The sequence below is a fragment of the Caloenas nicobarica genome, chromosome 2 (genome assembly GCF_036013445.1).
Source record: "Caloenas nicobarica isolate bCalNic1 chromosome 2, bCalNic1.hap1, whole genome shotgun sequence".
Classification (NCBI taxonomy): domain Eukaryota; kingdom Metazoa; phylum Chordata; class Aves; order Columbiformes; family Columbidae; genus Caloenas; species Caloenas nicobarica.
Genome location: NC_088246.1, coordinates 159,244,414 through 159,532,771, shown reverse-complemented (window position 1 = coordinate 159,532,771; position 288,358 = coordinate 159,244,414). Strand labels below are relative to the sequence as shown.

At 39.4% G+C, this 288,358-nt stretch overlaps 1 protein-coding gene across 1 annotated transcript; it reads left to right on the top strand.

Moving 5' to 3' along the window:
- Positions 1–127,040: 127,040 nt before the first annotated feature.
- Positions 127,041–265,897, top strand: FAM135B (family with sequence similarity 135 member B). The gene is made up of 19 exons (XM_065628718.1): positions 127,041–127,117; positions 155,887–155,966; positions 188,829–188,968; positions 196,124–196,194; positions 198,103–198,276; positions 210,441–210,567; positions 234,812–234,965; positions 237,696–237,745; positions 241,418–241,573; positions 244,262–244,335; positions 249,244–249,398; positions 250,460–252,521; positions 254,613–254,779; positions 256,877–256,968; positions 259,558–259,655; positions 259,954–260,105; positions 260,892–261,002; positions 264,238–264,351; positions 265,692–265,897. Exons 1-19 carry the CDS (start codon positions 127,041–127,043, stop codon positions 265,895–265,897), a joined length of 4,260 nt encoding a protein of 1,419 aa, XP_065484790.1.
- The last annotated feature ends 22,461 nt before the right edge of the window (positions 265,898–288,358 follow it).

The following is a 288,358-nucleotide window of genomic DNA, read 5'->3' as shown; positions in this document are numbered from 1 at the left end:
GAGTGCACAGGATAAGCTGTATGCAGCAAGATAAGTGCCTGCAGCAACTACTGTTATTTCTGGTGCATCATGGGTAAAACAGGAGGTAAAGAAGGATTTTGCAGCTCCCGGTTTCGAGGGCTCTCATCCTAAAATCTTGTTGACTCACAGTAGTGCATACGTAAACACTGTGCATACTGATGGGAATTAAATGTATTTTTTTGTCCAACAAAATACAGGAATGTGTAGTTAGTTGGAAGGAAACATCTGGGCCATTCAGTGCAAGCCAGCGCTCTGTGAATGCCAGGAAAGGTCAAATCAATGTTGCCTTTAACTGAGTCTATAAAAGCTTTGTTGCATATATGTAGTTCTCATGATTCTATGATTCTATATATGTAGTTGCTCTGATACATGCATGGGTAAATACATATGATTCCATCTGCAAAATAAATCATAGAATCATTTCAGTTGGAAGAGACCCTCAGGATCATCGAGTCCAACCATTAACCTAACTCTAGCACTAAGCCATGTCCCTAAGAACCTCATCTAAACACCTTTTAAACACCTCCAGGGATGGTGACTCCACCACTTCCCTGGTCACCTTGTTCCAACACCTGACAACCTTTTCTGTGAAGAATTTTTTCCTAATATCCGGTCTAAACCTCCCCTAGCACAACCATAAAGGTACTAATGCCTGAAGAATTTGTGTGCAAAAGAAAGTGATAAGGGATATTTTTGGTACCTTGAGCTCCTGAAGTAGGTGGGAATTAGTTTTTGGAAAATACAATTGGATGAGCTTAACAACAGCTTCTTCTTGTTAATGATGAGTCAAGTTAGACATATTTTAGCCATCAAAGGATGAACACAGATCAGCATCTCTGATCTACAGCCAAAGAGGTCAATGAATATGAAGGATCTGCTCTTCTCTGGGGTCATAGATCACAACTGCAGGATGCACGGAAGCGTGCTGACCTACCTCAGATTTGAAACATTTCTTTCCTCTGACTTTTGCAATAACCTAGCTGCAGAAGTTTTTTCTCCAAGGGGAAATGAGATTTTGCTCTACCTTTGGGCATATGATTGATTTCTCATCATATTGGAGTTCCTATCAACCTGTGCTAATTGGCACCCTTAGCAGTCAAATTAAAGAGGGAGGAAACTTATTCCGTCACCCCTGGAAGCAGTTTCTCCAGAATAAGACTGGACCATGCTGGCAGAGCAGTATGGTCAAGGGAGACTTATGGTACCTATGCCGTAACTATTTTGAAGAGATACAAGGTGTGTCCCAAGGAATTCAGTATATTACAGTTTGCCCTAAATTCACTTCAATCTGTTTCAAGGGATTATTGATCTGAATGTTAAAGTCATTAGCTGCAGCACTTAACAGAGGGTATGAAGTGCATTTAAGTTAGCATCACCAGGTCAAAGACACACGTGAAATGGAAACCATTTCTGGAGTCCCCATGAATTGATCCAATAAAAGATAATAGCTCTGCTTTCAGTCATTGGTTTCCACATACCACGCTTTTTTAAAATAAAGTCATGTCTCCAAGACAGTAGCAAGCTAATGGCAAACAAAAGGTTATAAGTTTTGAAAGAACTTAAAAAATATTATATCAAAAAGGACAACAGGAGATAATTGGATATAATTGATCTGTTCTCTATTTCGGGATGATAAACAGTCATGCACAATGGCTCACGGAAATATATTTTGAAGTAAAGAGGAGCAATGTGTCCTTCAGCACCTGCAGTTCTCAGATACTCTGGGCAAGGAGAGGGTGGTTTAGGGTTGAGAAATTCCAGTTAGCCCAAGAGAAGCAGAGGCCCAACCCCATTCATCTGAAACCACAGGGTAGGATTGAAGTGTCAGAATTAACAACTGGAGATGTGAATAATCGGCTCTGCAATCTGGGACTCATCCAGATCCCTTAATATTTAGAGATTCGCTTAAGCCCTACAGCATGAGATTTAACATCCTTTCTTAATATTTTGATAGGGTGAATTATTTTAATTAAAAAATTTAATCATCAATAAAAGTAACTGTGGGTACTCCAGATAGCTAAGTAGATGTTCTATCCCATTTAGAATCCTACTATTTTTTGGCCTCATCCCCATCCTACAGCAATTAATTACAGTTTAATCACAGAGTGAGTTAGAAATGACATTCCTTTGATCTGTCTTTCATTCCTCACCTCCTCATTTCCTTGGACATCTATCTGGGATCATGAGAAAGAACGATTCTTCTCCAGAGCATTCATTATCTTGCATTCTTTTACCACATACCGTCCTAGCCATCTGCTTTCTAAAATACATAATTGCAGCTTTTCTGAGGTTAGAATTTAGAGTAGTCTACAATGCCCTTTGAAAAATGGGTCACTCTCACTTGGAAACGTTTTTTTCCATGAACAGCAACTCCTGACATGCTACATGCAGCAGTGAGCTACTACTCATATTTGAATGCTACCTTACTTTATTATCTTCATGTTTCCCACTCATCTGGGTCATTTAGCTGAAAGGGATATAGGTATGGTGACTTACAGCAACACTGAGGCTGAGATTCTCCCTCAATTTAGATGTTGGTTCTCATTGCCTGATTCATCTTGCCTAATCTGTCCACTACAATTTTTTTATACCTCAGACTTCTCAAGCACAGAAATGTGAGGGTCCTGATTCTCTGTTTATGTGTGCGGTGACCTCCTCCCCTGACACAGACCTCCATTCCATAGCAGTGCCCCACCAAAACCAACCTAGCAAAAAAAAAAAAAAAAAAAAAAAAAAATCTTAGGCTAAATTATTTAACTGTTTCCTTTCTTGCTGACTCTGCTCCCATATGACTGGGAAACACTTAACTAAAGACCATGACCCAGGAATTACTTTTAAAGAAAATGTGAGATCCATCTCCTCATTCAAGCTCTTCTTTTATGTAGCTGAAGGTTTGAAACTATGTTGCTGTATCCCAAATAAAAAGATGCTTCTCTTTGCTGGAGCGGTGAGCTGCTACCAGCTAATTTGGGACCACTGCATAGTGGAATTACTGTACTCCTGCAGCTATGGGATACAGAGCGTTAGTGATATTGTGATATTCTTTCCTCTGAAAACAGATGTGGGTCTGGGCTGTGTCTGCTGAGGGATCAAAAACATGAGAGTCCTGCATGGTTGCTCCCAAAAAACAGGGAGAGATCTTCCATCCTCTTTCTGTGTCTCATGTAAGATAAAGACTCATGCTTCAACCCTCAATTATGTAGATATGAAGGACAGGATGTGCAGATATGCTAAGATAATTGGGAATCTGAGACCTTGCTTAATGAAATTAAGGTAGAGATCACTGCCTATAAATATGCTTGGAAGAAAAGAAAGGTAGGACCACAGAGGAAACAGAAGCATTTAAGCTGAATAATAATAGACTTTAGTAAATAAATGTTGAAGGTTAGAAGGATGTATTTTTTTTTTTTTTTTAACCAGTGAAAGTCCATATCGGTAAACCCCTTTGAAGTTACCTAGAAGAGGATAAAAAATTAAATGAAATCCAGCAGGGAGATGAAATGAATGGGTTAATCTTGGATGTCCATCCTTCTGCTCCTGAAAAAAATAAACCAAAACCAAACTGCTTCCATGTGACTTAAAATTGAAAAGCTAGGACAGGGACAATGGGGAGGGGACAGGAACACTTGGAAATTGTTTCAGGAGGAAAAATGGAAAAAAAAAAAAAAAAAGAGCTACAGGTTTAAAAAAAGAGTTTGAAATGTGATTCTTTGGAAACAAAACCTGCCCTCACAGCAGGGAGCAGAAAGGGAAAGCTCAGCACCTGAAATCAAAAAGTGCAGGAGAAATACAACAAACGGCAAGTCCTTACTTGTGGAACTTGCATAGTTATATGCATAGAGGGCAAGAGGGTGCTTTGGGAAAAGTCACATTGCACAGGAATAGAGCAGCTGATACCATCGGTGTTTGCACATCGCCTCATTAACACCAGCAGGTTCTTGCCAGGTGCTGTCTTGTTACAGGACTGGACGCAGCCCTGTCACCACAGTGCTATTTTTATCCATAAACAGGAGATTTCTGAGTTGGAAAGTACTTCATTTGGCAAAAAAATAGCACATTTCTTTGTTTTTAAGAAAGACTCATAGCATCTCTCTGGTCTATATTCAGGTGCAACAAGCAAACCTTATGCTTGTTTTATTCCCCAGTACAGCTGCACGGGGCATGTTAAAATGCACAAAACATTGTGAAACACGCAAAAATCCTATAGTGTTGTTTGGCTTTTTTAATTTCCAGAGGAATTAATTGCTTATAAGTCCAGCTTCAGTTGTTAGACTCTCTGTTTCTCAAACATCACTCCTGAAATACAAACTTAAAACAAAATAGTTCTGTTTCAGACAAAGAAAGGGGGGAAAAAAAATCTCTTGAATATCATTTTTCCAGGTCTAACTCAGGCTGACAATGGTCAACTATATGTTATAGCAGAATCTCATTATTGCAAAATGTAGTTACCTGCATCACTCAAGTAAAATTTTATTCAGCTGCTGTCTCCATCATTCTATTGTTGCAAACACCACTGTGTTAAATGCATATGTCTCTAAAGGGACTGCTCCTCCTTATGCCAACTCACTTGCTTCCAGAAGAAACAAAAAAAAACCCAAGCTTCAATATTATATATATAAACTACATGCTTTGACATGAGCCACGACTTGCAGCTAGACAAGCTCAACTGATGTTGTCAGTGATGCTGTGGGGGTAGATGAATATGCGTGCACATGTTTGGGATCTTAGTCCTTCCCACTACTTAACATAATCTAGGCTGTGGTGGAGCTTCTTCTGAAAACACTCTGCCTTCTAGGGCATGTATCTTTATTTTTAAAAGACACCACCCAGAAAAGCGAGCTCGCTGAAACTGGTAAGTTATTTCAACTAAGGATAAAGAGAGAGAAGAACAGATTTAGAAAGAAAGAATAAGTTATTCTTCATTGGAATAGGATAAAGGGATAAAGTTAGGGTTGGAAATAGATGTTGCAGATCAGTATTGTTCTCTATGCAAGGAGACATTTCAAATCTTCTAATTGTCTGTCAGTCTTGATGTTAGTTCATTATTGTGCAAAATTTTGGTTATTTTCTTCCTTTAATTGAAATGCATTGAAGTCTCCTGTTTGAATGAGGTGTCAAGATCAGCTGTCAAAAAACAGCAGTAAAGGAGGTGAAATACTGTTTAATCTGTAACTTCATTAATAGTGTTGTATTCCCCTTGCTGATAGCATTCTGTTCTTGTTATTATATTGTTTTAGTTATTCGGTTGAAGCAAAGGTAACAGTTTAAGATATTTGCTAATAAAAATGAGGCAAATCATGTGGTATGGAGCTTCCAAAAGTTATTTCTTCTGTGCTGCATGTGGAAATTTGGATGCTAGTCTATGAACTTTCCTTGAGGATCTTGGTAAATTAGTATCTGTAATGAAGCATAATGTAATAAAAACCTTGTTGAAACAAATTATTCAAACAAAATAAAAAGCATAATCTGTTTGTTTATTTGCTGATCCCCAGTTTGACTTTCCAGCTCAATGGCTTGTGTAAAGTTCTCCTGCAAGTTATGGAATTGTACACAGTTGTATTAGGCTAATCATAGAAATGAAATTAGGATTTCTGTTGTTTTTTGTTTGTTTTCTTTTTTTTTACCTTCTTGGGTAAACTACCTATATGTTAGCTCCTCCAGGGAGTAGCTGGGAAAGGAGGAATGCTGTAGTGGTATATCGTTGTGGTGATAGTGACTTTGAGACATGATGCAGTCTTCTCTATTTGGGTTTGACTGGTTTGGATCAATTAATACATTCAGCTGCTCAGGTGAATTTGACTGGTAGGGATGAGAAAATCCAGAAATGTGATTTTATTTTAAAAAAATAAGAAAAAAAAAAAAGGAAGCAAGCTGGAAATTGTTATTGTTGAGCTCCAATTCTTTGGGAAAGGATGGTCATCATTGGAGGAGAAAGAGTCTAAAGAGTCTATTTGAAAAGGTCTAAGTGATAGATGACACTTTGCTCTCAAGTGGTTCCTGAATGGTGCAACTACAATGCATAGTCCTGCTGCAGAAAGTTTTGTGGAACAGCATTGCAGACCAGTTAAAATTGAATTAAATTAGTTGTTCACCAGCCTTTTGAAAAACACCAAAGTGGGCTGAAGGAGGGGAAATCCTCCAAGCAGAGTACTAGTTGTCAACATGCTGAGAACTACTGAAGATCCAAGGGAGGACTAAACGTACATGGGTGTCTGTGGAAGAGTGGGTTGTTTGTTTTGGTGGTTGGGTTTTTTTTGTATCTTATTTGAATTTCCTGGAGGGATGCTGGGAGAACTGTGTGGCACCTTGTCCTGGAAGAAAGGCAGCATCATTTTCAGAAGGAATAGCACTTGTGGACACCCCCTTTGACTGTTGTACAGGCTGGTTGTCTCAGCACAGCTCACAAAGCAACAGGATGTGGGCAGAGGGATGGGAGGCATCCACAACAGACCATTAAAATACTGTGTTTTCATTATGGAGGGCTGTTCCACAAGAGTACGATGAGCAGCCTTGCTCCCAGGGAACGCAGCTGCCTACCTTCCCCTGGAGCAGAATGACTAAACTTCGCATCCTGCTTGACTCACCTGAAGTCTTGGCCTTCATGAAGCTTTTGCATGCCATTTATCCAGCTTGACTGGAATTTAGTGGTTCACTCATTCTGGGTGACCTTCTTTCTGTCGTGAACTGAGGTAACTTTTTCCATAGGCCCTTAAATGTGGATCTCTGTGGTTTTCTGGACTTGGCAAGATATTGCACACACCCTTCTAATCAAAGGCAATGCCAGGTAGAACTTGCTGGAGTGTTAGCAGTGGTTTAAACACAGTGTAATATAATGTGTGAAAGGAGAGACTTCAAAGGACATTTAAACTGACGAGAGTTTTGAATATTTAGTGATGTTACACTCCACTGAAATTACCAGAGATGAAGGTGCATGGTAAGTGGTAGTGAAGGAAGGCAGAAGGTTCTGGGTGTTTTCCTGGGTGTTTGTGCTTTTCCCCTTTCAGATGCCCATTACTGAGGTGGACTGAGGTGTTCTGGCAGTTCTGATATTGCTTTGCTCTTTTTACCTCTCCTCTGGAGATCAGATTTTCCCTGGTAGGTATTTCTTTATATCTGCTCTCTCTCCTGCTGGTATTTACTTACAGATTCATTAAGTACTATTTTTGATAGTTAACTTAATTAGGAAGTCCTCAGCTCTGATAAAAGATTGTATTAAAGCTTATATAATCCCTGTCTGGCTTATTTGTTTGCAGGTTAATTCTCCAACCATGTTAGTTTAATAAGATGTCTTTTAGTATTCTGCTCTATCTGTGTTTCTGTGATTCTAATGCTTTGCTGGGAAACCTGGCCAGCTGGTAGGCAAGGGAGTGGCTTTGAGGCCACAATTTTTACACTTGCTTCAGACTTTCTGCAGCTTCACAGCAGCACTGAAATCAGTGGAATGGACCCCCAAATTAGAGAGATCTAGGCTCCTTCTAGAGATGGGATCTAAACTATGCATTTGGTTACTTTTTTAAATGATATTTTTTGCTCTGGATATGCACTAGATAAGACTTATAGGATGAAATCATGGTGTCTGAAGATTATTTATTGACTCTGATAGCGCCAGATACCGGTTCCTGTCAGGTTCCTAGCTTGGGTGTTAAATGCTCTGGTGTCTGAGTTATTCACGCAATGCTGAGAGACATGACACAAGACCTGTAGGAGCCCTGGTGTCTTCTGCAGTAGCAGCTGGAAGCTAGCAGGGATGCCTGGGGCACCTCAGATGGCATCTGAGATACTATTTAGCTGAATCCCACATGGGTGAGAACCTGTCTGATGTAAAAGCACAACCTCTTTCGCCATAGAAGAGTCTTGTATTATAGCATATTCTATCTGAATTTGATAGCTTATATTTTATATAGCATACACTGTGGAGAAAAGTGGTTTTGATGTTTGGCACTGCTTTCCACTGTTACAGTGACTAACAACCAACACAAATCTTCTGGAAACACAAAACTCTATTATGCCACAAGGTTTTAGTACTCTGACTAAAGAAAAATCTGTCAGATGTCCATATTATTTGATATATCCGTGCATCTCATCTTAATTGAAAATAACAGGTAGAAATATAATCAGGGAACACTATGTAAAAATTCCTTTTTTACTGAATATCTGAAGTTTCAGAAAATAAAAGAAAAAACTCATGGAAAATAAACTGAATAAAATGAGAGAAACAGCTGAAATATGGTGGGGTTTTTTGTTCTTGTTTGAAAGACTTCCCTAGGCACTGTACTTTTTGATGTTTTCTTGCATAAGCACCTTGTAACACAAGGCTGGACTGTGTTGTCATGGAGACTTTCAGGGTGCCTCATCATTTTGCTAGAAAAGACAAATTTCAGAGTAGCTGTCGTATTAATTTAGTCACAGGACCTGACTTCCCACTGGTATTATCTCTTCAGTCTTCATTCTTGTTTACACTAAATCTTTTTTTATGCTGTTGCAGAGCATAGGAGTGGTTGCATGTTCTTTTATGAAGCTGTCTTCATGTGAATTCACAGGGCACAGTGCATTTAAAAAAAAAAAAAAAAAATAGTGTGAAGAGGGATTTATGACCAGACTGAGAAATGTGTGCAGAAAGGCTTCAGTTTCATGAAGGGAAGAAATCTGTGCGGCCATCACCAGAAACCTGGTTTACTGTTTGCTCTGTCGTGTGGCACTGACCGCCTGGAGAAAAAACATCTAGTCCTTGTGTATGAGATGTCTAAGATAAAACCTGAATAACACCATTATTTTTCTGTCGTGAATCCAGATTCAGATGTGGAGTCCCAGCTGACATTAGAAATGCTGAGTTTGAATGCATTTAGTTGTAAAATGGTTTGTGTGCGTTAGGCTTTCTCTGCTCTCAAAGATTTGCAATACAGAGATAAAATTGCTTAGCACAGTGCCTAACACTAGGAAAGCTTTAGACCTCCAGGGCCAATGGTCTTAAATGCACACAGATGCCTACGTGTCCTTCAGATGGGATTTGCCCCACATTTATGCAGCAAAACGGATCTTACTCCTGCTGTCTGCAGGGTTGGTCTCATGCAGATGCCCACCTAAAAGGTTTTAAGGGAAAATTAACACAACTATTGTGAGTAGCTTCCAAACATGATTTTTTGCTCTGACTTTTCTCTCAACTTTTGTCCTGACATCAACCCTAACCTTCTCCTTCAGGAATTTATAAATCCTCCTTCACTTCATCCTCTGCTTTTCCAGCCCCAGCCTTGTACGCCCTCAGATCTTCATGATGCTCCTGCTGCTCCTTATCTGCTCTGCCCGTCAGTGTCCCTTCTGTGTGACACCAAGGAGGTTACCTGATGCTGCTGGCATCAGGCATTTATGAAGAGTTTACAGGGATGCAGATCTCTGTTTGGGCCCATCCCCAGGAGGTGTGTGTAGATGGAGCTGACATATGACACAAAACACTTGCAAGGCTATTTCAGACAATGTATAAAGAAAATGGACCTATAGCAGGCAGGGTTGCTGTGTCCTCTCTGCTGTCCCTCAGATTTATTTCACCTTTGCAGGATATAAAGATTACGTGAAACCTATTTCAGGCTCATGTCCTGAAAGGACTGTTTGTCCCTATGACTCCCTTATTCTTTATTTTTTTTTTCTTTTCTCCTTGTCCTCAACTAGAGGCAAATAAAAATGTCTTTGTGTGACTGCATCTTGTCAGTGTACATTCTGATAATATCTTTCCATATAAATTGATCTCAGGACTCTGGGATATGACATCCTCCTGTTTCAGGGAGCAAGGGGGTTACACTTAGAGGTTCAGCTGCTTGGTGAAAAATATCTGTGTTTTACCTTTCTGAATGATGTTTTCTTCCGTGTTAAAAGATTGGCAGGTGGTAAAAACCAGTGAAATTGTGACTGATGGTAGCGAGAGAGAGGGTTCTCCAGTGCCCAAAGGCTCTTTCCTTCCTTTTTTGCTTTATAAACTTCTCTTTCAAACATGCCTCCAAATGACCCAATCTGCCTTTTGATGGCCCAGCACCCCAGATGCACCATCTCCCACCCAATGTACAGATGGTGGGTGCCCCAGTAGCAAAGCAGCAAGGCAGAATGGCAGCAAGGCCACTGCTTGCCCCAGGGCGAATTATGTGGTGGGGCTCAGCAATGTTGCAGGACAAACTGGTCTCTGTTACCTCCATATAGAATGCCCAGACTTGGGAGTGATGAGACATAACAGCTTTGCAGTATCTGTGGGCCATGCTCAAAACACAGTGGCTATGCATGGTGTCCCAGATGCACAGGGGAGGATAGGCACTGGGTTGGTTAGTAGCTAGTGACTGCTGTGGTTGGAGTAACACCCAAAACTTCACTAGCCAGAGCTTCTGCTGGACATAAGGGCAAATTTGCCTGCTAGAGGTATGATACATTTTGTCAGTCTCCTTGTGGCTCATTCTCAGTTTCAACTGGATGCATCAGAAATGCTGAGGGAAACATCTTCCTTAACATATGTGTCTAGGAAGACCCTCCCATTCTTGAGTCTTTTAGATCTGGAAAAGTAAACTGAGGATCTCCCAAGAATTGACAAATTGCTCTTAAGTCTTCTGGGACCTGCTACTGGTATTCTCACACATAATTTCCCAAAGGTTTGACATAGCCCCAAGTTCCTAGAGAAGCTCACATCCATGGGAAGGACAGTCATGTCTAAATTGACATGATGATTGCTTTTGTAGAGCATCTTGGCTTCTCTTCTGGTCCCAGCTTAAGTCAGTGGATACCTGTCAATCTACATTTCCTGGAAATAGTTCCCAGAGAATGTTGTGTTCTGCTGAACAGCCCCATCCGATTCATCTTTATATCAGTGTTTAGCTTTAAGAAATAAAACGCGGTAGGAAGGGAACTATCTGGTGTCTGTCCTCACCTGCAAGTGTGCTGTAGTCTGCAGTACTGAGACTCCCTACAGGGTATGGGTCCCTGCATTTCTTCTCAAGGATAACCAAACAAAGAGGTGCTATATGTTCTCTCAGTAGAATGCAAAACCTTTCTAAAAGTGGATATTTTATGCCTTTTTTTTTTTTGATGCTTTTCCAGCAGAAAGTGTTTCAGTTACTGCTTTGTTGATCAGTGACGTGTCTATTAAGGTCGTGGTTTTCCCAAAGCCATTGAAAGAATTAGAATCAGATATGCAGTAACAGAAGAGGCCTGTTTATGGTCTCAGTGCAAGATCCTAGGTAGGTTATTTAAAGCCTTTTGACATATACTGTTGAAAAACATATCCCAGTTTTAAATGCTTTGAATTTTAAATGTGTTGTAGGTCCTTAGTCCCACTAAAAAGCCTCTAGGTCTCAGGAAAGCTAGACTGGGCTAAGTGATTGACAGTTGTTTTAAGCAACCTTCTGCATTTAGCAAGCCACCATAAATCTTATTTAGAAATGACAAAATACACACTTGCAAAATATAGACTTGATGAAGCAGACTGGGGCTTTTAAGAAGTGACAGAACTACTTCTTGTGGCTCTTTACCTGGCTTTTATTGGTCTCTCCAAATGCAGCACACTAGCAAAATTACTTGCAGTGCATCCTAGTAATGCAGTGTGCTTATAGAATAGGTAGAGATATTCCATAGCCCTTAACAACATTCCTCTACAAGCAGAGATTAAAACCCCTTAAGATGTATAAAATAATGCAATAATCTCTTTGTTCAGGAGACCTTCAAATCTATTGTATGTAGTGATTGACTGGAATGGCCCAATTGCATTTGCATACAGAGAGCTTGGAAGGGATGGATTGAATGATTTATTTAATTGCTCATGTTCCTCACCTCAGATAGATGTGTATGTACCAGTTATATTTATCTGGTTGGTGTTCCTTTCCTCTCTGTCCTTTGGACTTGTTGTTCCCTGTGCTGTTACTCAATCAAGGTTTATGGAGAAAAGGGGATAAATAGAAGAAATCAGTAAGATGCATAAGTAGTCTGTACCAGCACAGCAGTGTGGATGATGCCCAAGGAGCCCTGAACATCTGACCTTTCTTTTGGATACTGCTGCGTGCCTTGTTAGATAGGAAAGCTGAGATGGAGGAATTAAGACCATGGCAATTAAAGGATTGCCTCACACTTGAGTTTTTATTTACCTCAATACGGCCTTTAGATAACACTTAACATTTTGCACAGGTACTGATGAGCTATTAATTTGATGCATGTCCCACTTTACAGTATGCCTACCAGGCAGGGAAGTTCTGTTGCCACATTTTTAAGGTTTGGGAGCCATAGTATGCAATGGTGAAGTGACTATGCTCATATGATTGAAGAAGTCTTGCTTGACCTGGCCTGGGCTGAGATTCAGAGCTAAGACTTGAGCAGTGAACAGAAGACTCTGCCACCTACGAAACTGCCTGCTCTGTCTTTGTGTCATTGGAATATGGCAAATAAAGATAACGGTCAAAGATATTTAGAAACCCACTGTGAGCAGGCACAAGTCCTGTGGCTCTCTTAAGCCACCTCTGCAAATCTGTGGGTTACCAGAAATCTTCTGGAGCAGAAGAAAAAGGATAGATTCAAGTAGGATGTTGAAAGTTAGCTTTAGGCACAAAGATTATGATGAATGGGACTTGTGGATGAATCACCAGATGAGTTTTGATTTCATTCGCCAGTGGGCTGAGACCTCTCTATAGAGCATCATATGATTTCAGTGTCAACTTCTTTGCTTTTATTTCCTCCTTTCTCTTGCCCAGGGGTGCACATATCTCTGTAATTTAGTGAGACAGGTGTTGCAACCATAGATTACCACAACCCAGCGCAGTCTGGGAATTGCATGTGTTCTAATATGTCAGCTTGCAGCTACACATCCAGCTTGTGTGGGCAAGGGTTTGACCTTGCTCCTCTGTTTTGGGATGCAATTCTGGATGCCAGCACAGAACACATTGCACTCGGGCACTGCTGTTGTCCATAGCCTCTTCAGAGATGGAGAATAATCTTATACCCTTCTGTCCATCTGTGAATGAAGCCAAGGGCTAGGCGCTCTGACTTCTGTCACTTGAAATCCTGGGAAGATTGCCATGAAACGCTTTGTTTCACCTTCCTTTCTGGCCATCAGCTTTACTGCTGCCTGACATAGCACTGTATATCCAAGGCCCTCCAAAGTCAGAGAGTCCTCATGTAGTCAGGATGGAAATTTTCTTATTGTGGTCCCAGTTCTGCCCCTAACCTAATTATCAGTTTGTGTGTGTCTCTGTGCGTATGTCATTTTAAATATCTGATGCCATTATGAAACACTTGCCTGCCAATCTCAGTGGAATGTCACGAGGTTTAATTAAATGTTTGCAAAGTATTCTGCCATGCTGAGACACTAGGTGCTACAGAATACAAAACATTATTACAAATAAAAAGTCTACATAATCTGGGAAAGCAGGTGTCTACATGAGAAAAAAAAGTAAAAGTGTCTATTATAGTCACTTTCTAGTGCACTCTGCAAACACAGAGTAACTCATGAACTTTAAGAGATATTCCCCAAGGACGGATCCTTGGTTGACGTAAGATGATGTCTCATGTAAAACAAGTAAATTGTGAGTGTAAAACAGATAGAAAGCCAGAAAGTGAGATTAACTCGGCTTGATTTTGTTTGTTTGTTTGTTTCAAAAGCTTACCTTGCTGTAGTCAAGGTCCGATCCATTGACTTAACCTCTCCCTGTAGCCAGGGGAGAAAAATGGGATTTTTTGACATAGTACCTGAATCTGGTTTTGGCTCTTTCTTTGGAGCAATATTATAGAATCGTAGGATAGTTTGGGTCGGAAGGGTCCTCTAAAGCTCATCAAGTCCAACCCCTGAGCTGTGCCCTAGAATTTTCCCTAGAAAGGTTTAGGCTTTTTGTTGTATTGGTATATCTACATTGTATACATCTAACTAGCCTGTGTCTCAAAATGCAAATCCCGTCAGCCAACAGGCTCTAGAACTATTTTGGAAATGAACATTGTCATAAAGAAATCCTGCATGTAGTCATGATGGGTCTATCATTCTGTAATGTATCTGAAGTGCTACGATAAGTCAAAAATATCTCTGATTAACATTAAACTCTGGTCTCACTGAGACCATGAAGCTAATCTTATTTCAGCCACTGACTCTGAAAATGACTTTCACAGAAGCTGTCCCCCAGAACATGAGTAGGTTGTTTGGATAGTGGTGTTTGGTGCTTGTGTGGTGTTTTGGTTGTGTTGTGGTGTGGCTTTTTTTTTTTTGTTGGTTGTCTGTTGTTGTTGTTGGGGTTTTTTGTGGGGTTTTTTGTTGTGTGTGGTTTTTTTTTTTTGTCACAGATGGAGATCTACAGTTGTATATCGTATAAGCAAAACTTGTCAACTTGCTAAGAGTGAGACCCACAGATTCTGCTTGTTCATTCACTTTCCATGCTGTTACTTGTTTTTGCATTTGATATCCTTCCCTGGGAAAAGCAACTAGCACTTACATGTCATTAAGTGGCAGCCATAAAGGAAGTCATCTACATTTGTCTCTGCTGTCACTAGAGGGGAGCAATCCTAAATGCAGAAGAATATTATGTGAATCATCTGCAAGAAGAAAATAAAATCCCCATCTCCTTCTGCACAGTCTCCAGGCTTCATTTGTACTCCAGCACAATCACAGCTAGTGGGAAAACTCTAGATATTCTTACCACTCTTGTTTTTATTAGCACCAATCTGGAATTAGTGCCGTATGTGGTACTATTAGTCACAGTGCTATCTGAGAATAGATTACAAACATCACGATGGAACATCAGGGCAGAAAAGCTGATGATGATTTCAGGCATATCTCATGTTCTCTCACTGGGACAGTAGAGCTTGTTTTGATCTTCAATACCTTGGTATGGAAGACAACAGGTTCATGTTGCTCAGGAGGAATTAACAGCAACATCAAGTGCATAAAATATTTTCCTGGGAAAATACTCCTATTTTCCTCTCCAGGAGAAACTATATGGTGCACATTTTCAGCAAGTTATCGCAGAGCTGGCAGGCAGCAGTGTAGAAGGTGAAAGTGGTACTGGAAGTCTGAAGTAGTTGGAGCAATGATGGGAAGAGGTAATGGCTAAATGTTGGGGTCTGTTAGAGACTTGGACCTGTTGGTAGAGGCAGAAAAACTTTTAAGATCTGACATGTAAGCAGTGATCAATGATGTTGCAGCTCCTGTTTGTCCAGCGTAACCTTCCTGAAGGAGACTTGATTTTAATGGGGAAGCTTCCTGATGTTTACTGAAGATTGAGTTTACTAAATTAATTCTGATTTTGTTTAATTAAAACTTTGAAACAACCTGCTATCCTTGTCTCTGTCACTCCTTAACACTTTTATAGGACAGTAGTTACATTGGCAATTAATATATACACACTAATGCAGAAGCTGTAAATATTTTCAGTACGGTCAAAGTATCTTAATAAGCACTTACAGCAGCGCTCTTTGCTGTTACTCAGATAAAAAGATTATGATTCATTTGAATGGGTGTTAAAAGCATTTGTGCTTTTGGAAGCATTTGGAGTCATGGTGATTTGTGCTTCTACTCTGAACTTAATTTTCCTTTCTTCGCTAGTGTGTGTGGCTAATCCAGTGTACCCAATCATTAAGGCAAGAAATCTTGCTGGTAAAATGTAGGCTGGGATGGGTCAATAGCTTTACTTGCTCCTTCCTGCTTTCTCTTTCTGTTCTACCACTACTGTTGCCTTCGGTTCTCCAGGAAGGAGGTGGGACTGGGAACGATCTGGAAATGGCATCTGTGCTGTGTGCCCTCACACAGCCTCTCGCCTCTGCTTGGCCAGTTATCCACTCCACAGTTCATCAGCACAAATTGATCTGAAATTACTCATACCCTAGTTAATTAGGTGAATTACTGGTGCTTGTAGCTCAGTGCTTTCTGTTCCTCTCCCCTGTTCTCCATTGATTTCCACTATCACCTATGTGTTTGGAGATGAGAAGACAGCAAACTGTGAGGAGAGTTGATGTTCTGGGGAGAGGGCTTAGAAACAGGCCAAGAGATGAACCTGCTGAAACAGAGATGGTGGATGGAGTTGAGATGAACAGACCACAGACTGATGGCAATAATGGAGTGTTGCAAAGGTTTGCTCTTAAAAAAACTGGGAATCACTCGACTAAGAGTTTCTTTTTCCCATCTGGGACGTAGAAATGTTTCAGTGGTGTGCACCATGTGGGGTTATAAAACGTGGAATCTTTCTGTGAGAAATGCATAGGTAGACTTCTTTTTCTCCTGGTCTGAGTGTTTGCAGTGTTTTGTGACAGATGAAGAAAACCAAATCTTAAAGCTCTTTCACTTTATTGAGGTGTTTGGTTTTTTTTCTTATTTTTCTAAATCTCTTTCTTGTCTCTGTGTTCAGCTCAGCCTGCTAATACACTAACTGCAGAAAGTTTTGTAAAGCGATGGATCCTGTAAAAATGCTTTTCATGGTGTGCTGTGCATCCTGAATTTGGGACTGAACTCCTTAAAGCATTTTAAGAACAACCTGGGAGTTTTTTCTGGGAGTTCACTGAATCTTGAGAGTTCATTAGTAACAGAGATCAACTAGTGAAAGATGAACACAGGCATGCTGAAAAGGGATAGAAATCGGTGAAAGCAGAGATACCTATGTTTGTCTGTGGGAAATTTTTTTAGAAGCAGCTGCAATCAATTGTCAATTTGAAGTGCTAAAAATTAATAAAGCTAAATTATAATGGTTTCTTTTTCTATCTTGACTTTGATTTCTTAGGGATTACATTCAAAAGATTCTTCTCTAACAATAAGGATTAAATATGCTACTTGACAACTGGATTTTTCACTCCAGACCTCTGTTTCTGCAGTGAGGTAATTTAAGAAAAATAGCAAATGTTGTCAGGCCCCAAAAGAAAATGGCAAGTGAGTAATTGTAGTGCTGCAAAGTTCCTTTAGATCTTAAGAGAACAATTGCTGAATAAAGTTTTTTTTTAAAAAAAAAGGGGGCAAGAAAAAAGGCAATGAGACTGTCATAAAAGGATGACTTTATTGTGAAGCTTAAGGCTGACTTGCATATTGTATAAAAGTGCATCAGCTGTCTAGCAATTTAGGTTCTAATCTCTCTATCTTCTATACCTTGGCAATTTTAATCTATGGGATTTGGGGTGAACATCTAGGCTCAGTCATTACTCATCAGTGGGCTCTGGATCTGCACAATCACAGCACTGACAGTTAGGTAAACACAGGATGCACCAGAGAGATTCTGTAAGCAGAGAGTAGAAGAGTAGTTCTCAAAGTAATGGCATATACAGCCACACGACCTGAAGATCAGCTGGATGGAAGTTCAGAATTGCTTCATAATAATGACCAACACATATGTTGAGGCTGTGGTGAGTGGAAGGAAACTCAATCCTCATTTAAAGAGCAATAAGTTACTATAAATTTATCATGGTAGGAAAGCAGGTCGAAAGCTTAAGCCTTGGTTATACATATGGCTATATGAAAAAGCTACCATGAGATAGACAGTCTTCTACATGAAATTTGTCATTGTGATAAAGGCAGCAGTACAGACTTTAATAAAAATAAAAATTAAAACAAACAACAACAAAGAAAACAACAAAAACCGCACACCTGACTTAAACAACAGTGCTTTTTTAATACCTTCAGCTTCATACTAGTTTGATGTAGCTGCCTAATCTGTTGCAGACAACATTTTATACTAAATGTCTCAATAATGAAAGCTGATGTCCCCATTCCCATTACTGCTATGAAGATCTAATGCATAATCGATATGATGTGCAGTAAAACAAAACCAATTATTAACCAATATGTTAATAAAAAAAAAAGCTAGAAAGATGGATTTTTTTTTTTGGCCATTTATTTTGTGTGATTAAACTCTAATGAATCATGTGGGATATCTTCCAGAGTTTCTCTAGAGAAAAGTGAACGGTGGAGGGCAGAAAAAACAGAATGGTTTGGGAGACTTAATAGCCGTTGTCAGTCATTCACAACTCAAATTCAGTCTCATTTATGAGTCAGGAAAAGATTTGATTGTCTTATGTCTGTGAGGAGGAAGGGTGTGGTTCACAGTTCAGTTCCAGAAAGTATCAGAAAGAGCCCCCAAAATTTGATCCTCCTGTTTTTCTAAATAGTTTGTTGGAAGTTACTATTACAGTCACAACATTCTTCTTAACAATATTATCATGCAAAGCTCAAAGACTAAGGAAAATGCTGACTAAATGGCTTTTTAAGAGCTTATCTGTCTTAGGAATTTGCCTGGAATGGCTTTTCCTCATGTAGTTTCTTCAGAACAGTGTTTTTATATTTGTTAACATATATCTGTTTGGGAAGGAACTTGGAGGAGCCTCAAAACATCACCTGGAGTAGGATGAGCATCACAAGAAGGGTCTGGAAGCGACATACTGGCTGTCTATGCAGGGGTTCACCTTGCAACAGCTTTCATGTACAGCCCAGGAGCTGCCCAGGATGAAAGTAGCCTGTCTGGGAGAAATTTGCTTTTGCTATAGCAACCACAAGCAGGACACAGTTTTCCATGGGTATTCATTCCGTTGCATCTGAAAGCGGGAAGAACCTTATTTGTTTCTGTTTCCATTGAACTAAAAATGTCTTTTCTGCATTTGTGTGTGTGTGGGGGGGGGATATTCGATATCATTCAGCTGTAGGATGTATCTGTAGTGAAATAACTGGGGTTTTAACCTCATCCTCAGACTAATAGGTTGCATGTGATACACCCCATCACCCTAAAGAGGCATCTTTGCAGAGGGAAATCTTATAAAAGTATTCATATCTCCAATTTGTGCTTGCACAATTCTTCTGCTGTGTTGTTCTGGCAGGAATTCCATTTCTTCTGTATCTCGAAGATCTTGAGAAAGTTCTGGCTGCACCATGTTCAGTGCCTTGCCACAGGCAATAATCCTGTTACAGCCTGAAATTCAGAAATGTGTCACACACCAGTCAAACATATCCCAAGATCATGGGAGGTCCTGGTCTGTGTGTGGGATAAAAAAAAATAATCTCCAATGGGGGATTGTATCATCACACTTTTGTGTTGCAAGGGTTCATGCTGGTAATCTTCATGTGTCTTGGCACAAGGCTATATGCAAAGCCACACCAGTTCTTGACAGCTTTAATTTTTTAAAAAAACAAGAATTAAAAAAAAAAAATCCCTGGTCTTCACAAACTTACAGGACTAATTAGTAACCTTGATGTAGAGACTCGTCATCTTTTCTATTGTAACTGTAAAATCAGTTCCCTCCTTGAACCGAAGCAAAAATCCTTCTTGTGGGTGAAAAAGCATGAGCTTTAACAGTGTGAGAAAATTCATTTCTTATTGCCATCTGCCTCTGGGTTGTGAAAAGCAAGGGGGTTGATGCTGTATGGACTCTGCCTTTGTGATTTAGTTAATCCTGCAGTGATAAAGTCCCACATCTGAAGTAGCGACTGTCAGCAGTTCCTCTGCAATAATGCACATAAAAAAGAGAGTGAACAAAAGAAACACAAAGCTAGAAGGAAAAAAAAATGTAGGAATTTCAGTTGTAATACTGCTTGCCAGCTTCACAATCAAATTAAATTTTGTCTGTTCTTATGTCCACTGCTGATTTTTATACGTTCTATAGAGTTTCATATGAAGTGCTGTGTGGAAAATCTTATGCACTTAAAAAACAGGTATTTGACTCCTTTCTGTGTTAGGGGCTTCCTTCATGACCTGGGGACTCTCCCTGGGCATCCTGACTTAGTTACCATTAACCACAGAATAGATTTCAGCAGCAGACTTGTAACACAGGCTTGGTTATTCAGTCAATAGCAAGCCTGGGTATCCATGATTAACTGGGACACTGTGAGATGTAACTTCCCAGCAGCTGCCAGAGGAGTGATGCAGTGCAGGTTCCTGTCATGTGCATTTAAAAACGTCCCTGTGCATTATATTATGTATTTTCTGATTGGTTGCTTTTGTTTGCTACACTTTTATTTGAACTATTTAATCTGTTTGCTAAACATTTACTTAAATTCCATTTATCACTTATGCTATGGGTCCAATTTAGATTTCATTCTATGCAAGTGTCTTGGGGTAGATCTGGTGTGAGACATGGTAGCTGGCACCATGCTCTCATGTTGCTCAACCTCTCCTGTATCCTCCATTCTGTGGCCCAGTTGTGTTGACTGAGCCGTGTGTTCTTCAGGGTTTTTTGCCTGTGTGCATCACTTCACTCAAGCATTCAAAAGCACATACTGAATACTCAGTGATGTATTGTATAAGCCTTACTGCAGTAGGTTAACTTTGGCTGGCCACCAGGTACCTACCAAGCCTCCCCTCAGCAGGACAGCGGGGAGAAAATAAGATGGAAATTCATGGGTTAAGATAAGGACAGGGAGATCACTCAACAATTACCATTACAGACAAAACCAGCTTAACACAAGGAAGGTTATTTTTAGTTATTGCCAATTAATAATAGGGTGGGATAATGAAAAAATCAAAACAAAACTCTAAACACCTTTCCCTTCCCCCTCTGTTCTTCTGAGGCTCAACTTCATTCCTGACTCTTTTACCTCCTCCTCACAATGCAAGGGCATGGGGAATGGGGTTCTGATCAGTTCATTACACTTTGTCTCTACTGCTCCTTCTTCCTCACACTCTTCCCCTGCTCCAGCATGTGGTCCCTCCCACAGGAGACAGTCCTCTGCAAACTTCTCCAACACAAGTACTTTCCACGGGGTGCAGTTGTTCAAGAACTGCTCCAGTAGGGTCCTTCAGGAAAAAACTGCTCTAGCGTTGGCTTCTCTACATGGGCCACGGGCCTTGCCAAGAAAACCTGTTCCAGTGTGGGCTCTTCTCCATGAGGTTGCAGGTCTTTCAGGAGACTGCTTCAGCATGGGCTTTTCACAGGTCGTGGCTTCTTTCAGGACACATCCATCTGCTCCAGCATGGGGTTCTCCACAAGCTGCAGGTGGATATCTGCTCTGCCGTGGACGTCCATGGGTGCAGGGGTCATCCGGCTTCACCACGGTCTGCAGGGAAATCTCTGCTCCAGCACTTGGAGCACCTCCCCGCATCCTTCTTCATTGACCTTGGTGTCTGTAGGGCTGTTTCTCTCACACATCCTCACTCTTCCTTCCCAGCTGCCGCACAACATTTTTTACCCATTCTTACATATGTTATCACAGAGGTGCCACCAGCGCCACTGATGGGCTCAGCTTCGGCCAGCACCGGGTCCGTCCTGGAGCCAGTTAGGACTGGCTCTGACTGACACTGAGGCAACTTCTTGCGTCTTCTCACAGAAGTCATCCCTACCCCTTCCTGCCCCACCGCCCCACAACAAATATGTGTCTCAGCTGACCTGGATGCCACCTTAAATAGAGTCAGTGTCGTATATCTTAGAAAATATTTGACCTGCTTTAACGACAGTTGAAAGAACTCAAAGGTAGGAACACACTAAGGAAGAAGGGTTGTCCCTGCTGCACTGACTGAAAGGGTCTAACATCATGGAGTAGCTCAGAATAGATTATTGCATTGTTCCTCTTGTCTTATCTTGGAAACCACAAATGTCTGCAGTGGGAGATCTGTGACATTTGCTAAACTTTAATTCTCTCTTAGCTTTAGCCTGAGAGCAGCTACTCTGCCGTATTTATTAATATTGCACTTAATTGCCCACAAAAAAAAAAAAGTCTGTGTCAATGGAAATTACATTTTCAGCAGAATAGATTGCAGGTTTCTTTCATTTACTGATGTAAAGGTTAAAAATGCAGTCAGTGTTTGTCCAAGCACACTAAACTTTAAAAGTATATGTGAATATTTGGATGACGGTTGACTTTGGGCTGTCTACCAAGTTTGTGTGCCAAGCACTGAAAATGCGTGTGTGCCAGCAGGTCTGGATTAGGGGATGTTACCTGTAGCAGGAGCCACTTCTCCCTAAGGTAGAAAACATCTGAGCTTGCTGAGGGTGCAGTGCTTTCTTTGGCGAAGAACAGGAGCCGGGAGGTATCCCAAAGTGCTGCTTTGTCTCATCAGAAAAAAACTTTGGCATATGTAGGGAAATATCGCCACTGTCTTATGCTTTGTAGTGGTCGCGGTGACTGTGGATTCACATCTAAAGCGGCTAAAACTGGAGCCTAGAAATAGCTGAGCACTCTATGCCTGAAGAAGGTGGCTTCCAAGATGACTGCCCTTAAAAACGATGGTGTGTTTCCTGAATAAAACACAATATGTAATGAAATAAAAATGAAATAGCAATATATATTTTTAAATTGACACTAGAATTAGCTGAGGGTAGAATTCATGACCGAGCACTGTGATTTAAATCCATCTTCATTTTTTGCTCCCTCTGCTCAAGAGACTCTTCCTACCTTAACCAGAAAGAAAATATCCAACGGTATTATTTATTTCTTTTGCTGGAAGTAATTTTCTTAATTTATTTTTAACCTATTGGTGCCAGATATTGTCCTTCTGTAAAGATTGTGTGAGGCAATAAATATTTGCTACGCAGACAGCCAACTTGGCCAAGGCTGTTGATTTATTTTAAACAATTGCTTTGATTTTTTTTTTTCTTCAAGATTTACTCTGTAGTAGGAGATGACACTTGTCTTGTGCCATTAATTTTCTTCTCTTCCAGTGACACAGACTGTTAATTACAGAATGGAGATAAATTAGAAGCCTCATGACAATCTGTAAATCATGATTTTAAAAGATTCTTTTTCTTTGATTCCAGCTTTAGCACTTTCATTTCAGTACAAAAATAAAAAGAAATATGAGTGGTGTTTTTTATAATTTGTGCTGGCCATGTTTCAATGCTATTAATTTTACAGTAGCGTTCAAGCCATTTAACACCTCAGCACCTTTTATAGAGGTATGTGCTGCTTTGATTTTTTTCTCACTTTGAGTTTTCTTGCTGTTACTGTGTATTTCTTTCAGTTTTCATCATAGCAATTGGTTTTCTGAAACTGCCTGATTTGTGCATTTTTTTCTTTTTCCTCAGATTTTTGAGACACACAGCAATGAATTATTAGATTTGACCCCAATAGAAAAAATGAAATTCTCCTGCAAGCTGCTTGAGGGTGTCTAGTTGTGTCACAACCGAGGAATATGATTTACTCCTCAGTGATCTTTTGGACTCAGGGAACATCTGCCCCTTTTAAACTATACCTGAGCAGTGGCATGAGAGCTGTGACGGAAGGAAGAAATATAGCAGGAGTGATCCTTGCTGCCTTGACCCATTCCTCCTTTTGGTTTGCTTCAGAGCTAGGATTTTGGTCAGCCTACCGCTTGGTCAAAGCATAGAAAACAGGGACTGCAAGTGGGAGAAGACAAAGAAAGGAGAAAGCTTCTTGTCTTGCTACAAAACATAGTTGTGTGGACAGTTTTCTGGGTGAACTGTAACTCCTTTCCCAGCATACTTGACTCAGGAAACTTCACTGGCACACAGAGAGTCTCCAAGGAGGATGCAGACAACTTGTACACAGCAGTTCTTTGCTGGCTAATACACACAGTAGATAGCTAGGTTTAATGAGCTAGCGGATTAAGCATTAATATGCTCACCACAGTGTTTCTGTTGGCAAGGCATTCATCAATCAGACAAGGAAGGGCTCATCTTCATTGCTCCTTGGAACAGGCTGATCCCTGATGCTGCTGGGCTGCCATCTTCTAATTGCCTGTTTTTTCAATTTGGGTCTTATACCTTTTTCCTGTCAGTATTTTTTTTCCCTCTTGAATGCTGGAACTGCCCGCTAATACATCTCTGCTCTTACTTTTCTGCCTGTGTTTTCACTTTTCTGGTATTGTATGGCTTTAGCTCCTGGTTGTCCTCACCGTGAGGACAGACATGTTCACCACCACCTCTCAACAACAATTTTATTAAGAAAACAGCATCAAGGTTACGCAGCTGTTCTTCACCAAGCTGGGTTTTGGTTCACAAACAGCTGAGTCCTTCAGCCAAGGGCAATTGGAGCCATCAGTAAATAACAAAAAAAACTGGGCACTTAAAATATATAATGGATAAGCCTCTACTGGATCTATCTCCAGGCTGTAGCAGGTTTTACATTGAAGCATTTAAGAATAGGTTATGAACAGATTTATAGGCTACAGTTCCTGGAGATGGGGAAGACAATGTCCGGTCAGTGAAGTCTAATTGATTTTATCTTTTTGTGTATATAGACTGCTTCATGGACCATTCCTACCATGACCAATTTGCCAATTTGGTAGCAGGCTGATTTAGGGATGTATCTGTAATACTCTGTGATGCATTCGAGCTTCATTTCAGTACTCTTTGAAATCAGACCCTAAGGGATTCAGAATTAGTTTCCAGTTGAAAAGGTAATGTTCAACTCGCTCCTTTCTCCTATACTGTCCCTCTTCTTGACTGCAAGCTAAAATGCTCTTTGCATCACACTTGGAGTAAACACTATGGATCTGATAGCTGTGTGCATAAATTGCTTTTTTGCTGACTTGGATTTCATAGAACCATTGAATGATTTGGGTTGGAAGACACCTTAAATATCATCTAGTTCCAAACTCTTGACATGGGTAGGGGCACGTTCCAATAGACCACGTTGCTCAAAGCCCCATCCAATCTGGCCTCGAACACTTCCAGGGATGGGGCTTCCACAGCTTCTCTGGGCAGCCTGTTCCAGTGCCTCACCACCCTCATAGTGAAGAATTTCTTCCTTATATCTAATCTAAATCTCCTCTTTTTCAGTTTAAAGCCATTACGCCTTGTCCTTTCACTACATGTCCTTGTAAAAAGTCCCTCTCTAGCTTTCTGTAGATCCCCTTTAGGTACTGGAAGGCTGCTATAAGGTCTCCCAACACACTTCTCTTTTCTAGGCTGAACAACCCCAACTCTCTCAGCCTGTCTTCACAGGAGAGATGGTCTGGCCTCTGAACATCTTTGTGACCATCTTCTGGACTCACTCCGACAGGTCCATGTCCCTCTCATGTGGGGGCCCCCAGAGCTGAACACAGTACTACAGGTGGGGTTTCACCAGTGCAGAGTAGAGCAGGAGAATCACCTCCCTTGACCTGCTGGTCACATTTCTTTTGATGCAGCCCAGGGTATGGTTGGCTTTCTGGGCTGCAAGACCACATTGCTGGGTCATGTCGAGCTTCTCATCAACCAACAGCCCCAAGTCCTTCTCCTCAGGGCTGTTCTCAATTCATTTCATCCTCAGCCTATATGGTACTTGGGATTGCTCTGACCCATGTGCAGGACCTTGAGCTTGGCCTTGTTGAACTCCAGGAAGTTTGCACGGGCCCACCTCTCAAGAATGTCAAGGATGCTCTGGATGGCATCCCTTCCCTCCAGTGTGTCGACTGCAGCACTCAGCTTGGTGTTGTCAGCAAACTTGCTGAGGGTGCACTCAGTTCCACTGTCCACATCATAAACAATGATGTTAAACAGTGCTGGTCCCAATACTGACCCTGGAGGAACACCGCTCGTCACTGGTCTCCACTTGAACATTGAGTCAGAGACATTTATGCTTGGAGTTACTGTATTGATTGTTTAAGATGACAGCTGATTTATTCTCTGAAATTATACTGTACAAAACCCAAACAGAGCTTGTGTTCATCTGAAGGCTGATCTCTAAATGTGTGCTTCCCTCCTCTTCCTCTCAGTGTTTTCAGTTTAATGTGCATTAGGTAGGAAGGAGTTCACACTGCAAGGCATTAAGCAACAATGTAGGTATGCTGCCTGGTAAAAGAGCAGTCAAATTGCACCCTGTTTTGTCTGTTTGTTTTTTTCTTAATTTTGTTTCTTTTTTTCTCCATAATCTTAACCTTCTTTTAACTTCATTTCTGGTCTCTGGACCTTAAAGTTAACAGCAAGGTACCACCTGATTCTTGTCTCTTCCTATGACTATCTCAGTCTGGAAAACTATACCCAGCATAGTGTGAATTAGAGAGAGAACAGGATTGCTACAGTGCTCTAACAGTGAGACCCTTGGCTTCCACAGAACAGCTTGTATGAACTCCAAAGCAGACAATGATACACCATTTGCAGAGTAGGAAACAGATGTTTCATTACCTGTAATCCTTTTTCTGCTTGTCAGAGTCGAGCATCAAGTTTTGTGGCTTTGCACCAGCCTGGTTAGTTGGCAAGATGCTTAGTGCTACCAGGCTGGGCTAAAATTCAACTCTTTTTCATCAATGCCCTGAGTCAAAAAGGGTTTAACAGGAGTGGAAGACCCAGAGCTGTGGAATGGGAAGTAGGTCACACCCAGGTCATGTTATTTTTCCAAGCAGTCAGGAAGAAGTACTTTCTCACTGAAGCTCTTGCTGACTTTCCTGCTTTCTCTCCTTGTTTGAATCCACACACATCTGAGGACATGTCAGGAGCTCCCTGCAGGGAAGCAGGAGCCTTTCCACAACTAGAAACCTCCTGTGAACCTAATCAAGTTGAGATAATTCACCTTTGGGTAATTCAGGGGCTGCGTCACAGGTCCTGCTAGGGTGCACAGTGGTGGCTGGATTAATACCTTCAGATGTGTCAAGGTAATTTGACCTTCTCTTAACAAAATCCCTATATATTTCTGGAGGCAGAATGAATGTGTGATCCAGCTCTTGGTAGTACTACCTTAAGACTGATGAACAGATGATCTCTGTGTTGCACCTTGGGAAAATTAGAATCTTTGGTTAATATTAACAAAATGCTTGTGGACTGGAAAAATGCAGACTAAATTAGACTTTTGTAACATGAAAGATACATTTGGAAAGGGGTGAAGGAGGCTATTACTATGTTTTGTGCCCTGTAAAACCATTCACAAATGGAATATTTTGATGAAGCAGCTGTCCCATCCAAATGTAGCTGAAGCAGTTGGTTGGTTCCCACTGAGACCAGAGAGACACTTGGCAGGATTCTAGCAAAATGTTAATGTATTGTGAATGTATCTGCCAGCCAGCCTTTTGAACTGTTACTGTTCTCTACTACACACTGCAGCATGGCAAGGGCAGGGCCATGGGCACTGAATTTCAAGGCATTTGTCAGAGCTGTCCTCTTGGTACAGTCTCAAAACAGATTTTATGCCAGGAGCCAAGTTTTGTTCAAAGGGAACATCCAACTTCATTACTGTCGGTCTCTTTGCAGCATTATGGGCTAGATGTGCATGTCCCCGGGTGATTCCTAAGCTATGTTTGAGGAGCAGGCTTACTTATTGGAGAGGAGGGGTATCTGAGGATTTTTATTTATTTATCTATTTATTTATTGTTCAGTTTAAAGTGACCTTTAAATCAGCATGATGTACATATTGAACAGCACTGATTTGGAAGAGAGAAGCATCGCAGTGTCAGACAGACCTCACTGGGCTGTGCTGTATATCTATTAAAAGACTTGATCGCAGCAGGCACTTGGACATGGAGAATGGATGTGTCTAGGAGGGGTGGAGGGGTCTGTGCATCCTTAAAATAGGCACAGAATTTGATGCAGCTCTTCATGACACCCAAATTAGAATCATTGTGGGTGTGTGCCTGGCAGGTTGTCCCTGCTGAAGATGTTACTGCACCACTGTCACCCACAAAGACTGAAAATAGGTAGAAAACCTGGAGAATAACTGTATTTTCAAGAGACGGCTATAACTTCTTAAAGGCTAACAGAAGATGGCTCTGGTCAGATGGTGTCATGTGCTGCAGGCATGCAGATTTGCAGACACTTTCGAGGGGTGATTCCTTTGATGCCGTTTTGCAGAGGTTCATGTAGATGTGTCTCCAGTTGCAGTCTATTGTGTGCTCTAATCCATGCTGTGTCCTCTAGTGTCCTGCAAGGTATTTTAACATTTAGTTTGGGTACAAACACTTCCTACAGGTCCCAGAAATGGAAATAACCTTGATGCACTGACCCATCTTCTTTTTAGCTGAACTCCCTAAACCAGCTTTGCTGCATGAGAACATAGATTTTTTTTTTTTAAGTGTATACCATGTATAATGATGATAATGATGCTGACTGCTGCTTAAACAGCTAAAGGGGGCAAGTTTTGTTGCAGATATTGCTTCAAAGGTAGGACGTCTAAGTTAAAGTAAATGCTGGACAGAAGAGCAGAGGCTTTGCAATGGTTAAGCAGTTGATTTTTGATAGAATAATTGGTTACCTTTTCTGAAAATCAGACTTATATATGTATTAGAATTGAAGTATCCCATGTGTTATTTTATGTCCCTTTTTTCGAGACAGATAAACTCAGGAAACTGAAAGGACATCAATACCAACACAAACATACCTTCCATAGTTACCACTGCCAGTAGAACTAACCTCTTCTTTAATTAATGTTTGAATATAATTAACCAACAGCAGAATGTAAACTTAATGGTGAATTTATGATAGAAAAAACTTTCACTTCCCTGAAGAAAAAGAACAGTGCTAGGAAGAATAAAAATTATATAAGTCTTCTGAGTTGTTGTGAGTGTATTAGTCTGCATATTGCCTGCTATACCTCTGTTTCTGAAACAAAAGCACCAGAAGATGGTTTACCTTTGTCACTTAATATACGGAGCATCGTTATATACTTTGATGTAGTTAATACAGAAAATAACTTTATCTTAATCACTCCATATCTTCAGAAAGAATCCTTGCAGTGCCACATAAATTACCAGTATGATATGAAGTGAAAACAAACAGGCACATAACATGAAAAGTCAAGGTGTGCAGTTTATGAGATACAAGTGCAATACAGAAAAAAAAAAAAAAAAGCCTGTGTTTTCATTGTAAAAAGAGCATAGAAAATGTTTAAATGTGAATTTGTTGCTAATGCAGATGAGACACCTCTCTGAAGGTCAAAATACTGGGAATTTTAGAGTGTTTACTTAGAAATATAAACACATTTATTTTAAAATGAAACACGAGCCTCCTTTGACACAAAGTCATCAAGTCTGCTGTGTGTCTGGATTTGATTTTCAACTGACTCAGGTTCGGATTATAACATAATAATATTTATGAAATGTGTGTTTCCATGATTTTTTTAAAGTTTTTAATGAAGATAGGTATGTGCTGCCAGAAAGTTCCTGTGGGAAAGCAAGGAGTGGGATATGCTGAGAATGATTCAGGAAAGAGCAGAGAAGAAAGAAAGATAGGGTCGGGTCTGTGGGAGCAAAAGTTTGTGAAAAGAGAAGATAAATGTGTGGTGCGAGGAAAAGAAAGACAATAAAAGTCATTAAAGATTTTGGATGACCAATATTCAGCTTTGGGCAAGAGAGATGTTTCTTTCCTAAATTATTATTCAAAATATAATGAGGAGAGAATGAAGACCTCAGAAAGAAGCAAAGGCTGCAGTGGTTACAGTGACAGAGAAAAGTTGCCCAAATGCTTGAGGTGGGTGGTCCATGTTGCTAGATGTTGCAAAAGAAGAAATGAAAGAATTTAGATATGCCTCAGATATTTAGAAAACAATAGAAAGGGTGTTCCACTGTGGCTGTGGAAGAAAAAGGATAATAAATTAATAGATGCTTTTAAGTTCATTCAGGTACCAATGCTACTTTCAAGCATAGAGCTGCCCTTGATCCTAATCAACCACTGCTGTCTCCAGTTCCTTTCTGAGCTGCAGCACACATCTTATACGGAGACGTCAACTGATGGTGAAAAAAGGATGAAGAAAACAATCAAGAGATGTGATTATTTGCTTTGTTTTGTTTATAAAATCTTATTAGAAAATTCTACTGAAAATCGTGTTGGAATTGTCAGACCTTGCCACACAAGATTGGAAATGAATCTGCCAGACACAAAGGATAAGTGAACATCTTGTTAGAGTTGGCTGGTGGATGACCTACATGGACATGTGAATGCAAAATTAGACAGAGACAATGAGCTTTTGGGAATTGCCAGGTTTGGGAGACAGAAACAAGTACTGAGTGAGCGTTTATCCTCAAAGTAAAGCCCACACATGTCAAAGGGGTGAACTGAGGATGAGTCCTGGAGAGACACAACCAGTGATGAAGCATTCAAAAAGATCCAAGAGCTACTACACAAAACAACTGAACGTGGGCTCAATGCAACAGCAGAAAGAAGAGGGGATTTGTCACAACAGATGATTAAGACCACATCCCGTAGCAAATGGATCCATGGTAAAGACACCAAGATGGTTTTCAATGGGAATAGAAGAAACTAGACTGCAAGTGTTCCACCACCTTGCTAAATAAGACAGGCTAGACATTGGTGTCCAGCCCAGAGGTCAAATGGCAAGGCATTATTTGTATCCACACAAGGAAACAGCCCCTCTTTGCCTTCCCGCAGCCCACGTTGTGTTCAGGGAATGATCCCTGACAAGTGCTCTTCTTAAACCTGCCTGAAAGGCTGCTAATTGACATTCTAATTACACCAGAGCCAGAGTGTGCTAACAATTAAAAGCCATGAATGATTATAGTTAAAGTTTGAGTCTGTGCCATGGCCCTGTTTTTATATATTAACCCATCTCTCACTCAAGGAAAGAGGGTGGCAAGGCTATTAAAAATGAGAAACAGACTGTGCCATCAAAGTTTGAATGAAAGGACAGGGACCCATGGGTTCAAAGTTGGGGGGTGAAAAGTATGTTCCTTCTCTACTTGGGAGACAGGCATGAATATGACAGATGTTGGATAAGGAGGGGGGAATTAGGCTGAAAATAAGCCAGTCAGAAACCCTGGAGTGATGGGGTCAAGAGGGCAAGCCAAAGAGATAGAGATCAAGATCAAGGGAGACAGCTCTGAGTCAGCAGTTCTGGAAGGAAATCAAATTAATTTCTCTCTAATGGCTTGGGGTCCATTTCTCTGCAGTGCTGGCAGGAGCAATATTTACAGTTGCAGATGTGGATTTAATTAATGTGCAGCTTATTTCTTTCTCTGGATCACTCTGAAACATCAAATGGAGGATGAGAATGTGTATGGTGACTTGCTTGCAAATTCAAGGAGGGTAAGAGGTGACCGTAGGATCACTCCTGGAGGCTGTGGTGTAAAGGAAGCAGAGATTGCTGTCTCTCACCCTCATCTCTCAGCTGAAGTTGAGATCAAGGGTATGAGTGAGACACGGTTGTTTTTTTCTGAAATTGGAGCTCTGGACACTGTGTCCAGGACAGTCTTTAGGGGACTTTTACAGCAGCTCATTAAGCTTGGGACTGGCACATTTGGCATGGCTGTGTAGGTCACTACAAAATGTGTTTTCCACTCAGATGCACTTTCCTGAACCCATGGAAGTCCAGTTTCTCAGGAGGTGTTCCTCTAGAGAGTGCTCTGTGATAGCGAAGAGATCTTACAGGAATGGACTGAAGGGATTTTGTTGGCAGCAAAGGTCTCCTTTTTTTCTGCACGTCTCGCCCTTCCCTCTTGCAGACATTTTGACAAAGCTGCCACAACTGACTTCCATAAATTTGATTTAAAAAATAAAAAAACTGAAAAGACCCTAGGGGAAAATACTGATATCTGGCTTTGACAATTATTTATTTGTGGGAGAGACAGATTTTTAGAAAGATGTGAAAATTCTTATTTTGATTGATAGATGTATGTCTGTTCAATGGGATTGCAAAAGATTTTAATGGAAAAATTGACTCCTTAGCAAGAGTTGCAGTGTACAGTGAGACTGGAAAAAGCATTTCCATTTGAATGCCATTCGCTCAGGGTCAAAGTACGACATCCATGACAAGGAAGCTCTGTGGGCAATGCCACATCAGAAAGGCTGAAGCAGAGCTAGCTGGGCTTTCTCAGAAGGGGATGAACCTTTCCAATGTGCTTCTGGCTAATGCAAGATTGGTGGAGGGTGGTTTCAGTTGGCATGTGCCCCTAAATGGAAAAAGATAGCAACACTGCAGAATGGCTAAATAGGCGGCTGAGAGTAAATTGGTTAAGTAATACCAATAGTTGGTATTGTTGGTAAAGAGTGGACAATTCAGGATGAAGGCTTAAATAACTCTGTAGACACAGTCTCAGCAAAGATTCCTCCGATTTCTCTGCCTGTTACTGTCTGCACTCCTAACATCATTTTGCAGCTCACATCCACTGTCGAACCTATTCTTGCTTTCTATCACTTCCTTGATAGCACCACACTTAATCCAGGTCCTGCCTACTAGCCCAGATCTATAGGTTCATAATCTGCCATGGTTGAAAGGAAGCTTTGCAAAGTCCATCTCCAAGCTCCCATGTGAGGCTCCAAAGAGTGACTGATCTCTTCTATGGCCAGTAATTTCATAAGGCACCCTCTGCTGTAGGTTGTAGGCATAATAATTAGGTGGAATGAATTCAGCTTGTCTGATTTATAGTAAGAGAGAACAAGAAAGTCTTCTGGCTCCAGCTATGGGGTCATTAGTTTTTTAATCACCAAGGTAATGCAGGGCTGTCTCGGATAACAGATTTCTTGTTCTCTCTTTTCATTCTATTTAGAAATATCTCATTTGCTAAGTGGCTGCCCCACTCTTCTTGAAGCTCAGCCAGGAGACAACAACAGAAAGAGATTATATTAAAGTGTTCATGTTAAAAGAAAGTACTCAGAGCTAAAACCACTGCCAAGGGCTTGTTCAAATACAACTTTAGGGGTTTGATTTCTAATGGCAAATGTGTTTGCTTCCCGTCTAGAAAGCAAACATTAAGCAACATAAATGAAACACAAACTTTCTAGTGTCACAACAGAGAATGACAGTCCTCCTGTTTCATAGCTAGGAATGAACTGTGTTCATTTGTGAAGAGTGATGTTTACAGTGAGGTTATTCATTTGTATTATGGGTTCTGCTAAGTAAACTCCTCTTAAGGTTGAAGAATATTTTATATAAAGAGAGAGAGGTATGAATTAGTACTAGTATTGTAGTTTGAGGGCCTAAGGATATATGTAAAGAAAGGTCTGTAAGGAGAGGTAGTGTCTCTTAATAGACTTACTAAGACAGACAACCTTCCAGACACAGAAATCCTTTTAAAAAGTCACTAAACATATACTTTTCCCAAAGAGCTTCCTGCCTAGCTGTGAGAATACAAGTGAGCAGATAGAGCTGAATGGGACGATGGACTCATTTTAACATAAAGTTGAGGCTATTTACAGCTAAGCCAGGACCATTAGGGATGTCTTTATGTCATCACCCACCCCTTGGGAAAGGGGTTCATGATTTCCTATCAATTGTGATAACATCTACAACACTTGTCTCATTTTGTGTTCAACTTTCAGCTCTGGTGTGGTGATGATAGTGGAGAACTGTGATGTCCTGTCTCCCTGTACTTGCTCATCATACCCCTACTGCTCCCACTTTATCCCATGGCCTGCCTAGTTTTCAGTCTCCTGTGAAGGATCTTGACTGTGAAAGCTCTACCAGTGAACTGTTTGAGAGGAAAATGAGGCATGCAGTAGATAAGGAGCTATGCTTATTTTGGGCAACTCAGCTGCCTCTCCCATACAAGTGCTGTGTTAAGGATTTGCTAGTAACACTGAAGGAGCTCACCGTCTCCCATTGTCTTTACCTGCCTTCAGACTGGGCTTGTTTGTTTAGGACCAGACTGTCCAGACAGGATCTTGTAGTATCCTACCCTTCCCATGATCACTAAATATTCCATGAAGAAGAAACCCTCCTTCCCATCATCTTATGTCCCTTCTGTATCAGGGTCTGTCCTGTCTCCTGAAAGTCATTTACCTTTCTGTTTTTATTGAGTAGCCACTCTTCCCCAAGCCAAGTTACAAGTCTAAGAATTTCCTGCACTGTTTTCTACAATGAACTCTTCTTGATGTGAACCTAATACCGATTCCACGTGTTGTCACTAACCCATTTTGAAAAAAAAAGTCTTATTAGTAAAGAATAAATGGAATAAGACAGAAAGAAATTGACTAAACAATCGATTCAAAGGTAATCACTCATCACTATGGGTCAACCGATGCGCATTCACCTCCCAAGCAACAGATGGCTAACTAACGTAAAACCCACTCTTTCCCCCTTTTTTTTGCTGAGCATATTTTTTTTATGGCATGGAATATCTCCTTGGTTAGTTAGGGTCATATACCTGCTTGTGTCACCTCCTATTGCACACTCTCCAATCTGTTGCTGCAGAGGAGGTGTGCAGAGAGAGAAACAGAGAAAGCTTTGATGCTGTGTAAATACTGTTAAGCAATAGCTAAAACATTAATGTGTTACCAGTATTGTTTTGGTTACAAATCTAAAACACAGCACCATACAAGCTGCTAAGAAGAAGGTAAATGCTATGCCAGCCAGGAAAATACATTATTAAAGAGTTTATAATCTCTTCATAATGAAAGGACTGATACATAGACAAGTAATTTCCCCAGAGACACAGAGTTTGAAATCAGAAGGAACTGAAATGTTCTTGTGAAGTAAAACAAAGGACTTCCAAACTTGGCCAATTATTTCTGCTACGTTAGGGAAAGGCATCTGATAATTCATTTAATTTCTGCATTTGATGACAAATATACCCAAGTTAGTTGTTTCAATACTTAATTACTTTTTTTCTAATACAGAAAACCTGGTGTATACCTAGCCTGACTTTCTTTAATTTATAATCCTAACTATCCAGATCTTGCCTTTAATTCTGCTCCTGTAGGAAGCTCATCCTTTAAGAGAGCTTTTCTTGATTGTTTGTGAAATGAAGAGAAATGTTGACAGCAGCTGGTGGAAGATATTAGGTCTTGTGTTTTCCTGGGCACAGGAAGTTTTATTTTGGAGCTATTGCAAAGATTGTTTCACAGGGGGCAACTTTGGCTTGCCAGAGTATGTGCTCTGGCATTGACCCAGCCATGCACTGTACAATCTGCTTACGTTTGTTTAACACCTCATTGGCAAAAGTACTGTAAGCCCTAGAAGATCAGATCAGTTAATAATACCACAGAGCGAAAAGGGAAAACTCCCTTTATTCCAAAAGGGGTTCTTGCACTATCAGTTGGCTCAAGAAAAAGTTCAGAGAAGATTATAGATACAACTTCAGTGTTCAACCTTCTTTTGCAGATGGTTAATTCAGAACCATTTTTTTTTTCAGTAGGTGCCATATGACATTCAACAGCCTTGTTTTTTCATCCCATGTGTTGAAGTATCGACCATTCACTAGACCTTCATAGCCAAACTGCAAGACCAAAAGTCTTCTTGGCCCTGGGTTTGAAGTGGATATCCAAAGGGGAGTAAAATGTAGTGACTATCCTCATGATGTTTTTCCCTCAGGTATCACTTTTGGAGAATTCCTGAGACACAACTGGTTGCTATGGCTCCCCAGTGGATTTATTTTTGCTGAACTTGTCTCATCTCACCTCGATACCATGTAGAGTTGTGTGCTCAAAATTACTCATCTTGTCTCTGCAGTGCATAATGGCCCTGTTTAGACCTGATTCAACAGCCTCTCACCAAAAAAACCCACCACAAGCCAGCCCCCCCAAACCAATCCCCCCCGAAAACAACAAACCAAAAACCCAAATGCCAAACCTGCAGTTCTTTACACATGCAAAGCAAAACAACATTTCCTAACTGAAGTCTAGAAAAGCCTAGATTGTTGCAAACCATGGAAAGATAAATATCTAGAGGTGTAGGTGTTTAAAATCAGCATCTTAGCACCTTTCAGGAGCTGTATAGTTAAGGGTTAGGAAGAAATATATTACAAAATATAGAATGTCTATTGATGCTGTGTGCCTTTTTTTTTTTTTTTTTCCTCCAGACTTGTCCCTTGGAAACAAAGGCCAGATGTTGGCCAGGGTGATGGGATCAAAAAAGAGAGTAGTTAATTTACCTCTCCTGATTGGGTTACTTTTGAAAATAGCAAGGATTACGAAGAATAAAAACTTCATTTCTTTCATAGAGAGCACAGAAAAGGCTCCAGTACCACTCAGACACATGCCAAGAGAGCAACAGTTGGTGAAGCTTTGACCTTCGCCTTTGTATTTAGCGTCTTGTATGGCCAAAGATACCAAGGAAGACAGGATAAAAATTCTCCATTGGTGAGGAACTGTGACAGTAGCAGATTCCTTTTTCTAGAATCAGAGAAGAAATTGTGCCTTTCTGTCAAGTTTTACTAATTTGATGGTTCCTGAAGCAAGATATAGATCTGTGCTAACCTCCCACATATACTAACTGGGAATGTACTAACTATTCTGATACATATTGAACATTAAATAAAACCCACAACCAACCAAAAAATAACCCAAACCCAATAACAACATAACAAAAAAACCCCACAAATATTATGAACGAGAAAGAGGTATTGCTAAGTTCTGATCAGTTCCATGGCAATTTTTGGCTGAAAAACTTGATTCCAGTGGAAGAGATTATTATCTTGGTGAGTCCTCAACTAAAACGTCAAGTAATCAGATGGGCTGAAACAACATAAGCACCTCTAAAATCCTTCTCTATTTTGTCTCAAAAGCTCAGGAGTATTAAAATAATTTCACTCAGATTTAAATAGCTACTTCACTTCTACTCTCTTGAGTGCTCTGCTATTGCCTCTTGCCAGGTTTCTAAGGTTAAGTCTCTGGCACCTGGGATCCTGTGGTACTGTTCCAAAACAAAAGCAGCTATATAAGCTGGTTTCACTCCATCTTGTGTCTAGATGTTTTATGCCTGCTTTGCACCTTTTCCAGCCTTATCATCCCTTTCATACTGTGTTTTTAGCATTTGTTTTTCTCTTCTTGTTGTGGTGTTGTTGTTGTTTGTTTGTGTTTTATTTGCACATTTGAGTGTTGATGAGACTTCCTGAGTGAGTTTTTGTTGTTTAGGATGACTGTGAAAGGTAATACACTGAAAAGACCAACAAAGGCAAAATGAAATCTTAGCATACCATTTTGCCACTGTTCCTTATTTATCTGATGCATTCAGGATGCATGGGAGACCTGCAAAAAAAAATTAAAAAGTGCCTTTTTGAGGAATGATACACATACCTGGAAACAGCAGTAGAGCTCATACGTCTTTATAAGGAAATGGGTACTTCCTTTCCTACTCCTGAACTTAATTCTCTCTCATCAGTTACATTTAGAGGAAGAAAGTATATTGATAGTTAGTGGTTATTATTAGTGATAGTTGCTGTCTACAGGAAGCTACTGAACAATATGTTTTGTTCTCTTCTGACCTCGGAGGTGTCTACCATTTTGAATGAACCAATACATCTCCTGTGCCCATCCATCTAGGTGTCCAATTGCACAATAGATTTTAATTCCTCTCCTACCTACTTAATTGAGGACAGAATTGATAGCAATGACATACTTGTTCATAAGAAGTATTTGATGGAGGTGTTGCTTAATTATAGTTTTCAAACTAGAGGTACCTGAACTATAGCTCTATATTCAGCATACTTTCAGGAGCAGTTTCTGAAATAACTTGTCAGCCTTGACAGTGAGACAAAGGTACTGAGGAAGAATTCAATAAGAGCTGATGAGACCTGCAGATACTTAAAGGTTTGTTGGACATCTGGTTCTTCAACATTTTTAAGAGTAATACACTTTCAGTAAGTCAAATAGTTTGGAATTTGCCCTAGCTCTACGAAAGCACAATGAAGACCCTCTGTGCAAAAAAAGCTGCAGTCTTTCTCTTTCAAAATAATGAATATGGCTTCTTGCCTTCTCTGGCAGAGACACCAAAAGCAAGTTTCTAATTCTAGCATCTGTATTTACTAAAGAATAGTATGAAGCTGTAATTCCTGAACTGAGAGCTTTCTGTGTTTTCCTTTCCTTTGGATTTCTAGAAGACAGCAAATACTCTCTCACTTTGCCAAGCCTATCCTGCAGGGCTTAGCTCAGGAACTCATTTGCCTATCAGTCACTCAGCCAGCTCTATATTTGTATTTTCAATGGAGACTTGATTACACAGACTCAGCGTGGGGTAGATGATGACTGGCTCTCAGTGATATACTTGGAAGGATTCTGTATATGAAAGTATATTTAGTGGGTGAAGAAGTAAAAATGCATGACTTAATTCCATCCTCGTTTGATTCAATGTTTGAGTAAAATGTTAGGAAGTGTTGACTACAGATCAACACAAGCTTTGCTATACTGCAAAATGTTGTGGGGAGAATATCCATTTTATTTGTCCTGCTCTGCCCTCTTGGACATAAAAGGACTATATTACAGCAGTAACTATGTTTTTATATTTATATACATATATAAAACCCTCTGCTTATTTTAATTCTCCAGTGATCAGTGTTCAAAATGATTTTGGAGCAGAAAGCGTGGAATTAGGATTCTGCATCCAGAGTTTATTGTCTTATCAGAAACAATAGATGTGGTTAGCTTTTCCCAGTGAGATGGAAACCTGACCTCCTGAAGAATGCCTACAAATGTTTAGACTGAACCAATGTGCCTGAAAATGGGGGGCTTGGTCATACTTGGAACTAAAACAAGATGATGTGTTATAGTATCACACATTCCTTTGCTTTGAACATCATTCATGACATTTGTGGATTCAACTGATCTCTTTAGTTCCTCTCTTTTGTTTTCCAAATGGCTAACAGGAAATTCTCTAGAGAGCCAACCTCACTTATTCCAGGACTGCTGTTTACCAAGAAATTCAGATGTTTTGAAAGGTCCTGAAAAACAGAAATTTCATTTGGAGGGAAAGACTTCATGGCTAATTGGCAAAGTATGAAGTTTGTCCATAGTCTATGTAAGATAGACTTACAAGGGTAAAGACTGTCATGACGACAAAGTAGATTGTGTTTGTGTTTTCTTTGCTTAGGAAGGAAGAGAGGTGGGGAGATGTACAGGCTCTGATTTATGAACACTAAGGCTGAAAAAGCTCAAACCAAGCCCTCCCAAAAGGCAGATAGAATAATTTTGTACCGTATTTGTTTTAGAGAACAGCTTTCTTTAAGATATCAAGTCTTACTTTCAGGATCTGAGTGTCAGTAGGTTCTATGTTTTTTCTTTTAAACCACGGAATTTTTGTGAAGTGCATCATGGCAAAGGATATATTTGAAGGAGAATAATATGGAAGCCCCCTGCATGTTTCTCAAAGGTTGTCTCAAGCCACTAACACCAGTGCAATAAGAGAAAACATATGAAAACTTTAGTGAGCTGTGATTGTCACTAGTGCTGAATGATGGATGAAGAGGGGAAAGTAGAAAAAATGAGGTGAAAGGTTAGTATTCAAACTGCTTTGGCAATGGAGGACAGGTAAACGGTTATCGAAACAGAAAATAAACCCACGGCAGGCTAGAAAACAGCCTTTGAAACATCACGTTTATTAGGCAATGAGCAAGGCAAGATCGCATCCATCAGGGCCAGGGAAAAGGCTGTTACTGGTCAGAAAGTGAGATAAGGAGAGCCAGGGGTTGGATTTAGGTATGTGCAGAGATAGCAAAGTTTCTGTGGAATGAAACTGCCACCATACACCCCAAAAGTAAAGACCTGGATGTTTTCATTTAAGTTTAAGATATTGCTAGATTAAACATTGTTTTGCTGGCAAAGTAATGATTAAAACTATAGTGATCAAGAAACCAAGTGACTGGAGGTAAATGTTTTAGGGGGAACGTGGCCACAACTCAGCAGAAGCTCTAGAGCTGTTCGTGGTGTATGTTGTCACTGCTATTAATTTAATATTGAATAATGCATACAGAAAACTTTTTTGATTGTTTTCAAAAAAAGTATCTTTGGAAGGGAGGCTGAAAACAAAAATGTTCATTAAATGCTGTCAAACATGTTTGTGATTAAAAACAGTAAAAACCGAACAAAACCCCAAATCCCTATATAACCAAACACAGCCTTTTACAATAGCTGTTTTTCCTACCAGTTCACATCAAGTTAGCAGATATGTGGGGAGCATGCATTAGGAAAAAAAGTTAGCTTTCACAAAGCATTGCCTAGATGTTACAGAAAACGCAGGATCTTCTAATCAATGGAAGAATTTCATTTCTCAGGAAAATAAAGATACCTTTATACCTCTGTTTCTATCAGAGCAATTGGAACCAGACTTCATGTTATAGAAGAAAAACTAAAATTTAAAGTGACGGTGGTGGGGCCGTAAAGAATTCCATGTACTGATCTCATCTACTCACAGAAAACCAAGGTGATCTTCCCAAATATCATTCCTCTGCTAGCTGAAATACCTACGTGAAATACCCATAATGATATTTTGAATGTATTTTCAGGCAAGACATTATTGCTGTATTGAGTCCCTTAAGATGGAGCCAAGGGTTGGGACTGCAACTCAAGAAGTGTTTAATAGCTTTTTTATCACAGCCCATGTGCACTGGCTGGCACGAACTCTCTCAGATGGATTGTATTCAGGCAACTAACAGGCATAGCCAAGCTAGAACAAGGCGCATTTTGCAATTTAGCTGTGGCCTGATCTGTACTGAACAGTTTCCTCTACAGTTGGCAGTGTTAAATGCTCTGTCATTCCCCTGAAAGAGCAGCTTTTCTCTCTCAGATGATCAGGACAATCACGTTTTTGTACTGGGGAATGTTTACAACCAGTTTGTTTTTCTTATCTATGATGAGTGTTGTGTTATATTGACAGTGGTGTGATGAAAACCTCTATTGACTTGTGAAGAAGCAGAAAGATTTTATGGGACAAAGGCAGCCAGTTGTCTATGTAGTGTAAGTTAGCAAAGATACTAGTCCTGGCTCTGCAGGACAAACACATCACACTTGGTATGTGAAAAGTCAGTCCTCTGGGTTTCAAACATTTTCAGGAAAACATTTACAGGCTTCTATTTCATAGAATCATAGAATCATTTCAGTTGCTCATTTCAACTGAAATCTGATGGAAGACTCCTTGAACAACTAGACCTCTGGGAAATGCCAAAAAATCTCTGCAGCAGGGCACAAGCAAAAAGTCTCAACCTATGGTCAGCAGAATTTTTCCACGTGGGAGATGATAAACCCTCCAACAGGGTTGTGAGCCTACCAGAAGGCAATATTAAGAGACAGGAGAGGGATGGATAGTGTTTGATGTAAGGCAGAACAGCTAAATTGTAACTATGGAAGTCCTGCTATATAACTGCACAGAACCTTACACTTCTAATCACCAAAAAGAACCAAGAGAAATTAATTTTCATATGAAATAAAATGAATATTTAGTCTCTTCTCCTGTCTCTCTCTCTTTCCTTCTTTTTTCTTTTTTCTTTTTTTTTTAAATCATCCCAATCAAGTGGCAGGTACATCCCTATTGCAAATATGGCCTGCAAGTTAGGCTGGTTTTGGAAAGCTACATAGTACCACTGCTATCCTAACCCTTCAGGAACTGCAGAACAAAACTGATCATCATTATGGTCTTGCTAAAAATTAAAATATTTTCTCACCCTCTTGTTAGATAATAATATAATAAAACACGTGTGCAAATTCACAGAATTCAAGTTTAAATCCAAGGTCTCCAAAAGTTGCTAATATGGCATGTGGTTCTATTAGGATGCTTAGGGCTGGCAGACAATAAATTAACACAGGCAATGAGAAATCCTTGGGTATCAAAGCTCATTGGGAATATAAAACACCAATAAAAAGCGAGATGAGGGGGAGATCACAGAAAACTCCCTAAGGAGCTTTCAAGGCAACATATTTCATTAACAAATATGAAAGTAAAGATGCCACAATGAACTCAAGGAGGTATCCAAAGTGGAAGCTAGCAAAAGCCGCACGATATTATCTGAAGCAAAAGATGGCAACCGTATACCATAGAAATTAAAACAATAAGTAATCTGCCATATACAGACAGGTAGAATAAAAGCATTTAGGAGAAGATGGAGAAGAGGGGCCAGGATATTCTGAAGTAAACAAGAAACAAGCTCAGGCCACTTTCCAGCCATGGAAAGATAAACAAACAAAAGTCTAACTTTGTTCCTTTTCACAAGCATCTCATGCAGTTGCTTCTTTGCCTATATCACAGTAGAGTCCAAAGTGACAAGTACCATTCTTCATGCTCTCAGTTAAGCAACGATCAGGAACACTTTCCCTCTTTTGGGACAGGGCTCAACTGATGACCCGCTTAGTGGATGGGGGAAAGGCTGTGGGTGTTGTGTACTTAGACTTCAGTAAAGCCTCTGACACCGCTTCCCATGGTATTCTCCTGAAGAACCTGGCAGCTCATGGCTTTGATGGGCGTACTCATCACTGGGTAAAAAACTGGCTGGAAGGCTGGGCCCAAAGAGTTGTGGTGAATGGAGTCACATCCACTCGGTGGCCAGTCGTGAGTGGTGTTCCCCAGGGCTCAGTACTGGGGCCACTTCTGTTTAATATCTTCATCAATGATCTGGATGAGAGGATTGAGTGCGCCCTGAGTAAGTTTGCAGATGTCACCAAATTGGGTGGGAGTGTTGATCTGCTTGAGGGTAGGAAGGCTCTACAGAGGGATCTAGACCTGACATTGAGTGCCCTCACTGTCTCCCTGGTGAGTGATTATTTCTTCTGGATACATCCTTGAGTGAGCCCTTGTCACCACCCCAGGCAAGCGATTATTTCTTCTGGGTACGCTTGAGTGAGAGACTGTTCTCTTTGAGTGAGTGCCTGCATGCTGTAGTTCGTTATTCTTATGTGGTCTTATGGTAATAATATCCCCAACTGGTATATCGAACCTGCAGTTTGTTATATGTTCTTGGAGTGGTGACTAATTTTGTTTAATTCCCCCACTTGCATTGGTTTCTGTCCTTTGGTTTCGGTTCCAAATTACAGAACAGAATCATAGAATGATAGAACTGTTTTGGTTGGAAAAGACCTTTAAGATCATCAAGTCCAACCATTAACCTAACACTGCCAAGTTCACCATGAAACCATCACTATTAGGAGAGAAAAATGTGATTAATTTTACAGTTTAAACTTCTTCAGACAGATTTCATTGAACCAAAAAACTCAACTAATTCTGTTTTTGTCATCTACAATTTTAAACAGAAAAGCAAAAAATACATTGTGATACATAAGGACCGCGCTGAAGGCTTCTGAGAAAAAAGCGCATCTTTACTTGAGGTATGATGTGCAGAACTGATGTTTTATCTCAAAAAGGATATTTCAGACCTCAAATGAAGGCAAAGAAGGGTGATAACTCTAAAGGACTCCCGGCAGTGGTGTCCTCTGAAGTAAAGTTATGAAGTTTAACACTATAAAACAGCAACAACAAAAATTTAGTACTCTAGAGGAAGTAGAAAAATAGCTTCTGTGTTTTCCATATATCTGAACATTTGAACCAAAGCTGTCAATGAAACTAAATAGTAAAAAAGTTCAAATTCAACCAACAAAAACGTTCTTTTCTGCACAGTTTGTGTTAAGATGTGCAAACTCCTGACAACAGCAGTGAAAGTGAATTAGAAAGAGATTAGCTGTTTGTACATGGATAACAAGAGACTCAGTGATGTTGGTTGTAAATGTTTTGGAGTGGATCATAAATCTTGTGCTGTGACACCCAGAAGACTGATAAAGATCAGGTGAGATGGATCAAATATCCCCCTTGTGGGTTTTAAGCGTGTCAGCCCTTGAAGCCTCTAATACCAGGGAGATACAACATACTGTAATAAATGGATGATTTCTCTGATTCAGAGTGGTAATCTGGGATACCAGGCAAAAGTGCCTTAGGCTTTCAGCTGAGAGCTTGAATGTGCTTCAGCAAACCATGGGAATTAAGTATGTACTTGAAATGAAACACTTTTCTAAATGTGTTATCGTATAAGAATATGTTTACTGTCAAGAAAATCTTCCTCTTCATAAAAAGCTACAGGAGGACACTGTACAAATGAATGGAGTCAGCACGAATTTGAAGTTGTCCACTGAATATTTAAAGTGTTTTTATCCAGTCTGTTTTCAGCCCTAATACTTTTACAAAATATTGCAGGCAGGCCTCAAATTTCTTCTGTTTAGCAAAATATTTTCGCTGCTGCAATGGCCTCTCCATCTCAACACCTCTATTTACTGTCAGTATGCTGTTTGTTTGTTTGTTTGTTTGTTTGTTTGTTACAATGCTGCACAAGTTGCTGAGCAACATAAGCATATATCTGTACCAAAGAAAAAATTTCAAGTGACCTATGAATACCTGTTGCTCTTTCAGTTGGAATTTAAAACCTCATATCCCAGTAACCCAATCTAATTTTTTTGTGTGTATGTTTGTCTAATTTACTTTCATTAATCTTGACTCACCTCTATTTCTGTGTGCATTGTCTTTATGAAAACATCGATGATCAATGAGAAAGCTCAGGTTTCCAGTTAACATAGTGGGCTACTTGTGTTTCATATTTTGTGGATTCTATGAAACAGTAAAGAATAGTTTAAACTCTGTACTTGGTTAATATGATTGAGACATAAGGTTTCTTTTCCTATTCACACAGCATTTAATGAAACACAGTTACGGGCCAAACAGTGTACAAGTACACCTATATCCTTTCTTTAGGTAAATATACAGAGGAGGTAAGATATAAGAGGTGTTGTGCTGTTGACAGAATATTTCTAGATGGACAATGCATTTCTTTGATATTTTATTGTTTCATTCAAAGTTCAAGTGGAAATCAAATTCCTTGATGTGTTTTGTCAGTGAGGTCTATGCTCCCTTTTAATGGATTAATAAAGGGAATGGTAGTAGTGCTGTTTCAGCCTTTTCCAGCATGTAAATCTTGCTGAATAATTCAATAAAAATAATAGCTACAGTGAATAATAGTTAGGTTTATAAAAGAAAAAGCAGTTTCTTCAGGTAAAAGAACAAGGGCCTTTATTTCTTGCATTGTCCAGGCAAACATCCATCGTATTTCCCTGTCAGTGTAACTGCAGGTCACATTTGTTTTGTAGGAAGCAAGCAGTGCAATTTCAGTTTGAGAAAGCTAAGGCCAGAATATATCCTTGTACTTTTTAGTACAGTTGTTAAGTTTCATCCACTTAACCTGTGCTTAGTCTTAAAGCTAGCTGAAATTTCTACTGCATTTACACTGGGATATGAGATTTACCATGTCTGGCTTTTAGAAAGATGTATCTCTGCCCTGTCTCCAGGTTTTAGCCAACCTTTTCCAGTATTGATGACCAGCGTGTTCAGAACAACTAATTGAGTTTTTCCACCTAGACCACACCAGGTGCTCTGTGCACCTTGTTAAGCATTTAAACACTGATCAAAAACATTTAAAGGAACAAACTTTATAACAACTTTTCAAACTTCTCATTGAGAGACCCTGATATGAGTTTGATATTCAACCATGTGCCGTTTTTAGCTTTTTACTTCAGTAAGACTTCCCATGTTTATAGTACCTCTTATGCTGCACAGTTTATTTGTTTTGAGTAATTCACAAATTTTCAAAGTGTGCTGTGTTCTTGAACATCTGCTGCTGCTGTGGCTGCTTGCTTAGAGGGTCAGAGGGGGTGAACATAGTCAAATAATTTTTTCGCACCAGAATAATTGGATCAATTCTATTTAGTCTGTCTCATCAGAATCCTTTCAACTTGCATTTTGAGGGTTAACAGTCTATGAAAAGACACTTTTGTTCCATTGAAAAGGTCAAATAAATAACAAAATAAATAAGAAATACGTACTACACTTTGACATTATGCAATCAGCGTGGCTGATGTGATTTATCAGTTGTTTACCACTCCTTTTGCTGCGAAAGGAACTGTTCCATAAAAAATATTCTGTAGAGTGGGAAAGATGATTTTTAGGTAAGTCTTGTTTTTGCAACACACATCAATGTAGATTCATTAAAGTTGTGGAAAAAGTCTGCCAGTCACGGAAATCTTCCTTTTGCTTTCTTCCTTGCTTACTTTCCACCAAAACTGTCCACATGGGGACTATGCTCTCCCGCTTTCCTCTGAACCACTAAGCCAGCAGCCCAGAGTTTTATGCCCGCAAGGAACACAACTGTTTTCCTTGCTATAAGCTTAATAATTAATATGTACCATTCAGGTCTGTGTTCTGAGTTAAATCGTTCAATAGACTATATATTATTCAATAGGGGAGACTTAGGATGTTAAATAAGCAGGAATTTAAGATCCATTTAAATGAATGGGGCTGATTACATTACATTTCATTGCTGTATTGTAGGTTCATTATTACTTTTAATTCTTTCATTATTCTGTTAAGTTTAAAGTGAAGCAGTTGGCCATCCAGGACACTTCCAGCATTGACCTTCTTTCTTCTAGATAAGTACAAATGTGCAGTTAGTACCTAGCCTGAGTGTGTAATGCATGCAAAATTAATAGATGGGCAAAATCTGCTTGAATCTTACAAAAGCCGGACAAATGAATGTGCTGGAATGTTTTTTTTCTCCTCCATTTAGTTTCTTACAGAGGTTTGGAGGTATTTTTGCAGAGTATTCTTTAGTTAAAAAGGCTGGAGGATTCATACTTGCTGGCACGTATTAATTACTTATGCATTCCCAGCTCCTGTTGTTATTTATCTCACAATAACAACAAGGTGCCCCACCAGACTGATTTGTTGTGGGAGCACATACTAAAACTAAGGTATCTTCAGTGAACCATAGAGCTCACAACTGAGTCTAGAGAAAGGCCAAAGAACAGCAGCACAGATTTTCTATGTTTTATTTATTGACCAGAGATTCAAGTATAAAAAATCTAGGGCCAGTTTTACCAAGGTGTTTGGTTGCCTTACTTCTGTTTAAATGAAAGTGAAACTGAAAGTGCCAAATTAACAGATCAAAAACCGGCTGACAATGACACCGAAAAATAATTATGCCCTCAAGTTTGCTGATACCTATTCCAAAATAAATCATTTTTTTAGCACAACCACTGGAATCATTTGGTGCTTGATGAACGATACTAACCTCCCCACATGAAGTGCAAAACCTAGAGCTGCTATGATGTGATTTCTCAAGAAGTAGGAGACATGGCTGTTAGCACTTATCCTACCTTCATGCAGCAGTAGAAATTCAATCTAACAAATCCTCTCTGAGGTCTGAGGAAAATGACGATGTCTAGTGGTTATCAAGAGAAGCAATTTTTTTTCTTTTTTCAGTCCATGACAAAACTTATCAATCTTGCCTGGGCAAGACCACCATTCTTGGATTGTTAGAAATCATATTGTAATTTTCCAACCTAAGTTTCTCTCTGAACATTATATATGCAATTGTTCTTGTGCCAGTATCAAAGTTATCTAACTCTTCCACTATCTCAACATTCATCCTTTACAAGCGTAAGTCACCATATTCTCCTTCAGCCTTTGTATTCCTATGCCTTGTCCTTCAACAACAATCTTAGTGGACCTTTTTTGTTCCTCTTTCCATTTACATTTTTTCTCTTGAAAACAGGTGCTTAAAAATGTAATACACTTCCAACTCGGGCCACACCAGGCTTTTTTACCACTGTATGGGTAATTCCTTACCCGTACTAAACCAAATTCAGAATATTTTGCCATTTGTACCAGTACTGTGTTGGCTTTGTCCTTGTTGTGAGGAACTTGCTCCTGGGTCTGAGCTCTCACATACACAGATGGGAAGCTCCTTGGAGATGAACAAAGATAAGGTGTTGCTTGTTGGACATGTGGTAATAAGGGCTACAGTACATCACAAAGGAAATGAACCAACTTTGAAAACACAACGGCCCCACCGCAGGACACAGTTGAGCCCCTCAGCCAAACTGGGGACACTGAGGGGGGAAACAGGTTTCCAAAAGGGCCCAGGCAGAGGAGGAGGAGGCCAAGGAGGGAGCAGCAGTGGATGGAGCCCGAGGCCGGAGGAGGAGGAGGGCAGGAGGTGCTGCAGGCCCGGAGCAGGGATCCCCTGCAGGCCTGGAGAGACCCCGCTGGAGCACAGACCCGCCCTGCAGCCCGGGGAGGGCTGGGGTGGACGGACCACAACCCCCCGTGCCCCTCGGGGAGAGGAGTCGGGAGGGAAAGGGTGAAGCTGGGCCTGGGGAAAAGAGAGTGGAAGAATGGCAGGTTTTTAATGTTTGTTTCTATCAGAATCTATTTTAATTGTCAATAAACAAACTTAATTTCACCAAGTCAAGTCTCATTTGCCCATGACAGTAACTGGTAAGTGATGTCCCTGTCTTTGTGTCGACCCATGAGCTTTTTCATCCTATTTCCTCACCCTGACCTGCTGAGGAGTGGGAGTGATTAAGCGGCTGGGTGGGAGTTTGGTCCTTAGCCAAGGCTAACCCACAAGAGAGAAATGCAGGAATAATCATATTATCTGGTTCCTATAAGGCTTCTCTGAGTGATTTTTAAAGAATCTCCATGTCCCTTGTGTTTTACCAAGGAGGAAACGGCACCTGTTGCGGTATCAGTTGATGTGCCCGTTTCATCCTGCCTGAGGGTTTATCATGCTCATGTTTCAGTTCTTCATTTTTGAATGGCTGAGAGAAGTGTCTTGGGTCTTCTTGCTGGCCCAGAAGAGACTGGAAACATGAAGGCTCTGGGCTGCATGTTTCCATGCTTGTGAGAGCCCGTTCTAAGCCAGAGGTCATGTAACATGGATACATGTGTACGTACTCAAGTTAGTAAGTCCTTCTGAGAGACCTTGAGATATATTAGTTCGGGCTTTGAGCCACACTAATAAAGCTGCATGTCTCTGCCTATACACTCAGCCAGCAGAGTCTGGCTATTTTTGTTTCCTTTGCCTGCATAAATCCACAAGATATATTCCAAGTGACCCTGCACTGAGGTTTGTCAGGAAAAATCATGGCTTGAAGAACAGCAGATTTTTAAATTTATTTCAACAGTAAGAAGAAAGCAGCTTCGCAAAGCATCTAGGTATGATCTGCATAGCACTAAATGTTATGTGCATGAGGTACTGCAGTCTGTATTTGCATTTATGCTGAGAGAGCAAAGCTGCACAAGGAGTCGAGTTAGTAAATAGTATTGAGATATCCCTCTGAATTACAGCAGTCTGCTGGGTTCCTGGTGGTGAGAAGAGACAGGCTAAGGATGTGCAAAAGAGTTAAGTGAGATTGCTTCACCCCAGGTGTGCTTCTGTGAGGCTGTGACTGACTTAAAAAAAAAAAAAAAGTATTTGCTCAAGCTGTCCTGAGATACGATGTGAATTATCTCAAATGTTTATGGGCTGGTTGCTTCTGTCAGCACCAGGGAAAGAAACCCTCTAATGTACATAAATGTGCATGCTGCTTCTGCTGTGCATGTGACTGCCTCTCTACCAGACACCACCAATGGCTGGGAGTGATAGAAATGTCATCTTTGTCACCCAAATGCAGGAAACTCAGTGTATGAGGTTATAGGAGGTAGGGCACATAATTACATATCAGTGTTTACAGGGGTGGGAGAAATGAAGAACCAGACTGAAGAAAGGAAGCATGCAGTGAAATGAGTGCCAAGCAAGTGAATCTCGTTTTTAATGTGTAAACAATTAGCCCTGTGTGTTGGTCACTGTCACTCAGATATGTTTGCAGTACCAGTATGTACACAAAGGTATTAAGGACCTTTCTGGTTTGATTTGCACTACAGCTTGGTCAATGTATAGTCTTATTGCCATGAGTTATTGCCCAGCAGCTGTAGGAAGCGTGTAAGCAACAGTCCTTCAACCTGGAAATCTGAATGAGATTTTTTTTCTCATGAAGTTTCCTGCTTTGGTTCACAAGGAACATTTAAAATAAAATGTGATGCAGTTATGATCATCGGCATAGATATTTAAAGTTAAAATAACCTAAATTTTTTGTGGAATGCAGAAATGAAGAATAAAAATTACTGGAAGAGTTTTTTTAATTTGGTGGCTGAAGGATGAGCAATAAACGCGATGGTTTGTTTTTCATCTGCCCTCTAGTGTTCAGGACACCTTATCCTCTAGTGTGTGCTCTTGTTCAAGGACCTGAGTGCAGGGAATGAACAGGGGAAGTGCAGAAAAAAAGGAAATGGAATAATGATTGAAATAATGGAAAAAAAACCAAAATTCAAAACACAAAACCCAACTTTCTAATGTCCTTCACAATACGAGTTCAAAGGATTCACTTTATTTCATTGATTTGTCATATCAGAGAAACAGGACAAAAATTGCATTGCAAAACGGATCAACAACTCCAATCTCATCTCAAATTTCCTAGTCTTTTAAATGACTAAGCTGACAAAGTCTTCACATATCTGAGAAATTATGGAAAGATTGATATGTTCAAACATTATTTTCCTTGTGATTGAAGTAGATTTGTTGAACTTTCCCAGAAATACCTTTTGGGTACTTTAAAAATGTAAATTTATGGTAATTAAGAACTTGAGAAATACAAATATGATAATATTTTAGAAAAAAAATGTTTTGAAACTCAGTTTATCCTTTAGAATCAGCATTGTATTAGTCATCTGCTCCAAATATTTTTAAAATTTCAAATTAGATAGAAGAGGTTTTGCATTAAAAAGTATTACCTCATTCTAGAAGTACTGATTGAAACTGTATTTGTGCTAAATATGCACTAAAGTTATGCATAATTAGCTTAGTTCTGCAAGATTCAAATTTGTGTTTGCATGTGTGTGTACAAAAGCACACACACATGTAATTTCTTGTCAAGGTGTGATTCTGGAATAAATCATATTGTGTGTGTATACTTATGTGCGTAATGTCTCTGTACATTTACATAAATTCATACATATTTACAGAGTGTATGTGTGGATATATGTATGAATATATTTATATACATATATTTATTTATATATATGCCTGTGTGATTCTAGATCATTAAAAGATGAGAAAGTAGAAAACTGGGACTTCTGAATTGTTTTTATGTATTCTGAAGGATCTGGAACAAGGTTCTTAGCCTCATACTTCAGAACGCTAGCTGAGTTTCCCACTATGGTACTTAAACAGTATTTAAGAAATTTGACTCTTAGAGCCCCTGGAAGCAGAGATGAGCAACAATCTTCATGCTGTCCCAGTGGAGACACTTTGGAGGCTTCAGTGCCCTACCCCTCTTGCCTTCAGGCTGGGCCACCTTCACTGAATGGGCAGAGTAATCACCAGTTTGGGTAAACGCTGGTTCTGGTGTCCAGGTAAATCTCCTGGAAATTTCAAGCCTGCTCAGGGGGAATTCAGTCTTCTGGCTCCCTAAGGTGAGCTCATAGAATTGTTTTGGTTGGAAAAGGCTCTCAAGTTCATTGGGTCCAGCCATTAACCTAACTCTAGCACTAAACCATGTCCCTAAGAACCTCGTCTAAATGCCTTTTAAACCCGTCCAGGGATGGTGACTCAACCACTGCCCTGGAGAGCCTGTTCCAAATATCAAAATATTCCAAATACCACAATATCAAAATGATTGATACCTTGATTCTGATACGTTTCCTAGCTACTGTGGAAGGTAAGCTGGAGATAAGCTCAAATGGGTGTCCTTTGAATGTCTTTCTGGAGATTCAGGTCTCTGCAGAAGAAAGAGCTCTCCTATCCAATCCGTCTGAATTAACCTACTCGGATTTTCCTTCCCCAGGGCTGCAGTAAAGTTCCCACAGCAGGGTTAGCCAAAGCACATAGTCCTCTTTCCCAGGGCAAGTTTGACAAGTGTCCCATTTCAATTTCTCTACGCCCTGTGCAGAATCACTTTCAACTGCTTATTGGGTGACAACGTCATTATTCCGCACCCACTCTGACCCTGTTTGTTCCTTATGTCACAGCTGTAGCTCAGCAGAGGATTTATTAAAGTTTACCTGAAGTGAATAACGATGCTATGTGGTGAACAGAACAGAGCAGAACAAAAATTTTCCCACTTTTTGTCTCCATTTTGAACAAAAGTATAGGTGTGAAATATCTGGCCACATAAAAGATACTGCTTTTACCTGGAAGGGAAAGGTATAGCTGGATTCTGAGGACTTGGATCCTGGAGGAAACTGTGGAGCTCATAGTTAGACAGTCAGGGTTGGAATAAGCTCTCTCAGGGCTCTTGCCACCTTATGACCAGGGACATACAAAGTGCAATATATCGTGATTTCTGTTAGGAGGTAGTGCTTGTCATGGGTTTGTGCTGTTGCCACTCAAGCATCAGGACCCTGTTTTGCCCTGTTAAAATCCAAACACTACGTGCTGATTTGAGCTGTTTATGTAGGTTGCAGGGGATGATGCTAACACCTAATTTAGGCATAGAAGGGCTGTTACCATCCCTTGTTCCATGCAGCAGGTCAAACAAGGGCATGGGAACTGGACAAAAGAATAGATAAGGGTTCATCACTCCTCAACAGGCAGGCTATGAGAACAGCCTCTACTGCTTTTCACCTTGATCTATCTCCCCTTTTCTCTTTCGTATCTTTTTCATATCTGGGTGTTGGCAGGGAACTGGGTCATGCAGGCTTTCAAGGCAGAGAGAAATGTTTACTTTTCCTTTTGTGTTGAAAAGATTGAGTCTCTCTCTTGCCCCATTTAATTTCAGAGCTGGGTAATGAAGCCAATGCTGTTGCTGTGTTTGTGCCTAGAGAAGAAAGGAAAATAAGAAGAAAGTGATGTAATGCTCTGATAAATTCAGTGATTATCTTTAGCGTTCTTCAGTTTTCCTTTTTATTGGTTTGACATATACCTGCTGTGCCAATCTGTTAGGCAGAATGCCGTCACTGAGAAGTATGCATGCATACAGTCTGCTTTTTCTTTCATAGACTGAGTGCAAGACAGGCTACTAAGGGAAGATTTGCAAAACTGGGAAAGTGACTTCCTGTAGTGAGCCAAGTCATAGGTATCATAGCAAAATTCAGGAGGTCTTTAGCTCAGCTCTCTGCTCAAAGCAGCTCAAAGAGTCAGGTGTGGGGTCAGTTAAGATTTCTCAGGGCTTTATCCAGTTCAGTCTTGGAAAATTCCACGGATAGTGACCACAACGTGTCCCACTGCTTGACTGTCCTAATGGGGAAAATGTTTGAATATCTTTTATTTAAGCTTATGCCTATTTTCTCTTGCCCTCCTGCCATGCACCACTGTGAAGAACCTTTTTCCATCTTCTTGATGACCTTTCCTCATAGGTAGTGGCGTGCTGCAGACCTCTCAATAGTACCTGCAGGGCAGTCTCTTATCCAGGCTGAAGAATCACTGATCCCTCACCCCCTCCTTACTGGGCAAGTTCTTCATACCCTACCACCCCAGTGGCCCTTTGCTGAACTTGCTCTGGTTTATCCATGTTCTTGTACTAGGGGGACCACAACTGGAAATGGCATTTAGGTGGCCTGAAGAGTGCTGAGGAGGGGAGGGATAATCCCTTGATCTACAGGCTGTGGCCCTGTTGTTACAGTCCAGGAGGCTGTTGGTCTTTGTTGCCAAGGCTCACATACAGCTCATTGTCCACCAGGACCCTCTGAGCCTTTTCTGCAGTCCATCAGACACAACCTCTGTTGTTTCCAGTGTTTCTTCCTTCCCAATCCCCTACAATGAATCAGTGATTCCAAGGATATAACAGTGTTTGTAAGAGCTATGTTTTGCAGTTCTCCTTATTGGTTGCTGGATCTATCTATAACAATATTCTTGATGTTATGCCATGGTGTTGCTGTGGGCAGAGTAGTGCCAGGTGCCTCACTCTCCCACCTACACCATCTGCTGTGGTGTGTGCACACAGAATTTCCTACTTGCACTTATGTGGCAGGGAAGACCATAAAATATACTCTGACGATGGAGCTGTGCCCAGGGCTTTGGCTCTGATTAAGGCTCTGTTGCTGTTAGTGCAGCTGGAGACTTTTCCTGCTGGGGTGGAACGGGACAGGGGGAACAAAAACATGTTTTCCTCCACCTCAGATCTGAGATGCAGAGGTGGAAAAGTGCATTTCCTTCTGTCACATGTGTGTCCAGCCTTTGCAGTCATCCCTGGCCTCTGACCATGCTAAATTATATAAAGTGTACCGCAGCTGTTCCTCAAGGGTAACCAGGGCAATCTGCAGGGAAAATCCTCAACAATTTTCTTTTTTCTTCCTTTGGAGCTCAATAATGTCTTTTCTTAATCAGTATTTTCTGTAACAGCATGAAGTAGGATATTCTGCTTTGATTGAATGCTGAATGTGAGTTCTACTGGGGGGTTCAGTTTACTGGGAAACCAGATCCTTCCCAGTTAGTGTCAAGCCCCAAGCTGAGAATTTAGTAAACACAAAGGCCCAAGTCCTTCTGTCTGTAGCCATTCAAATATCTTTAGGTATCAATATCCAGGCTGTGTGGTCTTGGTGTTAAAGATATAATTACATAGCTAGGGCATGCAGTCAGAGGGTGCTATGTTGTCATCATACTGGATTAGCTCTTTCTCCACATCTACTCAGTCTTTGTCCTCCCCATTGAGATAAACCATTTGGTGACATGTATTATCACTGGCTCTTGTCGTATGATCGGTAGAAGCATACTGACAAACGAAGAGGAGAAAATATGCTTGAATTATGTACCTGTGGACTTCAAGATTAATCTTATTCTATGGCAAATCCCTGAAGACCTCCAGTTGCTCTCTGCACCTGTGCTTTACCTCTTGCTTTAGACTTGTAATAGTTCTCATTCTCTCTTAAATAAATAATAAGCTGTAAGAAGAACAGCAGATGTCTACACAGATATTACAACACGGTTCTGTGATTCCTCTGGCAAGATAATACCTTTCACCTTTATTTGAACTACCACAAACTCAGGAGTGTGATAGAGCTTGCATAGTCTCCTTTAAGCAAACCATTAATGTTCGGCTTCTGTTAAAGTTACCACACATACATGTTTCGTAACCACTGTTTGGCCATGCATGCAGAGAGACAAGGTTTTTTTCAGCATTAGCTCTACAAAGTAGGTAGGTTTAGTTTCTTCCAATTAATTTTTACAGCCACCTAGAAGACAGGTGAGAACTCGTCCTTTAGCACTGTGTAGCCATAGTCTATAGGATTTCAGAGGTTCGTAAGACTGGTACTCAGACACCATTCTCTGAATGGCAAGCAATTTTCTGCCCCCAATCTTCAAATTATATAGGCAAGCTCAAAAATTGTAAGGCGCTTAAAGAAGTCTAGGTACACTGAACACCCATCTTTCTACATGAACTGTATTTTTTCTCTGCACCCCAAACATCCCAGTATTTTCCTTCATTTTGCAGTTCATTCTTTCCCTGAAAATAACAAATAAAATGAAAGCAGGTATCAGAAGAAAAGCTCCCCTGAAATGAGCCAGTGGTTGCTCTACAAAATAATCACAGAAGGTTCCTGGAACCTTCTACCCCACATATGATTATCCCTTAGGCATGTGCTCAATATAATGCACAACAATTGCACAATAGTTGTATTGCTAAGGCTGTGGCAGGGTAACCATGGGATGGACACTTCTCTGAGTTCATCCATGAACAGGAAGAGCAGAAATGAAACTTACTTTAATACCAGAAATCCTCTGTTATTTTTATTTTTTAAAGTGTAACCTCATGAAATTTTAGCTATTTACAGAATGAAAGAAGACATAGTCTCTCAACCACTAATGCCTGTGAATGGGTTACTCTGATCTGTACTTCTAGCCTGCTCTGCTGACTTGCCAGGACACAGGATCTCAGCTTTGTGGTCTCATCTTCATGGCCTTTTGGTTATACGTTCGTCACTCCTTTCCATCATCTCCTATATTACTTTATTGTGGCCATTACAAACTTGCTAACTTGGCTTACTGTGATGAGGAGGATCTGACTCATAATTCAAGAGAGGAGAACGGACACAAGGTAGTGAGATAGGGAATCAATGCGTATGTATCTCCGCTTATAATAGATTCACTTAAGTAATGTATTGTTGCATTTATACTCCGTCCAATAGCTCTTCAAGTCTTTCCGAAGCAGTCTGCAATGTAGGTGTGTCTCAAAAGTTGCTACGCTGAGCTTCTTCTTGTGATGTTATGAATGACCCATTTTCTGAAAGCCATTTTGAATGGGAGGTAAGGAAGTGTCCACTACGAACTATCAACTTCTATCATTAACAGGGGTGGTTGGGACACTGAAAAATATCCTATTCTGTTTTGGTTGCAATGGAGTCTATAGAGCTGTGGTAGAAAGCTGGGACTCATCAGTCTGGATATGACATCTTAAATGGTTTTCCTGAGACTTTTCTGTAATCTTACTCCTTCATACCATTGCATTTCCACCTTGAGCCAAGGAATACAAGAATGTCTCTAGTGGTTTCCATCCTACCACTGGTTAAATGGGCTTTGGAGTGTTGTTGACCTAGAAGACAATATGGTTGTTGGAAGTTATAGGTCAGCGCTTAAAGCAACTTAAACTATGTGTTCAGATCTCAAATGTTAACCTCCACCACTGTTGAAAGTGCTGGTTTGCCACTCCCTTGGGTTTTGTACAACAGATTGCCATCCAGTGGCTGAATGACACACTGCATGCAGGCATATCTGAGTAAGGTCTTTGCTACCCTGTCCATTTTCTAAATGTAATAGAAGTTTCCTCAAGCACATTTAGCTTATCTGTACCATGGTTTACCTAGACCCAAATGAGGATGATGTTTCTACTCTACTTACAAGGCTGCAATAGGAAGCTTATTGGAAGTAATGTTAGACAAGTGTTTAGTTCTGATTTTTTTTTTTTTATTCATTACATGCAAACTGCAGTTCATAGCAAAGTATGACTACTACTGCCTGCTAATTGGTATTTTGCATTATAAAAGATATATCTATAAAAAAGAAGCTGAAAATCACTAGGGAAGAGTCTTAAATAAACAAGCCATCTGGCTGTATAGTGAATTATATGTATTTTAGGCGGGCATGATACCGATGAGTGTTGTTAAGGTTGTCCAGCATTTCTTATAGTAATACTCTAGCTTTTATTACTTGTAATTTTGCTGTATCCTAATTGCTTGGGCTGAAACTCTTTATGCAGGGGCATCTGCCTTGCACTGAATTAATTTTGGAAAACTGCAGCCAAAATAGTTTAGTTTCTTTCCATAAAAGTATCTAGGAGAAATAATCAGTTTTGCCCACATTAGAAATGGATTGTATGCTTTTCTTTGGAAGACTCGAACTCATAGGCTTGGGACCAGATACTCCAAAGAAAAAAGAGAAGCACCAGTGGTCTTTCTGTTGCATCCATCACTCAGAACTTCTATCTTAAGGCAGCCCATAAACCTTTGAATAAACACAATTTTCTGGTGTTCAGCAGCAATTATAGACATAGACAGCTAAGTTCCCTTGCCATGCTGACTGCACTGGATGTTTTCCAGCCTGCGTCAAATGAGAATTTCTCTGCAACTTGTCTTTCTTTTCTGCGATGCTATAGATTTGACTGGATCAAAGTGGGACAACAGGTGGGAGGTGGGACACCCAAGGTGAGAAGAAAGTTCCCTGCACTGTACCCAAGCTAAATAGAGGACGAAGTTTCCCTTTTGATTTACAGCACAAAATTGGCAGAGGGAGGTCTCGGAGGTAACAACAGGCCAAGGAAGAGAGCAAGTGATTTGAGCTTAGGATACTGTACATTGACTGGGATGGATGTGTGTAAGGTGTGACTATACATGTCTGGCAATATGTGTGTGTGGAGGAAAAATGAGGCTGTGTGTAAAACTAAGGGAGAAGTTAGCAGTGGGTGAATTAAGGTGGCAGAGATTGGGAATCTGTGCAATGTGAGCTGGGAGTAGCAGGGTATGGGACTCTTTCATGATTTCAAAGAATGGTTGGTGTGGGAAGGCACCTCTTGAGATCATGTTGTCCACTGCCCTGCTCAAAGCAGGATCAGCTAAAGCAGGTTGCCCAGAACAATGTTCAACCAAGTTTTAAATATTTCCAGTTATAGAGACTCCACAACCTGTGTGGTTAACCTGTTTCAGTGTTCAGAGAGTTCATCACTGACCTTCAGAAAATCTCAGCTGCTTGCATGGGTGCCTCTAGGAAAGTCCATGCCTTGTTTTCCACACACAAAATAAATGGTGATGACAGCCCTTTTTCCATAGGTGTGTTGAGAAAAAAAAAGACTGTTTGTGATTCTGTGGGATACTGCAACGGTGAGGGAAGTGCTCTGCAGATCCTGAGGCTGGCTGTAACATAATCTTTCAGCCTGGGCTGGGTTATTCACAAAATCCTCCTTCCCTTCCTTCTCCTCTCCATGTGGGTGTGAAGCTGAAGATGGAGGATAACAATCTTGCATGTTGATGTTCACTTTTTATTTCACCCATTGGTAAGATAAAAAACGTACCTCTAAATCAAACTACTGCATTTTGCAGATGACCCTAGAAAGATGTACTTAATTAGATATCTGATATTGGTCACTCTTTAAGGATGTCCGGAATGTGTTTATCCCTCGTTCCTATAGTTCACTGCCAGTACATCTGTTATTTTGCAGAACTTTGTTCTATGGTACCCAAAGACACTTCAGAAACTGTTTCTGAACTCCTAATACTGCTGTAGTTCTTTGAAGTCCTATCAGACTTTTGTATTATTTTAAGCATTTGAAATATGCTTAGTTTATTTACTCTGGGTCTTCTACCTTGCATGAAATCTTCCAGAGTTGTGAATGAGAGGACTGTATTTTGAGATTTCCACCTGCCTTCCAGATAAGGGAAGCACTGGTGGGTAAATGGGTAAATGTAGCTTTTTCTTATTTAAAACAAGGCTGTTTACTTGGCAGGTTGGCTGTAACAAGTAAGATGCTAGGCTACAAATTGAATGGCAGAATGAAAGAAAATATTGAAAGGATAGCAGCTGAATGAGGACTCTGTGCCTGGAGGACGGGATAAGTGTAAGGAATTGTAAGGAAAAGTATAAGCTTATGTCCTTGAAGCTTTTCTTGGATACAATTATTATGAGCAAATCAAGTCTTTGTGATCCTTGTATATATTATGCTATGTGGTTTTAGTGTGAAATATGTACTTAGTAAAATGATGCATTATACTTTATACCACACGGGATTATTCTTTTTCTAGTGCTGCAGTCTTTACCTTTAATTCTCCTGTATGATACATAAAAATTATGCATGATTTTAAATGCTGCATGTTTTCAAAAGTGCTACATGATTTTATAAGCTTGTTTTTACTGTGGTACTCCCCAAGAATCTGTTATATTTATTAGAATAATAGAATTACAGAATTGTTTGGGTTGGAAGAGACCTTTACAGAACAACACCCCTGCCATGGGCTGGGACATCTTTCTCTAGATTAAGTCACTCAAAGCCCTATCAACCTGACCTTGATCACTTTCAGTGATGGGGCAGGAATGATGGAGCTCTGACTTTTGGCAGCTACATCAAAATAGATATATTTTAGTTAGCTGTTCTTTAACAAATAGCTTCATGAAAGTCATCTTCTCATCCCCTCTACTGTTTTTCTCCTTCCTTTTCTTAGCTGCTCCTTTGTTGCATAGCATGAAACTAGATTATGCGAGACTGTGTTGCCTGTTGCATCAGAGGATGTTTCAAACCCTGCTATAGCGATATGGGGCAACGCTTCCTGAAAGGGTCTTGGTCATCTGAATGCTCCTAGAAGGTATAGGGGATCAAGAAACAATCAAAGCCCCAAGACTGAAAGTGCTGCCTGTTCTTGTGGGGCAGACTTTTTCCATTTGGACCTTACCTTTCCCTGAAATATAAAGACTGATTAGAAAGAAACAGTCCCTGGAAACTCTGCATTGCAACCAAGAGGTAAATTCAGATTCTCAGTTAATCAAAAGAGAAGGTTAAATTTCTGTGTCCATTAACTAAAGAGCTGTTTAATCTCCTGCTGCTAGCCTGAAGCACACATTTGGCCCTACCTTCTGTTCCCTAGCCTTGTTGTTGACACGTTATAATGTGACATCCAGACTGCAGTGTCACAGAGTTTTCATGTGTCCCAGAGCTTGAAGAAAGCTGTTTGAGCCAGGGTGGTCTCCGCCTGTGTCCACTCATTGGTTGCTCCAGGTGGAAGCTTAGTGTTGTGGTCCTTCCCTGCCATATGAGGCAGCTTGCTTGAGACACGCTCACTTCCTTGTGCTCTATGCATCTTTAATTCACACACCTGTGCCTCATTGTTTAAGGTTTTATGTGCTGACATTCAGGTACCTAGGGAAGTTTGTGGTTCTGAGCTTATTTCGATTAATTTAAGACTTCTTCTTCTTCTTCTTTTTTTTATCCTGCTCCTAGCAGAATTAGTAGACTATTACACTACAGCTCAAGTATTGTAGAGTAGCAGTGTGAAAAGGAGTCTACAGCCTCTAGAAATTATTCCCAGCCCAACATGGGCCCTGTAGGATGGACTGCTCCACTGAATATTTGTTAGGTATTCTGCTACCTAATGGGAATATCTGCTCCAGGTTATTAAATAACCCTGGGAATCTAGAAGAGATTAGATACAAGAAAGAAATTCTTCACCATGCATGTGGTGAGACACTGGAGCAGACTGCCCAGAGAACTTGTAGATGTCCCATCCGTGGAAGGGTCAGGTTGGATGGGGCTTTGAGCAAAATGGCCTAAGTGGAATGTACCCATGGCAGGGGGGTTGCAATTAGATGATTTTGTAGGTCCCTCCCAACTCAAACCATTCTATGATTCGATTATTCTCTGAATACGACATTTGCTGCCTATGGTGGACACTGGGACACCAAATATGTCCAAGGATGTCCGTGCTGTTGAGGGAGCGTTCAGCAACTAAACAAGCACACAGACACCTTCACTGATGAAACATCAAGTTCCTGTGGGGCTAAGGTGGCAGCTATGAAGGCGCTCCGAGAAGGTACATTTTAGTTTTAATCTTTGTCGATGGGCGTCAGAGCTCAAATGTCTGATTTGGTGGGATAGCTTTTCCAAACAAGAGTTAGGGATGGGATTCACCTTTACTTCAGCATGTTGTAGATATGTACAGGTTAGTCAGCCTTGGTGTCTTCCTAACAGCAGGGCAGAAACAAGGATACAAGAGAAAATTTAACTGATTTGTTTTAGAAGTCTGTGTCAAGCTAAGTTGATTTAACACTCTTCAGTATTTAAAGCAAGAAAATAATCTAGACATGACTAAACATAGGTCTAGTACCATCTGAGGTGCCCTAAGGGGTCCATAATTGCAGCTGAGAGCGGCCTCACAGTCACAGGCCCTGGCTGTCTTGGGGGATTTTAACTACCCTGATGTTTACTGGAAGGGCTACTCAGCCAGCCAGCCTCAGTCCAGGAGGTTCCTCCAATGCATTGATGATAACTTTCTGATGCAAATGGTGGAAGAGCCAACTAGGAGAGGTGCGCTGCTGGATCTCATCTTCACTAACAAGGAGGGTCTGGTTGAAGCAGTAAAGGTGGAGGGCTGCCTTGGTTGCAGTGACCATGAGATGGTGGAGTTCAGGATCTCATGTGGTGGGAGCAGAATACCAAGCAGAATTGCAACCCTGGACTTCAGCAGGGCCAACTTTGGCCTGTTCAAACAATTGCTGGGGGAAATCCCGTGGGCAAGGCTGCTTGAAGGTAAAGGGGCCCAAGATAGTTGGTTAACATTCAGGGACTGCTTCTACCAAGCTCAAGATCAGTGCATCCCAACGTGCAGGAAGTCAAGGAAGGGAGCCAGGAGACCTGCGTGGTTAAACAGGGAACTGCTGGGCAAACTCAAGTGGAAGAGGAGAGTTTACAGATCATGGAAGGAGGGGCTGGCCACTGGGGAAGAATATAAGGCTGTTGTTAAAGATGTAGGGAGGCAACTAGGAAAGCTAAGGCCTCCTTAGAGTTAAACCTGGCAAGAGGGGTCAAGGACAACAGAAAGAGCTTCTTCAAATACATGGCAGATAAAACTAACACCAGAGGCAATGTAGGCCCACTGATGAATGGGGTGGGTGCCCTGGTGACAGAAGATACAGAGAAGGCAGAATTACTGAATGCCTTCTTTGTCTCTGTCTACTCTGCCGGAGGCTGTCCTGAGGAGCCCCGTACCCCTGAGGCCCCAGAGGAAGGCAGGGCAATGGAGGAGTTTGCCTCAGTTGATGAGGACTGGGTTAGGGACCAGTTAAGCAATCTGGACATCCATAAATGCATGGGTCCAGATGGGATGCACCCACGGGTGCTGAGGGAGCTGGCTGAAGTCATTGTTGGACCACTCTCCATCATCTTTGCCAAGTCTTGGGAAACGGGAGAGGTGCCTGAGGACTGGAGGAAACCGAATGTCACTCCGGTCTTCAAAAAGAACAAGAAGGAGGACCCGGGCAACTACAGACCGGTCAGCCTCACCTCCATCCCTGGGAAAGTGATGGAACACCTTATCCTTGGTGCCATCTTAAGACATATCAAGGATAAGAGGGTCATCAGGGGCAGTCAACATGGCTTCACCAAGGGGAAGTCGTGTTTGACCAACCTCATAGCCTTTTATGAAGACGTAACAAGGTGGATTGACGATGGCAGAGCGGTGGATGTGGTCTGTCTTGATTTCAGTAAAACATTTGACACAGTCTCCCACAGCATCCTCATGGCTAAACTGAGGAAGTGTGGACTGGATGATCGGGTAGTGAGGTGGACTGCAAACTGGCCGGAGGAAAGAAGCCAGAGAGTCGTGGTCAATGGGGCGGAGTCTGGTTGGAGGCCTGTATCTAGTCAGTACTGGGACCAGTATTATCCAATATATTCATCAACGACTTGGATGAGGGAATTGAGTGTACTATCAGCAAGTTTGCTGATGACACCAAGCTGAGAGGAGTGGCTGACACATCAGAGGCTGTGCTGCCATCCAGCGAGATCTGGACAAGCTAGAGAGTTGGGCAGGGAAAAATTTAATGAAATATAATAAGGGAAAATGTAGAGTCTTACATCTGGGCAGGAACAACTCCGGGTTCCAGTATAGGTTGGGGAATGACCTATTAGAGAGCAGTGTAGGGGAAAGGGACCTGGGGGTCCTGGTGGACAGCAGGATGACCATGAGCCAGCACTGTGCCCTTGTGGCCAAGAAGGCCAATGGCATCCTGGGGTGTATTAGAAGGGGAGTGGTTAGTAGGTCAGAGAGGTTCTCCTTCCCCTCTTCTCTGCCCTGGTGAGGCCTCATCTGGAATATTGTGTCCAGTTCTGGGCCCCTCAGTTCAAGAAGGACAGGGAACTGCTGGAGAGAGTCCAGCGCAGGGCCACAAAGATGCTGAAGGGAGTGGAGCATCTCCCTTATGAGGAAAGGCTGAGGGAGCTGGGTCTCTTTAGCTTGGAGAAGAGGAGACTGAGGGGTGACCTCATCAATGTTTATAAATATATAAAGGGTGGGTGTCACGAGGATGGAGCCAGGCTCTTCTCGCTGACAACCAACAGTAAGACAAGGGGTAATGGGTTCAAGCTGGAACACAAGAGGTTCCACTTAAATTTGAGAAGAAACTTCTTCTCAGTGAGGGTGACGGAACACTGGAACAGGCTGCCCAGGGAGGTTGTGGATTCTCCTTCTCTGGAGACATTCAAAACCCACCTGGATGCCTTCCTGTGTAACCTCATCTGGGTGTTCCTGCTCCGGCAGGGGGATTGGACTAGATGATCTTTCGAGGTCCCTTCCAATCCCCCCTAACATTCTGTGATTCTGTGATTCTGTGATAATTCCTAAGCAGGCCTGAAAGATATGACATAGGTTCTACTCTTAAAAATGAAAGCTATTACTGGAAATGCAGCCTTTCCTCTAGGCTCTGTCAAAAACAAGTGTGAGGTGTCCATCCTTTATAGAATCATATCTACTTATGAAATCAACTTGCTTTACACATTGTCACATGATTATAACTGAAAGGTTTGTTACTTCACCACAAGGGTTGTCAGGCATTGGAACAGGCTGTCCAGGGAAGTCATTGAGTCACCATCCCTGGAGGTATTTAAAAGATGTGTAGGTGTGGTGCTCAGGGTTTAGTGGTTTAGTGGTGAACTTGGCAGTGTTAGGGTAACAACTGGACTCGATGATCTTAAATGTCTTTTCCAACTTAAACACTTCTATGATTCTGTGACTTATTTCCCTAGTGAACTGGTACAAGTAATTGATCCCACCATGTAGGACCTCCTTGCATGACTGAGGTCAAATGAATATTTTTTAGCTTTTGTTTTTGTTTTGTTTGGGGTTTGTTTTGTTAGAGCTTTATATCCACTTTGTACTCCCTTGGCCCAGTTGAAGATGTGAGTTCTGCAGGGTCCACACAGTGAGCTATAAGAGTCATTGGTTTTAGTGGGCTCTGCATTTCCTTAAGGGTTGGATTTTTCCTCAGTGTTGCAGGCTAACACCAACAAGAATATTAAAGTGGGCAGATCCTCAGTGGTGTAACGCAGCCATTCTGAGCTGAAGCAGCTGAAGCCAAGGGGGCCAACTATCTTCTGCTATTCTTATATGTGTTCTTGAAATCAGAGATGCAGCTCTCAAAACATAGCCCTAATAAGCGAAGTTGGAAAATATAAACTTCCAAGTTGATTACACATACCTCAGCAGATACATTTAGAATTAGGCTCCCTGATTTAGCAGAAATAAGATCTGTCTGTGGTTTCAGTGATCTATCCAGAACAACCACAGGGTTTGCTGTCAGCTAGCTAGTTATGGAGTGGGTGATGTGGATTCCCTTATAATCATTAATGCAATGCAATCTTCTTCCTCTGCACCCAAAATTATGGCAGGGAATCCCCTGGTCCATGCATGCACCAAATATTATTTCTTAGCTCTTAAGAAAGGGTTTAGAGTACTGTCTAATTTTACAGGCAAGACATTTTTAAAGACTAAAATAAATATTATGTTTCTTATATATTTTTTTGAGTGGTAGAACGGCCCTTTGAATCAACTATTCCATGTAGTCTCTGAGTGAACATCAGAATTGTTGCCTAAAAGGATGCTAATTAAAAAACCTATGGGGAGAATGATTTATATGATGACTAGTTTTATAAGATACGTGGAGACTGGGAAATTGGAAGCTCCTCCAAGTCTAACAATGTATGCTGGCTGGAGCAAAATGCTCCTTGGGTAGGTGGTTCCAGGTTCTCCCATAGTAATGAGACACATAGAAAATGCCTTTATATGAACCACATTATGACACTTCAAATGAACATACTGTGGAGACATCGTCTTCTAGAACACCTTGAGAAGCAGTGCTGCCAGCACATCTCCTATAGATATTTTTCCAGGTCTGACACTTTCATAGGAAACACCCACCCAGTGTGTCTTCTTGGTGCCTCAAGCTCATAGATTGATATCATCTGCAGCATCCAGGCTGCAAGCAGAGCTCTGTCAGTAGGAAGCAAATCCCTTTGGAAAGATTCCACAAGTGATTTTTCAATTTTTCAGCAGGTTTTAGACAGTGTTTTGCAGCGTCCTGCAAACAGTACCAGCTCTTGAAAGAACTGTCATGGCTCATGAGTGTTATGCAGCTTTGCACTGACATTTTTGGATGGAAGTGACATTTGAGTGTTGTGACCTTGCTGTGTCTTGTGATGTTCCAGAGCAAAATGCGAGCCTCCTGACCTGCGTATTTGATAGATAAATGGCAACTGAATGCCTTGATTTCGTATGTCTCTCTCAGTTAGGACTCTGCATTTTGATCATATGGCAGCCTGTCCACCTGAAGTCTTTTTCCTTTCTCGTTTTTCAGATCCCTAGAGAAAGGCAAAGTTCAGCTTGTTTACTTCATGCAATTAGGCGTGAAAGTATTAGTGTCCTGGGCTCTGTAAAAGGGTTCCTTTCTGGAAGGTTTTTCTCACTGTTTTGTGGTAAGAGGCAATTCTCTTTCTCGCACAGAACTGGCTTTAAAGGGATTTCTCTATGCAAAAAACACCTTTACACAAGAAGGCAGTAAAATCCTACTTTTAAGTCATGTTTTAAAGAAAAAGGGTTGACCTTCAGTTTAAAAGAGAAAAAGTTTTAAATTGCGTTAAAACAGGAACTTTGAAAATTATTCCCCTCCTCAGTTTTCCTGTTTTGTTTGATTCCTTATAAAATTGCAAAGCACCCCCAAAAAATGAAACCCAGGCCTCCTTCCTAGAAGCTGCTGTTTGACCTTTGCAGGGCAGTGAGCTCTTCACCCACAAGTGCAGAATGCAAACATTTTGGATGCGTTGCTCCATATGTTTTCCCTGAGACCTGGCACCGCACCAGGGAGTGACCTCTATCCTCCCCACCATCGCTGTGACCCGGCAAGGGCTCTGGGGTGAAATATTGATACCTGTGTCTGTACATCGAGGGCTGTTTGGCCGTGATGGGTGCCGAGGAGATCTGGGTGCTGGGGCAGCTGTTGCGCTGAGTGGCGCCTCTGCTGCCGCTGAGTTGGGTAACCATGGCAACAGCATCACCGCCAGCATCCTCCTCCTCCTCACTCGGCTCTCCTCCTCCTCGGCATCATCAGCAGCAGCAGCAGCCCTGGCAGGAGCCAGAGCCCAGCAGCCGAGGCTGCAGCCAGCTGCCTGCCGTCCCCTACCTGCACTGCCACCCCGCCACAGCACCTGCACCGGCCCCGCTGCTCCCCACGGGGCGGGGAAAAATAGGAGAGAGGGAGCTGAGGGAGGTGCACTGACTGCAGAGGGATCCCAGACAACCCAGGTAAGAGCTGCGGGGCTGCTCGCAAACTCCCCGTGACCGATGTGGTGTGTGCCTGGCGTGTGTTTGCGTGCGAGTGTTTGTTGCTAGTTTTTCCGGCTCGCTCCTTCCAACGGCGGTGAGATGACAATTCAAGGCAAGCATGTTTTCTGGCTCATGTTTCACGTCTCTGCCATGCTGTCCCTCTCCCTCTCCTATACCCAGATACATAAGGAATAATAAATAATATTCGAAAGGTCGGTAGAAAATGGGGTGCATGGGGAACCCAATGTGATCTGTGTTGAACGGCTGTGCTTTTGAAATAAAAGTGGACAGCAGCAGCAGTGCAAAGGTCGACGTGGTAATTAATAACCCTTAAAAAAACCCCAAAAACCAAAAAAACACACACTTCTGTCTCTGCCCATTCCACAAATAAATCTCTCTCATATTCAGCAGAGCTGTAAACCAGAAAGGTGTATGAATAGGCAAGACTAGAAACCTCACTGTAGTCCACAACTGGCACCTTTACCTTAAGTGCTTTAAAGCCAGACTAAGTCATTACAATCATAATACAATCATACCTGTGAATATATGTATATACATATACATATATATTTGTGAAAATACTGCTTTTAAACCTTTGCACTTTTTAAGAAGAAAAAAGAAATGAAATCTTCACAAAGATGTGGATGTGATGGCCAGGCAGTAAGAGATGCTGTTTTGATCTGTGTGTGAGAAAGCATGTACTGAGTACATTTAAAAAGAGAGAAAGAATAGCTCTAATCCAAAGGCATATGAGGACAGTCCTTGTCATTTTAAAAACAGAAGAGATCCAAAGCCATGGAGCATCCTTGTGCAGGCAAATATATGTGGATGAGTGCGTACATGTCTGAAGGGGGAGAGAATAAGAAGTAAGTTTAAGCCAAGCGGTAAGTGTTTGCTATGTAATGACTGCAGAGAGCTCTTTCCACTTCCACGTAACTATTTCTGTGTATTTATTTATTTATTTAGTCAGCAGTAAGGAGACAGAGAGCTGGTGCTGCTGTCTCTATCTCCTCTCTCAACCCCTGTTCTCCCTGTCTGGTGACCCAATCTTTCCCTCTCCTCCCCAAATCATCCTTGTCTGTGTAGCTGGAAATGTTGCTGGCTTTAATGTTGATGAGTATTTTAAAAGAAGGCTTTTGAACCTGTCTCATAATACAATATAGTTGTAATTCTGCTTCTTATTTATACTGTGGGGACAATCTGGTTATGACCCAATACTAAGTAATACAGTAAAGGCTAAAAGGCACCTGTCTTTCAAATTAAACCTGATTTGAGAATCACAGGGTTTTTTGGTCCCAGTCCTGTGTTTGGCTATTTGTCTGCATATCCTCCTAAAATCATCAGGAGCTATAAGATAATTTGAGACTATAGGTATAGAACAGAAGACAGAATTGGGCCCACATTTCTCTTTGATTATAAACATCCTTCTCCTGCAAGCTATGAGAAAACAAGAATTTGGGTAGGCAGAACCTCGTGCTCAGTTCTTATGCAGAAGTACTGTAAAAAATATCTGGTAAATATGGCCTATCCCAAGGGAACTTGATAGGATGAGAGAGGGAAAAAGAAAACACAGAGAAGTATTTGGAATCAGTGCTTTGATTTGCAAAATAATTTCCTTAGGAACCTGACCTTAACATCACAACAGGTCTTCTCTACAAGGGGCTGTTTGATCTGTATTAATAACGGTGCTTACAGACACTAAGTTTAGCTGATGATGATGATTTTGTATACTTCTGTTAATTAAACTGAGGCACTGTAGGGCTGCAGTCGTCAGGACACTAGATTAGCCTGGCCACATTTACAGAGTGTATTTCTGCTTAAGATTTGGCATCTACTTGAAATCTAGAGAATATTTAAATCTTACAACTTCTCCTTCGTAACAACAGAGAGGGAATAAAAATGCCTGTAAATAGAGAACAAACCTGTTCAGACTGCCGACACCAAGATGTCAGAGGCAAAATCAAAATCCCATTTATATTTGATGCCGAGATGTAAAGTGCATTATCAAGGGGCACCTCAGTAAAGCGTCGGGCAGTGATCCTGTCATCAACACAAGCAAATGACTGAAGGTCAAAGGGTTTTGGGGGTTACACATTACCATCCTGCGAGTCTTACTTTGCTGCTAGCTGCGGGCAGATGATTATGAGGAATCCAGAACTCCTATATAGACTTTTGATTATTACGGGGCAGCAAAACTTCTCTTAGAAATGACTCTGGGAAAGGCTGATGTTTTCATGAGCACTGCTTTGCCATAAAAACACTCAGTAGAGGGCTGGTTGTTTATGGAAAGTTGGGGCACAGAGTCTGGTATCAGCGTCAACAGCAAAGACTTTCCCCACCCCAGATAACCAATTTATAGTGCTCAGTGTCCCCCATCCCCACAACTCTTTCCCTTGCTTAAACCAGAAAACTTAGGAGAGATTTTTTTCATTTTGCCTTATGGCTTGTTCTATTATATTTTATTTGTTTAGTAACGGAAGGAAACACAGTCTTTCTTTTTGCTCTGTGCATGGCTGCTAAGAGCTGGGCTCTTGATGCCGACTTAGTGCTGTTCACTACCACTGTTTCAAGGAAAAAACACGATTTTTGTATCTAATGATATTACTAAGTATCTTTTAAAATCCCGATCCTTATTTTCATTAGCCACCCACTGTGTGCCTTGGAGCTCAGAACAAAAGAAGACTTATACAACAGTTGCTGTTCATAAGTCAGCATTTGCCAACAGGTTGAGACAGGGATTTCTGAAATGCTGAACCCAAGGCTTTTTTTTTTTTTTTTTTTTTAATAAGGAAGCTGTGGTTTTCCAGATCCTACTCTGTAGTAACCTGAGGCAAGAGATGATTTGATGATGAACGTCGTACCTTACATTTTGTTTAACAATGCTATTAATTTTATTTTGAGGCTATGCTTAAACTGCTGTTTATTACTCCTTTCAATAATCACAGTGTGTGATTTCTCCTGTTGCAATGTTGTAATTTTTTCCCTTTACACTGCATGGTGATTGGCTAGATTTGATCCTTAATGAGACAGAGATGTAATCATGGAAAATAAAAGTTTTTGCAGTGAACAGGGGAGGGTGAGATCTTTACTTAGGAGACTGGACACTCCCTATCTGGTCCCCTTGAAATTAGCAGTAGTTGTGGCCCATCATTACCTGATAAGGAAATAGCCTTTTTTTTGCCAACACTCATCTACTTGATGGGTCAGTCTGGCCTTGGCAGGTTCTCCTCAAGCCTGAATCATACTCATGCTCATGTAACACGGACCTTTGTTCACCTAACAGATACCCTCACTATCACTTGGAAGACTGTGACTCCTTTCTAATCTATTTGTTTTGGTAGTGGCAGCTCTTTGTCTCTTTGTTCAGCATCTTCTGGGGTCCATCAGCTTCCTTGTTCATAGGTTAAACCCTCCCCCCAGATTGGTGGGCAGACTACGAGTCTGTGCTTCCCAGCAGCACAGCTACAAGGCATTGAGGAATTGTGTCTAACAGCACGAATAGTGCAGGTATCTCTCTTTGTGTGTATTTCTTCTGATCTTCTCTGTACCCAGTTCCCTTCCTTGCACAGTGGTGATGCCTGACATGCTGCAAAACGCCCAGGGCCTGCGATGTATCATGACCTTTGCTAACATTGCTCCAGGAGGTAATGGGCTGAAACAACCAGGAGCGGTTGTAGCTGCTGGGCTGATTGGAGTCTTTCTTCAGAAGGTCAACAGCATGACATGCCTGATATCAACTTGTGCAAGTGAGTCAGAAGATGACTTCTTCCAAATCTTCCAAATCCAAGAAGACATTATTTTATTCTCACTCTAATCCTATTATTAGTGCCTGCAATGTTAAGAACTCTGTTATTCAGCAGTTTTGCCACTTCCCTGTTTCACTGCAGCAGACAGAGCACCCAAACAGAGTGTAAAAGCGAGAATTTATTTATTTTCTACATTCGGATGTTGCCACCATCCATGTGTTATCCCAGATCAGAAGATAATCCCTTGGAGGGAGGTGGATGCTCTCTCTGGTCCTCCTACAAATCTGCAAGAAATCTGATAACATTTCTCCTTTTGTCTCAGGTGCAGATGTGGTTTCTTTGTGTCTGGAGCCCTCACACCTCAGACATGACTATGTTTCAGTACCAAAGTAACCCATTTTTAGGGCTCTGTCAGCTAAAGAGCGATTCTGGTTTTGCTGGCGTCCACAGAGAAATCTAAGTTCATCTTCCATGGACACAGAAGGATCCACAAAGTTTACTTCTCTTACTTCACATGAGGGACTGTAGTTAGATGCAATATCCTGACATGTCCTTGATATCTGTTGTGTTTTCTTATCCTTAGGACCACAGGTATAAGGCTAAGAAGCAGTATGACCTACTGCTGGCATACATATTTACTGAATGTTTGCTTTTGTACTTTCTGATCTGTGTCTGGTAGATAAATTTATCTACTGTTGTTCTTATTTATTCTTAGCTATATAGATAGATCAAATCTTATGCATCCTATTGGACTTTAAAGGAAGAATTGCAGCTATTACTCTTTATATCACAAACCTGTATTGATAATGCATAGCAGTGGTGTTACTAGAAGTTGCTAGCTGTTGCTTTTGCATGGAAATTTAAATTTCTGACCTCCTGGTAACAGTGTGGCTTTTAAGGATTCACAGAATGCAGCACAATGACTAGTGGGACTTTCTTAATAGAACTTTGCTTGGTAGGGATTATTTGTGCTATTAGGACCCTGATGCCACCATTTAGCAGCCTGGAAAGCAGCAGGTGTTTTCTTTGTCCAGATAGTTAAGCAAACAAATCTCTCCTATTTTATTACTATCCAGATCTGGGCAACTGGAAAGGAGTCTGGCTCTGCCAGCATCTTCTAACATGTAATTTCAGTTCCTAACATGTTGCTAACGTATTTATTTCTGAGGCTAGAAAGCAGTGTTCCATTATTTTTTTATGGCCCAAAAAGAACATAAGTATTACTTGGAGGATGTGGCTTGAGTGAAACATTGTTTGTATCTGTGTCAATTTGTCAGCCCATACTGCCAAAATCACTGTGGCAGTAGGGAAATCAATCCTATTTTCTGAGAATGATTTCATAGAGAACAGAGCAAAAGAACCAGTATTTCCCTCCCCTGAGTCCTCTACAAGTGGGGTGTTTCAGTATGAAAATTTCCAGCCCTGTTGTATTCTCTTCTCCTTTCCTCTGATAGTCTCTCAGTGGCTCTGCCTTGACCTTATTGTAGGCAGAGGATGCTTGTAGATGGTGTAAGCTCATGGTCTAGCTAAACAGGCCCTTGGCTTGTGGGTGTCAGCTTTGAGGATGTCTGCATGAAACAACTGATGAAATTATTTTCTTTGCATAAGAAAGCCTCCCATGTGTTTTAGAGGTGATGGGGAACCACGGGGAAACACACAGTTGTGGAAGATCATGTCCCTTTTTATGCCACTTCTCTGGATCTGTGCAGTCTAACAAAATCTGAGTTCTTACAGTTATTTTTGTTTTTGCAGAGGTCTGAGACTCTGAGCTGCAGGTTCTGAGCCTGTGATGCAGGCTTGCCAGCTGCCAGTACCTGTAGCGACTGCTCACCCTCTGTGTGATTGAGTAACTGCGTTCAGCAGGTACTGGCTTACATCTGCACAGCTCTTCTGTGCTATTAGGACCCAACTATCCCCTATCTTAAGAAATAAGGATCTCTGTAGGACAAGGCAGATGGATTTCATCAGACCTGAGCAGCGTCTGCTGCTGCAAGTGATTCTTACAGTACACTACACTGCATAAATCTATTCTACACAATCCAACAGCACATCCCTATTTATTTTCTTTGCCTGCCTGCATTGGTTTAAAATCTCAGCTGAAAACTTCTCTTTTCTGCCCGTGTCTCCTCACTGTTTTATCTCTGTTTCCTTCTCCCTTTGCATCTGTGTTTAAACTGAATTGTGTGAGGGTACATTTTGCCAAGGTAGATGTCAGAGAAAATAAAGTTGCATTGTGTTATGTTCTAGAGTGCTTTGCTCTGGAGCTGCTCGGCCCTTTCACTGCTGGAGGCTATAGGATGCTTGCCACTGACCTCAGAAACAGCAGGATTCATCCTAATGCTCAAAAGTCTTTTCAGAAGGAAAGACAATGCACAAGGCTGTGAAGAGATGGTTGTTTGACAAAAGTGTGGAAGCCTGAACCCTGTCAGCCAAAAAGCTTTTGTTGGCTGCCATAATGGATCAAAGTAATGCTGCTGTTTCAGCCTGGGACATCACGACCACCAGAACAGTATTTGTCTCTGTGTGTGAAACCAAGCAGCAAAGTCAGGGGCATTCAGAGGCAAAAGAGGGACGAGGTAGAGAGACATTATTTCAGCAAGGCTACTCTTTTTTGCAAGAAGTCAACATCTGCAGGTTGGCCCAAAATGAAGAGGAATAGTAATTTGAAAATGTTGTGTGAAAAGCCCTTAGATATGTTCTGTCTTTTATGGTGCAAATGGGAGGAATAGATTTTAGATAGCGTCAATCCTTTGTCTGCAGAGGGAAGAAAGATTGTTCAGAAAAAAAAAAAAAGGGCAAAAAACCTAATGAGGAATGATCCGCAGATTCTTCCTAATTTTTAGTAGCACTGTAAATTAAGCCTTGTTTTCTTAGGTGACTTGCGTTGGTAGTGGGTGACATTAACGCTTTATTAAACTTGCCGTGCTGAGAAGCTCATGGATTTAGCGTAGCTAATAATAATACCCTAATCGAGAAACAGAAGGTGGGATAACTCAGCATCAGAAATTGGAATGCAGAAATAGTCGCTGCTAGTTGAACTAAAAATACACAATGGCATAACCCTCTTGCCTACAGCAGCACATGCTGAACACACATTGGGCTCTGGCAGGGGGGAATGGCTTTCCTTTGTTTTTGGCAGCTGCTAGATCAGCAATGCTTTGTGGTGACCCACATGTGTGAGCGCCAAACTCTACCTCAGATGTTCAAGGCCTCTTGTAGCAAGTTAATTAGTATCCTTGGCAAGTTAATAATTCTCCAGAGCCATAAACAGACTACACAGGGTGAAACAGGCTATGTAGGATGACTTGGGAAGCCAGTTTGTCCTAGAGTGGGACTATGTGATCATGGTAGCAACCAACGAAGCGGGAGTGACCTGCAGCAGGGACAGGGATGTTACCATGGCTACTCTGTTCCCCTGCTCCATGCTCCTACTTGGGGATAAACAGCAGATGTCAAGATCACTGCTAAATTATAAGCCTTGGATCTATTGCTGTGCAAAGGTTGTTTGTGCCCAAAGAGATTTATCCATTTTTCTCTACAGCCTCTCAGGGCATGACCAACCTCTCAACTTGGGCTTGATGAAGGTGAAATTTGATTTTTCATGTACATATTTTTGTTGCTGTGATCTTTCAGTCTCCGTGATGATACGCTAAGAGTTGCCCAGATATAGTGGTGATGTGGGACCCTGAAATAGGTTAGTTAGATCAAAGTAGGACACATCTAATGCCAGAATCAGCACTGCAACACGGAATACCTGCTGCACTGTCAGATGGTATATCAAAGATGGGGAACACACCATAGAAAAAGAAAGGTGCTCAGTGAAAAGAGGTAGTTAACTCCCTGTGTTGGGCACAAGTGATGAGACATTGTCTCTGGATAAAGAACACAAACACAACATAGTGCTGGAAGACTGAAGACAAGAAGCAAGGGCTGAATGCACTAACTGAGAATTTCTGCATTATGTGTAATGAAACCCTGGCTGTGGTGGGAATTCTTTGCTGGTTTGAATACAGAGACAACTGTGGCTGGGATAGGAGTGGGCAAGGACACGTCTGGAGCTACTTTGGTCACCACACCTGCAGGCAGGAGGAATACAGGTGGCTGCATCAGCACTTCTGCCTTGCTTCCCCTCCCAAAGTCAGGTGTCTGCTCACCATACCAGCACAGGTGTTTCCCTCAGAGCAGAAGATGGCACCATATTGTATGAAGAAATGTAGCTAACAGAACTGTTTTTGAAAGATTCAACCTATAGCCAAGCCTTTTCCTCAATGCACCTGAGCTTTTCTTCTGCCTGTTTTCCTTCTGTGCTGTATTCTGAGATCATCACTCTCCCTTGTGTCTCATCTGAGGCTTTTTGGAGTCATGGGGATAAGCTGTGGAGAGATCAGGAAAAGTGCAGAGGTTGTTTCTCCTGTGATAGGTGTCTTTTGTGTAGACTTCTCTGGGTTGAGGTTGCTCTAGATAAAGGGAGCACCAGGAATGACAAGTTTTCTTGCCTGTCCTTCTTAGCAAGTCTTAGCTTCTTTCTGAGACTGCTATTTGACTAACTCTTTGGAGAAGTGAATATCAAAAAGCCTTTTTTTGTTCAAGGGATAGGTTTATGGCATAAGCCAGATTGAAAGGGACCTCTATTCCAATCACCTGTTCAAATCAAGGTCACCTGAAGGATCAGACCAGCTTTCTTGGGTTTTTATCCAGTCCAGGTTTTTACACATCTACAGGTGGTCCATAAAAGCTTTTGAATTAGTCAGGACTAGGGTCAGGAGGAGCTTTCAGAGAGAGATCATTTCAAGAGACAGAGGAGATCTGACAGCACATGCAAAGAAAATTTCCATGAGGACTTCTGACTGTGGAGACACCCAGAGGAAGCTGGCAGAGACTCTAAGATTAGAACGGCATGCAAAACATGACAGAGGTGAAGATGAACTTGTCAAAAGCTGTCAAGGGCAGGTTTATTCCCAGGCATGCGTGGCTTCCTCTGGGGACTTCTGGAATATGCTTTGCTGGGGGAAAGCACTGACATTTATAGCGAAATGGGTCTGGATTGCCCTGCTTCTGTACATGGCAGATGGCTGTTCTGGTAGATAATGCCTCAGGTCAGTGATTTAATTATGTCTGGTTTGGAGACCTTTTACCATACCTGAGATACCTCAAGGCTTACAGGATGACTTTTGGAAGAATCATCTGTTTGGCAGCAATAATCACCAATTTGCAAGAAAAGATCACCTTAGTCATTTCCTTATCCCATCTTCCCACCAAAAGCTCAGTTTATAAAAGCTTTGCTTTCAGGACCAGTGCCACTGATATTCAGAAACCTCTCATCATAAGAACATTTAAAAAAGAGTTTGAGGATCAATTATATAAATGTTCCCTCTTTTGTAAAACAACTTGGGAGTTGTAAACATACTGGGTCCACATCTCTGTAAATAATTCATCATAATGAATTATTTAGATGTGTAAGCTGTGTTTTACATAAGGAAATGTTTTTCTTAATGTGAAGGAAATGCAGATATTTTAGATAATTTTGAAAGAAGCAGCTGACATTTCACTCTTTTGCTTTTGCCTAAGTTGCAATTGGTTTTTGTCATGAGTGTGGCTGATACCAGGTCTGTAGCACGTCAAAGTGACTTCATCAGCAGCAAAAATCACAAAGCCTTTCAGCAGAATAAGTCTTATCAGAAGTCATAGAGTCCACTTCCTATTGTAGATGTGCAAAGGGCAGATTTTAGAATAATTGTTTATATTCCAGATGAAGCTGGAGATGATGACTTCAATCCATGGGAGAGGAGCAAAGGTGAATGTTATTCCTGATCGAGTCTTTTGTACAATGCTTTCATTTTTGAGACTGATTTGTGAGATTAACTTGAATTTTATCATATTTTTCTTTTTTTTTAGTATATATTTGGATAATTCTCTTGCATTTTCTTTCCTCTCCCCTTCCTTTTCCTCCCTCAACAGCAGATGATTTTGAAGACAGCATGAATGAAACAAAAAGTTGGCATGGTCTAGCTGGATTTCCTGACAAGATAAACATTAAGTTAAATGTGAAACATAAGCCTTAGTGTGTGACTGTAATTTTATAGGTTCTTTTATATGTTATGGTTGGCAACAGAATCTCTACAGCCTATTCTGGCTAGAAAGAACAGTATTTCTTAGTCTTAAGATCCAAAATCGGTATATAACACTAGCTGTGCAGTGTGAGTGGTGGAGTGAATCTTCATTATGAGTAGTTTCTATTCTGATACATTTTATAAATGGAGATACTTTGTGATGAGGATGATGGTCTTATTATCAAAAATCCTCTTCTGCCTTTATCCAGCCTTTGGCATTAAACTCTCTGGAGGCAATGCAGATCCATTTACTTCCACTGTGGAGTACAGACTTGCATTGGGTGAGAATATTTCCTCTGACAGTTGCACAAGTACAAAATTGGAGGGATATTCGTCCAGTTCATTCTGTAAGACATTAGTTTCTGCAGCCAGATCACTGGAGTAAGGATGAATGCTATGTCCGTCCCTTCGATTTTGGGGACAAGTCACACAATCTAGGAAGTGCAATAAAGCCTACTTCCCCGCCCCCCTCACCTTTTTATGCAAGGATTTCAGACAGAAAGGCTGTTGTTAGTTCATGTATGAGAAGACGCAGACCCATGAGTCTTTGCATTTTATATGAGACCCTGGTCATGGATGGAATTTAATTTAGTGATCTGCAGTGGAATCAACTTCATCCAAAATAGCCACCAGCTTTCTTTTTTGGGGACAGGGCAAAGAAACAAGTATTTCTAAGGCACTATACAGACAACTTTTTTAAAATGCCTAATTTAGGATAGAAAGATCATGCCCAAACTTCATTTCTGCTATATAAACAGGAACCTGGACAAATAATTGAGGAACAGCCATTTACACTGTAGATGTCTGTCATTTTACCAAGTGTATCCAATCTTATTTACTGCTAAAATATGGAACAGTGCATGGACATCCTATGCCTTATCCCTCTTCTCCAGGCACTGCTGTCACTTGTTCGTAGGTTTCCCAAGACGTGTGACATAGTGATCTTCTTTGCAACAGGGAACATATAGAATCATAGAATCATTTTGGCTGGAAAAGACCTTTTAGTTCATCAAGTCCAACTGTTAACCTAGCACTGTCAAGTCCACCTCTAAACCATGTCCCCAAGCACCTCATCTACGTGTCTTAAACACCTCCAGGCACGGTGACCTGTCTTTGTCATTCAGGTTTCCAGTCTGTTCTGGTGTTTCACATGGCAAGACCACCTTTCCTCTGATCTGCTATCATGTTCCTCTGTATGATGTCCTACTTTGGACTCCTGACTGCTTACTGCACTACCACAGTGGCAGACTGGTGAAGCAGCCACTAGCGCTGCTTCAGAGTATGTGCAGTGAAGGATTTTAGTGATAAGATGTAGTCAGGGAATAATCAGCATATTTGACAAAAATGTGGCGTGTTTGGGAAGTGCCTTTGAGCCTTGAGGATGCAAACCTCATGATAACAGAGGAGCTACAGCTGCCTTAGACATGTGCCCAACTGCACCAGGACATCCCTGAGATTCACCCCTATTGGGCAGGGCCCTTTAGCCCAAGCAGAAAGTCATCCTTCCCTTGCCTGTGACAGAGCTTGTTCAGAGATAGCTTAAGTGCACCTCTGCAGTGGTTCAGATATGCAGTACCCTTGGTTTGGAGGAGTAATTTAGTGCTTTGTGTGGGTGCATTTATGGGAACACATAGCTTTTCTTAAAAAAAAATATACATGTTTCTGATGTTTGCAGATGTTATGGCTGCACATTAGGAGGAAAAAAAAAAAAAAAGACGACATTTTGGTAGAGGAAATTTCCATTATTCACCAGCAGTTCCTTGCAGACAACACTCTTATTTATGAATATCATATTTGTACTGTAATGGCTTTTTCTGTGTGGGGAGAGAAAAGGAGTTGGAACTTGATTCCCAAAGGGATGAAGTATGTCTGGTAGTAAGGAAAACAACAACCATATGAAATGAATTGCATCTTAAGCCCTTGTTCCTACAACTGCCACTAGAGTGACAATGAGTCATGCTGAGGCTTGGCCCTTGTTGCCTTCTCCAGGCACCTGCCTTCTCCCACCTGGACTTTTCCTCTCGTCACCCTGGAGCCTAAACTTTTAATGTTGCTCTAACCTTTTCCTGCCTTGTTCACTACAAGTTTTTCTGACTCTGGTTGAAGTCAAGGAGAGCAGCAGTATGATGCTGGATGAGTACCTAAAGTCTGAGGTGTGTAGAATTGAGAAAAAAACTGAAGAATCCATACAATAAACTAATCTCCAGATCCATGTCTATCTTCGTCCACCCTGTTCACAGATTTGTCAACCTGGACGATGTGTGTAAGACACAGTTGATGTGCCTCTGTCTCCGAGGGCCACACTTCATACACCAGTGGCTCTCATAGCAGCCGCTCTCTGGCTGGGGGACCTGCTGTGATGGTCCAACCTGTGGTGTCCTCACCCTCTGTGGCTCATAATGCAGGAAGGAGGTTGAGATGCTTTGCTGCTGCAGCTGCTGACATGAGTGGTTGTAGCTGCTGGTGAAATTTGTGTCCCAGACATTGTTGACAATATGTTGAGAAGACAACTTAAATGCTTATTTTCTTCTCCCTCCGCTGTTGTGCAACGTAGTACACGCATGACTCCTATTTACTTGACTTCTGTGATTGCTTCAGTAGGATTTGCAGGTTAGGTGGGTGGGTTGTCACCAGGAACCTAAACTATTCATTTAAAAATTCTTTCTCTTCCAGTCTGGAGCAATGGAACTGCTGAGACAGAGTCCAAACTCCTTCCTTTTAATTTTAAGAACAATATTTTTCTTCTTGTGTTTATGAATCTTTGTCAAGTTGCAGCAAATCTACTGTAAGCCCCAAATCAGTGTTGAATGCATCCTTTTTTTCCAGATCATTGATTTAATGATCAACAAAGTAATAAAGATGATAGGAAATGCAGAAGTATTACAGTTAGACAAGACTTGCGGAAACCTAACAGATCTGTATGAAAGAAAATGAAATTCTCTCTTGATAAATACGAAATAATGTACAATGGAGAGAAGTAACTTGAATGATTCATAGCCCTAGCTGGGTTCTAAAGAAATTCTCACCACTTGAGGGGAGATCCTTCAGAAAACCTTTCTACATGTATGGTTATCCCAGGAAACAAATTCCTCTGAAGTAAATAGAATATGTGGTGCATAAGAACTGGAATGAGGATTATTTCTGAATATAAGAATTAATCATATTTGGTGGGATTTTTTTTCTTTTCTATTTGTTTGGGTTTTTTTGTTTGTTTGGTTTATTGTTTTGTTTCCCCCACAGTGAAATATTTTTCAGTTAAAAATGTTTTCCTTAAATTAACATCAACCTGTGGGAAATATTTATATTCTAAAACTTATTTTGGCAAAAAGCTGGAAATTAAGTGTCCTGTAATCCTATTGGGAAGTTCAGGGTTTGTTGTGTTTTGAATCACTTTTTTGAATTTCAAATTGCAATTATTTTAGAAAAAAACCCTACATTTAAAAAAACCCAAAAGCTCAAAATGAAATGTGCTGATTCACTGAAACACAGTGTTTCAGATCCATAAAAATATTGTTATTTCTGTCAAAAAATGTTATTTTGTGGAAAATATAGGGTTTTCATTTTAAGTCTAAACACAAATACCCACCCCCTCACAGTCGGAGAATTGCTTGCTATAGATCCCACGGGCATGCTCTCCAAAACATCACTGTGTCTTACCAGAAGCGTGGCATCTCCTAAACTGTGCATTTTAATCTGGTCATTGTCTCTTATGGACTCCACATTGTAAGTAAGAGGCTTCAGAAACAGGTGACCAGAATTATTAGTGATAGGAAGACTTTTCTATGCCTTGAATTTGAGTAGAATGAATATGTTATTTCAGCTGTGAATGGGCTAGGTAATGGTGTTCTCAGCTCTTACGAAGTTAAAGGAAGAGCATCCCCTTGGATGGGGAAGGGGTTTCATCACTGGTTTTGATATTAGTAAGGTAGTTGATATGCCAGGCTGGGTGCAATAGTGTTCTGCGGAACTAACTATTGAGTAGCTGGGATAATAAGGGGATTCACATTTGTCTCTTTTCATTATTTTCCAAAATGTGAAAGGAAGATAGCATTCTGTGAAAGGCAATACACTGAATATAGATTAAAAACATATTCTTAAACCATGAAGACTGCAAAAAACTCAACCAACCAAACAAAAAAACAACCAGCAAAACTAACAAAAAGCAGAGACCAAGGCTTAGGAGAGTTTAAAGAAAGAAAATGAGAGAGAGAAGGAAAAGTACTACTCATTTTTACAGCCAATGAAAACATTTGCAGTTATAGGATGATTTTTAGATCTCCTGGGTCCTGACACACAGGCTGAAAAAAAAATGAAAGATTCCCATCAGATTCGGTTTTGCATCACACGATATCTGAGGGAAGTTATGACAGAACCAGCCCACTGGGAAATACATCCTATAACTTTTCATTACCACAGAATCAGAAAACAGCCCAAATTGGAAGTGACCTCACAAGATCATCCAGTCCAAACTTTTGTGGGAAATGGAGCTGAAATGAGATCATGTAGCAGACTGCACAGTAGTATCTTGAAAACCTCCAGTGATAGAGACTCTACCACTTGCCTGTGGAGGCTGTTCCAGTGATTGATGGCTCTCACAGTGAAAAATATCTTTCTTATACAGAGATTAAACCTCTCCCAGTGCAAATTGGAATAGTCGTCCCTTGTCTGCTCCATGTGGGCTCCCTGTGAGCCTCTGTCCTCTTTGTAGCTATCCTTTAACTACCGGAATACTGTGATGAGGTTCCCCCTGACCTTGCTCTTCTTCAGGGAGAAGAGACTTTCAGTCAGAAAGTCTCCTTCAGTCTTACCTCATTGGACAGGTTCTCCAGACCTGCTTTGATCATCTCTGTGGCCCTCCTTTGGACTCTCTCCAATATGTCCATGTCTTGTTTTAATTGTGGGGACCAGAACTGGACACAGTACTCCAAATGTGGCCTGAGAAATGCTGAGTAGTGGGATGATCTGCTAGTAGTGCCCCTGCAGATGCATGTTATCTGCTTGTCCACTAGAACCTCCAGGTTCCTTTCAGTAAAGCTGCTCCCCAGCTACACAGGTCCCAGCCTGTACCGGAATCTCTGGTTATGTCAACCCAGGTGCAAGACTTGCCACTTGTCTGTTAACCTTCACACAGTTGTTGCCTGCCCACTCCTCCAGCCTGTCCAGATCTTTCTGTTGGATGCCTCTCCCTTCTGATGTGTCCACCTCACCACCCAGTTTACTGTCATCAGCAAACTTGGTGTGGGTGATGTCAATCTGGTCATCTAGATTGTTTATGGAGATGGTAAACAGTGTTGGGCCCAGTAGTAATCCTGGGGTGACTGCACTTGTTACAGGCTGCCAGCCTGAGTAAAAACTATTGATCACCACCTTCTGAGTGTGGCCTGTGAACCAGTTTCCCACCCATTTTTCAGATCACCCATCTAGTCTATACCTTGTCAGTTTGTCTCAGAAATACAGTTTGTCTAGTCAGTCATTTTAAGATTAATTTTACTTTTCATTGAAACCTCTGTCATTGGTCTTGCTGTTGCATATCTGAGTGCCATATTTATCTCCAGTACTGTGGAGTCAAAAGGTGAACTCTGACATTTATTTCTTGGTTCATAGACTCCTATCTGTATGTAGAGATATTTGTAGTTTATTTTTTTTTCAGTGCTGAAATTGTTAGGTCATAGTACACATAACATTTGACTTTAGTAGATAGAATGCTATCTGTATTTTGATTTGCTTTTTAAATGTCACAGTGCCTTCCTTGCCGAAAGCGTTCAGAAAGCCTGATTTTGGTGTTGCATACTGTGTTATGTAAGATTTTTAAAACAAAAAAAAAAGAAACAACCTGTTAATTAACTTCCTCAGACCTTTTTTTTTTTTTTTTTTTTTTGTAAAAGTGATAATTCCTTTTGTACAATGTGTAGGAAATAAGAACAGTGAACTCCATATTGAAAATGGAGGGGAGGAAACATAAAGCCACTGCAGAATCCTGGGGCTCAGTACGTACACAGAGAAATAAGATGTTTGTGACAACAGAAAACAAAGCTGAAAACATATTTTTCTCTTCCACCTGCATAGTGAAGTTGTCCTATAATAAACTGATTACTAGCCGTCTCTTCTTCAGCGCTCAAAGGAGACCCATATGCTTTACCACAGTAGATTAAAACATTCGGTGTGTTTCTCAAGAAAAATCCCTGTTGTGCCATAGTAGGATTTAATATTTGCCATTACCATGTAGCTGTGATTGTAAAAGCCCGTTGCTAAAATGGCAAGTTTAAAACAGGAAGGCTAAAGGTAGCAAACTCCAATGGGCATTTTTCTTCCTTTTTTCTTTTTTTTTTCTCTCCCAGCTTAGAAATGTCCTTTCACAGCTTGTCCCCCCTCGTTTTGATTCTTTGCCAGCATCTCCTTTGACTCCTCCTAGTTCACATGTAGGATAGAAGCAGAGTTATGTAAAATCACTCTCAACATAATGGACTTCTTGAAACATTTGTGCCCATTCTCGTCTCCATGCCCCCATACCACAGATTGCCACAGAAACAAGGGAAATAGTCTCATAGCGACTTCCATGCAATTGAATTGTGCCATTAACACTTTGTGCCAACCTGCTCAGGCATAAATCCCTGAGTGGAACAGGTCCTGACTTCAGTGGTGCTTCAGCACATCATAGAGTTGACCTGCTCATCTTCAGTTCCATAGACATGCTCTATCACCCCCTGCTGAGGAGTCTCCTCTCTCCTCATCTCTGTTGTCCCTGCATGGGAACCTGCCACATTTCTGTTTCATCTCAGTGTTAAGCCCAGTAAACCATCATGCTGACTGTTAGGTCTCCCAGGTATTTGCTTTCCCTTTAGTTCTTCTCCTCATTAGCCAAGATATAAAGCTGTGCTGACCTGCCGCCTCTGGCTTTGGAGGATAACTCCTCCCTGTCTTCCTTCCTTTACCCTCAAAATTAAATCTCTTAGTTCTCCCCTTTTGTCCAGTTTGGGAGGGATGATATTGAGGTGGGTCTATCCTTATGCTTGTCTCATAAGAGAAGCTCAACTCCTTCCCTCCTTTGGCTTCATGACTCTGTCTCTGGGAAGCGGTATGTGAGTTCTGCATCCTGGAACCTTGTTCAGCTCTGAGTATTGAACAGGGACCTGAAAGCAGTTGAAGCAATGCAGAAATAGATATCATATTTGTACTGATATCCATAGCCTCTTCATCTTAGGTGAGCTTGAATTTGCTGTATTTTCTGGTAAAAGAAGCTGGATCATTCATGTTCTTCCTTTCACTCACTGTCTTTCCCATCCATATTTTCATTCTCTTTCCTTCCAACCTGTAACCAATCTCTGTTTCTCCAAAATCTCAGCACCTTTCCATATAAACAGGACTTTCTTTCCAATCTTTCTTCTCTTATACGATTCTAGCCATACAGACCTCCTTTACTGAGGAGGGGACAAGTTTTCCCAGGTAGGACCATATTCTTATCTCTCCTGCCATCTGTCTTCTGGAAGGATCCCAATCTCTTCTAACCCAGGGAAAGAAGAGAAAGAAAATGGCAACCTTTAAAATTGTTTCTCTCTAAATGGTTGCAACGAAATATGAAGGCTACAGCTACTGTGAGATCAGCTAATAAACTCCTTGAATGGGTCTCTGAAGTCTATATTAGCAACGGATGAGTCATAGTTGCACCCGCTGATTGCAAATAAGTGGGTGGGAGGGGAATAGGCCCTGTACTTTCTACTGGCGAATTATGAATAAAGAGGTATCAGCAGGCCTGGGAAGTGAGCAGGGGTAAGTTTGGACTGACAGTTCTGCAGCAGGGAGATGGAGGCAAATGAGTGCTTGTCAAAAAAGTAAAGCCTGAGCTTTTAAGTTAAATCACACCTTGAAAGCAACCTGTCCGAACAGTGGAAGTGGGAGGCCAGCTGAGGATTGGTCTGGCTGTGATACTATGTGTTTTAGTTGAGTACAGTGTAGGATTTAGTCTATGCACCTTGGTCTGACTACTTGTATGCAGCTCATTGAACACCAACATTTGGAATAGGAACACACTGTGATCTGAGTCAAACATTCAAGTTTCAGTGTTTAACATCAATGTGAGGAAACTATCCGCGTCTGTGGCCTGTCACAGATAGAGACTCCAGATGCAAAAATCAGTTCTGAACCTGGGTCTGAGCCTAAGATTTGGTGAAATAATTTCAGAGAGTCCTCCTTTGTCCCCAAGATCTTGCAGAGGCTAGGACGCATTGTGTTTGATGTGCAGCAAAACTCTGCAAGATTTTTTTGAGTAAGGAAAACCCAGAACGAAGGAAACTGGCAAAATAATTTTGTAGACCCCACTGCAGCAAAACACCCTGCCTTTCCACATACTGCTGCTCAGCCTAACTGCTATTTGTGTGTTACAACCCTAGATCAGAAGAGGTTTGTCAACCCTGCAAAACGAAGCATTGGCTTGTAGTTGCTTTTGAAGACTCAGGGGGAAGTACCATCTGTGTGGGCAACATGTTCGGCAAGCACTGTCCCACTGATGGATGAAGCTTCTTGTGGGTCATAAAAGCGTGTGTCAGGTTGCCATGATCCACTGAAAATGGCTACTTGTGTGATTTGTATTTTTTGAAAGATAAGCGCAGACAAGACAGTGAATAAGCAAGCCAGTTCTGCTTATCTTGGAAAACTGATCCAGCCTAGACCAGGTATGGTGTTTTCTGCTCTCTCTGAGGAGATAACCTTAATGGGCACATCTTGCTTGGGTTTTTGAAATGTCATCTGGCCTTTTGAGGTGTGCATATCAACTTGCTACTTTCAGCATGACAGAGGATAGACAAAGCGGGATACTGTCTTGCAGGTTGATAGGTAGTGGCGGATGGAGAGTCGTGAGTCAGGTTTAGCATTGGGCCAGCAATGTATTTCAAATTGGGAAAACAGAAAACTATGGGCAACTCATGCCGAGAAGATGAAGGTAATATGAGGATGGGTTCTCCTTGCAGTATGAAAGAAACAACCCACACTGACCGATCTCGTTAAAAAACCAACATTCTAGGGCAGATTAAAACAATTCAGCCAGACACATCATCCATAGCTGATTATTTGCAGCTAAAATTAGACCTGGGACTGGCATTTTGTTTCTTAATTAAAACAAAGCTATCTTTATCAATAGACTATGACAACTCCGAGCAGACATTTCCTACTGAATGTTAATCCCTCAGTCTCTTTTGATTAGTAGATGGGATTACATTAAAATCGATCCTCCTCCCGAGGTCCATTTGTGTGCTCTCTCTCAGTATTGAATTACGTAGCTGGCCTTGTGCCAGGCATAGGTCCCCCATTGGGACAATGAAATCACTGCCGCAGTGATGCTCATTTGTGTTTTACAGTATGCCATTTATTTATTACAAAAGGCTCGAGAGACTTAATGCCTTGGTGAGATATTATGTTAGGCTTCAGATCTCTGTCAAACCTTATTACTCTCTTTGAAGTTCCGTTTGCACATAACTGGTTGTTGAAGACAGGAGGGGAAAGGGTAAGGAAGAAAAACAATATATTTAAAATCTAACTCTAGTGAGGTTTGCCCAGTTGTACAAGCTGATCTGAGGGAATTATTGAGTTCCAGCCTGGGATCAAACGTCACTGGAGGAGCTAAGAAAAAAAGGTATCAATCTGGAAGTGTGTAGATCTTGTAAAAAGATGGGCCCTTCTGGCTCATAATTGAACTTTGGACAGCAGAGCCCTGAAAGAAGCTATTTCTAAATTGTGCTGACCTGCTGCAATTGTTCTCTGAGAGTCCCTGTGAAGCTGATGGGAGTCAATGACATGGTCCTTACTGAACTCAGGAGCAGAGAAGAACTCCATTGTCTTTGTTTTCTGTTTCAATGTTGTTTCTTAGAAGTTGAGTGTAATTAAAGCTATGAAAAAATCTTCCTAGGGAAACTGAAAAAAACAAAACCAAAACCAAAACCAACAAAAACCCCACCCCAAAACAAAACAAAAAAACCCCAACCAAAACAAAAAAAAACCCACAAAAAACAACTTCATAAAAAAGTAACAGAGAAGAGCTGTTGACAGTCTGGAAAGTCTAAGTGCTGGACAGCTTTCCATTTCCCTCCCACCTTTTCCATCTGTAGCTCCTGTCATCAATCAGCAACCCAGCCAGGAGATGGTGATATCTAAATGGTGCGCATTCCCTTAAGGTTTGAGATTAGATCTTTTCTTTCCTCTTTGATATCCTTTAATAGTCAGCTTTTATAAAGTGTGCTGTGTTCCTCGACTTGTGCTTTTGTGATCTGGAAGGTATCTTCCTACACCTGACTGGTTCATTTGGAGTTATATGAGCATCTCATGAGAGTGTGAGCTGATTTCTGAACTGAGGTGCTAAACATAATTCGGAGCCTGCCAAGGCTCAATTGTGAATCTGAAACATATATATAATTTAGCCAGGAAATATAAAACATTATGGGATTCCTTACACTGTTGTAAACAATATTCTGTATCACTTTGCTTGTGTGATTTTGCATTTCTAACAGAATTAATACTCTGTGATAGCACTAAGGAGGAAGCTGTGCCTGAGTGGAATGGAAATAATGTGGGATGCGAGTGACTGGTGTTCCTTGAAATGAAGAATATAAGAGACTCTGGATAGCAGACTAATTATGTAGCTTGTTTATTTTTCAAGGCAGGTCTCATTATTACTATTGTGTTGAATGGAGAAGAGGAATCAGTTATTCACTGTTTTGGATCTATTTATTCTTAGATTTGCAGGTGTGTCTTTGAACACTTGGAAATATGGTGGTAAGAGTTTCAGAGGAGGAAAGATGGGTACAATACCTTGTTATATTTTGTAGATAGTGAATCTCTGGTGAAGAGTCAACTTGAACCCATGTTCAGTTTTATTTCTATATTTCTATATTGTGGTAGCAATACCTAGGGCTCAGGGTAGATAGTTTATCACAGAATCACAGATAGGTTGGGGTTGGACGGGACCTCTGGAGATCATCCAGTCCAACCCACCTGCTAAAGCAGGTTCACCAGAGCAGACCACACAGGAATGTGTCCAGGTGGGTTTGAATGTCTCCAGAGAAGGAGACTCCACAGCCTCTCTGGGCAGCCTGTTCCAGGGCTCTGGCACCTCAAAGTAAAGAAGTTTCTCTTCATGTTCAGATGGAACCCTCCGTGTTTCAGTCTGTGTCCGTTGCCCCTCATCCTCTCGTTGGGCACCACTGAAAGGAAACTGGTCTCATCCTCTTGACAGACACTCTTGAGATATTTGTAAACATAAATAAGGTCTCAGCCTTTTCATCAGCCTTATCATCTTTGACTGTTCTTAAGCCAATATTTCACCTCCAATCCCCTCAAGTTGTCCAAATACATTAACTGCTACACAGCATTTTATGTTTCTCAAAACTTTGCAAAAAAATTTGGAGGTGAGGCGTAGGTGCTAAATGTTTATTCTTTTACTGTGATCTTTCAATTCAGAAAAAAGCAGCCTTAATTAGACTGGTTAAGAAATGGTAACAGCCTTTAACAAGTGAATATGATGATAATTCTGTCTTGGAACGACAACATGAACATGAACATATGTAGTCTTAAAACAGTCTACTGCCTTTGTAGTGCACTGAGGCAAGAAACTTCCAGTGCAGAACTGAAAAAGAAACATAGGACATCTTTAGTAGGATGAGACTGATTAAAAAAGTCCTGCTGATAGGTATACTTCAGATGTCTTCATAGGGAACCTGCATAGTCCGGTTTCTTCTATTTTATTTGGACATCTGCGATGTAAAAATAGCTTCTTCATGCTGTTGTTTTCCTGCAGAATCAAGGCCTTGGCACTCTGTGTTTCTGAAGACATTGTGATGTAGGTTTAACTTCTGTTTTCTTGGGACACTGCCTCATCTGACTCTGTTCAGGGTAGTCCGTTTTATCACGTGATAGCTGACCAAAAAGTGAGGAACGGTTAATTTTCCTTTGTATTTCTGAGTGTTTCTTCAGTGTCACGTAGCTGAACATCTGTATGCAAAGGATTGTTTTGTTTAATTTCATTATCCTAGATGTTAGTGGCTTTCTCCCACCACAAGGAAAGCTTGTGCTAAGCAAACCAGGTCTATATATTCCTACCTAACTGCATGCAAGCTGGAAGCTGTTTCTTAGTTCTGTGAACTCCCTACAGTTGCAATGAGCCATGGAGAGTTTTGGGTTTCCCTGTACCCAAGCTCTGTGGTTGTGCTCCGTATACTTGTATTACCAGAAGTGACTGTTTACCCACAATGCTTCAAATGCTGTTTTAAACTCAATGATTTATTTTGGAGGTTGAAGAGAGGCTGCAGATCTTTTTTGCCTGCTGAGCTGTTGCTTACATTTGTTTAATTTTACTAGAAATGTGAGGAAACGTGTTTTGGGAACAATCAATCCAGTGGTGCCAACTCAGTATTTGACTGACAACATGAAAAAATATCAAGAAACAAAGAATGATCTGGAGTATATTGTGGGTAGAAAAGTCTAATTCCCTGAGGATTTGCTTGCCTGTTTTTGGCACCAGTTTGCACTTATTAATCTTCACTCTTTCTACCCTCGGTGTTGTGCCTCCAAAATCAGGCTAGACTGCAAGTGGAATTGAGGTGCTATGCATCCAGGTTGACCTCAGTATCAAGTTTTGTCTGCAAAAGTAGATTTTCTTTTCTTAGATGTTGCAAACAAGTACCATGCACATATGCAACCAATGAGCCACTTTTGCACATTGTAGTGGAAGAGCACATACAAGGCAAGTCATATTGCCTTTAATTCAGTATTTTTTCATTAGTCAAAGGATGATTTTACTTGATTTCTTATCTATACAGATAGAATTTCAGCTGAGATTTCTGATTTGGTGCAAAGAAAAAGCAAAATTATTTGGGCTTTCTCAACCCTGTAGACCACAGTAGATAATTCCTTTACACCCTTTTTACAGTATCTGAGCTACAGTAACACTGCTCTTCCTCTGTCCATGATTCAAATCATTAAAGACTCTGTGGTGAGCCAGTCACTCCTTGCTGCAGGTCACTGTCCTCTTTTGATGGATGCAGAACAAGGTGGCAGCACTTCGTGGCCAATTGTCAAAGTGACTCTAATGATATTGGTGAATATGAGACAAAGCGAAGAGTTCAGGGCATGCTTTGAAACAAACATTAATTCTGATTTGTGAAATGAGTATATGCACTGCCACTTATGAGCATGGTGAAAATTTAAAGAGTATCCACTAATTCCACTATTTTAAGCTATTGAAATTCATCTCCAGGCATGGAAGCAGAGAAGCTTTATCTTCACACCTGCCTTCCTCCTGCAATATTGCTAAAGCACCTGAGAGGGACACAGCCAATGATCCAGTCAATCATTGCGTCCACGTTAAGGTGGCTTCTTGAGAAACAAATCTGCTTACTTAGAATGACTTGCTGGTGCCTAAACTAGAAAAAAATATCACCATGAAAGTTAGTTTCTCAAGATAGGGACCCTCTGAAGACAGGGCAAGGTTTTTATTAACTTGAATAAGACCAGCATTTACCTGCTAGTTTTTCAGAATTAAGCCTTCTTAAGCTTACTGCTATGCAATCAATAGCCACTGCAAGAACAGTATCCACAGATGGATTGTGAATAGCTCTGTATCAATTTTAGATACGAAATTTTGTTTTTCAATGTATCTGCATCTAGCAATTTCTTAATTATACTACCCAGCACTTCCAGCTATTTAACTCTTCAAAGCACTGCACAATTATTAACAAATAAATGGCTGCTTCATTGCTCTGTGAAATATCCTGATAGTTATCTGATTATCTGGTCCTCCAGTGGATGAGCATAACCATACTGGTTATAAGACTATGTTACGTATAGTAGAAAATTAAAAGAAATTTTTGCCAAGTGGGCACATTGAGACCACCCATTATGAATACTTTTATTACAAAGGTTATTCAGTGCTACAGTATAATTCCTGTATTGTGGCAGATGACCTGGGGAGAACAGGAAGAGCAAAGGGAAGTTTGTCAAGTTGTGGGATCAAAGAAGCTTCTTCTGTTCATATGACAACCCACTGTGATGGGAGTGTGGCTTCACAGGCAGAGGACTATCATCTTTGCAAGCTCCTCCTGAGAAATGGGAATGGAAATGAGATGGATGAAATGAATAATGTCTGAAGTATTGCAATTAGAGGAACTATAAGTATACAGAAAATGTAAACTGTCTTTTTGGGAAAAGGGATCTTCCTTTTCATTGATGTTTTTTCTTTACCTGCTACAAATTTAAGTATTTCCTTCTAAGAAAATATGATCTAACATGAGGATTAATTAGACTGCTAACCACATTTATCTCCTTTACACAAGAGATCATTCCCCGATGAGGGGAAAAAAAAGGATGTTTTATAACGAGTAATGAAAATATGGCAATTTAGGGAATTAACATAGTGTAGTGGCTGACGCAAATGTTTTTCTATTTATAAGACTAAATATGTTCGGCTGTCAGAGCCTCAAGAGCTAAATGCTGGGAATGATGGACCCCTAGTGCCAAGGCTGTACAAACAGGCAAGGGGAAGTGTTGCTTGCTGAGGGCAAAGAAGAGATCTAAATGACATGGGAATTGTTCAGTGCCTAATAAAGCTACAATTCCTGTGCCTCCCTTAAAGTGCTACAAGTTTTAAAATGCAGATGTGCCTATTTACATTTATTTATTATATTTAGGCAACTTTAGGGCTTCCCCTGATAGATTTGTTTAGACTTTTTTGGGACTGAGGCATGTATTTAACCTTTGTGAGTGATGATGGGAGGATATTTAGACTGTTGGCATGAAAAGGCAGGTTCTCTGTCTCATAGCTTTCTTATGCTTCCCTCCTGCGTTGTCTCATGGGCTCACGCTGATTTGGCTTAATAAAATGAGGGGATTAGAAATCACAGATTGCCTTGTGAAGGATGCAACCATACATCTCTTGAAAGAAATATATTTCCTTCATGTGCATTTGACCTCATAGTACGAGGAGAAATCAATACATTCCTGTTTGAAAATTGCCCTCACATGTTTTTGAACCATTGCCAGTGTGCTGTGTGAGTCACAGCTTTGAATTACAAAGGTACCTAAGAGAAGTAGGTTTGGATGATGCCCTGTCAGTTTGACAGTTGCATTCTTCCTGGGTGTACAGTCCTGCAGCATGATACCACCAGATTTCAGCTTCACTTGAGTTTCCTTTATAGTTTATCCATGTTCATCTCAGGATCACATTTCAACATTTTTGAAGCTTGAAGGAAAGTGAAGATCCCAGTTTTGCAAAGGAACTAGGAAGGAACTCTTCCCTGACAGAAAAGTACGTGGAAGTTATGGAAGGTGGAGACTTACAAATATCTACTTGGTTTTCATCACTTCTAGGATGATGGGTTCTCTGTGTGAGACTATGAGTTTTCCTTAAAAGTCTGTCTCTCCTTAGCCCCTCTTCTTTTGTTCATTGCTCTCATTTCTTGATTAATTTATTCCCCCTCCTCGGAACACTTGTGTAGTTTTTATTTTCAAAACCATGTTCTGCATCTCTTTTTCCAATACCAGGTCTCTGTTCTCCAACTTTTAGCTGGATTTTTTTGCTAGAGACTGAGTCAACGATTTCACCAGTAGATGCTCTTGCCACATTTGTTCCTTGTCATTACAATAAGACTGACAGCATGTGTCTGGTGTTTTTTCCTCTTCTTCTTTTTCTTTTTTTTTTTTTTTTACTTTGTTTGTTTATTTCTTTATTTATTTAGAGGAATGAACTGTCCTACCTGACAAAACCCTCTACTAAAAAGGATGATTAACCTAAGAGTAATGTTTATGCATACGAAATGATCTCATTCTGAATATGTAATCACAATTCTACTTCATGGGGTTAGGAATTAAGTCCTCAGATTTTTAGTTTATTCTAGCACTTTAAAATTTAGCATTTAGAACCTTCTTTTAAAAGATTAGTGCAAAGTTGTTGACTAAATGGTTCAGTACATCCTCTTTATATAACCCTTTTGCTGTCTTGATTTCATATGTTTTATATCTCCTCAAGAGAGATTAGTTCGATGTTAATTACCATATTAGGGTCAGCTAAGTTAACAAATATGATTTGTAATTTATATAACTTTAAAAGCACTTTACCTGCTAACTTTTTTGATGCGATGTTTGAATACATTCAGGAAAGAAGTTAATAATATTTTTTTAAAAAGCCAAATATTTTCACATATGAATATAGAGATCCAGGTTTTAATAAGTGACTTCGTATTCTGTTGGAGTTTGTGTGAAGGGGACTAACAATACCAATGAGAAGGAAGTATTAAGTCTTTACTGAGGCTCAGTGTCTACTACTGGAATACTTTACTCTGATTTCAAATAGGTTACCGGAAAAATTAAGGGGTTTAAAAAGAGTTTCAAAACTATTAAAGTTCTAGTGAGAGACTTAGAAACAGTCTACTCAGGTGGCTACTCAGGCAACTACAACTCTGAGTTTCTTAGGTTAAAGTGCACTGGAAATTCTCCAGGGTCCACCAATTCTATTGACTGCAATGGGGAAAGTACATGGGTGTACGTGTAGACGCCCAAATTTGTACGACTGAATATGGAGCCAAATTCCTTACAAAGAGGTTTTTTAAATATTCTCCATCATTGCATGGTAGTATGTGCTTGATAATCAGTTCTTGCTCATTGTCTCAATGTTGTTATTGAGTACATCTTCCACATTCCCTTTCAACACCATTTGATGGGTATTCCATGTAACGTTAGTACTATGGTGTGATCAATAGTCATATCATGAGTACTTTGTCCCCCATCCCCATGAACCATTTTGTTGTTGTTTTTCAGCAGTGTTGGCAATCTGTAGTACCTATGGTTTGCATAATTTGATCCAAAGCCCAGTAACATTCCTATGACTGAGCCCAGTAACATTCCTATGACTCTCTGTCTATGAAAACCTCCTTGATCTGTGACACTCATGTTATAAATAAAGCAAGTTCTTGAAGTCCTCAGATGAATTGGATGTACCCCACTGGAGAACCATAGATTTCCTGAGACAGAGGTATCATTTTAATACAGATTCTACTCTTTTACATGTCACTACAAACTCAGTGCTTCATGTGCATATTCAGATTTCTTTATTTTTTAAGAGGCTAATGCTTTTTTATAGCTGAAATCACTTACTGGGAGAGCAGACCGTGACCCTTTGAAACTACTGCTGCTCAAACTCATTGTGTATTTTTACCAGAGACACTGACCTTGGGGGAACCTGCCTTCTTCATAGGAACCTCTCAGTTCCCCATCTTTAAAAAAATCAAATTCTGCTCTTTGTCCCTTCCTTCTAGAGTTGGTCAGGTTGTATGCATATAAACCTGCGCAGAATAAATCCATTCTGTGCTGATCATTCTTGATTAAAGTTTACCACAATTAACCTTTAAAATGATCTTCCACTCTTCCACCGTTTTATTTAGAAACTTTTTTTTTTTTGGTAAAATACCTTGCTGTTTGGATGTGCTGTCAGACAGAAGCTGTTTAAAAGTTACAATTTTAGCAGAAGATAGCATGAAGGTCTGAGTGTAGATCTGTTTCTGAAGTGATAAACAGACCAGGTCCTAGTTGCTCCATAAACAGTCAAGCTGTGTGCAATGTTTTGTATGTTTTCATCAAGGATTAAAAAAGAGATGATACTTGATTGATGCTTTAGAGGTTTTGAAAGACTCCAATCAGTGTTGTGCAAAAGAGTCTTAAAAGTATTCAAGGAGAGATTCCAGATCTAGGAAAAAAACCAAAACAAAACAAACAAAAACCACGAGACTGCAGTAGGGATAAATGCGGGTTGCCCAAGCTCTTCAGCCAAGTTTCTACTTTACCAATTCCAAAGCTGTCTTAGTAAATATGAACTATAGAAAACACTTGTGGCATGAAGTAGGAATGGTTGATAAGTATTTGTGGAAAGCAGTTCAATACTAGTAACTCCTGGAGCACAAAGTGCCTGGTGTGCCTGGTGTGCTGAAGGAAGAAGCAAGTATTTGGAATAGCATGAGAAAGACATTATTTGAAGTACTTTCCTGGATGTGTAACTCTTATGCCTGAAAAATTCATTTTTTGAACTGAGTGCTATTTGTTCTTTGGGTTTGTGGGTCTTTTGTGTGTGTGTGTGTCTTTGTTTTGTTTTTTCATAAACAGAGTAGAAACATAAAGAAATTAAATGACTCATCCAAAGTCAGGTATAAAATGTATTACAACACAGAAACAAATTCAGATTTCTTGTATCACACCGTTGCACGGTGCTCATTGAATTATTCTTCCACCTTGAGATGAGAGCAGGGTGCCAGGTTATTTTGCAATGAACAAATATCTATTCAAGAGTGGGACCGTGAAATGAAGTTTTGGAAAGGATATAGGGACCACAGCAAGCACAGATTTGAAGAGCTGGTCGTGTTTGCTGTAGATCCAGCCAAGAAACAAAGGGTGGAGAGTTCCAAGAGTTAACTAGATTGGGTAATTTCATCAAAATGTTTGGTCAATAAACACTCACTAATGTTTCGTGAATAAAAATGATACTTATAGTGACTCTCTGTCTCTTGACTTGTTACACTGACTGAAGTGACTATGAGGAAATCAGAGGCAAAATTCGAAGACAGAGGAAAATTCTTTTAGAGTTTGTAAGAGTTATAAGCCTTTATGTAGTTTCCTTTGGTTGGGAATTTGACTATTTAATTCCTCCTGAGTTCTTAGCAACATCCAGGAATGCCAACAATTACCCTGGCTATATCTGAAAATCTACTCTATACTGACAAGTGATGGACAGATATTGATTTAATTTCTTCTCTGCTGAGTTATGTAAGTGTGATATTTTTGTACATAAACCTTAGAAAGTCCAAGTAATGCAGAGTGTGAAACATGTATCTTCAGAGACATCAGGCAACTAATGTCACACGTGTATTTTATCTTGTGTCCAAGAATTGCTGAAACATTTTATTCTTCAATAGCATCAGACAACTACACAACACTTTGGAGATCATCTAATGATGATGAAAAACACAGTTTGTTAGGCAGTTCTTCTGATGTGTTTGAACTATGTGGAATAAAAGCTCTTATGTGTGTAAGAGAGGAATTTTTCAGTGGAAAATCACTACGTGACCTTCCGGAAGCAGCACAGGGCTGGCATGTCTCGCTGTTCTGTCTGTAATAAATATTTTCTTTTAATGTTCTTTCTCTAATTCAGATAGTGACATGAATGTCAATTAACAGCAACTAAACTAAAAAAGAAAAAAAAAAGAAAAAGAAGTTGGTCAAAGCCAGAAAATTACTTTATGATTCTAGAAAGTAATCACAATTGTCGTGAGATTTCTGCTTTAGGTCAGATGTAGCAACCTGATCTAGCTGAAAGTGTCCCTGATCGTTGCAGGAGGGTTGGACTAGATGACCTTTGAAGATCCCTTCCAACCCCAATTATTCTGTGATTCTGTGATTCTATGTACATTGTTTTCTCACTGGTTTCACTTCTGTAACTTATTTCAACATTGTTCATCTTTGTCAGGATCATAAAATTTGAGGGTGCCCTTTTTGGTGTTGCGTTTCAGCCAGCAATTGAAAAGGGCGATCCCTTTGCAGCAAGTGCTGAAGCTTAGCAAAGCGAGAGATGAGATAACAGGATAGTGTCTGGTTGCAGTTTGAAGCATTTTCAGCACAAATGACAAAAAAAAAAGAAAAAACACTCTTAAAACCACGAGGTCTGCTTTTCAGTGTTGACATACACTTGGCATGTTTGTACAAGTCTTCATTTACCATTTCTTTATGCTTCGAGTTGGCGGTCAGGATATTTTCAGACACTGTAGCAAAGGCTGTGCTCAGATGTGGAACAAAACCCTACTATTACCAGGCCTGGTGTAGGGATTGCTTGCCACACTTGCAAACAAGGGGAATATGGTCTTCTAGACATTTAGATTTTCCCCATTAGATATCATAATCCAAGCAACAAGCATGGAAATGATACAAAGAATTGTCCTGCATTCACATTATATAACACAATGTGTACATATGATTTTGTGCATGTGTCTTTGAGTATGCATGCATGTGTTAGGAATCGTATGTCTTCTTTCAGTCTATAATAAACATATTTTGAATAAGCGTCAGCCTCAGCCATGGGCTTTCTTGTCTTCCAGTATCTATGGTCTGTTGACTAAGGAATTCCTTCAATAGCAATATATCTTCATATCTTACTTTCAGTCTTTAAATACCCAGCTCTTCCCTCACCCTCCTGAGGACTAAAAAAGAAAATACTGTTTCTTATTAAACCGCTTAGCCACCTTTTTCTAGTGACAAAATGTTCCGGGCTGTCCACAGGCAGAGAGGAATGAAGACAGACTTCCCAACGTATAGCATGTAAAACCTCCTGTGTGCACTTCTTACTGCAGTAAAGTGTAATAATCCACTCCACTCAGCTGGAATTTTATGTGTTTCAAAATTTAAGAACTTCGTATATTTTAGAGTGAAAATCCCTGAGAAGAAGGAGTGGGAGTTACTTCATTGCTTTCAGCTGTTGACTGGGTATAGCAAGATTAAGAATTTAATTATGAATTTACCTAAAATTGAATGATATTTGGTACTTCAAATTCAAGACAGTTCCCTGGTATTTCAGCTCTCATCGTTGCTGATGAAATGTCTAGATCTATATCACCATATTTATATGCTGGGTTGACATAGTATCTAATATCTGAGCTAAACCTGAGCTTTCTTTACTGAAGTCCTGATTGAAGCATGAATAGTGGATTAATGGGTTTGAGGCTGCTAGATCAGATGCAGTCCACGGCTGAATATTGAGTTCTTGCAACCAAAATAATGAACTGGAAGTGAAGAATTCACCTTATTTTTTAATTATTATTATTATTATTATTATTTTCTGACTTATCAAACCAAGAGGCAGCATGAGAAGAAACTTCTTTTATTTGAGGGTGCCAAAGCTTCGGAACAGGCTGCCCAAAGAGATTGTGGAGTCTTCTCTGGAGACATTCAAAACCCGCCTGAACACATTCCTGTGTGATCTGCTCTGGGTGAACCTGATTTAGCACGTGGGTTGGACTGGATGATCTCCAGAGCTTCCTTCTAACCCCAACCATTCTGTGATTCTGTGATTTCACCAGGGTGGAGGGAGGATTTAGACATGGGGAAAGAGGGGAAAAAGCAACTGGTTTCTCATCCTGTAAAGGAACCTGTTCATCCAAGTTGTGCCATTTGTATGCAGGCCAACAAAATGTCAATTTTCAGGTGTACCAGAGTTGGAGGAGGATGATTTCTTTCATATCTTTCATATCTTGTTCCTGCAGCTCAGACTGGGATAATGTTCACATATCCAGTAGCTGCCTATCATGGCTGGTTGGTCTTGGGATTCTGGAATGAATGACTAATATTTTTTCTGTCATTTAAAAAATTGTATTCATATATAAGGGAAAGGTTGAAAGGACTTGAGCCAGTTCCTCTAAAGTCTTTAATTTTGGTGCTGTATCTTTATTGTGTGACACCAGTTTGTCTCGGCTGCATGTGTGGCCTTCTGTCACTCTTGTCCTGGTACTGTCCTTGCCATCTGAAGTTATACATCTTCCTGAGAATATTTCTACCATGGTGGTGAGAAAAGTATAGAAGTGTTCTGAGCTGAAAGTCAAGAAGGGAAGAAAAATCATTTTCTTGAAGTTTGATCGTGTCATGTATTTTTGTACATACCTTTTTAGTATTTTGTGTTTATATTCAGTGAAGTTGTTGCTTATTTCAATCTTTCATGCAGCAATAGGATAAAACGAAATAAGACTTAAAAATTTAAAGGCTTCTATTGCAGTGTGTCCAAAATTAGCAGAATTTTCCCAAGCATGGAGTTCACCATGGAGAGATTTCCTTTTCCTTTTTTAATTTTTATTTCTATTTTGTTTCCCATTGAGCCATATGTCTGTTTGTTAAATCTGCAGATGACAATTAAAAAATAAAGAAATAATAATAACAGCCAATCCAACACCTCAGAACACGGAAACAAAAAGATGGTCCTGCAATCCTGCTTATAGTAATTTTCTTATAATAGAAGATTTTGAGTCTTCGTACATTCCCAGCCTCATAGCCTACTCTGACTTGCATTGCTCCCATTTGAGCTCAGTGGTGATATTATCGAGTAGGTGGCTGTAGATTATAGATCCAAGTTCATTAATAGGAAAATCATTCAAATGTCGAGTGACACCTTGTGCATTTTCAATTTTATCTTTAACTTTCTTCACTTTTAATAAAATAAAGACATTTTTCTTTGTCCTTTTTCTTAAAAAAAAAAAATCATTGTGCTTAAATAAATGCAGCCCAACTAGAGTACAATGCAAGTAATTTACTAAGCAAAAAGTTTTTATATCACAGGTCATGACTATATTGAAAGAAAAGATTTCACGTATTGGCAGGCCACATGATGTTAACTTTGTACAAGAAAAGGCAAGTTCAACACTTTGCTCTGAAGCCTACAGTTCTTGGCACTCTAATGTCCAGTGATTACTGTTGATAGGACATCAGTACACTTAAAAATTCTGGCGGAATGTTATTGCCTCCTGACCAAATCACAGGTGTTTTCAACTCAGGTAGATGAATAAATGCTTTATTGTAGAAATCTGAAGTTGCAGAGTATTCTCCTTAAAGCAGTAACAAAGTGCATTGCTGAATGACCTTAACGACTGTGGAAGCATACTAGTAAATATATATAATGAAATTCTGAAAATTGGTCATGTGCAGGTACACAGTAGTTGGAATGGAAATTTATGCACCATTCTGTTCCTCTGCACACATAGTCGTCTTGTGTATGTTAGACTTCATGTGACTACACATATGTTAGGCAGGTAGATACATGCCTGTTATACCAAACATAAGTGGCTGTGTTCTGTTTAGAAAATCATATTTTATTTCCTAAATGAGACTAATAGTGATACATTGACTGCACTAAAACAGCTAATTCATGGATGTGTTTATAGCAAATGCCAATTCAACTGGCTAAATGACTTTGAATTACTAGTGGGAGATTTTTACAATAAAAGAAAATAGCTTCTATTGTTCCCTCAATTTAGACTATGAAGCTAGATGAAAATCCATTGAAACGTTAATCTCTACCGCGACTGCTGCTGGCTAACAGTTGTGTTGATGTCCTCTTAGCAACAGTGAATGGCTCCTAAAACAGCTATATTGGTATTGCAATCTTTTCCTGGCACAAAAATTATACAGAGGGATGGGAGTGAGTTCTGAATTGGTGGGTTGTTTCAAAAAAGAAAAAAAAGATGTACCACAATATAATTTGTTTAATAACTATTTGAAAAAAGCAGATGTGCAGATAGTGTATTGAGCTAAATGATGTGCTGGAAGGGTTAGGCATTTGCTTGCTTGGCACATGTATACTTCAGTAAATGAAGACTTTCAGGCAGGCTATATACAGGTGGTTTTCGGTAATTATTAGTTACTTAGATTATTAGTGACTTGCTGACATTTAAGTACCAGCGTGCTTCATTTTAATGTACTCTCTGGTGTGGGCATAGGGGCTGATTTCCAGACTAGCTGGGCTTTCACAGATTGCAGTTAATGTGAGCTGCAGGTGTTCAGAAGCTCTTTAAAAGAGAGGTGAGCAAAGAGACTTCAGAAAAACTCTGATTTGCCTGCAGAGCTGTTGCAGCTGCAGCCCCCACACCTCCTCTCACCTTTAGAGTTAAGTAACATTGAAGCTCAAGTGCCACCCACGAGATTTTGAAATTTTAAATCCTCTATTTGGGTGGTTCGATCACTAGAAAAGACTATCTGAAGCAGGGATGGATCTCCTATTTCCCAGAAAAGAGCTTTGCTAGTGTTGTTGAGGGTTTTTCTGTTTTAGAATGGGTCTGTCTTGATTTAAGTTGTCCTATTTTGCATTTCAAAAATTAAGCCTTAACAACAGTGTGGTTGGAATTGGTGTCTCTTGCACCCTCTCCAAACTCTTTAACCTCCACTTAAACACAAATTTTCTCTGACTAATCAAGTTCTTAATTATTTGTACGTATTGGAACACATCCACTGGGCAAAAGTCGGGATGAACGATCCTAGAATTTCTCCCTGGTTACAGGACCGTGAGGATGGCGAGTACCAGGCTTCCCATTCTGGTTTGGGAAGATGGGGTATATAAAGGTCAGCACTCTGCATCTTGGGAGTGACCTATACACTGGGATGAAGACTGACATTGATTTAATTTTCTTCTCCTTTTTTATGCAATAAGTCTCTTGCTTTCGATAAAACTGCCCTGGAGAAGAGGAAAAAAAAAAAATCACCTAGTATTTTAAAAATATTGATATGTTTTATATTTATTCTTATATGCATTTAGAGTGGGAAAGGATAGGGTGATGAGAGGAACAACATTTTGGTTTGGGTTGATCTTTATATTACCCACTCAGCAAACTTATATCCTTTTCCAGTCGTCTCATTCATCCTTCTTTAGAATCTTTTTCCTTGTTCATCTCTTTCACAACACAAACATTAGGGAGAACCCAGGAAAAAGTTTTGAACTTTCTGATGCAAAGGCCAGCCTACAGGTGTTAGCAGTGGATAAAACGGTAATTTTACAATTAACGCATTTACGCTTTGTTTTTGTTTCAGAGCTAATGCTCTATTACAGTACAATGGTATACTGAGTAAGGAGATGACAGCTACTAGTCAGTATTTTCAGGTTTCACCTTTTCTCAATATTCTTTAAATTAGACACAAAATGTAAAAGCAGAAAGTTTAAGACTCTCGAGAAGCTTTTCAAACAGGGCTGACCCTGTCTGACTGTTAATTGTTCAATATATTGGTACGGTGTATGAGAACAGGTATGTATTTAAGTTTACAAGCCTGACAAACGTTTTCTCTAGTCTGCCTCATGCCAATGTCATCAGGTTTTTCAGTTTCACTTCTTCCACTACTACTTGTACACCCAACTTTGTAACGTGGTTAACATGGACAATATGAGGCAAAGAATGAGAATGGTACCTTGGCTTGGGTATCCTCCAATCTGTCACCTTTATATCCTGACCCTTGGACCTCCAAAGACCCCTGTGCTTCTTGTACCACCAGCCTATAGTGCTTATGTCCATCCTGGGCTCCCGTCCCCTCTTCCCTCTTCTCTTTGCATGTTCACTGCTTCAGTTACCCTTCTGTACCCAGGTCTGCAGAACTACTAAGCACGGAGAGATTCGGGTAGGTCGGTACAGGCTGTGAGTCTCACAGTCATGAGCAGCTCTGTGTAGGTGTTTGCCAGGGGCCTGCTATGAAAGCTTAGAGAACTGCAGAACTTCCACCTACTTCCCTCTTGAGATAGCACCTACAGACTGTCTTGTTCATCTGATTGTTTTCAGGTTGTAATCTCGACATTGCAGAGTCCTGGGGTATAAGGACAACAAGGAGGTGGACATGATAGCCTTTGTGTAACACTTGAAGATTTTTTTCTTACAGTTATGACTGCCGAGTTATGCCTTTAATTTTTGCTCTCAAGAAAGTGCCACAATAGCTCTGTCGATGACTTTCTCTACAGCTGATGAGTATTTCTACAGTTGATGACATTTCTTTACACATGCCAGCAAATATGGCACTTCATGGTACCCTCTCCCCTTTTATCCTTCCTGTTGTAACAACAAAGATATGTAGTCTCAAATGTCTTGTTTTAGCTCTGCCTCTTTAGAAGGGATCATACTTACGCTGTAGATTTACAGTCAATCAGATTAAGCTGTCTATCAGCATGGCAGAGCTGCAAAGGACTGCAAAACTTGGTCATGTAATTAAAGACTAATTTGGGTTGGAAAGGATGTCTGGAGATGATCTTGTCCATCCCCTGCCCAAAGCAGGGGCATCCCTGAAGGTTTACCACATTGCAGAGGGTCATATCTGGTTCAGTTTTTAATATCTGCAGGAATGAAGATTCCATCACCTCTCCGGGCAAGTTCCCAGTGTGCAAACACCTACAGAGTGAAAAATATTTCCCTTACCTGTGATCGTAATTTCCTTTGCTGCTACTTATGCCCATTGTCATCTAAGTTAAATATTTTGGCTGATGTAATCACTCTGTCTTGTATCCTTGTTTATTTACGCACATTTCTCAGTGAATATTGCTGTTCCTTATTGCAAAAAAAGAGGACAGAACTTTGATGCCAGGGATTTAGCCTACCTTCTGTGTAAGTCCTGAGTGCTCTGAATGACACCTTTGTTAGGCTAAAACTGCACTGCATCCATAGCTTCCAGCAGCAGGTGCAGGTCCTTGGCTTTGCCCGTGTCAATCAGGACAACACTGAGGTTAGTACCATGAAGAATCACTTCAACTGCTGCATGTTCAGTCCTACCAGACCCACCTACTGAGATAAGCAGAGACAGAAATAAGCGAGGCATGACTGCAGAGCTGAGTGAGAAGATGAGAAGACTTCCCTGTGAACAGTCGAGATGGGAGTCCTTTAATAGATAAAAGTGACTGGTTTTGAGGTGTTGCTGCATATCTTGAACATTATGTTGCAGGTTTGTCCCTTCAAATATGTAATTGAAGATAACTATATTGACTTCCACCTCCACTTCTTCAGGCTAGATGAGCATTTTGTCCTTAGATTATTTTCATTTTTATTTAGTGCGCATGGCACAATGATATCACAGTTACTGTGCAGAGAATAGAATGTGCTAAACAAATATCACAGATCAAGCTAGAGGAAAAAAAAAATGATGAAACATTTTCTTATCAGATAATATTGCTTTTATCAAAAAGGGTAGTAATTTTACATGAATGTGTTTATTGTGATGAAATTTTATTTTGAGGGGGAAAAAATAAACAACAGAACTGAAACATACTGAAAAATATCAGCAATGCCAAAATCATCTGTTTAAAAAAAACTGGGTGTTAGAAGTTTCTTTTCAGTCCAAAACAGCAGCAACAACAAATATTCTGTACGTCTCAAAAAAAAAAAAAAAAAAAAAAAAAAAAAAAAAGAAGAGGAAGAAGATGAAAGAAGAAGAAAAACAACAACACAAAAAAGAAGGAAAGAATCCCTCTCCCAAGATTGTTCCACTGAAAGGCCGCCATGGGAAACTTCAAAATTCAGTGTTGGTTCTGATTCAAAATCCAACATTTAACTCTGAAGAAGTAGCTAAATTGCTTTGTTTGGGATCTGGTCTATGAAAAGGGTGGTGAGGGCAACTGGTTAGGGTCCTCATTCAACCATGTGCTTCACCTGTTACTTTCTCTGCTTGCAGCTCTAAATTTACAGAGAAAATTGCGTCTGCAGGAAGGATTAACCAAATGTGTCTCCTTCCTGGGGATTTACTCCATGCTTTGTGATGTCATTGAAGGTCCTCCAAAATAATTTATTGTTTATACAAAGAATAACAGATGGATTTAAATGACTTCCATGAGTCACCTAGAAAAAAGCCCTGCTAAAAGCAGAGCCACCTTCAAAGTTAGGTCAGGTTGCTCAGGGCCTTGTCCAGCTAAACTTTGAGTATCTCCACAGATGGAGATCTCACAGCCTCTCTGGGCACCTGTTCAAATGTTTGATCAAATTATATACATATATGTATATCAATATTTCTATTATTTGTTTACTTGTTTATGAACTTCAGAATTAAAGTATTTTTCATAATTTTCCTTTAAATATTTGACTACAATTTTTTTCCTGTTTTGCCTTTGTGTAACAGAAGATAAGTATTTCTGTATCAAATTGCATCTGGAATTTCAAGAAAAGAGCAAAATAGTGCGAAACATTTTCATCATTTCTTTTTCTTTTCTTTGTCTTCTTTTTTCTCTTAGTGCAGGGTGTGGAACTTATCACTGAAAGAATTAAGTCTTCTGCAGAATATATGTCCAGGTTAAATGTGTAAATAAAATAAATGGAAAGAAAATACATCACTAATTCTTTCAGGTTGGACAGCTATTAAAAAGCAAGACAGGTTAATATTTCCGTTTAAGTTTTGGAGTTTGTCTGAATGATAAAAAAAGCAGAACTTTGCTAAAAACAGTTGAATCCTTACTATTGGTAAGAAGGGCCTTGGCATCTCTTGGCATCTCATTGCAGGTTCTTAACAACTTTGGTAAATATTTAAAGTGTACTGTTTAAAAATTAATGCAGCATCTATCCCTGGTGAAATGAAATAATTGAGCCTCTAGGCACCACCATCATAATACAGCTAATTAGAATAATATCAGAGAAACGCAGACCAAAGAATAAACTTCTAATACTGGCTCCATAGGGCATTATAATCCATTGGTCTATTTGGGGTGCTTTGATCTTTCCTCAGCTGCTGGAAGTATCCAAGCAACAAAGGAGACTCTGAAAACAACAGGACTGAAGTTTTACATTGCAATCATTTTCCGTGTATTCCCCCCCGCCCCACCTTCATGAGTATTATGTTATTATGTACTTTCCATTGGAAATTTCATGTTCTTTTTTTATTGGTTTGGAAATTTGTTCCATTTTGCTTCCTTATACAAAAGCTCAAACCTCTCCAGATGTGGAGGATGCAATAGTTGTTGGTCCTACCCAGATGGTGCCATGGGTGTCACTTAGTGTAACTTGGGACAGCTTTGCACACACAGACACAGCTGGTGAAGAGTCTGGAGCAGAAATTTGATGAGGAGTGGCTGAGGGACCTGGAGGGTTCAGCCTGGAGAACAGGAGGCTGAGGGGAGACCTTCTGATCTCTGAACTGCCTGAAAGGAGCTTGGAGCATGGCGGGGGTTGGTCTCTTCTCCCAAGTAGCAAGTGATAGGATAAGAGGAAATGGCCTCAAGTTTTGCCAGGAGAGGTTTAGATTGGATATTAGGAAACATTCCTTCATGGAAGGATTTGTCAGACATTGGAAGAGGCTGCCCGGGGCGGTAGTGGAGTCACCATCCTTGGAGGTATTTAAAAGACAAGTAGATGAGGTTCCTAGGGACATGGTTGAGTGCCAGTGTTAGATTAACAGTTGGACACGATGATCTCGAGGGTCTTTTCCAACCAAAATGATTCTGTGATATCTTTCCACCTCTTTTTCCAAAATGCCCTCAGTGTTGCCGTACACATTTTGCATTGCTGGCTGAGGACACCCTTGGCTCAGTGCCCCACAGGGAAGAGGAGAACCCTATCCTGCTCCACCATGGCAGCACTCCCCATAGACTTGAACCTCAAAGCAACTCGTTGCAGCAGAGAGAGCTCAAACTGACAGCAGCGTCAACCTGCATTAAGCAAAGAGAGGATGTGCAGTGAGTTGCTACAAGAGCTCTCTTTATCCTTTTGCCTATAAAAATCCCACTGCTGTGGAGGTTTACAATCCACTCCGATACTGGGTTCTCCCCTCCCCCATTCTGTTTGGATTGCAAAGCTCTGCTAAGATGACTTTGTCACTAAGATCCCTTTTTTGCACGAACTGGCTTGCAGTAAATAAAACAATAAATACTTCCTCTCAACAGTCCAAGTGACTTGTCCCATGATGATTATTTCTGTCTGCCCTATGGTATTTTGTGGAGATGTGGGTCTCTGCTCTCCCTGTAGCTGGGAAAGAGTGAGGAGAGGCTACATCAGCAGAAAGGACTCTCTGCTTCTCCAAACCTGTTGAAGCAGGATTTCTGCTTATATTAAGCAGTTTTTCTTGTCTAAGATGGGTACAGTTCTCTGGAGAGCTGTTGTCTTTCCCACTACTGAACTTCCAGTCTCACCTCTTGGCTTTTTTCTACTGTGGTACCATTCCCGCTGTACAGTCTGTTAAATACTGGCTGGGTAGTTGGGAGATAACTGAACGTTTGTTATAGCAAATGAGGCAATAAATGTCTGAGGTTATGATGGGCAGAAAAGTCAAGGTATTTATCAAATTGCCATGGGAAATAGCTTTGCCAAGCATTAAGTAATAAACTTTCAATTATCATTTTTATACTTCTACTGCAGAATGCTTCTCAGATCAGATTTGCTTTTATTGGTTCAAATAAAGTGAGAGGTGAAGTCATTTTGCTCTGTGAGCACAAAGAAAATGCATGTTCCTGTGTGTGCTTATGTACTCACACTTTTCTCTACAGTTCTCTGTTAGTCTCCGTTTTTCCCCTTTTATTGGTTGTTCTTTTTCATTTTTTTTGTCTGGGGACTTTCTCCTACCCTGGATTAACGGACCTCCATGCTGATATTGTGGATTTTAGGACAATCCACTAAATAGCTCTTAGAAAGGTACTTACTTTTAGACTCAAAAAGATGACTATACTTTGTTATTGTTGTTGATATCGGTGCAGTATCCTCCTCTGCCTGATAGGAACTTCCCATCTGAATATTGGCTTCTCTGTCATCTTCCTTGTGGTATAAGAGAAGGATTTTCCCTTCTGCTGATGCCTGTTTTGACATGTTAACCATCAGAGCACAAGCTGTGTTTAAAGTTTAACCTGTCCTTGATTTCAGCAAAAGTCAAGTCAAGCCCTGATGAACTTTTCTGTAGAAGCAGTATTTCTGTGTCAGTTGATGAGGAAAAATATCCAGGGAAGAAAATCCTCAAATCTTCAATGGTTAAATGAAACTAAGGCTCTAAAGTAGTTCCTTGGAACGCAAAGAGATATTGGAAAGAATTGGGAAAAGTTTTTGCGAGCAGTTAAATACTGAGCAAATAGAAAGGCAAATCAGAGGTAGGAAATTAGCAGTGAACAAGCTCAGAAATTCGCTATGTCATTGTATTGTATGCCATGAAGAGTGAGTACGTACTTTAAATCATTTCTATTTTTGTCTTTGTTTCTGAAAACACGCAGTGCAGCACAAGTAATCACAAACACAGAATAGTTTCTATAACGAAAGAGGCAAAGAGACCAGGTTGGAAAGATCTGTAAAGAGGATGGCTCCTTGCTTTTTCTGCCTCTCTTGGGCTCTAAAAATACGTTACAGGCCTAGAGAGATCTTTAGTTTCATCATTTATGGATATGCTTATGGCATTCTCTGTTCAGCACTTTTCTCCTGATCTGCTCTTAGCAAACATTTCACTGCCTACACGTAGTTAATGAATAAGGATGATAATGTAAGTTTACTTCCCAAGGGAATGCAGAGATGAAGCACTGCTGAAGTTCCCATATGATGAGTTTTGTAGAACTACTAAGTTTTACCACTGAGATATTTTCCTTACTATTAGGAATAGTAGTGAAATACAGTGTTTTATACCAGAGTCTTTGCGCTTGAATGTTCATAAGTTTGCTCAAAAGAGGCCACACATGGTCAGTTGCTACTGACACATCCCTGAATCCTTTTATCCAAACCCCAAAATTTTCTGAAGGGTGGAAACAAATTTTTCTCCTCTTCAGAGTTTATATTTTCCCCATCTTATTTTTATACAGCGCTGTTGTAATTTTTAAGACCTGATATATCTGGAATCAGCTCCAGCACCTGGCTGCTTAGCCAGCAGTTCACAAGCTAGCCTTGTAAAAACAGACTTTTCGAAATCCTGCTTGTTAAAAAGCAGGCTTCCTCACAAACTTTTCAGCGTACTGAATTCCCACTGAAATCCAATGTGTTCTTTTATACCTCTGAAATAGCTGGTGATTTCAGAGGGAGTCTGTGATGTGCTGGTTCTGTAGAATTACAACCCTAACAGCTGTAACATCACTAAAAGCTTATTCCAGAGAAAGACCATGTCGTAAATGAGTTGTTCAAAGATTGAAAGTTCCAGCTGCAGCTTACTAACTGTGCCTGCTGCCAAAAATGATACTCCCCAGGAAAGACCTACTCTCTCCACATTTATGGTTTTTCTTTTAAAATATTCAAATTTTAGAAAGCTTGAAAATAAAAGGCACCAGCTAGGATTTTTGTTAGCTTCTAAAGTGATGGAGTTTCAGATGACGAGGTCCCTGACAGATGAATGACTGTAGTTAGATCTCTGAAGGTTAGGGATGGTCATACTCCTGTTTCCTCTGTCCCTCTCTGGAAATTTTATGCCCCATCAGCCAAGGAGAGTAAAGGTGGGAGGTAGCTGAGGTTCACTTCAGAGTTCAGTTTATTGATGAAATATTGATGGAAGTGGTCTCCTGCTAAATAAGTGTGTTGGAAACTCACAGCACGTGTACTTTCTGCAGCTTGTGCTCCAGCAGACAAACTTTTGGTGGAAGGCTGAGAGTGACAGACAAGGAGTGATTTGAGCAACAAGACTAAAATTGCCAGAACCAAAGCTAGGGATTTAAATGTAGGAGTTGCCAGGCAAGGCATAAGATGGGGACAGAGAATAGTAAATGAGTGTTGTCTATGTTTAAGCCATATATCTTCCCTCTGATCCTTAGAGTGCCTCCTTCAGTCCCCAAAACTTCTCCTTTCACAGCCTTTGAAAACAGCATTTTGAGTTTGGGGTCAAAACACTCCTAGACACTGCATTTGGGTTGTTGTTTACTCTTTACTACATGCTTTAAGCATGTCCTGAATATTCTTTCTCTACTGAGCTGCTCAAAGGACCTCACCAAAAAGATGCACATGAAGCTAGCCTGTCCCATTCAGTTGGGAAATGGGAATGAAGCTGCTCAACCCAGCCAAAATTATGTCAGTTGGGCCTTATACAGAATTGCAGGTACAAATTGCTGGCAAAAACTCAGATAAAGCTCTGGATGGGGTGGAAGAAGGACACCTAGAAGACTGGTTCCTGACCTCAATTTTGGCATAGTAGGGCTATAAATACCCAAGCCCTTTTGTGCTTGTGGATTTTAAATGTTTGAGAAATTTACGCATTTTGTGATGTCTAAAAAAAACCCCATAAAAATCAAATTGGAGCTAAGTTTTTATGCAGAAGATTATATGGGCGCAGCAACCTGAATGGAAGAGAAGTTGAATGAGGTTGATTTCTCTTCAAAAGGGGTTGTTTCAGATTTAAATCAATGTTCCAGATTTAAATCAATGTTTTACTAGGTTCTAAGGGTTAATTACATATTTTTACTCTGTCTGTGGGGCTTATTACAACGGGTGTCCCATCTCAGCCTGGTGCTCTCGGAATACAAATTACAATTGTGTCATAGAAATACAAAACAAAAGGACGAAAGTGGAAGTTTAAAAAATTATTATCCAAAAGTGATTTCTGCCCTTTTCTTCATCTGTATGTCTAACAATGAATCCATAAAATATTTTAAAATCTAGTGGTTAATTTTAGAACTGTTTTGATCTTTTTCTTCTTAATGCTGCTCTAAAGATTTGACTAAGGAAAACGTATGGTTTGTTTCAGAGCACAATTCCAAATTTTCCTGGAGCTGAAAGATTCAATAATATATTCCAGCTCAAACTGTGAATCTTATGATGCTTTTCTAAATGAAATCCAGCATTATGTCAGGGATATTTTTATCCCTCTCACACAGAAATCATGTTTTTCAGAAGCCTCGGCTGCAGAAATAATGGCTTATTATACAAGAACAGAAGAGGGCAAGATATTTTAAACATATAGTGGGAAATATCCTCCCACGATATAAGTAGACAAAAAAACCCTCTTGATCTCAGTCAAACTGTACTGATAATCACTGGCTGAGCACCTGACTATGATGAGAAATAGTCCAGATACCATGTTGTTCAGGTTCCATTCTGTTTGATAATTAATGTTCTTTGTACATTATCAACCCACAATCCCATTCAGCTCGACAGATTTGTGAGAATGCTTTTTTGTAATTTTCAGAGTCATTTGTGTCTCCTGATCTTAAAAGTGGCATGTAGTCATATGGAAAAAAATTTGAAAATAGCCATTTTACTGCTTTGGATGGGAGTGGGACCTTTTCTGGAGAAAGTTTTCTCGATGGCCACATTTGGAATGTTTCACAAATGAGCTGCAGAATTTAAGTAATTTTTTACTTCTACAGACACAGACATTTTTTTCTGGCTTAACATGTGCATGAAATAAGATTATGTGTAATGAGTGCATCTCAGTAGAATCACATCTTATGACTTAGTACATCGTTTGACCATGCAAGCAGAAACAAGGTTCTTTCACTATCTTGAAAAACAAACAAGCAAAAAACCAATTACCAAACAAGTTATTTTAAGTTGTTTTATCTAAAGGAAAGACATCTCAAAAGAGGGGTAAATGTCAAAGTCTACACTGTACCAGAAGGTTGTACAGTGTTAAATGTGGTATTTAGCCTGCAAAGATTTTACTGCTACAATACTGAAGTTGCTTTTGAATTTAGCAGGCATAATATCAAAGTTCACTTGTAGTTTCAGATGCTCAACATCAAATTTGGGTGAGAATTAGCATCACTAAAACAATAGTCTTTTGCGCTCTTTAATGCAAACAGTGTTGCCATTGATGAAGTCTTAAGAGTGACCTCAGATGCACCTTTGGAGTAAGAAGATGGATATAGTGGCTCCTATTTTCTATTTTTTCTGATATCCCCAAAAAGGTGTTTAAGACTTACAGATAGAGTGCAAAGCTATTCTGCTGACGCTAGTGTGACCAGAGTTTTACCCAAAATCACTACTCTTATTGCAATCAGTATATTCCAGGAATCACTGGGCTATTACTCAGTGTATGATGTTGTCTTTGCTGCCAAGATTTTATCTCAGAAGACACACAGATGGCATATTTCTGCATATAAACACAAAGTAAAAAGTACTGGAGCAGCCTAAAACGTGCTCAACCTGCAAGAGCTGGGTCCTGCAAACATGACTCAGTGACTCGGCCAACACCGACTCTCCTTCGCAGGATCAGAGTGAGATTCTAAACCAGGTGAAACGTATAACCTGGACCAGAACTGATTTTATTACCTGGCAGCCCATATGTTGCTCAGCTGCCATAAAGCGTGAAAAGCTCACTAGGGAAATGCTTTTCCATCTTAAGTCTCTGCTATCAGGACGTTAAGGAAACACGGCTGCTTTTTCCTTATGACAGAAGTTGTAAATAACTTGGGTCGCCTGTCTTCATCTGTTTCTAGTGACGTTTATTCAAATTCAGAAGAACAGAACATTTTACAACTTGCTATTTATGGCATGTGAAATCATGTGCCTGCCATAGTTGTGCATTCTGTATTTTTTTCCTAATTTTCAGCGCTGTATGAGAGTTACATTTCATGGATGTCTGGCTGCTAATAGGAGGATGAAATCAGAAATCCACAGTGAATGTTCATTCAATACAAAAAGTTCAAGATTATGATTAAAACTCCAAGAATTTCCCCCTTGATATCCCATGTTTTTCAGATTTTCAGATTTTTTTTTTTTTTTTTTTTTAATGGAGGGACCTTCTGAGGCATTGAAAACTGATGATGATGAGTTGGAGAAAATAAGCCTTTATATTTTCTTGGCCAGAATGACAGGCCATCACTCCTGGGGAAGAAGTGGCTTGCTGCTTTGTTACTTTATTCTAACAATTATTCATATTTCTTTAACACAGATGAGCACCAAAGTGCTCTCCAACATATACGTATTTCATTTCTTTCCATGAGCTGAAGAAAGCAGCTATCTTATCGCATCAAAACTAGAAACAGGTGTGATATAGAGAATATGGTAGTTGAAAATTTATTAGCCAGAAAATGTAATACCCTATATTGTGAGTTAGGCGAATGGATTTTTTACCTGTGAGTGGACAGGACATAGTTTCGTAGTACAATTCCTGCTGCATCTAGGGTATTTTTTGTTATTGTTTAATCTCTTCCTTTCCATGAAGTCATTAGAAATTAGTAAAATATAAAGAAGATAAGCAGACAAAATTCCATTTAAAATTATTGAGAGTGATTATTCTGATGTTCACATACAAAGTCCATATATCAAAGTTTTAGATTAATTTTTAAATCTTGTGATTTATTTTTCGGTTTGAGTTATGCAGTCTGTGGGTTAAAGTTTCATTTAGATCCTTAGCAATAGTTTTTTGTCTGACATCTATATAATTGAAAAATCTGTTTCCTTTAAGGGATTTCTTTTGAGTTGTATTTTGGAGAGCAGTGGAATCTAGCGATTTAAAATTTAGAGTTTCAAATGCACCTTCAGTGTCCAAAGATACGTGTGGATGTCTAGTAGTATTTCTGAGAGTCAGGTATCTAGTTCTCGATCAATACCCACTTTTCTAGAAGTGGGATTTTTCATCTGTCTTTAAGAAGTGTATGCCAGAGGTAAGCACCAAGGTTTCCCTGCTAATCTGTGATGAGAAAGGGTGTGACTCATTTCAGCGTAAAATAGATGTAGAAAAATGGGTCAGAGGAATATCTTTCTAAAGGTGTCTTTTTTTTTTCTCTTTGCTAGACAAGCAGTCCATATGTGGAGACATACAATGTATATACCTAAAATAAGTGAGATTAATTTCAGTTTTAGATTGGGATGCATTCCTGCATTGAGGCACGTACATTTAATTGCTAGTGCACTCTTAATGTAAAGGTCCAAGTGTTTAAGCTCCTGTTACAGACAACAGAGATGCAACAACCAGAGGCTGAATTATTTTATCTGGGTGATTGTTTCAGGCTAAGTTAAATCACTTTCTAGGTTTGATTTGTTTGTAGACTTTAGAGGCAAGATTCAGTTGCCTTACCATAAGTGTATGATGCCATTTGAGATGCTTCTGGATGTCTCATCTGGTATTCAGCTGCTGTTTCAAAGGAAACAGGACTCCCCTATGTCGTTGGTAAACTGCTATTTGTGAACAGAAGTCTTATTTTGTACCTTAGGGGGTATAAAATGGCACTAGATCTCTATGTTTAAGCATTGGCATTTCTCCCTAGGTGTCTAATTGCTGTTGAAAGTAGAGCTTTAATATGTTCGTATCTAGTGTCACGGGTGAAAATAGTAGTTTTTGGCATTCCGACTGCACATTTGAGTCTACGAGATGTCCAAAATTACCCTTTTCCTAAAGTATCTCACATAGATATAAATATTGAAGGGTCAAAATAAGTGGCAAAAATGCCATTGCTTCTAGGAAGGTGATAAAAAGATCTTGGAGGCTCTCTGTTCATAGTATCTTGTCAATTTGCAGATGAAATTTCATCTATTTGCTTGCACAACAAGCTCATGTCTAAAATTCAGAGGGAGATACAAACATGAAGCTACTTTCAGCACTGCAGGTCCATCATCACTTCTATTATAAGATCTGGGAACAAAATTATGCTTCTGACAAAAGCTATGCAGAATTTTTAAATCAGCTAGACCCTATGCAACAAAGGTAAATTAAGGTCATAAGAAATCCAATAAATTTGCTACACTTTGTTCATGTTCTGTTCAGCTGCATAGAGCTCTGAGTGCATTGTAACTTCTCCTGATGTTCTACATATTGATTGTATTTCTAATAAAAAAGTTAAAATAATAGGTGTTAAGCATTTGATTGTGGGTCATCAGGAATGACTCATCTGCTACCAAGAATCAGGCTATGAAAACCCCACAGGAACATTTGTGCTAAATATGCCTGCTCTGAACAGGGATGTTCACATGATGGGGACTTTTATTTATATATTAATGTACCTGGTTTTGCTTGTAAATTTATGATTAATTACATTCTCTTGACTTCGGTTTCATGCACACCTCACTTTCTTGTTTGGAGACTGAGGAAGAACCCTCTGCTTGTTTTAATATAGATGATTGATCTGAGCCCGACAGTCATGTCACTTCTTTCTCCAGAAGCTGTTAGTGATTCTTCTAAGCTGAGTCTTCATTCTTAAAAGACCTTGAATGTTCCCTGTGAGGTATGTATATATAAGGAACTCAAAAGTTCTGCGGGGTCAGGATTTGGAGGCTAGTCCTCTATGCTTAGGAAATAGTGTTAATAATTTTTGGGATGACACTTTATTTCAAACTAGTAAGAAACAAATGACCCACTGTATCAGTGGAAATCTGAATAGTGTTTTCTTTCAGGTTGGCATTACAGTCAAAAATTGGGTTGTGTCTCATCCTTGTTTGATGAAGATTCCTGCTCATAATAAGAAGTGATTAATCCAAAATGCTGTCCTAGCTTCTGCTTGGGCAGTGAAATTTCCTCTGCTCATTCATAACTTCTCTGGTTTTACTAGGTGTTTTATTCTTACTGAATTCCTGGAGTGGAGTACATGAAGTTGTTTTGTTTTGGTTCTTAGCTCAGGAGCTTGATGTGGGATTGTGCAATTGCAGTGTTGTACAAGATATTTGTGATGATACATATTTTCATCAAGATATTCTTGTTCCTGGGATAGCATTCTATTAGTGAAATGGGAGCAAAATAATTGAAATGACACCTTTTCTGGCTGCAATTTGGTCACGGTGAGTATATAGTGTTGGGTGCATTGCTTCATTTTGCTAAAATTATCAGACACAATATGAAAAGGCCTAGAAGGAAACCCTGTACAAGCCTTATGAGGATTGACTGATGGAACTGAGACTGTTTAGGCTGGAGAAAAGGAGGCTGAGGGGAGACCTTTTAGTTCTCTACAACCTCCTGAAAGGAAATTATAGCAAGGTGGATGTTGGTCTCTTTTCCCAGGTAACAAGTGATAGGATGAGAGGAAATGGCCTCAAGTTGTGCCAGGGGAGGTTTAGATCAGATATTAGGAAAAAATTCTTCACCAAAAGGGTTGTCATGCATTGGAATAGGCTGCCCAGGGCAGTGGTTGAGTCACCATGCCTGTAGGAGTTTAAAAGATGGGTAGAAATGGCTCTTGGGGACATGGTTTACTTGGGGACATGGTTTAGTTGGGGACTTGGCTGTGTTAGGTTAACAGTTGGACTTGATCATCTTAAAGGTCTTTTCCAACCTAAATGACTCTATGATTGTATGATTTTGCTTTCATTTTTTTTTCAGAGACAATTACACCTTTTCATCTATTTATTCTGAAAATGTATGAAAATATGCAGCTGGACCAATGCTACCAAATAGTATCTTCATAAAGTATATTTTTACTGGATGCATATCTAATGTACTAAAGACATGAGAAAGAGTGGTAGTAAACTTTCTGTCCTTACTGAAATGACAATGCAGGACTTCAGAGTGGGAAAGCCATATAGCTGGGAGAATTCTCCCATAATTTCCAAATTTGCAATGTTTTTTTCGGGAAGAGTTCCTCTGTGGTTTCCTGGAATCTTTTCCCATGTTATGGTTACTTGAGTATCAGTATTTATATGGGAAGTGTTGGAGTTTCCACAGAACTACAGTATTTACTGTGTTCACAATCTGGTTCTGGCTTCCAATTGAAATTGTGTGTCTGCATTACCTAAACCAACAAGAATTAAATAGACCTCCCAGGCAACTATCTGTAAGCCATGGCAAACTAGTAAAAGCAGTCATCACTGCTGCATTTTAAATCATCCTGTACCCAAAACACACTTAGTTCTGCTATATGTCAGCAATCAAGAACGTGAATGAAATATTCCCTGTTTTTTCTCAGTATTTCTGCAATATGCCATACAGTGTCCCTGTGGACACAGAGTTTTGACAAAGTATTTTTAAAAAACATACAAACAAAAAAACAGGTAGAAAATGTACGCCTCCCTTGTCTTACAATAAAATTAGGGAAGATCGCTGAGTGGAGGGAAAACTTCACTGCAGTGTCTTGAATATGTGATTTCCTTACAGCCTCATCCTCACAAAGCCTCCAGATTTCTGTACCTGATGGGGTTTTTCATGTGAACAACTGTATGAAATTTCTTCCACCAACTATATTCTTTCCCTAACTTTCTTTTGTGAGTTGCTAGAGATAGGATACTAAGCCAGGACGAAACAAGTATGGTTTTGCTATGTATGTTTCTGTATTACCTTAATTCTCCAATGACTCTTATAGGAATTGCTGCCCCAAACATTTATATTTATATTGATGTTGTAATTGAAAGTCTATAAAGCTTTTGATGTAATTCTTCTCTGTCTCAGCTTTTGGAGTGATCAGGAGTGTAAAAGTCTGCTGCTTCCAGCTTCCATCTTTGCTCTTGGAATATTCTGACCGGATTGTCCTGTGTGTAGTCTGGTCTGTGAAACAGAAGAGGTAGGAGAGAGCTTAGACACCTACCTAGAACAAGGAAATACTGAAGGAGCCTTCAACACTTTGCTCATAAGGTACTCAGTTATTGTTGCAAGGAGAAAGTTTGTACATAACCATCCTTTCCATTAGTTGTAAAGATGATCAGCTCCCATGAAGACCCCAGTAACCATTTGGATCCAAAATCGAATTTCTTCCATTCCTTCTTTATTAACTCCACTGCAAACCACGGAGGAAGACAGGGCTCATAAGATTTCAGGACCTGATCTGTGCTTACAATAGCAGAATAACAACTCTGGTCTCCATGGGGAGCCAGCTGTGGGTGCAGCCAAACTCCGTTAGAAAGTGGTGTGGCCTCAGAAGCCCCTTTTGAAAGGGGAAAGTTTCTTCACCACCCACACCTCAGCAGGCGAATCTCTCCTGGATGGAGAATCATAGAACAGTTTGGGTTGGAAGGAACCTTCAAAGCTCATCTAGTCCAACCCCACTGCCATGAGCAGGGACATCTTCAACTACATCAGTTTGTTCAGAGCCCCGTCCAGACTGGCCTTGAATGTAACCAGGGATGGGGCATCTACCACCTCTCTGGGCAACCTGGGCCAGTATTCTACCACTCTTGAGCTAACACCCTGTGTTAACAATGCAGTTCTGTCTTATTTTGGCACAAAGCACCTCCTGCTCCCATCTTCTTACAAACTGAGGGCTATGTCTAAATAGTGGACTCTGTAATTTCAGGGTATGGGTACCCTCCTTGCCTTAAACCATCCTGTTTGGGCCCTGGTGCCAGTCTAAGTTGTGGCAGTATGTAGCTCATTACAGACTGCAAAATGACTGCAGAAGAGTGAGTTTTCCTGCTGTGCATACCATGCTGCTACCACTAGACCATTATCTGCATCAGAAACGCACAGCTTATTGCTGATTTACATACATCTGCAGCATGCCACGAACATTGAATCTGCTCACGCTTAATCAGTGCTAGGAAAGCAGAACTTCAAGGGACACGGAGGTGGCATCCAGGATCGTGGTATTGGTGCCTCAGAAGCTGCCTTTCTAGAAAGCTCCCTGGCTGTGATGCCCAAGTTTGCTTGGCTGGGATTTTTTGAGCACAAGCAAAGAGGATTTCAAGGAAATAGCCTCCAGCTATCTTTATCTTGGCAGTATATCTCCTTCCTATTCAGGAACTGTTTGCTTTGCAACTCAACTAAGTGTGCTAAGGACAACACCACAGCCAACACTTAGATGCTTTGGAGAATCAGCAATTTGTGTCATGTGATCAGTTGCCAGTGCCCCAAGCTCTCCAAAGGAAACTCCAGTTTCCCGTCCAACTGAACCTCAAGAGCTCAACATGCAACCTGCAAGTCCTTACTGGTTTGAGAAGCGTCATTAGCTCCACGAGATGACTGAGCAGCATGCTTGTGGCATGATGATGGGTTTTCAAGCAGAGCTTGAAGGATAGCTGTTCTGAGGCTGGAATAAGAGCCAAAGCCTTCAGGAAAAATTACAGCCCTTCTGTGAGGCAAACTTTCTAGCTGTGCAAAGCCATCCTTCTGGTGAAGGATGCTGGCCTGAATTTGAGAAGGAAATGTTTATCCTGTTGTTTTGATAGACTCTGCTAGCCTTGTTTTATTCAGAAGCTGTACCTCAGGCCCTGTTGTGTTAGTTCCATGTCTAGCGGTGGCTCACTTGGCCCTTTTTTATTTTGTCACAGATCAAGCAATGCCATGACAAATAAGTCAGCCTTTTCCTCTGTTTGTAAACCACTTAATTTAGATCTTGCTCTACAGCAAAACCTGGTGCAGTTATTTATATCAACATGGGCCCAAGCACTGAAAACAAGTCGACATTCTGATTATGGCTCTGCATATTTTATTGACTGTATTTAAATCATGCTGCTCTAAACTGGCACCTGTTCCTCTGTTACTGCATTCCAGTTTAATAGTTCCTGCCTGTCCAAAGAGCCACTATCATAGAAAATAGTCCACAGATTATCTACATTCGATGCCCCTCGGAATAAACATTTGTTTCAAAGTTTGTTTGCAATTTGTTAAATATTTTACAGCTGAGGTTGGCTATTAAAAAAATAAATTGTAAACCTGAAAGTAAAACATCAAGCTGTATTGATTTCAGTATTGCAAATATTCCCTCTTCCAGTAGTACCCAGACCCTAGTTCTGCTGATGCTGCTCTGACCATCTCTCTCTGTCAAGTTCTCTTGCCAACATCATTATCTTCTTCCCACACTGACCCAGACTGTATTTTTGGTGATAATAATTGAACTCACAACTGCTTGTCAAGCTTTCAGTGCTCTGAGCTCTTGTCTTGCTCAGTGTGTGAGTATGACACTGCTTGCTGTGCTGTTCTCTTTTGGCTTGGCACTGGAAACACACAATTCAACAGCTCCTTACAAGCATCAGTAGCTTCATTGATGCCACATGAAACCTTAAGCCAGATGCTGAAAATGTTTGCTTTGTTAGCAATTTCAGAGAATTTTATTAAATAAAAAGGGCTATGTTAAGAGCCTTTAACTTGCTCAAAACTTGGATCAAGTAATCAAGACATCAGAAAACCTGACTTGCTAAATATGTACATATTTTCTTGAACCAGCAGAGTTATCTCTTTTTTTCCTGGGATCCCTTATCTCTCTTGTAATACATCTTCTGAAATCTGAAAAAAGGAACAGACTCTTCTAAAAAGTCTAGATTCATCCCAGGAACTTATCTGTCCTGAGCACTGCAAGAAGCAGAAAAGGTTTTGTGGGTCGGTCTCTGATCATAACAACATGTGTGCGCATAAAGTAAGGAGAGAATGGAGACTCAAAACTTACCTTTGACATTTTCCATCTTCTAAGTGCTGAACACCTTTCGGTCCAGTGATACTCTGTTACAGCGAGACATCTACATCTGTATTATAAAAAGCAAAATGTTTCAGGAAAAAAAAAAAAAGGCAAAATATTGTATCATTAAGTTTTGAGGATTTGCTTGTTGGTGGGTTTTTTTTTTTGGTTGGTTGGTTGGTTTGTTGTTGGTTTTGTTTGTTTGTTATCCTTTTTTTTTTTCTTTATCCTCCTTTTTTTAAATACATGTAAGGCAATGGTGTCTATACAGACACATTCTCCCTCTCTTGTTCTTTTCATGTGTGATTCTGCAGACACATTAAAAATCCTGTTTATATGTGCAATTTTGCTGCAAATGACAGTCATCTAACTAGATGTGGACTTGGCTCATACGTCTACACCCAAGCAAGTCGCCTTCAGCTCCCTTGGTAGTCAGCACAGAAGTTGATGTCAATGGTCACATGAATCTTGTTGAGCGTATATGCTAGATCTCTATTGACTATAGTGTCACTAAACACCTCATACATATGAAGGCATTTCTAGTTAGTGAGATGGATCTCATGAGCAAGTGCCTGTGCTTTATATTTTTCACAAACAAGGATAATCAGTGTGATTAATGTAAAGAATGTGCCTACTTAGAATGTCCTCAGAACATCTGAAGGAGACTATAACTTGTTCAAGTGAAACTGCAGTGAATTTGATCAGGCAAAATGCAATATAAGCATTTAAAATATGACAAGGACATCTGAGTTTACAGTGCATTTAGAAAATACGATGAAGCTTTTCGTGAACAGAAATGGAAATGCAGTCAGAACAGTGCCAAAAAATATATAAACATCTCTCATCTTTTCACTGTTTTAGCTGTCACTGCTTCATTAGCTGTCACTAGTTAGCAGCATCATGATAATGTTGAAGTCCCTCTGTTATCTACTTGGATTCTTTAGTGATGTCTGTATTGACATGACAGTTTGTGCTCTAAAGCAGATAGCTCCTTTACTTGTGCACCAGGCAGCCACATGGCTCCTACAGGACGATGCATCTCAACCATCTTCTCACATCTCCTTTCCAGCCCTATAGAGCCTGATGCTGATGTCTTTCCACAACGGACCTCAGTCAACTTGCTGTCACATCTAGATGTGGCCCATTCAGAAGACAGACAGAACTGACCTTTAGGTGTTGCTAGAGATCTGAATGAGGTCAGACATCCTAACATACTCCCAAGGACTTAGTATGGACCTGCGTCCATGCAGTTTGGAGATCAGTCATGTGTGAACTTGAGTAGAACTTAAAATAAATATATATATATAGTGGGGATCTTTTGTAAGTACAGGAAAATAATATATGGTCCATGTTCTAAAGAGCTCTAATTTCCTGTGTAAAACCAACAAAAAAATAGTCCAGACTGAGAAAAATATAGCTCTTTTTATTGGTGAGGGGAGCACAGTCAAATGTAAGAATGAAGCATAATTCTATTTGACTGTCCTAAATAAGCTTCAAATAAGTTGCTGCTTTTTGATGCATTTTGTGTTTCCATGACTGACAATGGGAATATCAGAAAAAAGATTCAAGTGAACAGTGGGGATAAGACACAAAAACTGCTGAACATTGAAGATGACTATGTTCTTGGGAGTCCGGAGTTTTAGCTCTCAGTTGTCCATTAAACTTTAAAACCTTTTTTTCTTTTGAAGGTTATAAAGAACTACAAGTTGGGGAAATAAGAGGTAAGGAAGTTGTGAAGAAGAGAGGATTAGGTAGCAGTGGGAAGCTAGTCCAGGTGAAAGTTATCTCCTTTTTCGTTCTGTTTTGCTCTCCCTCCTGTCTGAATTTTCCCTGCTGTTTCATTTCATGCACAATACCTCCAGCGGGTTATTATTAACTGGTGTAAGCAGACAGTGATTTGTGCCAAGCTGAACTCAGAACTGGTGTCCTGGTAGGCATGTGCTAACAGAGGACAAATCGAGGTTGCTCTTCACTTTTTTTTTTTCCAAGTGATCTGACCTAAATTTGCACAGCTGTGTTCACATTTAATCCTTCCTAATAGCTCAAAAGCTTTATATCTCATAAGAGCAGCCTACTGGCACCTGACATTTATTCTGGCCCTCAGTCACTTCTGCCCTACAAATCCTTCGGCACAACCTGGTATTTTTGGGTTTTTGTTTTTGTTTTTTTTTTTCCCCCTAGTAGATTTATTCCTCCATTTAAATACCCTTGAAATGACCCATCTATGAAGGGTATAATCTAGACTGCTTGTTTTCAGCCTTCTTGGGTTTGGTGACCTGTACAAATTCACCAATATGGTTTGGACCCACAAACAGAATGTAAGAGGAACTGAAGCTGACTTGTTTTCCTAAGTGACTTTCTTTGGATCCTTTAGGTGCAATTTCATCTACACTTTTACACATACACTTACACTTTTACATTCTTTCACTCATAACTATCTAGACCATATATTTGAAGCTATTGATCTAGAGTTAAGGTTCTCAACTGTGATATGCAAGTGACTTTACTCATAACACTAATTTTGTTCCTGATGGTTGAATGGGTATCTACCCCTAGTGAACTTGGTACCACTAGTACTTTGTGAATTCCAGTTGTGTTGGCAGAAGGCAAATCACAGTGGAGTTTGAAAGTACAAAAAAATGTACATAAAATAAACCAGCTCCTTCTTATTTGCTCCACTCTGAATACTCTTTTGGTTATGAGTAATTTTTTAAAGAATCACTTATTATTTGTCTTCTGTGTCTAACTCATAACATTTTGGCAGTAGCAAACAGTAAACCTGGAGAAAAGTGATTCATGGTGCTGCACTCTTTATGAACATATGCCTAATGCATCCAACAAAATTGTGGTCATCCGTTTTCCCAAGAATATTAAACAGCATTTTTTTCTCTTAATATTAGAAGATTATTTTCAGGGCATCCATCCAAATTGAGTTAGCTCTTCAGAGTACAAAACAACCCCAAATTAGTCTTAACATTTTGAACAAGAGCAAATGCTTATACAATGAAAACCAAAACCAACCAGACAAAAACCCCAAACCCAATATTTTTAATACATGTGATTAAATAAAACTATGTTCCTTGCATTTGTTTTAACCTGTATCACAACTCCCTATTTTGACTTACATATTCAACAAAAAATTCAAAGGATTACAACAGACTGGAAACCTAAAAAACCTCACCAAAATAGCTACACGTGATGATTGCTATCTTGTACTGTGATACTACCACATTCTGTAAACTATACTAGGTAACATTAGGTAATTGTAAACACTGAGGATTTTACAAAATAAATCCCTGATACTTCCATGACTAAACAGTGTTAGAAGGTTTCTCATGTCTAAGAATAACATGATTTCTGAAGAAGACTTGAGACTGAAGTCTTAAATGGTAATGTAATACATATTAAAACAAACAGAAAAATCACAAACAAGCATAGATCCAAAAGGTGTGGAGTTTGTAAGTGCATTTAGGAAACAAACGAACAAGCCTTCTGATCCAAACTCTGTGTGTGTATCACCTTTGCAAATTTAATTGCATGTATTCCTTGCTTTCAACTTCTTTACATACTGCTGTGTGAGGTCAAATATTTGAGTGAGATGACACCTGTTTTCCACTGGGTGTAGATATTTTGATTTATCAATCTGTTGAAGTTCTTGTAACTTGAATGTGAGAAACTGAATACTAGGCAGTGCTTTTTTTGTTACTGTTAAAGCTGTGGCAAAAGGCAAGTCTTGAGGGATTCCATACTTCAATGGCTTTCCATGATTCAGGATAAATGCTCTAGCTTGTTGACTGTGCTATAATAAGATGAAAGGTCTAATTCAACAAGTCAAAGGGACATAAACTCATGATTGAATCACTTCACTGAACTAAACCCCCTTTTTTTTTTTAAATTTTTCCCTAGGGTTGACACACACCTCAGGAAAAAGAAAGTCTTATAATAATTCAATGAAAAAAAAAAACAACAAAACATTCCAGAAATTCTTTAGTCTCAGCAGTGCTGGGGAAACAAACAAAACTGTCTTAGGAAGAGGTATTCTGAATAAAATTCAGTGCCATCTCTACCCTAGAATAGTCTAAAAAATTATTACTCATGAGAGATCTAGGCCCTGTTATATTGGTAATTTATAATGAGAAAGTGTAAAATATAAAATATTGTAACTCTTTATTTGTTTTTTTCTAAACAAGCGTTGTATTGCATTTAGATTGTCTCCTTTTGAAAGTGTAAAGGAGATATCTTGTTATGACCCAAAATCTTAGAGGAGAATTACTGGCTTGATTTATTTTAACAAAATGAGTTAAGTTTTGAAATCATTGTTTCGTTTAAGGCCTCACCTCTCCTGTTTTTCTCATGTGCTGGCAGAAAAAATGAGAGATTCTGTAAGATGGAGAATGGTTAATGACAATGTTGCAGTGAAAGGATTTACTGACGTTTGTGACTGGTTTGACTCAAGCAACTAATGTATGCACAGAATAAGCTATTGAAATGCAATCACTGCCATAAGAACTGGGATCCAATTCAGATACATGGAAGTGAACACTGGAACAATTTAATTAATAAAGAAAAACAAACAACAACAACATAAAAGAGACTTGGTGTAATGAGTGCGATTCTTCTCTTAATGTTTTAATCTCAGAGCATGTTTGTGTATGTTTATAGTTCTCCTTCTACTTTGTTCCTCTGTTCCTTAGAATTTTACAGTAGGTGAAGGCATTTGTGAAGAGGAGAATAAGGTTATTTCACTGTAACTTTATTCTACATGCTTAACCAGCTTAACCAAGGAATTATTAACAAATAAATAAAGGGATTAAAATGTCCAGCTAGCAACAAACACCAGCTTCTGAAGAAATTCACAATAAAATAAAAACTGCTTTAAATGCAGTAACGACAGTGGTGCTATCCTGGAGATAGTATGTGCTGTGTTTCCCAAGAGGCAGCTTTATTCTCCTAAATGAATGTTTCTAGGTTTATGAGTCATTGCCCTTTATCACATGGTGTTTTGTTCTTTTGTCCTTGTTTTTGTTTGTTTGTTTGTTTTTCCTCTGGCTTCTGTGATAGACATGGACAAGAATGGTGAAAGCACTGAATAGCCACCTTGCTCTGTCCCCATCTCACCTTCCTCTACTCCCTTTGCTTGGGCTGATGCTGATGCTCTCTCAGCAGGGAATAGTCAGACTTGGTTTTTAGCCTCAAGGTGTGTGTATGGTACATAACCAACTAATCACTTGCTGTCAGAGGGCTTGGTCGGTTGACTGTATCTCTAAAATGTCATCAGCACAAATACTGTGAGTCAAAGAGATTGCAGAGACAAACGGAGGATAAAGATGAACAAAACTACAGAAGGTTGGCCGTATCATACGTTGAACAATCTCCACTGAAGAAAGTATCTCCACTGACAACAATGGAGATGTGGGGAGTAAAAACAAGCCTTCCTTTAAAAATACAAGCTAGACAGTCTCCAATCTTTAAACATATAGATTTTTATGGGGCTTTCTTTGTACAAAGGATTATGATTTTCAGTTAGTGTCTCCTCGCTACAAGTAAGATGACAATGGAAATTGGCTGTCTCTTCCTAGGACACCAAGTCTAGTTGGAAGGACAAACTGTCAAAATGGTGATCTGACTCATAACATCAGTGAGTGTAGGACAGCACAGCACAAACGGGGCGAGTAGCTGCACTTTATGAAGAAATCTAGTGCTTTGGAAGTGATGAAAATGAGCATGGACACTGCTTTTACAGAAGCATATCACCACAACTCTTCCCATGTTGCTTTAGTAGCTTGCCGTGGGTATTTACTAGTGTTATCTTCAGTCCTCTTCTGGAAAATACAAGGGCTTTGACTTAAAACCAGACATTTTAGAAAAACAACATGGACTAAAGCCTTCTCAAAAAACATTTCTACGTTTTTCTTTAAACTGCTTATTAGAGAAATTGATGATACTTTAGTACTGGCAACATTCCTTGTTGTGTTTACAATGCTAATGTAATGGCATCTTTCACTTCAGTGCTATTTTTACTGACTGTTCCTCTATTTATAGCCCAAGGTTGTCCTCCACAGTCATTAGTAGTGAACAAGGGGTAGCCAGAGGTCCTTCACCAGCCCTGGGTTTTGAAGGGCTGTGATCAGATTCCTTTAACAAAGAAGCTGGTGCAACACCAAAAATTTAGTGCATCATTATAAGCACTTATATTTTCTTGATCCAGGGGTTCTTGCAGCTTCTTTCATTGAAGCATGATGCCCCTGTCTCTGAGCAACTTTGCTTTGAACTTGCTAAGTGCCGTGATGCTAAGGTGTGCCAGAGATCACTTTTAGGACTTATCAGGTGTTTTGTTGTTGGTTTTGGTTGATTGGTTGGTTGATTTTTTTTAGGATGTTTCTTCTACATTTGTTTTGAAAAGGTACAAAGCATGCAAAATAAAATGTAAATAGAATGAAGATGCGTGTTTGTATTTCCATGTATTTAATTTTTCATTCTCCCTAGCTTACCTTAGCTTCATGTCATTCTTTGTATCTTGAACAATATTGGTACTGGTCTGAACTGGCTGGCTACCCACTCACACCTCTCCTCTTTAAACTGGTGCCTTCAAAAGCATGGAGTTTCCTTTGATCCTGAGCTTTTGGTCTAGGGAAATACGCATCAGCACAACATGAAGGTTTATCCAGAGGCAGTTCTTCCAATTAGCACGGCTAAATACCTTGTCAAAGTATCACTTTGTTATATTGTGTGGTTTTCTCTTGGCTTCCCACGCACAGTCCACTTTGTTTTGATGCTGTGTGCTCAGACAAGACTATCACACACATAAGCAGGTGGATATGTGATATACATGCCTCATAAACAGTATACAAATCCTTTGTGTGAAAAGGCAAAATGAGAAAAGATTAGTCTGATTTCTGTTCAAATGGAAGGAAAAAAAAAAAAAAGTACTTTGTCAAGGAATAATGTTTGAGTTTACCTTCACTGCTCCTAAAGCATGTCCTGACACAAGTTAATGTAAAGTTCCTTACCTTAGAGATATATCAGATGAGTAGCTTAGCAATTGTCCTTTTGAGTAGAGTGAATGAAAACCCAATAACCTTTTAACTTTGGAAGGAGCTCTTTTTAAGAAAAGGTAGTGCTTGAGAGGATAACCAGAAAGAAAGCATAGTTTAAATTAACCAATGTAATAAGCCAGTCAGTTGGAAAATTACTAATCAGGAGTGAGCACTGAGACTTATCAGAAAGCTACAACCTTCTGCTTCTCTGAGGACTTAATGTATCAAACTCCTCTTCATTCTCACTTCATTGGAGGCAATGGTCAAATCTCTGAGTGATATGGAAACTACTGGTTAGTTCATATGGAGAAATTCTCCACTTTCCAGTCTGAAATGGATGTCCCCTAAAGCCACTTATGCCTCAGACAGGGGAATTATTAATAGCCCTGACATGGGTCTTCCTCAGAGATTGTACTTGTCTGCTGTCAAACAGCTACCAATGATGCTTATGAATGTGTTAATTGAACAAATCTGATCTCTGTCTTCTCAATGATGCTATAGACAATTTCTAGATAACTTGCAGATTGCCAGAAGTAGACTTGCAGGGAGAAAAGGAGGAAAGGGTAAATAGAAAATTAAAAATCTGTCCAAAATCTGTAAAAGCCCTTGGATTGCCTCTGCTGCTATTAGGGAAATGTTAAGGGTTTACACTGTTAGACTGAACTTACTTTCGCAAAGCTTCCTTGAGTAAAGTATGACCTCCTGAGATCCCTTCCAATCTAAATTATTCTGTTATTCAATGAACATATGAGATATCATCTGCAAATGGCTGTAATGCTTCAAAATCTTGATTCGGCTGTTTTGGCCTATTAGGTGCTCTGATTGTCAGCATTTTCCTTAGAAGAATCTCTTCTATTCATTAATCTTTAAATTATTCATATTCCCTCAGAAGCTTCCCTTCCAGGACTTTGGTTAAGTCATAGGAGGAGCCAAAAGCAAGATAATTCTGAATTCTGCTCTCATCTGTCTGGGGTTTTTGTCTTCTTAGCCTGTGCTTTTACTGAAATGAGCTGCGCTGACCCTGGATATCTGCCATTTGGTAAAATGGGAAGAAAAAAATCAATTTCCCGTACAAGAGTAGCTAGAAGGTTAATTAAAATTTGCTTTGAGATTCTTACACATAATATGTTATTTACTTTTTGTTTCTTATACTTTCCATAATATTATCATTCTGTCTTCAGGCTTAATTAGACTTTTTACCTCTTTTAATTACTGCTTTGATCTGTTTTTTAGCAAGTCTTCCTGAAGATGGAGCTCAATGATGTTATTGGAAAGATTCCAGTTGATCTCAGTCAATTCAAGCTTTGCAGGAACCTCTAGATGCTGAATAAAATGTAGTAATCCATCTATGGATTTTTAAAGCAAGATAGTCCAAGTGTTTATAATGCCTGTATATATGTGTTGTCTAGGTGATGACCTGAAAAAATCATGTCTGAGGTCCAGGGAACGGTCGAGTTTTCTGTGGAGCTACACAAATTCCATAATGTGGACCTCTTCCAGAGAGGGTGAGTTGATGTTTCCATTAATTTGCAGCTGCTTACAGAGAATTAGATTATAGAAAAGAGTTAACCTCCAAAACAAGTTATTTTCTGCCAAATGCAGTTATATTTCATGCAATCTCCAGGGCAGGGAAGGGTGTTATTGGGTTTTCATTGCTGTCAAGGAAGATCAATGTACATTACTTTCACTATAAAGTCAGACTGACTGACTTGTTTTTGTAATATGATGTTGTAATGCTGCAAATTATTTTAAGCATATGTTCAGATATAAACACAATAGCTGCTTTAAGTGCTTCTGGACTGGTGTTGAGCCTCTGTGCTAAATGATAACTTCATTGAACTATAATGAAAATATTTTCATTTTAGAGTAATAAATCTAATGACTATATTCTTTTAATGTTTAGCTGAATCCCACCATTTCAGAAGGGAACACGAATACTCAGGTTTACCTAAAGCTCTGGTTCTGGTGGCCACATATTTTTTTTCATGTCCCTGTAAGTTAGAAGAACGAGTGCAACTTCTGGTTTATTGATAATTTTGCCCCCATTCTTTTGCACCTCCCTTCCTAACAGCTTTTATAACAGCTGGGGAGAAGTCTAACCAAGTGTCAGTTGTTACTCTGCACATTGGATCCCACAGGTGTTTTTCAGTGTGGAAAAGATAAGATGCTGAAACACTTTTTGAGGAGACCAGAAGACCAAGATGGGTCAAATGAATGTACTTCATGGACAATAGTGGGTCTAGTGGAATATTATTTTCTTTCACTTATGAGAATCAATGTGTCCAGCACAGTAGCTATTCTCTTTCAAGCCTTAGCTTGACACAGGGGTGGTTCACAGTTGAGCTGAGGTGGTCCATCTTGAGCACCATTTCAAGTACAAAAACCATGGTTCTATTTCAGGTATTGGGATGGATTAGGTAGAGCTGCTTCCATCTGTATACAGGCTTTTGGTTGTTTTTACTGTGATGAACTAAGTGAAAAAGATACTGTGAACTTGAAGGAAATGTGCCTCTGTTTTATTTTAACAGCTGATGTCTATTACTCTGTTAATATATCCAAGCGAATATCCACTAAATTTATGTCAGAAAACATTCTGACTATACCAATACTTGTGTTGAATAGGAAAAAAATCATCTGTTCTTGAGGTGTTTGGTTTATTTGAGTTATAGAAGTCTCTTGTGTATTCTGGTCCTTACAAACTTAGAAGACAGTTCTAGCAATAGATTTTTTTTCTTGGCTTCTGATGATCAGTGTCATGTCTTTGATCTTCCTCACATTTGAAAATTCACAACCGTCTGTGCGTTCACTGATTTTTTTGGACTTAGACGGCCAGTAATCATCCCACTTTTCATGTTACTGTGTGACAAGCTGCCTGGTTTTTGTCGTATTGGCCAGATTTTGCATTCAATAATTTCTCTAAAATGGTTTCTTTGGCTTTGATTGTCAGATCAAATCTCTGGTGTGTAGGTAAACCTAGACTAACAGAGATAATATATTCTGCTGTCACACTAATGAGTTCCTAATTACCCTTGCATTTTCCCCACAGGTGCTTACCTTGCTTTACTGATTAATATTCCAAACACACAGTACTATAGGTTATACTGCCTTAATTTGTTTACAGTAATTTTTCTTTCTATGTATCCTGCATAGTATTACATTTGCTTTCCTCCTATAGTTTTAACCTTTGCAATTCCAAGAAAACCCTTTATCATATCTCGTATTGGCTGATCAGTATCCTCTGGCTGGCTTCATCTAGTCAGCAGCCCCTATCACTGCAGCATGAAAGTGTGAAGAAAAGCAGAGGATGAACTTGCCAAATTTCATTTTAGCTTGGGCACAGTTTTTCTTTTTTCCCTTGTTGCCATTGTTAATATTCACTATAGGCATCTGAGATATTTTGACTTGAAATATAGTCTCCCCAAACAAGAGGATGGTAAAAGTAATGATGATGGGAATTTTCTATTTAACTAGTGTTTTTCTTCTTTGAGTGCCTTTTAAATTGAACCAATATCATTCTGTCCTGCAGAAGGCCAGAAAGGTGATTTATGAAAGGCTGTCCATCAGGATAAACAGCAGAGCTGAAAAGAATCTTAATTTCTGTGGGAATGCAACATGCTGTGTTTTTTAAGAAGAAAAGCAAGAATAACAATGAAGAGTATTAATATTAATTTCTGTTGCCTACTTTTCCTCTTAACACTGTGGTACAAAATCAAAATGATTAAAAAAAACCCACAATCAAAAACCTAATTATCTCCACAGATACATAGCAGTCCTGCTACTGTATGCCTAATTGCCATAAAGTTGGGATTCCTGGGTTGGAACTGTGTAACTGTACAGAAATAAGGACAGTATTTTCCAAAATACTTAGTCTTGGAAAACAGCCCTTCTACAGCCATTACTTTTGGGGATAGCATGGCTGGGCCAACAGTTGGGGAAGAACACTCCATGCAAATAAAAGAACGAATAAATCTACAAGTTTTAGCAAGAGAATCCACACTTCTGGAGCTGTCAGGCGATAGTTAATAGTCAAAATTGATTAAGGATATAATCTACTGGCTGTAAGCCACAGAGTCAAAGTGCTTTTAAGTGGTAGGCCTTCAGTAATGGTCCTGTTCTATTTTTGATTGCACTGCAAGCTATTTTGAATTCTGTCTGCACACACAGACAGTTGCCACCTCTCCCTCCCCACAAGAAATGGAAACTCTTTGTTCTACCTGAATTACACCCTGTGATGTTTCAATCATGTTACTTAGCTTGTATGAATGGTCGATATTGAAAAGAGACTACAGTATCAAGTTAATCAGGGTTTTTTTTGGTAAATACTTGTTATGGTTATATGTTTGTGACATGTATAATAGGAACAGTCATTAGCAAATTTTATGTTGCAGGTAGTTTACTTTGGTCAGTTAATAAATTTATCTTCTGAAGTGCAAGCATAACAGTGTCAGTATTTATAAACATCAAAAGTTAAATGCTGTAGGTCCTTCTATATGGGAAGAAAGAACCTTTTGTTTGGTCAAACGAAAGGATTTGCAATGCTGTTTGATGCCAGAGTTGTAAAGGTTGAGTAATAAGTAATGCAATTTCTGGAAGAAAAAAAACATTTTTAAGTTTTCCATCCTTAATTCTCTCTGTCATGTGCTGCTTAATAACTGGTGATAGATACTTTCTCTAGTGAAATTAGCTAACTGATTCTGATTTTCCTTAATAGAGTAGGAAATAAAATTATCCTTGACTGCCAGAGATCAATTAATTGATTTGTCTGGTTCTGTCAGAAGCTATCCTGCACCTTTTTTGTTAAAGCTTTTCAAAAGCTATTTGACTGAGAAAAAAAACCAACCCCACAACTATTGCATTTGCAGAGTAACTTACTTTTGGAGTCTGTGAAGGAATAGAGGCTACAAGGAAGGTGAAACAGTGACTTAATAATGCTGGGATTCTGGCAATGATATGTTATAAAATGAGGATTAAGGTAAGTCATTAGTTACCAATCACAGGACTGAATCAACTGCTTAACAGTATTTTCACTCCTCAAATTCCAGGCTACAATTTGTAAATGTCTAACAATTACACTGGTGGTTTACGTGTGCAAGGGGTGGTGGTGTTTAAAAACAAGTGCAAAAGTCCACATTCTTCTAAAATTAATGCAACAGTGCCCTGGGGAAAAGATCAGTGGTGTCGGAGTTTCCAAAACCCTAGCAATATCAGACCAAGTATCAATAGCATTCAGAGCTGCTGAAAACATTCTGACTTAACAGACAAAGCCTTTATGTGGCAAAACAGCCCTGTTGCCTACCAGATGGACAACACTATCTCAGTGTACTTAGTCATAAAATCATCCCCTTCAGAGACAAAATGCAGCAACTCCTTTCCTCAGCAAACTGGGGTTTGGCAATCAACCATTGCCTTTCTTGTCAGGATGGAAACCTGGAAAATACATATCATATTCATAGTTTCAGACCTCATTTCCCAGAGTTTTTGAAGTACAATGTCAAGAAAAAAAAAATAGTCTAGGACAGAGGCAAATCTTATTACTTTGTTCATAACAATATGCATTTATTGAAATTTACCACCTGTAATGAAATACAAACCCATTTTGGACTGTAAATCCATGTGATTTGAAAATACTTATGTAATTCATTTGTGATGCATGGATTCTCTTTAACAGAAATGAAGTAAAAAAAAAGAAAGGAAAAGGAAAAAGAAGAGGGCTAACAGGCATGCCAAAGTGATGAAGTAATAAGCGCTGTCCCTTGGAACAGATGTATTAAGAGAACCAACTTTTTTCTTTTTATTATTTTTTATGTGAGTCTTAAACAGACCTCCACATTAAGACAGCATCAGATACATTCCAAAACAGAAAGAAAAATATGCGCAGGAGTAATAAGGCAATAACTGTCTACATGGTCATGCAGTGGCAATCGAGAATGTGCTGCACTGAACTGACAGGATTTAAACCACTGTAGCACAAACCTGTACTCATGAAAGTGGCAGAGATGCTGGTGTTCAGCAAGCCAAACATCCCTGTCGCAAAATTTAGTAAATGTAAAACTTCAGAAGAATTATGTATGATGAGTTATTTTCATGACAGTTGGTGAAGACAATTTGGTTAGTTAGTGTAGCCGTCTTTAACTTTCAGGCACTCTGTAGCTACTGAAGAGAGGTGGGATCTCCAGCACCAGTGGTAGGTGGAAAAGGCTGACATTAAATAGAGTGAAGCCTGTGATATGAGACTGATCTGCAAGTGAAGAACAGCATCTCAACAAAGTCCATTAACCTATGATAAAAATAGTCACTGGAAAGTAAGATACCCCTGTATCTGGAAATAATCTTCCTCCATCAAATAAGTATTACTGACTTAACTTACCCTACATACATTAGGTAGTTGTTCTGTGTCACCTCTTCATTTACAGAGAACCAAGCTAAAAGCCAACTCCAGCACATCTAGTAGGTTGGCTAACCGAAGCAATAGTACAGAATTAGTATGATCTTGATTCAGAAATAAGAGATCTGGATCTCAGGAACCTGAGATAATGATTCACATGCTATATGTGGCAGATAACCTTAGTGTGTCCTGTCTGAAAGGCAGCCACTGTACAGTGATGAAAACTGTGCCTTGCCTACCGGAGCTCCTTTTTGTGTGACCTACTATGGTCACCTCCCTTAATGTCTTCCTGCCACTTTTGTGTAATAATTGTTGATTGTACAATTAACCAGATGGTGTAAAATCAAGTGACAACATTATGCAGAGAATATGTGTATCCATCTGTTGCACACATAAGTGTGTCACACTACAATGGTCCGGTGAGTAGCAGAGAAAGGAGAGGTGAACTTCAGTAAGACACAAATTAGCAGTTAGATGACAGCTTCTTGTAGGATATGTCTCACTATTCTTTGATGAAAGATACATATGTATATTTATCTCCATAACTGGTCCCTAAGCTGCTTGCTGATAATAACCACAACAGACATGAGTGATATTCCTACTATCTCTGTTTGCACAGGAGATACGCTCTTGCTCTGATGTCCTAATGCCAATTGTTGTGAGCTTCAGGAATGTCATCATAAGGGAATTAATACATAACACTGCACATTATCTCCTCAGTTCCACAGGCTGCTATGAACATCTTGGACAGGTTTCAGACTAGATATGATGAAGAAATTGTTTACACTGAGAGTGGTAAAACACTGGCCCAGGTTGCCCAGAGAGGTGGTAGATGCCCCATCCCTGGAGACATCCCAGGCCAGAGTGGACGTGGCTCTGAGCAACCCGATCTGGTTGAAGATGCCCCTGCTCATTGCAAGGGGTGTTGGACTAGATGATCTTTAAAGGTCCCTTCCAACACAAACTATTCTATGATTCCATGACACCGCATCATATGGGAAACTGGTGTGGAAAGCAAAGATTAACTTTCTGTTTTCAGACTGCTTTGCAGCCTGTGATGAGAATCCAGGCAAGGCTCTTAATCTCAGGACTGAACATGGTGATCAGTTTGTGGGTTTTTTTTGTTGTTTTTTCTTTTTTTAGCAAAGTAGAACTTTGTTTCAGAAATGGAAAACACACAGGCATGAAGGATCATCCCTTCTCTGGGACCTCTCTGGGAGAGTGCAGCAAACCTTTACAGGACGGGGGATCATCTCCAAGGGTCAGGCATCATAGAAGTTATTTGGCATTTCTGATAACTGTGCAAAATAGTGTGTGTGCAAAAAGTTTAGAGTTAAAAAAGGAAACAGTCTACTACCCAATGTGAGAGAATAAAAGCAAAATTATTTGATAGGTATTGATCTTCATGGAAACACTACTGACAGTTGCTCAGATATTAGCGATGAGTATCATATAAGAATCTCTTACTAAAGCTTTTCGATGTGTTTATAGACATGCCTGTTACTAAAGAAAGCTATAAAATTTGGGATGTTTAGACAAAGCCAGTATCATAGCACAATGGACACTTTGTAGTGATCTTGTCAGCAATGGGTTTTGATAGCTGAATAAAATAATATAAATATCTACATCTCGGAAACTACAGGGGTTTCACTGTTCAACCAGCCTCAGTTTTCAAGACTGATAAACACTCAGAAAATCAGTTAAAACCATGTAGTATTTTATGTTAATCAGATTTCTATAGTCTTCTTTAAAACCACTGATGTTAATGGGAATTGCTCCATTAGCCCGTTGGACTGTGTCTTCCCTGATTTAGAGACTGGCAAGCAATACATCTCCGTAACTCATGCCTCCAAGGAAGTGTCTTTGTGATACCTAATATTAAGCAAGGACATTTCTAGTAAAATTTCTCTGCCAGCGTTTGTAGCTGAGCCTTGGGCAACGTCTATGCTTTCAATGCAGGTCCTACTCCTTTCTTTTAAAAACCTGTGTTTCCTGGAGTCAGGCAACTAGACAAGAAACTCTTGTACTATTTAAAATTAACATTTTAATGTTCATTATTGCTATGAAACCCATGGAAGTTTGTATCTCAAAGATTCAAAACCAACTTCAGATTTATTAGGCTTTTTTTAAAAAATATATTAACTCAAGGTTCCATTCACTTGTTAAATTAATTCTTGTCGGTAATCAGTGCTGGAAGAGTGGAAAGAAAGTGGGTTCCTTACAAACCTTTTTTTTTAATTTAAAAAAAAAAGGTTACAAAGAAGAAAACCTCAAACTTGGATAATTGTAGTATTTGGTTGACCAAAAAGCAAGCCTTTGTCCTTTAACAGCTGGGTACTATCTCCTCTAAGGAAAACAAATATTACCCCAATCCAAGTGACATTTACATTGCTGCTTTGATGACTTTCTAACTGAATTATGTTAGAAAGCAGCTTCAATTTCAGTTAATGTGATCTACATTTATACAGAGCTACATTTAAATGTTGATTATAGTTCCTAATTCATAGACTTGCCGATGGACGAATGTCTACAGCTGGGAATCACTCAGTGCTCTGTGTGTCTGTGTGTGTAGGGGAAGGGAGTCTAAGCTCTCACAAGCGTGACAGGATATATGTGTATGTGCTGCCATATTTTCTTACTTAAGAACAAGTGAAGTGACATATTTTTAAAGCACAGACCTTCACTAGAACAAGCCAGAAACATGACACCAGCACAGACTGTGTCAGTGCAATTATTCTAAAGAAGAGAGAGTGCCAGAAGTTACTGAATGAGCAGCTCTGGTAATAAAATAACTATGAGAATCTTTGAAAAAACATAGTGTTCCCTGTGTGCAATTTTTAGGGAATGAGAAGTTATTCTCCAAGTTTTTATGTGAGAGTGATTGTGGTGCTTTGCAGCTCTTTTGGCACTTTTCCACTCTAAAGCACTTTGAAAGCAGCAACTAATTGAGACAGATGAAGTTATCTGTGTTCAGAATGTGTTATCACGTTGTTACACATTATTCATATCCCTAGAGGAAGCACGACATAATCATCAGCAGCAAATCTTGTCTTTCAATGTAGGACAAGCTGTTGGGAGAGTGGCTAGACCTGGTCCCTTCCTAAAGTTCCTGAATGCAAGGGGGAAAAAAAAAAATCTTATAAGGATAGTCAAACTCTGAAATTTGCTGTCCAGAGAAGCCGGGGAATCTCCATCCTTGGAAGTTTTCAAGACCTGACTGGAATTTGGTCCAAATTCAATAATTCGTCCTGTTTTGAGGAGGCATTGGGCTGGAGACTTCCCAAGTCTCCTTCTAGCATAAATGATTCCCTGACTCTGGGAGGAGTGTGACGATAGCCTTCCTCAGCATTGAAACAACCCTGTGCAGCTCCCTTCTGCATCACTCAGGTTCAGCCTGTGAAGCAGACACTATGTTTTAGTAATTTATCATAAGCACCATGGTCTCCAGTAATTCATCTAGCTGTTTAGCTTACAGCACAAAATAGGTTTATTTGATTAACGTTAAAAACTGATTCTTAGCTGAGAAATGCAGTTTATAAATAAAGTTAACTTCTGTTTCTTATCTATATGCAATGCCCCACACCTTAAGTCTTGATATTATTTTATCTGGTTCCTCAACAAATGCATCACATCCTGAAGAACCCTAGTTTTCAATGCTGCACTTAATGTCACCTGATTCTAAGACTTTATGGTGCTTGTGTCATCAATTATCCATGATATCATTAAGTACAAATATTCAGAGTAAAACTGTTAAGACTCGAGCGCATCAATGATCACAGCTTTCTCAAGAAGACTCAGGAATGAAAATCAACCCCTTATTGTATAAAGTCTATTGATTCAAGTAGAAATTCAAATCAAAGATATGGTTTTAGCCCATTAAATGAAAAGGTTTGCTTTGCTGAACTTAAAACTTAATTAACTTTCTTAAGAGTGATCAAAGCCACTCTGTGATACTCCAGAGGATAATACTTTAAATTTAAGATCTCTGCTTGTAGAAATATTTTAATTTTATGAATTGGATTCATAAAAAATGGGCAAAGCACTGCCCAATTATACACCAAGAGCTTTGAAGAAAATCTTATGATGGTCAATTTTTAATGTTATAGATGACAGAATGAGCTGTCTTCCAGGTTAATGACTGATAAGCATTAAAAGTTGGCTAAATCCCAAAAGTTTCATTTTAGTTTCTTCTACACTTTTAAACTATATTTTTACCAGAGATTTTAATCTAACATTACACCTTGCATTTTATTTCCTGAGAGACTGGATCCCATCTGTTTGCATGACATCTCTCTTGGCTAACGTTGTCCGTATGATATATTTTAATGTTTGTCTTCCAAGAGCAAGTAGAATGCCTTCTCTGTCTGTATCCTTGCCTCTTGACTTCTGAATTTTCCTGGTGTGTACAAAGCTTTCCACCTGCGTAGCCAGAGTATCTATGCCAAACTGTGATCTGCATAAGTATCACCACCTTTTATCTTTGGATTAGAAATCATCTTAAAACCTCCACTTATCCTTCGAAGTGTCTTTTTTACATCCTAGTTGTTTATATTCTACAGATGGGAAAAAGCTGAGACAACTGTAACAAGACTAGATCAGAAAGAAAGCTGGGAAGTGAAGTTATTGATTCACTAGATTATACTTAAACATTTTGTTTTTCCCTGACTAAACAGAGGCCAATTTGTTGAAGGTTGTGCAATGTGTACTTTTAAATATCTTTTTTTAATAAGTAGTTAACATTCTAGTGTTCATGAACAAAAAAAATCAGCTGCCATCCCATGTGTGAAAGGTAGCTGAAGTAAAGTGAGCACACTCTTTCTCGACATATGACTCAGACAGTTCTTGTTGTGCTACATGGGCACCAAATGGGAGCAGAACAAGTGGTGAATCTGGCCCATATGGGGTAGAGAAGTGATAAGACGACATTTGGAGTTCTCATAAGCTCTCAAATTAATATAACATTTCTGGGCTTTCCACCATATGTTTGTTTTAAATAACCATGTTGTCCAGAATTTTCGTGCAGATATTGCACATTCCTGGTTTCAACTCTGCATTAATGATGACTGGGAAGCTTGTGTGGAAAAAAAAAAAAAAAAAAAAATCACATTGCCATGCAAACTAGCGTTGAAGAAAAAAACCAGACCAGTAATTCCTCTCACTGTTATGTCCCTAACTTAGCTCCCCATGCCCGTTATTTTCAGAGGCGAAGCACTGCCTATTGGCTAGGACATATAGTTTAGCTCTATTTCCCTGCCTTATATTTGAAGAAATCCTCTCTCTTGGCAATACTGTCCACACACTTCTGCACAGTTTTGTAAGGTGCATTTTAATGTAACTGTTCCAAACCCAAATAGTATAATAATTATTATTTATTGGAGTGAGTAATGAGTTTGGGAAAAGACCCAAGGTGGGCTTAAAAAGCCTTTTGGTCTATCAGCTATTACCTACAAATATGGGAGTAGTAATAATATCTCAGAAGGTTGTTCTTGACAAGGTACAATCACAATTGCTCATATGCTGTGGCGGTACAAACATTACTGTGCATGGGAAAAGTTTGTTCCAGCGTGGCTCTGACTTTTATTTTCCAGATACTTCTGTATTCAGCTTAAAACATCCCAAAGTCTAATTTTCAAAATGGAAAACTGTACCCTCTCTCTGGATCAGATCCTTTTAACATAGCTTATGTTGGGAACTCAAAATCATTACTCTTTTTGACACTTCATCCTTTAGAGTTGCCTTGAGATAATAACTGTTTGTGTAACTAGGTAGTTTAATTCTATGGATGCAATCAAACTATATGGTGTTTATACTGCAGACAAGGTGCACTTGAGATGCAATGGAAAAAATAGTTGGCCTTTGTCCTTGTATTAATGGAGTTCAGTATATTGTGTGTCTGCATGGGAAGATTTTTTTAGCACTTTAATTACTTAATGTGCTTGCTGCAGCAAAAGCACATTAACAAATGCAGATCAATTTCTCCCATCAATCCATGTCCACTTTGTTACTTCAGAACATTCATTCATTTGTGGGGATAACATCTGCCAAGAAAAGGTATTACAAATAAAATGCAGCTGAAAAATGAACTGGTTTTTAGTAATCTCTTGTTCCCATTTGGCCATGCATGATAAATCTTAATGATGTCCTGCAACAAATGAAAAGTCAGTTTATAACTTGGCTCTTTGGAGTTATGTCTGTAACAAGCCAACATCGAAAATGCTGAGGAAGCTGTGGATTTTAAATTTATTTTGTGATTTTTTTATGACCAATTTAGTGTTTTCTCTTTGAATTAGATATGTCAGGACTCATACATCCTCCTTACAAGATAAACTTTCTCTAGAAACTAAATTGATGTAATAGACATACTGGAGCTTAAGGAAAGTGACTGGATGTGAAGATTTGCCCAGGGAAGTAGTTGAATCACCATCCCTAGAGGTATTTAAAAGATGCATAGGTGAGGTTCTTTTGGACATGTTTTTGTGACAGTGTTAGGTTAATGGTTGAACTTGATGATCTTGAGGGTCTCTTCCAACCTAAATGATTCTATGATTCTCAGATAAGCCGTGGCTTGTTCAGCCACTGAGTAAAGAAAGAAGGCTAAATTCCTTAACAGAAAACATACTGGACTCAGGTTCTTACTTTTGGCAATGAGCACAATAGTTGAGCATTCAGATTTTAGTAAACAGATAATTTTATTTCAGTCAGTCGGTCAAGTTACCAGCTTGGAATTAATACCTGTGCTCCCGTACCTTATGGAGTTATGGGAAGGCTAAATACATTGGCAGCTTTTAGAGAGTAAAACAGTAGGATAGATTTCAGAGAATAAAGTGGAAATAAGTTCTCTAAGCACTGAAAACTTGCCCCTGTTCTCAGCTCCTAATGCTTCCTTAATGAAAGCAATGTTGGGTTATTCTTGACCTGTTGCAGTGCTGCTTGGTCTCCAGAACTCAGTTGATGGTCAATGATATTTGCTACCTGCAAAAAGACACTGGGCTTTTAGGATGGTCCAATCCAAAGATCAGCCCAGTGTCAGGTGGCATCCTGTATTATAAAGGGTTGTCTGCTTGCCAAACCAGCAAGTTACTGAATATACTGAATTCAGGTACTGAAAGATTAATTCAGGCACTAGCAAAGATTAATAAGAGTAGGAAAATGGTTAAAGGAAGCCAGTGAGATTTTATTCTCTAAGGTAGGTGGCCTATTTGTTGGTTGGAGAGAGGAAGAATAAACAAATTCATTAATGTCTATCCGTACTCTTGTGGTGCTCCTGATGTGATCAGAATATTATTAAGATTAGGCGGTTGCCAGAATCATTGTCTAAATTAAATTAACATTTATTCTATTGTAATGAAGGACCAAGTTTACAGATTGAGGTATCATCTGAGATTCTTTTTAGGCTTGCCTCTGATAGAAGGTTTGAGGAGTCTATCTCACTTCAGAGTATCTCATATATTTGATCAAAGAATTCACATATCTGTCATTAGTATCTTAAATGCCAACATGAAGATCCAGATTCACAGAGAGGTTTGAGTCTGATGGTGCTTAGTGTTATCAGGACAAATGTTTAGCTGCTTTACTTTCCAGACTAGGATTCACAAATCCAGTTTAGACATGTTTATATGATATACAGTGAACAGACAGAACAAGTTAGGAGAGTCATTGTATTCTGAAATAGGATGAAGGGCTAGAGAAATAGGAACGTGTAGCTCCATCACAGTGAATTCACTTGTATCAGTGGAGTCTTCAGTTTTCATTGTCACTTCTGCTAATATCTAATATACAATGCTGACTTGAGATCCAATTAATATTTTTATTCGAAAAAACAGGAACAGCCTCAGCAGGAAAGAAAACAATACCATATGGTTAAGCACAGAAAAGATAAAGATGCAGATGATCTCAGACATGGGAGGGAACTGGACCTAGTTACTGTTTGACTTAGGTTACAAAAAAAAAGCAGAAAAGCGTAGCAGCACTTTTTCTTCTGTAAAGAGTCTGCACAGACCTTGAATGAGCAGATGGGATACCGAAATTAGGAAAGTGTTCAATGCTGTTTCCCACAGCCTCCACCTAGACAAACTGGCAAGCTATAGACTGGATGGGTGATCTGCAAAATGGGTGGGAAATTGGCTCACAGATCACACTCAGAGGGTGGTGATCAATGTTTTTTACTCAGACTGGCAGTCTGCAACAAGTGGGGTGCCCCAGGGATTTCTGTTGGACACCGTGCTGTTCAACATCTTCATAAATGACCTGGATGATCAGATTGACAGCACCCTCACCAATTTGCCAATGACACCAAATTGGGTGGTGAGGTGAATATGTCAGAAGAGGCATCCAACAGAAAGATCTGTATAGGCTGGAACAGTGGGCAAGCAACAACTGTATGAAGTTTAATGAAGACAAGTGCAAAGTCCTGTACCTGGGATGACATAACCAAAGATCCAGTACAGGCTGAGACCTGTGTGGCTGGGGAGCAGCCTTGCTGAAAGGGACCTGGGGGTCCTGGTGGACAACCAGATGAGCACAAGTCAGCAGTGTACCTCTGCAACAATGAAGGCAAATTGGATCTTGGCCTGCATTCGCTGGGGCATTGCTAGCAGAGACAGAGATGTGATTGACACACTCTACTCAGCTCCTGTTAGGCCACATTTGGAGTATTGTGTCCAGTTCTGGTTCCCACAATTAAAGAAAGACATGGACAGAACAGAGAAGGTACAAAGGAGGGCCATGAAGGTGATCAAAGCAGATCTGGAAAACCTGACCCATGAGGAATGACTGAAGGAGTTAGGATTTTTCTCCCTGGAGAACAGTAGGCTAAAGGAAGTCTTCATCATAGTATTCTAGTACTTAAAGGGTTGCTACAAAGAGAACAGAGGAGCCACATGGAAGACGCAAAAGATAATGGGTACCATTTCCACCTGAAGAGTTTTCATCCTTGTATAAGAATTAGATTTACAGTGAGAACAGCCATTCACTGGAACAACCTCCACAGGAAAATGGTAGAGTGCCCATTGCTAAAGGTTTGCAAGATGCGATTCAACAAGCTCCTAGGCAATTTAATCTAGGTTCCCTTTCCCATGAAAGGCTGAACAAGATGACCTTTTGATGTCCCTTCGATCCTAGACTATTCTATGATTCTATGACTCTGCAGAATATCTGATTTGTGGATCCTGATGGAAGATAAGTGAGAGTTTCACTTCCAGCTGTTTCAGAAATAAGTCCTCCTCATACCAAGAACAGACTTGCAACCAGCTTGGAGACTTTACTACTGTAAAGCCAAGTCGCTACCAGCTCTTGTTTTTTCCAGGATTTAATAGCAGCCCAGGTGGGCACATCATTTGTCTCTATGGCTGTGTTGTTCAGTACTGCTCTGGTTTTGTCTTCTGTGAAAAATTTCTCCTGTCAGAAAAATTCCAAACCATGAGTTTTTGTATATTCTCACATGATTAATATTAATAATTTTAGGATTAGCACAAAAATGAGGTCATAGCTTTAGCCTAGGGTACAGAGTCATGACACAGTTGGGAATGAAAAGACTTTTCACCACTCTGTACAGATTTTCAGTCAGGAAGAGAGGACTCGTATTGACAAAAACATTCTGAAGAGAGATTGCAATGCAGTTGTTAGTGCTGAATCCATTCCACAGAAAATGGGATTTCCATCTCTAGAGCTGTCAGTGTTGTGCCAGCACTGAGTGTACTTTTAGAAGAGACTATTCATCCTTCTTCATCCCTTCAGTGCTGGCAACAGTTCAATGGGAAAAATAGGTAAATTTGGGTAAGATCCCACATTTAGCAATTAGTTTTATTTGTGTGGAGTGAGTGGGTGGAAACAGAGACGACCCATTTCCTGAGAAAAAGTAGAAAAGAAAATCTGATACAGAAAGTTAAAATGAGGAAAATAAGGCCAAAAGGAGGAGGAGGATTTCCTTGGGGTGCACTAATTTGGTCATCCCCAGTCCTTGTGTGGGAGAAATATGAATAAATCTGTGTCTAAAAGTCTGGAGTTTCTTCCCCTACTCATTGAAATTGCCAGTTTCTCAATTTATCTCTTGAATCTGTGTTTGAGGGGGAACTTTCCTGCAGGAGCTGCGGCCGTGGAGAGCCCCGGCGGGAGCAGGTTGTCCCTGAAGGACTGCAGCCCGGGGAAGGGCCCGGCTGGAGCAGGGACACTGTGAGGAGGGAGGAGCGGCCGAGAGGGGCTGGGATGGACTGACCGCAACCCCCATCACACCCCTGCGCCCCTCGGGAGAGGAGTCAGGAGGGAAGGGGTGAAGGTTGGACTGGGCAAAGTTGGGGGAAAGGGACACACTGTTCTTCTTTCCTGCCTCTTCTTTCACTCAGGCCAAGACAACGGTCTAGGAAAAGGCTGAGGAGGAGGTGTCATTTTAATGTTTGTCTTTGTTTCTTACTACTCAAATCTATTTTAATTGGTAAAAAAATAAGTTAATTTTCCCCAATTTGAGTGTGTTTTGCCTGTGATGATAATTGGTAAGTGATCTCCATGTCTTAATCTCAACCGTGAGCTTTTTCATCCTATTTTCTTCCCCTGTCCTGTTGATGAGGAGGAGTGAGTAAGCAGCTAGATAGGAGTTCGGCCCTTAGTCATGGATGTGGTTAAGCCACTATAGCTACACAACTTTTCCAATTACAAAAATATTTTTCTTTACATACAAGTGCAAAATATTTCATTTTGCAACCAAAGAGTTTCCTACTACGCCACAAAGAATCAGATGTGAACAGTAACATTTTGATCTTAAACTCCATTGTTACAGGAGCTGGAAGTAAATCGACTCAGAAAAGAATACAAGATGGATTAGCATAAAGCTCTTCTTAATTATTTGAAGTGTACTCTTAAAGAATGGAAAATAATTCCCCTTCTGTTGCATTCTGAAATGACCAAAAAAAAAGCATAAATCTCAAGTGTAAACTTTGAAACTAAATTGCAAGCCTATTTCAAACCATTTCATTTTTGTGATGTGATGACTTTGAGAACCTACACACATCCACAAACACCAACCCAGACACTTTCTCAGTCAATTGCTATTTCAAGAAGCCTTTCTGACCTAGCTCTACCACAGGCTCCTGGCAGGGTATTGAAGTGCCCCAGAAAAAAAGGGTGAGAGTGTGTGGCACAGGAGCTACCCGTGGGCAGAATGTGGTTGTTCACAGCAGCCGTTACCATTCCCACCATCAGCATTTCCTTCCCACCTTTTTCGCAGTAAGAGGAACATCTTGGGCAGCCCAAGGAACCTTCCCCTCACTTTGGAATCTGTTGGAGGTAGCAAGAGGAAGGCTTTTGTCAGTCATACACAAACATCGAACAAGATGACAGGTCTGTCTGGCAGCTTCCTCTGTGATGCCCACGTCTGCTGTGCCAGGGCACAACAGCAGGTTAGTCAAACACGACTGCAGCTCTGCAATCCAGACTCCGCAGCCAAGTATCATATCAAATTTCTACAGTTCTCACCCCAGACTTATCCTCAGGCTCTTTAACTTTTGATGAAAGCAGGTCTAAAATTAATAGGGAAAAAGGGGGGCAATCCATACCCACCTTGCCGTACAGTAAATAGTGTAGCCCTTGTCTCTAGCTAGAAGGCATAGTGGGTCCACTGAAAGTAAACTTCTCACCTACAAGGAACTTGTAGCATGCAGACACAAGGAAGCATGGCAAAGGGAGTTGTGAATTCAATTTGAGGAAATTGTTCAATTCTAAATGTAGGGCTGCCCTCTTTTTTGATTTTTCATTCTGACAGAAAATCCTGTTTTGATAACAAATGCTGCCCAGTTCTACAGACCTGAGAGGTACCTGGTGTGATTCATTCTCACCCAAGCAAACAGTATGCAAGGGTTTGCAGCATCTTCTGGAGGTGCCCACCATGTCCCAGGATCAAGCACAGGTAGATATGTTTTGAATCCAAGATTTAGAGCTGGAAGCTCTCAACAGCTGAGTGCTCTGGGGGCAATGTGGAGAAGATATAAACAACTTTTGGCAAATGAGCAGTGTTGGTAATGGGAGAGCTCCCATATTTCAGTGCATTCCTGAATCAAAGCCTACAATTGCCACTTGAGGTATGTGAGGCAAGGCTTTCATTTGGATCTAGGTAAGCCACGATCTTGATCATTTTTATACTTCTAGCTTTGTGTAGCTTTTCATCAGACCACCTCTTCTCTGCAGAAACTGGCAGCGCTACAGGCCATAAAAGCTCCATCCCTTGCATCCCTGCAGCTTTCTGACAATTTCACCAATGAGCAGTTTCTACATCTCCTTTTATGCTCACCTCAGGGGCTCTTGCCCTTTTATGCTTACCAAGGTAGCAATACTGCCTTTTATTTGGTCCCATATCCATACTATTAAAGCAATTTGCCCTTTACATCCCTTTCAGACAGCATAGTAAAGTAAGGGTGAAGAGGAGTAGGCAGTAGAATGGTGAACAGCAGAGTAAAATGAAAGAAGCATGCTTTATTGTTGGAAGAGAGAGACAGGGAAAGGAAAGGGCAGAAAAATTAGGATCCTAATAAGGATATAAGCATTTATATCCTTGTCTCAAAGGCAATGAGAAACCTTCAAAACATGGCTTAATTTAGTCTCATGGTCAAGTACTAAAATTTTCGATCTGCTCTTTGGTTATAAAAACAGCTAGAGATGGAGAGATTTTGTGCTCTTCTAACTGAAGCACCTGGAAAATCTTACACTGTGATAATCTCAAGAGAGCTAAGTAACCCTTAACTGTTCTGGGTGCAAATAAGAGACACTCCATAGCAATCATATAATAGATAGAAAAGTAGCTGAACATTCTTTTTCTTTCTTAATTCCAACTTTTATATTACCTCTTTTTTACTAGAAAAAGACAAATAGGGCATCTCATGAGAGTTATAAAGTGTTTCTGTAATGTTTATAGCGTAAGATGGATAAACAGGTTTGGAGAAGTGGCTATTTACACTAAATTTTACTAAGTTTTGAATCCCACTCCTGGAAACAGGAGACAACAGAAAATGATAGCCATGAAAGGGCTATTCAGAGGCTGCTGCTTTAAAATGTGTAAAATACTTTCATATTCTGATTCTCAGAATTTCCCAGAAGATTGAAAGCTGAAGTGACCATGAAAGAGAGAGGCAAACTGATTGGGAGCAAAATGGGTATGTCTAATCCAGCAGACCAGTTCATTCACAGCCTGGCAATTGTCTAATCCCAAATGAATATAAAACTTGAGTATCTTCCAGTCACTGCCCCTGAACTAGTTTCTGAAAGAAGGAAGTCCGGGGACATGAGCAATGTGAAGATGCAGTGTGATCTGACACACGAGCCACAATCCCAGAACAAGTTATGACATTTTGCCCGTCTAGCAGATCCTAATTTCTGCTGTCACTAAATTGGTCAGTTCAGCCATCTGGAAGTCCCATACAAGATGAACACTTCTCATGGTGGAAGAAAGTAATGCAGATAGGTCAAGCTGCATGGTCTCAGCCTAAGACTTGCGTTGTCCCATGGCTATGGCTGTATCTCTGGCAGTTTCAGGAAGGTCTCCTGGTCCATGATCCCACCCAGCCATTGCTCTGGTACTGATCTGCTCAGGTGTATCAGCAGATGGATCCTCAAGAATCAAGGTTCAAGAAGGTTGAAGCGTCTGTCAATAGCACACAGCACACTTCCCAAGGGCAATGCAGAACAGCATAAAACTGAGCCCAGTGATGGCAGACCAGTACCAGAGCAAAAAGAACTTTGAAACAAGCACCTGTCATAAATTCCAAGAATCCATCATTTCTGCCTGGGTCCAGCAGGTACTTGTCATAAAATAAATATTTATCTCAGAAATGCAAAGACACTGTTTCGGTGGTTTCTGCTGAAATTAAGATTTGTTTCTTCTTGTCGCATATTTTGTGGGGAGAGAGTATATTCTTTGCATTCAGATGTTTAATTTATCTGAAATATTTTCTTTTGCACCAGCTTAACATAGGCTACATAAGTCTCATGCATTATCTTGGAAGCTGTAGGTTATAAATGCATTACAGTTTGACTGTATTGACTGTATTGACTATAAATGCATTACAGACCTTGACTACCTGGACAAGTTCTTCTTCTGAAAAACAATCTAAACTAGCAGAACCCCTATATACCATTTGATTTAGAAAACCTTTGATTCACATGTATGTCTCTACTATGCCTCTGTAATAGGAAAATTATTATTTTTGTAATTTATTCAAAATAAATGTGAAGTTTCTAGTTTCTTTGAAGATAGTCACTAAGGGAATGGAAGCAGGAAAACAAAGGTTTTCATTTTTAAAAAAACACAACAAAGAAAAACAACAACAACAACAAAGCAACAACGAAAACAGCAAAAAACCCCACCAACCAGACAACCCCACACACACTTTTTAGAAGATACATTTTACTTGAGAAGAAACAGTGGAAAAACTTTGAGCCATTCCCTAAGATGTCTCAGGTGGATCTGAGAGAAGAATTTCATCGTGTTCTCTTTTGGAGCCTGGTTCCCAAAACTCATTACAACTTGATTTTCTCCTGTTAAAGAGAATAGGGTTGCAATGCTTCAGCTCTTCTCAAAATTAAGTTTGTAATTCAGAGGGACAGCCTTATTTATGAGAGTAACTCCTGTGAGATGCAAACACAGATTAAGACATGACTGTGACATACATGGTGCAAAGGGAGAAATAAAACACACAAAAGGAAGCATTCCATATTCTAAAAGACTAAAGATCTCTGTACAAAATCAGAAAAAAACCCACTCAGACAACAGCTGGGAAACGTGGACACTTTTCAGTGTTTCCTGAGTCGAATGTGTAGAAAAAACTGTACAGTTTTTGTACAGACAGAGCATTAGTTTGACAAGTTTCACATATCCTGTAGTATGCCAAAAGACAATAAAAAGAAAGTGATAAACCACAAAACTGTAAAAGAAATAATGCAACCCGTTGGCTCCTGTTATGAACACTTACTAGGACTGGAAGTGGAATTTTTAGCAATGGAGAAATTAGAGCTTCAGTGTCAGGTGGGAAAGGACCATTCGTGCTTTCCTTTTCAAATGAAAAAAATAAGATGTAGAAAATGAATAACAACTGCATACTAATCAGGACTTGGCTAAGTAATTGCTGGAGACTGTAAATCGAAACAGGCAAATTCCAGTTCTTAAAAAACAGCCTGAAAACTGTGGCAATTGATGGATAAGTAAGCTATAGAAAGGAAAAATTAATGGGATAAAAAAAAAATTGAACTGGAAGAACAGTTAAAACTTACAAAAAATCAAAGGCTTCTGGAATGCTCAAAGAATATGAGATAGAATTTTTAGAAGCAGAAACAAAATAGAAGATGGATGATTAAGATAGGTTTTTATTAGAAAAGGAGCAAAATCATCAAGAATTTACAGCTTGTGACAGAGAAATAGAGGAACTGGTGGCACAGATACAAGAACAGGAGAACAGAGGTACTGAAGTCTTAAAGATTGTGAACTAGTTGGAACAAGAACTACAAAAATGAATAAAGTGGAAATAGAATTAAAACAAAATGAAGAAGAATTACAACAGTACAATAACCTGATTCAGATGTCTGCTCTACAGTTTAAATCAGATGATACAAGGTGTGGCATAGTTATAGAAGACAGTTTTGATCAAGTGGTGAAAGAACAGTTAAAGGCAGAACAGGAAGCACTTGCGACAGAAAAGAGAGAGATTACAGCCTTATTAGACTAACCAGCAGACTGTCAAGATAATTTGATCAGTAGAAATTAGGAGATATCACAGGTAAACTTGCAGTTAGAGATGCAAGAAAACCACAGGACTTCCAGCATCACCCAGCTTCAGAGAGTGTGTACCCAAAGGTGGATCTGAGTGTTGTGGGTTGACCTGGGCCAGCTTCCAGATCCCACCTAGCTGCTCTCTCACTCCGTCTCAACAGGATAGGGGGATAAAATAAGACAAGAAAGCTCTTGGGTCAAGGTAAAAACAGGGAGATGACTTTTCAGTCACCACCACAGGCAAAACAGACTTGATTTGAATGAATTGATTTATCGATAAAAGTAGAGTGGGATGCTGAGGAACAAAAGCTAAAATACTTTCCCTATATCAGCTCCTTTTTCTGAGGCTCAGCCAGCCACAGGGCAAAAAGGTCTGCTAATTTTTCCACAGAGAGAACGAGCTGTAACCCCTGAGTTTAAACTTTCCTTATGGCGAGTGAAGTTACATCTTGCATAGAGATTTGAGGTCTCTTCTCATGCTGTTTTCATGAAGAAATCTGTCTTTTTCCTTGCCTGTAAGGAAAAAGTTGACTTCAAAACCAGTATGCTGCCTCGGCTCCCCAGCATTGGTAATTCAACAGAGAAGTTTTGCTGACAAGGGCTGCTGGAGGGCAACTCCAACACTGGTCTGAAGAGCAGCAGAAACTCCCGGCTGACTGATCAGGCTCAAGCATAAAGCTGATTTACTTGCAGTATATGTTAGTTTAAGGGTTGTTTATTAAAATATAGCTTAACTTGGGGTGAAATAGTAGGCCTTGGAGCTGGGCAAGTATAATTCAAATCAGGCACAAGCTATGTGATTTTGAACTTGTCTGTCTCCTATGGCAGCATTACTGAGCCAGTCTTTTTGAGTTCCATGCTGCAGAAATGATTAGGGAGGAGCAGCCTGATCTGTCAGGGCTTCTGGTGGGACTGATCTGGTTTGGTAGTGTGACACATCAACAGATTGCCTTTCTCAAACTAGTCATCCGTTCTTAACCTAGGCTCTACAATGCCAATACCAGTCAATGGAAGGGGAATAAAAGCAGGCAGCAGCTTGTAGGACTAGATGAGAGCTGAGATGTTCTGGCATTGATCTGAGAGGAGGATGCAATGTGAGGGTTGGAGTCTAAACTATCAGTAACATGACTGGTACCAGCCTGCTCCCTTGACATGTCTCTCTGCTGTTTTTAATGTAAATCCTTTGGGGTTAGGTACTGCCCTGTGGTATGGTTAGATCACTACAGATGGTATAATGAGTTATCTGAAGCAGAAATGTTTTATTCTCCTAAAAGTAAATATTTACTCTGTGTATTTGAGTGTAATGTAATAATCAAAAAGGACAGCAGAAAAACCCAACCCTCTGCACCCTGACTGATCATTAAGTGAGCACTCTTAACATCTGAGAGTGATCTTGGTTCTGAGAGGAGGTCTGACCACCACGGTGCCGAGAGACTGAAAGGTGACAGTGGTAAGCAAGAGGATATAGTATCACCCAACACACCTGCTAGTGGAGCAAGGCACCTGGGGAGGCTTTTAACGTCAACACCCAAGGTGTGTCAGTAAAAGTCATTAGGGATTAATGTGCGTCCAGGCACAGGAAAACAAAGTTAATATTCAAATTATCTATTTAATTTTAAAGATTAATAATTCACAAATGGGCAGAGAAGGTGGTGATGGCAAATTCATTCCTACTAGGGTGACCCACACAGGCTGCCTTGCAGGAGAGAATGGAGTTGGACTGCCTGCGTAAATAACATTGGTCTTGCAAATAAGAAGGATCCATGCCCAGAAGGATGCATGTCCTATAAATCTTTAGGAAATTTACCAAACTTCCTCTGAAAGTAAATTGTCTTTTTTATTTCTGCTTCTGTTAGGAGGTTGTTTCACAGTCTTGCTCCTTTGCCAGCTACAACTTTCTATTTCCAAATTGCATTTATTCATGAACAGTTTATATGTGTTTTTTCTTGTGCCAATGTTGTACTTTCTTGTACCCCACTCTTCTTCTTCCTTCCTGATGTTTTTTTTTCCCAGTGTATTTATAGCTTGAGAGGGGATTTGATTGCTCTGTGTTTTGCTGAGTTAAGTGTGCAAAGCTCCTTTAGTTCAGCTTGCTGTTTCCAGATATTCCCTTCGCAGCACCTGTTCCACATTAACTGGCAATTTTCCATGGTCTCCCTACTTTTCTGAAGCTTTTCTGCAACAACTTTTTTTCTTTAAAAAAACTCAAAAAACAGCAACAACAAAGCCAAACCACAAAAACATACATAAAAAAACCTGCCAAACCCTCACAAACCAGCTGTTTACCCAAAGAGAAGTACTACCTAGCCTAATTCTAATAAGCCAGACTTAGCCTAACAGTAATAAAACAGGAACTATACTGCAATTTCTCATTTATTTCATGATTGTTATTTCCTTCAAAATCTACTCTGAAGTCTTATGCACTTCTGGGGACACACTCAGGACCCATAATGCTGTACATTTCAGATACTTTGCAAAATGACTGTTTAGATTTTGCTCATCACCACCCCTTCTGTACCTTTATCATTATCTTGGATGTGTTGTAAACCTGTTTTACTGAGTGCCCAGTTCACATGCCACTTCTGCCAAGGTTCTCCAGCTTTGTCTTCACTAACCATGCTGACCTCTTAATTTTGGCATCTTGGCTGTGCCTTGTTTTGAAGCTTTGTAGTCCTTCTCTTTAGCCTTCCTATCTGTGCTGTTCATAAAGAAGTTAAGCATGTGTCCAAAATAGCTTGTTATTTTTGAAGGTAATTTCTCATTTATCATTACTGTCAGCCCAACATCTCTATCAGGCAGTCCTTTCCTGCACATATGTGGTGGAGGACCTGCTTTAATTATTTTGGTGTTGTTTTGCAATGCTTACTTCAGTGTGATTTTTCAGTTTTAGCTGTAGATTTTGATCTGCAGGTCCTGTTGCTATTCCTTGTAGTTTTTCTGTTCATATCTCACATCATTTTGGAGAGGTTCACTCAGCTGGCCAGAGATAAAGCACTTGTCTGCAGGATTTCCTCCCAAGCCTGAAATGCAGAGAGCGGCTACTTAGACAAAGCAGCAGCCATGTCTGTGCAATTGCCTCCACCCAGATAGCAACCCATCCTCAAGGCTCTGCTGTCGCAGTGTCCACACTGCAAATGTTCCACTCAGGTGAGAACAGGTCATATAGACTCCGGGAGAGCTCAGGCCACTAAATTGATCCCTCTTTTGCTTGGGTGGATTGGAAGAGATTGGTGAGGATGACCAGCCTATGAAGCCACTTCCTGCTGAGCCATCTGGAGATGGTTCGTTTCATTTTGAGCAAAGCAAGAAACACTGTATGGTCAGCTAAACCTTTGCTTCTTTGCATGATTTATACCATTTCTAGTTCAGACAGTACCTCATTGTAACAGAATGAGTGTTCTTAGCATGTCAAAAACATTTTCCATCTACCCTTCTGTTAGCACAGACTGAGAGCAGTAATCAGTCTTTCCACAGTGTGGGTTTTTGTAGAGGTACTGACAAAAAGAGGGTTTTATTTGTTATTTGTGGTCAGATTAACATGCTTCTGCTTCACATTTACTCTCATTATTACTTGTACTGGCACAACCAAGAGGTGCGTAGGGCAGTGTGGTGAAGAAACAGAAATTTATCTGTGCTTGCTACTGAAGAAAATGTATGGGACTCCGTGTCTTGAAGTAGCCTGTATTTTGATAAGCAAAACACTCCTCACAATGCGCAAACTATTGTAACATCCAACTTCACAGTGTGGGAGCAGGAACCTTTATTTTTATGTTTATATTTAGGCACAAAGTCATTGTTTCACAATTCCTCCCTGCCTACAAAGATTTAGAGGAAGCTCTGAGGAGGAATGGATAATATTTTCCTGTCTTATGATTTAAATATTGATATGTAAATTAAAAATAGAAAAGCAAAACAAAACAAGTAATGGGTTTTATTCAGTTTCCTGTATGGAGGTTGTTTATTTTAACTGGACAACAAGAGATCTGGTGAAACTCAAATGAGAATGTCTTTAGCTTTTTCTGCTCACCCAAGGTGAACCTGTTCTTTGTTCATATTCTGCTTGTGATACTTTTAACGTCCTTTGGAGCTGTTGTTAATATTTTGCCTGAAACTTTCATTGGGAAATGACTTGTTCTCAAAGATTTTCAGGGAACTATTCAATTTTAAAAGGAATAAATTGAAATTGTGAGCATTTCTATTTTTCTTTTAATTTAATTTTTGGGTTCGAACCTTTAACACTTCCACTGCCCTGCGTGTTAATTTCCAGGGATGTCACTGGGGTGTTGAGGGATTTTGATCTGAGGTCCTCTACATCACTGTCCTTCTCTGCAATTAATCTAATTGATCAACAGTGTCACTATCTTGAGGTGCAAAGCATTGCAATGCACACATGTGCACAATTGCATAGATCTTGAAAAAACAGGATATTCAGAAGCCTCTTGTGTCTTCTAAGACCATTTTCTAAAGTATTTCACCAGTAGGAATGTGTCTAATTCCATGATGGTTTATATTAGAATTTCTTTATGCCATAGCATTATCAAGACCAGACCTTTTGGCATCAGGTGTTAAACAATGCAATGAATTATTCATTAGTAACTGTTTAGTGAAATGAAAATATTTGGTCACCTATAAAATAAGAGACACGTTTTTGTCTGTATTGCTTAGGATTGCAGACCTTATAAGTCTTCAGATTCTCTTTACATCTGGACCCTTAACATTAGGGTTTAAACTTAATCTGAGGGTTTTTTAGGTTTCTACGACTTTTCTATGCAGTGTTTGTTCTGAGCAGTTAAACTTTGTGGGTACACAGGATGATGCCTATTTGTGAATTCTAGAATATATCAATATTCAAGTTAATTTGCCAAAATTAAGGGGTTGAACAGGGAAATGTTAAAATAAGATTAAACCTTAACTCCGTTATGTCATTACACCTACTCCATTTTGCAAAGGCAATAATAAAGGGTGGAAGTGACCTTGCTATGAAGTCACTGGTATTGAGGTGTCTTCATGTGTTTTTGATATCCAAGGCTGTATTGTAGTCAATGGCTCTAGTCTGGACAACGAGTAAAGCCAAAGTCTGTCCAGCGTCCTCTCTTAGGATTCAAATGTCTCTGAGTGTACGGAGAGTTTTGACTACATACATGGTCAGTGAAACTGGCACCATTAGGCACCTGTGTCTCCCCAGCTTTAGGTGACTGACTCTGGAGCATCAGCCAAGCCACTGGAAAATAAGTTTCCTAATTAAAGTATTTAGGGCTGCTTGATATGCTTCTGAACACGAGACTCATGATGAGGGAAGGCAGACATTATCACAGCGTGGCAGTAAATAGCTAGTTGGAAATTTCCTGGTGGAACTGCAGCCTGTGGAAGGCTCCACAGTGGAACAAGGAATGACTGACGAGGATGGAGTGGCAAAGAGGGGCTGTTATGGCCTGACTGTAACTCCCATCCCCATCCCCCTGGACTTCTTAGAAAGAATGGAGCTGAGCCTGGGAAGAAGGGGATGGAGTGGGGGGAGGTGTTGGTTTGATGTTTGGTTTTGTTTCTTACTGCCCAATTGTGAATGAAAACATTAATTTTCCCCAAGTCGAGTCAATTTTGCCTGTGACAGTAACTGGTTAGTGACCTCCCTGTCTTTATTTTTTATCCTATTTTCTCCTGATGTCCTGTTGATAAGGGAGAGTGAGAGAGCATCTAGGTGGGGATTTGGCCCTTAGCCATAATCTCAAGCAGTAAAAATCTAAAAGAGGTGGCCAGACAGTTACAGGATGTTATTCTAAGGAATAAGTCTAAAGTAAAGTCTAAAGTCTAAAGTAAAACATTAATGTGCAACCTCATCTAGGTGTTTCTGCTCCGGCAGGGGGATTGGACTAGGTGATCTTTTGAGGTCCCTTCCAATCCCTGACATTCTGTAATATCTGCATACTGAGGAGTGTCCCATTACACTACTGTGGCAGTGCTCCTTTAATACCATATTCTCATTATTTGGAAATAATTACAGTGTATGGCTAGTCCAAATAGGGTATTTTTGTCAGTTAAAAAATTATATTGTATATAATTGTAACAAAATTACAAAGAGTCTTAAGGCATAATTCTTGCACTTGCTCTGGAAGAAATCAGGAGCAATAGCATTAATTAAAAACTTCTACCATAGTGCAAGGACAGCATAAGGGAGAGAAAGATCAGGCCGTGTATACTTGGTTGCTGTTATTTTTAACTAGATATTGTGTGTATTGATAACCTAAACTTCTTTTATTTTCTTTTCTGAAAACTAAAAAGTAAATGGAGAGTTTTCATGCCCAAGTTCTTGCCTAAAACAGGTATCTAAAAAAGTCAAAGGTTGTGCTGGGATTATATCCAAGTTGGCAAGGATCTGCCAGTTGGGGTAGGTAAGGTAACGTGAGCTTTCAGCTGTGAAGGAAGATGGCACAATTACAATTGCCTCTGAAGTGGTGAGTCTTGTATTGTTTTATCCCCACCAAACTACTTTCTTCAGCTTTTAACCTAGCAGAGACACATCTGGTTTATCCACTATTACACCCTTAACAAATGTTTTATTGATAAGTGTAACGTGTGTGAGCCATTTTTTTATGCAGCAGTTCACTGAAAACTAGGTGTTTTAATTGTTCGTTTCCACATACAGTTATACCTTCCAAGGAAATAATTCTACTAAGTGTCATAAGGTCTTTAGTTGCTGGGGAGGCCTTTACAGTTATAATTTAATCTTTATTATTGTATTTAGAGGCTTAGACACAAATCAGGCTGAAAATATCTGCAAGCATTTGTGAGATATGAGGAATTTATCAACAAATAGACCAAACTAAGGGCAGGAGAGAAAATACAGAGACAGGGGGATTGACACCAACATGGTGTTACAGCAGATCAGTTGGAGATCTGCGAACAGGTGAAGGTATCCTGAGCTACAACGTAGTGGATTAGGTACTGTGCTGTACACTGCCTCTTGTTCCTAATTTGTGAAAGTGGTGATGAGCAAAGATTGGAATGAGTTTTTTTCTCTGTTTAGACTGAGCTCATATTTGGAAACTGTCTAAAGTAACCTGCACCTTGTGTAACTTAAGTCCATTAAATTGCTGGTATTGTCTTTTTCTGTCTTCTTTCCTCTAACATTGTGATCACCTATGGGATAGCAAATAACAGCTAGTTTAGATATGGTTAATGCTACCACTTTCATGATATGGTGGCCTCAATATATAACAGAAGAATGATAATCACTAGGTTTAAAATGGATTTTCTTTTATGTGAGATTAGCACATTTGTTGTATTTCCACAGAAGTTTTCTCTTTTTTTGTTTTGTATCAAAATTTTTCACTCCCTGTCTCATCTCACTGCCTTTTACTGTAGGTATTTCTCTACGTCTCTTTCCATTAAAATAATCCAAGAGTTTTTCAGTCTTTCCTCATTAGTCACACATCAGGCCATTGTGTCCACACTGCTTGCTGTAAAATAGAGATTCCATGGTATGTCTGCTAGCCAATTTGAATCCTTATTTAGAGTAGAATCATAGAATCATCTCAGCTGGAAGACACCCTCAAGATCATTGAGTCCAACCACAACCTGACCTAACTCTAGCACTAAACCATGTCCCTAAAAACCTTGTCTAAACACCTTTTAAAAACCTCCTGGGATGGTGACTCCACCACTGCCCTGGGCAGCCAGTTCCAATGCCCGACAACCCTTTCCGTTAAGAATTTTTTCCTAATATCCAATCTAAACCTCTCCTGGCAAAACTTGAGGCCATTTCCTCTTATCCTATCACTTGCTGCTTGGGAGAAGAGACCAACACTCTCCATGCTCCAAGCTCCTTTCAGGCAGTTGCAGAGAGTGATAAGGTCTCCCCTCAGCCTCCTCCAGGCTAAACAGCCCCAGCTTCCTCAGCTGTTCCTCCTGAGACTTGTGCTCCTAGGTCCTCACCAGCTTCATCACCTGGGCCTGATTAAAATCAGTGTAAACCCACTTTAGTTAAAACTAAAAAGCAGAAAAAAAGTAGTATTTCTGAGCATGCTTTTTTCTCTTGAGCACTTCTGTTTGAATGCAGATGCCGAGGTTGTGTTCCCACAGAATTTTTGGTTGGACGGAGTGCTCACCTACCTAACAGCATGTCATTTTTAATTCTTTCTCCCCAGGTATTACCAGATAAGGGCTGGACTGAAGATCCCATCCAGGATTCCCCACAGGCTGTTTGCTACAATTGCAGAACAGACAGGTAAGCAGGTCCCACCCAGAGGGATGTGACATGACTGGAGGTGGGGCAGCATGGGGAAGGAGAGAGTATGTGGCGAATGGGTGAGCCTGGATTTGGATCCAATCCTGGATTTCCCTAATGATCAGTGCCTGTTCAGCTCTCTGTTCTGGAATGGGTTTGAGCTGAGTTAGGCTTGAGTTTTGGTGTTTGTGTCTGTCAGAAAAGCAGAGAAAATTCTCGTCATCTCATCTGCAAGCTGTCTCTCTTATATGTGGCTCTCCTTGCTGACAATAGAAAGAGTTAGTTTATTATTCTAAGTGATTTCTGGATGAAAATTGCTGCAGTGTGTAGTGGGTTGACCCTGGCTGGATGCCAGGTACCCACCAAAGCTTCTTTATCACTCCCTCTCGTCAGCTGGACAGGGGAGAGAAAATATAATGAAAGGCTGGTGAGTCAAGATAAAGACGGAGTGATCACTCAGCAATTACCGTCATGGGCAAAACAGACTTGATTTGGGGAAATTAATTTATCACCAATCAAATCAGAGTAGGGTAATGAGAAACAAAACCAAACCTCAAAACATCTTACCATCACCCCTTCCTTCTTCACTGCTCCAGTGTGAGTCCTTTCCATGAGGTACAGTCCTTCAGGAAAAGATTGCTCCAGCATGGGGTCCTCCATGGGTGCAGGGGACAGCCGGCCTCACCATGGTCTGCACCATGGGCTGGAGGGAATCTCTGTTCTGGCACCTGGAGCACCTCCTCCCATCCTTCTTCACCGACCTTGGTGCCTACAGAGCTATTTATTTCACAGACTCTCACTTGTCTTTGTGGCTACTGTTTGCAGCAGTTTTTTTCCCCTTTCTTAAATATCTTATCACAGAGGTGCTACCACCATCACTGATGGTCTTGTCCAGTGGTGGCTCCGTCTTGGAGCCCGCTGGCCTTGGCCCTATTAAACACAGGAGAAGCTTCTAGCAGCTTCTCTGAAAAGCCACGCCTGTAATGCCAGCCGCTGCCAAAACCTTGTCATATAAACCCAATACAGAGTGTAACATGAACTTTTAGAGAATAACTTGTAGAGTCCTTTTGACTCAATAGAGGACGAAAAAGTGTGACAGCTGGATGAATGAGTTCCTGAGCTTGGATATCATATTTTGATTTTTTACTTACTGTATTTGAAAATTTTTGAGTTTAAAATTATTTTCTGAATTAAAGGTTGTTTTTTCTTCAAATAAAAATATATATTTCCATTTAGAAGTCTGCTTTGATTAAATAAGATTCAGTAAAATACAAAATTATTAGATTATTTTTTATAAAATGCAGAGAGTTAAAAAATAATATGAAGAAATCACCTTGGAAAAAAAAATCCTGAAATAAAAATCTGAATAAAGAAATCTCTTTGTGAAATAAATAAATAAATACATTTTGTCCAGGTTTAGAAAACCCTTTAGTGTGAAAACTCCCTAAGAAAGAAATAAAATTATATTTCATTGCATTCCAGTGTAATTCACCCTTGGCATATACAGAATTCCTTGAACTTCCTTTCCTCTCTGGAAATGTCCTCAAATCACAGCAGTCTCTGGCATAAGTAGTGTTGAACTAATGAAATACTTTAAGTGCAAAGATAGCTAGAATTTTACTTTCTAGGGACAAAACCACCTCAACAACAAACAACAAGAAAAACCCCCAAACTACTTCTATTCTGCATTGAACCAGGAATGGCTATATTTTTTTAAGGAGGAAACTCAACCATTCTCTACATTTACTTTTTATTCGGGTTAGTATTTTCTTCTGCCTGATACTTCTTCAACATACCATCTTCTTTTTCTTCTGCTAGAAATAACTCATGCAGAAGCACGGGCAGGAGAGAGACAAGGCAGACGTTGTGGTTACAGGATTAGCAGCTGACTTTCATAGCATTAATGCAATCCAGACTGGAGTCTAATAGCTTTATAGGGCCAACACCAAGACAGGGGGTATTTAAGCTGTTAAGGCTTTAAACAGTTTTTCGTTGGCTATCTTCACAAGTACTTCCTAATTGATTTCATATGCCTGCAAGAGAGCATCGTTTAATGGAACTGAACTTGAAGGAAAACAGGGCATAATGTTCTTTTTGGTTTTGTGCCACTGATCTCTCTGAGAATGGGAAAGCTGGGACAGGAAGAATTAAATTAATCTGCATATTTCGATAAGTAACCCCTATTAAAGAAGTATTACAACAAAACAAGGGTACTATAAAGTAGTGAATAAACTCCTACCTCACAAACAAGAACAAATACAATATAGGGGGGATTCCTGAGTTGGTTTAAAAGAAATTTTTAAAATATTTTCCTTATCAGATTCATAAGATCTATGAGAACTGAGAGTAAATTTTGAAAACAATTATGTAAATTTATAAAGTAAAATCTGTGAATATATGCAGTAATAAAATACATCAAATATGTAAATGTATTAAATAAATAAGAGTTTGTATTTATCTTCCAGTGCATATGGCCTCTTATTTTTATTAAATCTTGCAGGATTTACAAAAAAAAGTAGGAACTGACACCATTAGCAATGTTTACTTCCCACTAAATGTTTTAAGTAACAGAGGCCAAAAAAATTGTAATTTTCAAGAATTCAGCAGAAGGGAAGCTGAAGCCTGTATTGGGCATTCCCTTGGTGGTTGCAGCCAAATCTGAACAGCAAGGACTCCATCTATGGTGCAGGACCAGCAGGTTGTACAGGAAGCCTTGATGACCTACTACATGGTCCACATGTTGGCCATATCCTGGCTACAATGTGGGAAGAGGAAGGGCTCTGTGCTCCAGTTGAAGCAATGGGGAGCTGTGCTGGAGCCCAGTAGCCCCGGTGGTTTGGTCACTTCGGTCATCAAGGCTGCACGTTAGCTTGTCTTGTGTCAGGCTGTATGAACATAAATATAACATGCAGCATATATACATATGCACATATATATTCATAAAAATACACATTTCATTCATTCTCCTAAATATTTTTAGCAAGGTGAATTTCCTTAAAGACAGACAAGACTGTTGGCTGATGACTTTTTAAGCAACGAAAAGGAGAGAGGGAACTGGGCTGGTTGTGCATGGTCTTTAGTTGCTCTCATGCAGGTTTTCAACTCCCATGAAATTTGTCTTCCTGTCTTTGAATAGATATCATGACTGATGCAGCCTACTTTTGACTTATAAAGAACAAATTATGCTTCCTGCTGCTTCTTCTGCAGCTCATAACAGCATGTACTTCATTGGCCTCAGCATCAGTTCTGCAGGGTTAAACTAGTGCAGACATGTCTTAAACTGTAGAAATACCCTTCCATAAACCATCCACTTCCATAAATTTTTAGTCTACCACATAAATTTTGGAACAAGGATTCACAGAAGTTAGGTTTATACAGTCATTCAGTGATTTCCAGTCTATACAAACAAGATGAAAGACTGCAGGATCCTATCTTAAAAACATAATTTAAAACCATTTTTATTTTAAAGTTTACCCATAAGCACACAAGATTGTTGGTCAGAACAGTGGGAGAAATAACACTGGTCAGAAACATTTAGCATTAGCTGGTTTATCTTGATTCTCTGCACCATCCTAAAGAGTAAAGAATGCTGAGGACCAGGAGAACAATATAGGTGAGGATTACTTAAGGAAGATGATATGCATGGGGTAAATCTTAGCATTATTGCCTACAAAGAATATGAAGGTGAATTACATTGTTGAAGATGCCAATTAAGACAAATCTCAGGAAAAGTAGCAATTTTAATTTCCTCTGCAGTGTTTTGCAGTAGTCTACACACCACCTGGACGCATTACTGTTTTGAGATAGAATTATTCTTTATTAGTGAAAGTTGCAGTCATTTTTTTTCATAAGTTGTATTTTTAGGCCCACTAAGACTCATTTCGCGTAATGCAACCATAGATAGCTGCTTGCCTACCAGCTTGCCTAGCTGTTTAGCTTGTAGGACAAGGAAATTTTTTTGGTGGGTGAACATTAAGAAAAAAAAAATTATACATGGCATATAATTAAAGAAATTACTTAAGACTTTGTTTCGTGTCCAGATTTCCTTTGTTTCTACCATCCAAAAGTTATACATTACCAATTTTCAAAACTTTCAAATAAACAAATATTTTTGAAAACTTGGCCTGAAAATCTGATTGCAAGTAATATAAAGTATTTAAGAAAAAAATATTACCTGTCCGGCTAATCTTTATTAGATCGTAGCAGTGGTCCACCTAATTTAAGTCAGTTAAATAGGGTTATTATCTAAGAGTGCAGAAAACCAAAGACAGCCAAGGAATGTGGTTCTTCATCTATCTAATACAAGGCAAGAGAGGTGAGATGCAACATTTGTTCTAGACAAGTCAAGAAAAAGTAGCTGTGACTACCATTTCACATTAACTTTTTTGATTAGTGATATAGAGAGGTTTCATGTACACATACTTTGATGCTTTCTAATAAAATGGAATATCTGTCAGTAGATGACAATAAAAAAATTAAATTGTGTTGTGCAAAAAGGAAAGTAGGACATGGTATAAGAAAATTAAAACCATTGCTGTAACCTGTGTCTACACTGCGCTATGCAAGTTCCTGATCACCCACACTGGGTGCCTTTTCATACAAATTCAATGTTGATCTGTGACAACCTTTCACCTAAGGCCTAATTTGTAGGGTTATTTATGTTTCTGATATGCTCCTTAAATAACTGTTTGTGTTTGTTTTTAATAAACAAGTAGTGATCCTAATCTCTTTATTAGCGTTTGGATATCTCAAAGTTCCTGGTGAAGGAATTCTATTTCGATTATTGAAGAAAAACCTTTTCTTGTAAATGGCTTCTTAACGCAATGAAAACAAGCATTTCCAGTTAGTTGCTCATTAGAGCAAGAAAAAACAGGACCATGACTTGTGGAACAGTATGAAATTGCAGTCATTAGTTTTAATAACTTTTTGAAAGGTAATTTCTGCCTCCATTAAGTGAAGATAAGCTTACTGCTTTTGAAGCATGAGAAAAGGGGGGAGAGATTCATACTTTATCAAACACATGGTTTTGTTTTCAAAGATTGTTAAGGTAATCTGAAAATAAAAAAATGTATTTTATGTATAAAATAAAGCATACCCAACAGATACAAATTATATCTAGAGGGGACCTTACTGTGAGAGAAGTTATTTTGGGGATGAGTTGTCTTAGAAAACCTCATTAGCCGTAAGATCGTAAAGGATGGTCAGACATTTTAAGAGTTGTTAATCCACAATCTAAACAGAACTAGTTCCATGATATGCCAAGAGAAATTAAGAAACGGAGAAAAAAAAGGTTAAAAGGAGTAAACCAGAGATATCTCTGACTGTGTCAATCCTTTCAGTCAAGGCCCTTCATAAATAGCTCAAAGGATGGAAGCCGAAAAGCTGTATTTTTGGCTGGGAGATTTGCTGCCTTCAGACATTGGATACTCATTTACATGAACTATTCAGTCGGTAAATTGCATCCAGACAACTGTTTCCTCCTGCTCTGCACTGATGAAAAACTATGTGGTGTCCTATCGTGATGTCCGTACTTTATTCAGGAAATTTGCTCATCTGAATTAATATTTGAAATAAATACATGGGCTGACAGCTACACAGGTGCCACGACAAAAAAATATTTGCTCACCCAAGTTTCTGAAGCACAGAATTGTTTTCAGACATGAATTCTCTAAATGAACAAGGCTTTTCGGGAACTGGCCATGAATTTAGAAACAGAAATAAAGATTAAAAAAAAGCAGAGATTGTTTGTTTTAACAAAACATTAAATGTTTAAGAAAGCAAAGTCAAAACTTTCTGCTAATCTCAAGTAAGTCAGCTATTCTATCACCTCACATTTCAGCACATCTGAGAAATGAACCTTGTTTTATGGAGCAATACAGTGATAAGAGACTGCATTTCTGTTAAGATCTTTCATACAAGGAAATTAATAGGAAATCTTGCTTTTTATCAGCGCTGAACCTATGTATGGGTAGAGAGGTAGTTTTATGTGATTCTTTCCATAAGGCTAATTTGAAATGTTAAGAGACAAGGTTAAGATAAAGGTTTCGTCTCGGAAATGTGTAACTTTACTCAAAAGTCATGCTAAGGAAGAAAACATTCTGGACACTTGCATCAAGCAATTTAAAAATAATGGTGTCTACTTCAGAAATTATTTATCCTAAATAGAACATCTGCATTTATTCCAAATATAAATATGCTAAACATAATATTTCAAAAACTAAAACAAGTCTCTTCAAGCATTTAAATGGGAAAATGATGATGCATTGAAAGAGTTTGTGCCTGAAAAATGTTGCCTTTGCACTTTTGAAGTAGTCTTATTTTAGCTCAGTTGTAAATATGGAGGGTCTGTATGAGTATTTCTCTACTAAATAATGTGTATTCTCAAGCTTCAACAACTGTGCTTTCAAGCCTTTTAAAAAGCATATATGCAACTCGGTACATGCAGATAAATATGGCAGGTTTAACCCTGGTTTGTTGCCTTTAGATCCTAAATTTTTAAAAATCACTGGTGATTTTTATTGCTTCAGTCTTAGAGTTTCAGTAGAAAGGTACTTCTGAAACTGGGATGTCAAACTGGGATAACTAAATAAACTATCACAGCTTAAAATCTGCAATAAGGTCTAATATCATCTGTTCACTGAGTGCCAAAAACGTTCAGCCATCTTCAGGAAAAGAGTGCCGCATCACATGCAAGAGTTACTTGGCAAGACAAAAGGCATCACTCCAAACCTTACCCCCTTTCTCCTTCTTCTTCCAGCTTCATATGCTGAGCATGATGCCATATGTTATGGAATATCCCTTTGGTCTGTTGACGTCAGCTGTCTCAGATGTTTCTGATCACAACTTTTTTGTGCACCCCCAGCCTACTGGCTGGTGGGTTGGGGTGAGAAGCTGAAAGGTCCTTGACTGCTTAGCAACAAATAAAACATCCCTGTGTTACCAACAACATTCTCATACTGAATCCAAACCACAGCATTATACCAGCTACTAGGAAAAAAATTAACTGTATCCCAGATGAAACCAGGACACTAACAAAGGTGATAAAAATGAAGCCTCACCCATCTTCTGAGCTGAAAGACTTTGGTGTCTAAATTAGCAGGAACTAAATGATTACAGCTTCAGGAAGGTACAACTGTGTTTTTCTATGGGGACCACAAGTATTTCTAAGCCTTTCTTAAAAAATACTTATGGATGGTGGATTATGTCCCAGTGTTCTCCCTGGCAAATCATTATGGACATGCTGCAGAGAGTGATGGCTTCTTGAGAGTATAGGTCTTCAGGATGTCCTAGTGACTATGGGATGTAAATGATCATCAAAAATAAGGATTTAAATACCCTGAGATCTACAGATGACGGTTGCTATGTAAGAAGTAGCTATTAATTAGTTAAAACATATGTATATACTCTTAGCAGTTGCAGGTAGTAGTGGTTCTTCCCTGTGGAGGGTATCTTACATGATTTATGTATAAGCTTTCTAACAAACCTTATTTTGTCAAGTTTTCTGCACTGGCAGGAAATAGTTCTCTTGTAATGATTGGTTAGGCTGTATTCTAAGGGCAGGCAATAAATCATCTGTAACCTGAATTATGACTGTGAGATAGAAGAAGCCGTGGGAACCTGTGGCTGAAGGTAAAAATCATCCTATCTAACTGGTGGTATCTGTGCTGTGAGTGTCTCTACCTAAGCTAATCAACCACCTCCCTTTATAGTCAGAGGAGAGAAACAGGTAATTGGAGGGAGTAATTTAACATATCTGTTCTGAGTTGAATCGCACTATTTCCGTCCATTTACTATAAAAGAAGTTGCAGGAACTTCTGTAGAGAGAGACATTTACATTGTGTTTGTAAAAGACCTGGCACAATAAAGCTGTGATTGCAGTTTGTGCCTTCACGTATGTATGTAAATTAGGAAAGTAAAAATGAAAACTAGGAAAGGTGACACAGTCAACAGAGAGAGCAAACGGTACCCGTGTCTTTCCCACCAAATAATCAAACATGATAACTTGATTCAGGATTTTGCACAATGCTTCCAAATGTTTTCTCAGGGTAAAAAATACGATCAAGAATACTCCAGTGTAAGAACAATCTTCTTATTCTTTACTTTGGACTTCCTTCTGCCACTAACTGGAAAGAAAAAAACCAAACAAATAAATAAATAAATCACATTTGTTTTACAGAATGCCACAGTGATTTATTAATTGAAAATGAAATTTTGGAAGTGGTGTAGTTTGTTTATTTATATTTTGTAAGACTAAAACGATAACTATATTTTCAGCATAAATTTCAGAGATTTACAAGGAATATACTAGGAAATGGAAAGCAGACCTGAATTTATATGAACCAGGAATTTAATCTGAGACTCAGCAAAGCGTTCTGTGCTATTAACAGTTCCCTGGGACATTATTCTGTGGTCAGCAGCTCTGAAGCTTTTTTTTGTGCATTCAAATGTACATGTGGGGCTTTCAGAAGTATTTGCTTAATTTACTATTCCAGTCAGGGAATGCTGGTTGGTTTAATTTCCCATTGATAACACTGACAGGGACTGCTATGAAAAACTTTGTGGCCTATAAATTAAAACAGGGAACACAGAAAACAAGGGCAAACTGTGTGTCTTTGTGTCTTTCTTATCTGTAAAATCTTAGTACTACTTCAAAGATGCAAATACATACATAACTTAATAAATCTCCAAATGTGGAAGATAAACAACAGGAATCTGGATAGCTACAGAGATATATCCTCTAGTAGATGATTCAAAATTTTCCATCAGCAGTAAAGGTATGACCAAGGGAGGATAATGATATCACAATGATAGGGAGAAGTTCTAGGGAATTTGTTCATAGATTCTTTTATACCTAGAAAGGACCTTTTTTATAACTAGTCTGATACCCTCTCAACTTCGGTCATAGAGCTTTAGCTAGTGTTTTGTTCACAAAGCACAGCTCTGGTGTTTGAACTATGGCATATCTTTGTAGAAAGATGTTCGATATTAATTTTTAAGAGAGATGGGTGGGCTTTGGGGAATTATTTTTGGGTTTAGTGATTTAGTGTGGGGTTTTTTTGTTGGCAGTGGTCATTTTGGTTTTGTTTTGTTTTATTTTGTTTTTCCATTTCCACTTGAGAGAAAGGATTGGCCTGCTTTCTATGAATAACTACTTATAGTAAACAAGTGGAACACTGATTGCCTTTCTAGAAGCTGTAATGAGAGATATTTGTTATCTCCTCCTCTTGTAGTTTTAGTTGGTCTTCATCTTCTTTGTGTTCTCCTTATTGCTGAAGGAAGCTAAAAAACCCTGATGCAATCTATTGGACAGGTTTTTGAGCAACATAATCTAGTGAAAGATGGTCATGTCCTTGCCCGTGTCAGCAGGGTTGGAACTAGGTGAACTTCAAAGTGCCTTTCCAACCCAAATCATCCTATGATTCTATGATTTTAAGTATGAATTGTCATGAACAGCATGAACAAAGAGTATGGGTTTGAATGCAGCCATTTTGATTTTCTTTTTGCAGTTACTTTATGTACCCATTAAGTGTGAGAAAAAATGAGTTAATAAATTGGTCCATTTAGGTATAAACACTTTTGCTGTTGAGATTTCTCTTTAAGCTCTTACATTTCATTTTGATGTTTAAGTTGCACTGAAGCGATGTGTGTGATGGTGTAAAACCATACCTAGACTGAAATAGCTTTCTCACTGATGATATTTGTACTGCCCTTAAAGAAATGCCTCCTTGTGTAGGTGCTCTCATCTCTTTCAATCTCCCATCTATAGTGAGACCTTTGAGACATGCTGTAGGCAGCCCATCCAGCAGGGCCTTGCAACCTGCTACAACAATGCTGATGATGGTCGGCCCTGGCATCAGACCATATGTCCCAGTGGGAAACCCCCAGTTTTGCTTTAGACTTCGCTTGCCAGCATCCGTTTGCATGAAGAGTGAATCTGTTTTGAACGGCAGCCAATTCACTGCCTACTGACACGCGGAAAGTGACCTTACAACCTGTAAGATTGTAAAGCAGGTATGTTTATTTCAGCACTGGACACACGGGAAAATAATTTTCACTAAAGACGTGTGCAAATTTCCAGTAGCTCTGAGCTTGGTTAAATACTGTAAAGTGTTACATATTCATGAAAGTTCTAGGAACGCCTATACATATCCATAACCTGTCCCCGAGAAGGCAGTTCTTATTACAATGAGTTCTGGGAAATCATTTCCATAGTCTCCACCTTTGGCCCCTCCTGGTTGCACCTGCGCAGTGATCGTGGACCGGGGTCATCTTCTCTGTACACGTTCACCTCTGGCCTGGTGTGATGAGTTGGCTGGGACTCAGACTGCTGAGTTGGTTAGAACTGGCGTATCTCCTGTCCTGTGCCCAAGTTTTGGTTATCTAATTCACCCAAGGATGCACCAAGGATGCACCCAAGATTTTGTCTCCCTGCAAGGCCTGTAAAGTCGTCAATAAACTTTTGTTTCTCTTACTACAAGGCTAAGCAAAGCTAGGCAACTGTAATGTGGGTTAAGGGTTCTAAGCGTTGTGGGTTAAGGGTTTGCTCTCTAAGCGTTAGCTCCTTAAGTCTTAGTTCTGTAAGTATTAATTAGTTAAGTGTTAATTAGTTAATTCCCTGTGTCACTGCAAGGCCTGATCTTGAGATCTGACAGAAAATATAGAAAGGGAGTCATTAGGAAATCAAGGGAACAACAGTAAACTGGGGAAGAAGGTAGAGGTCTGAGGAGATTGAGACCTCAGGTTTGAGTAAAATACTGAAGAACATTAGTACGATTTAAACCTCTTTCTTCCTCCTTTAGACTTGTGTTCCCTGTCAGTGGTACACCACAGAGCCATGCTGGAACTTAACACTCCCTTTCCTACGGATTTCTGCATGCAGAAGTAATGTTGTGTGTACATTTATACATTTAGTTAAACACACTTTTTGTCTTGGATTTCATGCAGAACTTTCACGCCTTTGCCAAAGATCAAAAGCAAAGTGTATCCTGAGCAGGGAATGATTTATGTTGTCTACATGAATGATTAGGAAGCACTTGAAACAGGACAACAAACCAAATGGCTCAAACAGGTGCAAGCTATGTAGGAAAAACAGCAACAAAACAAACAAACAAAATACCACTTTGTTTTTTCTTCTTTTCTGTATCTAGAGTCATGTAAATTTGGGTCCTTTTTCATGTTCCTTGAACAAACTACTTTTTCCATACTACCTGGAGCCTCTGAACATGGCCTGATCTGTCAGAAGCAGACACTTTCTCTGCTGGCTGCTGTAAAATTCTGTGTAGGAAAATGCTGGTTTGTGACTTGAATCCTAGAAACAATCCTGCTAGCTTTACTAGATAAGCACACTTTATTAGATAAGCTCATTTATTAGATAAGCACTTGCTTAAAGGTTTGATAGACTGGGGGTGAATGTTAGAAAAACTCCTGTTTTAACCTTGATTTTAAATTATATAGCTGGTGGTATAAAAATATATGGTGCAATAGCATGCATTCTATAGAAACTAAGAAAGCTCAAAATGACAGACTTGATTTTTACAGACAGGTGGTAAAAGCTCATCCTCTACTGTAGATACCATGTAACATAGTCTTCCTCTTACATATGTGTGGGGGAAGTGGTAATGCATATTAAAAATTTGTTACCACAACACCCTGCACTGATAGTACCATAAACTCCCTTAAATTGCACTGTGTCCATCTAAGTGTGCCTCCGAGGATGGCATGTAAAGTGGGTAAATCAGTAGCGTAGTCAACTCACTACATCTTTCTGTGTCAGAGTAGAAAGTGATAAAGTCAGTCTCCAGCCACTATGGGCCATAATTTTTTACTCTAATATTGTAGATTATAGTATTGAGAGATCTGTTTCGCAAAGGTTTTATATATGCTGTGAATGACGTTTGAAGAACAAAAGTAAATGTATTATGAATAAAAAGCATATGACTAAGAAATGGTACTCTACCTTCTGTTTTTTCTTCTTTAAGAAATGATATTGCATGTCACCTAATAGGCATCAGCTGTTAGCATGAAAAGATGATATGTAAACAAAGGAAAACAAAACAAAACAAAACAAAACACAACAAAAGTAAATTTAAAAAAAAACCCTAGGAAATAAACATAGTATCCCTTAAGAGTAAGAATAAAACTTTCTCATTGTGTTAGAAGAAACAGTAATGAAATTGTTACTCATATTTAGTTCAGAGAAACATGTCAGCATTTCTCACTTTCACAAAAGAAGCTCAATTGAAAGTATAGCGTATAGAAGGTCCTTGTGCTACTGACATTCCACCTGGTTAAACAAACGAACAAAAACAATTGAACTACAGCACATATGGGTAGTAATCAATGTATATGTCCAATATCCCATGTCCTATGTACTCACTCAGCCAGTGAATACAAGAAGCAAAACCTAAGGACGGAGCTTAACAGAAACAAAAAACCCTGAACGTATGTAGCGCTGTGTGGCACATGATAGCTGGAGGATTTGATGACCCGGGAGGATTTATTAGTCCTTAATTCCTATGGTTGCTGTGTTTTTTTTCCCAGCTCTGATCTTGAGCAATCAGCCTCCCTCTGTTTCAGTTTCCTCATATGTGTAATGGGGTTAATTGTACCTGTATCATAAGGATATTGTGAAACTTAATTACTTAATATAAAGAGCTTTGGTATTCTTGGATATGTGACAGTGTAGGAGAGCAGAGAATTTTTTATGGTCTTGAAACTTTTTATGATTGGGTCACATCTTAGAGAGTAATACAGTAGATCCAAAGAGCTAATATTGACCTACTATTTCTACCACGGATTGTGTAATGAGTTGCAATAATAACAGTAATCTGGGAGTTTGATAATGTAATTAAAACCACTGACTTTTCTTCTAGGTAAGAGGTTTTTGAATATGATTTATGTCCTAAATGGAAGTGTGCTGCAACATCATCACAGCTGCTGTATCGTATCCAAAATTAGTAGAATAATTCTGCTCATTAAAATGTTTCTCCCCCACCTCTGCACATTAACCTGGAAAATCTGCAGCAGTGGCCCAGCTTCTGCTTTTTGCTATCTGAATACAGCCAGCATCTCTGGAGTGTCACCAGTCCCATAATCCTTCATGGTGAGAAACAAGGGTTAGTTTGGTGGAAAATCTTGGCCCTGAGCACTCCAGTGTTGGTGGCATCACAAGGGAGTAGAGAAGTGTCAAGGACTTGTTCTTTTATTATGTGCAAAAGGAAAATATAAAACTACTTCTTTTATATGCTTATCAAACTGATTCTCAATTCACCTGAACTCCAATATGGGAGGCTCTTCTCAGAGCGTCTGATGGTTTGTTGTGTGTGATGGACACCTCTGGAGGTGAATCACATGCTGAGCAGAGAGCTGAACGCAGAGCTTCCTTGGAGATCTGGCTGCCACCTCATCACAAGTGACTGCACTGCTTCACTTGCTCCATGACCCTCTGTGCCCATCAAAGCTCGGAGCTGAAGGGACACTGTGGATGCACAATTTGTTGTGAACATGAAACAAAGATCAGCTGAGTGTGCAGTTAAAGGCTATCCAGAGGGGAGGAGATTTAAGCCTCAAAGGGGTAAAAATTGCTTCTCCCACAAACTTAGCTACATCACTTGCACACAGTGCTTGGGTATCATAATATATGCAGTCAGATACTACATCAATGGAAATTTTCTCTTTAACACCTTCTTCACCTTAGGGCTGCTCTTAGGCAGGTGACATCTTCCTGTTTGCTGGGCAATGTTCTTTCTCTTTCTGAGAGACTTAAGTTTGTCATGTATATAGAGGAAGATGCATATTTATGTCTTCAGAAGCAACAGAGCAAACCAATTAAAACTTGAGGAAAGAGAAATATTTCATTTTAAACAGCTCAAATACGTAGATTAATGATTTTTGGTATTTGCTATTAACAGTTACTAGGTCTTAACACTTCTGTGCAACTCTTTCCATCTGCACACCACAGCATGCCTTATTACTGTGAGTTAAGTCTGCTTTAAGGCCAAGTTCTTGCGAGTTAAACAAAAGCTTATGTCTGTACTGCAAAGCGCAAAAGCATCTTGAAGATGTTTAGCATAGCTCTGACCTGCTACATTCTGCAACCTAATACAGCCTCTTCTCTAAACCAACTGTCCTCCTGAGAGCAGTGTACTTGTGCTGAAAGTGTCTTCATTAGCACATTGTACACCCTCCCTCTTGCTCTGATCAAAGTTTCCTGGCTGTTATCCTAGATGTATTTGCACCATGCTTTGTTGTGCAGCTGTTGGTATCACTACAAGTTTTTTTTTTCCATATTTTTCACCAAAAAACCCACCTAAAACCCTATAGAGATGTAAGTCAAAAATTTTGTGTTTTGTCCATAAGCTGTCCCAGGAGCTGGAAAACATTTTAAATGGAGGTCATGTTTTATCTGTTGAAATAACTGAAATTACTGAGTGAGATTTTTTTAATGCAACTCTCCATGAACCTCCTCTCTTTCCACTGAATAGTATGAGGTTTTCCAACTGCAATAGTGCTTTGATGAAGGTGAAAGCCTGATGCAAGACCAGCCTGCTGCTGTGCTGAAAGTACTTCCAGTCATGCTGACAAATATAATTTCATAATTTCCTGGATTTCTCTGTTTATGTCTATCCATCCATTATTTCTCATCTTACAGTTCACCTAGAAATAATTTACAAAAGTGACAATCACTTTGCTTTGGATTTAAGTTTTGCACATATGGTAGGAACTCTACCATAACCCTGATAAGGTTGAATCATCCTCTGCATCTCTGACTGTTGGTCTTGGCATTGGACTCCAACTCACAATCTCAGGAGGAAGAAAGGGAATTTCTCACATGATTTTAGCAATAATTACAGACTTGAGTAGTCTTAGCATCAGATTGAGTAGCCTAAGATTATAGTGCAAGTTTCCTTCATGAGTAACACTGTAAGGACTTCATTCTCCATATCTGAAGGGTGAATTTTAGGTTGCAATGATTTTCTCCTATTAGGTCTTGATTTCTCTCCACTGATGATAAAAAAAAAAAAAAAAAAAAAAAAAATCTGTGACTAAAATGAGACATGATAGATCCCATGCTAAAAATTTAATTCAAGGCTAGTGGATGCAACTGAGTGGTAGTACTGGTATGATGTTCATCTGGGGAGACTCATCAGTAGGATCTATTCTAGGAAGTATGTGGAAGTTACGATTTGAGTTTTCACCATGTGACCTACTCAGAAATAGAAGGGTTTGATTCCCTCCCTTTTATAATAAGTTGTGGGAAGTAGTGTAATATCTCCATTAGACCACTAATAAAGTAGGTATTATATTTGTGGAAAATGAAAAATCTCTCATACAAAAGACACAATAAGGACCTCTATGTTACTAGACTTAATAATATTTGATTGAAAATACACTCACCAAACCTCAGAGTCTCAAGATTTAGATCAGAAGAGACTACAAAGGACCTCTGACAGGATCCAAGGAATACTAGTGCACACAGGAAGCAAAAGCAGAGATTTAGACTTCTATAATGATTTTTTCTTGTTTGTGCATTATAATAAGAAGGCTGGGTGGTTTTTTGTTTGTTTTATTGTTTTTGTTTTTATTTAATTGTGTTTTAGGTTTTAATGTAACCAAATTAAACTACAAATTGTTGCATCTTTTGATTTCCAGTAATAGAAATTTCTACAATATCGGGAAGAGGGGAAGAGAGGAAGAGAATAGGGAATCTAGACTGTCATGCAACTGGAAGATCTGACTTTAATTTCCTACTCTATAACAGGCTTTCTTTCCAATGTTGGGCAAGGCACTTAGATTCAGATCTTCAAATCCCTGAAATGCCTAATTTACACTGACTTATATTTAATACTCCTGAGGAGACAGGCCCAAATCATGCTTTGCCTCTTGTTCCCTCCTGCAAAAGAGGCATGAACAATATCTACAATCAACATTGTGAGGGATAAAGAAGAAGGTGAAGAACTCACACTGTGAAGATGTGGTGAAGACTATAAAATATTCACGTGATAGATTGTCTCCAAGCCATTCAAAGAATGTTGAAAGCTTTCATGTCGTATCAAATAGATTTAATCTAGAATGTTGCTCACTGTTTACATTGCACAGTGCCTGGTTTTGGCAGCAGTTAGCTGCAATAGGAAATTGAGTCACTACACAATGAAGTAAACTCTTTGAACAGTATCTTCAGGAGGTGGCTTTTCATCCATTTATTTTTGTGCTTTTGGGACAAAGAGGAAGGCCCATTTTAAAATGTCCTTTTCATTAAAAGTATGTTTATTTTTTAGTTTGGGTAGCCATCTCGTTCCCCAGACCGAAAAGAAAGTTATTTAATGTTTTTCATCTTTTTAATCATGAGCCAAGATGAAGCAAGGGAATTTATCAGGCACTTCACCTTCATTTACATAATTGCTATGTGGAATGGGAAATTTGCTTATGCGAAGAAGGAATTTGAGGCTTATTAGTGACGAGTATCTTCAGAATAGAGGGTGCTCCTTGATATAGTGTTCAGTTGCAGGTTATGGGTGGTATCAGTGGGCACATTTCATGTTAGCCAGCCAATTAACAAAAAAACCCAAGTGAATTGAACTGAATTTAGTGTCTGTGTCTGTGAGGTTGTTTGTCTGGTGACTGCAAAAAAAAAAAAAGCCTGATGGCCACTCATATAGCAAAACAAAACAGTGAATACAAACTTGGAGAAGTATAGGAAGAGGTGTAATACTTCTATTTCATATAGTATGATCACTATAATCTGAGTTGGATAAAAAAGGCAAAAAACCATCCTTTTTTCCTTAAGCCTTTGGGTCTATCAGCAGCCTGGAGAAAAGGGGGAATGCAGACATCTGAAGATGCCAGCCTATTCCTGCACAGAAGTTTGATTGCATTCGCTTTTACTTCTTGATTCAAGTGACTGATCCATCACAAGGGGAAGGGTAAGCAGTACGTTGGTGGAGCTTTTGTACAAACAAGCAATTATCAGATTCCATCCTATTTTCCTAAAAGAATTCAAGAACGGGCAATGCCTCCATGGGGATTAGTCACGGGGCTCACATACTTTATAGCCCACTTAAAAGTTTATTCTTCTCTGACCCAAACCTCACATTGAAGGCACCAGATTTTTATGTAACTTCCATCTCTGCAAATGTAATTAAACACAGGCCAAGGGGACCTCAGCAGTATCCTCGATTTGAAAGATCAGAAAGTAGAGTTAAACAGGTGAAAAGCTAAAGGTTGAGTAACAGATGTGACAGGATGAGTTGAGCGGTGTCTCCTCTTTTTCACCAGATGATCTGGGACTCCTTGTTGTTGCAAGTTTTGTGACAATCTGAGTACAAGCTAGACTTAGTTTTCAACTGCTGCTGAAAAGGAACAATACAAAGGGAAAAGCCATACCCGTCTTGGATGAGTTCAACTTTACAAAACATCCTAGTAGATTGCAGCAGAAAACAAGCAAAATCACTCCAGTAGAGGTTACTATCTAAAGCCTGCAGACTTGAGTTGAAAACCATCCCTTTTTCATATTTTTTGAGAAAGTTCCCAGAAATGACCCAAACTAAATGATTCAACAATATTCTCAAGGAGGAAAGCACAGCTGCACTGAAGAAAGAGCCGCTGTTCCAACACGAGCTCTCTTCAGAGGTGCTGACCCAGCTTTAGATGAAATTTTGCTTGAAACTGATGCACTTATATTTATTTTCCTGACAGAGTATTTTCTCAAAAAGACATACAAGTCCACAGTGAAAGTGTGAAGGAAAAAATGATTGAATTTGAGTAATGTCGGCCAGACAGATGTAAAAATTAAGCAAATGGCAACAACAAGATATAAAAGAAACATTTACCAGGTGTTGATGCTAGTGTGCTTCAAATTGTTCATTTAGTTGCAGAAATTAAGATACAGTCAGCTGCTTGGCCTTAATTCTGGTTGATTTAGACACATTTTCTGCAGGATTCAATCCTGCCAAGGACCTTTTTGCCCTGATCCTCTCAGAACTTCATCTGCAATTAAGAAAAAAAAAAAAAAAAACCAAAACAAAACAAAAAATAAAACCCACCAAAAAACCACCAAAACAAACAAAAAACCCACAGACAACCAACCAACCAACAAAACAACAACAACAAAACAAAACAGAGAAAGAATGTTTTTCTTTTTCGAAGAAAAATAGAGCCTAATTGTTTTGTTTTGTTTCTAGTTTACTGAACTGACTATTTTCCAAAAGTCCTGAGCTTCTAACAACCATTTCTTGCTGGCTGCGTAATGCTTCAGAAAACCAGGATACTTTGCCTTTGCCCACATTTAGATACAGAATACTATTGGATGAGGAGGTGTGTATTAACGATCCAGCTTTAGCAATATGAAGCCAGGATTTGCCCAGAGAGGTGGTAGATGCCCCATCCCTGGAAACACCCCAGGCCAGGCTGAAGAGGGCTCTGAGCAACCTGATCTGAGAGAAGGTGGTCCCTTCCAACCCAAACTATTCTATGATTCTATGGTACTATGATTCTATGATTCTATGATTTATGATTTTAATACAGTCACATTTAATTTGCATAGTACCACAGACCAAGTGTCTGATAGAGCTGGAACACGAGTTTCTATTTTCAAGTTCAGTGCTGAGGTCATTGGAACAGGATTAACATTCATGCCATGATTTTATTTTGTCCTTCTCAAGTCTATATTTTTTGTAATAAATAAGGGAGGAGCACAAACTCTTCACAAAACACTGGTTAATCACCTATCTGACTGTGCATGTCTTCAATTTCAATCTTGTTTTGTTAAATTGTTTCACAATAACGACACTCTTGCCTTCTGAATATAAGATTATTCCAGCTCTGACTATTGTTACAAGGTTGGCTCACAAATTGTTGGAGAGTCAATGTGATGGAAAATCTTGAAGAGCTCTCTGCAGAGAGTTTCATCTACCATTTTTGTTTGGCATGTTAAGCCTCTGCTGCTGTTTACTTACTTAAGACTAGCTGTCCAAGTAAAAGTGTGATTTAAAATATAGACATGGGGTAGGCAGTGCAAGGGGAAAGCACCTGGCTTCAGTGCACAGAAGAAAATAAGAGTAGTAATACAGGAAGAGCAATGTGATAGAAAATTACTGAATATCAGTTATACTTTCTAAAACGTCTGTCCAGAAAGTCTATAAGAACTAAATATTAACTACAGTGTTGGAATGGTTGTCGTGTTGTATGGATAAATTCTGCAGTTCTGAAGGTCTCTAGCTGCTAAACTCCTTCAACTCATGACTTGTTGTCTGCATCTCTCCTATAAAACACATAAATTCTAGGTCTAACCTCTGAATTCACACTTTTAGACTGAAAGAGAATAAAGAGGTATCCAAGATGCTGAAAAATGACAAACCTGAGCATCATCAAAATAAATTGTTTTGAAGACAATGAGCCTCTGAAACTCATTGACACTAAATACTGTTGAATTTGGTAACAGTGGACAAAGATGCATAAGAATATACAGATATTGGAAAGTGTTGTGAAACAGTGGAACAGGCTGCTCGGGGAAGTGGTTGACTCACCATGCCTGGAGGTTTAAAAGGCTCATAGACAAGATTCTTAGGGACATGATTTAGTGCTGGATTTAGTTTAGGTTGTGGTTGGACTCGATGATCTTGATGGTCTCTTCCAACTGAAATGATTCTATAATCTCAACAGGGATGTAAGAAGTGAACTGATAGGAAGTAAACATATGCCTCAATAAATTCATTTGCATGTGGAATACTAAGAAAGCAACTAGATGTCCAATACAGTATTCCACATCTTTCCCCAGAAACCAGGGAAATTTGAACAGCTCATGCAGTGTTATACAATAGTGATGATTTAGTCCTGAGAAAACCTATAATCTTCCATCTTCCATCCTTCCTTTCTTTTTTTTTCTTTTTTTTCTTTTTAATTTATTTTTTAGTTCTCCTTATAATTTATGAAGGTTTTCTACCATTTCTGCTAAAGGTTCTTGCCAAGCCTGTTTTGGATGCTTTCCAGTTTCCTGAGTTTTTCATTCTATTTGCCTTTGTGAAAAGTTCCCATCAAGTCTTTAAATTTCTTCTATTAATTTTAAATAAGAACAAGCTAACTCTTAGTCTTTTCCCCATGATTCATTCCCACAGGCTCTTATATGATTTCCCACAGCTCTCATATTCAAGGAAGCCGCCCTTACAAGGACATGGACATGTGGGAAAGCCTTATGCAAAATGCACTGTAATTTTTTTCCCCTTCTTAATATTTGTAGAACAATCTTAACCTAAATCACTATTCCCAGGGTAATGGAAAACATTTCCTTGGTTTCCAGCATTTGTAAAAGTATTGAAAAGGGAAGGGACTTGTGTGTGTGGTTTTTGCTTTACTTTTTCTCAACCCACAATTTTTCTCACTTTTACTCTTCTGGTTCTCTCGCCCTTTCCGCTGGGTGAGGGGATGAGCAAGTGGCTGTGTGGTGCTTAGGTGCTGGCTGGCATTAAGCCATGACAGTACTTTACAGGTGCTTTTCTGATTACTCTAGTGCAATATTTGCTAGGTACAATCTCCAGTCTTTGTCCTTCTCTCAGACTTTCCCACCACCAAAATCCAAAGGAACAACGCACCTAAGTGTTCCATCTCTTAATTAAAATGTGGCAACAGAAATGATGGGTTGTTTCCAAAGTTATGTCACTTAAATATATACTATTCATTTTATTATTCTGTGAGAAACTGTTTAAAAGCTAGGAAGAGAGCTGTAAGCAGCTGCAACACAGGCCTGATCTGTCATCTCTGTGAACTTTGTAAGAAGTTACAATACCTCCAGGAAACTACTCCATGGACTTCAAGTAAAATCTTGCAAATCATGTGTCCTGAATACTGTCAGCTTACATCAGAAAGCTGTATTTGTCTCATGGACTGCCCTTGGGATCATTGCTTCCAAAATTATCAGGAATGTTAATGGATAAGTTTAGAGGAAGAAGAAAAAGAGCCAATATTTTATTAAATATTTAGAAAAAAAACTTGTGAGCATGATTGTCACTAGGCAAAAGATATCTAGGGAGGTATCTGCATTGTTTATCTATTGTAAAAGCCATTAAAGACTTGTATCCCAGGTTCAGAAGTATTTCCCAGCTGAGTTAGATATAACAGTTGAAAGCAGTGTGGTGAGTATTGTAATAAAACTCAGAGTTCAACATGGCAGCTGCAGGCTGGTTAAATGAGAGACAAAGATAAGGAGAACTTAATATATGGGAAACTGATGCACAAAGATGCTTCATGATTTGCCTATTATCTCTCAAGAAGACAGTGATAGCATGGAAATCCAGATCTCACCAGTGCTGTCTAAATAGTGCTAGTGTAGCCACATATCCCTACAATGTGGTGTCCAATACAATGACAGTGCATATGTCTGTTTGGTAGTAAACACAGGATTTTCTTTACACTAGATGTGAGTTCATTCGCAATAGATTTTCAGGATTATCTTGAGCAATCTACCATAACTTTGTCCAACCATAACTTTGTCCAGGTTTGCTCACTAGAGAGTAGTGGTAATAAGACTTCTTTGGCACCTTTATTTGTCTTGGAGAGGTAAAGGCATTTAAAATTTTATGTATAGGGGAGTTTATATGAGATTTTTTGGGTAGATGGGATTTGGCCCATTTCAGCTTCAAATTCTTAGACAGGTTTTGTTCAGCAAGGTAGGTAGGATTAGATTCAGGACCTTTTGTCTTATATTGCTTAGTCCATTTAAGAACTTACTGCAGGACCATGATATGTATGCAAAGTTTATGCCAAATAAAAAGACAGACTATTCGGAAAGTGATAACAGATCCCTTTTTTGAATGACCCTCGACTTAGACTGAAGGCGATGGATAGCCTTATCAGAAAGCAGCCTGAAGAAAGAGAATAGCTAATGATACTCTTGGCACATCACAGAAAGAGAGAGCATTAATGCAGTTTAATGAAATCCCAGACAGAAAGCCAAACGGCTTGTGCCTGACATGCATTGACAAAGTATGATCAGTCTCTTGTTGATTTATGTGCATGTGTGATCCGGATGAAGCTACAGGATTTCAACTGAGATAATGTGCTTAATTAAAAAAAATGTATTGATTCAATGGCAGAAGTTGATGGAATCTAATTTGAGAAGGAAATAAATAAGGAAAAATAATTCTATTGCATTTCGGTGTTGAGCTATATAGACGGTTCACCAATTAAATCACTAATCAGACAAGAGCTGGCTGACCTAGGAAAGGAGCAAACTTGTGTCTAATCTGGATGGGAAGTTTTAAAAGATCTGCTCAAAGGAATCTTTAAATGATACAAAACATACAGCAGAACATTTTGGGTTTCAATTAACCTTATGTTTTATACGAAAAGAGTTCCTATTATAGATTAGCAATGTAGTTTGATTATTTGGAAGCTACTGCACAATGATTTTTTTATTATTATTTTTAACAAAAAATGTTTTTCAGCAAACGGAACTGCAATTTATATTGGTCTGCATGTATGTTAGTATTTAGGTGAAATTTTTATTACTTTAGCCTCTTTAGCAAGCAGACAAATCTTTGTGCAGTTTTGTTTGAGTACCCAAGTGTCATCTGTCTGCTTCAAGGGTTGTGATGACACTTATGTTGAAAATACGACACATTGACATAACTTACCTGTGGCCTGATTCTGCCAATTTCCATCACACTGACTGCTTTTCTGGAGGCCGGTTTATATTTCTTCGCCTGGAGAAACCAGTGCTGTATGTGTGAAATGCCTCCAGAACAAAGATTGTATAATAATTTGGGGAAAGTATTAGCGTCAGAAGAGGATCATCTGATTTATAGCTCATTATCTTGCCCTGGGAACTCAGCAATTTCTTCTGTCCCTTTTATGGGCAGGTAAGGATTTATGTGTGTTTTTGCACTTTCTCCCACTGTATACAAATAGCAAATCTAGTGGTCGGAATCACAGACCACCCGGGCACTGGGATCAGATCCCTCCTGAATGAGCAAGGGATCTTACCAGGTTCACTTGAATGCAGAGGAAGAATACCTTGCAAATGTGAATGTGACAAACCCACCTTTAACATCACACTAGAAATAGAACCTGCAGCCTGTAGAATGAAAGATCCTCAGCTGCAGCAGCTGCAGCTGAGGAATCAGGTCCCTTGTATCTAACAACTCTGAAGTCTGATCATAGAAATGATATGAAAGACCTTCTGACTGGTATTGTACACAAAGAGGAAAAATACTGCAGGACTTTGTAGCCTTTTTTGTGTGTTTACTTCTGTGATCCAGAGTGGAATTCGGAAACCTCTATTTAAATATGTAGGCAACTTGCCTGGCTTTTCAGAAACACTAACCAGCAGTGGTGGCTTCTTCCAGTGGGAGACTGAGGTCCTTCACCCTGAATCCTCAGGCTTTTTATTTTACAGTGGAATCTTAGGGACTACCTCTCAAATCTGACAAGTTAGATTTATTGTCAGATTTTTTATTAGACTGTCACAAAGCGTTTTACATATTTAATTCACAGAAATTTACCCTCTGAGTAAAGTGCAGCTTGCCATAATGCTGAATATAGAAGTTTTGTAAATGTACTACCTTCATCCATCACCTTCTTGAATACAGCAGGCATTGCATTAGTACATTAGGAGAGCATTTAGTTCCCAATCCATACCATTGATCAGAGGACTTGAAAGTGTTACAGCCCCATCTGCAAAATCTTTAATTTCCAGTTTGACATAAAGTCTGTGATTTCAGCTCAGGACTTTTCTGATTCAGTTGTTGTTGTGTCTGTAAAGTATATATATTCGTATTTTTATATGTATTTCAACTCTCACATATCTGAATATTTAAACACTTGGGGTGTTCCAGCTGTCAAAACATCATGTGAGGAGTGGTGAGAAAAGTGGAAAGAAATCTTCCCATTAGCAGCCAGAGGAAAAGACCAGCCAAAATGAAATTCTGGAAGTGTTCTCTTTCTTCTGTGTGCACCACACATTTACACAAAGAGGTTGTGGTGTTGTGGTGGTTATAATGAGGAGCAACTACCTGCCTGATACCTGGAATGAATTAACTTAAAACGAGCTTTTTTTTTTTTTTTTTTTTTTTAAATCCTTATTTGTACCAGAATAGTTCTAAACTTCCTGGAAGGTCAGCACGATAGCCTGAAATTGTCTTGTGATGCTGAAAGAGCTATTTAGTATTTGGGGTTTTTAAAAGGCACTTCAACTCTTCGTTTGCCATATTTAGGACTGGATTAATTTTTATCCATCAGTCTTTTCACATTACACAGAAATGCAGAGTGACATTGACACTGGAGGCGATTATAAAACATTTGCCTAAATGGTGTAGATTGACATTTATACAAATGGACATTAGACATGAAAGTGAAATCTCATTTTTAAGCTCATTCGGAGATTTATTGTTCTCTAAATGGGCAGAAATCTCTCTCCCAAAATTTAATTTTAGTATTGGATCTTTCTTCACTCCAGTTCTTCAATGCTAAAAGCCAGATAATTATCTGACAGTGCTGTTTCTTTTCTCTCTTTCACTCAGTACAACAGTACAGGGGCAGAGAAGGAAAACTCAAAACACCAAGAGCTCTGCTACAGTACATGTCAGTGGATATTTATTAGACACAGTCCCCCCTACTGATGTACTTGGCGAGAACTGTACATTGGCTCTTATTTCTCCAGCTTGTTATGAATTTCTCCCATATGTTAACACAGATATGTGTGCATCAACTGTAACTGCTGTGTATCCAAGTCCAGAAAACCAGAGAAAGCAACCATCTCAGTGTCTGGTTTGGGGGAATCTTTTATAAGGAAGAAATGAAATTTCCAGCTGAAGTTTGCAACAGTTACCACTATCTGATTAGTTGTGGTGGTGACCTATAATTAGCTCTTATTTAAGAAGGCATATGGTTCCAACAGATGGTAAAGGAAAAAAAAAAGTTAGATAAACAGGGCTATTTGCACAAGATTTTCTGGTATCCTTGGTTATATTTTGCAGTAGGGTGCAGAGGTTCTAGCAAGAGGGCATACTGTTCATTCAAGGAATGCCCTCATGTCTTCATTTTCTCTAATAAATAGAAACATTAGTATGGGCTGTAAGTGTTTAAGAATTTTGACAGTAGTAGAATAAATTAGGTGACAAGGAAATTTAGAAATTAGAAAATCCATAGGTATTTTGTAGGGGCTCCGAACACGAACCAGCTCTCCTTGTGAGTCTAGTGGGAATTTCAGATGCTGAAGACCAAGAGGCAGGACAGCCCAGAGTGTGTGTCTGTATGGTGAGGGAGGTAGCCATCCACTAGGTAGATTTGGGTTATGTTTATAGCTATAAACCAGGGTTATGTGTGCTGTAGAGATCACTCCGGTTATGAATAGGTGGGGTCCAGCTAGTCCAGACTGAGGTTTTAAAGTCAATACTATCTAGACCCTTTTATTATTGAGCTCCCTGTTCACCCATGTTAACAGACTTTTTGATTGCTTCCAATTCACTTCAGGGCGAGGTCATCTATCTCAGTTTAAACTGCCTTCTGCTGTGATTTACCAGCAGTTGACTTTCCACTAAAGCAGATTAGGAAAGATCACATGAACCGCTGACACATGTCTGCGTGGGTAGTAACATAAGGATTGTGGGTAGGGAGGTTTCAAAATGCTCACAGCTCTTTCTCAAGTGAGCGTGTTGCAATGCCCTTCATCTGTGCATGAGTGACCTGGGAGAAGGAACTCATCTACATTCAAAGGTATCGTATGTCTCTGAGGTTTTCTTGGTGGGAATCCAATTATAGAGACTATGACGGACTCCTTGTGTCTCTGAATCAATCTGAAATACAAATGTTTAAGTGTGCACTGTTATTCATAAAGAAATATTTGCAGTAAAGCTCTGTTAACAACTGCAGCACCGTGATTTTGCCAGGTTATTGAAGAGCAACTCCTTCATTAAAGCAAAGCTTAGCAGAACTATACTGTTCCGTTTACCTGAATAGCATCATAACAACACCGTTTTCTCAGACAGCAAGAGATTCAAGAAGCTGCCAGCAATTGAGTAATTATCTTGTTTCCAATGCTATAATCGTAAAGGCATTAAAGAGGGTAGATCTGAAGTTAGATCTGTTTTCCATATGGATTTTTTCCTGATGGCATAATCACTGCCTGTTCATTTTAGACCTCTCACACAATGCTCAATAAACCACAGAGAGATAATTCTGGAGAAAGCAGGATGTAAACCTGAAGTCATCTTTATAAAAAGCCATATCCCCTAAAGCTGTAATTTTATATTTGGAATTAAAAAATATGACTTTGTTCTCTGCCTAGCATGGGGGAAATGAAGCGATGTAATCTCTCCAGCAGCAGAGTGTCTGAACTGAATTGTCACATTTCCTCCTTCCTTATTTTGAAAAAGTAGCAATTACTCTTACTTCTTTGCGCTACTGAATAGAGGACAGAGTCGAGGTAAATCCTCTCTCTGCTCTTTGTCAAACTCAGAAGCTGAAGTGTACTAAAAGCAGAGGTAACACAGAGGTATAGGTATGATGTTTTCGCTTGTAATTCTCAGCAAAGCTGTAGTCAAGTCCTAAAAGTTTAACAGAAAAGTTGTATAGGAGAAAATTTGCTGTGAAGAAGGTTTTAATGTGTTTCCTCTAGGGAATACAGATTTCACATTTCATTTAGGTCTCATGCTCCTCGTTGTGTAGGGAAATACAACAATACATAAAGATATTCTTAGCAAAGTAGTAGATTTTAAAACAAACCAAGGACTGAATTCCAAGGCTTTCTTCGTGCTTCCTGTAGCTGCTAGAAGCAGAGTTAAAAAGTAATGCAAAGTGATGTAACTATAATCACACTCGCTGTGTATGGTCTGTGTAGTACTACAACTGACAACCTCTTCCTTTCTAAGTGTTGTTTTTTTCTTCAGAAACTCTCTAAAACATGCTGCCTTTTACTCATGGCTTTGAAGATACCCTGCTATCATAGGAACTTTACCTCATGAAAATTCTAGTTAGGAGATGTGCGATTAGGCATTTAAATGTTTTAAAGCCCTGAAAAAATAAATACAAACGAACAAATATACAAATACAAACAAAACTCCAGTAGGTCAGATTATATCAATATTCTTGGGCAAATCTGGGTTTCAAGTGGGAAAGTCTACTTGAAAAGGGGTTTTTTTAAACATTTATTCCAGTTTTATTTGGCTGTTATAGGCATCAGGAAGAATCACAATTGAAAATGTAATTATTAGAAAGAATCTAGAGGTTGAGCTTAGGGCATGCTAATCACTTGCAGATTGTAGAGGGCATAAAAACCAGCCAATCCTATCGCTTTGCAAACAGCAATGATTTATATGACTTACGTGGCTCTGGAGAAATTGTTCATCATCACGTCCCAGGTACACGAAGACTTTGCCTGTTCAAAATGTCTCTTTGACAGGAATCAGAGGTTGAGTTATGCACGTGTCATTGTCAGCTGATTCTGCAAAACCGAGTTCATTGTTTGTTTGCTCCTCGGAAATGTCATTGACATAGAATGACTATGAAACTCCTTGAACTATTTTTATAGAGGTTAAAAAAACACTGATGAGACGATGGTTCAAATAAAAGAGATTTAAAAGGAAGAATGGAGATAATTTAGGTATGGTGAAAGCAGAGGAAGGATGCTATGAAAGCGCAGAGTTGAAAAATGAAGAAAGTAGGATATCTAGGGATGTAAATTGGGATAATTGGCCAGTGGAGTTTGGGAGAAGGAGTGCTAACCTATCTGGTGTGTGTATTAGATCTTAGAAAAGTCAAGGGAACAGTTCTGACCGGTGGAATATTGTCAGCGTCATTGTTTATTTTTCCCTAGAAATAGTGTCCTCTCCTCGCATGAGCAGAGGTGGTGGGGAAATAACAAAAATGGGAACATTTGACAAATCACAAAAATTCAGGTCCTGTCACAGCTTTGCACGAGCTGAGAGATGCTGCCATTCTGGCCAGGCAATACTTTCAGTTGATGTACCAGTGAGTCCTTCAAGTAGAAGGGCAAGCTATTTTGGTATATCACACCTCGTCAAAACACAAATAGACTAGCACGTTAGTCAACTAAAGTTGATTTTGTTATCAACTTTATCAAATTATACCTACTTTGAACAGCAAAGCTATGGTTAAGTGAGTTTGACTAGATGTCACGCGTCTTAGTAGCGGACTGTGGTTTCTGGTGGTGTCTTTCAGGTTCTAATGCTTTTCCTTGAGGATGTTAAAACACAATTTCTTATCTGTTGCTTATTTCTTTTTACTTTCCTATCCCAACTCTCATTATATGCTCTGAGGCATTATGCAAATCTATTCTATACTATTCTATTCTATTCTATTCTATTCTATTCTATTCTATTCTATTCTATTCTTCTTCTACAGGGGCTTTCACACATCTGCCACAGACACTCACCACCATCCTCCTAGTGCCTTCCTCCTGGCAGTGGTCATCAGAACAATACAGTTTCTGTTCTCACTAAATTAGGGTGAAAATTTAAGTAACAAATTTGTTTACAGGTCATCTATCCATCAGTTTCTTCCCTGTAAAATTATCTGGACAGGTGTTTTCAGGTACCTCCAGGTTCTAAATAACAAAGCCTCTCTCTGATTCTTTAAAGGGATTAATAGTTTCTGTATGATGTGCAGCAATAACACCTAGAAATCTCCATCTATAGAAACTTCCAGATAGGAAAATTAGGCAGACTAGAGTGTATCTGGAGGAGCTTGTTAAACTGGATATGGAGACAGGAGGAAAGCGGAACATGATATAGTGACTGGCCTCTACCAGAAACGTATGCTATGTGTATGAAGGCATGCACAACTGCAAAGAGCCTTTTTTTTCATTTTCTTTTTTTAAAATGACATTACTCAGTAGTCTCTAAAGGAATTACTGGAGGTAGTGGTGGGATTGAAGTATGTTTCCTATTGAAACAATAGAAAGAGAGAAATGCATCAATAGGCTTTTCTCATTCTCTTAAATGAATGGTTGTATAGCACAACCATTCTTTTCCTGCTTGCAATTGTTCTTACAGCCCTGAGAGTTCTTTCACTTTCCAGATAATTTGAAGACCTATTCAAGGCAGAGAAGATAAGCAGTAAATGGAATGGCCACTTTGGAAAAGGAGACAGGAAAAAAGGATTCCTTCTAGCTGAAGGGACATTGTAATGTCACACATAAATCTCACGACAGGGAAATTTACTGAGCAAAAGCTCATTACCAGAAATTTAGACTTTCCTTGTTGAGTTCACTGAAGCCTAAGCCTTTGAAACTGTGGAATAAAGAGCTAAATGCAGGTTAATATAGCCTTAGCTCCAGCTCTCACCAGGCAGTAAGAGCTCTCAGCAGTTTCCACACACTACATCTGTCTTCCTTGGACCACACATGACTGCTGAGCAGCACAGGCAGAGCTCAGAGCTGTTTGCATAACCAAGGCTGTGCTAGAAAGAGGATTGGGAAAGTCTAAACTTTCAAGCTTCTCTCTCACACCATCCTATGCTTTGTGCCAAAGGAGAGAGGTGCTTGTGTGAACACAGGGGTACATCTGCTACATCTGACGGAAACACTCTGAACCTTATTGCCACTATCTGTTAGCAGAGAAGTCTGTAGGTTTAGAGAGACATGAGTGTCAGAAGGTATCACAGGAACAAAGGGAAGTCTGTAAAAGTTACTGGGATGGTGACGTTTTCATGGAGTAGACTAAAGAAGAGTATGTTTGGTGCAGGTACTACTTCTTGTTAGTGAAAGAAGCTTGAACACAGTCATACAGCCTGGTCCCTGTCTGTACCTTAAAGTGCAGAACACATCAGTGAGTGCTACTGCCTGACGGGAAACATCTACAGAGATGTTCATTCCCCTTTGCTTTGAGAGGCAGGATGCCTGCATTACCGAAAGATTTACTAAGATATGTTCATGCTGCCAAGTGCTCCTCTGAGAATATTCCTGCCACAGCCTTATGTCATACTTTAAGAGAGAAAGAAGCAGGCTGTAGCCATTAAAATAGGCAGGGATGGGTTGTGTTTGTGGGATGATTAGGCATTCGTATGTAGTCCTCTGCTAGATCTCTGCAAAGGTAGATCTCTCTGCTTAAGACTGACCAATTTTTGGGTCTATAGTATCACATTCAGTCACACTGATTTGGGAGAACCCTAACCACATATTCAGTCACACTAATTTGGGAGAACCCTAACCACTTTAGCATGTCTTTGACTTTCACCTTTCCAATTAGAGAAATGACTCTTTATGACACCTTGCAATCTAGCTCCTAAAGCAATTACACACTAGGAGGGATCTGTATAGGAGTGTGTTTGAAAAGAAAATGACATTAAATTTCCTGTCCTAGAAGAGTAGCATTATATCAATATCCAGACCAAATAACATAAAGCTTCCTTTGTCTGCCAGATAGGAATAAGAATGAATTATACCTCTAATGTGATTTTTGCAGTGTCTCTAATATGATGACGTTTAAATTAAAATAAATATGACTGCAAGCTTTTGAAGAGCTAATCAGACTGAAACATACTAGCTTAACTGGTGTAGCACAATGAAATAAATGAGTATTTATCCAGGCTGCCTGGACGTATCCATAACTATTGTGCATGATGTGTGATGGGAAGACAATAGCAGGGTGATACACTTAGGTTCTTCCTGGGTGTGCTTGGTAAAAGTGAGTAATAGGAAAATGATTTGAATGTATTCTGGATGACAGCCCTATAGCCCAGCTAATTAATTAGCACAAGTCTTTCCCCTGTTATATTGGGGGTTTGATTGTTTGTTTGTTTGTTTTCTAGTTTTGGTTTGGGTTTTTTTTGTTTGTTTATTTGTGGTTTTTTGTGTGTGTGTGTTTTGGTTTGGTTTGGTTTTTTGTTTTTTAGGTGTTTCTTTTTCTGCACTATTCTGGTTGCCGCAGGTTGGAGCCAAAAAAACCTAATTATTATAATAACAAAACTCCATTCACTTGTCTACTGGAGACTTTAGTACTTTTTTTTTTTTTAAAGTCCTTTCTCTTTTTTTTTTTTTCCCCCACAAAATCATAGAATGTCCTGAGCTGGAGGGGACCCATAAGGATCATTGAGTCCAACTCCTGTCCCCACACAGGACAACCCCACAGGTCACACCGTGTGTCTGAGGACGTTGTCCAGTCTCTTCTTGAACACTGTCAGGTTGGGGCCGTGACACCTCCCTGGGGAGCCTGTTCCAGTGTCCAGCACCCTCTGGGGGAAGAACCTTCTCCTAATGTCCAACCTAAACCTCCCCTGGCACATCTTCCCTGCCATTTTCCTACTAACCAAAGTTCACGTCAGGAAATCTTTAGTCCTGTATCAGTCTTAGCTCACTGACTTCTAATTGTAAATTATATGTGACTCTTCCACTGAAAAGCAAAGCAGTAGCTTTAGCACAGCAGAATAGAACTGTCCTGATTTGAAACTCTTGACAAACCAGCAGTCCCTGTGGCTTTCTGACCTGGTCTTATACCTTACAACAGTTCTTGGACTCAAACCAATTCTGCAATGGCCCAAATTCCCAGAAGTACTTTCTGAAAAACTATTATTCTATGTAAAAACCATGTGCCTATTGGCTTTCTGATGAGGACAGATCTCTCTCTCTTTGAAGGACTGACACCAGCACACCTTATTATAAGCACACTGTGCCAGGAGAGTTCCAAAATACCATCTGTTGAAGGACTGTATTTCAAAAGCTCAGATTCATACAGTGCTGAATGCTGGAAAGGGACAAAACTCTCTCCAAGTAACTTTTACAAGAAGTTGTTGCTCAGGGGCTATGGAAGCAGAATTAGCAGGGGATTCTTGTTAACAGTCAAGACACAACTTGAAAGTACCTAACTCTGGTGCCCAGTTGTTCATTAAACAGCCACACAGTCTTTGAAGGCTCCTCTAGAAGGGATTCACTGTAGTAAATGTTGCTGCCTCCAGTGTGGGTTTGTACAGCTAAGCAAGTTACATGGTTTTCCTGTTAGTGAAAGAAGAATTAGTCAATTAGCAGTGAACTTCAAGCAAAAATTTACCTCAATCTAAAGCATGAACTTTTTGAGTTTTTTGTCACATGAATTATGTCTTAAATTCCATATGCTTCATTGTAACCAGAATAAAATGCATACACCAGAGGCACATAAAAGTTAGGAAGGATAAATCCCACCTGAGTTTATGTGACGTTCATTTGTGTTGATGTGATACATCAGCATACAGATGAAGCTATTGACTGTCTGAATTCAGTGTGGAGAACCTTTGGCTTTTGGTTCTTGAGTTCCTCAGATTAATCCCAATTGTATGACCCAAATTGGAATCTCTGACATGGGTCAAGGGCCTGAAGAATTAGACAGAACTTTTGGCAATTTGAAAAAAAAGCTACATTTTTATTTTTCTGTATTTTAAGTTAAAATGCCACTTCCAGGCTCTACATTCAATATCTGCTATTGACTATTGTACCCCCTCCCAGGTCGTAACTACTGGGAGCACCAGAGATGACAGGAAAACTCCTGGTTCTGAAAGATGCCCATTGTAGACAAAAGGTGAAATTTCACAGGTGAACACCCACAGTCACCGTGGTGGCTGGGTAGCAAACCTCCCTGGAAGAAATTTGATGCTTTAGATTTCATTAGAAGTAAAGTTTATAGGGTAAGTGCTGCCACAGGGTCAGCTATTCTCATTTTGAAATCCAGCCTGCCTACAGTTTAACATTTATGTTCTTTAAATACCATGTTTGGGAACCTGAAACCTATGATAACAATCTGCTCCATTCCATTAATTATCAAGAATGCAAGTGTTTAATTTCAAGTACCAATACAACCGTCCTAGATAATCCTGAAGTGAAAACATAGGAGTAAAAATAATTTCCCTGCAGGAATCACACCATAAGTCTGTCTGTGTTTTGTGCAGGTGATTCCAGCCTTTGCTCAGCCTGCGTTCATGAAAACAACGTTTACAGCAGAATATTTCAGATTTTGTACAGAAACGAAGAGATCATTCTTAATGAATCAATGACCTTCAGAGTGCACCTGCTTCTGGATAGTGAAAGGGTGAGTTGTCTTGGGATGCACATAAAAGCTAGGAGGGCTGGGATTCCCCTTACCTAAATTTACGTGTCCATTGCACAGATATCTCCATTTGTGAAGTGGTCATGAGGTCCCTGTGCTGTCACAGGTCTCGTCAATGTAGCTGGTGGAGGCAAAGGCATGATTTATCTCACCAAATGCCAGCATTTGTGTTAGAAGGAGATTGACCCTTCTGCACCCATCATTACCTATGCTGACAAGAGTGCCTGTGGTGATTTGTTTATTTGTAAGTGCCAACACTATAAACATCTGCATTAGGTCAGATAGACTCTATGAACAGTACATGTTACAATGAGTAGTCTACACCTTGGCTTTCCAGTGGAATACGGTGTTGACATATACTGGTAAATCAGTACATCAGAATCTCAAGTATATCAACCAGAATTTGTCATTTGTGCACTTGACTAGTCATTCTACATATAGGTGTACATCAGCCTCACCTGAGAAAATCAGGAATCCTCTGCATCTTTCTAGGACCAGCTTCTACTCCTACCATCCACTGGTGTATTCTCCCCCTCACCTCTCTTTGTGACTGGTTTTTGCTACAGTCCCTTACCACCACGCAGGGGTCTCCTCACCCTTCTCCTTAGTGCTCCTGATTGCAGGAGTGCATGGCAGAGTTGCTGGAGCTTACCCTCCCTATAGTCCATGTATGACCCCTTTGTTTTCCATTGTCTCTCAGCTAGAATGGGTTCATACAAGATCGTTCTCCCCATTCAGCATCCACTCCTTCAGCCAACATGAGCATCCACACAAGGGAAGTATGTGATCTGAACCACCCATCTTGTAGGGCACCTTTGTCTTTCTCTTACTGATATGAAATTAATGTCTCGCAGTGATGTTCCCAAGAGCTACAAGAAAGAAGCAATCTTAGGGTATGGCAAGTGTTGTTTTACTGGACTCCTACACAGAAAGGGGAGAAAGTGGCCTTGTAGAATGGCACTCAACCCTGGCACAATGTGTCATTGCTGTGCTTTACCACAACAAGGACTGGTACAGAGTATATGGCACTTGGTACTTGCTCTCACTGATAATGAGAGACACAACATTGGCTTTATTTGCAAAATCAGCATGCCATCAGGATTAGTTATGCAGCCAGTGTGAATCAAATGCTGTGTACTGAACTTGAGGCCAGAGTTTCTCACCTGTCCTTCCTTGTATAACTTTGTATTTCAGCATGAAGCGATTTAAAGTTTCTGTTTTGTCTGATTTCAACCCGTGTATATGTGGATTATATATAGGTATAAATTAAAACAGCTGGAGAACCTACTTTAAGCTCATCTAACATGCTTCTCCTTCCCTCCCACTTTTTTCTTGGTGCCTTTTTTTTTAACATGATGTCATCAATTTATTCCTCCCTAGAATTGTTGTTTTGTGCTTATACGAAAAATAACTAAATGCAAGTTTATAAATATTCATTAGAAATATTTTCCAACATGCTTAATTGAATATTAATTTTATCCTTCTGTAGGAGAACATCTCTGATTAAAAGTCCTTCCCCTCAAATTATAGCAGTTTCCACTGTGTTGAGCAGGGATGATTTCTGATGATTTTTGCATTAATATTCAACAAAGTCGTGCACCTCACCAAAAAAAAACAACCAAACAAAAAAAACCCCAAAAAAACACCCCACAAGATTCCTCACAGTTAAACCTCATTCTGACTCTTGATGTGCTGTGTGCAACACGCTTGTTTTTTCACAGGAGGTCTCCTGGGAAGAGGACAGCTGCCCAATTCTGTACTTGCAGAATGTTTTTGCACAGATAAAATTCCATTATCTCTGTGTGATGAAGTTTCTTTAGGGTTTTCAAGGGTGTAGAATAAGATGACAAACAGGTCTGTTTGTCCCAGATTAATTATCGAAGAGACTCTAAAGAATCAAACACAAATATAAAGGTCTGTAAAACTTTTTGCGTGTTAAGCAGATTAGCACAATTCACTTCTGCTTAATGTTCCCATGCCTCTTTTTTCTGCTTTGATGTCTTGTCCTCCACGACTTTACAAATTTGATATAACTATGGGAGAGACCAAAATGCGCCACTTCACACGGCACAATACTCAGAAGAAACCTGCCGTATTCACTGTTATTGCTTAATGATGGCTTTACATCTCTGTCCCATAATCTCATATATTGGATGAGATCCTTGCAATGTGGCATTCATAAAACACCTTGAGATTTGTGAGGGTTTTAAATACTATTTCCATTCCAACTTTTCTTATTTAACACACAACAGGTGCAAGTCCTTTTTGTACAAATTTTGTGATATGGTGAGTTTTTTTGGTTGAGGGTGAAGAATCTGTTCACTGCTTTTTGGTAAATGGAAGATGTGATAAATAGACAAGAAAGTTAGACTGGGTAATGGAAGTATTGAGTTCATATGCTCCATGTAGTTTCTGCTGTCAGAGCTGGAATTATCAAATATTATAACTAAGGAGCAGTATACTTTCTTTTTATAACGCTAGGACAGTTTTGTTGATGAGATAGGTTGCTGAGATGGGTTCAGTACAAAAAAATCGCAAACAAAAAAACCCAATGTGCATGTCCAGATTAGATTATGTGCTACTGTGTTTTGTTTGCTGTTATTTTTTCTTTTTTTTCTTTTTTTTTTTTTTAACTTTTTCCCCCTCCGCTTGCATAACCCTACATAAATTTAAATATGGAAATGCATCGTTTTGTCTGGCATTAAATGGAAGAAGGCTCAATTATCTGCCTAAAAGTGGCACTAAGCATACCTTTCACCATATAAATGATGCTTTAAAACTTTTTGGTTTATTAGATACCTTTTTCTCTAATATCCCCAGAATGCAGCATTCCTTGAATTCATAGGAAACAATATTGCAGGGCTGAGGCAGCCTTTAGTGTTACGAAGTCTAATTTATTTTCATAAGCTTTTACTTTCATTCTTATCAAAGAAGGAGCTCTGCCTCTTTCATCAAGCAATAAAACAGGTAACTTGTCTTTCTCTTTGCTTGCTGGCTCCATTCAGGGACAATTTAGTAGCAGGAAGAGGACAAAGCTGAGATATAACAGTATATTAGATTTTGTACTTTCCAGATAAAATTTAAGTGAGATGAGGCCTCCGGATCATCCAGTCTGACATTCTGGATAAACAGTTAAATATTATGGAAGTACATCACAAGAATGCTGGAAACTTCAGTTATAACTACTACAACTACTCTTAAAAGCTAAACCAAAGATGTAAACGTAAACCTGAAAAATAAGCATTCAAAACTGAAATAATGCGCTTTATTCCAGGCCAGTTCAACAAAAATTGGAGTACTTTGCTTTGTATATATTTTTTATTGTATAAATATACTTACTTTTATGATAAAAATATTTTCTATTGCACAGAGTCCAAACAGCGTTTAATTAAATGTGTTTCCTTATCAGTGTAGTCCTTTTGCAAGAGAGGCAGAGGTTAAAAAACAGCCTGAAGACTGGACAGCACTTCCTGGAAAATTGTGTGTGCTGATGGATGAATAAGGGGTCTTTTTTGTACAAGCTTTAAGGTCCAAGATGGGAGCACTGAGGGAAATATAAGCATACCCCAGCAATGGAGAACTGAATCCTGAATATGCAGACTTCACTTTCCACAAGACACAAGATAATGTTATGGGAGAATGCAGAATAATATTAAGTTGATGCAAACAGTGAAGAATTAATCAAATCAGAAATAACAAGAATAATTATGCCCTTGTTTGATTTTAGGCAAAAAAAATGAAATGCATGTACTATTTTAAATAAAGCTTCCAAAATATCTATTGAGAACCGGTTTTACTTATTTTATTTTTGACCGGAGACAAGATCAGCATGTGAAATGCAATATTTCCCAGATGTCAGATGTTCTGAATTTCCCTTACTTTTATTTGGGTACATGAAGTATTACAAAACAGAACAAAATTCTTTGTTTAGTATTAATGTATTCCCACAAACACAGACCTTTATTTTCTCTTTCATGAGTTGTGATTTTAATCATTAACACACCTGAGAGGTCAAAGAACGTTGTTAAAAAACATTCAAAGACCTTTCACAAAGTATCTGGCAGGATGCTGCTTGGTTTAGCCTGCCAAACACTAATTATATTCCAGAGAAGTTTTTCAGGCTAATTTCTTAAGTATGTTAGTGTGAAAATTTAAAGATTTCTTCTTCAGAAAAAATAAATAAATAAATAAATATAGTAGTCTATCAGACTTTTCGAAAATTGTAGTCTGTAATTTACAACCGTGGAAAATACCACAATAGTCCCAGCAGAGCTAAAAGAAGCAGTCAGTATTTCATTTAAGGGCAATGTTATTTCATAAAGGAGACTGAGAAATGATAGACATTTCAGTGACTCCTCTGTATGAGCTGTGGCAAGGTGACTTCATTTTCCCATGTAAAGGATCTTATGCACCTGTGGTTCTATTAATAAGTGAAAAAAAGTAAAGCACAGGAAAGTCCAGCAGGTATCAAAGCTGTATAGTAACTTCTGTCATATAATTACTGTAAGTAATTCTGTTGTGTCTCATCTTATGCATAAACCTTTTCATGATATTTTCTCATGCGGAGTCCAGCAATTTTTGAACAACTGTGCAATTTTCACTTGTCTTAATATTTACACCTCCAATACACAAAGGGGACTACGTAATCTCTATAGTGAGAACTGTGATTTGATTTTATATGGAGTTTTGCACTAATCTGAGCAGTCCGATTTCAACATATCTTCGGGATTAAAAATATCTTATATTTTCACATTAATGCATTACCCCATGCAGTGATGAATATCTCCAAGTCTCTCAGACATCTGCTCATTGCCTCAAGGTGTTTTGAGCAAGTGCCACTGGCTGTTTAACTTGTTTTAAGCACAGGCTTAGATTTCAGCGACAGTTGCAGGTACTTAGCAGTATTAGGCACAGACCCAAAATTTCATTCCCTCTGTTGGAGGATGAGGTTTGCTTTGTCTGGAGCACTGTACTTGAGTTGAATTCCTAGTTTAAATTCAGACTATATCTTCAATAATGATTATTTCCTTTGCAGGTTCCAGAAAATGTGATTTTTAGTGACAACAACTCATTAAAAAAGAAAAAAGTCTGTCTTTCTTTTTTTTTTCCTGAAAGACATAATGCAGGTGTTTTGAGACAAGCATAAAAGAGAATGCGCCTTTTCAGTAAACAGAAGTTGGAATTTTCTCATCACATCTTGTGCCTCTGGTCCTTCTAGAAAGAAATAGCGTATTACTTCACAAAGGTTCAAATTTCACATCTTTGATAATTTTCTCAAAGTGCAATCAATTATTGACAGTCAATTTTCTTGCTTCAACAGAAAAAAACACACTATAGAGGAGTTTCACCTTTGCAAAACCTAGCTGAACATTCTTTGTATTATAAATTTTATAAATCCTACCTGTCAGAGCAGGCTAGATGACTCTGCCTTTGCCTTCAGTGCATTTTTTGTATAGTCTGTTGTTAAGACGGTGCTAATCAGCAGGAAAAAGTAGAATTCATCCTGCCCAAATTAAGCCATCTAAAATTCAAGTGTATCTAAATGAATATATTTCTGTAGGCTTTAACTATTATAAATGGAAAGAGACAGACACAAACAGAAATCATTTGTCCTTTTCAGATATGTACCTCAGGATGGGTCATCTCACTATGTGCACCTGCTCTTTGATTTCCACTGATAAAAAGCAGAACCTAGTTGTCCCACCTCACTTTTTTTTTTGGTAAAAAATGGGTAAAAAGGAATTGTATTTATAATACCGTATCCCCAGTGAACAACTCTATATTTCCAAATGCATTCCTGTGCATCTCCGGTTGTACTGTGGTATTCAATAAAGGACATTTACACTCACAGAAAAAAAAAACAAAAACAAAGCAAACCAAACCAAACCAACAACAACAAACCAACCAAACCAAACCAGACCAATCAAGCAAACTAAACCAATAAAAATCCCCAGACAAACAAACAAAAACCAAACCTCACATATTTGGTTAATAAAATGAGTGATATTCTGTTCATATTGATAGAAATAAAATCTTTTTTTTTTTATTCTACTAAACCTGCATTGCTGGGAAAGAAGGCATTTCAAACGAATGAAGGAAAAACTGCTGGGCAGATTAATCCTTCTTTCATTCTAACTTATTTATTTCAATTTATTATAGTTACTTTAAGTGTGTCAAGCTGGGACTGTTATCCAATGTAATCCTTTCCAGATGAATGTAACAGACTGACAGCTCCCTTCATGTTCTGTTTCAGAAAACCCAATGAAAGTATTTTATTGACAATAAAAGAAGGATAATCTTGCTGGTGGGGCCTATTAGATGAAGGTACTAATGACTCAGTTTACGATCCCACATGGTGTCTTCAGTGTGTTTGGCAAGCTGAATTGTACCACGTATAAACCTGCTCAGTACCCTGCAACAAAGTGAACAGATAAAATTCCATTAATTGAAGCTTTAAAAACAACAAAAGCCTTTGAATTTTGCAAAGAAAATGGTCTATGTGAGAATCAATGACAAACTTCCCCCAGGAATCTGTCAAGGGACAGAAAAAGTCACGGGGAGGCAGGAAAGCCTCAATTTGCTGAGAAACAAACTAAAAATCTAATGATAAGGATCAGAAATTGTCAGAATTATTTCAGCCATTTCTAATTGATTTAAGCTGTAGATTTTGAATCTCACATTAGTTACAGGCAGATAACCGGAAGGATTCATGGCTATTTCTCAACCAAGAAAACCTGGTCCTTGTTCTCATTCAGCCCACAAGACAACCCAAGTGAATACTCAGTGAGGGAGCTCAGCTTCAGAAATACTCCACTGGCTTAGTATGCAAAAAGCAAGCACCCAGCAAATGCAGTACTCTATGCACTCTGGTTACTCTTGTCCGGAGTGATTTTTTTTTTTTTTTTTTTTTTTTCTTTTTTTTACCTGACAGGACACCTGGGAGCAGTTAACACCTTTGGCTGCTCTGGTTCCCTTCAGCAATTACCTTGACTTGCTGCTTCATTTGTTCCTTTCTGCTACTGTGGTGAGATGCTGTTGCCATATATTTTTGCCTTTGCTCTTATCAGACAAAACCAACCACCTTTACCTTCAATGTTGTAGATGCTAAATTATAACCTTGTGTTTCTGTTTTTGTAGGTGGAAGATGCATTGAGTGAGGCAGATTTTCAGCTCAAGTTGGACCTGCACTTTACTGACAGTGAACAACAGTAAGTGCAGTTTAAAAGTTCAGTTGGTAATGTGGGAGTTTGTTCCGTTGGGAAATTACTTTGATGAAGTGGAAGTCCTTTGGAAAAAGGGATAGCTTTGATAAGTCTTCCCTTTGTCTCAATATTGAAGTCTCTCTATTTCTGCTCTCTGTATTTGAAGAGCGTATCTCATACTCCTCTTTAAAGGAACATTTTTTTTTCCTTTAAGCATGAGATTTTTTTCAAAGGTGTTGAGTGTGGTCCTATCTCTGCTGCTGTTAAAGGGAATATCATGACTGTGAGCAGGGGGCTGTGATTCAGGAATGCGTTTATCTCAGGAGACAACAAAGTATTCTCTTGCTGAAGATGGGTGTATGAACATACAAAAAATTTGTATAAGAACCAAAGCTGTCTCTATATCTTAGGAGGAAGGTCTTCCCGTTGACTTTGGTCTCTTCTCACTGCATTTGATTCCCTAATCTTAGGTGAAGTGGGAGTAGCATCCCTTCCTGAGACATGGCACAAAGTGTGATCCTGGACATTATTCTGAATCACAGAAAAGGCTTCCAATTACTTCAGCAGAACTTATGGCGGTGTGGGAGGGGATGCAGAGAAATCATCTGAGCTGTGTTTCATGCCAAGACTGTCCCCATGTGGTTTTATTCATATCCACAGGGCACCTAAACAAATTTCAAGAACGTTTCCTTTATTTGAAGATAAAAAAAGTGAAAACTTGTTCTCTCAGGCAGGTGAAACTGGACCATCAGTCACCAGCTGCGATGCTGATGGGTCTGGAAAAGGGCAAAAGCAAACATTAAGTGGTAGCCAAAAATGAAAAGAACTGAAACTTTCAAGTTATGAAATTGTGCTCTAACACATACATTTATTTTCTGTTATCATCTGAATGATTAATCCTATTTACTATAAACAGAATTAGTGCTTTTTATAAAAGGATATTCTGCAAATCTCATTCAATCACTTCTTGGAACTAACCATGCATCATACTCAACCATCTCATCATAGGTTTTCTTAGCTCTGGGAAAAAATTGGCTTCTATGATCAAGTTTTTTAATGCTATAAATCAATTCTTTTCTAGAGGTGAGTTTCACTTACATTGAGAGGATATAGTTAAGCACGCTTCGGGTTTACATCTCAGCCTCCTGCCCTACAAGTGAATTAGATGTCATGTGGTTGACTGCACACTAGGAAAGTTATTCTGGAATAGTTATAACCAAACTTTAAATTGAAGTCTTTGTTTCTATTTACTGAAAAAATGAGAAGCCAGTCCAACTCGTATTGTTTCTCTGCAGTTACTTCACCTACTCTTTTTTTTTTTTTTTGACCTATTGAAATATTTTTTTTTTTTTCCTGGAAGATCAGCTATCTGGAAAGGTATTCTGAATGTTTTTCGACTCTCTGGCACAGGACTGCTTCTACCTCTCACAAATTGCCTGAGATTTTTTGTTCTTACACTGAAATCACAAGTAATGTGCTGTTCAGGCTATGAATGCTCATAAGCCGAGCAGTTTGCTAGATGCATGTAATTCTGCTACTTCTTGATGTCCCCAGAACTACTACATAGGTGGACATCAAAGACCAGGGGAAACTGGAATTGCATCACATATGTTTGTCTTTTATAGAGTTTATTTATATATGTGTGTGTGTATATATATATACACACATACATTTGATATTTATTATTTGCTATTTTGTATTTATTTTTGTCGTAGTATTTATTTTTTATTTATTTTTATATTTATGCTGGGCACAAATACAACACAAGATACTCATTAATTGTGCAAACCCTTTTGAATCTGGCGAGTGATAAAAATTCATCTCCAGCCATCTCCCAGTCTGCTGCCTGTAGCATGTTATAGGCTTTGACAACTCAAGCTTTTGCCAACCCTTGTAAACCTTTTTCTCTTCCAGGCTGAGAGATGTTCCAGCGATCCCCATGATCAGCAGCCGTACACTGTGTCTTCACTTCCACCCCCGGAGAGGTCTGCACCACCATGTTCCTGTCATGTTTGACTATTTCCACCTGTCAGTGATATCTGTCACAGTGCACGCATCACTGGTAGCATTACACCAGCCTCTGATCAGGTAAAGGACACAGAAATGTCTGGTGAAAGGCAAAGGAGATTCCTCTTCTGAGTGCATTTGCTTATGGTACCAGAGAAGCAGAGAGGATAATTTAATTTCAAGATTTTTGGTCCCAGGCTAGGATTCTGGAGATGAGGGTTTGGAGTCAACCTCTGACACAGGTTCCTTCCCTTGATAAGACACCAGAGGACTGATCAAAAACTAGTGAAATCTGTGGGAAGAGCTTCAGAAGTTTTGATTAGACTTAATCTCTCTATTCCCCATGTCTAACAAGCGGCAGGTGAAATTTCTCCTCTTGACTGTTTTTCTTCTTTAGTCTAAAAGCAACTGAGAGCATTTACACTTTTTTCCCCCTTGTTATTTTGTAAAGTGTTTCAGACAGCTGGATGCTAATCTCATCTGTGTATTAGCATAATTAATAACATGGCTAGAAGGAGGTATAAACGAGTCAATACTGGATAAGGCTCTGTTGAATTTCTCCTTTGCAGCATCATCTGATTTAACCATGCAGCAGTGTAATACTATCTTCCATGGGGTCTAGGTGTGATTTATGTTATTTGATTCATAATGACAAGAAAATAATTCAGGGCTCCTTCAAATAAAACAGGGCTGGAGGTCAATATCCGCTAATATTTAGAACAGGCAAGTGGAAGCAAAGGTCTTTCTGGCAATTTACTTTGTGTCAAATCTTGTCATCGCCTGAGATAAGGAGTGCTGAGAGGGAGGAAGCTCCTTGGGTCCTGAAGCAAAATGCAGTTTTCAGTGTTGCTCAGCTTCCCTCACTCCAACAAGGCCCTACTGTTTACCAAATGACCAGAAGACTCTTAAGTTTGACAAATATGCAAAAAGCACTGTGTCAGAAAGAAAAGATGAACGTATAGACGATTTTTTCTCTGGATCTTTGATTCGGTTCTCCATTTGTACAAAGGCATTGCTTGTGCATGATGCCATAAAATGAATTAAGACTGTAAGAGGCTGAGTTGTGACAGTGATAAGAATCATATTGGTACATCAGACTGACACATCTGTCTTCTGCTGCCAAGATACAGGTAACTGCTGTATCTCTCTTCTACTGTGTTGACTTTTTAAATGGTGAATTAGATTTTAACAGACTACTTCTAACCAGATAGTTTTCCTCAGATAATTTACCCATTGTTCTACTACATAAAAGGATGAAAGAACAATAGTTATCAGACTTAATGACTGTTTTCGGTGCTTCGGTACCCTCTAATGAATGGAGTTGCAGAGACTTGTTACTGCTATTAGGCATAAATCACATGATAAGCAACTGTTTTGAAGTCAGATTATTATAGCTTTTAAGATATGATTTTGTCTACATTTATGAAGTTTACAATATTTTTACTTAATGCAGTGGAATTAAGTTTTTTGAAAACACAGTATGGAGTCTCATTTGCTTAAGCCAGTAAAGTAATTTTAAAGTGTCATACTGAGGATTTATCCTCTTGTTGAAAAATATTCAAAACCCAAAGAGTCTGTATAACATGCTTTCTCTAAATATAAACCAGAGTGAAGACACTGGTGTAGAGGAAATGTCAGTTCCAAGCATTCTGCAACAAAACCAGCCAACTAAATCCTATTTGCTTTTCTCACATCTCAGAGCCTTCCTGTTTATGTCTTAAGACTGGAGTTTATTAGGAACATAGAAAAAAGTTTAAGTGTAAAGTCAGAAATTTATTTTTGTAACAAAATAGAACCCGAATGACTGGAAATTCTTTTTTTATCACTTTAAAGAAAAAAGAAACCCACCAAATAGTTACATTGTTTGGGGAAAAAATATCTATACAGTATGTCACTGGGTTTTCCTTTGCTTCCTTGAATTGTCCCATCATAGTATGTACTTTACATGTATATACATATTATTTCTATGCATATGTATATACGTAAATGTAAAACAACAACAGTTCTAGACCTGCCCTGGAAATAAAGATTACACATTCTGCAAAATTGATATTCACTGCTGTCCTAAAGTTGTCCTGGAAATAAATCTTGCCTGAAGCACAGCTATCTGCTCACATATGCCCTGTGGACTGAGCTTTTCATATTTTGTTCTCTCTGTTGGAGAATTAGATACTCTTCCCCAAAGACCTTCACTGTTGCCTGTATTTAAGCAGTGAAAACAGCAGGGAAAGTAGCAAGACTCATTCAGGCCTTTCCCTGCAGGGTAAATTACACCCACAAATAGCTCCTGTTGGGCAAAGCTTGCCAGGGTGCCTCCATTACCTCCTGTCTTTTGACAAGTGAACATTTTGATATTGATGTTTGTCCTGGTTAATAATTCTTATGTAATAAATATTGCATTGGGTTTGATACTTTGAAGCCCTCACCTCTCACCAAACTGAGAATGAGTGAAATTCATATTTCTGCAATCCTTTGCAGGATTCTGGATGGGAATTTTGCAATTCATCTTTTCTAAAGAGTATAACCCTCAGCTTTTTCATGGAATCCCAATTCATGGCAGCTGCTAATGGCTTTATGCATTTTCTTAGGAGGTGAGAGGCTGAGTAGGAAGGTGATGAGGCAGATTTGCAGTTGACTTACCTCCAGCTCTGTTACCTCCACACGACCCTTATTTGGTCCAGATGTGAGATGACCAGGAGCATGTTGGGATGCTTTGGGGGCTGGATCACGTCCTCTCTTGGCTCCTTGGGCAGCTGCATTCCTCTGAAAGACTGCTGCAGGAAGGACTCCGAGCAGCAGGGAAGGGGCTATGTGCTTTGACTTATCCTGACTGAGCACTGTGGCAAAGCTTGGTTAAATATTCTCACTTCTACCTTTAGAGTTCTTCGACTTTTCCACTTCTACTTCTTTACTTTGGATCTTCAACTTCTCTAGTTTGAATTCTTTATCTTCTCTTACACCCCAGAAGTGCCTGGGGAAGCTGGACTGCTCAGGGCCAAGTCCAAAACTTTGGATTTCCAGGCAGGAGTGCAATAACAGGGGAGAACAGGGATGTAGGGTGCAGTGGTTGTGATAGCTATTGTACTGACCTGAAACACTGCTCTCCTCAGCTGTGCCTTCCCCTACAGGCAAACCCTTTTGCCAGGCACAGCAGGACATTGTCATGTCCTCTTGGAGTGACTGCTGATGTGCAGGGCAGTGCTGTTTGCATTGAATGCTTTTGGCAGCTGCAGATCGTGGAGAAGTATTTTCATACTTTTGGGATCTGGGAAAAGCAGAGGAGAGTCTAGGGCAGGAATTGACTGGCACATCTCTCCTAACATTACAGAAATGACAGTTCTCTTTGGAAAATACAAGGCTTGCCTCTGACAACCTCATTTTACCCAGAATGACAGAGATCATAGAATAATAGAATAATTTGGGTTGGAAGGAACCTTCAACATCATCTAGTCCAACCCCCTGCAATGAGAACGAACATCTTTACCCAGATCAGGTTGCTCAGAGCCATGTCCAGCCTGGCCTAGAATGTCTCCAGGGCTGGGGCATCCACCACCTCTCTGGGCAACCAGCATCAGCTGTTAGAAAAGGCACTTTGCTCCAGTATAGTTCAGACTTCAGGAAATATTTCTGCTTTTTCCCAAGGGGTGCATACATGTCTATGGTGTACAGATCTACTAAGTCTCAGGCATGCTGCAAGCTCAGTGCCTTTCTTATGTTGGACTCATTTAGGAAGCAAACAGCAAGAAACATGGTTACTCCCTTCATTAGCTCCATATACCTCTGCACTACTTCTTCCTGAGAGGAGTTGGCAGATGTTGCTGTTGATAAGTAAAAATACAGCTCGTAAATAATCTCTGAAACAAGTACCCAAATGCAAAGTTTCCCCCACACAGATAATTTCTCACACTGAAAACAATGAAACAATATGTTGTATTTCCTGTTAACCAGCATGGACAGTAGGATCTGGTTAATATGTCTTCTGCTGAAAGGTTGTCCAGTCCAATTTCTTCCCCTGAAAGCTTTCTGGAAGTGTAAGAACAGTGTTTCAGTACCAGACTGCTACTATCTGTCCAGACTGGTCTCCCCAAAACTATGCATTGTCTAAAGGGCTGTGCAGAATCCAGATCCAGGTCACAGTATCTGCAGTCCTACTTTGGGTCTTGGGCTTCTGCTGAAAACAATTTCAGTCTGAAAAACAAACAACTGCAATTGCTGCAAATAAACAAGATTCTTCATCACAGGCAGCTGGCAAACCTGTTTTCTCTTGTTTGCACAAGAAAGAGGGTTAATTTCCTCATCTTTCTGGATTCTCCTCAAATTTCTAGTCTCTTCCCCACTTTCATACGCGTGTCTGTGTGAAGAACAAAGTAGATGCTCAGGATTTTACTTGTTAACATTGAATTCCTCATTACCCACATCCAAATCACTGTAGAAGAAACAAGAAATCTTCTTGGTGGCATGTGAGATGGGGAAATAATACAATACACATTTTGCAGATGGGGAAACCAAGACACAGATACTGAACTTCTCAGTGCCTTGAGCTTGTTCTACTCTGGGAAGAGAGAACAGAATCAAAGGGACACAGGGTTTTTAAAGGTTTCAGTCCTGACCTAGATCTGCTCTACTCCACTGCACTGAGGAACCAGGCCAACTCTGGCCATCCTTGAGCAATTTTATCTCACCTAAGTCCTGTTATTCCCAGGCATCCCACTGTTCCTCAAAAGCATGACTAATATATCTATCTGTGATACACACACTGCAGTGCCCTGTACACCTTTAATCTGGGTGTGGACTATGCAGGGCGATTTTTTTACAATTGCAGGTGTAGCCGACACCTATTTATGGGCAGCTTGTATCTGAAACTGCCACAGATGTAATCCTGAGTAGCAAAGTTCATGCTTATTTTTCCAATTCTATCTCATTTGCAAATAAATTTACCTGTAGAAAGAAAATTGAATATTTATGGAGTAAAAAGCTATTCCTTCCATAATATGTTTGTTAAAAGGGTACCGTTTTATTTTTTTTTCTCTAAGAACGCTTGCATAATAACTGGATCATTTTTCCTCTTAATTTTCTTGTATTTGTTACTGTTTGTTATGTGTCTGCAGAGATAAACCTTTACTTTGACATGGCATTCTCCTGAGCTACCAGCCAAGAAGTCACTTAAGAAAAACCTGACTATTTTGGAGTCAAACTTTCAGGAAAAAAAAGAAAAGAAAAGAAAAAAAAAAGAACCACCCAAAACTAAATAAATTTCACCACATGATTTTACCTGCTTTGAAGTTTTATAGCAACTGAGATTGTTCAGGACAAATAAACCAGCAATTTCCAGCAATCAAAATAATCAGATTTTAAACCATATTCCCTCTCTGACTCTGTTTGGGATCTAGGAAGAAGTTTGCATTTCCGTTAAAAAAATATTTTAATAAATATTATCAGATTTACAGAAGAAGGTCAGAACATTTTACAGTCACTGACTACAACCTCAGTGAAACTCCTTGCATAAGAGAGAAACATGTCTAGGGGAACCCAATCTGTAAATATCCACACATTATTCTCAAATAATATGGCATCATAGAGGTGTGGTGGGATGGTTCCTATGACTTGGGTGTTGGAATGGAAGGATGCAGGCTCTTCAGGAAGGACAGGTAGGGGAGATGAGGATGGGGTGTTGTCCTCTATGTCAGTGACCAGCTGGAGTGCATGGAGCTCCACCTGGGGATGGATGAGGAGCCAGCCAAGAGCTGATGGGTGAGGATTAGAAAGGCAGGGCCAGGTGACATTATATTGGTGGTCTGCTACAGGCCACCTGACCAGGAAGAATGAACGGACAAGGCCCTCTTTAGACAGATAGGAGCAGCCTCATGTTCACAAACCTTGCTCCTCAGGGGGATCTTTATCCTGATATCTGTTGGAGGGACAACACAGAAGATCATAAGCAATCCAGAAGGTTCTTGGAATGCATTGACGATAACTTCTTTTGCCAAGTGATAGAGGAGGCAATGAGGAGAGGTGCTATGCTGGATGTTGTTCTCACCAACAAGGAGGGGCTGGTGGGGAATGTGAAGCTCAAGGGCAGGCTTGGTTGCAGTGACCATGAAATGGTGTAGTTCAAACTTTTTAGGGCAGCAAGCAGGGCATACAGCAAGCTCACTACCCTGGGCTTCAGAAAAGCAGACTTTCATCTCTTCCAGGATCTGCTTGGTAGAGTACCATGGGATAAAGTCTTGGAGAGAAGAAACGCCCAAGAAAGCTGGTTACTATTCAAGGATCACCTCCACCCAGCTCAGGAGGGATGCGTTCCAACAAAGACAAAGTCAGGTAAAAATGCCAGGAGGCCTGCCTAGATGAGCAAGGAGCTCCTGGACAAACTCAGACACAAAAAGGGGACAGACAGAGGGAAAATATGGGCCCTCTTTGGAAAGAAATGGGAGACCTCATTACCTGGGATATGGAGAATGCTGACGTACTCAATGGGTTTTTTTTTACCTCAGCCTTCATCAGAAAGTGCTCTAGTCACACTGCCCAAGTTACAGAAGGCAACAGCCGTGACTGAGAGAATGAAGAACCGCTCACTGTAGAGAAGATCAGGTCCAAGACCATCTAAGGAACCTGAAGGTGGACAACTTCATGGGATCTAATGAAATGCATCTGCGGATCCTGTGGGAACTCACTGATGAAGTTGTTAATCCACTCTCCATTATATGTGAGAAGTCATGGCAGTCTGGTGAAGTTCCCACTGACTGGAAAAGACACAAAAAAAAAAAAAGGAAAAAGGAAGACCTGGGGAACTACAGACCAGATTCTCCTGGAAACTGTGCTAATGTACATGGAAGGTGACTGGTGACAGCCAACATAGCTTCACTAAGGGTGAATTGTGCTGGACAAATTCGGTGGCCTTCTACGTTGTGGTTACATTGTTGGTGGATAAGGGAAGAGCAACTAATGTTATCTACCTGGATTTATGCAAAGAATTTGACTCTGTCCTGCACGACATCCTTGTCTCTAAATTGGAGATACATGGATTTGACAGATGGACCACTCAATGGATAAGGAATTGACTGGATGATGACACTCCAAAAGTTGTGCTCAATGGCTCCATGTCCAAGTGGAGACCAGTGACGAGTGGCATTCCTCAGGGTTTGGTATTGTGTCTGGCTCTCTTTAACATCTTTATTGGCAACATGGACAATGGGGCTGAGCGCACCCTCAGCAAGTTTGCTGATACCACCGCACTGTGTGGTGTGGTTGACACACTGGAGTGAAGAGGGATACCATCCAGTTGAACCTTCCCAGGCTTGAGAGGTGGGCACATGCAAACTTCGTGAAGTTCAACAAGGCCAACTGCAAGGTCCTGCATGTAGTTCAGGACAATCCCAAGAACAAATTCAGGCTGGGTGGAGAATGAATTGAGAACAGTACTGAGGAGAAGGACCTGGGAGTGTTGATTGATGAGAAGCTCAATTTGCACTTACAGGCCAGAAAGCCAACCCTATCCTGGGCTCCATCAAAAGAAGTGTGACCAGCAGGTCAAGGGAGGTGATTCTGCCCCTTTGCTCCATTCTTGTGAGACCCCACCAGAAGTCCTGTGTCCAGCTCTGGGCTCCCAACATAAGAAGGATATGGGCCTGTTGGAAACAGTCCAGAGGGCCACAAAGATGATCAGAGGGCTGGAACACCTCTCTTATGAAGACAGGCTGAGAAAGCTGGGTTTGTTCAGCCTGGAAAAGAGAAGGCTCTGGGGAGACCTTATAGCAGCCTTCAAGGACCTAAGGGAAACCTATAAGGAGCTGGAGAGGGACTTTGCAAAAAGGCAGGTAGCAAAAGGACAAGGTGTAATGGCTTTAAACTGAAAGAGGGTACCTTTAGATTAGATATAAGGAAGAAATACTTCACCATGAGGGTGGCGAGGCACTAAAATTGCTTGTCCAGAGAAGCTGTGGATGCCCCTTCCCTGGAAGTGCTCACGGCCAGGTTGGATGGGGATTTGCACAATGTCACCTAGTGGAAGGTATCCCTGCCCGTGACAGGGGTTTGGAATTAGATGATCTTTAAGGTCATTTCCAATCCCAAACATTTGATGATTCTATGAAAACCAAATAACAGATCATCCAGGTACCCTATGGCCACAAGCTAGTAGTAATTTGCCAAAAGTTATCTTAAAGATTTTAATCAAAACGCTGAGGGAAGTCAGTGTTGTGCATTGCATTTTTCCTGATCTGTGGGAGGTAGAAGGAAGGTCCTGGTGAAATCCAAACAGTGCTGTCAGTGGAAGACATGAGACTCTGATTCTGAGGTGTGCTGTTTCCATGGGACTTAGTTATATGTTTCATCTTTAAAATCAGTAATATTTGGAGGAAAAATATGTGATTTCCCCATAAGATCTGGTCTAAGTGGGATGCAAGTTTATTTCCTAAAATTCCACTCCTGGTTCAGTCAGAAGATCATAATTTCTTGTAACTAGAAACATGAAGATTATATTGTGTTGGTTTTGTGGGTTTTTTTTGGTGGGTTTTTTTTGGTGGGTGTTTTTTCTTCTTTTTTTTTTTTTTTTTTTTTTTTTCCAGTTTGACCATTTTATATCATGCAAGATAGGTTTATTTTTTTTCCCCATGCAAGAGTCAGAAGATCTGTATCTGTTAGGGGTTTTTTTGCACCATTTTGCTGAAAACTGCAATACAGGAAGAAATTAAGTTTTGCTTACCAAAAAAACCCCAAAAACCAAAAAAACAACCAAACAACAACAACAACAACAAAACCCCCTTCATTTAAAAAAAAGTCAATGAAAAATTTAAAAAGGTTATTGCATTTTCCGACAGTTTAGTCTCAGAGGGAATATTATATTTTATTAAACTGGCCTAAAGCATTTATTCTGAATTACTTCAATAGCACATGCAAATCAACATTTATCAAGGCAAATGCATTTCTTATGCTAGGGAACTGTCATCTAATTTATATGTTAGAGAATAGCTCACAGAAGATTAAAAAAAGGATATGATTATTTAATATTTTACACCATAGAAGAATTAAGAGGTGCCATGTTAAATTCTCCAACAGCAGGTTCGCAACAGAAAGTGCAGCACATTTATATGTGCACATTAAAATGCCAGTCATTCCAAAAGACGTTACAGAGGCCAAAAGTATAAATCAAAAAGGCATGGACACAAATTCATAGAAGATAGCCATGACTGCTGGAAGTAATTGCCTGAACATAACCTTTGAGTCAGAAAGTTCTTAAATTTTGACTACTGGTATCTTGCAGGCTATATCATAGGAAAAAACATGCTTTTCAAGGAAGCTTTCCATAGTATGTGTCCACAGATGACTGCTATAAGAACTATGAAAGTCCTCTGAAAGATAGACACGTCATGGATAAGGTCAACAGAAGAACAGCTAAAAAAACTAAATATAAATTGTTTCTTTCACTGAAAATGTTAATAATTCTGCACACATGTCCATTCTCTCTGACATGCTCACATTACCTCTTTTGACCTTTTTTATCCTGACTCCAAATAGAAGGTAAGGTTAACATACAGATGAGGATCTAAATGTTGATATTAAATCAGTGCTATGAAACAGACAGTCCAAATGGTCATGTAAATAACCAAGGTATGAGATTCATACAAATGTGCCTGGTTGCAGAAAACACTGGAAAAACTAAATACAGAAAACAAAATTTGATGCAGTAAATTAACCTGTTATTGTTAATAAAAATTGTCTTCAAGTATTATGTACTTCAGAAAGCGTTCAGGGAACCTCAATAGTTTTTCAGCCTCCAGTTAAAGTTTCCCTCAACAGATATACAACATTTTGGCAGGTTTCCCAAAAAGGGTTTTTGTTTTACAGCGGTATGTGAAATCAATTTCCATAAAACCAAGAGATTAAAATCCCTCCTTTGCTGTAAAAGCAAAAGATAAATAAATAAATAAGGCATTAAAAAAGTGCTTTCCTCTCCCTTAAAACCTTTGAAAGCTTTGCTAATATTCAAATGAGGAGTATTTCGTGTGCAGGGAACATTTGTTTAAGCTTCTTTCTCTGATACCACAGCAATCATTTTTTATTTCTGCTTCTTGAGCCTTTGCAGCAGACTAGGGCAGAAAACATCATCCTATAACAGCTGAAATTATTCAGAGTAGTGTTTATCTCTTGTCTGTTTGCAATTGCTTTAGTTTATTTATTTATTTTTATCTTAAATGTTGCATGTAGGAAATACATGGAAAGACTTTATGCTGCTTAGAAGCAGCCACCTGGAAATTTCTTGGATCATATAAATTAATATATACATGAGCAAATCCAGATATATGTTAAAGTCTTCTATGCCATCCTCCCACTCACAGGATGTCCTTTTTGTCAGTGTATGAATGCTAGGGAATATATAACAAACAGCAGTTTTGACTTAGAGGTGAGGCAGGGATTTGTGATTAATCTTCTGAAACTGCTCCAATTCCTAATTTTGCTTGAGATTCTTTTTCTGATGTTGCACACATCACTGTTTCCCTTACTTGTTATTTGGGTGATAGCAAGTATTGTTGCTTCTCTCTTTTGTCTTGTATCCTCAGCAGAAGCCTCTTTTTTTTTTTTTTTTTTGGTATGTGTGTGTGTGTGTTTCTGTACAACAGCCAGAACTCGTCAGTCCTTAAAAACTGAATCAGGTGTAGATATCCGTGAATTCTGGCTGATCTGAGTTGACATGACCACACGATACACATCTAGGCAGAGATATAACCTCAGGTTGGAAAGTTTTGGCAGAATGAATGTCACTGTCCTGTGGCTTTTAGTTCTAGCACATTATGGTTTTAAAATGTTTTTTGTGCTCCCCACCTTGGAAGCTTTTGTTCTTCCAAGGAAACCAGGTCTCCTGGGTGTGGTGTAATTTGGGATGCTTGGATGGGCATCAGGTGCCTGTGGATGGTGATGCCAGTCTGAAAGCTGTGGCACAAACTCAGGGGCTTTACCACTGCCCTGAGTATGAACAGCAAATGTGTTTTTCTTTTTTCTCTGCAGTTCATTATTTCAATGCCACCTTTGCCTATATGCTTTTTAAGAACAATTTTGGTTGCTTGCATCGCAATTTAGATTCAGTAATTTGGCTTATTGTACATGCGACGAGTAGTCTGATTTCTCTCTTGAAATCTTGATGCAGTTTATATACAGAACATACTATCCCAGGGACTAACAATGAGGTTTATCCCACCTAACTTCAGTTGTTTATGAGGCACCATCCTAGCCTCTCTCTGTAATACACAATAAGAAATAAGCACTTTGAGAGCGAAATTCATTTAACCTATTTGAAATCGCTACTTCAGAAGGAGATGATTCATACCCTGGAAATGCTGATTCCTCTCCAGCAACTACAAAGGCAGCCTACATCATTAACTGGGATGTAGACATTTGCTCAGATTTAATCCAGAATAAGAACCCCAGCTAAGCATCAGGACTCTGGTGGGCTCAATGCTGAGTAAATGCCAAACAAGGTGTTCCACTCTTAATGGGTTCGTGCTGTAAGATAGGGGACATATAGATACAGTTAGAAGGGAACACTGCGACCATAATAGTCATCACTGAGAGGTAATGACCTCAGCACTAAAACAACTTCAATTCTATCAGGCTTTTGAGGAAGGATTTGGATGAAAGCAATTTCATGTTGCACATAGGTGTAGGAGAATATATCCCCAGTGAATGGACTACACCCAGAAAAAGGAAATACATGTTTTGGGCTGAAACCTTGTCAATTTGATGCTGGAAGCTTATGTCATGAGAAAGTGAGAAGTGGGAACTAAACTTACAATCTGTATTAAAAGGTTTGAATGAGCTATAAAGGATATTGATAGCAAAGAGATTTCATGCACAGATTAAAGAGGAAGGCTGATACGGTTAAAGTCAGAGAGAAAAATGTTGAATCAATCAAGATAAAGCTGATGAGAAGCTGGATGAGTATTATCTATGTGGATAGACAGACAGGTGGTATTCTTGACATGTTATGCTGGAAAAAAAAGATCTGTAAGACAGCAGAAAAAGGAGAGAGTGAATGCCAAGAAAGAGAGCTACATTCACATCATTTGAGCTCGTGCATACTGGACTTATGGTGTCAGCTTGAAGCAAATAAAAGCAAAAACCAACAAGAAAAATAATAAAACCAAAAAGGCAAGCATAATCTAAGGTAGGAAATAGCACTGGTACAATGATGACTCTTCCCTAACAACACTGTTCTAATTATTTTTCTTCTCAATTTTTTCTTCTTTAAGTTTTGCTCGCCCAGGGAAAGGTTCATGGCTTGGTAAAGGAAACCTGGAGGCAGGACCAGACCAGTCCAGTATGTCCTTAGAAAATCTAGTGTTTGGAGCTGGCTACTGCAAACCCACTTCTTCAGAGGTAAGGAGGATGAACAATGATGTCTTACTTCCATCTGGTCACACAGATTGTTCACATTATCTGTGAAGAAAATGCCCTGTCTTATATCTCTAGTAGCGGGATTTTGTTAGAAAAAGATCCCTTCAAACATTTCTACATGAACCAGCTGGCACTTGGATACACAGTTCCTGGGTGTTCAACCCCCACCTATATGAATAATTTCAGAAATGTTAAAGATGTAGGTATATACCTCTGATTGACAATGACACTTTTAAGGCAGGATTCATCTGACCAGGTGTCCGCTGTAAGGTGAAATTAAGTATTCCGTAAAACATATTTGCTTTCAGGTCTTATGTTTGTCAGCCAGAGGACTTGAGTCATTAGTAAGGATGTTGAGACGGAAGGGTTTGTGTCTGGCGTGTTGAATATTGTGTGTGATGGTGATAAGGTGCCTTATTCAAGACAGGTGCCACAGTTAGTGCATGTCTGACCTTTTTTCTTACTGCAGTTGGAGAGCTTGTTGTTTAATTTCTAGTACAAAGTTGTTTGTTTAGAAAACAATGATTAATTTTTTAACTGCTAGCTTTGAAGTGTTTTTCATCAGAAAGTTTTCCTCGGTTCTAGAAACTCAACCCAGAACTTAACTTGTTAGGAAACCCTGTTTAAAGGGTTCTGATTAACATGCTGCCCTCAGCTTCCCTCAACCTTTCCTGTCAAAGCTGTTCTGTATAAATGTTAAAAATATGCTAGCCTTGAGCGGCTGGTGCAGAACTACCAGTGAATTAACTCAGACCCAGAGAATGTTTGTCCTGTGCCTTCTATCTGAACCATTGGGTAATTGTATGCTTTTGGCAAACAAATTGACCTCAACCTCTGCCTCTCTGGTAGATAGTCACATAATATAAATTTAAATAACCAATTCAAGTGTTTGTCTCTCTAGACTAATCTTTTTGTCTCTGTACATCACACAAGAGAGAGGTTTCTTTGGGGAGTCTTTCCTACTTTTCATATCCTCTAGACAAAATTATATTGTAAGAAGATAAATGGAAAGGCTAATTCTCCACTCTCTCTTTTTTTTTTTTTTTTTTTTTTAAATGAGAGCATAATTATTATCCTAGCAGGTGACCTATTAAATACCAAAATGAAAGCACTCCATCATGAACTGGCGTTAGCACTCTGCTACACTTCAGGTCATCTGAACATCACACACCAAATAATCATAAATAAAATGTTGCACAGTCTTCCTCCAGAAGTTTACATTGTCAGATATGCATTTGCTTTGCTTTAGAAACCTCTATAAGTCTTGACACCTGTTCTTGATCTGAGCATTTTAATTTAATAGACTGTGATGGCCTTTTTCCGTATGCTATCCATGATGTATGATAATCAGTAAAGACTATTTCTCTTGGTGTAACATAAAAAAAAATAAAAATTCAGTGCTGGAAAAGAAACTGCGGTGGGAGTAAACCTAAGTCCAAGTGAGAGCTTTGTGACTGCTGGTTTATGTGGGTGTTTATATCCAGCTATAAAGAATGGAAGGAAGAGGAGAAATATTATTTTATAGGGCTGCAATGCTTTGCAGCGGGTCAAGTTTCCTTTACAAATTTGTAGATTCTATTCCAGATTTTTTTGAGTCTGCGTGTTAAATGTAGCCTCAGCTGGATTATAGACATGTCCAGATTTGGAGAATTTTGCAGTCACTGTCAATGTGCATGAGAATGGATCCTACCCTTTTCTTTAGATGACAACTGCAGACCTCTCTACTCACTTTAGGTATATATTTGGTTGGACTGCATGGGCAAATTAGTAACTGTTGATTACCTTAAGTCAATATATACTACATTTTTTCATTTGCAAGCTACTCTGATTTGATGCAACTGACTAAATCTAGGCTAGAACAATTAACATATTTTGTCTTCCATGGCAAACAAAGCTTCACTGGGAAGTAAGACACGGGAAAATGAGTTTTAAATAGACTTTGGTTAGTTTCTTTTTACATCACAAAATGCTGTGAAACAGTTAATGTTGGTCTGTCTGGGTTTTTATTTTGTTTTGTTTCATGTCTGCGAAGATGAGTTTGGATCCTTCTACTTTTCATGTACATTTCTGTGTTTTCCTTGATCTCAGAAGTCGCCAGGCTTAAGCTCTTAAGATGCATCTCCCGGGCAAGTGTCTTCCATCTGATGTCTTTTCTAGGGAATTGAATCTGATTATTCAGTTCTCTGTAAGATTGCAAACAGTTTAGACTTTCATTATTTGAGGCTTACCTATTGTTTGTAAACCAAAAAAAGCTTTTTCCCACCCCAGGTTGCAGCCAGATTATTTTTCTAGAATATTTCAATTCGAGCAGAAGCATGTAATGGGTAGGAACTCTAAATCATTCCTATTGCACCCTCTTTCTCAGGTCTAGGAGATGCATGACTTAAAACCCCTGGAAAATCAGTGGTTCACTCTGTCTGAGACATTTACTAAGTTCACAGTTTATTCATTTTCATATGTTTGATATAAATTTAACAAACTCAGGAAGCAGACTTGCTGACAAAAGTAAACTTTGCCCTTTCTAGAGCCATCATACTCAGTAGATGGACTAATGGTAGTGGTATATTGGGTTTAGGTGGCAAGGTTTTGGTAGCGGAAGGAGATAGGGGTAGGGGTGGCTTCTGTGAGAAGACACCAGAATCTGTCCCCATGTTCAAGCCAGTTCCAGCTGCCTCCAAGGTAGACCCACTGCTGGCCGAAGTGGGCTTGCCCATCAGCCAAGTTGGTGGCATCTCTGTGATAACATATTTAAGAAAGGGGAAAAAACTCTGTAGAGTAGCTTTGAGAGAGAAGAGTGAGAAAATGTGAGAGAAACAACTATGTAGGCACCAAGGTCAATGAAACAGGAAGAGATGAAGTATTACAGGTACCAGAGCAGAGATTCCGCTTTAGCCTGTGGGGAAGACCATGGTGATACAGGTTGTCCCACTGCAGCCCATGAAGGACACCATACTGGAGCAGGTGGTTGTGCCCTGAAGTAAGGTGGTTTTAGATTTATTCTTATTTCTCTTTCTACTCTGTTTAAATGGTAATAAATTAAGTTAATTTCCCCAAGCAGGGTCTGTTTTGGCTGTGATGGTAATTAGTAAGTGATCTCTATCCTTCCCTTGAACCATCAGCTTTTTGTTGTATTTTTCTCCCTCTGTCCTGTTGAGGGAAGGCAGTGATAGAGCAGCTTGGTAGGCACCTGCAAGCTGGCCACGTTCAACCCATGACATATGGTTCAGAAAAGATTTGAACACATCACCTCAGTAGAGTAGTGGCTGGATTCACAGTAGTACTAAGCCCTCAGGAAAGCTAGAATTGTGCCGAAATCTGATGTTAATACTACTAAGTCATATTTTCCAGATATCTCTCAAATACAAAGTAGAGGACTCTTGTCATACCATCTCTAGCTCATACACCCCATTTTACCTTTTTCTTCCTGTCAAAACATAGGTGCATCAGAAACCTAAGTTTGGTTTTAGGCTCATACATTGACTGTGGAAGTTCTAATCTAGATAACACAGTTGAGTTGCTTTTTTCTTACTTGAAATATAAATGACTGACTTCATTTCTAAAGAAAGTCCACGTCAATCATCAGCTCCTTTTGCCACTTCCTGAGTTAATCTTCTGTGTTTGGGCTGCTGAAGTGCCACTGCTTAATAATAGATCCTGAAGGTTTCTTGTTCTGCACTTCTGACTTCTCAGTGTGGAGACTAATTAAATGCCAGCAGCTTTGGACTGTACATGTGCATTTTCCCTAGCTCTCCCCAAGTGACTTCTGAACAACACTGACAATTTCGTCATCTCCTGGCTTAGCAAAGTAGTTATAATAACTAATCCTATTTATACTTCTTTTTTTTTTTTTTTTTTTTTTTCCCCAAGTCTTCCACTCCTTTCCCAGTCATCTACCCAGCAAACGGGATCTTTCCTTTCTCCATTCCTCCTTCCCTCCCTCTTTAAGATTTTCTTTCTATCTATACTACACTTTTTTTTCCAAGCAAAATTAAGACAACAAAGACATTTTTTATTGAAAAAGACATTTTTGTTGTCAGATAAATAAAAAGGAAAATGCTTTTGTGTTCTAAAAAACTAGTAGAGAGCAATCTACAGAATAAGAAAAAGTGCTAGTACTTTCTCAATCTCTCTTCAGCCTATAACCTGTACTCATGGGGAATATGTATCACAGTAGATTAACAATAGGCTCAAAATAGGATCGTATCTACTGCAGGCTTGGGAGATCTAGTGTGGTGAAACAGACTCATGGGCTGTGTGTGACTGGCTTCCTTTGGGGGCATCTGAATTCCCCTCTGGATCTGCTAAATTGCTTTTGGCTGTGAGGAAGTTCAGGGGGTCATGGTGGATGTTATGAAATCTGTATCTGAACGTCACACTGACTCATGCTTTCAGGTGATCTCAGCAGCCATCAGAGCTGGACGCTGAAAGATATCTACAAATCCTACATCTGCAATAAAACGAAAAGTTCCTTGCAGAACTGAGAATTGAATGGTCACTTGCACTTCAGAACTTTTATGCCTTACCCTGTACCATACACCTCTTCCATATCCAGAGTTGTCAGACTGTTTTAGTGTCTTTGTAATATTGTGCATCACATGCCTGCTGTGTTATAATCAAGTTGAGTCAATGACGTACTGGGGATTATTAATAAACTGTACTCACAGTAATCTTATTTTCACTTGGGTAGCAGTTGCACTGCAGATAAATTGACTTCTAAGTAATCAAATTGATTAACCATACAACTTCTCATTAGTAAGGTGCTGGTGTTTGATAAGAAGTGTTCTTTTTCCATCTAGCACTGATGTAGCTACTCCAAAAGACATAAAGCTCATGCCTGGCATAATACAAGAACTAGGAGTGTCATTCAAATAAAATTGCGTTGATGATAAGAGTTCTTTTCCACAGACAGTTTGCTAATATTTTCATCTTTTCAGCAACATATGAAAAATCTAGGCTGTTTCAGCCTAACACAAAAACATTATTCAAAACCACATTTTTATGTCACATAGGAGTCATCTGTGTTTTATTCTTCTTTTCTTCTGCATAGTTATGGCTTTTTGGCCACAATATTTCACTTTTCCAGCTCTTGAAAAAGGAAGATAGTGCATCAGAGAATAGCCCATGTAGGATCCATTGTGGGAATTGTAGTATGCCCTGAAATCCCTGTTTAGCTGGAAGAAGAGGAATTCATAGCTGCAAATTTCCTTCCTCTTCAGACATAGGAACCTTAATGTAGAGATTCCTGTTATCCTTTTTCATATTTATTGGCACAGCAGCCATCTTTCTAACTAAATTACATTTTTCCTGGTTTTTTTTTGTTGTTGTTTTTGTTTGTTTGTTTGTTTTGAGTTTGTTTTGTTTTGTTTTGTTTTTTCAGGGCATGTGCTGTGTGCTGACCCCAAAACAAAACTGTACGAAAAAAAGGTGGGAGGCAGAGGGAGAGGGCATGGAGAAGGGGAAGGGTGAGAGAGGGAGGGAAGGGTGAGAGAGAGAGATATGGGTGAGGGAAGGCAAAACAAGGCAGGGTAAGGAAAAACAAGGTGCTAGCTTTGCAAAAGAACTAAAACTTTGTAAAAGACTGAAACTCTGATATTCTATTTTCAAGGAAGGGCAATTTGTATTTTTCTCTTTTTTCCTTTTGATATTAGCAAAGTTTCTCTATCTCCTCCTAGACTGAAGATGTTTTATAAACAATACCTGATTATTTGCAAACTTAAGGCATAGTTAAGATTCTGATTTTACTGATTTAGAACTTCATTATGTAAGTTAACTTTTATATATTAACATCTAAAAAAAAAAAAAAATTAAAAAAATCACAAACAGTATTTAAAATAGTTTTTGCTTATAATTACTGCATATAACAAATCCAGACTCCAGAAGTGTAGTTTACATCAGAATTTCATCTGGAATTACTAATTTTACTTGGAAATTGCTTTATTTTTGGTCTTAGACTTCTCTGCTTTGGTGTGAGTGTGGTATGGAAAGCATACCTTTCATGTGTTAGCATGTGTTCGTAATGAGTGGTTTTAAAAGTGCAGGATTCTTTCAATGTCTTACTTATGCAAATGGTGATTAGTTGTGATTTGGGCTCCAGCAGATGTCCAATGCATAATAATTCTGAAATAGTAAGAGGGTTGATATACCGTTCTTTGTAACGTATAATGACAAGTATCTTCAATCAGTGTGTTCAGAGCACCGTTTGTGAAAATGACTGATAAAGTCTTTAATCTTCTGTTGCCTGAAGTTAGATGGCTGATCTGCAGAAAGAACTAAATGGTTTCCTAACTGTAGCAAAAAAACCCTGGTAACCAATAATGTGACAATAACCGGTTTCTTTAATCATTGACATATTTCTTTCTCTTGTGGCTCTTACTTTTTGATCTGGCATATGCAGGGTACAGCAAAGCGATGATCAGCATAATATAAAGTTCAAAACTGAGCTTAATTTGGGATTAGGCCTAAAATATGATGCTGGAAAATCTTTGCAATCTTTTCACTGTGGGTGTTCAATGAAAATGTCATGAAATCATCTGGAGATTCTTACGAGACTCCAGACAGGAGGGTGATGGAGTCTCCTGGAGAAAATCCTCAGGAATTGCTCATATTGGGCTGATAATTGGTTCCTTTTGAAAAATCAATAGAATTTGCATAGGAAGTCCCACTTTTTTTTTTTTCCTATTTTTCTGCAATGCTTATGTATTTGAAAGAATCAGACTGCTGCACTCTACAAATCTCCCTGTTTCTCTGCATATCACTGTGAAAAAGTCAATCACACTTGGACTTGTATAACTCAAAAGAAGGTTTTTATCTCTAATTTAGAGTATTTATGAGTAGAGTGGTAAAAGGCAGAGTGAACAAGGAGAATTAATTTCTCTTTCACAGCTACTATTACACTTACATGCTGAAGAAATTATTTGGCTCCCATTACCGTAATTTCTCACTTTGAGGCTGAAAGCCACTGATGTGATTTGTACAGTCTTGACTGACATTCTTTGAATTATCATTTTCCCTTCAATTTTAGCATTGATTTTTGAGGAGGTTTATAGGAGGGGGCTTGGGACAGATGTTTCCTTCTTTCTTCCCTGAAATGGAGTGCACGAGCAGCAGGAAGAGCCTTTCTACTCTTCACTTTAGGAAATGGACTTAGCTGCTCTCTACCTTTTGATAGAATGCTCTATGATTCAGTTTTTCTTTTCTCTCAGTATTTTTTTTCCCGGTGGTACTTTGTTGAAAAATTATTTTTATATGCCCTCAAGAACACTACAATAATTCCCACTGACTGATGATGAAAGACTTCTTGAAAGGAGACTTCTCATAGATTCTGAGCTGACAGCATTTCCAACAGAAGCATAGATGCCAACAACAGCACAATCAAGATCCATCATCTGGAAGCCAACCCTTTGCTATTGGCTAGTGTCCCAGACAGAAGCTCAGGGACTGGGGAATGAGAAAAAAAAAAAATCCTCTTTTTTCCAACCACTTTGTCTTGTTTTGTAGAAACAAATCTTCAAGTAACAGCCAGAGCCTGTACCTCTCTTCAAAGCCATCATGCCAGTCATGACGACTCAAGAATCAGTTTCACAGCTAATACGAATTTTAAGTTTTGGTGTAGTGAATTTAGAAACACAGTCTCCACATCATTAGCATGTGCACAAATGACTGCCCAGGCTCCAATGATCTCATGAGTTCTCTGAGGGTCAGACAAGTTTCAGCAGTCTGACAAACAGAAAAAAATGTGCTAAGAGAACAGAAATGGCTCAGTGTGTTATGATTCTCAAAAGTATAACCAGACATGGGTGAATAACATTAGACAAAAGTTTATCCAGTATAGATAAAGCATTTTTTGAAGCTTCATGGCAAGATAAGACTATTAGATACTCTTCGGTACAAGAATAACTCTTGCTGATGTTGATTTGACTTAATCACATGTTCAGAGTTTCTACTGGAGTGTAGAATGGGTAATGCTTCAGGGAAGTTCTTTGCATAACCAAGAAAAGTGTGTGAGTGTTCAGGCAGTTAGATGTGAGTATTGGGATGACAATCTGTGTCTAAGGATTTATTTAGGGTAAGCTAGACACAGTCAGATGCATACAAGCTTACACTACTTCTTTGATTGGCATAAACCTTGCAAAATCGAGCTTCCAGTCAGTCTGGTTTTACAGTAGCATTTACTTCTGCCGTTCCCAGCTTCATAATACGGTCTTTGAATAGGGTCTGGTGCAATGACGATGTCTGTGCACTCAGTCACTTAGTTATTCCAGGATCGCTGGATGTGTTGCGAAGTGCGAAGGGCGTATGCTACCATTCTTCTGTGGCCTCTGGTTTCTAGCAAGTCACATAAGACCAACAGTCTATTCCTATCACTTTGCCTTCCTTGTCCTGTTCACAGAATCATAGAATGATTTGAGTTGGAAGATGCCTTAAAAGGATATCTAGTCCAAACCCCTGCAATGAGCAGGGACATCTTCACCCAGATCAGTTTGCTCAGAGCCCCGTCCAGCCTGGCCTGGGATGTCTCCAGGGATGGGGCATCCACCACCTCTCTGGGCAACCTGGGCCAGGGTTTCACCACCCTCCTTATATCTAGTCTGAATCTACCCTCATTTAGTTTAAACCATTACCCCTCTTCCTATCACAGTAGGCCCTATTAAAGAGTCTGTCTCCATCTTTCTCATAAGCCCCCTTTAGATATTGAAAGGCCACAATAAGGTCTCCCAAGTTGTTCCCAAACTCTTCCAGTGTGCAAGAGAAAGATACAAAGTTAGTTGAAGGCACTATGTATCTGCTTTTTGATGACCCAAGCCAAAAGTCATTGTCATCTCGCAGGTTTTTGTCATGTCTTGAAACAATCTTCAACATTTCTGTTGGAATTAGATCTACCTGGTGGTGGTAGACAGAGTTGACTGATGAGAAGCAAGGGTGAAAGCTGGAACAGGGCAGAGAGGTGCCTCCAAAACAGTGATAAGTCACATTCTTGAGGGAGGCAAAGCACTGTTTCTGCTCTACATATTTTGTTTATTTTGTAAACAAATACAGTTTGACCCTCCAGAGCTGTCAGTCAAACACCCTTTCTCCTCTACTCACTAGAACTATTTTATTTAAAACCATAAAATGATGGCCTGCAGGATAAATGGTAAGCTACTCATGGCTCATGAAATTTGATTGTCTTTGACTTGAAATTACTTGAGGGCTGGTATATGTACTATGCATAATACAGGAGGTATCTACAAGGTTAGGAGAATGAACCTGTGAAAATGTAATACTTATGCAAATTTATACAGCTCCAGATATTCAAAAGTTCCCCATTTCATTGCAGTAAATTATACCAAATTAATATAATTACCTTAAAGTAACATACCCAGCAAAGTTTCTGATTAGCCATTACTTCTGTTTCAGTATTAAAACAGAAATTCTGGATTTCTGAAGTGATAAAAAGACTGTATATTGTTTCATAATTGGTTTTATAATTTGACGTATCTTTGCATGCATGTCAAAGAGCAATAAATGATTCATTGCCTGACAGTGTCAGAAGTGAAGACTTTAGGAATGCAGCATAATGACAGGATTAGAGATTGAGCTGTTTCCTGGCAGCAAAAAGCATAGAGAACACATCCCCCCACATCAAAAAAACCAGGCCAGAATTATAGTACCTAGGCCAAACAAGAGCATTTCTTGTGCAGATTGATTGTTTGCAAGAAGGAAGGTGCCTGTAACCAGGACTGTAAATTGATTATTTTGGGGTGTGATTGGTTGAAATAAAGTAATACTCCAGAAAAAAAAAAAAAGCAAAACACACACACAAAAAACACACACACACACAAACAAACAAAAAAACCCAAACCAACCAACCAACCAACCAAACCCAAACGAAACAGGTCTTGAAACATCATTAAGAGAAAAATCTAATGGATGTCATTTGGTCACTTTGAAAACTTGAATTGTCTGAGTCATAGAACTCTCTGAGCTGCAGAACTGTCTTCAGCAAAATAACTGGGAAAGGAATGGAAATTGATTTGTCTCACTTGGTTTTTACAATAAACCTTGGAGTAGGTTCCTGCAAGAGATCTTCTGTTGATTATTTTTCACAATAGAATAATGGACAAAATCCAGGTAACCTGAAAAATATCACATGTTGAATCAATAAAAAAGATTATTTTTTCTTTTCTTTTTTTCCGTTTTTATAGACGATAAGATAGTTGGTATAACACACGGCTGGAAGGTGCTTGTCTGAACTTTGTAGAATTTGCTACAATTGTGCAAAATGACAGCACTGACAATTCCCACAGTCCTTTTTCACAAAGGATGGGTACAGTGAAGGCTGTGGCATAAGCCAAAATTTGGACAATTTGAGGAATTTCTGAAGTTGTCAGGGCTTCGGTTTGGATTTTCTTTTCTGTGTTTACCTCTGTCTCCTCAGTGAGTATCTGATACTTACTGTGGTCAGTTGCAAAACACAAGACTTGTTGGACTTCTGTTTTGATCCAGTTTGACAGAGCCCACACAAATCTTCAGAGCCAAGAAGGGCTGGAAAGAGGATCCAGGGAACTACAGACCTGTCAGTTTGACCTCGAGGCCAGGGAAGATCATGGAGCAGATCATCCTGAGTGACATCACACGACACATAGAAGAAAAGCAAGTGATCAGTCCCAGTCAACATGGGTTTATGAAAGGCAGGTCCTGTTTGACCAACCCGATCTCCTTCTACAACAAGGTGACCCATCTAGTAGATGAGGGAAAGGCTGTGGGTGTTGCGTACTTAGACTTCAGTACAGCCTTTGACACCATTTCCCACAGCATTCTCCTGGAGAAGCTGCAGCTCATGCCCTTGGGTGGGTGTTCTCTGCAATGGATAAAGAACTGGCTGGAGGGTCGGGCCGGGCCGAAAGAGTTGTGGTGAATGGAGCCAAATCCAGTTGGCGGCCGGTCATGTGTGGTGTCCCCAGGGCTCAGTACTGGGGCCAGTTCTGTTTAATCTCTTTATCAATGACCTGGATGAAAGGATTGAGTGCACCCTTAGTAAGTTCGCAGATGACACAAAAACTGGGTGGCAGTGTTGATCTGCTGGAGGCTGGGAAGGCCATACAGAGGGATCTGGACAGGCTGGATCGATGGGCTGAGGCCAATCATATGAAGTTTAAAAAGGCCAAGTGTCGAGTCCTGCACTTGGGTCACAACAACCCCAGGCAGCGCTACAGGCTGGGGAAGAGTGGCTGGAAAGCTGCCTGGCAGAAAGGGATCTGGAGGTGTTGATTGACAGCAGTTGAATATGAACCTGCAGTGTGCCCAGGTGGCCAAAAAGGCCAAGAACGTCCTGGCTTGTGTCAGAAGTAGTGTGGCCAGCAGGACTAGAGAAGTGATCATTCCACTGTACTTGGTGCTGGTGAGATCCCACCTTGAATCCTGTGTTCAGTTTTGGGCCCCTCATCTTAAGAAGTACGTTGAGGTGCTAGAGAGAGTGCAGAGGAGGCGATGAAGCTGGTGAGAGGCCTGGAGCACAAGTCTGATGAGGAGCAGTTGAGGGAACTGGGGCTGTTCAGCCTGGAGAACAGGAGGCTGAGGAGAGACCTTATTGCCGTCTACAACTACCTGAAAGGAGGCTGGAGCATGGGAAGGGTTGGTCTCTTCTCCCAAGTAGCAAGTGATAGGACAAGAGGAAGTGGCCTCAAGTTGGGCCACAGGAGATTTAGATAGGATGTTAGGAAAAAATTTTTCATGGAAAGGGTTGTCAGGCATTGGAACAGGCTGCCCAGGGCAGTGGTGGAGTCACCATCCCTGGAGGGGTTTAATAGGTGTATAGATGAGGTTCTTAGGGACATGGTTTAGTGCTAGAGTTAGGTTACAGTTGGACTCGATGATCCTGAGAGTCTCTTCCAACCAAAATGATTCTATGATTCTATGAATACAAATCATATTTGCTCACATGTTTGGGGAAAAATGAGAAGTCAGTCGTGAACCAAGCAGAAAAAGGGTGACACGCAAGAACATTTGCAAATAATAATAAAAAATAATGGTGCTATCAATAGAGACATTTTCTCTTCCCACCTGCATATGACTCATAGGAACCTACTTGGTAATACCGTGGTTGTGTAACAGACTGAAAGAAACAATAAAGCAAAAAATCTGCCTTAGTAACAAAATGTCAAACTGCTTAAAAAAATGAACCCATAAAGGTTGAAGTAATTTGTCACTGCCAAAAGACAACTAAATATTTCCTCTTTAGCCACTGTTTGACAGTGTTACTAGTGTTTAAATTTACCAGGCTAAGGAGGAGATCAGAAATAATATTATGATTATTTTAATTTTTATCTCCATTTGTAAAGACAAAGCTAATTAACCAGCATGCAGCAACTGCTCTGATTATAGAGATCTCTACACTGAAATTTAGGCAAAGCTCTCACATGAATGGTTGGTGGGTATGGTTGGTGCCATATCCCTTCTTTCCTACAAGACTCTATGTGATCAGAAGCAAAATAATTCACTGGGATGCTATTTTCAGGTAATACCTACTGTAAAAGTCATTTCAGAAGCCAAACTAGTGGGGGTAGAATGACAGAATTCAAAGTGATTGTGGCCACCTGCAGAAGTAGTCTGAAAAGCAAACAATGCAAGTCATAAACATGTTGTTCATAGGCAGGAATGAAAATGTATCACAAATCCCAAGAGGCTTATGTTCCTATACCCTTTCTATTAAAATAATTCACAAGCCTTCTTAGTTTCTTTATGTCACCATGAGATGTTGCAAGACAATATATATGTGTTCCCCACAGCGATTTCCAGCGAGCAAAAACTCAGGCCATTGGACTGATAGGGAATATTGAGAAATGCGGCAATACACAGAGATCCTGTTTTGTCTTTTCTTCTTTTTTTTTTTTTTTTTTTTTTTGTCTGATGTCTTTGAATTCTAGGTTTCTCAAGAAAAGCAAATATCTCTTATTTTATTTTGCATGATGCTTGAATAATGGTCCTCAGATTTTGCTTGTGGCAGCATCAAACTCATAAAGGTTTTCTTTATGCAAACTGTGAACTGGAAATGAGGAAACTGATCACCTCATTTAAGTGGGACTTGCTTTTTGGTAATCTTCTTAGTATTCTTTCTGCACTTCTTACCCATCTGATTCTTTATACGTTCCTTTCTTTGGACAGGAGGATCCCTGTCTTTGCCTTTGAATCTTTCCTCCTGTACAAATGCCAAAAGCATTGATCTCAATGATATCTGAGAAGCAAATTCCAGAAACAGAATACTACTTCTTGGAGTCACCAGCAATCCATCCTCTCCCATTTCTTATTGCACATCTTCCAAAGTAAGGTTCCAGTCTTACATCTCCATGTGATTTCTCTTTCCCCATAGATCAGGATCCAAGTTCATTTTGTCACCAAATTCCCCACTTTCTAGCCGTGGACTCTTTTTACCTTTGCTCATCTTATAGGTAATGCTGATAAAAAGTCAATAGTTTGCAGCAATGAGCACACCTTTCACTTCAAATACATTTCCCTAACTCAGGCTACTGTTGTGTATCGCTTGGGCTTGATTTATGTACCACCAGGGTCATAAGTACCAGATCTTCTTGGCTGGTATCTTTTACTCAGCCTCCAAATTTGGAACACAGTCTTAAAAATGAGCAACTTTTTCAGGCTGTGGCAACACCAAAAATCCTTCCTTTATCTTATGACAGGTTGGTGCTTCAGGGTTTGAAGTAATTAACTCTTCGTCTGTATATGGACATATTTATAGCTGAGTATAGTTTTATTTTAAGAGAGTAGTAAGATGCTGAGTTATTGGGCTTTTTACGATTAAAATGGCAGCTTTGTGTGCTGCTGTCTCAAGGTCTTCACACAACTCAAGCACGGTTTCTTGGGAAATTTCACTAGGCCCAAGCTAAATTTTATTGTCATGAACTGCTGCATAAAGAAAGCAAGCTTGGTTGTTATAGGTAGATTTCTTCACTGAGGCTGCTGAGTTGATCCTGTGTTTAGTGGCAGTACATCAGTCAGGACCCTCTTCTTCTGATTCCAGGCATAATACTCCATCTTAATAACAGGACTCATCAAATGTTTGATCACGGTGATATTGAATTTTGAAGCAATTTTGGTGAATGTTTTGGAAGGACAAAAAAGGAGTCAAATTTCAGAAAGCCCAAATGGAGCAGTAGTGGGACAAGTGCAGTGCAACTTGGGCTATTTCTCAAAACTGAATGGTGTGCAGAGGTTACAGTGTCAGCCTAGTTCTCCTCTTAAGTGTTGTAGCCCAATGGTATGCCATTTTCCTAACAAGTGGGAGATCCCAAATACTCTGCTGAGAAATAGGAAGGGGTGTTGTGATCAGTTCACCACCTTTGTGGGAAATCGTGAAACAGGCATATATTATAGTAGGTTGGAATATATTTTCTTTAAAAACATCCTCTCCGCTTCCTACTGTTTACCGTTCCTCAGCTTAAAAAATTGCTATGGCATCCTGTGCTTGGTTACAATTCAGCTTGTGGCAATTTATCTAGCTTTGCAATGTACAGATGAGTAAAAGGTATCTTTTAATTTCTATCTGTAGTGCATTAAGAGGGTATACAAAGTCTGTTATGGTGCTTAATGACAAGTCTTGAAATGTGAAGGCATAATAATTAGATAACTTACAACCACTATTAAAAATGTCTTTAAAAAAAAAAAAAACAAAAACAGAAGGGTGTTTGATTTCACTCTGAACAAGAAAATAATTTCATTCTAAGTTGACCTAACATGTTCTTTTTTTCCCAGTTTGGGCATCAAACTGTAAAATCAATTATTCCTGTAGCTCTAGTCATACATGAACAGACATCCAAGCCTGAAGTCACTTTCTCTCTGGCGGTGACTGGCAGTATTTAATAGAGTCTGGCATTTCTAAATAGGAAACTGTGGTCCTCGCTGTTGCTCTTATTAAATAAAGAGCATTTTGGAGTGACCATTTGCTCTGGGTCTGTGCATCAGAAAGCAATACTGAGCCAAGTAGTTTGGTGCATGCAAGTACGATAGAAGTTCACTGTGTTTAATAGCGTTTCGTGACAAACACTATGAGACAAATGGCATCTGCAAGAGAACTGGTTTTAGCTAATTTGGTTGTCAGGTCCAAACTATCCCACACGCTCTGGCAAAGTAGCTTCAGTTGACTCTTTTATCAGGCATGGCCATGCCCTCCTGCAGGGAACACTATGAGGGCAACACAAGATGGGACCTTCACTTCCATCTGATGTCATAGAATCATAGAATCATTTTGGTTGGAAGAGACCCTCGGGATCATCAAGTCCAACCATAACCTAACTCTAGCACTAAACCATGTCCCTCAATGTCTTTCTTATGATGAGGGGCCCAAAACTGAACATAGTATTCAAGGAGGGGCCTCACCAGTGCTGAGTACAGTGGCACAATCACTTCTCTAGTCCATCCAGTTCCTGCTTTTTCTCTCGGTTAGAGGCTTTTCAAGCTCACACTAGACCCAGATAAATACGTGCTCTGGGACTGGTTGTCACCTCCTTGGAGCCAGTAGTTACCACAAAGTGAAGAATCCAAATCATTACGTCTGAAACATTCACACTGTTTGAGGGAAGAAAATATCTATTCAAATCCAGGATGCCCTGCAGTTTTCTTCCTCTGAAATAGTTGTTCAGGTGATCTTTCTGAGAATTAGTTTTCTCCAATGTAAAACCCAGAAAATGGTACTGATTTATTTATGATGCACTTCAGATTTTGTAAATGACAACCACTATATAAAAACAGACCCTGTTGATCTTCGTATGTGGTTTTATTACCATTGATATTTCAGTATTTCCATGCTGACATAAATACAGCCCCCCAATTAAAACCAGATTCTTGCTCCAAAAGGTGCAGAATTAAAGAAGTAAATTAAAATAGAAGCTCTGTTACCTCTAAGCCCTGAAATATCACAGTTCATGAGGAGAGTACTGTTCAAAACTATATTAATTACTGTTTAGTAAGCACTGGGGTGGAACTTCTCTGCCCATATCTAAATTGTCTGCATCCAAGCTCCTAGTTTCATTCTCCTTCATATACAGTCTGTGCAATGCAAGGAGCATTTCTGGGGAATAACACATTATAACAGCAACATTTGAGGTAGAGAGGATGAAGTGTGCTCCAGAAATGTCTGTTTCTTTCTGGGTGCTATGAAGGGAGTCCAGGGTGATAAGCTGAGCTGGACATGTTCATAGACAAATATAAATGCTTTGCTAGATACTAATCTCACCATTCTTATGTGAGCGAACTGGGATGTGTTAAAGCTTTGATCATTGCCACTTACAAAATTAATTGCAAACTTTTGAAAACAAAACTGTCGGGATGCTATAAAATCCTAGGAAGCATTTGTTTATTTATTTATTCATTTATTGAGTATCAGATAATACATAGCACTGATGCAAAGAGCTAAATTCCTCTGCCAGCTGCTAACCTGCATGATTACATAGCATATGCCATCTACACCCCATCCAGAGTAGCAGCTGAATGTATCCTTCCCTGTTGCTATGTATAAAAATTAAATCAAAATATTTTTGCTATTTTCTGTTGTTCTGAATGCCGATTTTAATGGCACTGTTGCATTATGCCACTGAACAGGATCTCCTTCTACATGTGTGATTGTGTACATACAGGTGGGAGAGACAAAAAGAAATGTTAACAAGTGTCCTTTTAGAACTTGACTGATTTTATGCCTGCAGCCTGCAGCGATGTGTAACAACAAGGCTGTGCTTCAGCTCAGGGGTCCTTGTTTGATCACAGCAACAGGAGGGGATTTACTTTCCTTATCTGTGAGTGAGTAGCATGGACTCTCTGTAATCAGAAAGGACAATGTACTAAGGCCCTTTTTGATGTCGGCACTGTGCTTGTTTAGGAGGACAGAATTTACACTGTGTGTGTATTTATAAATATTAAATTTAAAATTACATAAAAAGACCAGCTTTATATATATGTATGTGTCTGTCTGTCTGTCTCGTTATCTGCCTATTTATCTAAGCTGAATCCTTTTTTGCATAAACAATTATTTCCAAATGGTTTGAAAGTCCACCACTGTTTTTTCCCCTTAAAATCATTATTCACTATTGTTGTATCTTCTCTTAGCCAAAGGATACTTCAGTGTGCCTTGTGAATGTTCCCTACATGGACTCTTAATAATAACAAGATGAAAATGTGGACTAATATGTGCTATTTTCATGCATATATCTAACAGTGGGAAAGAAAACCATATGACTTTTCTTGTGCCAGATGATTCAGTGCTGATCTTGGAAGAAGTATACCTCCTGTCAGACACCTGCTTTAACTTTCATGAGACATCTTCTCCAGTGCCTAATTTACTGCTAAAGAAATGTTTTTACGGCTTTAATTTTCTCTGTGGTGATGTATAACCCCAGAGATCAGGTGGAGGAAATTGAATTTTTTCCCTTCTTATTCATCATCACCGGAACTGTTTAAAAACTTCTATAGAATATGCTATGTATGTTTTTACATGGAGCCATCATGATTGTAGACACTTGTGATGATACATAGGGTGCAACTTGACCTCAAGACACCAAGTTCAGTTTTCAAAGTGATATGGGAAACAGAATTCAGACAAAATGAGAAGATAACAGAATTTGGCTTCATTTCTATTGAATCGATATTTTTTTAAAAAATGTGAAATGTTCCCTAAAGGAAAAATCTGGAAAAAAAAACCCTCAACAAACCAACACCTGGTCATAGAAAAAAGGTTTTTGTTTTCTTTTGGACCTTTAAGCTGTATGATATACTTTTTACCTCAACATGATCTTGAAGAAAAAGAAAATGAAAAAAAAAAAAAAAGCCAGAAGTTTTATTTGAAATCCAAAATCAAAATGTTTGGTTCTAAGACTGTCAGCATAAGACATTTGGAACTTTGTTAGTGTTTTACCAGAATTTTCTCCTAGAAGAACTTTAAGGGAAATTAATGTGACCTGTGGAACTTTTTTTAAACTAGAATTATATTTTTAGATGGATCAAATACTTTCTTGGCCGCTTCTTTCCAAGCCATTGGTAATTTGAAATCTACTGCTTATGTTCTGAACAGTAACTTACAGTATTGAAACAATGAGACCCAACCATTAGAGCTGACCAGGATAATTGTCTTCTAACTATTCAGAGGATGGCTCTTTTTCAAGCCTTAAGGTTCCTGTTTATCAATGGTCTCAAGTCCAATACTTTCTTCCTGCTAATTTTGTACAAAGTGTAAATCAGCACTAAATCTGACTCCAATCTCAAATATTTTTTTTCACTGCATTATCATCCCAGTGGTTTTGACAAAGTAATTCTGAAAGTTAATATAAATGTCAAATTGTATCTTGCGTTTATGAAATACCAGCCTATGTTTTCTTACATGACAGATTTAGTGAGAGGCAAAGAATAGTTCAATATATAGTCAATATCTTTCTAACTATTGTCTTTTATTGACACTTTTGATTAGTGTTACTAGTGTCATATAAATCAAAGATAAACATAACATAAGGGTATTATTTTTCTTTTATTTTCGAGCTTTGAGTAATGAACCATCATATTATACAGCCAACTAGTAAATCAACACAAGCAAGGCAATTTGTTAAGTTGATAGAATATGCACATTCAAGTGCATCCTAGTCCAATATATCCGCTTATCTTACATGTTTGGTTCTAGGTTTCACTTTGTTTGATGGAAGGTTTTCCCGATTTTCCATAACTGTTTCTCTCATAAGCGTGTTGTCTTCCTGTTAGTAGATATTAGAGGAATGATGTTTATAGGAGCTGGCTTATGTGGTTGTCACCCATTCCTCAAGAAAGTTCTGTGTTCACAAATCTGCTGCTGACAGATGGAGAACACAGAGATGTATTATTTTTCTGCCAGATAAGATCAAGATTTGTGTACCATGTCTGTTATATGTAGTCTACAGTCTTTCTGCTAAAGAAATATTTAAAGTCCCTTTTCTTTCTTGTCTGCCCATTTTCACCACACTTTTAGGCATTTAATGTCTTGGGGACCTTTTCCTATGTCTCAAAGAGTGCTAAATTCAGACAGCATTTAGAAAAACTGCTGGGAGCACTGTCAGGTGACACATACACGAAGAGTGTGATTGAATATGTAGTGTTTGCTGAGGAAACTAGGCTAAAAAGAAACAATATGTCACCATGGAACAGTATTCACAAGTTGGCTACTGTGGACTTTCATGTCTTTGGTATGGTTTCATATTTGCCAATAATTTTTCACTGTCTGGCACAGGGATCTAGCATTTTCTACTGATCAGTGAATTGAGGGAGAGTTGTTTTGTTTTCTTTTTTTTCCATAGCTGAATGGAAACGTACATATGCATATACATATGTGGGTACATACAGAGATTATAATAATAATATGATATAATATAATATAATATAATATAATATAAATTATATTTTAGATATATTATCTTTGATGTCTACAAAAATACAAACGTATGTAATATATATGTAAAATACAAATAACTCTGTCATTTGTGTTCCTACACATGTGAAAGAATATTCCTCTGCTCGTATGCTTCAGTCATATATCCCTAATTACCAAAAATCCTTATCTTTTAATCATCTTTCTTTTTTTAAAAAAATGTAACGAGATGTAAACAATAATGTATTAGCTCAAGCTGTAATTATAATTTGATTTCCAAACACCCAATAACAGGAAATCTATCCTAGGAAACAGTCTCTGAAGTAGAGTTTGGAACTTGAATAAAATTTACATATTAGGCAACGAATATGGGCATGAAGATGAATGGGCAGACGCTGTGCTCTCAGAAACTATATTCATCTCAGAATGCTGAGATTTCTTCCTCTGTTTCAAGCAGTTCTCTAGATCTTTGCCAGAAATAGCAAGGTAGGCTAGTTCTGTCTCATAATGAAAGACTGCTGGAGACTGCAAAACTTATCTATTTAGTCCGGAATGGCTTTTTAGTATCTTAAAATTCTTGACAAGCAATTTTAATTTTAATTAGAATTGTGAAACACTGTTTCGAATTACATTAAACATAAAGCATCTAATTTACCAACTGTTAGTGCTATTGTTGAACATTGTACATAGTTAACATAGCTTGTGAAATTACTTTAATACAAAACAAATACAAGCAACTTACTGCATATTACAAACTGTGAAATCCAGTTGGTGCCTTTGATATTAGATAGATTTAGTACACTGGAAGTGGATACTCAAAAATTGTTCTCTGCATTTGAATAATGAATTGGCATGAACCTTATTTAATTACACTGTTTCCATTTCTCAAGTAATTTTCCTTTCTCTTTTTATAAAGGAAAAGTACATTTTTAAAGTAATACACTCTGATTATAGGACAAATCTGTTGACTGAAAAGAGCATTACTCATTTAAAAGGCTGATTTATTTAAATTTATTCAGCAAGGGTATTGTCAAGAATGTTTAGTTTGTTTGGGGTTGTTGATTGTGTAGGCTATTTTACTTGGCTGGACAAATCTAGAAGAACACCTTAGAGAACAGATGGACAAAGGGCAGTGACAGTCCATTGTTGGGCAATAGGTCTGCAGAACAAGATCAATTTGAACTGAACACTTTACATTTCCAAAACAGTAGGCAGTTGTTTTTAGCTGGCATTTGGCAAGGTTTTTTGTTATGTCATCACTCCTCAGTAAACTGAGAAACAGATAAATTAAGGCTATACGCACATAATTCTTCACGATACCCTGCAGACATACCTTAAGTGATCTATCCCTTTTGATATAATGCGTACACTTAGGTGCTCACCTGACACAGGAAAATTAGTTGCTCTATTTCATCACTGAGGAGCAAGGAGCTATGAAGTATTTTAGATTTACCCAGTTGCTGAGGCAAGCAGTTCAGCTGCCCGCAGGATTGGCAGCGGAGTTCTCTGCCACAGTTTCCCAAACTGGGGGAACCTCAGGGGATCAAGCAGGCAGAGTTACAGTGTTTCATATATCACAGGAAAAAAAAAAATCTTAAGCCAAATCATTGCAGATTCTGCAATCATCACCATTATTTGCAGCTGTTTGTATTATTTTCCTGATTGCCTCTTTTTCCATCATATCTTGGCTTTCTTGATCTATTTTGCCTCTGTTGATGTTGGTATAATGGAAGTCATACTTTTCTCTGGTGTCAGTACTATTAGCTTCTATGTTGTTATCCATCTTCGGTATCAGAGTACCTTTAGGGAGTAAGTCTTGAAGTGTAGATGTGACAGATATTCTTGTGCTCCCAAAATTTTGACAGAAAAGGGCAAAAGCCAGACATAGAGTCTACTCTTACAGACAGAGAGGGTCTTGGAAAACGAAATCAGTGCAGATTCATTTTCCAACTAGCCTAGAAAAATTTGTCTACCTAGAAACTAATGAGATTAAAATAACAGTAGACCAAAAGAATTAACTCAAAAGGTCATGAGAATCATTACAAAGGAACCTAACATACTTTGACAATGGATATTACAAGCCCAGGGCAACCTTCATGCTTTTTGCAAGCTGGGATTTTCAGCTTCAGTCTAAACTTTTGTTTTAATAGGAGTTTTGTCTTAACCAGAATTAAACTGGTATCCGTCCTCCTGATTTAAGAAACCCAGAGAGCTGAGCACTTTGTAACTGTTTAATGGGTCACAGACACTGGTTTTTTCCTAGCTGATAGTTTTACAGCAGTGTTTTTCCTTAGAATAGCATGTACCATGTTTGTTACTGAACTTGATTTGCTAGTATTGTGTTCTGAATCTATGTTTCAGGCTATAGCCTAGGAAATAAATATGCAGAAGAAGATGAAATGAAAATAGCAAATGTGGAAGGTTTGCTATCTATAGGCCACCCCAAAAGAAGACATTTCTTGACATTTCCAAGCTTAGTGAAGAGTGACGGATAAGCTGTTTATAATGGCATCATCTGATAGCTGCCTGCCCTGATCGGGTCCCTGCAGATGAGGATGCACAGATATTAGTTCACATTAGCTTATATTGTCCCTGAGGTGGGTTTAATAATCACTGTTATGTCCTGCTCTTGATCCTGCCCATGTGTGACAACTTTCAGAAGAAACAGTCCTGTGAGAGCAGTGATGTCTGTAAGCCACTGAAGGACCAGAGATTTGGAGCTTGGTGTCCTTTTGCTGTCACGCTCTTTGCACCTTGAAAAGATGATTTTTCAGATTAGGTTGGATGTTTCCATTAAACAACTGAGTTTCAAAGTCAGCTGCCATTTTATAGAGTTTCATCAAAAAGGTTCAACTGAATGATATGGCCCTTTACTCATGCATGGCACAGCCTGGATTGTGCCTGTTTGGCATTGCCTTGGGTTGTCCCTGTTCCTGCCATGCAATGGTATTCTCAAGGCACAGCACCTTCTTTGGCACAGATATTCCTTCCAGAGAGCTGGGACAGGAAAAGAAAGGAGATCTGGGACCAATCTTTTCAGCCCTCTATGCACACATTTATATCATCTGTATCTTGACAAATTTGAAAGAGCACCATAAGAGAAATGGACAAACACTAAAAAAAAATTAAATAGAGCTAATTGATAAAGATTTTCAACAACTTTAATTCACACATTTTTTTAAGCTCAGTTCCAGATTTTATTTTTAGCTTTAAATGGTAACCAATGCCAAGAAAGGCTGCAAATAGCCCTATTAAAATGCAGTCTTGCACAACAATACCATGTTATAGTATTGATGTGAACTATGAAATTATCTCGCATTTTTCCTTCTACTTGTCAGTTTAGCACTTAAATGCCAGAGTAATTTTTTGCCTAAAAAAATCAGCAATGGATTATAAGATGTTTTTTCATTGAATTATATATATTTATCAATTGACTTCCAATTTTCTGTTGTTTCCAGCAGCATTTCTGAGGGAAACATCCCAGCTTAAGCTAAGAGTCATGAAGCACAGGTTTTAGGGAAGTCAAAGGGAGAAAACCACAGGAGATGCACTGGTGTGTGGTTGGTGAGTTTTCGCTGTTGCTCCAAGAGATGCACAACCAGTGTCTGAGAAGGCAACCAGTACCTAGTTGGCATTTAGGAATTGTATTCTTACCCCATCAGTGACAAGCAGTGGACTAAGTTACAAATTGTTCATGTTTCTCCATAGTCATGCAACAGTGAGAGTTTTATCCTGGTGCCTTTGTGCAGCCCATATGCTGTAAAAAGCAGATCCAGATGTATTCTCAATTTACGTGATCTTTCAAGGACAGAGCACCTAGGTGGCTTTCTCACTTCTCTGTTTTCATAACCCTTTCTCCTTCTGCAGTACAGACAACTTAGTCCTGTTTGGGGGAACAACAACCAGATGTAATAATTGATTGCAAGTGCTCAAACACCATTCTACTGCATCATTGCATAAAAACTGTAAAATGCATACACAGACCATAGAAACATTAACTGTTACTGATAGTTGTCATACTACTCCTTGCAATTCTCCATGAAATCCTGGGCACAAAACCACAGTTTAATAAATGGTTTTATTTTAAGTCTGAGCAGTGCAAATTTCAAATATGTCTAATTTATACGAGCAGTGTTTTTTGACAGAAGTGAAAAGTTTCGATTTATGGTGCTCTAATGCAAACTCAGCTTATGTTCTAAGTGTAAATATGTTGTCTGGGAAATTTTTGTATGAAACATGCTGTGATCTGTCCAATTACATCTCCTCCCACAAGAAATATACTAATCTAGACATTGATCCTGGAGTACAGAGTGACTCATATTTGTCGATAGGATAGTAATGCCATCTACATTTTTTTCACTAATATGCATAACAAAGTATACTGTGATACTATCAAGCTACAAGCTTTGCAGAGGGGTATAAGAGGCCATGAGGAAAAAAGAGAGTGAGTGCATCCATCTCCATAGTCCTTTCCACCCCTCCTCCTATTGCAGAGAGGGTATGTTTTGCACAGCACTGTCTACGTTATGGGAAGATGTTGGCTTCGCAGTGAGACATGTGTGAAGGACAGAGATGGACTTCTCTGTCAGACTGTTTGGACTGAGGGTCTTCGTACATGTGATGACATTGCTGGGACCTAATGGGCAAAATGTACACGTAGAATGAGATACTATTATGGCTACATGCCTGACAAGTTAGGTGGCTAGAAGGGATGGATAAAACCTCTCTTGAGTGCCAACTGCTTGATTAGAAATGAAAGGCTTCCCACAGCTGGACTTTTGTGGAAACCTCTGGGACAAATGTAAACCATTAATTTTAACCTCTGTGTTTTATTTTCTTGATACTTTTGTTGCACAGGGCAGTTTTTATGTCCCGTCTGAAAACTGCATGCAGCACGCATACAAATGGCATAAAGACCTCTGTCTTCTGCTTTTGAATGCTCAAAGAGGACTTCACATGTACTACACCCTCATAATGAAGGAGATTCCTGATTTACCACAGCTGAAGTTGGGTAAGTCAGCAGACATTTAAAATCACTGAATATTTTACAGTGCTGCATTTTCAATAAACATTTTAGTACCAAAATTCTTGGGCTATTCGCAAATTTTAGAGGATTTTTGTCCTTGTTTTCTGATTAGTGTTTATTTTGGCACACAATTAAAGATGACCACGTTTTCAGCTTATGAAAATACTTTTATAGGGTGTGGCCTTATGTGTAGAGGAGTAAAATGTTTTGATAAATTTCTCAATATACTTACCTTTCGGTGATTTTTGGCCTCGCTTTTTGAAGAATTAAACTTCCAGTTCTGAAATGTCATGAAGTCTGGGGAAGAGTCTAGCATATTTTTTTACTCTTGATCAAATGTATTTTTAAAACTGAAAAGAAAAATCTGAAAAGTGATATGAGTGTTTTTGAAACATATTCCCGCATTTACAATTTGCATTTTATTTCTTCCCTGCCAGTTACATAATTACAACTTGCTATTTAAAATGATTCTGCTTTTCTTCCTAATTCAATTGTTTAATAGATTTTCTGATTTTGGCAGAAGCTTTTTTTGCCTGGTCAGGCCTCATAGGTCCAATGTGCAACTGCTGGCTGGCTTGATTTGTGGGATATAGCTCTGTAATTCGTGTTTACTCGTGTTTGTAATGACAGCATGAACTCCTGTGAAAATGAGGCGCATCTCTGACTAATTTCTGCTCTCCCACCTGCTTCTTTGAATTCAAGAAATGCGGCTCATGATTTCACATCTGTGTTTTTGTGTCTTTGTCATTCTGTGTATGGGTTTTGAAGTTATCAGTTCGTTATATTGCAAAGATAATCATATTAGGACAGTCAATTTCATTGGCCAGTAGCTTTGAAAAGGGAGCAAAAAACATTTTCCAGTTTCACTGTACAGTGCTTGTGTACAAGAACTATCAAACATAATACATTATGCTTTACAGTTTTACGACCTTCATAGCTTCTATTTTCCACTTCATGCCTTTGTCCTCAACATATATTTCACTTCAAGATAACTTACAACTTATAGGGTGAGAAGAGCATATAGTATGTTATTCAATCCATCAACGAGGAAAAAAAAAAAAAGAAAAAATAATTACAGCATTTTCATTTGCAACTTATGAGTTCTCAGATAGAATCCAACATGCAACAGAACACATGCTTCAGGCGTCCTGCTTAATAGGCACATATAATAGATAATTAGTGTCTCACCTGGACAGGCTTATAGGTTGGGAAATGACAGAGTTATGTGTGGATGGTTGACCACAACTCAAGATCTACACCAGAGCACATATTGGCTTTCTAAATACAATTAGCTTGGTTTTCAAATTACTACTGTTACTGAAGCAGGCACTTAATTTGCAAATGTACTTGTTGTAACGCATGCAAATTGGCTAAATGCAAATACCCTTTTTAGCCTCTTGAGCAGAGTGCAATTTGCATTACTTTATTCGTAGTCTGAAAATCTACTGAAGATTTGGTTTTAAAGCTAATCTTCTGGTGCCTGTTGCAAACTTGTGCAAAATTATGGAGTGTAAGATTCACCCAGTATGATGAATATGAAGCAAATTTTTATATCTGTCATCTCCTTACAGTCATTGGAGAGAAACAGGCCCATTTAGGAAAATAAAATATGTTATCTGACAAGTAGTGCTTTCTGCCTTGTGATGGCATCGATGGCATCTTGTGCTTACTCATTTTTCTCCACTGACCAGGAGGAGAATATAAATGTCTCATTCATTTGTAAACCTCTGTATTGGTCAGATTAATCTTGTCATATGTTCTAAAGATAGTTAAGACAGATCCAAGACTATAAATCTCTGCAGACTTTCTTAATTTGTTTTCCTAGCTCCCTGCGTAGTATATTAAAAAAGAAATAGTTTAAACATTAAAAGTGGGAATGATTGAGTCCAAAATTTTACCATCTAAGGATGGTCTTTTCAACGTGTTACCCATCTCAGTCTGTCCTTTTCCATTCCTGAGTACTATTTAAGAGTCATTTGGGGACTGAGGAGGGGAATTGGCCTGTTGGTTGTTCTGCTTTGTTTCTTTATGGATACTATTAGAAAATTCCACATTGCAAAATCAAGCTGCTAAAGTTGGAGAGTTGATTTATGTCCTCCTTTGCCTTATAGTCTGTGGTGCATTTAGAGTGGAGTATCTCTGTGCTGGGTTTTCTCAGGACATCCTCAAAATGCTGCTGTTTGCTGGCAGAGTGGAGAGGTACTTGACACTCCACAAGGCAATACAGATGTGCCCAATCTTTTACTTGTGAGACACCTGGTATCACGCAATCCTATGTAGCACAACAGGGAGAGCCATTTCTTGCACATCACTTGCTCAGACTTCGCAATGGTGAGACTTTGCCTTCAGCTCTGGAGTTGGCCACAAATACCAAAGGCTAATAAGCAAACTTCTGGTAAAAGAGAGAGTAGACAATGAAAAGTCAAATCATGTTTTATTTGTCCTGACAACAACATTTCAGAACTTCTACAGGTTTAGTTGTCCAGTTTACATAAGCAGAAGTTGTACCTCCACCTGCACCAGTACAAGGTGGGATGTGGAGTGCCCACATCCAAACTGAAACTTGACCATTGGGGAAGAATATCAAATGACGTATTTCTCACATGAATAAAAAGCAGAGCATTAACATTTCATATCTACTGTTCTCATATCTGAATCTCTTTCTTTGTGGCTTGTTTTTTTGTTTTTTGTTTGTTTGTTTGTTTATTTTTCTAGAGGAGCTACCTGTGGAAGAGACGTTATCTCAGATTTGTATGGAGCTACAGGTATTTTCTTCAACAGAATCTGCCCGCAGGTTTTTCAAGTCTATTTTTCAAGTGCACTGAGAGAGCCCAGTCACATATCAGAGTGGGGAGAAGGAGAATTTGGTGTCACCAGGAAGTTTGTTGAATGTTTCTCTTCCACTAAGTATTTCACATAATTTTGATTAGTCACTTACAAGAAGTTTCTGTCACTTTTAACAAGTCACCAGCTGGATTGCTCTAACATACTCCAGTGAGCCTAGCCCTGAGTATCAGAATGTGCAGAGAAAAAATTATTTGGGGGTAAGTTCAGCTTTTACACTGACAGGAGAAAAGATACTTTGCCAGGTTGTACAATTGTATCTTCTCAAATAAAAATGCCTAAATGTCTAGGAAGGCTCATGGGAGGAAAAAAGTGATTTTGGCACAGAAGTGACTGAACTACTCTCTTGAACTTGCTTCTACCACATTTATTTCAAGTGAGACACAGACAGATTGCCAAGAGTGCCAGGAAGAAATGCAAGCATCAGCTGATCACTGGGGAAGAGGATTTATAATCAGAGATTTAATAAATTTGATTTGCTTAGTTTATTAGCAAGAGGGACAGCATAGGGCAGAATGACAAAATAACAATGGAGGGAAGCTAAAACCAAATAAAACCCAAAGTACATTCACATTACAGTTACGAACGGTGGGCTAATGTTTGTCAGCCATGGGTGAAAAATGTTTAAAATGGCAAATTTGTTAATTTTAAGTCATGACTTGAATACTTTGCAAGAAATCTGATTTCCTATAAATTTAATTTAGAGAAACATAAGTTATTGGTCTCAGGTCTACCAGATTTAGAAGCTGTAAGGGTACAGGCAGTCAGACTACACAATCTAGAGACTCCTTTGGACTTATTTTCTATGAGTCTGGGAAAGTCCAAATTGGCTTGGCATACATTAGAAAATGCCAGCATTAATTTCTCTGTATTTTCTAATTACTGTCCAGTTCATTTTCTCCCAAAAAGCTTATTGACTTGTTTTGTATGGAAATATTAATAAAGCCAGACTCTACTGACTGTTGTTTGAAAGCTACTGGGAACAGTGTAGCAACAAGTAGGTGAACACAACAGCTAGAACAGCTGGTTCTCTGGGGTGTTGTAAAAACTTTGTTTTTCCTTAAGGCTGTGAAACATCTTGTCTTGGCACCCTGGGATGATAACTTTCTCTCTATCTAGGCATAATTTGATGATAAAGACATTGAATTTGCAAAGACTCTTAAGACATAAACGTTGAGATCTTGTACAATATTTGAGGGACATAGACACAACATTGGCCATCATTGTAAGTGCTGAAGATGTATGTACCTCTGTATGGCACACAGATTAGTATTGGCAATGCTCTGCCAGTATTTTGTCTCTGGGAGTATGTGAACTGGAATAATTTCTTTTCAGCAGAACATACGATGAACAGCCAATTATAAAGGAAGAAAACTCTATTAAAAAACATACAGAGAGAAGCTTGTAGGGTTAGTCTCCCATTGCCATTGTGTTACCAGAGCCAGGTCCATTTTTAAAATTAAATACAAACAAAATAAGAGAAAAATGTTAGTTTAACCTGCCATAGCTTTGTATTCAATGCAAGAACACAGCAGATACTCAATGCAGGAGAAAATTGAAGGAAACATTTTTTTTTTTTTTTAATTGTGTGGTTGATTTGTTAACAAACAAGCAAAAATAACTCCTTTAAAATAATAAAAAAATCCCAACAAAACGAAACACATTGTTGATTTGTTTTGCGTGACAGTATTGTTAAAGCCAGAGTACCTTGAGTGGGGCTTGAAAGGTGCAGTCCCAGGGAACAGCCCAGCAGAAGATATGTGAATGAAATAGCCAGAATCACATTCGGTGATAATTTTAATTGCTGGGTTTTGATCTGAGGAACTGAGTCCTTGGGGTTTGATCTGCACCACAAGTGTTGCTCAGCTCTTGTTCTGTGTGTAGCAGTGCAGTAAGACTCTCACAGTTAGAAGGAGGCTATCTTCCTTGGTTATTCTGTTATCATCTTTTATCTGCTCACTTTTCCTTCTGCCTTCATTACTTCCTCACCCTTCCTTCCTTCCTTCCTTCCTTCCTTCCTTCCTTCCTTCCTTCCTTCCTTCCTTCCTTCCTTCCTTCCTTCCTTCCTTCCTTCCTTCCTTCCTTCCTTCCTTCCTTCCTTCCCTCCTTATCAGTTATTTTACCCCAAATAAAGCTGGCGAGACTTTCACTTTTATTCACCCTCATATTTTAGCTCAATGGGTGCCAACTACACTATTGGAGAGCAATTCCTTCCTTCCTCTCCATAATATTCAAAAGTTTCAGAACCAATAAAATAGAAAAATAGTCATCATATACCTATTCCTAGTACGGCTTACATTAATAATGCATCTTCTTTGAAAACTGTGCTTTCAGTTTATGATGTAAGAGGCAGCTTACTAAAAAAAAAACCAAAAAACCGAAAAACAAAACATACAGCACATAAAATTGAGTGCAGTAAGTAAGGCAGTGCCATGACTCTATGAAGAGAAATGTTTGGGAAAATCTTCTGTCTACCAGCATCCCCCTGATTTTTCCAGTACCAGAATGAGTACTGGAGCTTGTACCATTTTGGACAAGTCATTAAAAAAGAACAGCACCCAAACAGTGTAAACTCAGTGACAATTTCTGTGTTATCCACACAAGCATTTTCTCTGTTTCTCTCACACAGACAATTTGCTTTTAATCATGGCTTAGTTTGCAGCATCACCAATCTGGAAACTACCTGCATAATAAAATGTGAAAAACAAGCAGGCTTTCAGCTAGATTGCAGCCCTAGCGAATAAAAGACCTGGCCAAGAACAGATAAGCAATTGCTCTGGTATTATTTCTGGAGTATTTCTGGTGGTATTACTGGTTTTGTGGAAGCAAGTAGGGACCCTAGGAATATATGAAGGCTCAGTTATGTACAGTTTGCGCCAAAACATGGAGGTGAAATTCAATGTTTATTTCTTGTTAAAAAAAAAAGTGAAATCACAGAGGCTGACATGCAAAGACTTTACCGCTGACATACACTTTCTGGGCTGCAGAGCTTTAGCACTGAGTTGCAACTTAGAGTTGGAGGGCACAGAGGGCCCCAGCATGTCGTAGTGTGGGAGAGAAGCAACAGCAAACTCCAGGATGTCTGTTTTCATCATGTGTTGAGAACACAGTGTTTTGCGTTTGTTGTTCGTTCCCCCGCAACAAACCACCCATCCGGGATCCTAGTGTGACATGGCTGAGAAGGCTTCTTTTACTATCAGGAAGGGGATGACTGGCCGTGGTCTATTATTTCAGAGCATCCAGCACCATCTGGTGGATAATTTGAAAGCGACTTTGATTTTTTTTTTTTTCCCCCCCAGTAACTACATCTGCAGTAAAACATCTGGAAAAATTGAGGCTGTTCCCACTTCTTGCTCATCGATTGTATAGCGGAGATTTGTTGAGATAAAATGTGAGGATTTTAAAGAGTAAAAGCAAAAGTCTCACCAAATTTATTTGGGGTAAAATAACTGAAAATTGTAGCTTTTATAATTCTAAAACAATAGGATTTTTTTTTATGTTGCTGTTGTTCCTAAAAGGACTTAATCTAACATACTAGCTGATTTTCCTTAGTTTCACTGTCTTAATCTAAAAATGTCCTTTCTCTCCTCCAGCTGTTGAGCAATCCGGAGAAGATAGCAGAACAGATAAGCAAGGACCTTGCCTGGCTTTGCTCCCACCTCCTCACACTGTGGACCCAGTTCCTGGAAGTAGCAACTCTCCATCCAGAAGTCACAGCTTATCTGACTCAGGAACATCACATGCTAAGGGTAATGTTAAGAAGTTAAAAGCAAGTTCAGTAATGTTAACCTCTGGATAGATATCAATCATTTATCTGGATACATATTTCCAATACTATTCTGCCCATATGAGTTTTTACTGGAGATGGGGTGAGCAGGAAAAGAGGTGAAGAAGAGGTGAAGCACAGGATTTGAAACTACAAATTTCAATTTCTGGAAGGAAGGCTGTTGCTTTTATGGGACCCAGGACCCTTTGTAAAATAAATGCACTTTGAACACCAGAATCTGATGTGGAACAGGAGGTGGGTGGGAAGAGGTAGATGTCACCTTGCTAGATATCCATGAATCATAAACATTCGTTTTAAAAAGCACAAGCATCACAATGAAAAATAATCAAAAAGATGATTTTATCTAAACTTCTTTCACAAAACTAACATGAGGAATAGAGATTTATTCTTGTTCTGATTTAACCCCAGATGGCAATTAAGCACCACACAGCCACTCGCTCACTCCCTCACTGTGGAGTGGGAGAGAGAATCAGAAGAATAAAAGTGAGAAAACTTGTGGATTGAGATAAAGACTGAGATCGAGATAAGTAAAGCAAAGTAAAGCAAATGCCACACACACAAGCAAAGTAAAACAAGGAATTAATTCACTGCTTCCCATGGGCAGGCAGGTATTCAGCCACCTCCAGGAAAGATGGGCTCCATCGCACATAATGGTGACTTGGGAAGACAAACATCATCACTCTGAATATCCCCCTGTTCCTTCTTCTTCCCTCAGCTTTATAAGCTGAGCATGATGTCATATGATATGGAATATCCCTTTGGTCAGTTGGGGTCAGATGTTCCAGCTGTGCCCCTCCCATCTCCTCGTACACTCCTAGGCTACTCGCTGTCAGGACAATGTGAGGAGCAGAAAAGGCCTTGACTCTGTGTAAGCACTGCTCAGCAGTAACTAAAGCATCCCTGTGTTATCCATACTGTTTTCAGCACAAATCCAAAGCATAGCCCCATATCGGTTACTATGAAGAAAATTAGCTCTATCCCAGCCAAAACCAGCACTGTTCTCTTTATTATGTCGCATGTGTATGCATATATATATATATATATAATTCCTGCCTTCCCCCTAGTGAGGTGCATGCAACAAAATATTAATATTGTTCGTGTGGAAATTGCTTCTTGTACTTGATAATAAAGAAGGCACAAAAGCATTTGTCTTTTGAGCTGTCAGATCTGCTTATCTGATTAGTTCAATGTGTGCTGGGTCTTCCATTAGGATGTTTTTGGTTGTTGACCAGACATCAGTTTAGCACATCACCTGAGCTGCACTCATAGTCTGATCTAATCCACCTTGCTTAGCTTTATGCATCTACAGTGTAGGTATTGACCTTCCAGCTTATGTTCTGGTTCCTGTTAAAGTTGTTGGAGGCCTGGTTATTCTCTAGAGTAATAAGAGAAACTCTGTTTGGTGTCCCCAAGAGCATGGTGTGAGCTTGCAAAAAGGAGGCATAAAATTTGGGAAGAGGTGACTAAGTGGCTGATGCTGAGACTAGGTCTCCCTTGACTCTAAGAGGAACTGCGTGGCTTTCAGCCAAAGGAACCAATTCTGTATGCTCCCAGCTCCAGCAAGGTGAATCACAGCCTGTGGTTCCAACATCAGTTGATGCTGACTGCCAGCTTGGTCTTTGACAAATTACACACCTTTGTGTGCTTCAGTTCCTCCTCATGTAAGCTGTGTGTAATGAAAATTTTCCAGCTCTGGAAATCAGTTTGAGAGTTCCAGATGAAAAGTCATACTATTAAGGTAGAATCTTTTTGAAGGGATGCTAGTCCTTTTTTTCAGAAGGGCTGTTTGTTGAAGCACAGCTGGGGTTTAGGGAGATGCAGAGATGCTGTGACATATGCATTTTACCACCATTTTCTAACACTGTAACAGAGGTCACTTTTACAAATATTATTAGTAATGTATGGGCTGCAGTTTAACAGCTTAGTACACTTGATTACATATTATGCTTGATTCATTGAAACTCAAAGCTTCTTCCAGGGAAGATAGCAGCACTGAATTTTTTATAGCTTATTTCACACTCTGTGCTCTGCCAGCTACTTCAGATCTGTGAGTCTTTTGTAATTGATTATCCAACACTGAACAGATCTAATGTCCATGAAGAGGTTTGAAGAGCTCTCATTTGTAAGGATGATGACATAGGCAGATGTGTTTCTACCATGAAAGGGCTTATTCTCCTCTGGGCTGATATTTAAGAGTTACTTGACTCTCTTGGGAGTCACTGTGGGTGTTCCCATAGAAGAAATGATCAGTTATGAATTGTCCTAATTCAGTAACCCATTCCACTGCTGCCACATGATTTTCATGGTGGGAAAGGAACAAGTCTTCCCCATTTTAAGATTACAGGGGGAAATGTTAAATTTGACAGCTTTTAGAAAAGTAGACAGAAGATGCATGTAAGAAAATCTTGATTTACTGTCAAGGGACACTTCTTATCTCCCAGCAAAATATACAACACCACCAACTGCATTGTGCTGGACTGGGAAAGTAAAGTGGAATTGAGCTCTTTTTTCTTTCTGTCACCAGAGTAGTGCAAAGCAGATGGAGCATACTGAGGAATCTGGTTCTGACAGTCACTGCTCTGTCATTACCTTGATTGTACTAGGCACCTTTCAGCAGATCTTAGGTTTAACTTGTGTGTTTCTCCCTCAGGTGAGGAGATTCTCAGAAGCCTTCTTCTGTACCGAGCACCAGAAACCCACTGTGCTCACGTTTCAGGAAGGCCTGTAAGTAAAATAAACCACTAACCCTCCTCTGTCATAGGAATGAATGAAAATGTAGTTTAAAACATTTTTCTGCTGGATATGGAGCAGTTAGGTTTGAGAGAAGCCACTGGATCTGCCCTACCTCCATATTGTAAAATCATTGAAATCAGTGTCATAAGTAAGTGACTCCAGTCAGGCTCCAGAGATTGTTAATTTCAAGATTTCGATATTCTAGGGATATGGTGCAAGAGATTCTCTCCCTCACCCATCTTCTCAGTTGCAATTGAGTGCATTTCTTTTCAGAGAACGTTTTCACCAACACCATCACCTTCAGGGCAGGTAGAAATATTTTAGATGCCTTTAATTGACTTCCTAAACCCGCTAAATAAGATCCAGTGGCACTTTTAATGCCGACAATCAAGAAAAGCTTAAAAGTTCTATTTAATCTCTTTATCAGTGATCTGGATGAGGGGTTTGAGTGCACCCTTAGTAAGTTTACAAATGACACCAAGTTGGGTGGGAGTGTTGATCTGCTGGAGGGTAGGAAGGATCCACAGGGGGATCTGGACCGGCTGGATCGATGGGCTGAGGCCAGTTGTCTGAGGTTCAACAAGGCCAAGTGCCGGGTCCTGCGCTTGGGTCACACCAACCCCAGGCAGCGCTACAGGCTGGGGAAGAGTGGCTGGAAAGGGCCTGGGGGAAAAGGATCTGGGAATGTTGAATGACAGCCGGCTCAACATAAGCCGGTGTGTGCCCAGGTGGCCAAAAAGGCCAACAGCATCCTGGCTTGTATCAAGAATACTCTGGCCAACAGGTTCAGGGCAGTGATCATCTGGTGAGGCTGCACCTCCAATCCTGGGGTCAGTTTTGGGCCCCTCACTACAAGAAAGCCCTTGAGGTGCTGGAGCGAGTTCAGAGAAGGGAATGGAGCTGGGGAAGGGACTGGAGCACAACCTGATGAGGAGCAGCTGAGGAAACTGGGGCTGTTTAGCCTGGAGAAAAAGTGGCTAAGGGGAGACCTCGTCATTCTCTACAATTACCTGAAAGGAGTTTTTATGATGGAGAGTGTTGGTCTCTTCACCCAAGTAGCAAGTGATAGGACGAGAAGAAGTGACTTCAAGTTGCACCAGGGGAGGTTTAGATTGGATATTAGGAAAAAATTCTTCATGGAAAGGGTTGTCAGGCATTGGAACAGGCTGCCCAAGGAAGTGGTTGAGTCACCATCCCTGGAGATGTTTAAAAATGAGGTTCTTAGGGACATGGTTTAGTGCCTGGAGCAGCTGGAGTCGATGATCTTGAGGATGTCTTCCAACTAAAATGATTCAATGCTCCTCTGATCCTATGATTTAAAAATTTGCTTTTTGCCATCCTTAATATATTCTTTTGGGGATAGGCAGTCATGGATTTCTTTTTGTGTTTAGTCCAGCCTTACTTTCTATAGCAGAAAGTATCTTTAAATGCAGACTGAAGCATTAAGCAGCCAGTACAAAGCTGTGAATGTTCACTTGATGTAGCAGTGGAAGGCAGGAATGGGGTATAACACCACATTATCTGGAGGAACCGTGGGTGTGATATGAGCTCAGATCTGACAGTTTATTGACCAAGAATCCACAGTGCAAAACAGTCTGGGGAAACAAATGTTGCATTGGTCTGAATTCATAAAAATACACTATAAAACGTTGGCAAGGTAAGCATTTCCTTCTGCTTGGCACTTTTTGCTTGGAGCCAAGCTGGACAGTATGAAGAGACAGTTTTACAGCTACACAAGGGCAAATCCTGCCTTCAGTTTTAGGCAATGCTGGGAAGTAGAGTGCATGGATATAAGGAAGAAATATTTTATGATGAAGGTGGCGAAACACTGGAACAGGTTTCCTGGAGATTAGGATTCAGTCAGCTGCCTGGCCCTTATTCTGACTGATTTAGACACATTTTCTGCAGGATTCAATCCTGCCAGGAACCTCTTTGCCTTGATCCTCTCAGAACTTCAGCTGCAACTAAGAAAAAAACAGAGAAAGAACGTCTTTCTTTTTCAAATAAAAACGGAGCCTAATTGTTTTATTTGGGTGCTAGTTTACTGAACTGACCATTTTCCAGAAGTCCTGAGCTTCTAAAAACCATGTCTCACTCCAAAAAGGTCTCCTGGCTGCATAATGCTTCAGAGAACCAGGATACTTTGCCTTGCCCAGGTTTAGATATAGAAGATTATTGGATGAGGAGGTGTGTATTAATGATCCAGCTTCAGGAATATGGAGCCAGGATTTGCCCAGAGAGGTAGTAGATGCCCCATCCATGAAGGCATCCCAGGCCAGGCTGGATGAGGCTCTGAGCAACCTGATCTGCTTGAAGATGTCCCTGCTCATTGCAGGGGGTTGGACTAGACGACCTTTGAAGGTCCCTTCCAACCCAAACTATTCCATGATTATACGATTGTACAGTAATACTCAGGACCTGACCCTTGAAGGCAGAGTTCAAAGAAAGATGCTCAGATTCGAATTTCTGAGCAATGAGAGATTTCTAGACTATTTGTGCACAGAAACAGCCTGTCCATGGTGGGGACCACAGCATTAGCAGTGTGGAAATCCATCTTTCAGAAGGAGCTTAAAGGTCATGACATCAGGTCCTGTGACGATGATGAGGCTTAAGTGAGACACCTGCTTCTGACCTTGTGAAAGGAAGAAAATCACTTTCTCAGACCTCTCACTAGGGACATTAGGGCCGATTCAGTGTTAGCAGGAAGGGCTATGACTTCATTAGCAGATAGATGGGTTCTACAAGGCTACCTTTTTCTTCCAAATTAGAGTAGCACCATGGCTGCAGGGGCCCAGCTGCGCTCACTTTGTCCTCTCATGTCAGGTTTTAAGTGAGCTATGTACAAGGAAAACCACACGTCAAGATCATCATGTGAGGGCACAGACACTCATGGCCTTATTCAAGCAAACCTAACCCTGCAGAGGGGGAAGCCTAGTTGCATGAAGTGCTTTTATTTCCCCTGGCAGATACAGAACTAGCCCGTTTCTTACAGAAAACCAATTTTTTTCCTTGTTAATTATTGAGGAGACTGATTAAAAAAAAATAAAATAGTTTACAAACTTTAACATTTGGCCCATGTAGTAAATTAGGTCATTATGGGCTTCATGGCAGAGTTATCTTTTCTTTTTGATTGTGCATTTAGAAAAGCAGTGCCTCGGCTGCCAAAGTATTATTAATGTTGGGAGTGGCAGTAGTGAGTATTAACTTGGTTCACAGAGGCTCCAGGTGAGATGAGCTCACAGTGTCCCAGGTGCTGTAAAATCACCTCAAAGAGTAACAGGGTTTTTTCCCTCAGTTCCTTCTTGCTTCTTATCAGACAAGAGATTTTTTTTTGCCTCCTGTACTGTTGTTGTAAGCTCTGTGTGATGCCTACGTGCCTGGCAGCCTTTGACTGCTTAGACAGGAGAGGACACACCATTTTCATTAGGCTGGGTATCACACAGTGTGAGAGCCTCTAGCAGGTGACATATCCTTCCAATATTTTACAGAAAAAAATATTTTTTTCTCACACCTTTCAATATCATTGATTCATCTTTTGTGCCAGAGTTTGGTCTCAAAGCAATCTTACTTTATTATTTTTTACATGTGGTCTTTAGTAAAGTACTGCTACTATTAATTAACGTGAGAGTGATAATTTTATTATGGTGCTAAGAGTTAGCTCCGAACACCTAGGTGTTGCTGCAGGCCAGAATGAGCAGTTAGCTGTTTGTGACTCCTGTCTGAGTCATGTTTTAGCAAACCAGGACTTGTTTCTCTTTGAGGAAAAAAAACTGGCCTACAGGTAAGAGCAAATGACAGACAGCAACAGTTATGTTCTGAAGTTGAAGCTGGTATGCTGGTCTGAACAAGTTATTTGTGTCTGAACATAGGAATATTCCATGCTGGCATGAATTGCAAACCTGCTGTTTGGGTTTTGCTTCATAATGTGTAAAGTGTGTTTTTTCCAATTAACAGCCACATGATGATTATATGCTTTTTGCCAATGCTAATCTGAAATATTGCCATTGTGCTGTCCTTTGGATCTTTACAGAATTGCTTTCAGCTGGTCATCTATGAAAAGCTTTTTTGTCTTCCTATTTATTCTTTAGGATAAATAAACTAATTGATCAAAGAGTCAACACAAATTAACAAACTTTGTATTTGACGTTTTCCCCACCTTTTCAGGAAGATGTTTAGATCCGAAGCTCATCAGAACTAAAAATTATTGTATTTATTATAACCGAACCCACGTTCGTGTGCTAATTTAGTCACTGATGAAAGCCAGGTAGCGTTTTATGTAACCCAAAAGATGGAAATGGTCATTCTAGTTCTGTCAACAGGCGGAAGCTGAACTGTGTCTAAGCTGTTCCAGATGCATAGGTATGTATATCGCAGTGCTCCGAGGTATGGTATAAGTGATATAGAGGGCCTGCCATACATCCTTCTAGGCCTTGTTCCTCCCTGTACTGCTCAACCAAATTTTTGATTATTACTTCCTGCATCTGGGTGTTGAAAGCCTTGCCACAGACAGAGTGGCAGACCTCTTTTCCTGACTGAAAGGCCAGCTGAGGGATACAGTCTCAGCCAGCTGCAGTGACCCCTGGGAGAACAGCAATGAGTTATAGAAGTTAACAGATGACGGCGGCAGTGGCGGCTGGAAAAATTTCAAAAATACAGTTTTTGCAGTGAGAGTGTATGCAAGTTCAAGTTATCTCTAACTGAGAGACAGAAATCAACTCACAAGGAACCTCCTAGGAGTGCCAGGTACCCTCCGGTATACAATATTGCCTTCTCTCCTTTCAAGCACGTTGCACTGTCCTCTGCCTACACATCCAGCTCGGCTGCTAGACTTGCAGGAGTGATGGAGAAACAGCACGGTAACTACTCAAACACTCAAATTGTTTTGTACTTTGCTGCCAGGATCCAAAGTCATGGACAGATTTCTACAGAAATTCGTAATTCGGAGTACTTCACCAGCATGCCTCCGCTGCCGGCAGAATGCCTTGACATAGATGGAGACTGGAACACGCTCCCAGTAATCTTTGAAGATAGGTACATGGACATGCCTTGCAAAGGTGAGTGGAACCCCACAAGATATAGCTTCATGAGCCAGCTTGAGCTGAGAGAGGTTCACTTCCCCAGCCCAAGGTAAGAAATCTCACATCCCTTGGGCCAACTCTGGCTTGAATCAGAGTGTGATCTATGTAATATAGGTGAATTCTTCTGTTTTCCCTACTAGCAAACTAGAGTGTTTCCTGTAGCTTCATATTTCTCATCTTCAAAGTAAGCCACTTAGTTACACGAGATGGAGGAGAAATCTAGAAAGAAAACAAGATCTTTTGGAATTCTTTTTATGGTACAAATTTAAAAGCAAAACAGCACTGTGAATTTCATACCCAGTGTGACATCTAGTGGTAAGAAAACTCAGAACAAAACACACAATTTCAGCATAAAACTCAACACTGTCCCTGAAAGGCAGCATTGCTTTCCAAAAAAATATTCTCCCCTTGAGTACCCAAATCAAATTTTTAATTAAGAATTATTAGTTCTGCAGATTTGTAGTAAAAACTCATAGCCCTTTGTTCCCTTTTCTTTTTATTCAACTACTACAATTAGCAAGGAAGAAATATGTATTAATACTATAGGTGACCACAGTCTAGTAGGTATGGCCTGTGGTCCAAAATTTCTACTCTTCCAGAGTTATCAAATTGTCTAAATTTTGACAATGCTCATTACATGTGTTTAAACTATTAAAGTGAGTATTAAACTGACTCACAAGCAAGAGCTGAATAATGTTTTATGACAGCAGGAATACAAAAAAGTGTCATCTTTGTTTCTCTTATCTATGCTGTAAAAACAAGCAGTTTAGATATAATTATACCAAAGAAAGTATATTTTATTGATATTGTCTTCTATGGTTTAACTATAACTGTTTAGTGAGTAATTCTAGTAGTTCTAGTTAAATTCACACTCACATTTGTATTTGTAATGTGCCTCTAATCTATGTATCATTTGTATGATATAGATATAAATAGCTTTTTAGACCTTACAATCACTTTTCAAAGTCCCACACCACGGTGGAGCAATTTGTTGTGTTCTTGCAGGTACTACTTCCTTTTTTCTTCCTTTCTTTCAGATCAGAATTTGGAAGTTTTCCCAGATTTTGAGGTTCCTGCAAATATTCAAACAGATGTAAGAGATGACAATGAAGATTTTGCATCAAATGATGCTACTGCATTAATGAAAGGAGACTTTGGGAAAGGTACTCTGTTAATACACACAGACAGGATAAAGGGGAATCCTTCCTGCATATACAGCAGTACTGAAAGTGCTGCTTATACAGCTAAGGGTTTAAATCAGTGCTCCACGTCTCAGGTACATACAGTGAACAAAGAAGGCCAAAGGAAACATGAACGTATTTTTACTTCGAGTAAGGAAACTACTTCTGATTCAGAGCCAGACAATACAGAATGCAAATCAGAAGACTTTAAAACACCTGAGGAAGTTTTATTAAAAAACAAGAGACTTGCAATAGATGTTACCTATCAAGATACGAAACCTAGCAATAAGGATTCCCACAAAAGCGACTCCGTGTTAATTGTCAGTGCTCAGTATGAGTGTGGAGCATGTGGGACTGATGGTTTGAAAGACAGGACTGAACTACATAAAACAGATGAATCTAGTCATCCAGAGAATAATTTCACTTTATCTGAGCTTGCACTGAATGAATTAACCAGTCTCGAAAAAGCAGGAGATCCAGACACCAAGGCTCTGCTCCCTGTTTTGAAAGGTTTGCCCACACAGAGCTTTGAAGTGAAATTGTCCACAAAGGAGCAACGAGGTGAGGAGTGTGAAGAATTTACCGTGATGTCAGGGGTTATAAAAAGATCCTCCTCTATAATATCTGATTCAGGCATTGAAAGCGAACCAAGTTCAGTGGCGTGGTCTGATGCTCGTAGCCGGGCACTGGAGCTGCCCAGCGATCGGGAGATCCTGCACCACTTGGTACGAAGGCACGCCATCCACCGCAATTCCCTGGAGGGTGGCCACACAGAAAGCAATACCAGCTTGCCCAGTGGGATCCAAGCATCGCTCACATCCATCAGCTCTTTGCCCTTTGAGGAAGAGGATAAGGAAGTGGAGCTTACCAAACTGACAAAATCTGTCTCGGCTCCTCAGATCAGCAGCCCAGAAGAGCCTGCAGAGGAGGTCGATATATCCAAACACAGTGAAGATTCAGAAGGACACTTAAAAAGTCCCACAGAAACAGAAGGTAGAGATGGAAAATTAATTGTGGACTTTTCTGAGTGTCAAATCACCACTGAAAATGGACAACTAGAACCAAGAGGACATGCCAAACCCTCCATCAAACACAGTAGCAGTAACACCGAGTTACAAGAGGAGGAGGAGAAGGGAGGTTTACCAGAGACTTACCACAGTTTGGAAAATGCAAAACCACCCATTTGTCCAAAGCATCTCCGAGACAATGTCTCTGAGTGCCAGTCACTGGACACCAATGGTGAATGCCACTTAAAACCAGAAAAGCCTTGCAATTACTTGGACAAAAATATAGATAAGTTTGATACATGCACTGAGGATCCAAAAGATAAACTTAAGCTGGACAGTTTAAATATACAACAAGGCTTTTACTCCAACAGCAGAACTTCAGGAGAGGAGAGTTTCTCACAAAGCATGAAGCTGGTAACAGATTTTTGTTATCCTGTTCCAGCTCCTTCAGAGACTTCAAATGACTTTGGCTCAATGCAAGGAGAGTGTGGTAGCTCTCTTGCTGATGACAGCCCAGCAGCATATGCAGAAATGCAGGGGTTACAAGAAATTGAGCTCAATGACTCACCTGCCTCAGCAGACTCTGCTGCTGGATCCTACAAGGCTGAATATCCTCAGGAACCCAACAATCAAGAGCATAAACTTGTAGCTAATGGCACCGGGTTTCATTTGGCGACGACAGAGGGAGTAGCCCTGGAAAGCAGAAAGGCTGTTGATGTGGTTAACCTGTCTGTCTCTTGCACGGCCACGTGTCTTCCCTTTTCTTCGGTGCTTAAAGAAACCCCTGCTATGGTCGGCTTCTCTGCAAAGCAGGCTGCATTCCCCATCACACGCCAGCCTCTCGGCTCTTTTGGAGTTGTCTCTCCTAATTCAAATGAGATGGATGAAGAGACCAATGAGAGGATGCTGAAGTAAGAATGTCTAATTACTTTCTTCGTTAGTGCCACCGTAATGCCAAGAGACCCTGACAAAGTTCAGGGCCCTAACACAGTAAGCACACTGCAAGGATGTCAAACTCATTTTCACTGGGGGCCACATCAGCCTCGTGGTAGCCTTCAAAGGGCAGAATGTAATTTTAGGACTGCAGAAATGTAGGAGTAGTGAAAATGAGTTTGACACCCCCGGCATACTGTAAGCTTGCGTTCAGAGACAGCTGCTGCCTGAAGAATTAGAGTGTAAATAATCCAATTAGGCAAATGGTATATATAAAATAAATAATCTAAATGATGAAAACACTGAGAGACTGAGATTGTAAAAGACATTAGGTCCTTAATCCTCATGAAAAACAGTGAGATTTATTAATAGGTGTCTAAATAATCTTTAAGATCTGGCCCTCCTTCATGAAGTCAAGGTTACCCAGAGTTGATCATTGATCCCAGATAGTCAGTTCAGTATGTCAGTGCCATACCTTGTTTTTTTCTTCTGCTTAAATAATTGCACTCGTTAGCTAAACTATGAAACAGGAACAGGGACTGGCTGGTAGAGTCTCAGCTTCAGCTTCACAAACTGGAAAAATGAAAGAATTTTCATCCTGGGTAGATGGAGAAGAGGCATTATTATTTTGTTTTCTTGCTTCATTCCCCGTGGCAAAAGTGCCACATCAGTACTTTGATGTCACAGTGGCCCATTTCACAGATCGACACACTGGTACATGGATACTTCTGTTATATTTTTGTGTCTCTGCTGTGCTGAGGGAAAACAGTGGCATGGGAATTTCTCAACCCATTCAGCTGCCCAAAATGTTGTCTCTGTATTTACATTTATTTGCAACCCAAGCTTTTTGTTTTGGTTTGGTTTTTTAATCTCTTGGGGTTCGTTTTATAGACTCTGCTGAAAGTCTTGCATAATCTAAGCAAAAAATCTGTTCCTTCTTTGTGAAGCAAAATGTTTAAGCATGTAGTCATGCACTTGAATGTACGGCCTCCAAATCCATGGCCGGAATGCTAAATTTTTTGGGTTTGTGTCCCTTTGAAGTCAGTAGAGCTGATGTAAGTAATTGCTTACTATTGTATCAAGTGTCCTTAAGCTATTCTGGAGCTTTAAAGGTTTATATCTCCTAACCTGGTTCATCTCAGTTTTCTATGTAATTCTACACTTACGTTGTGACTACTAATTCCTAAAAGCTAAGATTTGCTAAGTCAAACAGCAACTTAAGAGTTTGGCATCTTCAGCCACCACAATGCTTCAGAGTGAATTTGTGTGTCAAATTTTAGGCCTTGACTAGGAAAGGGCTTAGTTTAATTCTTTCAGCACTGAGTTGATTTTCCTCTTAGCTACAAAATACCCTGTTTCCCCAAAAATAAGACAGGGCCTTATATTAATTTTTGCTCCGAAACTTACTACATTTTACATTTATAGCTACCTGGACACTACTTAAATTTACTTTTTTTATGAACTGTAACTAGGGTTTATTTTTGGGGTAGGGCTTATATTTCAAGCATCCTCACAAATATTGAAATATCATGCTAGGGCTTATTTTTGGGGTAGGTTTTATTTTTCAGGAAATAGGGTATTTTCAGAAGAACCCAAAACCAAACCAAAACAAAAATATCTACCACATGAGGTAGATACAGTCTGAGGAATGGGGACAACCCCTCCTGCCTGCCTATAAATGCATCTGATGCTAGCAAAATGCTGTCATTTGCATTTCAGTATCTATAAGGCTGATGACATTGTTAAAATGTAAAATTGCTAATTCTGTATCTTAGTCTCATTGTTATTTGCCACCAGAAAAATATTTTTTGTAAATTCTTCATTCCTCTGATGGGTGTGAGGTGCTAATGGGCTTTAGCTATCATCTCTATGTGGCAAAATCACTCAGAAGCAGATTTTCTTGCCTGCATCCTGATTTCTCTCAATCAGAATATGTCAGAAATAGTATCCAGGTCTCTAATTGAAAGTTGCTAACATAACATCTTGCAAATATCAGCCTTCTCATTTCTAGTTTAAAGGTTTGCTGTTGAACACCCAGTTCTATTGTGATTAATTAATGTATTCTCCAGTTTTTATCAGGCCAAAGAAAAATTTAAAAAAGAAATGAAGATTGAAGGATTTCTGTACAGTGACTTATCTGTACTAGCTTCTGATATCCCATATTTTCCACCAGAGGAAGAGGAAGAAAATTTGGAAGATGGAATTCACCTGGTTGTCTGTGTCCATGGATTGGATGGTAAGGCCAGAAGGAATTGCTGTTTGCAGGTCATTTTGGTGTAATCTAAAAGAAAGGCAGTTGTTCAGCAAGTAGGAAAGAATGGAGAATCTAAGGAAAGTATTTATCTTAGCTAAGTATTTAATCCTTATTATGTTATTCAGTCTATTACAATAAAGAATCTAGGAGAATATTAAATATATGCTTTAAGAAATGGGTGCCTAACATTTTTGGTTTTTAAACAGAATTCTACACCGAAGTACATGTCCTTCTGTGTACAGAGAAATGTGTTACAGTAATTCTCCTTGTCTTTCCACACATGCTTGTTGTTTTGCAGTATGTCGCCACAATGAAAACATTGTTTAACCCCCCCGCTCCAGCACTGTTATAGGGTGGATAGTGGCCAGATTTAGAAAATGAGAAAATAAAAATCTTTATTCCTTGCAGAGGAAACATGCTTTCTAAGCAGGAAACGGACATGTTAAACTTGAAACTTCTCTTGACAAATTATTGAAATGAATGGGTACATGTAGACATTAACCTTGAAACTACAGAGGAGGAGGGGTGGTGACATGACACCAAGCTGGGAGGAGTGGCTGAAACGCCAGAGGCTGTGCTGCCATCCAGCGAGACCTGGACAGGCTGAAGAGTTGGGCAGGGAAAAATTTAATGAAATATAATAAGGGAAAATGTAGAGTCTTGCATCTGGGCAGGAACAACCCCAGGTTCCAGTACAGGTTGGGGAATGACCTATTAGAGAGCAGTGTAGGAGAAAGGGACCTGGAGGTCCTGGTAGACAGCAGGATGACCATGAGCCAGCACTGGGCCCTTGTGGCCAGGAAGGGCAATGGGACCTGGGAGGGATTAGAAGGGGGGTGGTCAGTAGGTCAGAGAGGTTCTCCTGCCCCTCTGCTCTGCCCTGGTGAGACCTCATCTGGAATATTGTGTCCAGTTCTGGGCCCCTCAGTTCAAGAAGGACAAGGAACTGCTGGAGAGAGTCCAGCGCAGCCACGAAGATGCTGAAGGGAGTGGAGCATCTCCCTTATGAGGAAAGGCTGAGGAGCTGGGGCTCTGGAGCTGGAGAAGAAGAGACTGAGGGGTGACCTCATTCATGGTTATAAATATATAAAGGGTGGGTGTCACGAGGATGGAGCCAGGCTCTTCTCGGTGACAACCAACAGTAAGACAAGGGGTAATGGGTTCAAGCTGGAACACAAGAGGTTCCACTTAAATTTGAGAAGAAACTTCTCAGTGAGGGTGACGGAACACTGGAACAGGCTGCCCAGGGAGGTTGTGGAGTCTCCTTCTCTGGAGACATTCAAAACTCGCCTGGACGCCTTCCTGTGTAGCCTCATCTGAGTGTTCCTGCTCTAGCAGGGGCATTGGACTAGATGATCTTTTGAGGTCCCTTCCAATCCCTAACATTCTGTGATTCTGTGATTCTGTGATTCTGTGACTCTGAAATCTCAGACATTCTCAGAAAGGTGGAAAACAAATGCTGGCTTGAGCAAGGACTGTTTGCCATTCAATATGGCAAGTAACATCCTTGTCATGAAGCAGAGGTACCTCCTTTTCCAACCAAACATTTCAGAAGACTTTGGAATTTCCTAGTCCAGAATGGGGCACCTCTCAATATATTAGGAGCCTAATTTCAGCACCGTCTCTAATTATGAATACACAAAGAAAGGCTACTTCACATCTGAAGGTATAGCCCTATCCCTCAGGACACATGCCAAAGTCCCTGGCAGGGCTGCAGTGTTCCCTGGGATCTTCAGTAGCCACGAAGGTGGAAGGACAGACCTCAGGTTTTTGGCTTTTTGGCTTACCTCTGCTGTTCAGCAAACAGGGGCAGAGTTATTCTGGGCCTGGTCTTTGCCCTTTCTTCCGCACCATTTCTGCAGTCCCCAGCAGCAGGAGGTGAGGTCCAGCCCCACCTTGTGCAGGCTGTGGGTATTCTTGATTTTCCACTGTCTCAGTGTATGATGCTTTGGTGTCGTGAGCTGTCTTAGCAGCACTTAGCAAGAGCTCCCTGACCTCAAGGTTTATAGGAAGATGGATGTATTGAATATTAGGTTTTTTCTGTAGAATTACGTCCTGTAAAGTACCATTAATTTCTAGGTAACAGTGCAGATCTGCGGCTGGTAAAGACTTTTATAGAACTGGGACTCCCTGGTGGAAAACTGGACTTCCTAATGTCTGAAAGAAATCAGGTAATACAGACCTAATTTCTGTCTTCCTTTAGTTCTGCTATAAGCTGTTGACATTGTTGAAACACAGCCTTCAGCAAAGCCTTTTCACCAGTTGAATGAACCAAAAGCACTGCGGAATTCAAGGAATTTAATGTAGTATTTGGTGCAAAGGCCTGGTCCTGTCCCTGTCTGATTTGATAGGGTGTTCAAAACCACCAGAAATTATTTGCAGCGTTAAAAGTCAAAGGCAATGACATTAGCACTTATACGACTAGACCTTAGAAGGAGAAAATTGATTTATCCTGTCAGTTGGCAAACTTAGCAGCCTGGTGCCTCTGCCTGTTGTATGGCAGGCAGCACAGCACCATCAGAAAGCAGCAAGTTTAGTGATGCTAAATTCTCCAGAGGATATAGAATGTCCAGCAGGTGTTGTCAGCTTCTTTTGCTGCATCAGGCATCGTTTCTTCTGTTGCAATGTTTGCAAGATTTATTTCCTTGAATGATAAAGAAACGTCTGCCAGAAAAATTCTTTGCTAGTCTAGGCTGAGAAACAGAAATGAATTCTGTGCTTTGCTCCGCAATGAACCCATATTTATGACACAGAGGCCTAAATTTATGCACAAGTTAAGGATTACTGGTGCCAAGTCAGAAACATTATTCTGCTTCATGAGCAGCTGATAAACTTGAGTCAAAACTTTCCAACCTTCTTTGTTCAACAACTTTTGTATTCTGAAGTGGCAGTTGGTGTCAGTCTGTGAACTTGCCACCTTCCAGGGCACATCTCTGTCAGCAGCAGACCTGCACAGTGAATGTAAGCAATATGAAAATAATGAGGAGAACATCTCAGACTTGCATCAAAGCCTCTTCCCATGTTTTCAGAGAATGAAACATCTTGTAACATCTCTATTTAACATTATCCAGAGCCCATAATGGGAACTTTAGTGATCTTATATTCTGGGAATCTGAGGAACTTTCCATGGCACTGAAAATAGAATCCATGTGTTTGGATGGCTATTTGGATACCATAAAGCATTCTGTCACTCTTTTTTCCCTGATCTGAGAAACACACTGAAAATGACCCAAGAAATCAGCCATTTAGCTAAAGTTTTCCTTATAGAGAAAAATGCAAATAATTTTTTTAAGGCATTAATTTGCTATACATTTGACAAGCTCAGTCAGGCTGAGATAATACTAAAGGATGGAGATATAACCAGGTGAAATGTGACACTTGATGTGTTTTATGTATGATTAATGTTCAGGCTGATATTTTTCCACTTTTAAACAACCTGAAAGATTTAGGATAATGAGCCTTGGAGGAAATAGTTAATTATCAATGCAGACAAAACAAACAGGCAGAAGGTTAGTGGGCTGTTTGTAGTTTATGAGAACATTTATTTTAAGTCCATATTGCAAAGTGAATATGATCATGTTTTCCTTTGCAAGAGCTGCAATTAACAAGATGAGTTGTGTCACAAAAGCATTAATTACTAATATGTTTGTTCTGAATAGCTGTTCCAATATTTGATGATTGTTTTTGTGGCATCTCATTAGTTACGAATTTGATTTAGAGTCTTTTTGGATTGCCTGGATAGACTGGACAATATATTATTTGTTTTACTGCATCACAACTGGCAGTACTGTTGCAAGCAACAAATTGTTTGTCTTGCTCTAGCTCTCATTCTCTTACTGAGAACTGTTGAATAACAAAAACACAGCATTTCATTAAGGTGGATAAGTAATTTTGTGATTACATCCTTAGCATCAGCATAACCCACATATCAGTATATAATGCTGTAAACTGTTATATTGAAGTAATCTGTCAAATCCTAAATTCCAAAAGATTTTCTTCCATGTACAGAGTATGGAATCTAGAGCGGCTGAGCATTAGCAGTGCTCACCAGTGTCAAGTCAGGCTGCTTTAAGATCATACTTATGATTCTGGAATCACTCAGCTTCATATGGTTAATTCTACTATTAATAAATTGTAGGTCTGAGTTTATCCTATCATGACATGCCAAAGTTAGAGGCATAGTTGGTAGATGAAGAGAAGCAACCACAGGAGGTAATTTAATCCCCTTAAAATAGGGGAATTAAAATAGCCCTATTTCCATGCCCTACAAAGTGTACAGTTAGTTTAGTGCTAATTTGAATTGTCAGGTTGTCTTCTGGAAGCCAAAGGTCCCAATATAGAGTCAAAGAGACTCTATGACAGAAAATTTTGCGTTACTTTACCTACAAGCTCACTGAGGACAATGAATTTCCACATGGGCTTTAATGAGAGCTATGTGATCCACACGGAACCATGGTATTGTTGTTACTGTTGATGTTATGTGAGAAAGAAAATACTTGTCTTGAGTAAGTTTGCAATATCGGTTGGAAGCTATTTGCTAAGAAACTGATAGAGAAACTTCCTGACTGTTTTCAAGGAAGAAATTAAATTTTTAGAGGACCTGCAGACTGAGGAAAAAAAACATCCTCCCCCTCTGAGCATGTAAAAAGAAAATTTGCACTAGTTATTACGTTTCCACTTGCATTTTGCTTTGAATATAACATCAGTCTTAAATAAGTGCAGTATATATTAATTCACCAACTCATTCCATATTTCAACAGACTGACACTTTTGCTGATTTTGATACAATGACTGACCGATTATTGGATGAAATTATTCAGCATATCCAGTTGTACAATCTCTCCATATCCAGAATAAGGTAAGTGTTCTGATAGTTAATAGTCTGTAACAGTTTGAGTTACATGAGCAACATTCAGTGAAATTAGCTTTTCCAAAAGTGCCCTGTGTCAAAAGCCGTTGAATCAGTGAGGAGAATTTTTACGTTGTTATAGATAGAAGAGTGTCTATCAGGATGAAAAAATGTGAAATGGTAGCTAAAGGATGTTACTGAAATCCCTGATAGAGTCCCCTCAAGAGCAATTTATTCTGCCCTTCTGTTTAATTTAAATAAAATACAAATTATTTTTGTGTTAATGTAATTCTTTTTCTCCCAACAGTTTTATTGGGCATTCCCTTGGTAATGTCATCATTCGATCTGTACTAACTCGCCCCAGGTTTCGCTATTACCTCAACAAGTTGCACACCTTCCTGTCCCTTTCTGGGCCTCACCTGGGAACCCTTTACAACAACAGTACTTTGGTTAGTACAGGTAAGAGTTGATGGGAAAGCTATGACTGGATGCACTCCATGTCAGAGTGCATGAGAAAGCAACACATCGAGGTACAATAAATTGTAATAACATGATTTGTACACTGAGGTTGTGGAAAATATTTACTGAAGACTTCAAACCCACACAGAAAAAAAGGCGATGAGAGGGATTTTCAGAATCTACTATAAAGTCCAGCTCAGTGCTCCCTGGAACACCCAAAGGTGTGCAGCAGTGTGGTTCCACTGTATTCTTATACTTCTCTGTATGATGCCAATAAAGAGAGGCATCTCCAAGGCTGAAGAAGACACAGTGCTATGGGAATGGAATGTCCTACAGTTAAGCCTTCCTGAATGTTTATGCCACCATGACGTGGATAATCATAGAATCATAGAATAATTTAGGTTGGAAGGGACCTTCAGAGGTCATCTTGTCCAAGTCCAATGAGTCCAGATCAGGTTGCTCAGAGCCTCGTCCAGCCTGGCCTTGAATGTCTCCATGGATGGGGCATCTACCACTTCTCTGGGCAACCCACCTCTTCCAGTGTCTCATCACCCCTATCGTGAAATTTTGTTTTCCTTCTATCTAGTCTAAATCTACCCTCTTTTAGTTTAAAACCATTACCCCTATCCGGTGAGACTATTAGACTGTTCTTCCTGTTTATAGCAACATAAGAGGAAACAAAACACTTATACTGAGTTACAGTGCGATCCACTAGGCAAATGTCTTTAATCTCCTTGGCTGATAATTAGCAAACAGGATAAAAATATGTACCAATTTTCATTCCAGGTCTATGGCTCATGCAGAAGCTGAAAAAGTCAGGGTCACTTTTGCAACTGACCTTCAGGGACAATGCAGATCTCCGCAAATGTTTCCTCTATCAGCTCAGCCAAAAAACGGGTGAGTAAGGCTTGATGTGGCTGTTTAAAGCTCAAGGGCTATTCCAAAGGATTGTGCTGGATTGCCATGTCCTCCAGGGAGTAAAGGACATCTGCATTTTGCTCATGATCTTTCTTCAAACACTCTTGTTGTCAAGAAAGGCTGCTCTGTCTAAAATCTAATATCTATTTTATCTGTGCATTTTTTTTTTCTGTGCCAATTATCAGTGAATATATTTGCCAAACTGTTAGCACCAAATAAGGCCTCCATGCTGTAGCAAACATGCACCTAAGTTTATATTCTTCAAGCAAGAAATATCATTCTTGACAGGTTATCACTGCTTAATTTATGCTACTATATGAAAAATATTTTTCCTTTTTTACTATTTTTTTAAGTTTAACACCTCTTGCCTCTAAGAAATATGACTCTGAGATGAAGAGCAAATTTTATTAATGTTTATTGTGGCACCTTTGTACTACAGAGAAAGATGTATGGCCTCATGTTGGAAAAATGAAGTCTGAATAGAGATCTTCTTACCCCTTCCTTGGTCTGTCATGAATAAATGAAATAAATCAGGCTTTTCTTGAGAAAAGAAAGCAAGTATAGTCCTTCTGTTCAAGCAAATGTTTTCTTTTAAGAGTTATTTTGCATATAGCGTGTGAGCAAACTGGTGTTAAGTATGTAGTCACAAGTTCACTACTTGACATTTAATTTTTTTCTCATACTTTGGTACATCGCTTATAGGAAACAAAGACTATGTTAAGACAAATATAACTTCTTAATTCTTAGTCTGACAGACATAGAGCTGTTTCATAATTTTGTGAACACACTACAAAGAATCATAGAATCCTAGAATCATGGAATCATAGCATAGTTTGCATTGGAAGGGACCTTAAAGATGATCTGTTAATAGTTCAAATCCCCCTGCCATGGGCAGGGACACTTTCCACTAGACCATGTCGCTCAAAGCCCCATCCAGCCTGGCCTTGAACATTTCCAGGGATGGGGCATCCACAGCTGCTCTGGGCAGCCTGTTCCAGTGACTCGTCACCCTCATGGTGAAGAATTTCTTCCTTATATCTAATCTAAATCTACCCTCTTTCAGTTTAAAGCCATTATCCCTTGTCCTTTCATTACCTGCACTTGTAAAAAGTCCCTCTCCAGCTTTCTTGTAGGCTGCTTTTAACTACTGAAAGGCTGCAATAAGGTCTCCCTGGAGCCTTCTCTTCTCCAAACAGAACAACCCCAACTCTTTCAGCCTGTCTGCATAGGAGAGGTACCCTACGCCCTCTGATCATCTTTGTGGCCCTCCTCTGAACTTGCTCCAACAGGTCCATGTCCCTCTTATCTTGGAGGCCCCAGAGCTGAATGCAGTACTCCAGGTGGGGTCTCATGAGAGTGGAGTAGAAGAGGAGAATCACCTCCCTCGACCTGCGGGTCATGCTTCTTTTGATGCAGCCCAGGGTATGGTTGGCTTTCTGGGCAGCAAGCGCACATTGCTGGGTCATGTTGAGCTTCTCATGAACCAACGTGCCCAAGTCCTTCTCCTCAGGGCTGCTCTCAATCCATTCTCCACCCAGCCTGTATTTGTACTTGGGATTACCCTGACCCATGTGCAGGACCTTGCACTTGTCCTTGTTGAACTTCTTGAAGTTTGTGCAGGACCACCTTTCAAGGCTGTCAAGGTCCATCTGGATGGCATCACATGCCTCCAGGATGTCGATCTCACCACACAGTTTGGTGTTGTCAGCAAACTTGCTGAGAGCACACTCAATCTCACTGTCTCACATGACATAATCAATGACGTGTAGTTATTGTATCTTGGCTTTATTTGAATTTCCCTATTTGAATATTCCCTTTGATTCCTTGGCTCTGATTTCTGTGCAGTACATTTGATATCTGCTTTACTACTATCATGTTCAAATAAAATTTGGTCTACACATGAAAGTCACATTGTAAATTCCGAAGCAAAGAATTCTCAGGCATGTGCTGTGAGTCAAAGTAGTTCATAGTTTGTTAGCTTGGTAGGCTGGAGATCTAATAGGCTATAAACAAAGGTGTTGTCCCTGCAAAAGCAGAAAGCAGAAATTTTAAAGTGAAGACATTGTCTATGCTTAGGTGAAAAATCTGAGGAAGCAGGTAGGTCCAGATACGAAAATAGGAGATGGCATACCGAGTCAAATGGTGGTGTCCCTATTCTATCACCCTGCTCCCAAAAGTAGTTGAGACAACCTATAGAGGAAAAAATATCAGAAGAAATGTGCCTGCTTTCCCAGATAGCTCTTTAAGCCTCCAACAATTTCTGGCTTTCTTCTTAAAGTGAAAGTCTCTGCTACTTTTCAATCTCTTTAAATGTTCCTTGTGCTTGTCTTGCAAGAAAAAATAATCATTATTCCTATCAGGCCTCTTAACATAAGATTTTGGTTATGGTAACACTCACTGTTGTTTCTCTTGCCTTTTACTTCAGACCGAAGTCACAATCTCAGTTGGTTTGAGTTCACAAGAAGGAAATAATAGACAGCTTCAGCCAGGCTTTAGTAAAGGCAGCCAGCAAGACACTTCTTTGTGGTGGTGATGGTCAACTTTTCTGATAAAATCTAGAAATCAAACGACTTGGTTTTGCACCCCTTTCCCATAAGGAGGAGGGAAAGAGGAAGCTCAAACCCACAGCTCTTCTGTGTTCAGGATAATCTCTGTACTAGTAGACTAGATCATCTGTGTCCATTTTCCTACTTTTCTGCTGAATGTGGGTGGAAGCCTGTTTACAGAACTTGTCAATGTCCCCATTGCCTCCAGGAAAGAGGGAGAGTTCCTGGTTTCCAGTCCACATGCTGACAGTGTGCATTTATCAAGGGCTTGCTGAATGTAGGGACTGGATCCCAAGGCTCCCTCAACACTGATGTAATAGTATGACATGACAGCAGTTGGTTCCTCTTCTCCTCCCTCTCTCTATTTTGTTTGAAAGTTGTACTAATTTGTTGTGTTATTTTTGAATATGATAACCATTCCTATGAACACTTGGACTGCAATTAACCTGTTTGAATATTGATAAGTATCAAAGTTTGCAGAAGCAGGAGAAATGGGTTTAAGCTATTATGACTCTTTCTAAGCTTGTGTTGCATGTTTTAATTATGAACATCTATTTTGTACTGTAGATTTTCAAATGTGTTTGAAAATGAAGTAGTCATGCTGACACTGTATGTATTTTCATTGCTGTGCATCATTGTGATAAATGTATTTAATGCATTTGCCACAGGTCTTCAGTACTTTAAAAATGTTGTTTTAGTGGCCTCACCCCAAGACAGATATGTACCCTTTCATTCAGCAAGAATAGAAATGTGCAAAAATGCACTTAAGGACAGACACGCAGGTATGTTTGAGATCCTTTCTATATTTACAAAGCTTTTGAGGAATTGTGTTTTTATGTAACTGAGGTCATTGAATTAGAAGGGTTCTTCATCAGCATGAAGAAAACTCAAATGTTCATTTGATAAGGAAGAAAGTGTTCTCTTCCCACAGGAAATTACTGAAATCAATAAAAAAAAATTTTTAAGAAACTCTTTGTCTGAAGAAAACAAATTTAAATCAGGTCATAATCAAAGGTTTCTTCTGCTTCTTCCCCTTCCCTCTATTATTTTTTTTTAAGTGAGGATAATAGAAGTAGCTCTTGACAATGTTTTTCTGTAGTCTACTGATTAACTAGTATTGTCTCACCTTTGTTTCACGTAATGAAATCTCTCTCAGCACATCCAAAGTCAGAGGGTTCTCCCTTTGCTTTTAATAGTGTTTGGCTGATTGCCAGGTAATTTAAGGGATAGACCTACATTAATATTGGTTTGTAATGAAATCTGTAGAATACATCAAGATACGTGCTGTCAGAAGCCTAGCCCTCCTGTGACATTAGGCTGTCTATTGTCCCAAGTATTGCCTTTGTTATTAGCAGTCTCTCTCATTTATAAAATATTTCATGGCTTCCATTTAATACCATTTCCAGAAATAATGTTCAGTGTAATTTCATACCCATTTCACATATGTGATTACCTAGAAACAGAGGTAATATTTGGAAGTAGAAAGAGACACCCCGGCCCAATAATCAACATAGTTGCCTTTACACATCTCACCTAAATTACAGCTCTTTTTATCCTACTTCGGATATGAATTTAAAGGTAATTTTCTGACTCTCCCTTCTGGTGAATGTTTCTCAGGGAGATGCTTGACCTAGCAGGAGCTGGATCTACATTCAATGTAGATCATTTCTGAGCACAAGATTCCTGAGCCATTGTTTTTGCCCTATAAACTCCTCGACTATCTGCATAATGTCCATCCTGCATTAGATTCCCCAGAGAAACCTGAATGGACCTCTATGTCTTGCCAGACTCTTTTCACATTTGAATTCGCAGGCAGTGTGAGTCCAGCCCTCTTCCCCTGAAGAAACAAAAGCAATTCCTTCTGCCACACGGGAAATAAGACTAAATGCTGAGGAGTATCCCACTCTTCATGCTAGTAGCTTCAGCAGACCTCTTAGGATGGCCAGTGCTTCCACTAGATTCACAGCATCCCAGCACTTGGCAACTCTTTGAAATGGACTGCTATCTCTTGCAATTTTGGCGTTGCTTCCTTCTCATTGTGACTATAAATAAACAATACGGGAAGGAAAGAGGGGATCTGGCAGCTTTGGCATGTAGGTTTGATCTCTAAACTCTTTTGCAGGTCCTGTTTATGCAGAAATGATTAACAACCTGCTCCAGCCTTTGATTGAGGCAAAGGACTGCACTTTGATCAGACACAATGTGTTCCACGCTCTGCCAAACACGGCCAACACGTTGATAGGCCGGGCTGCCCACATCGCCGTACTGGATTCTGAACTTTTCCTGGAGAAGTTTTTCCTCGTGGCGGGGCTCAACTACTTCAAATAGTGCCTGAAGTACAGAGTAATGGAGGCAAACCTTTCCATCGAGTGGAGAAGGATCCCTCAGAGAAGAGAATGCAGTGTTAGAAATGAGATCAGGTGGGACTTTCAAACTCTGCATTTCTGTTTCAGAGAATAAAGTGCTATGGCTTTAAGGCATTCAAGCTTCCAAATATTGGTGCTTTTGGAAGAAATAAATATTCCTCTTCAGTTTCTCTATTCTTTGTCCACATAAAGACATGAGCTACTTCTGAAATACAGAATCGGAATAAGGAGGCTAATTCTCTAAATGTGATCGGACCAATGTGATTCCGGTTTCTCTTGAATATTAACCCAGGAACCTGGCTGTCCTTGATTTAATGCTTATTTACGTATCAACAAAGCTATAAATTTTAAGCACTTTTGGGGTAGTTAAAGCAAGAGGAAACAAGCATATATGAACTCAGGTTAAAACTTCCTTTGTGATGAACCGAGAAGTTTGAAAAACTTTATGAAAGTTTCAGTGTTTCCATTTGTTGAGAGAAAATATTTGGATGGTTCCATAACTGGTAATAATTTGTAACATACATACGTTCAGATAATAGAAAGGAGTGAAATATTTAACATAGAATGAAGAAATATCGATATTTGTCTTTAAAACACACATAATAAAAACAAACAAAAACTTTACATCAGGAAGAATTTTGTTAAATTTAGAAGTTGCCAAACCAAGAGGAGTCTATTGGATTACTTGTAAAATAACAGTGGCATCTATTAACTTTTCTTCTGTTTACAGAGGATCATTATTGTGCTGTTATAACCTTAAAGGTACAATTTTTGCTTTTACATTTGTATCTAAATACATTTATCCCCGACATTACTTTTAAATGTATTGTTCTGATAAGAAATTCAAAATCTAGCTCTAAAAAAAACCCCAAAACAACAAACAAAACAACAAACAAAAAACAACAAACAAAAAAGACAGGCTGGAGACATAGAATGGTAAAGATTGTTGAAAGCTTAAAAAATATAAAGATGTCTTCTTAGACTCCTCTGCAATGCTTTATTAATGCTTTACTAGTGCCCATTTGAAGTGCCACATACAGACCTAATTATTTTATGAAAACAGCTGATTGAAACATTTACATCTTTATTCATACAAGAATATCCTAGTTGTTTCTAACCGTTTGGGAAAGAATGCATTTTTCACTTTTTTAGGTGGTGGTTTGTTTTGTTTTTTCATTAAAATTTTTATCAAAAAAGCTATCAGATTTAGAGTGACCAATTTCAATAACTTTCTATACATTTTCATAACATTTTGATAAATTTTCAGTGTCACAGCATTTTTTTTCAAAAAAGAGAAACTGAATAATTCTTCACAATTATTTTTCTTTGGAAGGAAGGCAATTTTAATGCAAATGTAATTTATTTAAAAGCATAAGTGACCAGCCTTCTGTATCTTGTGACAAAAAGTATAAAACAATGACAAAGGTGGTTTCAGTTGTCAAGACTCTCACCAGTAACTTAAGATGAAGATAGCTGAGGTTTCTGAAATAAGAGAGTTAAAAAATGAAAAAAAAATAAAACAAAAACAAAAACGAAAAAAACCAAACCAAACCAAACCAAAACAAAAAAACAAACTCACAATCACAGCAAAATATTTGTACATGCAAAAAGTAAATTTTTTTTTTTTTAAAGGAAGAAAAGAGGAAAACTTACACAGAATTAGTTCAACAAAAGAGTGGTGAGCAAAATGGTAAAGGCTGCTAAAGAACAAGGATGGTTTGCTAATGTAGACATGTTTTTAAAATAGGAAGGAGAAAGAAGAAATATACAAAGGGGTGGCATTAAGATCACCTGAAAATAAGAAAGTATATTCTGTCTTGCAATGGGCCAGAAATCTTATAGAAACAGTTACACGGTATGTTTTAATATTGACAAGCTTTTTAAACAATAAGTATTACCTCAAATACTTGAATTAACTAGGTAGATTTTTTTTTTCCCCCTTTTATAAATTGACAATTTAAAGCTAAAATCTGGATTTACCCAGTTAACAAATTAATTCTGTCAGGAATCAAGAACTTCTGGTTCCCACTTCTTGTTTGGGAAGACTTTATCACTTTTTGGCCTCAACATTTTAGTGGCAGCTATGTTTACATATCACAGCTTACTTATTCCTTGGTAAATTGTTTACAGAATTTTGAATATAATGGGACATGCAGGTGAAGCTGTTATACAGTGCAGTGGTTTTGAGCCACAGACATGGACTTCCAAGGAATATGTGAAAAACAAGAAAGAACAGCAATCTCCAACCATCAGCAAGCTTCATTGTGCTGTATGAGGGTCTGCTTCTCTTCTAGAAAACGTTCAGGAGTCTGCCAACAGAAAATTTTGAAAAACATTAAGGGAGAAGTTAGTTTACACATATATACATGCCTAATACATGTGTATGTCTGTATGTGTACAGTCTGTACAACTAAGTGTGCTTATTTCAAGATCTCACACACCAACTTTTTCAATCCTGAGTGTACCAAGTCTGACTACATACCTACACTGTAGATGTTCTTACATTTGGTTTGTTGATTTCTTACCTTTCCTTGTACATCAGGCAACATTCCCAGCCTTCTGTTTGCGTGATTGTGAGAGAAAGGAAATGTGAAAAGGTCTCTTTTGTACTCCTGCAGAAATTAGTGGGCCTTTCAGTATGTTCAAGTTCACATTCTCTACTGCTACCAGTGCTCTGACTGACACATAAACATACCTAAAGATTTCCATGTTCTTATACGTACAATGTTCTTCCATGGCTCAGAGTCTGATTTCACAATTGGAGCTGGATTGTACATGGAGTTGGATTAGGTCCATATAATTTGCTCCTTGTGGAGTATCACAGATGGCTTCTTTGGACCCTCAGAAAAATCTGGGAGATGTCATTCCTGTGAAATGATGAGACACAGATTTTTAATTCCTTATGCTGGCAGAACATTGTAACATTGTGGGTAATATTGACAGTAACAGTCTAGCTGAACATTCATTTTAAGGTTCTCAGAATAGTCTCTATTTTTTTTTTTCTTTTATTTATTTAATGGTATGTTGCCTTGATAATGACTCTCAATATTGTAAATCTACTCTAATTGTGTAGACTATATTGCAAAGAAAACTGCATCATCATTATAATATAAATAACGTCTAAGTGGTTGGACTTCATCAAACTACAACAATCAACATGGATTTACTTTTTTTGTTTGTTTGTTTGTTTATTTAGGTATAGGGAAGTATACATTAAGAATTCCCTTCATAACAAATAGCAAAATGACTGCACAGTTAGCATCTTTGTTTCTGTCTCTGCCTTCAGAATATTAATGTATTGTCCTTTCACACACACACACAAATAATACATTTAAGTATGTTAGTGGCGTTACAACAAGGATTTCCTTTCAAACTGCACAAGCTCCTCTTGGCTTTACGTATCTATGGCTCAGTGCCTACATTCTTAAGTGAAGCTCCAACATTCACAGAAGATGACACAGTTTTTCAAGAACTTAGACAGAGAAGGGACAACCATGAAATTTTTATAGCTTGTCAATGCCCAGAGCCAGCTCTGGGCTTTATGTGAGCTATATGTGAAGTGAAACTCCTCCTCTATGGGATTCTTAAGTTACAAATTAAAAAAGCCAGCAATGTAGGGTTGTTTTGTTAGCATCTAGAAGTCTTACTACCAGCACTGAGGATCTCCTGGCTCCAAAAAATAAAGTGTATTTGGCCGTTGAGGTTTTCCACAGTTAAAGATGAAGTCTGGGCTATAGCCCAGGTGAGTAGGTTCTCTGAAGGAAAGTTGATAGCCCACATGTAGGAAAAGAGCAGCAAAGACAGAGGATCTCAGGAATTTGAAAGACAGGGACAAAAACTGGAGGAAGGAAGAACGACAGGAAGGCGCACCAGGAAGGGTGAATTTCACAGAATCACAGAATTAAAAGGTATATTGTTCTTTGAAATGAACCATGAAGCCATTTCCTTTTCAGTTGCAGTTCTCTATGTTGGAATGGCACAGTAATTCTGGAAAAAGAAAGAAAATTATCCAGTTTATTGACAAGTTCATAGAAGGTCATGGTGAAAAGACACAAAGATGCCTTGACTTGTTTTCAATCTTTATTTAATCTTTAAATAAAAATTATATATAAGAAGACTAAAGCATTTAAAAAGACTGGCATTAACTATTAAAAAAAAAAAATTGAAGCACTGGAAAACAGTTCATTTACAGCAATGAAGTGGATATCATGCCTTTATTAATAGTTGGATTTTTTTTTCCAGTATTTTGGGGCTCCTAGAGCCCATTGAGCTTCACTTTTGAAATAATTTAAGCTCTCCTGAAATGGAAGATTTGTTTCTTGAATATGGATGGAAAGAAATTGCAGTAGTGACTAATTGTGAGTAGATGAGGGGCAGAAGAGCTAGTTCCTTCTGCAGTTGGGCTGAGGATTTTCGAAGGGATGCTTTTTAATCTCCTCATAACAGTTGCATTCTGACCTGCATAAAACCTGGAGAAAGGTCTGGAGATGTTTCTACTTCAATGATAGAATTTAGCCTGTCTAATTTCATCACTATCTTTGTGCTTAAAAATTAGTTGCAGAAGTAATCTGTTCTACTAAAATAAAAGCTTTGATTTCTCCACATAGTCAATGACGAGAGGTAGGTACTACTGAGAGTAATCTTGTTTTCTGCTATGGTGGGATTCAGGGTTACTTACTTCTCTTCCATGACCAGGGAACTTACTGTAAGAGTCACTTTTCGGATACCTAAGAGATAGAAAAAATGTAGAAGCCCAGGATTCATGGATTAGATGACATCCCTAATTATTAGCTCTTCAGTTTTTCATACTTAGGTGCAAATTTTGACTGTACAGTTTGATCAAAAGCAAACACTGAAGAGATGAATCAGAGTCCTTTAAAATTGGGCAGGAAATGTGTCTTTTCCCAGCCTCCAATGCATTACAATTTTCTCTTTAATGAAATTGTTAATTTGTTTCCAAAATCAGGTCTGTCCACTGACAACAGAGGAAGTTAAAATTGCTTAGCTTTAAAGGATTGTGTTCTAAAAGCTTGAAACCTTAGCAGAGAGCTTTGGAAATTACTAACAGGAATGCTGAGCACTATTTTGCTTCAAAGCACTTCACTGACCCATCCGCTTCACTGTTCCCTTGCCAGACAAGAGCCACTCTTGAGACAGAAAGCTATCACAAGATGATGTGAATACAGGGAATTCAAGCCAAAGCTTTCATTAGAATTTGTAGGTTCTTCTGGTGCTTTCTGCTTCCTTCCTACCTCTGCTTTTGAAATAGTTAAGTGGCGATGCAGGAGAAAGCCTAGAACTTCTAATAACAGGTTTAGATCCTTGTGGAGGTTTATGCAAATATGCCATGAAACTTTTTGTATGATGAATAGTCATGGGGCACTTTGTAGCAGTCTCAGCCTGCCAATATGTGTCAGCCTAGCTGAATGATTTTTTTTTCTTTGTGGACTTAAATTTCCATTTAAAAATTATCGTCAGAACAGCCTAACATATCTCACTCCAGCTGGTTATTTAGAAGCTAAAGGTCATGTCCATGGACAACTCTTATGGAGTGTTTTATTTTATTTCAGTACATATGCTCAGTTATTTTGATGTTGAATGTTGTTAAGTAATTGACAACTTCTAGCTCAATCTTTAATATTTATTTACCCCTCCCCCAAATTTCCAGTGTATATTTAATCATTGAATTTTTTTCAGGTATAAATCAGTATAAATCCATGTCTACTGGAGTCAGAGCTCAGACTACCCCTTCTCATTCTTTAATGCAAGAGCTTTCTGGCAAGCTATAGCACCAGAGTCTTGAGAACTTCATGCAATATAGCAGAACTGTATGCACAGATAATCAATGATGTAAAAATTAGTCCATTAATGTTTGGTGTAAAAAAATACATAGTCTGGGAGTCTCCCTCTTCCCCTCCCTTCCTCTCTGACATTTCTGGTCGCTAAGAACAGAACTCTAGAAATTGAAGAAAAAAGTATCACGCAGGTGATTAACATCTCTTTAAAATGACAGAACTAAGTGAGGGCTCTGCCCTTTTAAAGAAAAAGGAAAAATATAATTATTTGTACTTAAAATATTCTATAGGCCTGGTCCAGATCATTCCAAAATTTACTGAAAGCTCTCAACACTTCTAACAGTGCCACATATAGCCACACACAGCAGCTCTTGCCACAATGAATATTCAGTTGATAGGGTTTGCTCCAGACACTGTGAAGTCAGTGTAAACGTGCATTTACAAATAATATTCAGCACTTACATTCCATTTATCCAGGAGTGGTACATCATGTTCGCACATTCATTCCAGTCAATTTTCTCAGCTCTTTATATAAAAACTATTATCCACCTATCCAAACATATCACAGAGGATGAATATTTTATTTCATAAGGAATAGCTGGATGTCTCCCAGTCTAATTCCTGTTCAAAGCAGGATTATCATGACCATAATGGTAAGGTCAGCCATGTCTTTGTCTTGCTGAGTCTTGAAAACTTCTGGTCATGGATGTACTACATATACTCTGGATTATCTTTCCAACTGCAGAAAAAAAAAAATTAAATTAAAAAATCCAATTTGAACTTCCTAAACTGTGATTTCTTGCTGTTACCTGTTATTATACACCTTTTATTCCATGAGGAAGATCTTAGAATCACAGACTCATAGAATAGTTTGGGATGGAAGAGACCTTCAAAGATTATATAGTCCAACCTCCCTGCCATGAGCAGGGACATCTTCACCCAGATCAGGTTGCTCAGAGCCCCGTCCAGCCTGGCCTGGGATGTCTCCACGATGGGGCATCCACCACCTCTCTGGGCAACCTGGGCCGGTGTTTTACCACCTTCACTGCAAAAAAATTCTTCCTCATGTCTAGCCTGAATCTAGTTTAAAACCATTTCCCCTTGCCCTATCACAACAGGCCCTTCTAAAAAATCTGTCCCCATCTTTCTTATAGGCTCTTTTTAAGTATTGAAAGGCCTCAATAAGGTCTCCCCAGAGCCTTCTCTTCTCCAAGCTGAATAACCCCGACTCTCCCAGCCTGTCCTCACAGGAGAGGTGTTCCCTCCCTCTGACCATGGCATCTCACTATCATTTATTGACCTCTTTTTCTGCACACAATACATCTGGTCCTCCATCACACCCTTGGCGTGCACACTGCCATGCTAATTGTTTCCCTCCTGTTTTTGCACATCTTATTTGAGGTGACCTTAGTCATTGGTAAGCTTTAGGCACAGATAGTGAGAAAGTCTAATGTGAGTCTGTTCCACCCTTGCAAGGCAGACAGGGGTGATCACTTACCTTGTGATCATCAGGTCCATGAGATGCTGCTTCCTGACAGTCTCTAGTTTGAAAGAGCTGCTGCTGCTGTTTCTTCTCTATTTTAGTAAGACTGTATAATACATATGCACTTCCCTAAGACAAATCCATGCACTGAATAGAAATGCTTATGAAAACAGTTTAATCAGTGTCTACGCTGATTCAAATGCAGATGAGTCAGGCCTTCCCTGCATAGGATAAGAGCATAAAGAATAAATATGTATAAACTCTTCTTATGCAAAAGGTCAGACTAAATTAGCTTCTATTACAACCTTGAAACTTGATTTCTCCGCTTTCAAAAATTCAACTCTCTACTTTCACCCAAAGTGCTGCAAGATCCTATTATCTGTGTAGCAAACTAACCATCTGTCTGAAACTGATTTGCACACATACATATATGTGCCAGAAGTACATTGGCTGTACGCATGGAGCTGCACATCTTCGAGAAGCTTCTGCCTCTGAACATTTGAGACTGTGACACAGTGAAGAGGACTAAACTTATAGCAATCCAGCATGCCTTTCAGTCTTTGAAAGCTATCAGCTACAAACACAAAGAGCTTATCCAAAGGAACAAAAAAACCTCCTCCACATAAAAGTCCAGTCTCAAAAAACTCTTTTTTTCCTTTTTTTGGAGTGGGTGGTTTGAGTACTGTGATGGCCTTGCTTACTCTTTACTTCCCATAAATGGTGTTATGCTAATGAATGCAAGACCTTCTGGTGCTGAAAGCCCCAATATTTCAATTTTCATGGCAGTTGCTAGTAACTGAATTAAGAAGTTTTTGCTTCCTTCCTGACAGCATAAGTGCTAGTAGAAATATGCCTATCCCAATCCTGGAGAAATGTTCACTTACTCTTTGCTATTTTTATATGGATAAGACCACCTGTATGCTTCCCAACTGTAGAAAGTAGTCAAGGCATTTCTGAAACACTATATACATCAGCTGCATGCATGGGGAAGGTTAAAGAAGGGATTGTGGGAACTGTTCTGATTTGGGGTGTGTCATCACTCTCAGTAAAAATGAAAACGCAAAATGTAGCTAATGTATGACATATATACTGTATGTGTGTTATACCCTACATGCATATGTATGTAGAAAATGTCTTTTCCTACAGGTAATGTATGTTATGGTCCCATATGTGATGAATGTATATTCCTATCCACAGTGTATGTATGCCATACCACACTTCAAGGCTGGTGGTGGCTGTTCAGTCCAGTATGTTTCTGTTAATTTTGGGGGGAGTTTATTTTGGTTATCCTCCAGAGCTCTGGTGAAAGACCAGTTGGCTGGCTTCAACCACATCATCAGAGGAGAGAGATTGTTTTGTACAGTGATTTGTCAACACTTTGGCACACCATTAGTCAACTAGTCTTATCTAAGTAGTCTTGAATTTGATGTGTGTTATCTACCACCTCCATGGTTTCCATGGTCAATGCAACATGTCAAACTGAGCTGCCCTATCTCCTGAGATAGGAAGCTTGTCACAATTTTTTAATATCCCTTTACAAGCATTCATTCCTTTTAATATTCCTTTACAAGCATTCGTTTTTAAGCTGATAGACCAATGATTTATCAGCCTTGCCACTGTTCTTGCTAATTTTAGTCTTGTATATATTTGACTATGCACCCAGTTTGAGAAATTAGCTTTTTCCTTTTTCTACCATCTAATCTTCTTATGAAATATGAGGGAGCTCAGTCTAGACAAGCCATGGTACTCCTTTGTGACTGCATGTCTGGAAAACAAAAAACAAACAAAACACCAAAAGTCCACTGTAGTGTTTTCTAGGTTTATTTTCCACTCTGTGTATTTTACCAAGAAAGAAGATACACTGGTATTTTGTCCCATGCCTTTTAGGTTCTCCACCTGTGTAAGAAGCCAGATATAGTTTTGATAGACTACAGGTGGGAGAAGGCAAAGATGCAGGATAAACCCTCCTCTGTCTATGATGTGACAGAAATATATCCCCACCAATATGTTAGTAATGACAGAGAAAGCAAAAATAATATTTTCCCAAACCGTATCCACTTCACCAAAATAAATAATTCTGACATATTATTGTATGTTTGGGAGAAGTATCAGGTCAAAATCAAAACACAGATCAGTATATTCTAAAACAAAAATTTGATAAATAAATTGAAATTTATGTTTGTGTTTTATTACTTGGATTTGTTTCTAATAGTAAGATTTCTTAAATGCTGAACAGTTTAACCCAGGAGTGGGTTTATTGGGTTGAGCAATGAATCCCTTCATTACTGAAGGCTTTTTTTAACCACAGTCTTAAACTAAGTCCTCAGTCATCTTCATAAATGCCCTAATATTTACCCAAGACCTTTAAAAAAAAAAATCTGACCTCAAATCTTCATCTTTCTACTTATGCTTAGACAATTAGCTACAGCACCTGAGACTCTCAGATGTCAGAAAATTAAGCTTTCTCTTCATACAGAATTACCTTCAATGAACGGTAAAAGCCTTAATGGGGAAGACTTGCCTGCTGGGGCCCTTCTTTCTTGTTTAGAGGGAGATTATGGTAATGAGTCTGTAATTTAAGCAAATCAAGGAAACAGGTGAATCTTGTCATCTCTCTTATCACTTTGTTCCACACTACAAATTCACACTCAGGCACTTAAAGTTAGAAAATTCTGGTTTATATATTCCAAACCAAACACATCTGTGAGGCAGGCCTTCATTGATGTCATATCTTTCTCTGTATGCAATGTACAAGCATAATTACTCTGGTTTTAAAGCTGGAACCATTATCTTGGTTTGAGAGGCTTGGAAACCTTGATGAAATTTTCTTTAAAGTGTATTAAAATTGTAACGCTCAAAATCATGCTCCATCTTTTTAAGGTTAGCAACATCGTCAAAAATAACTTCTCAGTTGTACAGTATCTATTCAAATGGAACACCTTACACTGCCAGATTAATTCTCAACTCCATGATAAGACTTAAAGTTGGACCTTCACCATTCCTCAACTGATACGTGGAAGAGAATTCAATAGACAGGAGCATAGTTCTGAGAAAATCCTTATCCTATGTTTCAGAGAGTTATAACGATAAGGAAATACCCCTTGGAATTAAAATCTACTATTTCCTGTAATTAATTAGCTCTGGAAGTGGTTTTGTTTAAGCATCCTTTTACAGTTACTGGTTAATAAGGACAAGGCTAAAAGTTTTTTAAAAGAAATAATATATTTTTTCAGATAAACAACTGGAAAGTACTATTGGGCTGAATTTCAAATTATTAGTTTCGACTTCAAACTGTTCAATTTTATTTTTCATAAAAATTTCTAAAGAATCAAGAGGCTGTCCCCTGGACTTAGCAACCCTTTGTACCTATGTGTAACGGATGCAAAATACTAGCCTTGGTAAACATGCCTATGTTTGTGCACAAAGAATGCAAAGTGATGCATCAGAGATATATCGTTCTCCAAGTACTTACTTTAAGGCTGATTGTGCAGGGCAAGCAATATGCATGATATAGCTGGTGCATGTAACAGTAAGTACAACCTTCTGCAAATTTGGATTTAGTGACAGTAACTTGATACTGAGGCTGAACTTTGCAGATGAGTAGTCTATGGTATTTTTAATTATAACCATTTCTGTGGTCTGAATATAACTGATTCTGTCCTGTGACACTAGAAGCTGTACTTTTAAATGAGACATTAGTGCATTTGATTGAGGCAGTAATGTTTCTCTCGAATTATATTTCAAATCAGACAGAAGAGGCAATAATTAGAGGCTGTGAGCTTGAAAAATCTGTACTATTTATTTATTTATTTATTTTAAAGACGACAAGATTTACAACACATAGTCTGTCTGCTTCTCTCTGATTTACTTCCTTTTCCCTAATGAACATTTGTCAACTGCCATACACTTCAATTTTCTTCAACTACGTCTATCAAGATTTAAGTGGAACATTGAAAAGCCAAAACTGATCTCACAAAGTGGAAACAAATGAAGTTGAGTCAATTCCATGATGTTTTAGGGAAAACAGAGATGCTAGTCAGTTTTCCTGAAATGTAGGTTCTGACACAGCAACATTCGAAAGGTCTTGACTAAAGGTCAGATCCTGAGAAATGCTGCTCAAATGCACTCTTGATGTAATGGGTCAGATTCCCAAGTGGATTAACCTGATAAAGCAGTTTATACAGTCTAAGGATATTGCTGAATGGCAGCCAGTAGTATTCATGGCATCTCACAGTCAGACCGCGAGAAGACTGCAAATGTCCTGAGTTCTTTTTCAGGCCAATTTTCCAGCTGGTCAATTGTGTTTTAAAAGTAATGTCTTCTTAGACAAACACAGACCTCTCCAAGGGATCAAGTCAATTGATAAATGTGGACAGTTCCTTATAAGTTAAGGGAAAGGGCTTTTAATTTTTAAATCCACTACTTTGAATCATGACCATACAAAAAAGCTGAAGAATTGTGACATGGTCCCTTGTATAAACAAGATCATGAATGTAAAGCTTATAATGCCACTGTGAAATTTTAATGCTTATTTATTATGGTTATGATGAAACCTGTATAATATGATGATGATAATAATAATAATAATAATAATGAATAGTCATCAGTGCCAATATGATTCTACTATTTTTCTACATATGCTTTATCGTGGCATTTTGTGTAGCTTGTGTTATGTGTAAAGAAATATCAATAAAATCTTTGCTTCCTTTTGTCTGTACATTTTGTGGTTCTTGATACTTGGACAGGAAGTTCCTCAACTCCTTTTGTCCATGTAGCAAGGGGCAAATATGATGACAGTGATAAAGACAAGTAGAATGTAATATGCTCAAGAATGAAACGAGAGAATAGATGAGCTATATGAAGGACTGTGGGTGATTCAGACTGTCCTGTTTGAAGAATGCAAAACAGCTCTGACTTAGTAAATCAGTAATTATTAAATGTACTAATCATGGCCTAAAAGCCCTTTAACAGGAAGCTCTTTTTCACTGATTAAATGTATGAAACCTTGAAGCAGCAAAACTTTGAAGGTAGCAAATTAGTGAATGTTTGAACACTTTTTTTCCTAGGTCTTTCTGTGTTTAAGAACTCATTTCAGGAATGCAGTTCGTAAGTAGACTTGAGTTCCTCTGGCCTTATTTATTCAGAACATGAACTGCCTTACACCCAGCTGCGCACTGTCCTCAGGAGGTTATAGATATGGTTGGGGTGGGGTTGAGGGGGTTTGCTCTTTCTTCATGCCTCTGTGGCAATGGCTATACCGGTTAACAGAACAAGGAAAGGACATTTCTTCTTTTTGTCCAGTCAAATGGACAGGGACTACAGCCATAAGTTCTGGTCTTACCCCACAAATTTCCATAACAATACAACTGTACTTAAAATTAGTCACATCTGTACATCAGCAACACAAACATCTCTTTATACTTACCTACTAGCAAGGATATATCCCTCTCTGTTTAATTTTACCCCAGAGATATTTACAGACTGCTAATGGCATCGGTGGTATAGTGTGGCATGATAGGATCCATCATTGGGTATCTATGTTGGGGAACGGAAAGGAAGTGAAGCAAAGCAGAGTGCAGTCCCAGAAGAAGTTTTCTGGCCCTAACTAGTGTATCTTTATGTTATTTCAGGCAATTCTTGTGGAAAAGGAGGTGTTCAAAGGTGTCTTTCACAGAGTCCAAAATATAGCAAAAACTGATGCAGAAGCTGGTGGAAACCTGGACAGAAGCAGGGACAGAGTGCAAAATTTAGGGGATTGCTGCCTTCATGTTGCAAACTGATTAGTGCTCAACAAAGGGTTGTATTGCTGTGTCTGTTTCTGTATAGACAGATTTTTTTTCTGACTCACTTCTCAATCATATCAAATGGCAAAGGCACCAGCATCAGGGAGGAGATAATTAGTGCATTGGTTAAATGCATTTCTCTTTTATTTCTGATTATAATTACATTTCCCTCTCATAGGCAGAAAATGAATTGGCCTCACCTTAATCCTAACAAGTCATTTGTCCATCCCCATAATGTTACAGGAGTTGGCATGTTATCTGGGATTTGGCAGAATGCACCTCAAAGCAATCAGGAGAAGCGGATAAGCAGATAAGCAGATACTCTGGTCAATGTCAGGAGAGGCTCATTGGCACAACTATGCTGGAAGGCCAAACCTATGCCTGTTTTAGGATGTCTGATCCAAATTGGTATTTTCAGGCCATTGTTTAAAAAAAAATACTGAATATACGTTATTCTTGTGAGTCAAATTGTGGTACCATATGGTAAACTGTAACCTCATCAGATTCTAGTATTATGCCAGGGACTCCTAGTGAAAAAGCACCACAAACTGTTTTCATGAGTGTCCAAGGTGAAACAGGTATTTTCCAAAAAGATCTATGGTACAGTCCAGACACTGTTTAGATTTCAGTGTACATTTCAGAGACACAAGGGTTTCCTAGACCAACAAAGTAAGATGAGAGCAATACTTTGAAAGACAGATCTAGATTTTCTAGAAGACAAGAGTCAGATGCCTATAAGGGGACAAAAGCTCTGTTCGACCCTTGGGATACCTTCTTAGGGGAGTGTAACAGCAAGGGACATGTATGGCCTTGAGACACAGGGTGAATCACAAATATCTTCATGGTGGGCATGAGTGATGTGAAGCAGACAACAGGTCACATGAGCTTTTCTTGTCTTTTCAAGACTAGGGCCAGTCAGTGCTTTTTTTCCTTTATGGTTGGAGAGCTAAAAGCAAGTAGGTAGGCTAGTAAAATGTTACTCTCTATAGACCAAAATGAGTATGGTCTTAAGCCTCTGAAACACCTGAAAGCACAGTGCATCCTGCTTGTGTGTATGGCTGGACTTTGGTCCAGTTCTCCCACACGTAAACTGTACCTCTAGCTGCAATGTGTCCTTTCCCGTCATCATTATATCCCAATTTCTCTCTCCTTTTCTTCTAGCCTGTGCCCCCAACACAAACACAACCTTCTTCCCTGCCCATTACTGAAGACAGTGCATGATGGACTATTGACTGTAAAAGTCAGGAGGCAAATTTAAAGCTAAAGAGGCTGAATTAGTGCAGACCCAAATACCTATTGACACAATTTAGACTGTAATTAGCAAACAAATAAGCCAAAACTGGTCTGCTGGACTTTGAGTTCATTACTGTGCTGGAAGTGAAGCCTAGTTACTCAAGAAAATAATTAGATTGTGGGCTTTCTGCATTCCGTCCTTCCAGGTGTCATTGATCAGACACTGATATGTACACAGAGGTGGTATTAGCAACCTATTCTTCAGCTTGGAAGATTCCTGAGAGCTCACACTGGCCCGAGCAGGTTTTCATTATCATGCCCCAAAGAAGTTTCCACTCTAGCTTGAGTCAGAGGAGTGAGATGTATAGTCTCTCTCTCTCATGCCTACAGAGATAACATTAGCATCTAGTATACTTACAGTTAATACTCTGTATGCCTTTGTCCAAGTAGGCAATCCTTAGCTTCATATGCATGCAAAATTGCACACATTTGGAGAGACAAATGAAACTTGGGCTGTGCTTTTCTTCTTTGAGCCATGAAATTGCAAATAAGAATCAACACCTAAATTGGAAACGTCATCTTTTATAATTGCTTGACTTTTCTCCCTCTCATGCATGTCTATCGCATCTTATATTTAAACTCAGCCATTAATGAATTGTTAATAGTAATTTTTGCTCCTACATATAGAATAGGTTCATCCCATAAGCAGCATGAAGTGGGTTTTTAAAGCAATGCTCATTGCAGGGACTGCAAAGAGTGACGGTGTTACTCCATAGATAAATGGGAAGTCTGCCTTGCACTGTGCGGTAGGGATAGATTAGCTCAAGAAACACTGATATGCTCCATCACTTTGTTAGACACATACTGTGATTTCTCTACCAAATTTTAAATTATTTTGGTGGACTTGGACATCAAAATCATAGAATTGTCTTGCTTTAAATTGTACAGCCTCTTGCCACAGGCATGGATCTTGCCTGCTGGTATAATCCAAAGCTGCCACAAGCTCTTTAGCTGCAGAGTTATTTATGGATTACCCTGTCTGATCTTTAATGTGGAACATATACAGCAATATCTCTCTAGTGCTGCACACTACTGTGCTAACTGTAAAGAAGCAGCAGGCAGCTCAGAAAGAACATCCTTAAGAAGCTTTGATAAATCATAAAAGCAATCTCTACACGGCAGGGAGACACAGCTAGTCAAAATGAAAGCTATTTTAAATCACCAGTAATAGCAAGTGGAGACTCTCCGTGTCTGGTTCGGTCTGGGTTGGATATGAATTTTCCTAGGAGTATTTGTGCTCCATGGAGCTGTGTCTGTGAAACTGGTGTCCTGCCTTGTCTCCTTGTGAACGTCATTGACAAGCAACGTCTTGGTTTTGAATTCAACCTAGCACCTACATGGCCATGTCATTTCCTCCACAGCTGAAATGCCACTGACTACACAGGTGAATTTTTGGGGTGTCATTACCAGCCCCGAATAAACTGCACAATCATTTTGTACATAACACAAAGGATGGCCCTTGCTGCTGGAAATTTTCAGAAGGAAAACAGGAGAGAAGAATCAGATTTTGCTATGTTTATGTAGGCTTCCCAAGGTGCAAATCACTAACAGATGTTTTTTAAAAATCACAGTGATTGTTAGTCCTATGGCCAGTGGATAGTCACAAGAGAAGTGTGAGGAAGAGGTCTTCTCCCCTTGCCAGGCAGACACATGATATCAGTATTGGGTCATACAAATACAATTAACTGTGCTTTTCCTTGACTGTCATGGTGCAACCCAGCAGGACTGTGACAAGCCAAGGACATGATGTTAGAGGCAACCCCAGGTAGATATCACACCATGCCCAAGCACAGAATTAGGCGCACAACAGGATGGTCATAAAGGCAAAGCTGTGTGTTCTTCTGATGTGCAGTTTTGCCTCTGGTAAATCACCTCTCTTGTTTAGACTAACGTCATGTATCCAGAGGGTATATGAATCACTGTGTCTTCATTTTTCCAACTGTAGGTGACATCAATTGGAGATTCAGACACAGCACATGGCTTAGTGCCCATAGGCTTGCTTTGTGTTTTACCTCATGACTTTCTTAGAAGTTGTCCACTGATTTCTTTTACAGGATGTTCAGCACTAGCTCCTTCTTATTGACAAAACTGTAAGCTCAGATTGGGCTATTGTACTATCAAAAAGCATGAGGGCACAGAGCCTGCTGGAATTTAACAAGAAGATTCCAATGGATCAAGCTCTTAACACAGGAACAGTTATGAGGCATTAGTCAAGTACCACTTTTGTGCTTCTTACAGGCTTTCATTCAAATGGCCACTGAATCTTTGATATGGACGTGTCCTCCAGCAGATGGAAATACTTGTCTGATGTGAAGTCTAGATGAAATCGTGGATGTATTTTTCCATTGGAGAACATTCAAATAATGAAATGGAAATGGAGCAGATCTGCTACCCCATTCCTGGATTTCTCCTTCAGGATCGAACACCCTTAACCTTTTTAAGGAATGACGCTGGAGAGCTTGTGTTGAAAATCATAATCCATTCAACTGGTAACATGTCAAAGCTCAGCTGAAAGGTTATGCTAGATACATTCTCTAAACCTTCTTAGTTTTCTGGTGTTCTACACTTCCTTTACTACAAGATGATTCATACACAGAGAAAGATTAGCACCGCATTAGAACAACTCTGTTGTTAATGTTATATAAATTCATGTTTTCTCTGTTGTCATATTTTTGATGGTATAAACACAAACAACAATGAAAAGCGAAATCATAGTTAAATACTGAAATCCTCTTAAACTGCTTTAGTAGGCAGACAGCTGTTGGAGCTGTTACAGCTAAGCAATGAGTTTCTACTTTAGACTAGTATTAGTGGTGGTTTTGTTGATTTTTTTTTTCATGAAATTAGTTTCAAAATCTTCCAGTGTGGTTCTTTCTGGAAGAACTGATGCAGTAACTGGGCCAAGTTTTCACTGCTCCTCTGCCGCCATCAGCCACTACCTGGGCTGTTCTCCAAGGGTATGCCAGCAGCTAATTACATGTCTCTTTCTCTTTTTCTTAAAATGGATGATAATTAATGGCTGTTAGAAACACTGATGTCCTTCTAAGCTAGAGTTCTCTTGAAGCATTCTGGAAAAGCCTTGCTATTACTGACTCTACTTGAGATGCAACAAGTCCATTTGCCTGATTTCGTTAGCTCAGGTCAGATGTGTCACAGTAAACAGCTCTGCTCCAGAAATGAAATCCAAGGTGAAAATATGTCAGAGCTAAAGTGGAAGTACTTCAGCTCTTCTGGCTACCTCATCGAATGACAGAATCACACTGTATCACCGTTCTTTCTTCTCTATTCCCTCTTACTCCAAAGGGAGGGAAGGAGGGAGGATTCAGGGTGCAGATGCTACTTTCTGCATTACTCTGGGATCTAACAGAGTGCAATTACTTCTGTGAGGGACAAGTGAAAGGACTCCTTTTAGCTGATCTTGCTTTCAATCAACCTAAAATAGTGAATGCCACAGAATCTCTGTGAAAGACTTTCATATGGTCTTATTTTCCTAAACAAATATAAGGAAAATGGAAGTTCAAGCTGTGGAAAATACTGCCAAGCACACAATTTTTCTACTTTCCTTTGAGACATACTGCAATACCCTTCAGTTTGTCTTGGAAGGAAGTTTCCACCACATAACAGAAGTCCCGTTATTCAGACCCAAACCAAAACACACCTCTAACTCTGTGCCTGACTGTACTCACCAGCAGCCTGTGCAGAATGTCTCCTGTCCAGTGCACTTCCCATAGCAGTGCAAATTGCTCATTAAATTTAAATCTCTGGAGGAGAACTGAGTATGTTGATCAGAGCATTTTTTACTATCAAGAAGTTTATCAGTTTTATTCCCATCCACTACCACAGGTTTATTGGAAGAAGCAGATCCCAGCAGTACAATGCCTGCATCATGGTCCTTGGCTCTTAGTTAGATCTGCCCTGAGAAAATTCTGCTTCTCTCAACTTTAATTTGATGGGGCGTTCTTGTAGGTCCAACCAAGTGTAATGTCCTCACAGGCCAGGTGCACCATCCTCCCCTTCCAACTCAGATGGCAAATGGCTGAAATAAGATATCAAAGGCCAGATCCAGTACAGTCCTAACATAGGATGAAATACCTGGAGTAAGTGAAATTAATAAGAAATACTCATGACTCTGTCAGAGGTTTTAAAGGTTCAGACACATTAAAAAAACTATTTCAGATATCACTGCAGTGCTCCCCCCTCACAGAGGAAATAAAAACATTGTAAAGTTGAAGTGCTAAAAGAAAAAATAGAAATAAAGAAAACAATTGAGAGACTCTGAAAAACACTCATATCAGTCACAATGTTTTAACCATCTGATTGATCTTCACTGAGGCAATTTTGAAGCAATATTCCTCTTAGACAAGAGTGCTTATAGGTTTTGTAGTTTAAAGGTTTTTAACATAAATTCTTTGATGGTTCCCCAGTCAGTGCAAATATTGGCCCTCCTTTGAATAAGACAAAATAAGAAAGTGGAATCAATGAAACATTGTCTGGTTGCCAGTGTACACAAGAGAGATTTGCAATCAATCCTAAAGGAGTAATGGGGTGGTGAAGAAGTATCAATGCTCCACTTGCTCTCTCAGGGTAAAAGTGTTTCAATATTCCCTCAGCTATTTCGTAGACTATTTTCTTGAGGAAATGAGGCTCAAACAGTCCTGCTAAGCATTTCAGCTGGAGTCCAATTTCATCTAAATTTGATGGGGGATAGAATTCACAAAGGTATTAAGTTTTCACTCCTTCTGTAAAGAGGGGATGCCATCAGAAAAAAAAAATACCGAAGTGCATGGTTGGTCTTTATTATATATGTTAGTCTGCTCATTTTCTTTTCAGCAGCAGAGTAACTCAGCATTAGTGTAGACTTAAGTTTATAATTATTATTTATTGCTTTTGTTATGGTTTAACCCAGCAGGCAGCTAAACATTTCACAGCCATTTGCTGTGGGATGGGGGAGAGAATTTAAAAAAAAAAAAAAAAAAAAATCATGGGTTGAGATAAAGACAGTTTACTAGAACAGAAAACAGAAAAGGAAGGGAAGATAATAATAATAATAATAATAATAATAATAATAATAATAATGATTCCCAATCAGTTCCTGAGCAGTGGCCCTCCAGCTAGATTTCCACCTGGTTTTATATTCAGCATGATGTCATGTGGTGCAGAATACACTTTGGCCAGTTTGGGTCATCTGTCCCGGTTGTGTTCCCTCCCAGCTTCTTGTGCACCATCAACCTCCTTGTTTGCGGGACAGTATGAGAAGCTGAAAAGTCCTTGATTTGGTGTAAACACTGCTTAGCAACAACGTAACTGTCAGTGTGTAATCGACATTATTCTCATCCTAAATCCAAAACACAGCACTATACCAGCTACTAGGAAGAAAATTGACTGTATCGCAGCCAAAACCAGGACGATGACTATCCTTAGGATATCTAAATTTACTGAGTAGTTCCTGGGGTTCTTAAGTGATGAAGTGAACTGTGATCTCTACTCTTTCTCTCATTTTTCCCCTTTGATTTAAAAACACATCTACCCTGTTTTACTATTAACCGAGCAATATTTTTTTCCTCTGAAAGGAGTTAGAATTAATAACTAAGTTGTCATTGTGCTCACCTGAACACTAAACCAACCTTAACTTACACTATATATATTGCAGGGATTAAAGTCTTTTGATGCTACAAAGTAAAAATGTATATATTATTAGGAAAGATAGAAGATGTAAAAAGTACAGGCAAAAGACAAGCTCCAAGATTTCTCTCAGACTGACGTCTTGTATTGCTGCATTCTGTCTGGGCTCACAGGTGTCTGGTTCTCACTCTGCAGTAAAAAAAAGCTATAAAATTAACTAAAGATCTTGTTCGTCTACTCCATCTTCACCAGTGGCAGAAGTGGATAATGTCCTCACACTGATCAGTGTGTCACAAGCACTTTGTGGGATTATAAACAACTTCACCAGGTGTAAATAGGAGAAAACTGATTCTCAAGGTACCTGTCCCTTCATGGTACACACTTTCTTCACTGCAGTAGCTGTGTTTTTGAACAAAAATATTTACTTTGTGTTGGAAATGCTGATGGAACCCAAGACCTCATCTCACATCTCCTGTTGTCACCACAGGCAGGTCAGTACTTTCAGCCATGGATTCATGTTTCTTATCCTGACCTGCTGTCCCTTCTCACCAGGTTGAGAAGGTTTTATCCTGGAGTCAAACTAGATCTAAGTGACAAAACTTGCTCTTGCTTTGTTATTTGGTTGCTGTCAAACTCTAAGTGATGGCTTTTGACAAAGTGCCTTTGTCTGTTAAAGCTCTCAGAGGCAGAAGACTCCTGATAAACGGGTAGCATGGGCACCATGCAGTTTCTGTAATGGGCAGTTAGTTCAGCTTTCCTGGCCATTACTTTCAACAATACTGTGGTATGATGAAGAGCAAATTGTCTGTGTTATCTTTTCTCCTCTGAGGCTTTTTTACGCTTAGCAATGACTGTGCTTTCTGACAGAGCTAACTGGGACTCCTCTCAAATGCAACATTATTTAGGGGAAGACTAAGTTGTTCAGTGCTAGATCTAAATTATACAGCATGCTTGCTGCAGCAGAGCAGGATACGACTCTACCTGGTCTGCACCTGTTCCTCTGGCTGGGAATCAGTTATTTTATCCCTTCTCTGCTGTTACAATGGCCATGTAATAATTACAACATCTAGTCAGTTCAACAGTCCAGCTGGCCCTGGTCCTCATGTTGTCAGGCTTCATGCAGACTTACCTTTGAAGAAAATGTTCATAAGTTCATAAGTCAGTCAGTGTCTGAGGACACATAAGATGTGACTGGGAAGCTAACAAGACCCCAAACACCTGCCTGATTCTGCAACTCCTCTCATTGTGAGGATTACACTGAGTCACAGAGTCACAGAATGGTTGGGGTTGGAAGGGACCTCTGGAGATCATCTAGTCCAACCCACCTGCTATATTCATGTATTACAGGCAGTTGAGCAAGTTCATGGTTCATGCATGTTTAAAAGAATTATTATGATGATTCTGGCAGAAGAAAAAGGGATCAGAGAGGAATGGAAGGAAGGGAGGAAGGAGGGAAGGAGGGAGGGAAGGAAGGAAGGAAGGATGGGTGGGGAAGTAACAAAGGCAGAAGGAAAAGTGAGCAGATAAAAGATGATAACAGAATAACCAAGGAAGATAGCTTCTACTCTGTCGAGATTAACATATAAAAAAGTCCAGGAAGATGGATGTAGAAAATATTCTCTTTCAAATACTCAGGCTGGAGGAAAGACAGATTTTATACCAGCCTTATGTTCTCCTTTTCTTGTGGGAACAGAAAGGCAGTGGGTGGGTAACACCTGGCCCTTCTCCCATTGTGACATTTCCTCGCATGCTCTGGAGGAGCAGAGATGAGCTGCTCTCTGAATATTATGCTGTATGTCCTCAATGCATGTCTTCACAGGACAGAAGTGAGTCTGGAGGCAAAGAAGTAACTCTGAATAGCAACAGAGCCACTTGTTGCATCTGACTAGCATAAAATGTTTGAAGGATTGAGAAGAAAGATAGAGGAGCTTGCAAATCTGAGATAAAATTCAACAGAAGTCGACAAACCCCCCCGACAAAATAACACAACAATTAATTTAAAAGTTAGAGAAAAGGTCTTAGATCTTATCTGTCTTGATAGACACTAGTGAAATCTCATCTGAAACTGAATGTACAACACTGGTCGCTTCTGTTCAGTCAATGTTAAAAAATGATTAATTGAAATAAAGAGATGGAGGAAAATATAGACTAATATGACAATAGAGGAGACGGGAAACTTTTCAAGACCTAACGAGCTCAGCTTTAGTTGAAAAAAAAAAAACCAACACAAGTAAAAACCAAACCAAACCAAACAAACAAAACCCAAACCAAAGCAAAAAATCCAAAACAAACAAACAAACAAAACATGGTTAAAGGGACAGGAATGCTGCCTATAAACATTAAGGACACTGTGGAAGAAGACAGATATTTTTGTTGAAGGAAAAATTATAGAACACAGAAAAGAAACTCTGATAAACTAACTATGAATGTAATTTGGCTGAATATAA

What these genes read in the sequence shown, in the direction of transcription:
- FAM135B (XM_065628718.1), top strand. Translation starts at nt 127,041, where the DNA reads ATGTCTGAGGTCCAGGGAACGGTCGAGTTTTCTGTGGAGCTACACAAA. An exon ending in TTACACCAGCCTCTGATCAG is followed by an intron (nt 198,277 to 210,440) that starts GTAAAGGACACA and finishes TTCTTCTTTAAG; the next exon opens with TTTTGCTCGCCCAGGGAAAG. An exon ending in TAATGTCTGAAAGAAATCAG is followed by an intron (nt 256,969 to 259,557) that starts GTAATACAGACC and finishes ATATTTCAACAG; the next exon opens with ACTGACACTTTTGCTGATTT.